The sequence below is a fragment of the Puma concolor genome, chromosome D2 (assembly GCF_028749965.1).
Source record: "Puma concolor isolate L17-30 chromosome D2, mPumCon1.1.hap2, whole genome shotgun sequence".
NCBI classification, from domain to species: Eukaryota; Metazoa; Chordata; class Mammalia; order Carnivora; family Felidae; genus Puma; species Puma concolor.
The window spans coordinates 78,483,712-78,769,452 of record NC_141677.1 but is presented as its reverse complement, the minus strand read 5'-3'; the positions used below and the strand labels follow the sequence as shown (position 1 = coordinate 78,769,452).

The following is a 285,741-nucleotide window of genomic DNA, read 5'->3' as shown; positions in this document are numbered from 1 at the left end:
TCCTCTCCTCTTTCAAGTCGTGCCACAGATGGCCAATGCCAACGGTAACCAAGGCCAGAATTCTTGGTCCACGTGGACCTGAGGAGGCCTCTTCCCTGTCACGTCACTCGTGTGCATGCCCCTGAGTCCAAGCGGTGGTCCAAAGGGCAGCCATTTGTGGGCACAGATGAAACTCGGAAGGGCAGAGTGGGGTGTCCACTCGTGTGCAAACAAAGTTCCTAGTGATGTGGACAGAGTCCGGATGGCAAGAGAAAGTGGGCAGGCTACAGGTCCGAGAGAGGGGGCCATTCTTCCCAAGTCATGGATTCCGGCACAGAGAACCCCAGGGACTTCAGGAATTCTACGCTGGAAAATGGATCTCCCAGTGGTTATGAGAGCCTATCTGTCAAAGCAGGAGGAGAGAACGTATTTTAGTGAATGTTATTTTGAACAAAAATATCCTTTAGATATTTAGACCTATGGCTCGTGTGTCTCCTTTAGGGCTCCTGCCCGGGGCCTTTAAATGTTAGGGACAGAACTCCATGGCTGTGAAGTGAATCCTAAGTCCCCAAGCGCACATGACAACTAATGCAGTAATGATTCTGGACGGGATGCTGAACTAGAGGAAAAAATGCTGGGAGAGACATAATTGGGACAATGGACAAAACTGGAATTTGAACTTTCGATTAAAGTATTATTCTCAATGTGAAATTCCAGAATTTGAGAACTGTGCTGTGGTTACCCGAAAGAATGTCCTCGTTTTTAAGCATCACACACAGAAGTATAAAGGGCAAAGGAGCATGATGTCTGCGGTCTTTATGAGACGATCCAGGAAAAAAAAAAAAAAAAAAAAAAAGATGGTGCTAAAACACATGTGGCAAAACGTTAAAAAATGATGAATCTGGTTAAGGGGTATATGGAGGCCCCCTGTATTATTCCTGCAACTTTCAACTGTGAGCTTGAAATTATTTCAAAATAAGGAGTTTAAAACCAAAGCGGCACAGTGCCTTGGGCAGAGTAAGCAGTCTAGAACCTTCTAGAGGGCGTGATTTATAAAGCAGCCCCTGCCCCATTCCTCTGCTCTGTGGGGCTTCCCAGCACACTCTATGCTATAAACAGGGGGTGACATCGCAGCTGGCCCTTAAGGAGGCTCTGGTTTCAATAGTCAGCAGCCGGTGCAGGGGGGTGTGGAGAAAAGAGGGTTAACAACCTCGGCCAACAAGCACAGGGCAAGGAAGCCGTGGCTGAACCACACTGAGGGCTTTGCTTTATCATCTCAGTTAATCCCGGGGGGGCAGCCCCCAGCCTAAGTAGTACCATTCTCCCCACTGCCCAGAGGGGAGACCTCAGCCCAGAGAAGTGAGCTACTCTGCCCAGGCCCTGCAGGGGGTCACAGCAGAGGCGGGGTCGGAAGCCGGGCATCCAGTTTGAGAGCCAGATCTCAGCCCTTCCACTCCGCTGCCTCTGATAACATTAGCCTGATGAGCGCTAGGTGTGAAAACTCATGGTTCTCGAGCTTTTCCATCTATCGACTCTGCTAATGCCCACAGGATCCCTGTGCCAGGCTGTATAAATTACCTGTATATTGTGCTTATTATTTATTTTATTGTCCCCCAAGCCCCCCTCACCTAGAATGCGATCTCGGTTAAAGCAGGGATGTTTCTCTATTTCATTCACTGATCTAGCCCCCCAAAGCCCCAACAGGGCCTGCCTCCTAGTAGTTGCTCAATTAATATGGGTTAAACTGAGTTGAATGAACAGAGTGGGGGGATCAGGCAGGGGAACTGGTCGGGGAGGAGGTTTTATGAGGCCAAAGAGAAGAACCTTCTAGAGGGCCTGGTTTATAAAGCAGCCCCCGCCCCGTTCCCCTGCTCTGTGGGGCTTCCCAGGACCAACACGCTCCGCTCTATGCCTGTGGGAGGCCCCGGCTCCCCCGGCTTCGGGTTGCCCCCGCCTTCCCCGGAGAGACCCGAACTAGTACGTCCTTCAGAGTAAGGCCATGAGGGCAGGAACGTTTTCCTGTCGCGAGTTTTGGAAGGAGCCACTCAACCGAGTCAGACCGGCAGGGGTGGGGTTTTGCACCATCACAGCACTTTTCCCTTGCAAAGCAGTTTCTCCCGGACGGAGGAGGTATTTCTCCCGCCGGAGGAGGTGAGTACCTGCGCTCCCTGACACACAGCGTGGCTCTGGAAGGAGCACAAAGGTAGCGCTGTTCCCAGGGAGGGGGTCGGCCGGGCGGATGTGGGTTTCCACTCTCCCCTCCGGAACCCGGGTGCTCCCTTCCTGCTATCGCTGCCGCCCGTGTTGTTGCTGACCTGCGGCCAGACCCCCCGGGCCAAGTGTTGATTCCGAGGCTCCCCTGGGTCACTCTGTCAGTCTTGCACTTGGCACCGCGCTCCCTGGCCGCCCCGACGGTTGGAAGCGACGCTTTAAGAGCTGCTTCCACGCTTGGCTCTCCCCGCGGAAATTCTGGGCTGTTTCATACCACCGAGCGGCTGGCTGCCCGCCGGGCCTCCCAGTGCAGCACCTTCCTGCCCAGGGAGCCCTCCTTCCCAGGCGCCAGGCCCTTGCCTTTGCTTTCTCAGCGTCCTCGGTGGGAGTGGGCATCCACACACCCCTCATCCGGGCTCCTCAGTCGAGTCTGAAGATGGGAACCATCTGGAGAGTCAAGGACACACGGTGCATCCACTAAACTGGCCGCCCCCCAGGTCGTGAAAAGCTAGGGCCGGGATAACCAAACAAACCTTCTAGAGCTTTGGACGGGATCCTGTTTATAAAAACTGGGGGCTTTTTATACACTAAGATCTTCCAGAAACCGGCCTCTACTCCTGTGCCTGTATCTCCCATCACTCTTCCTGAGCGATGCCCCCTCCCCCCCACACGTCCTGTATGCACAGTGCCCAGTAGGTGGTGGGCACCCAACAGATGGTGAGTGCACGCCTCCCGGCCAGCCGGACGGACACCTCCTACCCCCCCCTCCCCCGCCGAATCCCAGTGCCCCTCCAGGATCCACACCCAGCCCTGCTCCAATGGGAAGATTGCTCCAGGTTCTTTCTTGAAGTGCTTCCCCTGCTCTAAAAGCTGGAAGCAGGTGGTCAGCCGTTCTTTCAGTTCCATTAGCACCTCCACCCTTCCAAGGAAACTCTTCAATCACTGCAAGCCGGTTTCTGTTGCTTGCGACCAACGCATCTCATCGACTTCTCTTGGGTTGCAAGGGGAAAGGGGCGAGGGTATGGTGAGAGGGAACCTCGCGTGGACTGAGTGTTCCTTCAGGCCAGGCAACGTGCCAAGCCTCGGATTTCACACATTCGAAAGTGCACATTCCCCCAACGCTCGCACTTTTTAACGGGAGAAAACCAGCGTGGTTTTATCCCAGCCGGCTGTCACAGAGCCAGCTGTAGATGTCGCTACCTGTGCGTGAACATCAGTTCTTGCAAGTCAGCGCCTTTGATAAAAATCCCGGAGATAAGGAGGAGAATTAAGAGAAGCTACCTATGCCAGAATGAGGATTTTAAAAATGCTGTGTCTCCGACAGGCACAGAGTACAGTGTTGTGTGGAGAAACATAGATGGTGACAAGTGTCGATTAAAAAGATAATTGAGAGGGGCGCCTGGGTGGCTCAGTGGGTTGAGCTACTGACTTTGGCTCAGGTCACGATCTCACGGTTCATGGGTTTGAGCCCTGCGTCGGGCTCTGTGCTGACAGCTCGGAGCCAGAAGCCTGCTTCAGATTCTGTGTCTCTCTCTCTGCCACTCCTCCGCTCATGCTCTCTCTCTCAAAAATAAATAAACATGAAAAAAAAATTGTTTATGGGAATGCAAGCTGGTGCAGCCACTCTGGAAAACAGTATCGAGGTGCCTCAAAAAACTAAAAATAGAACCACCCTACGACCCAGCAATGGCACTACTAGGCATTTATCCACGGGATTCAGGTGTGCTGTTTCAAAGGGACACATGCACCCCCATGTCTATAGCAGCACTATCGACAATAGCCACAGTATGGAAAGAGCCCAAATGTCCATCGATGGAGGAATGGATAAAGACGATGTGGTATATATCTACATGTATATATATACATACATACAATGGAGTATTACTCGGCAATCAAAAAGAATGAAATCTTGCCATTTGCAACTGGATGGAACTGGAGGGTATTATGCTAAGTGAAATTAGTCAATCAGAGAAAGACAAAAATCATATGACTTCACTCATATGAGGACTTAAAGAGACAAAACAGATGAACATAAGGGAAGGGAAACAAAAATAATGTAAGAAAAGGGAGGGGAACAAAACATAAGAGACTCATAAATATGGAGAACAAACAGAGGGTTACTGGAGGGAGTGTGGGAGGGGGGATGGGCTAAATGGGTCAGGGACATTAAGGAATCTACCCCTGAAATCATTGTTGCACTATATGCTAACTAATTTGGATGTAAATTTTAAAAAATCAAAAAAATTAAAAAAAAATTTTTAATAAAATAAAAAGATAATTGAGGGGGGCACCTGGCCAGCTCAAGTGGTAGAGTGTGTGACTCTTGATCTCGGGGTCGTGAGTTTGAGCCCCACGTTGGGTGTAGAGATTACTTAAATAAGTAAAACTTTAAAAAAAAAGATAATTGAGAATAGGGCTCTGAACAAGAAGATTTAATGTTCTAGCCTGTTTAAAACTCGCTTATAGGGGCGCCTGGGTGGCGCAGTCGGTTAAGCGTCCAACTTCAGCCAGGTCACGATCTCGCGGTCCGTGAGTTCGAGCCCTGCATCAGGCTCTGGGCTGATGGCTCAGAGCCTGGAGCCTGTTTCCGATTCTGTGTCTCCCTCTCTCTCTGCCCCTCCCCCGTTTATGCTCTGTCTCTCTCTGTCCCAGAAATAAATAAAAACGTTGAAAAAAAGAATTTAAAAAAATAAATAAATAAATAAATAAAAAATAAAACTCGCTTATATATCTTATTTCATCAAGAATGCAATAGAATGGTGTATGATTAAAAAAGTAAATAAATCTAAAAGAGTTCTCTTGATACGTATAAAATAAGTATTATAAGTCAGGGATTGATTGGCAACATTTTTCTCTAAAGGGCCGGATAGTAAGTGTTTTAGGCTTTGTGAGCCAGACGGTCTCTGTCACAACCACTCAGCTCTGCCGTTGTGGCACCATAGACAACATATAAGGGGAGAGGCATGACTGTGTTCTTCTATGTGTATAAATACCCTAGAATATTCATCTATGGACACTGAAATTTAAATTTCATACAATTTGTGCGTCATGAAGTATTATTTTATTGTGTGTTTTTAAAAAAACATTTACAAATATAAAAGCCATTCTTAGCTTGTGGGCCATACAAAAATAGACGGCAGGTTGATAGGCCTGTCCTAAGTGATAAGAAAGCACGGCGGGGGCACCTGGGTGGCTCAGTCGGTTACGCGTCTGACTTCGGCTCAGGTCACTATCTCGCGGTTTGTGAGTTCGAGCCCCGCGTCGGGCTCTGTGCCGGCATCTCGGAGCCTGGAGCCTGTTTCGGATCCTGTGTCTCCTTCTCTCTCTGCCCCTCCCCTGCTCGTGCTCTCTCTCTCTCTCTCTCTCTCTCTCTCTTAAAAATAATAAATAAATAATACTAAATAATAAATAAATGACCTAATTGACAGCTTCTTTTTTCTGAGTTCACTGATGGTTCAATAACGAGGTACTGTGGCTTCCCTCAAAAACGTTTTTCAGCAATTGTACGGAGGAGGTAACATTCCCAGATGGTGCCCACAAAACATGTAGAGGTTTTGTTGCCCCAAGATCGAGCACTTAGTAGGTGTCAGAGTCGAGAGTCAACCCCAGGTCTGGTTAACTAACTAAAGAAACCTGTAAGAAACAAAATACAGGTCTGGATTTGGGGTGCCTGCAGCGTGACCAGCCAGGTGGGTCACTGTTCTAACCGCAAGCCGATAAAGTGGGTGCGTGACTGGCGCATATTTTTGAGGCTAAAACTTTCATGAGGTCCTACTTACCTCTTACCATTCTGAAGTGCATTTTTATTCAGAGAAAAGTGCAGATAGAAAGAAGGGGATTAATATGTCCCACTGGCCTCAGCTGCCTCCCTGGGCTGCTCACGAACGTGCGGTTTTCTGTAACCCAGGCGGGGAATTGGCTGTCTCACGCAGGTCCCCAGGAGGGCCAGAGGAGCAGAGGCGTGGAACGAGGGAGCCCTGCAGCCGGCAGAGGGGGGGCTGGCACGGCGCGGTGGCCGCAGAGCCACAGAAGGAATTAACAAGTGTTCTGCTTCGTTTTTCCAGGCGCCGGGCTGCGGACAGGCCTCCAGGACGAGCCTTAGATGAGTTCTGCAAATGGGCTTCCAAAATCAATAGGCTGCAAAAAATCTATTTGGCCTGCAAAGCTTTCCTTGGTCTGTTTCACATTCATCAAGGCTTTCTTCTCCCTGGCATTCGGCCTTCCCTCCGCCCTGTGCTGCTTGGTGGGCGCACGGCAGGCCTGGGGATGGGGGGCGGGGAGGCTGGCAGGTCCGTCCACGGCTGCAAACACCGGCCTGTGTCATGACACCAGAAGAGTGGCAAAAAAGGCTGAGCAGATGCATCTCCGTAGGGATATTTCTAGGCCGGCTTGTGCCCATGGCTGCCCTTCCTGAGACCCTGCCCTAGAATGTTCTCTGTCTTCCAATTACCATGTGCGTCTTGCTTCCTAAGATCAATAGTTACTATTTACTGAGCAAATGCTGTGTGCCAGGCATGCTTCTCTGAACTTCAGAACCATCTCTCTCTCCTCTTTATTCCGAGCACCCCTTAAAGTCTTATCCCTCTTTTACAAAGGAGGAAACTGAGCGTCAGAGAGGTGCAGAATGTGCCTAGGGGAAAAAGTGGCTGGGTGCCTGGGCTGGGATACAAATTTGACTCTGTCTTTCTGGAAGCCTGCTCTAATTTCACTTTCCAGAAGCAGAGAATTGGAAGAGCCAATCAGAACCACTGGCTGAAGTCTGAAACATGGCACCTGTCACGTCCCCGGGATCACTTCTCACGTCCGGGTTCCCCCTGAAGCCCTTCCCCGTGGCTGGACGAGAAGCTGGCGACTGTCTGTACCTCCACGTGGCACATGGGAGCAGGGGCTGGTGAATTTCTCTCACCTCCTCGACTAGAGTTCAAGTACATGGAAGGAGGAGAGCAGGCCAGAGTTTTCCGCACCTGCCCCACTGCCCTCATGTTCAAAGGCTTCCTAGTTGTTTGTGGAATCCTGAACGAGCCCAGCGTCCAGTCACCCCGTCCCTCTGTCAAAGACGCATTGAGATCACCAGGTGAAAGCATTCCTCGGATCACCACGATGTGGGGCTGCTGTGACATCACCCCATCTTTAATCCTTGGAAGCTGCTGGATCTCCCTGCCAAATCTGTGGTGCACGTAGCCAGCGGTGAGTGTGTCTGGTGGATGCTTGGGAAGGAAGGTGGCTTTCATGATAAAAACGGATCGTGCTCTTGAACTTACAGGTTGTCTCAACGGCGCACTGGCTCTTAGGGTTGTGTCTTATCATGAAACAGCAGCGGGCCGTTGAGAGCAAGCTGTACATTTCTAATCTGGCCGACAACAGGAGATCTCCATGCTGAGGACGAAGGCCACGTTGCAGTGTTTGCGGACGTGTGACTTACACCCTGTTACACGGAACTAACCTCCAAGGTTCGGTACCCTGGTTGTGTAGCAGAAACAAAGCCGACAGTCTAGAGACACCGAAAATCATCTCTCCCCTCCTTAGCGTGAGGACACGGTAGATGCAGAGGCTTGCCTCTAAAAGGCAACACCCGCGTTTTGCCTTGCCAAGGTGATCTGAAAGCTAGTGAAGAAATTCCAAACAAGCTGGGTGTTGGCCAGATGGGTATCTGGCCTACTGACAGAACGAACGCCATGCTGGGTTTTCTGCTTGAGATGACGCTGGAATATCCTTAAAAGAGTTTCAGAACTTCGCGGACACTCTGAAATGTCGCGTTTTTAGATGATAACCCAGTGAGTTGTTTTTCACTCCGTGTTCACATTGGGAGACTACCAAGCAAAGATGTCAAAACCAGTGGCTTCAGCTGCGGGCAGACCCAAGGACCCTCTGATCTGTCATACACCATCTGCGATGCGTTGAGACTAGCCCGGGAGCACCTCCCTGGGCGCGATGCTCTTCTGAGCATCATGGGGACGCCTCTCCCACCCTGAAGGGACTGATAGAACTTGGAGAGAGGGTGGAAGAAAAGTGAGCAGAAGCAGGCAGGGCGCGCCGAGTCAAAAGGAGGGACCTGGAGGAACCAGGGGTTCGGAGGAAAGAGGGACCGCAGGGAGTCTGCATGGAAGAGGGGGCTTTCTCTGGGCCCTCACGTGTGAGCAGAGGATTGGGGTCCTCAGGCGAGAGTGGAGTGGGAGACGGGGGGCATTAAGGGGCAGAGGGACTCGGCCGGGGCAGAGGATTTGCCTTACGGGTAGAGCCGGACGGGGATGGGCATGTCGGTTGGCCCAGGTTGTGGGGACTTGCGTTTGGTACCCACGCGGCTGGGCGCAGAGCTCCAGGCCCGCACTGCCCCCACTCGCTCCTCTCTGTGGCTTCTCCATCTTGGCATTGCTGCCCTCCTCTGTCGAGGCCCCCAGCCGGGAGATGCTGGGCTCTTCTCTTTCAGCCCTCCTCCCGGGCCCTCCCTGCTCCAGGCCATCAGAAGTCCTGTCATCTGTGTTTTCAAAATATATTCCAGACCCAGCCACTTTTTATCCTCTCTCCAGCTCCCATGCTGGGCCACGGCTCCATTGTTTCTTGGCTGGGTGAATACAATGGCTTCTTCACCAGCCTCTGTTTCCATCTCCCTCGGGCAGTCAAAATGATATTCTCTTGTTTTTAGTTTAAAAAAAAAAAATGTTTATTTATTTTGAAAGAGAGACAGAGTGTGAGTGGGGGGCAGAGAGAGAGAGGGAGGGAGAGAATCCCAAGCAGGCCCCATGCTGTCAGCACAGAGCCTGTTGGCCAGGCTTGATCTCACGAACTGTGAACCGTGACCTGAGCCGAAATCAAGAGTTGGACGCTTAACCGACTGAGCCACCCAGGCAGCCTCCAAATGATCTTTTCAGCTGTAAATTTGATTGGGAAATTCTCTGTTGTTGTTGTTGTTTTTTTTTTTTACTGTCACACCCCGGGTAGCCCCCATCACACTTGGGATGAAACCCCAGCTCTGTACCAGGCCGGTAGAGTCCTATGGGCCTGGCCCAGTCGGCTACCCTTCCATATCTCCATCCCCCATCCAGCTTCCTCTAGCCACACTGCAGCACAGCCCTCTCAGGCCTACCTCAGGGCCTTTGCATTTGCCATGGCGTCTGTCCAGTTCTTTGTACTGCTCACGTTTTCTCCTCCAGATCTCTGCTCACACATGCTGCCTTCTGAGAGCCTTTCCTGACCCACCATCCAGACAGTCCCTCCTCTGTCTGTATCCCTTACCCTGCTCTATTTTCTTACCGTAATGCTCACGATGTGAAGTTACATTATTATTCACTTGTGCTCGTGTTCACTCTCTGTCTCACTCCATGGAGCGTGGTTCTAGGGGAGATTTACCTATTCTTATTCATCGCGGGAGACCCAAATCCTAGAGGCGGGCTGACCTCCGGGAGTTCAGGCACCCCTCGGTCATCCAGTGACCTTCTCAGAATGATGGTTTTAAACGCATAAAATAAAATACACAAGATCACAAAGGACGCCGAAGGTATTGAGATACAATTTACATGGCTATGAAAATATTAAGCGTGTGTGGTATAATAATGCATATGCTTCTGTATTAATGAAAGTCTATATGGGGATATGACTATATGGGGAAATGTAGTACTAACTACATTTCAAGGTAAGGAGGAGGGTAAATGCCGTTTTACAATGTTACAATGTCTGCAGCAGTTATAAGACAGGTTGGTGCCACGGGTCACAGGTAACTGCTAATGCTGCTGTGGTGTGGGGCCTGTGTTTCTAATTGCTGGAAATGCTGAAGATTAATTTGAGGTTAGTGAAATTAAAGATAGCATTTTTTTTTCTCCTGTCCGCGAGGAGTTTCCAGTCCCATTGGATGAAACAGCTTTACACAAGCTGATCATTTCAATGCGCTGTGGCAAATCTGGCCAGGACGGAGGCGCTGAGCCCACAGCGGGGCTGTGAATCCCTTGACCTGAACGCTGGAGAATAAGTGACACCTGTCCAGACGAAGGAGGGGCTGGAAGTGCGTTCTAGACCAGTGGAACAGCATGAGTGGAGCTCAGAGTCTTTAGGGGTGAGGGACAGCAAAATGCATTGTGGGAAGTTGGGGGGGGCAGATTCCTTCCACAAATATTTATTGAGGGCCTACTAAATGCCAGGGAATTCTGCGCTGAACGGGACAAATTCTCTGTTTCCAGCGAGCTTGCATTTCACTAAAGAGAGTCCGACAACAAACAAGTGAGTGGATGCTGTGGTGTCCAACGGTGATAAAAATAGAGCAGAAGGTGAGGCTGAGGTGTGAGGCATTCTGGAGGCCACACGCAGGCTAAGAAGATGGCCCAACAGTCACTGCGTCGCAGGCGATGACAATATACAGGTGGGAACTTGGGCCTGCCAGGGTCACTGAGCCACCGAGACTCTGCAGCCCTGAGATCTCTTCCATCCCCACACTTTCACACAGACTAGGAAATGGGGGAAGGGAGGTCATTGTCCTGAGACTTCCTCTCTCTGGCCGGCAGAGCTCTTGGGGACCCCATTGTTCCCACACAAAGGGGCAGTGATAAGCTGGTTGTTTGCAGCTTCTGGTGCCAGTGAGAGAGGCTGCCTCCCTGCCCTATGACCCGCCGCGCGGGGTACCAGATGATGCGAGGCCTCGAGCTGAGCTCCCCGTTGGTGGCGGAGGAGGGGCCGGGTCTTGTACCTGGGTCACGGGTCACAAAAGCGGCATTGACGGGCTGTGGGCAGGCTGGGGAGGCGGCGAGCCAAGCCGGACTGCAGCGGGCTGGCACAGGCCGCTCCCGGGTCCGTGAGTGGCCCATCCCCTTCTCTGTACTCAGTCCCACCCTCCTTTGCCTCCCCTTCCTTCCCTGCTGCCCCCGCCTTCCCTCTCTTCCCTCTCCCTTTCTCTCCCTCCATCTTCTCCCCCTCCCCCCCCCCCCACTCTCCTTATTCATTATTCATAGACAGCAGGCCGTGTCTACTCTCCACTGCCAAGAGGAGCCCTGCTCCCCCGGGCTAGCCCCTCTCTGGCCTGTGCTCCCACCCCGGCACCCTGCACCCCTCATCTACAGGTTAGTCCTTGCCTGGTCCGCTTCCCGCACGCCTCCCCTCTCTTCATCCAGACTTACCTGTCCTGGGTCCCAGCGCCCTCCGAACCCTGCAGGGTGTGCGGCTTCCTTTGAGCCCAAACCCTTGTTTAGTGAACTGAGTTCCCTGGTTGATCTGAGCTCATCTGGGCTGATGGATCCACTGGAGTCAGTGACTTAATGTCTTATCCCTCTCATGTCACAACTGGCATTATCGGGGCTCTTCCTGGCTCTGATCTTGTGGTCGTGAGTCTAGAAGATGTTCCCAACTTTCTGTCTCCCCCACTTCCTCACTAGCCTAAGCACCCTTGCTCTCCTAGGGACCCAGCAGGTGTTCTGGCCCCGCGAGCCAGGTTGGCCAGGGATGGACATTATACTCTGGCCCAGACCTCCTGTTCTGTGCCCCCTTCTCTTCTGGGCACCTGGTGTATACCTCTGTCTTTGCTGCCACTGCCTTTCTGCTTTCCTGGGTTGACCAGTGGCCTGACAAACTAGTCACGCCAATCCTATGGCTTCTGGCTTCACAGAGCTTCTATAACTTAAATGGCACAGCGCACGGGACAACGCTGGTCTCAGAAAAGTGGCATTTCTGCCAGATGGGCAGGTGGATCGGGTGACTGCCTTGTTCAGATGAGTCTTCGTGTACGGCCTCATGATCACCCTGCATTGCCCACAGAGGGGCCCTGTCTTCTTCCATCGGCCTAGAGGGGTGGCTCCCGAACGTTTGCCTGGTGAAGGTGTGCACGAGGGTAGTGAGTGATGGAGCCTCACGTTGGCACCTGCGTGCCCACTGCTTGTCCCTGGGGTCAGAAGGAACGTTCCATATGGGCAGAGATTTTCATCCATCTTGTTCTGTTTCCACAACAAACACCTACATGGGCGTTTGGCCTAGAACTGGCATCCTCAAAATAGTTTTCGAATCAGTGAATGTATCAGAGCCCCATAGCCCGGCATAGCCATTCTCCCCAGGAGGCTGGGGGCTGGACCGAATGGATTCTTGGGGTTCCCCGTGGATCTCCTTTGTGTGGGTTTTCTCCTACAATCAGCAGGCTGCTTCCAGCTCCTTGCCTGACAGCAAACCTACTTTCGTGACGGCGCGGGGTGTTTGGGCGGCTTTCGTGGCCCTGTTGGGTTTGTTCTTTACGATATCCTATGAAGCAGGTAGAACTAACCATTCTCAGCCATTCTAGAGAGGGGACACTGAGGCTTGAGGACATTAAACGTCTTTCCCAGAGTGACAGAAACAGTGAGTGACTTCAGAAGCCCAGCCGTGGCCTTCTGCCTTCCTTCCTGCATTGGGGGCATCTGTGAACATTGAGGCCGTGACTGGCTCCGGAGGGTCTTGAGAGGGTCTTACAAACCAAAGCCGGGAAGATCTTTCCACCCGAAGGGGACAAATATCCTCTAAGATTTAATGTTTATTTATTTTTGAGACAGAGACAGAGCATGAGTGGGGGAGGGGCAGAGAGAGGGAGACACAGAATCCGAAACAGGCTCCAGGCTCCGAGCTGTCAGCGGGGCTCGAACTCACAAACCGCGAGATCGTGACCTGAGCCTAAGTCGGACGCTTAACCAGCCGAGCCACTCAGGCGCCCCCCCTCTTAGATTTAAATGCGTGACCTCTGGGGCCTTAGACTTTTTCACTTCTTTATTGAAGTAAAATACACACAAGAATAATTGTTTTAAAATTTACATTTTGGTAGCATTCACTGTATTCACAGTGTTATGCTTTATCACACCTATGTAGTGTTCCAGAATATTTTCATCATCCCAGAAGAAAAGCCCTTTCCTGTTAGCCTCCCCTGCCGCCGCCCCCAAGGCCCTGCAACCACTAATCTGCTCTGTCTCTATGGATTTGCCTGTTCTGGGCATGCTCAGTGAACCCAAATGAAACTGGACAGAGAGACCAATGGGGGGGATGGCCCTGGGAATGAGAGGCAGCCGACCATGCTCTGCAAACCCTGCCTCAAGTTCACTGGCAACCTGCCGGAGGACTCTCCTGGCTGGGCTGTGCAGGTTAGATGTAGGTCCCCAGCCCCTCCTGCCTTTCACACCCCAGGCTCCAGTCTGTTCATCCCCGGTGCTGGTCGGCTCCAGACTTAGCGTCCAGCTCTGGGTTCCCTGCTTGTGTTTTCCCTCCACCTGCCACGTGGAACTTTCTGAAGCTCATTAGAACCTTGCCCAGGTTCTGATCACCGAACTTCCAGCACAAACCGTCCGTGGGGCCACAGGTTCACGAACGAGGGCTCGTGGGGGCGGTTACAAGAGTGAACTGCATACATTTGCGGGCTTTTCAACTTTCAGTAAGTATAGCTGTGAACCCCATGATAACAATTGCCATTATAATTGAGTGCATTGGAAAAAGCAGTACAAAAATGGGGCTGGCCTGGCTTGTCTGCTGGATAGCTTCCTGTTTCCCTGTGAGTTTCAGGTGGGAACCGTGGGCCTGTCTTACGCGGAGCCCTGTCGGGAGCCACAGCGTTCCCAGCCTCCTTGCCCACCCCGCACACGGAGAGGAGTCGGGCTCGGCACCACCCGTGTGTAGTCCGTATTTAACAGGATTCAAACCAAAGACGGCACTTCCTCCTCACCCCCCTCCCCACATCCTGTTTCCAAGTGGCTTTGAGGATAGAGCCAGCTTCGCAAATGATACCACGCCGGGAGCTGGTTGCTACCTCGGATGGTTTGGCTGAAATGCCACGATCTCCGTGAACACGTGTTTCTTGAGCTCTAATGTGCCTACGAACCACCTGCGACCTTGTCACATGTGGAGGTGGCGCGGCAATCTGGACGGAGCCTGAGATTCTGCATTTCTAAGAGCTCCCAGGTGACACTGGGGTTGCTGGTCCCTGGAGCGCCCCAGGGGTAGCAGGGGACATCTGCCTGTCCGGGCCGCGTGCGTGCAATGCTCGGCCGTCTCAGGGGCTTTTTAGGAAATCCCTGACAGGGCTTCTCCGCCGCTGCTGTGCTATGAAAGCAGTTTCTTAATGACATCAGGAGAGAGCATCCGGGAAGCTGTGACCAGCCGGGTTGATGGGAGGAGCCACGTTAATGGCCGGTGACCTAGAGCAGAGCTGTGGTCTGTTTGATCCGCTGGTTTGGGCCCGACGTTGCCTTTCTTGCCCACGGGCACTGCCCAGGCTGCAGGGGTGCTCAGCCCCAGGGCATGGGGATCGGGTTGGGGAGGGGGCTCCAGGGGAAGGGTGGGAATCTGAGCCTCTCACCCTGCCGGAGTTTCAGCTCTCAGTCATACGTCAACTGTTGGTGGGATTTGCGGCGTCGTGTTACTGTCACATGGGCCACGCCATGCTGCAAAGGGCAGGGAGGGGGACTACCTCCCCTTCCTGGGGTCCCCTGGGCCAGATCCTGAACCACCCGATCCCCCAGCTGGTGCTCTAGTGTCTACTGGAGGGGTGGTCACATTGCCGACGCTACGGAGTACCCGAAAGCATCTGGAATGTTCTAAAAACAGAAGAGAATGCACGCTAATCCTGAGAGAATGCAGGGAATGGGCACCCCACTTCCCGCGGGCCCAGCAGTGCCCATGCTCTGCTCTCTATCACTCTGCCCCTGGGGACCATCAGCAGCCACCCGGCCTGGGGACTTAGTATTTTCCTCACAATTTATGGGGCCACGGTTTCCTCTAGGAAATGGTATGGAGAGCCAGAAATCACATATTTTGTTCTTTCCCTTTCTTTCAAGGGGAATAGGAATGTTCTTGGAAAAGGAAACAAGTGTGCGTCTCCACCCGGGTGCCATGAATTTCAGACACACCTTGCAGGGAGAGATGTGACCGAGCCTCAGCTGGAAATTTTAAAGGGGGGGAGTGAGGCAAGTGGCCAGTGCTGGAAAGAACTGTTTGAGGCATCTTTAAATACTCCTGTTCCTCAAATTCAGGGCAGAGAGGTCAAGGCCAGGGGGCTGCCCAGAGAGTCGGGGATATGGAGATTCGGGGCCCAGCAGAGCGGATGTGCTGGGGCACAATGTGGGTCCCACAGATACCTCCTGGTTGGTAGGAAATAGAAAAGGAGGCACCAGAGAGAAGAACCCGCAGAATACTTCTAGAAGGGCATCTTGTGCTATTTTTCTCTATCGAGATTTCATAGATGTTATGTCTCCGTTCTTAAGAGGCCAAGTGGTCCCTTCTGAAGAGCAGCTAGCACCCCACAATCTCAGACACGCAGCCGATGGGGAGCCAAAGGAAGGGTTTCTTTTCAGAGCAAGAGAGGGGGCTGGGGAAAGGCTGAGGAGCGTGAGGAATCACATCTGAGAAAGAACTAGCTGTCCCCAGGAGTCTGCCTTGGAGTGAGTGCTCCACAGGGATGTTCCCTCAGTTAATCCTCAAAGGATTGCACAAGGGTGCCCCTTTTACAGATGGGAAGACTGAGGCTCCTTTAAAGGAGGCAGTCGTTTAAACTTGGCCTCTTAAAACCGGAGACATAACGTCTATGAAACCTCAGGAGAGAAAAATAGCACAAGATGCCCTTCTAGAAGTATTCTGTGGGTTCTTCAGGCAAATAAGTTCTGAGCTTGATAGAGGGTGGTGATTCAGGCCCCCGCTGTCTTCCAGCAGAATCAAAACAAGCTTGACAGTTTTGTATTTGCCAATGTTTCCATAAGGTAAGGCCTTGGTCTTGCAAAGGTTTTATTGATTCAGGGCTTTCCAAGATGCCGGTCTCGATTTGTCTCTGGGCAGAACCTGAGCCGGGACATAAGTATGTAATCAGTGGTGGATGTTCATTGAGTGTTTACCATGTGCCAGATGTTTTAGAATGCACCCTACAGGTATCGCCTCCTGAATCCTCACTACAAGCCTGTGACGCAGGTACTGTCATTATTCTTATTTTATAGATGATGACAGTGAGGCCCAGAGAGGTTCAGTAACGTTCACTTGGCCACACGGCCAGGGAGTGTTGGAACCAAGATACGAGGCCAGACATGTTTGTTTTTAAAAACTTTTCATTTTGGAAAATGGCAAACATCTACAAAAGTAAAGAGAATTGCATAATGGACCTCCACGTTTCCATCACCTGCTTTCTCAAGGACTGTCAACATTCTGCCATCTTGTTTTTTCTTTCTTCCCCACGTTCGTTGTTGTTTCCCGGAGCATTTTAATCCTGGACACCATATTGTTTCACCTATACTTTAGTAAGTTTATGTAACAGATAAGGACTTTTCCTTTTTTATATAATTTTAACATGATAATTGCTCTCCCACATTATTCCTTCATATCATCTAACGCCTGGTGCGTGTTCAGTTTCCCCTGATCACCCCCAAAATGTCCTTTTGCAGTTGGTGCATTTGAATCAAGGTACAACCACCCGACACTGCACTTGGGTGATGCTTTTAGCCTCTTCTCTTTATAATAGTTTCCCACTTTTCCCCATGGGCAAAATGTTCTAGATTTTGCTGTTTATGCCTCGGTAGTGTCATTTAACGTGTTCCTCTGTCCCCCATATTTCCTTCAACGTGGGAGTTAGAATGAGAGGTGGGATTCTGTTCAGGGTTCATTCTCCAGAAAGAATCCTTCATGGGTCCCACGCTTCCTCTGTCTTATGCGAGCTGTCTGGCGATTCCATTTTTAACGATTGTTCTGTGGGTCCTGTGGGACCAGGTGTCAGCCTGGTCACTTCATGAGACAGCGCCCCATTGGTCTTTTGTCTGTCTTCACAGCCATCGTGAGCACTGTCAAGGTTCCTTCGGTCGGCAAATGGAGATTTCTCTCATCCTGCCATCCTGACCTGTACCCTTTAGCTGAGCTGCTTCTCTGAAGTTCTCCCACATCAACCACTTGCTAAGCTAGGCAGTTGGACTTGAAGGTTTGTGCTCTGAATCTGTGCTTCTCAGAGCTTCATGGGTGCACAGATCACCTGCGAGTCTTGTTAAGTTGTAGATTCTGACTCAGTACATCTGGGAGGGGGCCTGAAATTCTGTATTTGTAATAAGCTCACAGGTGATATGGATGCTGGGTCCTGCTGTTCTGTGAACCACAGTTGGAGTAGCAAAGCCAATCACCTGGTTTTGCCTCTCAATTACATTTTTCTGACTTGTTCTTTGCCCTACAGAATTATTGGCTTATTCGAATGCTAAACTGTGGCTTCACATTTACCTGCATACAGTCAAGGCTAGTGGTTTTTATTTTTTTTTAACGTTTATTTATTTTTTTGGGACAGAGAGAGACAGAGCATGAACGGGGGAGGGGCAGAGAGAGAGGGAGACACAGAATCGGAAACAGGCTCCAGGCTCTGAGCCATCAGCCCAGAGCCCGATGCGGGGCTCGAACTCACGGACCGCGAGATCGTGACCTGGCTGAAGTCGGACGCTTAACCGACTGCGCCACCCAGGCGCCCCAAGGCTAGTGGTTTTTAAATGTATCCCTCCCATCAAAGCTGCCTCTCTGCTTTAACCTAAGCTCCAGACTGGGTTATTCAGACAATAAAGTGTTGTTATAGCTTAGAATTTGTTGAGACATTGACCCATCAGATAGTATCATATGAAGTCATGTGTGTGTGTGAGAGACATTTTGTTAAAAGCCAAGATTTTTTTCTTGTTTAAATGCTTATTTATTTTTGAGAAAGAGAGCAGGGGAGGGGCAGAGAGAGAGGGAGGGAGAGAAACCCAAGCAGGCTCCACTGTCAGCACAGAGCAGGATGCGGGGCAGGATGCGATGTCTCACCAACCGTGAGATTATGACCTGAGCCGAAATCAAGAGTCAGATGCTTAACTGACAGGGCCACCCAGACGCCCCCAGGACCCCTTCTTTTAACAGGCGCTTGGTGAACTACCTCCCCAAGGTGCTTTTGCTTAGTCAGGGAGGGATGGAGGTTGGGGTGGGGGGCGGCAAGCGGACCCTCTCTCTGTGAATTTAAGTCTTGAGTAGGGCAACCTTGGGACAGAAGATGGTTGAAGTGGATTTATTTCAATAGCAGTGCCGAGAAGAAACTGTCCTCTGTGGCCTCCCTCCCAGGTTCCTGGAGCTTCCCTGATCCTGTCTTTTCTAAGTCTGGATACTCAGTCCTTCTTTGAGTAGGGGGGGTATCCCATCATTCCACATGAATTCCTTCCCGCTGCGGTTAGCCTGAGTTGCGGTCTGTGGCTCAGAACCAAGACCCACAGCTGGTAGAGCTTCCATCGGAGTCTCAGAACTTGGGGACTCACCTGCTGGTGCTGTGGCCGCACAGAGTGGGCAAGCTGGCAGGAAGGGCGTTAGTCCCTGGACTCCGTGATGTGACAGCACGGGTCACTCTCTGATAGTGGGATACACCCGGAGAACAGGAGTGAAGATGGAGATTTGGGGCACCGGGAGGACCCTTGAAATGAGGCTTCTTTCTCCTGGTTTTTCCAATGAATTCGGTTCTAGGGAAATACACGTTTTCCCCACTGGTCAGAAGGGCACGTGGCCTTACCGGTTTAATCTCATGTTTATGAGACAGAGGAAAAGCAGCAAGAAACTACGAGCATCAAAGGCTCGACCTTCTCCTAGGATCCCCACCCCTCTGACCTCCCGTAGCAACGTCGTCACCACCTGCAGCTGAAGCCGCATCTAAGGGACATTTCAATTATTAGGGTCTCGGTGAGGTCCCTGAGTCATCACAAAAGTTTTGTTTAGTCCATTCTGCTTAAGAAGATTGGGAGGGATTTCTGCCCAAAGAAAGTAGAAGGATATTCATCCTCCTAACTCCCAACGAAGGAAACAGATTCGTAAATGACAGCAACAATTAAAAAAAAAACAAAAACAAAAACCAAAAAGCAAAGAAAGCAAAAAAAGAAAAAAAAAACCCCAAAAAGCAAAGAAAGCAAAAACAAACAAAAAACCCCAAAACCTACAGAAACAAAAACAAAAACAAAACAAACAAACCCAAAGTAGCCAAGCAAGGAATGGTCTTTGTCTAGAAAAGTCGTGACCTTGGAAAGAAACAAAATCCTGATGTCGTGCAGCTTCGGAGCCCAAACCTCTCTCTCCAAGAAAAGAAAGATGGTTGGTGAAACTTAGCATTTTTACAAATTCTCTTCAATTAAGAAGAAACAGGATCTCTAGCAGCGAAGGCAAGAGGCGGTAGCCCTGTGAAAAGATCCCTTGAATTTGCAAGGCCCTAAATGTCCCCTTGAAACCTCAGCCGAGGTTTGCCGGTGCGCAGGAAGCCAAAAGCCGCAGAAGTGTGACACAGACTTGGCTGGATGGGATGGCCCTTGACTTACGACATCTATTGACATCCCCGGAGAGACCAGAGCCCGGGCCTCTGAGAGAAGGCTGCTGGCCCGGCTCCCTACCCGCTGACCTGCTCCTTCCCCATCTGGTTTCCCTAACTCTCGTGTGGAGAGTTTGTAACATCGCCACCACGGTGCGGTCTATGAGACAATGAGCCTTCAATAGGGTGAAAAGGGGGTCAGGGAAAATCCCCCCACTATTTCAGAGTAAATTAGGCACATAAAGAGCTGTACTCGTTCAACTTGAATAAGACAAGACATGGTGTGACAGTCTTGCAAATACATGATAGCAACAGCAACGCAGGAAAGAATGGGAACATAGCTGGCAAAAAACAACAACAAAAGAAAAGGAACCTGCCCTGGATGAAAACATATTCCGGGAATGACCTATGAACATGTTGAATAAGAGGCACTTAGTAAGACTATGAATCCAGTAAAACAAGGCCTCACAAGTGAGATGATATAAAATAATAGAATGAGATTTAAAAAAATTTCAGAGCAGGCTGCCTGGGTGGCTCAGTCGATGAAGCGTCCGACTTCGGCTCAGGTCACGATCTCGCGGCTTGTGAGTTCGAGCCCCGCGTCAAGCTGACAGCTCGGAGCCTGGAGCCGGCTGCGGCTTCGGTGTCTCCCTCTCTCTCTCTCTCTCTCTCTGTCTGCCCCTCCCCTGCTCACACTCTGTCTCTCTCTTTCAGGAAATGAATAAACGTAAACACATTTAAAAAAAAATAAAGATTTCGGAGGAAAGGACACACAGGGCCAAGTTTTAAAAAACAGCATTGATGACCTCATCAATACACTGGAAGTCAGGAATAAGAAAGACACCACTGAAAGAGCAAATTATTGACAAGGAAGGCTTGCTGGAATTGTTCGTGGTAAACGCACAGGAAGAAGACAAGACCAAGCAGGTTAGAGCTCTTGGGAGCCACAGAGGACAAAGATGGTCCAACACGGTCATGAACTCTCAGAATTAGGGACCCAGCAAATGAGAGAGGGGTTATAATACGCCCAGAGAGCTGAATCCTCAGAAAGAAAGTACAAACCTTTAGATCAAAAGGGCATCAGGAAAAAAAAAATGGTTTAGCTGTGTCCTGGTGACAATATTGAACTTGGAGGACACACAAAGACTTCTCAGACCTTCATGCAGGAGAAACCTACAAGGGGAAAATGCCAGGTTTCCCAGACTCAGTAAGAGAAGACAACGGAGTAATGTCTGGAGTGTTCTGAAGGAGAGAAAGCAAAATCCAAAAAGATAGTAGATCGATGCAAGCTGTCACTCCAGCGAAAGAGAAGTGGGCGGACACCTGAGCAGGGAAAACGCAGGACCTCTGGCACCTGCACGCGCTTCTGGAAGGAGCTCCACCAACCAAAGACATGAGTCCAAATGAAGGCCTTGGAGGGTCGTTAACACTCAACAAAAACTCGGAGGTGGAAGGAAACGAGTCCACATTCTCTCTCAAGAATAAGAAATCCATATGAAAACATAAAAATTTGGAAAAAAGCGTCGTGACTCCAATCGCTTCATGAATTTTAATCACCGTTTTTTTTAAACACTGGAGGAATCTACAAGAATTAATATCTCCTTTGGAAATTCAGCCAACTGCAAACATTTATTTGAAGTTCAGAAGGTTTTTTTTTTTTTTACCTACCATAAAATAAAATAAAATTAATTAGCGGCGCCCGGGTGGTCCAGTCGGTTGAGTGTCTGACTCTTGATTTTGGCTCAGGTCATGGTCCCAGGGTGATGGGACTGAGCCCTGCATCGGGCTTCGTGCTGACCATGGAGCCTGCTTGGGATTCTTCTCTCTCCCTACGCCTCTCCCCACTTGTGCGCTCTCTCCAAATAAATAAAAGAAACATTAAAAAAAGATACCTTTCTAAAAAAATAATAAAATTAATTTAAAGTCGTTTTATTTTAATATGGTATTATGATATGATACTATTCAGCTCAAATATTTCCTTAGAGCCTTCTGTGTACCGCACACTGTTCTGGGCACTGAGGAAACTGAAGAGAGAAAAAAAGAACAAAATGTTATATATATACATTATATTAATATTATAATATCATATATAGCATTATCTATAATACAGAATATATAACATTATTAATATATTAATAATATATATCATATATATATGATATACGTGATGTACAGCATTATTATATATAACATAGCATACATAGCATTATTAATATGTTAGTACTATATGTCATATATATGTGATATAATAGCATTATTATATATATAAACACTATGGAATTATTTCTACTCATGCTTCTGTCTCTCCTTACCGAAATCTAGAATGACATTCATCAAATATTAATGCTGTGGTTTCTGGCTGGTGGGATTTGAGGTATGCCTTTGAAACTTTCATGTTGGTTAAACTCTTTATAAAGCACAAGTATGACACTTCTCAATTAAAAACAGGTACGTTTTTTAAAAACTCAAATGCTATAGTTAATTGGAAATGGGGGGATTATTCCCTTTCATTTGTTAATTTTGCAGCTCCCTCATCGTTAATGATGTTGAATGTTTTTCCATATCTTTGTTAACTTGGGAATATATCAACCTTTGTTGAAACGTCTGTTATATAATGTTCCATTTTTACGCATTGGTATATAAATAAGTTGTTTCGGCCTTTGCGATCTCCAACATGTTTCTTCTTTACTGTAGATATTATTCCTAGTCTTGTTTATGTACATGTTTTAATTATTAAAATAATATATTTTTCTTTATAAAAATAAATGAGCATTGCAGAAAAATCAAATAATATAAATAAATAGAGGGGGGACAAATCACACAATTCCATCTATTCAGAAACAACTTCCATTAGCACCTTGGAGTATATATTTCCAGATGCTTTTCTGTATAAATACCAGTTGGGATTTTTTTATTTTTTGAACAAAAACGTCACAATACCATACTGTTTTGCAATATGCTTTTCTTCACTTAATTTGCTGTGAACATCTTTCCATATCATTAAACTGTACTGTTTTATTATGTGGCTCCTTATTTTTAGTTAATTCCCTCTTGGCTCTTTAGATGTTTTCCTGTCTTTCACTATTATAATCCATAATGCAGTAAATGCCCTTCGTAAATACATTTCTGTGTAAACCATGTTTCTTTCCATGTACAGTTTCTGGGACAAAAACTAAATTTATTTATGTATTTATTTAATTGAAAAAATGTTTGGGGCGCCTGGGTGGCTCAGTCGGTTGAGCATCCGACTTCGGCTCAGGTCATGATCTCGTGGTTCGTGAGTTCAAGCCCCACATCGGGCTCTGTGCTGACAGCTCAGAGCCTGGAACCTGCTTCAGATTCTGTGTCTCCCTCTCTCCCTTCCCCTCTCCAACTCTGTCTCTCTGTCTCTTTCTCTCTCTCAAAAATAAATACACATTAAAATTTTTTTTAATTAAAAAATGTTTATTTATTTTGAGAGAGAGAGAGAGAGAGAGAGAGAGAGTGTGTGTGTGTGTGTGTGTGAGCAGGGGAGGGGCAGAAGGAGAGAGAGAATCTTAAGCAGACTCTATGCTCAGCACAGAGTCTGACTCGGGGCTCATGTAAGATCATGACCTGAGCCAAAACCAAGAATCAGACACTTACCTGACTGAGCCCCCCTGGGTGCTCCTAAACACATTTTAAAGAATATTTGACGCATATCAAAAACTGCCACCCAGGAAGATTGACCCGATTTCAGTGCCACAAGAAGTATATGAGTGTTTTTGTCCCTACAACTTGCTAAAAAGGCATCCTGTTGGTTTCTTAAACCTTCCCATAGGCGAAAAATGGTTTCTGAAAGTTGCTTTAATGTGAAATATTTCGATTACCGGGATGGCTGATCTTTTAAATTCTTATCGTTCATTTCTATTTCTTCTTTAAGAACTGCATCTTCATGAATTTTGCCATATAAAAAAACAAGGGCATGTAGTTCTTCTTGTTTTGGAATAGTTCTTTATGTCACAAGGATAGTAACCCTTTATTATATATTTTATAAATCTGTTTCCTGGTTTGACATTTAATTTTTATGATGATCTTTGTGCAGAAGTTTTGTTTCTGTCGCCAGGTTTGTCGAAATCCTCCTTAAAAACATTAGGGGAGTGTGTAGAGTGTAATATACAGAAGTTTCTATTTAATCTCAGTGTAGGGGACATGCTCAAGCACGTGACCTCGCAAATGGACTCTCTGGCATTGCACGTTCTTCTGAGGTTTACTGATCCCCCTGGTTCCACTGCAGTTTGCCTTCACCTCTCCTCAGGATGCTGGTGACCCGACATGATCCATTTCTCTCTTCTGGGGCACCTGCTACTCACCAGGTCGTGTGGATGGAAAGATCAGGGAGATGAGTTCCGTCTCTGTGCTGGTGGAGGTGGCACCAGGCACCAACAGCAGTCCTGAATAGGCAGACTTTTCCCAAGTGGGTGCCTGCCGACATTTCTGCAGATGGAAGGTGTAGGTTTGGGCCCCCGGGGGATATGGCTCTAGGTCTGGACTCCCTCTGTGCGAGATGATGCTCCTCCAGCCACGGAGAATATGGAGGAGTCTGCTGACAGCCCCACCAGTAACAGGTTTGAGGGACCCGGGTCATGAAGAACAACGAAGCCAGGACCAGAAACCAGGGGTGGTCACGGCACAGCAGCTGCCAGAAAGGGGCTCTGAAGACTTTAACACCTGCAGGCTTTAACCTCTCTCTACTTACCCCTCACCCCACCCCACGTTTCAGGCAATCTCTGCCTGCTCCCGGCCCCCAAAACACGTTACCCACCTGCTCTGCAGCCTGCTTTGCTTTGTGTTCGGGCAGCTAATGCACAGGTGTTATCTCCCTCCTGGACTGCACCCCTCCAATGCCTTGTGTTTGCATCCCCTTGGGAACCCAACACAGCTCTTGGCTTTTGCATGCGCCTTCCTGCAGAATGAATGCTTTTATGGGGTCGTGTGGTCATATGCGCATTTCACTGTGAAAATAGGAAACTGCTTCTCCGCCTTCTCTTGATGATGACGATGATGATGATGACGGCAGCGATGGTGATGTGGCATTTGCCTCCCCAAAGTTGGCTGCGTTGATCATGTAGTTCATCTGATTTGGGAATTAGAGTCAAGCAGGATCGCTGAAGAAAGACGGTTTTCCCAGCCATTCTCCTTTGTCTCAAAGATGAGTTTTGTCGTAAACAAGGTTTCTTTGTTACCAAGTATGAAAAACACACCCAAATTTCCATTTATCTGCAGGCTTTCCTGAGGAGAGAACTCCGGGCAGGAGCTGACAATGGTTCCTAACCGGTTTCCACAGGACTGGCCAAGACCATGGACCAAAACAGATGGCAATAGTTCCGTGACGGTGGGAAGCAGGATGGCTTGTGCCCTGCGTGGCTGGAGGCCTGAGGGACACTGCACTCCAGGGAAGCGGCTTACCATGTCGCAGGGGGGGAGGTTACCCCCGAACCACAGAAGCCAAGCCAACCCTCATGGGAAGAAGCGCCCTGCGTTTAGAGAGGTGACATCCCCACTCCTGGGGTGGGACCATCAGAGAGACAACCGTTGAAGACAGCGATGCTTCTGCTCCTGCCCTGTGGCCTCGGTTTCCAGCTTTTGAAGGAGAACTAAGGAAAATGAACCCGAGCTATTTATTTTCTGGCACACAAGCTCCCCTCACCCTTCTCACCGGCATTGACCTAGAAGTGTGGGGTGTCGAAATACACTCACAACTCAACTCAAACAACGCCGTGCAGGCCTGGGTAGGGCCACCCTCCACCCTCCACGGGGGCCCCCCCCCTTCCCGGTTGCCCTACACGGGGTCCCGTCAGCAGCAGCGGCCCGAAGAAAAGCCCACGTGTGAACGTTCTGGCCGGTGGGGGAGAAGAAAGCCAGAGCAAGGGTGGGTTTGCTGAGAGCCCGGTGCTGTAAACCCGAGATCCCCTCCGCCACCAGGAAGGAACAGAGGGGTGTTTGTTATTCTTTAAGATGTGTCTTTCTAAGCATCTGGCAAGTCACTGGGTATAAAGTAAAGCATGTTCTCCGGCGAAGGGAGTGTTTGAGTGATAAAGCTGCCTATTCACCGTCTGGGCCCAGTGTGTTTGACTTGAATGACAGTCAGAAGGATGAGTGTGTACTTGACATTTCTTCTCGAGTAGAGTGTCTAATGCGTTGCCAATCCGTCTCCAGGATGGGAAGCTGGTAGAAACCTCCATGTGTTCACCGGCCACAATGCAGCTTCTGAGTCACCCAGCGTGGAACCACTTCTGGCGAAAAACTCAAGGATCCGAACTTTACCTCTTTGTTCCCCAACGGCTCCGAGGTGTAGATTCCCAGCTTCCCATTTGAGTAAGGCCACTTTTGTGGCTGAGTTACCACGGGAAGGTCGCGTGGCCTCTCTGTGCCTTAGTTCTAACGTTGGCACAGAGCAGCGTGTCAGACTTGGCGTTTGCGAAAACGTTCTGTGGATGAGAGTTTGCCAGACGATGGTCCGTGGGTCAAATCTAGCTTTGTATAGCTGGTGAGGTCAGCAAGGTTTTTACGTTTTTGAAACATTGGAAAAGCCAAAAGAAGAATAATGTCTTGTGACATGCTAAAATCATGTAAAATTCACATCATGCTAAGTGAAATAAGCCAGACACAAAAGGATGAGATAGCGTATGATTCTGCTTCTATGAAGTACCCAGGCTAGATGAGTTCATAGAGACAGAAAATAGAATGGTGGGTGCCAGCAGCTGGGGGAGGGGAGTGAGGACTTGTTGTTTGATTTGTATGGAGTTTCAGTTTGGGAAGGTGAAAAAGTCCCAGCGATGGATGGTGGTGGTTGCAAAACAACGTGAATGTGCTTAATGCCGCTGGACTGGACACTCAAAATGGTCAAAATCGTCCATTTCTGGTACGTGTGCTTTATCACAATAAAACCATTATGTGAAATTCAAATTTCAGTGTCTGTGCATCACGTTTTATGGGCACACAAAGTGGCCAGCCACTTACACATCATCTAGGGCTCCCTTTGCTACAGTGGCACCCTTCAAGAGTCGTGACAGAGACCGGATGGCCCACAAAGCCAAAATTATGTCCGTCTGACCTAAGAAAAGGTGTGCTGAGCCCTTGAGTCATAACGCATGCCTGGGTGTGCTGGGACGCCTGGGTGGCTCAGTCGGTGAAGCGTCCGACTCTTGATCTCAGCCCAGGTCATGAGCTCACGGTTGGTGAGTCTGAGCCCCGCATCAGGCTCTGCAAGGACAGCATGGGGCCTGCTTGAGATTCTCTCTCTGTCCCTCTCTATCTCCCCTTCCCCTGCTCATGCACTGATGTGCTCTCTCTCGCTCTCTCTCGCTCTCTCTCTCAAAAAAGAATACTGTTCTTTGCAAGGGGGGCACAACTGGATGTCAGATCCCTGATTCAGAAACTGTACCCCCACACGGAGGCAGGGGGGTGAGACAGAAAGAGATGGTGAGTGGGGGATTCTGCCCCAAACCATCTGGGTGACTTTGGGCAGGTCCTTTCCCTCTCGGGGCCACAGTCTACTGAGAGGTGTGGGGGTGCGTGTGCACCCCAGATGCACAGTGTGTGTATTTAAATCCAGTCAGAGCCATTCCCGAGCTGTGGGATGTTGGACTAGTTATTGTACCACTCCGTGCCTCAGTTTCCCCATCTGTAAATGGGGATAATAATAACCTGCCTCGTAGGATGAAAGAGTAGACGCATGTAGTCTGGGATGAGGAGAAAGTTCTGGAGACAGGTGATGCTGATGGTCCCGCAACAATATGAATGAACTTAATGCCACTGAGCTGCACGCTTAACATGTCCCATACAATAAATTTTCCGTGACAGACATTTTACCACAATAATAAAAAAAGAGGGGATTGCAGTGTTTAGCATTGTGCCTGGCATACAGCAAGCACTCGATAAATGCGAACCCTCTATGCAACGAAAGGGTTGAAACCAGAGGCCGGCACCGTCTCCTGGAACAGTCGTTTCTAACAAGAGTCGCGGAACAGAGGTGGGGAGGGCCGTCGAGTTAAACAAGGCTTCTCTTCCAGGTAAAACTTTACCTCTGGTTTTTAAAACCATCAGAAAGACACGTTCGCGGTGAGAGCCAAGGTGAAGCCCAGCCTCGCCGCGTCGTTACCCAGAGCGCCCTCGCGCATGGAAACAGACAATGAGAAAGGGAGGGCTGAGACCAGCGTTTCCCAGTTCGAGCAGGCTTGCTAGAAATCACAGTCTGTGCTTGCGAAACGGCAGCTCGGGTTTCTGTCTCAGAGGTTTGCCACAGTGTGTGACCGTCCGTTTAAACGGTCAGGTCGTAACTTCACGCTGTAGATCGGCGTTCCTCGGAAGGAGACGTTTCCAGCTGAGGGGCTCTGCCCAGCCTTTTCTTGGCGGCCTCACTTGGAAATGGTGTGTGCCTCTCCCTCTCCTCGGATCCTTAAAGACGGAATTGAGAGCTGAGAAACTTTAGCCCTTTTAAAAGAAACTCAGGGGCGCCTGGGTGGCGCAGTCGGTTAAGCGTCCGACTTCAGCCAGGTCACGATCTCGCGGTCCGTGAGTTCGAGCCCCGCGTCGGGCTCTGGGCTGATGGCTCAGAGCCTGGAGCCTGTTTCCGATTCTGTGTCTCCCTCTCTCTCTGCCCCTCCCCCGTTCATGCTCTGTCTCTCTCTGTCCCAAAAATAAATAAACGTGGAAAAAAAAAATTTTTTTTAAAAGAAACTCAGTCCATATGTGGACCCCTGACAGGATCCAGGGCACGCTGGAGATACAAAAAAATAGGGTCGTCACACTTGGGGCTGTGGGAGGGGGAGTGGAGGGGAACTGGATAATTTTTTTTAAAAACTAAAAGTGTGGGTAAGAGATCTGAAAGGAATTCTGTAAACACATCCTTATAAAATTTTTTTAAATACTTATTTATTTTGGAGAGAAGGGAAATGCGCAAGTAGGGGAGGGGCAAAGAGAGAGCGAGCGAGCGAGCAAGAGAATTCCGAGCAGGCTCCCCTCCGTCAGTGCAGAGCCCGACGCGGGGCTCAAACCCGTGAACCATGAGATCATGATCTGAGCCGAGATTAAGAGTTGCCTGCCTGACCCACTGAGCCTCCCAGGTGCCCCTGTGAACACGTTTTCACCAGCAGCATACTAAAAGGTCTCGTTTGGGGGGGAAAGTTGGTTGTAAAGGATTCTCTTCTAGAGGATGTTTCGATCCTTTGCACCGGGGGGTGTGTTGACTGCCCACGGTTGCCGCGAAAGGCGGCGGAACTGAGAGATTGGGTAGACAGTGGGAGGACTAGACGGATCAAGGACAGCCAGGTGGGGTCCGGTGCCACGAACGCAGCAGCGCCGGGTTGGTAAATGTTTACCAACTGGTTCTCCAAGGGGGGGACGCCCTGATTTATAGCATTTGCCAATTTCCATGGTATACAAACTCCCACCACGGCCACGTTCGAGCTATCCACGTGGACTCTCCTGACACGGCCCCAACAGGAGGTGCCCTCAGTGGGCTCCTGTGAGCGAGGAGCCAGCGCTGTCCCACGTAAAAGATAAACAGTGATTCTTCAGGATTTTAAGGGAGGGATAGACATGGGCCCCAAGGAAAACCCACCGGCTGTGAACTAGGCTCAGTGGTTCAAGGGGAGGGCTATCACCCCTCACTTTTTACTGGAGGTAGGATGCGTCAGCAGGGAGGCTTGAGGCCCTTTCCGAGAATGTTCCTGTCTTAACAGGGGACAGTCGGATCGCTGTCAGTTTGTGTTGGATTGTCAGCCGTGAGACCGATACTGAGAACTGTTACCTGCAGCAAACTTCAGCGGAGAGGCCGTGATACTTCCTTTGTGCCAGGCCCCAGCCTCTCCTGCAGATTCCAGAAAGAGACATACTATGATGTATCGGTATATTGTTGTATAAGACGTACTCTTATGCACTAGTATGTTAGCATAATTGTGCTATGATACGGAGGGGTATGGCAGCAAGGTGAAGGGGCAGTGACTTCTGACCTGATGTCTGCATCCTGCACCGACGATCTTGACGAATCGGTGAGCCCGAAAACAAGCACACCGAAAGAAGATGCGACAGGTAAGTTGGAGGGGCGCCTGGGTGGCTCAGTCGGTTGAGCATCAGACTTCGGCTCAGGTCACGATCTCACAGCTTGTGAGTTCGAGCCCCGCGTCGGGCTCTGTGTGGACAGCTCAGAGCCTGGAGCCTGCTTCGGGTTCTGTGTCTCCCTCTCTCTCTGCCCCTCCCTCGCTCTCTCTCTCTCTCCCTTTCAAAAATAAATTTAAAAAACATTAAAAATTTTTTTTTGAAAAAAGGAAGTTGGAATCACAACTGACATCAACATGCTGGAACTATTAGAAGCCACTGGAGCTGTTAGAAGCCACGCAGTGACATCCCATACTTCAGTGGAAGAGAGTCCCGGAGACCACCTTGAACTTACTGCTGTGTGGCCTTAGGCAAGCTTCTTAACTTCTCTGAGTTTACTGTCGTCCTTTGCACAATGGGACCTTGCCGATCAGCAGTGACAAAGGCCACCTCCTCCCTGGGGCGCTCAACAGTGCTCAGGTTGTTGAGGGCAAGGATCCTAGCACCTGTAGCATGACCCTGAACCCATGTTCTGCTAATTGGCATTGTGACTTCAGGTCACTCTTAACCTCCCCAGGAATCACTAACTTTATGTGCTAAATAAATAGGTTGGACTTGATCATCTCTAAGGATCTCTTGCATTAAACCGTAAGAGCTGGGGTGACCACATGCCCTCACTTACCTGGGACTATCCTGGCTGACACCTGCTGTTCGGGTGTGGTTATTAAAGTACCTTATTTGCTACCAAATGTGTCCCTTTTTGGGTGACAGTGTATATGGTCACCTTCAACAGCTAACATGTTTCAAGCATTTACTACTTGCCCGATAATATGCTTTATAAACTTGATTTCACTTAATGATTTTACGTTCATTTAATCATTTAAGCTTAGAGAATGGAAGGTCATGCAGATAATGACAGACGTAATTGAGACATAGACCCAGAGCCTTCTCTCTGAAGCCGACGTCTCTATCCTTTTTAGCCACCATGCTTCACTGCCTCAATGTCATTCAGTCACTCAACAAATATTTATAGAGTGCCTGTTATTCTATTCTAGTCCTGTGGTTCGGAAGAGGTTTCCAGAAACAAGTTCCAAAGGCTGTGCATGCGAAGCTGGTTATTGCTAATAAGGAAAAGCATCATTAATCAGGCCCGTGCCCACAGCACATGCTGGAGGCTTTCGCGTACGTGTGGGGCACACACACAGCACAGCTGGGCTTCAAGGAATCTTGGAGTAAACAAGCTTTGCCTCTTCAACTTGATGCTTGGGGGAGGCCGGAATAATGTGAAACATTAGCTTAAGTAAAGCACCAATTATGTAGGTGTGTTTGGTGCAGGGCATGTGTCTGCTTGATAATTGTTCTTTATCGTCCACAGATGTGGGTCAGATTCCCAGAGATGCCCAACCCTGATGTCAAACACAATCAGGGAGACCTAACGGGGGCTTAAAGAGAGAGCATAGCCTTTTCAGGTAAGACTGGTTTTATGTGATGTTTAGAGAAGGCTTCTCTGTGACTCCCGACTGCTGTCTTTTTCTCTTAACTACTGCAGACTCATTTGTCCCGCACTGAATCCCTACAAGTGCGTGCTGAGGCTGACTCTTGACTTCTTCCTTCAAATCCCTAACTGAGAATCCCTGTCCGTTTGTCTGTTTCAAGGCTGGGTAAACGCCAGGCTTCTAGATCTGACTTCTCCTTATATTAATGGCGTCTGTTTCCTCTGATCGCACCATGAAACTGCGAGGAAAGCAGGGCTGCGTTGTTGGCCTCGTGCACGGATGGGCCGCCAGGGCCAGGACGTTACATGCTTGTTAGAAAATGTCTCTGGGGCTTGAGTGCCGTCGAGCCCAACCTAGGGCTCTTCCCACAGCACCCGGGGCACCTGGGGACCGAGCACAGCTTTCAGAGACTCGGGAATGCAAAGAGGCAGGTCCATGCAGAGTAAAATGGCTGGGTGCTGAGATGCGTGTTGGGGTGTCTGCTAAGGGCAAGTCACTTGCTCAGGGCCAGCAATGTGTCCCCGGACCAGCAGCGTTGGCATCATCCGAAAGCCAGTAAGACAGGCAGCATCTCAAGCCCCGGCCAGAATTAGGGTATCCTGCATATTTTTTTATAGGGTCCATAGGCACTTGATGTGCACGCTCAAGTTTGAGACCCTCTTTAGAAATGGCTGCCCACCTGCGGACGGGTAGGCTCCAAGCCACGATGATGAAGTCCCTCAGGTACTCTCGATGTCCATCATTTTATTTCCTCTTTCACTCTTGTGATCTGGAATTGTCTTGTTTACTTATTTGCTCACTTATGGTCTGTCCCCTCCAGAGCATAAATTTTATGGGGCCAGCAAATACATTGTCTTATTCAATGCTGAATCCCTGGTGGCTCGCCCAGAGCTCTGCACAAGGCAGATGTGCAAAAAATATTGGTAGGTTGGCTGGTTGGTTGGGTGAGAAGGAATGAATGAATGAACGAACGAATAGGGCGAGAGGAGGAAGGAAGGAAGGAGGGAGCTGGATTGGCAGACAAGTGGCCATCTTTTTCTTGAATCTCCTAAAGGCAGCTCTTGTTGCTTGTGAACTATTTGTCACGATTTGTCACAAAGCTGCCATTAGTAGAGACGTGTGACATTTACAGATTGATTGTAAAGGGTACAGAGTCGTCAGGGGGGATTCTTCAATCACCGAGCGCTGGGGTTGTCCCATTCATTTTAGCAGGGAAGCTCCTTCGCAGATGAAATCTGCTGCAGAAACCCTGCTTAGATGACACACATGACCAGGGCTTATGGGGTCCAGATCAGGGACACTGGCATGCCCTGCATGGGGGCCAGGTCTTCCTCTTGGGCCATTCTGGGTGGGTGGCCTGGGCATGTCCTCACTTCCGTCCCTCAGCGTGTTCAGAATGCAGCACAGAGCTCCCCGTTTGCCCCCTCTCACAGCGGGGCTCAGTGATTGGCAGAGTCGTGGCAAAGCTGACCGTGCTCCTCAGCACAGAGCCGTCGGGACAGCAGCCAGCATCTCCCTGGAGCCAGCCATCCTCCCTGGCTGGCACAGGGTGGGCGTTTATCCTGCTAGACGGGGAACAGCAGAAAGGTCCCCGGACAACAGTGTAGTTGGGGACCAGTCCCTCCCCCCTCTTGCCTCCATGCTGCTCAGTGAAAGAGCATGGCCACCCAGTCCTTTCCACCCACTTTTGCAGATAAGAAAACAAGCCAGAGAAGGGCAGTGGTCTGCCCTTGACCCCCCAGTGGCCGGGATGAGAACTGCCACCCCCTGGGATAGGTCCAGTTCTTCCACCTCCCCAGCCTGGGCCTGTCTTTTGGCAGGAAAGAAAGGAAGGAAGGAAGGAAGGAAGGAAGGAAGGAAGGAAGGAAGGAAGGAAGGAAGGAAGGAAGGAAGGAAGGAAGGAAGGAAGGAAGGAAAGAGAGAGAGAAAGAAAAGGCAAAGCAGTAATGGATGTCGTGCACTGAAGGTTTGCATCTCCTCTGCCCCCAACTTCATTTGCTGAAACTGAATCCCCAACGTGATGATATCTGGAGGTGGGGCTTTGGGGAGAGGATTAGGTCGCTCGGGTGGAGCCCTCATGAGTGGGATTAGCGACCTGACTAAGGAAGCCTGAGAGCTCCCTCCTCCTGCCACCACGTGAGGACACAGTGAGAAGATGGTCATTTACGGACCAGAGGGTGGGCTCTCCCTGGACCCCGAATCTGCCAGCACCTCGACCTTGGACTTTCCAGCCTCCAGAACTGTGAGCGGTTACTATTTGTTGTCTAAGTCCCCATCTAGGTATTGGGTTACAGCAGCCTGAATGGACTAAGACAGGGGGTCACTAGAATGAGAGGCTGTAGGGGTGAGTGGCAGAGGGGCGGCTTGTTTTCCTCCACCGTCCAGTGTCCATTGAAGGGTGAGAGATCTAGACAAATCTTTGTGTGATGTTTGGCGGGTTGGGTCATTTTATCACGTTGTAGGACTGCGTCGATCGAAACGCAGCAGCAGACAGCATTACGTCTCAAATCATTTGCTCGTAATGGATTACTTTTTCAGGCAGGACTTTGGCCTATGGCTGCAGAACTGAATATGTGGCGACTTTTTATGGATGCACAGGACTAAGGGCGTGATTCGTGTCTGCAGCGAGAAGCTGCCATGTGGCCCTCTTCCGACTCGGAATTCCTTACCGAGCACCTGTGTTCCCACCTGAGCTCCGGGACGAAGGGGGCATCTCACTCCCAGTTGCTTCTGGCTGTAGCGTCCCAGCTGCTCAATAAATGGTGGTCGAATGACTGAATCAACAAATCTGCTGTCAGTAGGAGTTGTCTGGAGTTTCTGGGGTATGCAACTGTGCGGTTTTGTCCGTGCATTTTTTAATTTATTTTTTATTTAAAAAAAATTTTCTTTAAACGTGTATTTATTTTTGAGAGACAGAGAGAGACAGAGTGCAAGCGGGGGAGGGGCAGAGAGAGAGAGGGAGACACAGAATCCGAAGCAGGCTCCAGGCTCTGAGCTGTCAGCGCAGCGCCCGACGCGGGGCTCGAACCTGCGAACCGCGAGATCACGACCCGAGCCGAAGCCGGACGCTTAACTGACTGAGCCCCCCGGGTGCTCCATTGTCCGTGCCTTTTATCAAATGCTCCAATTACCTCCCAGATATGCCTTGACACGGAGACCGGCCATCTTTTTTTGTTTGTTTCATTTTGTTTGCCTTTAGATTGGCTCGGGGAACACCTGGAACAGGAAAGGAGAAGGAAATATCGAGACGGCCGACCGGCTACACCATTAGTCGCTGCGGAGCGAGGAGATAGATGCATGAACGTAGCTCTCCCCGTACCTCTGGGCCGCAGTCTGAAGCTTTGTCTTTACGTGCTCTGGGATTGCCTCGCAGACGAGAAATCTAGTGCTGTTTTCCCTTTACGGTTTAGGAGTCATTTGAAGCTGTTTTGGACACCCACACCCATTCCCCCACCCCCCCTGCTTTTCGCAGGAATTGATTGGATTGGCCTTCTGGGTATGCAGACCGTCCTCAGGGGCCCAGCTCAGAGATCCCCCCTGAGCTAACGTAGCATCTGTAGTCTGTGTGTGTGAAATCAGGCAGGGATGGGGGACGTGGGGTTTAAAAAAAAAGCAAGCGTGTGTCTTAAATTTACTACCCATGAAGTCAGCCCTCGGCTTAAGCGCCACTTTATTTAGACCACAGTCACCGTCACGTGAGGACGGTCGGCGGAAAATGTGTTTGGAGCTTGGGATCGAGAGGTGTGGAGAAGGAGTGGGCTTTGTGGTCCCCAGGAGACCCAAGTAGGCATTTCCAATCAGTGAGGGCTCCCTGTTTGCGTCAGGATCGCCCAACCCCAAAGGAGAAGAGAAAAAGTGACAAGGCCGACACACTGTGGCTTCAGAGCCAAGCTATGCTCCCCCTGCCATCTCTCACCCGTGGAGGGAAAGGTGTAAAGTATCCTTGTTTTCGTGCCTCCAGTTGCTGGTCTTTGGACCTGCAGCTGCTGGTCTCTCTGCCATTTCACAGTTGGCCCAGGACAGCAGTGTGACTGGTCCTTCTGCCCAGGCTGCTGTGAGTCCTTAGCCACAGATGGTGTCTTTAGTTCCATAGCAACATGGCCAACATGGAGTGTCATTCTCCATCCCCCAACAGTGGCCTCCTGGGGTGCAAATTCTCTGCCATCTTTTCGTCCTCCAATCAAGGGGCAAAGTCCCTTTCCACCCCCCCACCTTGGAATTGGGCTGGCCTGAGTCGCTTGGACAGAAGGGATGGGATGGAACTTCCGGGGCTGGGCCTTCACAGGCCAGCAGCTCCCGCCCGGAGCCCAGCGCTACGCCCTGTGGAGTAACCGTAGGGAGGGAAACTGAGGCTCTTTGTTGACAGCCCACCTGAGCTCCCGGATGACAGCGGATACACATGGCTGGCTGTGTGAGCAGACAAGAGGGGGCATTCCCACCCAGCGAAGCTTCCGGACGAGCGCACCCCAGGTGACACCACCGTAGACTGGAAGGACCCCAGCGGCGCCCAGCCAACCCACACGGCCGTGAGGACCACAGCTGGCTGTTGTTTCAGCCACTACGTGCCGGGAACTTCTGTCACACACAACAACAGATCACTGAGAGACCCGAAGATGGGCTTGCTAGGAGGATTTCTGAAGGCTGGGAAAGCGTTGCCCATTTCTTACAAAGTGGAGCGGGTGGCCAGGATATCGACTTCCAATGAAAACCACACCGGGTTGGTGAATTCTTCAAACTGAGAGCCAGGGGGGGCCCTTGCAGACCTCATCGTCCATCTTTCATTTCACAGGCAGTGACATTCCTGGTCACAGAGTCACTTGGCAACCTCTGCCCTCACTTCAGCATCACGAAGTCTGTCTTTTACTTGGTGATCTTCTCAAGCTATTTTTGTAATTGGATTGTATGGTGTTTTCCCATCTTCCTCGCCCCTACCTCCAACCGGCCAGCAACATCTGGATGCTCCTTCTCAGGGGAAACTTGGTGCCTGCCAGTGGCCACAAGATGCCCAAGGTCGTCTTGTTCATCTTTGACATAAGGGAGAGTCGGGGGAGGGCTGGGGTCCCCAGGACCTCCGTGCTGTCTCCTCACTGTCTCACGTCTTGTGGTCAACTTTCAGCAGCAGCCCAGATGGCCCTGCCAATTGAGGGACGCCATAGGGTCCTCAGCGCTAAAGGGACATTAACCCGCTTTTGTACGGAGTAAGCCTGCATGGGAGGCACGGGGGCAGGACACCTCAGAAGGGGAACAGCAGGCTAGGAACCTTCCTAGACTGCCAAACCAAAATGCAACTTGGCCCATCGTCCTAGGTTGGGTTCCTGGTGACATAGCCACAGAGGTGCACAGGAAGCTTATGTCGTCGGGGCGTCCTTGGGCCCCACGCGTATGGAGAAGTAAAGGGAACAGGACCCAGGAGAGCAAGTTGTGATGTGGTCGCAGCAAAGCCTTCAGCCAATGGTGCAGGTGACCCTGGAGTGAGGGTGGGTCCTCAGAGGTGTTTCCCACTGGGCGAGGGACCAGACCTTTCCGGGGCCCCACCCCAACAACGAGGGCAGGCAACTGTCGTGGGACTGAGGGGCTCCCAGCCTGTGGGCCTTTCGGTCCCCAAAGGAGTTGCTCCCCTTGCCAAAGACCAGCCGTTGGCTGCGGGTGCCTGGAGGTAGCATGGCTTTGGGAGGAGGAGGGCTCTCTGTCTTCAGCGCCACGAGGGGCCCGGCTGAGGGTCATGGCTGTCAGCACTCACACCTCCCGAGGGAGAACCTGGGTGCCCCCGCAGTGCCTGCCGTGGCCATTTGCTGCCTCGAGGTGCTCCTGACTGTGTGCGAGGAGCCGGTGGCAGCTGGGCTGGTGGCCCCCTTCCGTGGCCGTGTGTGGAGGGGAGCGGGTCAGGGTCCCGGTTAGCACAGAGGCAAGAATCTCTTTGTTAAAATGACCGTCGGGGATCTCTAGAGAAGGGTTTCTCAGCCTTCCACTGCCGGGCTTTCCTCTGGCTGGAGCTGATCTCCATCCAGTCCTGCAGCGGTCACGTGGCATTTTGGACCCACACCGTCTAAAAACCCAAAAAATGTGAGTGAGGTTCTTCTCAGGGCCGTGAGCTGCCGTGATGGGGCTCAGGAGACTGACGGAGGGAACGGCACTTCCTGTTTCCCACCTTCGGGCCCATCACCTAGAAGGGCGGAGGATGGGGCCCGTGTCATTTAAACCCTCTCCGCACCCCTCCCCACCCTCCCCTTTTTCTTCTCTCTCCTTTCTTTCCCCCAACCCCCTTTCCTAAGACAAAATCCTGAACTCTAAGTTAGTATGAGGGTAGGATACAACCCCACAGAATGGGAGGAAGACCCTCCGTCCAGGTGTCAAACATAGACCTTTCTGGGCTCTTTCTACCACCTACCAGGCGAGACCTTGGCCAAACCCCCCAGGACTTCTCTGGGTTTCTGTTTCCTGAAACCTGCAGTCTCTATCCCCTGGACTGTAAGCCCCTTGAAGGCAGCCACTGCCATCAGCCAAGAGCAGCCAAGAGCAGGGCTCTTACGGGTCCTCAGTAACCTGATGGACCCATGAATGAATCATGAATGGACAAACGGTTGCCTTAAAGGGCTCCCAGGGGTCGCTGTGGGAATGTACCTTGTGAACTGCAAGAATAAAAGCACTGTCTTCATGACGGCTCAGGTCAAGGTGATGACGTCTCCAGGTACCTTCTTCCATCCTGAGATTGAGAAGGAGTAAAACCCAAGACTGAATCTCCCCGCTCCTCCTCCTCTGTCTGTGTGCGGGTCCCACGAGGGGACAGAGGCCCGGGAGGCAGGCGAGAGCCGGCGAAGGCGCCTCAGAGACACGACAAAGAGGAGGTCCCGGCTCAAAAGCCCCAGGTGGCCTCTCACCTGCTTTAGGCTGGGCTGAGGCTGTCAGCAGCGGGTGCTGGTGGCCACCTCGTGAACCATTTGAAGAGTCACCTGGCTGGTGCCGTGGGCCTGCCTGGATGGCGCCCGAGATGTGCTGGAAGGATCTTCTGCTTGGACTCTCCCTCCGCCACGACCGAACAGGGAACATTTCCGCTGAGCGGAACTTTCACACACAGGCCCATAGGAGGGGGATCCATAAACTAGGTTTATTAACCAGCTGAAAGGCGAGTAGCTCGGACCCAGGCCTTTGTCGCAAGATTCCAACATCACCGCGTTTGTTTATTTTTTTTTTAACTTTCTGAGCGAATGTCTACTTCTTCGTGTTTAGAGATTGGCAGTCCTGGAAAATGAAGTTTATTTATCTACCAGATACACATCACATAAACAGCTGCAAACGGCTTCCCTCCACCCCCTGTGGCTGCAGCTCTCAGCTCTGACCTGCGGGGCTGCTTGCCGTACAGCCGAAAGGTGGTTGCGTTTTCTTGCACACTCTGCCCTCGGCCAGGCCTTGGGGCGGTGCCTGGGGGAGCTGGAGAGCCTACGTTCTGGGACCCAGGTGGGGCTGAGGCCAAGTCTCAGCTGCAAGTGGGGGCAGCTTCCAGAATCTTCTCTGGTTGCCTCAAATCATTCCCAGGTCTTCGTGTACTTACTTGTTCATTCAACAAACTGATATCGATCTTTCCCAGGCCCTGTGCCGACCCCCGGGGACATGAAGACCGTCAGCGTGGCCCCTGGGAGACCCTTACCCTGAAGGTGAGAGCCTCGAGGGGCAGGGTCTTGGTGGTGGGGGGGAAGGTGACTTCCCTCGTGAGCATCTTTCAACCCTGAGCGAGCCCACCCGCCTCCTGTATTTCTCCAGCGGCGACAGCTGTCCCTCGTCCTCCCGGCCCTGTTCCCATCTGGGCCGGGGGAAGTGAGCTTAAGGACGTTTCCGGAAATGAGGAGAGGTCAGGATGCTGGAGTGTTTGGAAGTCATCCCGGGGAACGCCCGCTGAGGCCCTCGCTTGCCACTAAACTCTGCTTGTGGGACTGCTCCGTGTTTGCACGTGTTCCGATTTATTAAATGCGGAGGTGCTCAACAGTGGAGTGACATTCCTGGGCTGCTAATGAGATCCGTCAAATCCTTCCCCCCTTGCGTTCGAAGGCAGCCCCGCACCATAAATGCTCAAGGGTGGTGATCAGCCAATACCCAGAGTCTCCTATGTAGCACAGATCCCCAAAGAATTATGGCTCCTGGAAGGCTAACTTGGCAAGAGTGTTTGGACGCTATTGTTTTTCTTTCTAGGAAGAGCAGTTCACGTTTACAAGATGGATTATCATCGGGCCGGGAGAGGCAGAGGATGTAATTTCTTGCCTGAAAATTGCTCGTCTTTTGAACCTTTCAGCCACTGAGTCAGCACCTTGCTTTATCTTCGTCTCTGCCTGCCAGGCTAGAGGGTTGTTTTTTTTTTTTTTTTTCTATCCGCATTTCCTAATGGGAAGGCTCTGTTTCCAGCCAAGCTGAGCAGTGGGCTTTCCAGGGCGGTACAGCCTCTTCATTCTCTGTCTTTAATCAGCTCGACCTGCCAGTGGGCACAGCACACGACTGGTGGCCTTCCAGAACAGGTGGCGTGGAAAGAGTGGCCCTAATGTGGATTTGGACAGCCCCGGGGGACGGGAGGGGGCATCACAGGCAAGGGGGCAGCCTGCATAAAGGGCCGTAGGGAAAGCTGGACACATGGTAGAAAAGTGACAGTCCGGGAGGCAGGACGGAAGGGGCACGATTCCTCACGCTCTTGCCGCATGTGTACCAGCCAGGCCAGTCCACGTCCGCTGGGACCCAGAGTGGGGGAGAATAGAGTTCCCGAAGCCAGCTGCCCCTGCTGGTTAAACCCTGGCCAGAGGTCGGGCCCCACACTAGGTGTCTTTCGGGCCTTACCTTGTGTTTTGGGTGGAATCATGTCGTGCTGAGGTCCTGACCCCGATACCTACGAAGGTGACTTTATTTGGAAGTAGGATCTTTGCAGATGGGATCAAGTTAAGATGAGGTGGTTAGGGTCGACACTCATTCAGTGCGACTGGCGTCCTCAGAAGAAGAGGGAAGTTTGGACCCAGACACGCACGAGTTACGGCTCGTGACAGAGGCAGAGAGTGGGCGGAGAGCTTCGGCCACATGCCCAGGACTCCAGTGACTAGCAGCCACCGTCAGGAGCCGGGAGAAAAGAGAAAGGATTCTCCTCCAAGGCTTCAGAGGGGGCATGGCCCTGCTGATGCCTTGACTTGGGACTTGTAGACACCAGAGCCGCGAGACAATAGATCGCTCCTGTTTTAAGTCACCTGGTTTGCGGTACTCGGATAGAGCGCCCTAGGAAACCGATACACCTGGTTTTACCTGACAATGTCATTACCTTCTCTGTGGTTAGCAAATAATGGCCCCCCGCCCTGAGATGTCCAATCTCTAATTCCCAGAATCTGGTGAAAGGGCTTGGAGATGACATTAAAGTTACCGAGGTTTAAACAGGGCCACGACCTGGGTGGCCCCAACCCCATCACAGAAGCCCCGGAAAGCAGAGAGCGCTCTCCAGCTGGAGCAGAGGGTGAAGTCACCGAGACCCGGGGTGTGATGGGGGCTTCAGGTGTGGCTGCTGGCTCTGAAAATGGAGCACCGGGACTGAGGGAGGCTCCCGGCTGCCGGCCAGGCCAGGAAACAGCACGCGAGCTCTGCGGCCACAAGGAACCGCCTTCTGCCAATGACCCGAATGTGCCCGGAGCAGATTCTGCCCTGCAGAGTCTCCAGAAAGGAACGTGTCTCTGCCAGTGCCTGGATTTGGACTGAGTCCCGCCTCAACCTCTGATTTACAGAACTGTGACCTAAGAAATGTGTGTTTCAAGCCACAAGGCTTGGGGTCATTTGTTCTAACAGCGCGGGAAACTCACACACCATCTATAACACGGATGTGGCAACTATAGCCCAGGGAGGTTAGCGACTTTGCCCAAGTTCAGACTGAGGCTCAGCGGAGAAGCGGACATGGGGACCCGGGTGTGACTGAAATCAACGCCCATGACTTACGTTGTTGGAAGCCGGAGAAATCTGTGGCAAAGGTGGAGGACAGGTAGAGTGAGTCCAGGCACAGAAAGAGTGTCACCTGATGTGACATGACAGGGGCTGGTGGAGGGGGGCGGTGGGGAGGCAGGGGGCCTTGTGATCCCCATGCTAGTAGGGGGGTGGTACCCACAGCAGGTGGCTGACACTGAAGGTGTCGGGAGAAATTGCTGGGAGCCCAGCAGGTTTGAGCAGAAAGCCGGCCCTGCCAGGTGGAACCAGGTAGAGTGTGCTGGAAAGCAGCTAGAAAAAAGGACTGAGTGTGCGAGGGCACATTTGTAGCAGGAGGTTTATCTGCCTCCATCTTGGACTGAAGTTCTGTTTTCCCCATAAACTAACTCCCCATAGGAGAACTGAGATCAGGCAAGTAACCAATTTCATATACACGCCTGATGACCAAACAATAGCACCCTCATACCACAGTCAGTACCCTGGTTACTCTTTCAGAAGGAAACATGGCGGGTGCCTGGCTGGCCCAGGCAGGAAAGCCCTCTTGATCTCAGGGTTGTGAGTTTGAGCCCTACGTTGGGTGTAGAGAGTACTTAAAAGCAAAAAAAAAAAAAAAAAAAAAATTTAAGAGGCTCCTTTTTTTAAAGTTTATTTATTTTTGAAAGAGAGAGAGAGACAGAGACAGAGAGAGAGAGAGAATGAAGGGGGGAGAGGCAGAGAGGGAGAGAGAATCCCAAGCAGGCTCTATGCTATTCGTGCAGAGCCTGATACGGGGCTTGAACTCACAAATTGCAAGATCATGACCTCAGCTGAAACCAAGAGTCAGACGCTTAACCAACTGAGCCACCCAGGTGCCCCTTAAAAATAAAATCTTTTTAAAAAAAATCTCTTTAATTAAACAAATAAATGGAAACATGGCTCTCTATAAGGTTATTATCATTAACACCAGATATTCAAATAGCTCTGTCAATATTTAACTTAATCACTTCAAAATAGGCCCAAGTCTGCCATAGAATGGCCCCAGAAACCAAGCCGAGGGCAAGCATCGCAGAGTTTCTGATCAGGCCTGACTGACCCCCCGATATTTAATGGGGGCTTTTCCAGGGTAAGCCCAGGATACAAGGAGAAGGTAGGTAATTCCCAGTGGTCTCTGGGAAGAATGCCCACCTCTCTTGGACTTGTCCCATCCAGTCAACCTGTGGGAGTGGCTTCTACATGGCGTAGGCTTGCATATAAAACAAAGAACACAAAGTTCAATCTGGATTTCAGAAAAACAATACTTTTTACTATAAATACGTCCCATGGAATATGTGTTCATACAATATTGGGGGATACTTATACTTGGGGCCCCTGGGTGGCTCAGTCAGTTAAGTGCCTGACTCTGGGTTTCAGCTCAGGTCACGATCCCAGGGGCATGGGATCGAGCCCTGCATCAGGCTTGGCACTGAGCGTGGAGACTGCTTGGGGATTCTCTCTCTCTCTCCCTCTCTCTCTGCCCCTTCCCTGCTTGTGCTGTCTCCCTCTCAAAAACAAATAAACATTAAAAACATATCTGTTGCTTCTCTGAAATTCTAATTCAACTGGGTGCCTGCATTTTATTAGCTGGATTTGCTACCCCAACCCAGCAATGTTCTCAAGTGGTGTCTTGTCTTATATGGAGGAGTCGAGGCTAACAACGGTCTTGATTCCTGTTTTGAAGCACACAGAGGATTTTTTTTTTTTTTTTTTTTTTTTTTACAAAGAAAATGAATGTATCCCTTCCTCGTCCCCAGAGGACAAGACAAAACAATGTACCGGTACCAGTTGGATAAATGCAGAATCTGCTCGTGGTCATGATGAGCTAACACTGGAATGAATTTGTATGATACTGAGAAGGCCTTTGGAAGAGAGTGAGCAAATGCTCTGCCCTAGACAGCTCCAGCTTCTGCCAGAACCAAGACTGAGAGGTGAGTCTGGAATATGGTTACGGCCGATATTCACAACCTATGAGGAAGGTCACAGAGGCTCAGAAACGCTGAGTAACTTGCCCATGGTCACACAGCAAAGGTAAGTACCAGGAAATAAGGCCAGGGTTAGGACAGGGCTACAAAGAGGGAGGTCTGAGTGCCTCTAGTCTAGAAATAGTAACATCAGCTAATGTGCACTGAACCAAGCACTTGACCCTGAGCCTCCCATTCAATCCATAAAAACTCTGGTAAGCGTGTTAAGCAGGTGTTAGTATTCCTCCAATCTACGGAGGAGAGGGCGGACATGAGGCCTCCGCAGGCAGAGCTGGGCTACAGATCCTGTGTTCTTAGCCGCTACAGGATAGCAGAGGATGTAGCCTGCAGACGCTCTGGCCAGCTAAAAACAGGAGCTAATGTCTAATAATTGAGACAATGACATAATCTGAATGGGATGGCCAACTTCTCTGGAAGGATCAGAAAAATGCACCCCCCCTCCCCCCCCCCCCCCGCCTTGGCCTATATTCCCAGTCATCAGCTAAAGCCGCTGGGCCACCCTGAGCCTCACCCTGCCCCACATCACCTGCTCACAGAATACTGGCAGCATAAGTGAAAAGCATGCACTCCCACGCCGGGCTCCCTCCCTCATCACCCAACGACCGTGGGCGGGCTCTCAGTGTGTCCACTGCGCAATTAGTAAAATTGGGGTCATCGTGGTATCTACCTCACAGGGTCCTTGTAATCAATACGTGATAATTCACTTAAAGGCCATAATCACAGCTGTCGGAACATAATAAGTACCTAATAAATGTCAGCTACCACGCACCCTCTCCGTGCTGACAGATCAGTTGCCATGGCTCTTGCAAATGGAGAGCCACCAAGGCTCTGAGTGACCTGATGGAGGAGCAGTGCAGGGTCCCCACCCGGGGCTGACGAGGAAGAGGGATCAGAGCCAGAAGCTGCCCTAGAATTCTAGATGTCCATAGGGCAGCCAAGACGGCTGCAACCGTACTAGGAAATAAACACACCAAAAAGGATGGGGGCGCATTGCTTTCAAAAGACAGCCCAGATCTAGGCATGGGCCGGCCTTGGTGGGAGGGGAGCTGGCAATCCTCAGGCTGGAGGGTGGCGGCCAGGTGGGCACTGGGGCCAGAAGCTCCAACAGGGCACCGGAAGTCGAAGACGGTAAAGGTGGCTCTCTGGCTTGTTGAGGATCCAGGTGCAGAGATGCCGCGCCATGCTGTGGACAGAGAGGAAGCCGGGGAGGGGACAGCTCCAGGCCAGGCCCGGGGTGGGGGAAGGTGGAGACCGCTCCCACCCCAGGGTCCCTGCAGGATCCTGTCTCTCATGCGCTTCAGCAAGCGCCACGATATCTGCTGCAGACACGCCTTGACGTCGCTCGCTCATCACCTGCCCAGTCCGAACACTGAGTTCCGGGTGAGGCCGGGTGCAGACGGATCGCGCGCCCCTCCTCCCGGCCGCGTCGTCCCCATCGCTCCTCCAGCCCCCGGGGCGCAGCCCCCCCCCCCCCCGTCCCGCCCCCCTTCCCGGGCGCCTTGTGACCCTGCATCCACCCTGTGCGCGCACCGGACGCCCGCGGCCACACGGGGGCGCTAGCGCCCGCTGCGCGCGTACCTGCGCAGAATCCGGAGAACAAAAGGAGCCCCGGGGACCTTGGCCTCCTTCACCTGGAACCACCTGCTCCACGGGCTGCGGGGCCGAGCGCCACCGCCGGCATCTGGCCCCCGCGAAGGAGTTAATTTTTGCTCGACGCTGCTCTCAGAAATCTGTTAAAGAAATCGCTCCTCCCTTGATGGCCTTTCTCCCCAGCTTGGGGACAAAATATAAGAGCTTTGGGACTCTAAAAGGGTTACTGGGTTTGTGGTTTTACGATGCGTCCTGCTCTGTATTCTCCGTCTCCTTCCCGGAGTTTACCAGGATCCTGGCAGCATCATTTTTCTCCCCTTTGGTATATTAAAGTGAACTTCTTTTCACGTTTGGACCAAATAGACACACTCTCGGGAAATGGCAACAAACTAAAGGCAGAAATAAAGGGAAAAGAAAGAGGAAAGTACCCTGGAAATCGGGTCATTGCAAGGAAGGGAAACTTCCACTGCACGGCTGGTCAGCCTTGCCCTAAAATGGCTTTTATTCTCCAACTTTGAAATATACCTCATCGATGAGGTGCAAAACCCCGTGTTAGTGTGCCCGGACGCCTTAATTGGGAACCCCCAAAAGAGGCTAAGTTACAATCACCATCAATCAAGTATCTATTGAGGGCTTGTAGGCACAAAGGCAGCTTAATAAACTGCCAGAGGCTAGCCAGGCAGCATGCCCAGCCCTGGAACCGCGAGAGGGGACAGGCAGGCTGAGCTTTCTGGGTGTTATAATTTAGTGGTCCCCAATTAACCCCTCTCCCCCCAAACTGATGTCCAAGGTCACTTTCCACCGAGCTTTGTCCAAGGTCAATTTCAACGGGGCTTTGTCCAAGGGCATTGCCATCTTGGTGCAGCCAGCCTCTCTCCCTCTGGTGGGTTCACGGCTCTGCGTGCACAGCTGTGGGTTCCTGAGGATTTGAGGGAACAGGAGGCCTGCCAGAGAGGAGCTGAGGGTTGACAGAAACTCCCACTGAGACCAGGGACGGTTCCAAGCGGGCCCCAGAATCGGGAGGTCGTGCTACAGATATGCCACTGAAATTCAGTCAACAGTAATATTGCTGTTGTCCGACGAAGATGTTTCCTGGGAAACTCCAGCACTCTTCTCAGGCTGAGGAGGGAGTTCCCGCCCTTAAACCCCCCTGGTGGCATGAGACCACTGAGAGTACATGGGAGTTGGCGGGGGGGGGGGGGGGGGGGGGGGGAGGCAGAAGCAGTTCCTGGGGACTCCCCTGGTTAAGGAGATCTTGGAGGAGGAAAAGGAGGCAGGGGTACTCTCCGGTGACAATTTCCTATAATACCTGCAACACCACCCAGTTTGATGGCCCCAGCCACATGTGGCTATTAAGCATGTGAAATGTGGTTGGCGCTCCTGAAGGGAGCACTCCTGAAGTGTACGTTCTACTCAGTTTTACTTAATTTAACATGAAATAATCATACTGGCTAGTGGCTGCCGTATTGGACGGGGCGGTGCAGGTCTAGGCAGTGATGGTGGGCGGCGGTGGGGAGGGAGTGAAAGTGGGCATCATTGTTAATCTCTTCCGAATCGCCCCACACCGGCTAAATGCACCTGCATGTTTCCTCTCCAGTCTGCTGGGAGCCATTGTTACGGTGGAGGTGGCGGTTGAGTGCAGGCTGAGGGTGGCGGGAAGGCAGCCTTGCAGCCATGCAGTGACATGTCATAAATTGCCCTTAAGCAGCAACGGGCCGGGGATTAGAGGACTTTTCCGGTAGATACCGTTACCAGTAGACAGGGGTCAACAGCAGGGTTCCTGGACTATGGTTTCAAAATACTTTAGAGAGGATGTTGACTTCCTGCAAACGGGCTCCTCTTCAGTGATGGGTAAATGACCACTTTTCAGTTTCTCTGGAGGCAGTGAATGTTCAACGATTGGAGAGGCTGGAGGTCTTAGACACATTTATATTTTAAGCTCAAAGCTGGAAGACCTCACTGATGCCAAAAGAGGGTGAGGCCAAGGGGAGGGGGCCGCGTTCAATGACTTTCTCAGAATCGTACAGTTTGGGGCAATGTTGGGACAGACACCCAATCTCGGGCGCCCTGCCCTGGTCTGGTGCTGTTTCTACTGCACAGCATTCCCAGTCAAATACCCTGTGACTTCGGGCATTGTGGACTTTACATCTGGCTAGTTTGGCCAGCCAGCAAACTGACCAATCATTTTTTCTTTATAGATGGGCAGGTGCCTGGTAGGAACTTGCAACATTGGGGGCAGGGGTGGCGGTGGTGATGTGTCCCTGGGGGCAGTGTTGAGGCCAGGGTAAAATTTCCCCAATTATTACCCACCCCCCCACACACACACACACTATCTTTATAGCAGTTTTTGCTTTTCTTGAACTAGAATGCAGTCAGGGTCCCCGAATTGCTTCTTCATTCTCTTTTGAGTAACGGACCTGGTTACCCAGTTGTAAATAGCAGATGTGTGGCAGATTATTAAGCCTTAATTTCTCCAACACATTTCTTCAGAATTTTCCATTTCTATTTATTTTCCATTTCTTTTTTTTTTTCAACGTTTATTTATTTTTGGGACAGAGAGAGACAGAGCATGAACGGGGAAGGGGCAGAGAGAGAGGGAGACACAGAATCGGAAACAGGCTCCAGGCTCTGAGCCATCAGCTCAGAGCCCGACGCGGGGCTCGAACTCACGGACCGCGAGATCGTGACCTGGCTGAAGTCGGACACTTAACCGACTGCGCCACCCAGGCGCCCCTATTTTCCATTTGTATTTGTTTTCATAATATCGCCGATTGGACTCATTTTATGGACCACAAATGTTGGCCCTTACCTCTTCCCCTATTTTGAAGACTGCAAATTCAGCTGATGAGCTGTAGGTGTGTGAAAGAGGTCTAACAATCTTACGTACCTGAGCATGAAGGTTCTTGGAAACATTAACAGCAATACTGACCCTAACCAAATTCCTGGAGCACTTGAAGAAGTAGGATGAAGCCATGGCAAATGGGTAACTGTTCTCTTGAAATATTAACATTTTGGAGGCAATGAATTCTACTCAAAATATTCCAACTCTGCACTGAGTTGAACTACCTGGAAGGAGCCATCATGGGCACGGGTAGGTGAAAACAGTTGACTTGCTCTGGTAGCTACTGGAGTGAACCCAGCCCGATCGGGAGAGACTGGACTTCTGGTTGACCAGTGGGGTGACCTTGAGCCCATCACTCCCTCTCTTTGCCCTGCTCTTCTCCTCTGTCAACATGATGGTTTAACACACACTTTCTCACCTTTGGTTCTAGTCTCCTTAGGAAAACCTACACATGTTACTTAAGCCACTTAGAAATCCAGTAAACCACAAGAGCAGAACATAGTGGCAATTTTAATTCAGGTGCTCCTCATGTCTATAAAAAAGCTCTTTCTTTGGGGCTGCGTTGTTCACCAGTGTTAAAACGCCTTCTATGTGACCTGACCCCCGCCTTTCTTGAAACCTCCAGGGACTGCTCCTGGGAAGCACTGGGTACCAGTAAGCATTGCATTACTGTAATGGAATTATTATTCCATTTGGATAATAATTTGTATGACTCAGGCTGCCCGCCCAGGCCACATTCTATCCCAGGTGGGTTTGGGTAGGCACCAACAGGTCCTTCAGCTAGGGCAGAGGGTAGGGATGGGGAATTCAGAAGTTATGGCTCCAGACTCTGTTGAAACCAGGTCCCTAATAATATCCAGGTGGTGCCAGTGGGTTCTGGGCTCTTCACCGAAACACTTTAATCTTTCCCATAGACCCAGGAGGTAGGAATATTCAGAACGGCTAATAATAATCATAGACACATTGCATTTCCAGAACCATGAGGAGTATCTGAATTAAAAAAAAGGTTTTTTCACACTTTCATTCACTTAATCTTCTTAGTGACCCTACTAAATAACTACAAGACAGGTACCACCATTGTCTTCATTTTACCTGAAAACAATGGAAGGCTCAGAGAACTTAAGTAACTTGCCCAAGGTCACACAGCGATGGAGTGAAGAGAGCCAGCCGCACCTTGCCTGCGGGAACCAAAGCCCCCTCACCCTTAAAGCGAGACAGGAATTCCGGAAGGACTTTGTCCCCAGGGAAGTCTTGGCTTTGAGATTCTGTCCTAAGTTTAGCATCATCGCTGACGTTCAGCCCTGGGATTTATGCTTTCGCTTGGGTGAAATGCGGTTAAGTTCCCTGAAGGTGGGACCGAGCTGTCAGGGGATCAGACCCCTCCCCTCATCCCAGGAGTTAACTACACTAACCGCAGTCCTTGGACTCTTCTGTATTTCTCCTCTCGAATGCTTCTTTTATGCCACGGACATTACTGAGATGGAGCCTAAAGAATGAAATTCATAGTTATGCAGGGAGGACAGAACGGCATCAGACGGGCTCATTAGCGCTGAAACGTCAGCAGCCTGCATTCATCTAACTTTTCTACAGGGTGAAGGAACAGCCACCTAGTAGAAAACAAATTATTAAAAAAAAAATTCTGCATCTTTAGAGGAGAATGGCCCGTGGCAGCCAGGGTTCTCACCCCTTTCCTGGTCCGTTCCCGCAAGCAATGGTTAGCAGTGCACTTTGTTTCTTGAAAGTCATGGGGCATCGGAGTTCTGGTGTCCTCATTTTTCTTCCTTCCATTGATGTATCATTACTAGAGTGAAAAAAAAAAAAAAAAAGAAGGGCGTCTCGAGGGCTTTTGAAAAAAAAAAAGGGTGGCTACTCAAGACATTTTGTAAAGGGGGGAAAATTGTGAAGAAAAGGAACCCCAGTGGGGGGCAGAGGGTTGTGAATGTGGCCTTGTCTGGCAGCTCTTTCAGCAGAAACCTGGTGCTGGCGTTAGTATTTCAGTTCAAACTGTCACCTTCAGTTCTTGCTGGCTTTTCTGCCCTCGGCCCTGAACCTCAACAGATTGGGGCTTATTTACCTATTCACACTCGGCCGGGAAAGCTCATTAATAGGCTTATTAGCAACACCATTCACGGGAGACCAGTGACAAAAGGGGTTCCAGCCACTTGAAGGGGGAAGAGAAAAAAAAAAAAAAAGTACAGAGATTATTTTTCTCATTCAGAAGCCTCACTGGTGTGAAAGCTTTCCTAGACCCTCTGAGGTCACTTGAAGCCTAAATATGATGACAGAATTCTGTGTGTGTGTGTGTGTGTGTGTGTGTTTTAATTCCAAACATGCGTTTGCTTTTCTCAAAACTGAAGAGTTTGCTGTTGTGGGCTGTGGCCTCGCTCCCTTAAAAATGAACACTCTTAAGGGAATAAGGGTCTTGTGATGGATTGGTGTCTTTTCATCCCTAGGAAGAATAAATTCTGCAAACTGCATCTGGACACGAAAGAAGGTGTTCTGATTTGTCATTTTCAGCGGAAGCCTGCCTTTTTATTCAGTGTACATAAAGCTATTGATGAATGGGGTTAGGGATGATGGCTTCCTGCACCAGTAATTTATGTGAGAATGTGTTAACAGCATTTTCAATGGCTAATGGATATGTTGCAGGATGGGAAGGGACTCTGTCCTGAGACACTTGAGTTTCCCATTGATGGGGAGTATAAAGACATAAGTGCCGGTCGCCGCGCTGGTGGACCTTCTGCCGCCTTTTTGTGCCCACAGGTCTGAGAACTTGAAAAGGTATGTTCAGAACAACCCAGCTGTGAGTGGATGGCTGAGGCTCACCTGGCTGAGCTGTCAGTTAATTAAAAGGCTTTAGGACTGATCTGGGTTAAAAAGACTTGACCGAAAACGTACCCAAGCCAACGGACCGATCATTTTGCTTGAGAATCAGACCATTACCTTCGCTGTCAAATTTCCAAAATATAATTTCACAGCCATTTGCTGAAGCATTGCAGTGGAGTTGCTCGTCCTGGGTTTTAAGTAATTTACATAAAAAGTTGTCTATTGTGTATTGTGAAGCAAAATGATTTTCTCATGATGTGGCTGGCACCTTCAAAAAATTTTTTCGTGTTATTGAAGTGTGCTATGTCAGTGACCCATGAAGAACTAACTGCGTTTCTAAATGCTGGAAAAGTCGATTTTCCAGGTCAGTTTTGTACTCACTGCTCCATCTATCTTCAGGCCTCAAAAGCATTCTAAAGCACTTCTGGGTTTAATGACCTTTTCCAAGGAAAAATAATTAAGGTTTTTATCTATATTGTCTTGTACTTAAGCAGGAAAGCTTAGGAGCTGGATGAGTGAGGAGGAGAGAAAGTATATTAAAAAAATAAATTACCCCGTAGACACAGCCTAGTGAGAAAAGTAATGGAAAATATGAACTTTAACCAGTTACAGCCTGGCATTCAGTTGGCCAATCTGATTTTGCAGTATAAGAATCTAAGATTCAGAAAGAAGAATTGCTTTGCTCTAGGTCATACCTATTTACAGCAGAGTTGTGCCTTTAGAATCTTTCCAATTTCTTTTTGTTACTCCAAATATATATTATTAAACAACCCTTTTTTGTTGTTGCGGTTTTTAATTTTTTAATGTGCATTTATTTTTGAGAGACAGCACGAGCAGGAGAACAGGCGAGAAAGAGAGAGCCACAGAATCCAAGGCAGGATCCAGGCTCAGGGTGGTCAGCATAGAGCCGGATGCGGGGCTCGAACTCACGCGCGAGGAGATCATGACCTGAGCTAAAGTCGGACGCTTAACCGACTGAGCCACCCAGGCGCCCCTGTAACAGTTTTTCACTTTTTCTATGAGAGGCCAGATCCAAAGTCAGATCTGCCAATAACCAGCTGTGTGGCCCTGGACAAATTACTTAACCTCTCTCATCCTGTCTCCTTATCGGCAACTGGGATTATTACTCTGCAAGGTGGTTGCACCGATGACAAATAACCGGTTCAGTGTGCCCCGCCCGTGGTGGGGGCTTCATAAGCATCGGTTTCTTCTCTCCCTGCTGTAGTTTGGCAGGACAGAAAAGTGCAATGTCCCGCAGATATTTCCAAGCTGCTCTCTCTCTCCTCCAAAAGTTTCAGCTGCATTAAATTTCTCCCCCCTGTTAGCAACGTGCGGTCCCTCTAGGGGCAGGGCAGGCAGGCCGTCATTTGTTTTCTGACTTGAACCAAAACGCAACGCGATCACCCGGCGAACCGTCGGTCTGCGTCCCCTGGGAAGGAAGGGGGCGGTGGCGCGGGTCGAGGCTGTCGCCGCACCTCCGGGTCCCGGCGGTGGCCGGGGTCTCGGGCGGCTCGCGGGCGTCGGGAGCCGCGCGGAGTCCGGGCGGCCGGGCGCGCGGCGCTGATTGGCAGAGCGGGCGCCGCCGTCCAGGAAACGGCTCGGGTTTCAGCGGGGGCGTGACCCGTCGGGAGGGGGCGGCGGCGGCGCGGGCGGCGGCGGCGGCGGAGAGCGCCGCGGAGAGCCGAGCGAGCGGGCGGGCGGCGGGTGCGGAGCGGGCGAGCGAGCGAGCGAGCGCGGCCGCCACAAAGCTCAGGGCGCCGCGGGGTCTGCGCGCGGCGTAGTCGGCCCGGCGCCGCGACTCCTTCCCGGGCTGCCGGGGCCCGGGCGCCCCGAGGCCGCCGCTTTCCTGGGCGCTCCGAGCGTTCGCGAGTCGCGAGCAAAGTTTGGTGGAGACGCCGAGCCGGAGTCCTTTCTTCCTCTCGCTCCCCAAACCCGAGGGCAGCCGGCGGGCGTCATGCCCGCGCTCCTCCGCAGCCTGGGGTGCGCCTGAAGCCTCGGAGTCTTGGCGCCGGCGCGGACCCGAGGACCGCTCTTGTTTGGAGCTTCCCCCCGAGCTCGTCGCTTGCTCCATCCCAACCCACGCCGGGCGCGGGGACAGACCGGCCGCCGGGCAGCGTTGCCATTCAAGGTAATCGCCGTGTCGGGTGCCTCGGGGAGCCTCGCCCGCCGGCAAAGCTGGGGCCGCGGGAGCCCGGGACGCCGGGCGCACTGTCCCCCGAGCGGAGGGCGCGGGGGCACTGGCACGGTGGAGCCTGCTCCCTGTCTTTGGCTGCATAGGTGATGGGGGAGCGGGATGCGTGCTGACGGCGGCCGTTCGGGAAGGTCTGCGTTTACTCCTTACCCCCCATCCAGATGCTAACATCTGCCTCTGGCACTGACACCCCCCTCCCTGTCAAACTGCGGCCGGCGCCGTCCCACCGGCCGGCGCGATCCTCCGACCCCAGAGCGGGCAGGCGAGTGGCGGGGCTGCCTCGCTGGTGGCTCGGCGCCGCAGGTCCCGGCTTCGGAGGGGCATCTTCGGGGTGGCTCATCCCGGGGTCCGGGGAGCGCCCGCCCGCCCTGGTCCCATCCAGGCCGGGCGAGGGTGGGGGGATCCGTCCTTTCCCGGGACGGAGCCGTTGAATGGGGCCCGCGACCTTTCCGTCGGGCTGGCTGTGCTCGGGGGAAGGGGGGTGGCACCTTTGGGGAGGAGGCCGCTCCGGTTCCCCGATTCAGGCACGGGCGCCCCTAGCCCGCTGCCGCCCTCGGTGCTGGAGGAAGCGCAGCGCGCCTGGGGCTAGGGGGCGAACTGGACCGACTTTTTTCTCGCTCGCCGCCTGTTCAGCCGGCAGCAGCTAGGGCATGTCGAAAGCGCAAGCGAGTTCTAACTTGCGCGCTCGTTCTTTCAGCGCCGGGGCCGCGCCGGGGAGTCAGCCGAGGGCCCTGCGAGACGCTGGCTCCCACTCTCGCGGCCACAGGGCCAGCCTCGGGGGGTCCCGGCCCGGGGCGCCGAGTCTCCGCCGCTCCCCTCCGAGCCCGCTCCCTCCAAACCCTCCTTCGGGCCTGCCTTCCTCTGGCCCAATTCAATAAAACCTACCCTTAAAAGCAAACCTGCTTTCACACTCGGGGCACCCATTATGTGTTTGGTGTGAAACGCTATCGACATTTAAAACCCCATTGTCCCCTGGGTCCCAAATCCCTGTAAATCTTCCACTGGCCACGACTCATTTTCATCTGAAAAGCCTGTTTAGTTTGAATAGAAAAGCAATCAGGCGCCCCTCTCCCTCTCCCTCTCCCTGGAATGTCAATTAAAATGCAGATTTTTCTGAGCTCTTTAGCGCCCCAAGAAGGGGGAGAAACTCTGGATAAATGAAAGAAGTGGCCACAATGAGCCGGGCTGCTGGTGGTTTGGAGTTCCCCAAAGCTGCTGCAAGTTCTCACTGGCTTGCAGGCGTTCACCAAGGGGTGGATTGCGGTCCTGAGTCAGCCTGTATTTTTTTGAGATTTCAGAATGTTGAGCAGCCCCCGCCCAGATCTGACCCCTTGATAGCTCCCTCCCTTACTCAGCTGGGAAGACGAGGGGGAGCAGCAGGGAGGCTTTGAGCTGGGAGATAGGTCTGCCCCCTGGGGGGACCTGGGCATCCCAACCTTACGTGGCCTTGTTGACTTTCCTGATGTAAGATCTCCCGGGAACAAAGCGCCCCAATGCTCGGCCATGGGTGAGCCGGCAGAGGACAGATAACCTAGGAGCTCAATTAAGGCGGGCACTGTGTTGGTTTGCCTCTTGGAGCGTGGGGGCGGGGGTTGGGAATATTCTGGTAAGTTGAGGAGTCCAGGACAAACCTGGCGTAGGGACCACTTGCCAGCCAGGCTCTCTTGCTTGTCACTTTGCGTGTGTTTGGGGGCAGGTTTGTGCTGAGGTGAAAATGGACCAGGGGAGCGGGTGGCCACGAAGAGCCGTCCATCACAGGGAGGGTGACAACGCCTCCCCTGCCCGGGCTGAGAAGAGAGTTCCCTTTCAAGGGGAAAAATAAACACGCCGGGGCTTTCACTGAGGCTCAGACTCCAGGAAGGATTATGGTATTGAAGGCAGGAAGCCGGGATTGTGGCCGCCAGCGGCATGCTGGGCCTGTGTTCCCAACACCGAGCCTCGGGACCTAATTATCCTGCCTAGGAGGTCCCTTCACACTTTTGTCCCCTTTGGTGAGGAGTTGTGCAGACCTGCTGCCTTAGGCCTCCGCCTTCCAGAGATGTGAGCAGGGGGCAGCCTGGGGCCTGGACCCGGTAATGGCTAAAATTCAAGTTTCTGGTGCAAGCTGACCGGTATGAATGAATGGTCTGAGATTTAGCTGAGGTCCCTGACCAGCTTTCTCTGCCTGGAGCAGAGGAAGCCCCCTGGGCTGGGACAGGTGGGCGAGGAGGCCAGGGAAGCAGCCTGGGGGGAAACCTGCTAGGATTTAAGGTTGTTTGTGGAGTTGTGTCAGAGGCAGAAAATTCCCATGCATTCTGGAAATGCTTAGTAAATCAATGGGCATGCTTGTGTACTTTTCCTCCCACATGTGTGTAGAAATAGATACGGAGTTATCTTTTGAGGCTCTTAACTTCAAGAGGAAAGAAAAGTCAGGGGGAAAAAAAAAACATCCTTCAAGCGATCTGAAAATAGAGGGTGTGCTTGCATGCACGCGCTTTTCTTGCTTTTGCTGTGAATCACACCGTTGCACATGTGCTTTCTCTGCAGCAGAGAATTTCTTTTTTCCTTCTCAGGAAATGGTGCAGCAGTCTCTTTTCCCATTTTAATCCTTAGTCAAGGCTAAAAGGAACAGTTTTTCTGATGTAGCTTTGGAGAGGCTCACGCCGTGTTGAAATCTGATGGTATAATTTGAAACCTCAAGTTGGCATGCAAAAAGCCCAGGGCTTAGAGATTTTTGTGTGAAAGGTCTCCCCCCGCCAATCCTTAATATGTGGTTGGTTCATTTATAGAGTTTATGGAATCTGTGATTGTTTCAGATTTTCTCAAGTTTGTGCATTTCGGTTCTACACGTAGTGATTGAGGATAATGAACGCGTTTAAAGTCATTCGGAATATTTAAGTTTGGGAAGTTCTCTTTGCCTTTGGGTCAAATGGGTGAATAGACCAGGCAGTTGAGCCCCCCCTCCCTCCCCCCCCCCCCCCCCCCCCGTAACTTCTACTGTGAAGTTTCAGCCAATAGATTAGCCTATTGAAAGTCATTGTCCCAATCGCATACCATGACAGTAATTTCCACGGCACCATCGTCGTTCATAACACACCTGCCTTATTCCTCCGAGTTTGCGTCTGCTCTGTTCCTTCACCCGCTCTGTATGGGTTGAAGACATTTACGAGGCTGGGGGCTGCCAGTAGTCACAGCGGAAGGGGATTCTTCAGGCTTTGAATCTCGTTTTCTTGGATCAGCTGCTTTGAACGTGTTGCAGGTCCGTTCATTCTTCGTAAGTGGCTGCCTGGCGAAAGATTGAAACACATTTCTGTACTGGGAAATGAATCCTGACAACTGTAAACTGGTGGGGATTTTTGGTAGCCTTCCTGGGGTCCCTTTTATTTTGCTGGTCTCCTTTCTTCCTAAGAACAGTGAGGGTGGAGCCAGCCTCTCAGCTGCAGCCCCAGAAATAAGTCTGCAAACAGACGCCTCCACGATCCAGCTGTCTGAAGCCCAGTTGGCCTAAGAGAAGTTAACAAGGCCGGTGATGCCAACCCGAGCATTGTGAACTTGCTTTTGTAGTTGCCCTTCAAACAAAGGTCACGTTGCTTCTGCTTTTTGAGGGCGGCAGGGGTGACGGTGGAGAGCAGAAGAGAGCGCACCCCGCCCTGATCTGTGTCCCGTCGCTACGCCTCTACTTCTGTTTCTCAAAAGTGTGCTTTTTAAAGATCAGCCCACCCTGCTTCGTGGACCGGGCTGGTGGAAACACCTGGGGCTCTGAGGTGCGGACGCAAGGCATTTGCAGATCATGAAAAGGAACTGTTGGCACATATATTTGGGAAGCTGAGAAGCTGTTTTAGCCCGCTTGGGGTTTCAGCGAATTGGCATCGGGGAGGATTTCACTGACTTCGCCGAATCTCTCTCCTCTAGAGGCTGCAGCGGCTGCGGCAGCACCTTGGCTCCTGAGCATCGCAGGCGGTCCATGCGCGCAGAGGAGGTGTGCAGATGGGAGTGACGTCCACATGCAGATATGCAAGAGCTCGGGGGACTGGCACCACCTCACCCATGGTCAGCTGGGGTCGCTTCCTCTGCCTGGTCGTGGTCACCATGGCAACCCTGGCCCTGGCCCGGCCCTCCTTCAATTTAGTGGAGGACACCACGTTAGAGCCGGAAGGTAAGTTCCTTCGTTTCACTCTCAGGGTACCCAAGTTTGTTTGGGGCGTTCGTCCGGGGGAGGTGGCACTGAGGTCAAGGCCTCTTTTAGAATCCGCTGCCCTTGCGTTGTCAGTGAGGCTCTGAGAGCCAGGAGTGGGCTCCCTGCTGCCCCCAAGCCCGAGGTTGCCAGAGAAGGTTCCTTGCTGTAACACCGCAGGCCGGATGGTAGTTTGGTGGTTTCTGGGTGTGTGCGCTTCCCTGCTCTGGGTGAGGGAGCCAGCCTGCACTTCACCTTTCTCCGGTGCCCGGCGGTGCTGCGGGAAGGGGGTGCGTGGAGGTGAAGGCCATCTATAGCTTCCTGCAGGAGCTTTCTTACCGGAGGGAGAGTCTTGCTTCTGATGTAAAGAATTGCTGTTTTCTGACAAAAGGAGCCACGAAGGGAAATTGCCAACATCTGAAATGCTGACATTTTTTTTTCATTGTCTGAGGAGAAAAAGAAGCTTCTGAAGTTCAGCCCAGAGATGCTAGACGTATTAGTGTTTTTTTGTTTTTTCTTTTTTTTGGCCCTTGTCATTCATAATACCTGAGCAGTACGTCGCAGAAACTGCAGATTGTGCTTTAGGTAAATTTGGAAGTGAAGGTACCTGGCTGTCTCCCACATCTCTGAGAATTTACAGATCGAACAGGCCATGCACTCTGTTTCAGCCTTGGAAATTTAATTTTAAAGGCACGAAGCCAGTTGGTGAACACTTCAGTGGGGCTGAATTACTCAGCAGGACAGGGTTGGAACCTCCTTCCCGGGTCCTTCTGAGACGACAGTAGCCAAGCCTCCACTTGGTGCGGCGTTGAAATCTGTCATCAGCAGGGAATATTGGGAGCTGAGTTAGTTTTCCAGTGGTAATCCGAGAATAAAACGGCAGATCCCAGCACTCATCGCCACTTAATGAACCTGTTTGCTGAGAGCCCACCTGGTGCTTGCTAAGCTTTGGGGGGCGGTCGTGGTCCCGAGTGGTCTGGGGTCAGCTCAGCTGTTCTGGGAGGGCACCCCTGGAGAGGGGCGGAGAGCCGGTCGGGACGACACGGGAAGGAGGGCTGTGTTCCTGCCAGAGGTGAGAGCACCGAGGGAGGGGGCTCCCACTGAGGCCCACGCATGGGTCATAAGAGGATAAGTAAGGGCAACTGTTTTTCTAAAACGGGCCTTACTGGGAGGCAGTCGGGCATTGGCAACAGTGAGGCCGGTCGGTGCCCCGTCTCACGCAGAGGCATGGGGGCTTTGTGCAAACAGGTGCAGTGACGTCACAGGGGTTTCCACGTCTCCGGGAGGGGGGAGTCTGGTGAGAGTTTGTGTCTGCGACACTCACGGGCTCCAGCCCGGGTGATGATGGCACTGCCTCCTTGTGCTACGTGCTGTGACAGAAGCACATGTGCGATTTGCAGAGGTGATGCCTTTTTAAAGGGCTTAATGCGAGAGAAAAGGTTCCTGGTTTCTGAAAGTCATGCCTGTTCTCTGATTGTGCTGATAATTACAATAGATGTGCTTCCTAATTGCTGATTTTTCCCTGGAGTGCGTGGCTCAGCACTTGCCCACGCAGCTGAGCCGGGGGTTCCCTACCGGGAACGGCCCAGGTTAGGAAAAAACTGGCATTTTTCATTTCGACTTTCAGGGCAGCCTTATTGGGAGTTTATCGCAACATATAAAGTGTAAACAGTCCTGGAGGACCTCTTTTTTTATCATATTTAATTATCAAAGAAAGTTTAAAATATGCGGGAAGAGGTGGGGGCTGAGAGGGGAAGACACAGAGGGCAGCGATGAGGTTCCCCCCAATGGTTGTGTAACAATTTGTATCCAACAATGAGAGCAGGTCTTTCTAACCTGGGATCTGTGGATGCACTTGGGGGCTGGGGAGGTGTTTGCGAATTCCCCCCCAAGTTGTAGGCAATACTTTGCAAATGTCATTGTCTGCATTTTTGGGGGTTCACAGCTTCCATGAGGTTTGCGTCCAGGATCGTGACAGGTTTAAATGGGAAGTGCAGAGCTGCAAACAAGTGGCTTTGGAAAAGCATTCAACCCCCTCAGCCTCAGTTTCCCTTCCTGTCATCTGACGGTTTGATAAGATGACCTTTAAGGTCTTCTTCGTTAATGCTAAATGAATGGTGATGTCCTCAGGAGCCTTCTGGCAACTCGCCTCAAAAGGTCGCCGGGAGATTTTAGGGTCCCTGGGAGCAGAGAGCAGTAGAGCACACGGCCTGGCATCTCATAAGCACCCAGGATCTGTTCTCATCCTCGTTCCCGATGAGATGGGCGCATGTGTCTGCTCTGTTCTGTGCCCATTGCCACAGTGTCAGGAAACGTGGAGGCTTTTGGAGAGAGTGGGGAAGAAAATTGCTCTCCGACGGAGAAGGCCCTTTGTGGCTCCAGGCAGTTGTGTTTGCTTTCTGTAGGGTCTGTGCTGTCCTGGTAAGTACCGTATTGGCCGTCGATTTGCGTTCTTCCACTCCCAGAGTTTTGTTTTAGCGTCAGAGGTTATTAGCAAGGTAGTCTGATTGTAGGTGAAGAAGGGGTTAGCAACTGGAAGCAGACTGACCGACTGGGGACAGCTCCAGTTTAGGGCATGGTCCTGCCGACCTGGGGGGAGAGAGGGAGGATTGGTGGGTGAGTGGGTGTCTGTTGGTTCCAGTGTGTCTTCTGTGGTTCGTCTGACTATAGCTTTGATTAGCATAGGTTCAACCTTAACCTTCTGTTGCACAAGGCCTCATCTTGGAAGAGTTCTTGGTTTGTTAATTTGGAGGCTCAGAGTAGACGCTGTGTATGGGGCTGGACCAGAGGAGAATGTGTCTGGGGCAAAATGTGACTAAGTTCCAGGGAGGGGCCTGTGCCCTAAGACTAGAGAATCCTTTCCAATCTTCTTGGCTCTGTACAATATTATCATATATCATTGTATCGTATCATCTATCATATATCATTTGTCTTCTGGACACTATGAAATGGTAACAGTAGGGTTGGATCTACCCAACTGATTTACGAAGAAAATAATCTCCAGGAGATTTTAGTTAATATCCCAGTTTAAAAAAGAATATTTTCCGTTGGTCATTCATTGTTGTAGGGGAATGGCTGAAGACTATAAGCTCAGTTATTGACTCAAAGGGGGTTAGTCCTCAAAGCCAAGTACTGTTCTGTTGATTAATATTCTAATTATTTAAAGTATAATCAAGCTTGATTATCCTGGGGAGGAGGTGACTCTTTCAAGTTTTTTCTGACGTTTTGTCACCTACTCTGGTTAATTAAGTCATTGTTGACATTAATGATATCTTTGTTTACACCAGCCCAGTAGGAGCTAAAATAAAAGGGCTTTTCCAACCCCAAACCCCTAATTACTTTCCCACCCTGTACAAAGTGTGATTCTGAAAAGCGACAACCTGAGAAGAAAGTAGTTTGCATTTTTTTTTTCCAAACCAATTTTTTTGGCAACCTTCTGAGAGGTCGTGCTGTCCTGGACCAATGTGTGAGTTGGTCCCAAACTCAAAAGCAGAGTCAGTGAATGAAGAATGCACAAGGAAGTCAGATTTTTCCAGCATGGTTTTAAGTCCTTTGTTACGAGTATTGTAAATGCTGTAATGTCAGCCATACGCATTTAATTGCAAGTTAAGAGAAAAAAGAATATATCCGCATACCAAGAGTGAATGATTTCAAATAATCTTCTGTTTTGTATTATCTGCATCCTTGCTCCTCAGTACGAGTGTTAATATTTAAGAGTTGACTGGAACTTGAGAGTTAGCTTAGGAACAAGGACTTATTCCCGGTCAGTTAAACGAAATGCAGGCTTATGCAGTTAAATACACAATGAAGTACACATTCTTTATTAGCATATAAAGTATTTCACAATTCATAGACAAAGAACTGGGCTAAACATTACCTCCGAGAGCAAAAATCGGGCAAGCCAAAAGAATTGGTGTTTGTATAACTCTCCATGCTCACTCCCTCTGATCCGAATTCAGTGTGTGTGTGTTTTGCCTGTTTATTTTAACCAGTCAAAACACTGAGGACTTTCTCAGGGACAAGCCCCTCACTAGGAACCATAAGTGGTTCTTTTCAAGTCCTTCTGACCCATTTGAGGGTGAGAATTCAGATAACCAGAGCAATCCAATATGAGAGGTTTCCAGTATCAGACTTAATGAATAATTCCGTGGTTATGAAATACCTAGGGTAGTGTTTAAACAGGAAGAGCCTTGTTCAATGTTCACATTCTCCAGAAAATGTATCTAGTGGTGCAGTCTGTTGTTCCCGTGTTTGCTTTTTCCAGGGTAATTGTTAAAAGGCTACCTCCCACCCTTTTTCATCAGGGTCTGGCTTAATTTCCCATTTCCATGGAAGCCGTCTGATTTTACTCTTTCGAGGGGAAGGGGGGACATTGGTTTTGGGGCGCCAGGTAGGCAACGCGGCTGGTGTGCCCCTCTCTACTCGCTGTCCCGATTGGATTCTTAGCACGGTGACTTGTCTGTGGGCAGGCAATTCAGAGATTATTTTCTGAAAGTTTTCCAGGCTGTCCCACCAATGATTCCAAACCAGTGGGTTGACTGCCACCGTGCAGAAATGCCTGTGATCGTTATCATTCGGGCGCCTCGAGGAACGACTCTAGCCTTAGGTTTTGAGTTCTTTTCATCCGTTTGCTGTATCCGCTTGGGGAGACTGAGCGATGGCTCTGCGTTTCCAGCTCTCCCTTCGTGGTTGCGCCTGATGTCGGTCACTGTGCCACACCTGTGCCCCACGTGCTTCTGACTTGCCTTCTTAGCGTGGTTTCTTTTAACTGATGGTGACTGTGTTCAAGGCTGTATGGGCTGAAGAGGGAGCCTGATGTAGGGGGCTGAACCTTCAGCCTTAGCTGAAGGGGGGGCGGGTTTACTGAGCAGTGATGTTTCAGCATCATTGTATCCAAGACGAACAAACCCCTAAGAACTCAGCTTTGACTTGTTAGAGGCTCTTGGGCTTGAGATTTTATTATTTAAAAAAATTTTTTTCCTCTTTTTTTAGTTCATTTTGAGGGAGAGAGAGCGAGCGAGCGCACGAGCAGGGGAGGGGCGGAGAGAGGTAGAGACAGAATCCCACCCAGGCCTCATGCCATCACTGTGGAGCCTGATGCGGGGCTCAAATTCATGAACCGTGAGATCATGACCTGAGCTGAGATTAAGAGTTGGATACTCAACTGACTGAGCCACCCAGGAACCCCAAGATTTTGTTTTTTTAATTTTTATTTATTTCATTATTTAAAAAAAATTAAAAAAATTTTTTTTTAATGTTTATTTACTTTTGAGACAGAGAAAGACAGTCTGAACGGGGGAGGGTCAGAGAGAGGGAGGCACAGGATCCAAAGCAGGCTCCAGGCTCTGAGCTGTCAGCACAGAGCCCAATGTGGGGCTCGAACCCACAAACCCTGGGATCATGACCTGAGCCCAAGTCAGACGCTCAACCGACTGAGCCACTCAGGCGCCCCACATTATTTTTTCTAAAGTAAGCTCTGCGTCCAGCATGAGGCTTGAACTCATGACCCTGAGATCAAAAGTCACCTGCTCTACAGACTGAGCCAGCTAAGGGCCTTGGACTTGAGATTTTAAAGCCATGCATAACTCGTGTTCCATTTTGGGGAAAATGTTTATCTTCACACAAAGCCTTAAGGCTTTCTGGCAGCCCTTGAGTCTCCACAAACTGGCCACTTCCTCCTGCTTACCCAGGTAGACCTACAGTGACCCAGCTGATTGAGCTCTGGCCTTCTCGAATTAGGGAATGTGTAAAGAGGAGGTAGGGAAAGGAGCCTGAGGCCAGGCTCTTTAAATAAGTCTGGTTGAACAAGCTGCTGGCCATGTTACTATAATGATTCTGTGTGTGTTGGAGAGGTCGCCTTCTGCAATTAACAAAGATTACACTTGCAATCCCCCCCCCCCCCCCCCCCCCCCCGATCTATGACTATCCCTTTTTAAAAGGGCATGATAGAGGTGTGGCTGGTGGCTCAGTTGGTTAAGCCTCTGATTCTCGATTTCGGCTCAGGTCAAGATCTCACAGTGGGTGGGATCAAGCCCCACATCGGTCTCTGTGTTGACAGCCTGGAACCTGCTTGGGATTCTCTCTCTCTCCTTCTCTCTCTCTGCCCCTCTCCTGCTTGTGTTCCCCTCCTCAAAGTAAATAATAAACATTTTCTTAAAAATGCCTTTTTAAAAGGGCATGATAGAAAATCCAAAATGGCAGCTGCAAATGCAGTGCTTATGGGCTTCATTTATAGAATTTCAAATTTTTACTGCTTCTGTATTCATACAGAAGGATATTTCGTGATTAGGACAGACTGTGGTTGACCTTGAAGAGTGTACGTCCTGTAAAGGCTTTAGGTTTAAGTCATGCTTTAGGTTTTCAGTAATTTTGGTTTTGGGAAAGTTGCACCATGATGGAGTTGTAAGACTCTGGGTGTGAACTGTTGTCATTTATTCCACTTTGGAATACGTAAGTAATTACGCCCCGTTCTGGACTTTTGCCACTTCATGTGAATATTGAGAATTTCAGATTCTTCTTGTACTGAGTCAGGGAGCTAAGCTGTGGAATATTCTTTCCTTTAACCCCTTGTCCAACTAGAGAATGGTAAATTCCATGTCCTGGATGGATGGAATGCACGTATATGGAATTTCAGGTTATGGTGAACATGTTTTATGAGGAGGTCAAAACCCAGCTTATAAGGAAAGTTCTGATATGTTCAGGAATGAGGACATGGGACATATTTATTTGTGTGATTTATATATCACCTTTCCTGGAAGAGAAAGAACTCCATTCTGGGCTCTGACACTGATCAACTCTACATAAATTGTCATGGTCCTTTCCTAACTGTAGAACTCCTTCTTTGTCATTCTGTGTGGTCTCTTTTTACACATGACTGTTTACTGTTAAGGTTGTCCATACCTGACCAGTTGTAATGTTTTAAAAATATATCGACATCATAAAGGCCAGTTTTGTGTGTTGGGTGGGGAGCAGGGTGGGAGGGACTATAAAATGAAAATAAAGATCTTTGTGGTGACAAATTTAGGGTTTAAACTTTTTTGAAAGCCCTCAAACTTCAGATTCTTAGTTGACAGTGAGATTGCTCTATAGGAAGGCATGTGGCTGCCTTTAAGGGTCTCCCTCCTTGTCCACCACGCTTCCTGGGTTTCCACCAAATGTGTTGCATTCTTAGCTGATAAAAGGGGGGGGGGGGATGCCCAATTGAATCTGTATCCTAAACATTATAAATGTTTCAAACTTAAAACACATCTTGAAAAGACCAAATATCCCCTATAAAATTAACTTAAATTCTTCATCTGAATCCATAAAGATGAATAAAATACTGTTTTTAATGTTCATTTATTTTTGAGAGAGAAAGCATGAGCGGGCAAGGGGCAGAGAGAGAATGGGAGACAGGCTTTGAAGCAGGCTCTGGGCTGAGAGCAGAGAGCCTGATGTGGGGCTCAAACCCACAAACTGGGAGATCATGACCTGAGCCAGAGTTCGACGCTTAGCCCACTGGGCCACCCAGGCGCCCTGAATAAAATAAGTTTGAGTGGCATGCGATGTGCTGTCTGGGGACAAAAGCGCAGAAGGAACTTGGCCTTGGGCTTAGGCAAGACTGACTTGAATCACTCCCCTATCTACTGCTGCTGTGACTTCATATAAGGTAGATAATCACTTTGAGCCTGCCTTTCTTTATCTGAAACTGGCCAATGATATCTATGTGAGGGGGCGGGGATGTGAATATGAGGCAAATGGGTGTAGAACTCTCTCTCTCCAGCCCCATCCTCACTTTCTTGTCAATGTAAAAACCTGATACAGGATTTAAAACCAAGATTTCAGGGGCACCTGGGTGGCGACTCAGTTGGTTAAGTATCCGACTCTTGATCTCAGCCCCGCTCTTGGTCTCAGGGGTGTGAGTTCAAGCCCTGCATTGGGCTCTGTGTGGGCGTGAAGGCTCCTTTTTAAAAAGGAAAAAGAAAAAGCCAGTATTTCAGGCATATTTACTAGATCTTCTGATGGGAAGCGTTTGCATTAATCAAAATAGAAAGCGTGCTGTAGGCCGTTTATCCATCCCTCCGTATCGTCTTGGGCCTTTTTGTAAGTTTGGACTTCAGCAATGTGATCATCTTGCTGCTTGCAGTCCAAATGGTTCAGGGTTGACCTATTTTCCCCGTAGAAAAAAAAAAACGTGTTTGCCGCTTTGTAATAATTGTAGGACACGCTCTTCATGGAGAGCAATATATTTTGGCAAGGAATGAGTTTTCTGTTTGAGGCTTCCAAAGGATTGCCGTTAGGCCCTGTGAACAAGGATGGAGACAGGGTTGGGGGGTGGGGGGTGGGGGTGGGGTGTAGCGTGCTCTGCTTTTGTCCAGGCCACTGAGGGGAGCGCCGGAGCAAGTTACTGTCGTTCCTGCCAAGTTTAACTGCAGCGACTCCCCTGGGCAGCCTGCTGGGTGTTCCTACCTGGGCAGGTAGCTGGGCTTCCGGACTTTATGGAAGGGAAGGAAATTGTCAGGGGACCTACACTACTGAGGGGGAGGAGCTGAGCAATCATTTGCATGTTATACCCCTGTGGGGTCGTTTGATTGGACAAGCAGGGGTGTGAGGGGGAGTGGTCAGTGTGGATGCATGCATGGGGTCATTTTTTTTTTAGCCCATTCCTTGAGAGGGTGAGGAGGGCAATGATAACGGTAGCTCTCATGACCATTTATTGAGTGCCTGCTGTGTGTCAGCCGCAGTGCTAGGTTCCTTGACATCTATCCTCTCTAATCTTTTCTCCCCCTGTTTTATTGAGATACGATAGACTCACAGCACGGCGTAAGTATAAGGTATACGGCAGGATGATTGGCCTTACGTAAATCATTTCGTGATTATCGTAAGTAGTTTAAGATCTCCTACAGATGAAAAAAGAAAAAGAAAAAAGAATATTTTTCCTTGTGATGAGAACTCTCAGGATCTATTCCCTGGAAAACTTTCACATATGCCACACGGCCATGGTGATGATAGTCATTGTGTTGTGCATTACATCCCTAGAACTGTTCTTTTTTTTTTTTTAAGTTTATTTATTTATTTATTTTGAGACACAGAGAGCGTGAGCAGGGGAGGGGCAGAGAGAGGGGAAGAGAGGGAGTCCCAAGCAGGTGTTTAGCGTGGAGCCCGATGCGGGGCTTGATTTCACCACCACGAGATTGTGACCTGAGCTGAATTCAAGAGTCGGATGCTTAACTGACTGAGCCCCCCCGGGTGCCCCGGCCTAGTCCTTGTTTATGTCACAACAAAAAAAAGTTTGTACTTTTTGACCACCTTCCTGCAGTTCCTCTGCCCCCATCTCTAATCTTAATCATCCAGCTGACCCCCGGGTAATTCATGTTCCCATTTTATGGACGAGACTCTTGACTGATACCCTTGGAGATGAAATGTTTCCTCCAAGACTCCACAGCGGGCGTGGGCCCCGGCCTTGGGGTGAATTTCTTGGCATAAGGAAGGTTTATCGATTGATTCCTTTCCTTTCCCCGAGCAGGAGGGTCCTCTGTGGCATATGGTAGGACGGCCTTGTCATTCTTTCCGAAATATGTCATTTGACTGTTAAACATGTAAGGACGCTGCTGGGTGATTCTGTCTCTTCCCCACATACCCACACCTATTTTCCTAAAGCTGTTTGAAGAAAAGTCCTGGGCAATTAAACCACTGCAATAATTACCACTTTGTGATTCTCCGAGAACGGCCTCTGGTGATATGCAGCTTACTAGTAAGAAGCCAACCCTTTTCCTGCCCAGGAGACTGGAGGGAGATGCCTTGAGGCTCAGTTAGTGACCCCCGGCTCAGTCACCCAGCAGGAGCTCAGGCAGGTAGGCCTGACTGGTCTGGTATTTGCCCATTTGCTCAGAAGCCAACTCAGCGGAGTGGGAGCAGACCATCCCGTTTTTCCTTGTCCCAGATGCTTCTGGCCGTTTGCCCTGGCACTGCTAAATATTTGCCTTTTTGCTTGTCACTTTAATAGTACGTCAGACTTCTCTCCGGCGTGTCCGATTCTCAGTTGGGTCAAGGCCCACCTGCACAGACGGGGGCTCCTACCACCTATGGTCATGGAAACGACAAATGGCAGGGCCTCCCTGGCCCTTGACGACGCCGGGGCAAAAGTGGGGAACAAAGAGAACATCCAAGAATGGAAAGGCAGAAGCAGCAATCCCCACGCCTCCTCTTGGCCAGGAGGGGCGTCCCAAGGGGAGGAAGAGGCTGAGCAGTAGAGCCATTTTTAAAGCAAACAAAAGTTCATTTTGGGTGGTTAAAAAAAGGTGGCTTCTGAGGGGAGCTTGCTAGACCTGGAGGTGACTTGGGCCTGGTTTAGTCCTCTGGACCTTGCACTGAACTTGCACGGTGAATGCGGAGCGTCCGGGGTCGCAGGTATTCAGAAGGGGGGCTCAGCGATGGAGAGAAGGTGTTGAATGCTTGGCGGGGGGAGACCTGCAGCTTCCTCTCTTAGCCTTGCAGCCCTGGTGGGGGTCAACTGCCAGAGCTTGGCAGACACAGGTCATCAACCCTTTGCAGACTGTGGCGTAATTTTTTCAATGTTTATTTTTGAGAGAGAGAGACAGACAGACAGAGAACGAGGGAGACACAGAATCTGAAGCAGGCTCCAGGCTCTGAGCTGTCAGCACAGAGCCTGACGCGGGGCTCGAACCCACAGACTGCGAGATCATGACCTGAGTGGAAGTCAGGTGCTTAACCGGCTGAGCCACCCAGGTGCCCCCCAGATACATTTTTTGAAACCCTACCATGTGTTGAGCTCTGTGGGGATAGAATGGCAAGCCAAAAACAGTCTCAAGTCCTATGAATGGGGGGCGGGGGGAGGGCCATAGATCTTTGTCAAATAACTGCCAAAACGAGGCCCTGGTTCCAATCCTGGGTGCAGGTGCTCTGAAGAAGAAGCATGGTGGGTCTCAAAGGGTTGCAGGAACCCTGAGGAAGCCGGGGTGCCGCTTGAAGGAGACTAGAGTTGTTAGGCCAGGTCAGGCGGGGGTCCTGTGGGCCACGGTGAGGATTTTTCTGGGTACTCGAACTATGTGACTTCCCGAGGCTGAACTTCTCAGGGAGGTGAGCACCCACCTTGATTCTTCAGCAGACCCCCCTGCATCGGCCCCAGTCAGTCCCAGCCACATGTGCCTGCCAGCTCTTTCCCTGCCCAGTTTGGGAACCATCCAGGGCCTGGCTCCTCCGCTGTCCCCCGTCAGGTTCCACTTGTTGCCGAGAGGTGCCCGTCTTTGCAGGTAGGGCCTGTGAACAGGTGGTCAAGGGTAGCTCTCAGCCACGTCCTTGACAAGTCTCTTTTCTGCCGCTGCAGTTTCTTACCAGGCTAACATGGAGGCCGGAGGTGGTGGAAGGCAGGGGAGCCTGGGTAGTGAACTCCGATAGTGAGGCCTCAGCCGAGGACCCGGGCATTTAAATAAGGCTCCCTCCTTTCCCCGGAGCAGGGTGGGGCACAGTCTTGCTTAAAAGGGGCAGGTGTGCCAAGATGCTTGGGGGCCCAGCATAGCCCCTCCCGAGGTGAACTTGCTCTGATGGGTTTTGAAAGGGGCTGGGCTCTGCGTGGAGAAGTGGAAACTCTTCAAAGTTTGCTTTCCAGAAGGTTTGACCTCTTTGCAGATACACGGCTTAGGGCCTAGGAGAAAGGCTAACCCTGGTGGCACCCTTCTAGATTTGGAATTTCCTGAGTGAACGAACGTGCTTCCAGTCCTGGGGCACAGGATTCCCCACGGGGGAGTTTTCCTTCTTTTCTGTAAGTCACTGGAGAAAAGCGGGCAAGGGGCAAAGCTGGGGACGTGCCCCACCCGCCGCAGAGGCTCCCTGCCCCTGCTGACTTTAGGGGAAACCTCTCCAAGAGGTCATTCCGACCCAGCTGCTTGCTAAAGACCCCTCGGGCTATGAATCTGTGCCTTCAGCCTCAACAAGATTTCTGCACCAGGCTGGCCTGAACTTGCTGAGGCCTGAGTTGCCTGATCAAGCCATTCAAAGGAGGAGGGCCATCTGTTTCCCAGTTTCCAGCTGCTAGCCCTTCATTTGTAAATGGCCGGGATGCTGCTGGGGGGGGTGGGGGGGAAAAAACCGGTCTGGGGACACAGCTGCAGGCTCTGAACAAGTGTTGGAACTGGGGTCCTGCTGAGAGGAGAAAGGTCCAGCCCTTTAAGTAAACTTGCTCAAAGGTACTGCACAAGGCCCGGAGTTGAAGATCAGGAGGCCAAGAGGCGTGCCCTTGCCTTCCTGGAGTAACTCTTACCCCGCCCCCTTATCCTTTTCTTTGGTCCCTGGGGCGCTTTAAAAATATTCACTTATTCTGAAAGTACGTATTGAGGGAAGGGCTGGGGGAAAATGTCACCTAGGATTTCGACACGATCTGACCTTTGGGGGACTTGCAGGCCACATGTACCCACTTAGTATGCACTGTGGACTGTTTAATGTCCGTGTCAGGGGGGTGAGCGGGTCCCGGAAGCAGGTTCTAGGAGCCAGGAGTAACCCCAAGTGTGGAATGGTGACCGTCCCTGAAAACTTGCTTCTGGAATGTCATCACAGTGCTGGCTTAGGGCATGCTGTCTGGAAAGCAGGCCCATCAGCCCCGTGCTGTTACAGGCTCCTGATGCTTGGGTGCGATGCAGGGCACAGGTGGGCGCCTTGCCGGAGGGGTTTGGTGTTCAGGGCTCCTCCCGGCATGCTCTGGGGTTGTGATAAGGTATCTGGTCCGGGGAACTCTGCAGGGGTTTCTGTGGTCCGCATGTAAATATCTGGTATCCCCGATTTGTTGGATAGGTGAACCGTAGATGCTGTTTTAATAAGCCAAGGCCTCTTCCCTCACTAAAGTCATCAAACAGGTGTCATTGGCATTGATAACAACTCTCTCCCAAGATCCTTGGATGTTTAGTTCCATTTGCCAGAAATCTACACTTAGGTAACTTACATAGATACAACCTGACAGATTTATGCATTTGAAAGAAAACCTTGTTTTAAAGTCAGAGTGAGGCAAATCAGCCTTACCATGAGGTGGGGGGAAAGAATCTGCTGATCACTTAGGGGTCAAGCTATAACCCACACACAGGCGCCCAGGCCCGCCCTGGCCGGAACTGGGGTGAGGGGTGCTTTTTCTCAGATGAGTCCCCACCACCCACCTTAGGGGTTACAAAGACCTTCCCAGGCAGCTTCTTGGTTTGTCCTTGTGATGACCTTGACCAGCAGCAGGCTAGCCCGGAGGTGTTTCCCTGTTCTGTAAACTGGGGCTCAGACTCAGGTGATGGGAAGGGGCTGTCCAAGTTGATGTGGGTTCATCCCTGCAAAACCAGGTCTCCGACTCTCTCGTCCTTGGACACTGGTGCTGAACTTCTCACAGTGTGGTCTTTGGACCAGCAGCATTAGCATTATATGGGAGCTGGTGGGAAGCTCAGAAGCTCAGACCCTACTCCACAACTACTGACCCAGAAACGTTGGAGCTGTGTTTTAATAGGCTGTCCAGGTGGTCTTTATGCAGAAGAAAGTCTGAGAAGCACTGCTGATCCCCCCCACCGAAGAAGGTCATTCGGAGAGGGCTGGTCGGGTCGGGTCGGTGGGGGAGGCGGCTGTATTTTGCTCTGTAGGTTCGAGGTGAATAAACAAAGGCTGTAGTGTCTTGGAGATGAGAACAGCGTGGGCTGTGTTGACGGGAAGCAGGGATTTTTGCAGAGGAGATGATATTTGAGCTGGGCTCTGAAGGCTGAATAGGAGCTTGCCGGGCAGAGTAGTGGGGCAAGGTAACGGGCAGAGGAAACAGTGCCCACGAGAACAGACAAGTCTAGGGCATGAGGGAGAAGAAGATGGAGGGGGGATGTGGGGCCTCACGCAACCGTGGCCTTAATGTGGGGAATATTCTTTGGGTTTTACCCTGTCAGTGTGTGGAGTGGTCTCTGTCTTTTATTTATTTATTTAATTTCATTTCATTCGTTCATTCATTCATTCATTCATTCATTCAATTAAAGGTCAGTTTTGTTTCCCAGGTTGCTCTGGGGGTCTGCGGTGGATACATGGGGTGGACTGGGCGGGGGGGGGGGGGGCAAGGCAGAGGTCTTTTGGAGAGAAGGTGGGGACCTGCAGGGGTGAGGTCTTGCCCTTGTTCTCTTTTCAGAGCTGTTTCAGAGAGAACTAACAGGAGTGCAGATGTGGGGCCTGGTGGGATGGGAGGCAGGAGGGAGAAGCGGGGGGCTTCAGGGCCGAGTTGGAGCTGAGTTGATGTCAGCCAGGGGCTGCTGGAGGGGAAGAGGGGGAAGAGCACTTGCTTGTTTTGGGCGGCACCTCCGAAGACAAGGTCAGGTGATGTGCTCCCTCAGGCAGGTGGAAGGAGGAACCTTCCAGCAGGGACTTGAGCGGCGTTGACGTTGACGTTGACGTGGAGGGGGCAGGGAAAGCTGCAGAGGTGGGCCAAGCAGAGTATAGGGAAGGGACCACAAGAGCCAGGGGCGGGCTTCTGAGCATATTCGCAGATACGGGGGAGTGCGGAAGGAGGAGGTCCCAGAGAGGCAAGACCTCCGCCACACCTCTCTGTTCTTAGGAACACTCACCACGTGCACAAGCAGAAGACAGAACAACACGACGGATGATTAACACTAAGCTATGTGTTAGGGGCTCTAGAAACAGAACAGAAGGTTCCCCTTTGTCTTCTTACATCCCCAGGCTTCCGTGTTGAGAACACCTGGTTAGGTGGCTTTTCTGTCTCTCACGCGTAGTCTGCTGCAGCTGAGGAGTAATGATTTCGGCTAGAAGGTCTTCCCGCTGGTACATTCGAGGTCCTGCCGAGTGGCAGCGGCCCCGAGCTAGGTGCTTTCCATGCGCGTGCTCGTTATCATCAGTCCTGGTTTGCAGGCGAAGACACAGGAAGCGATCACACCATTTGTCAGTGGCAGAGTTGGAACTTAGGTCGGTTCTCAGCCGGTTCTTGCCTTTTCTTTTTTTTATTTTTAACGTGTGTTTGTTTTGAGAGAGAGAGAGAGAGAGAGAGAGAGAGAGAGAGAGAGAGAGAGAACGAGAGCGGGGGAGGGGCAGAGAGCGCGAGAATCCCAAGCAGGCTCTGCGCCTACAGCGAGGAGCCCGATGGCCGGGCTCGAACTCCCCAACTGTGAGATGGTGACCTGAGCTGAAACCAAGAGAGGTGGACGTGTAACCGTCTGAGCCACCCAGGCGCCCCTGTTCTTGCCTTTTTCTGAAGAGCGCCCAGTGAGGGGACAGAGATAGGACCAGAGCCTTAATGCTAGGGTACCAGGAAGAGCTCAGGGACCAGCTGTGGGAATTGAAGCAGCCTCTGATGAGGAAGGTGGCTTTTTACCACGTTCAGAACCGGAGATGACGCGTTCGTTTTACAGGCGACACCTCAGCAGGGTCACTCGTGATCTCAACGATGGTGATATAGGTCCTGTGATACAGGTCCGGCAAATCGCATTCATTCCTTCATTCCATGACCTCCTTGGGAGGCCCTCCCCACCTCCCAGTTCCCTTCCCGATACAGGGAGTACGAAACCTTTCCTCTGGGAGATTCGTGGACACTAGATAATCTGATGGCATGTTTGGGAAATGCTTTTGAACAGAGGGCCCGGTGTGGAAGTTTTTGCTCAAGCAGAGCTGCTGATGTCCAGGGACTTTATGCAGTTGGCACTGATCCCGTACCTGCATCCCGGTGGTCCAGTGGAAATTCTGCTGTCGTGAACATAAGAGTTTGGTGCGGGTGTTGGGACCAGGGAGAAAACCTTCCTTTTTATGCCCCCTCCCCCCCCCCCCTTTTGGAGAACATGATTCACTGACAGCCTGAAACAGCAGAATAGGGAGTGAATATTGCCACTTGGGGTCCAAATCTTGGGTGATCACGGTGACTCCTGCTTCCCCGAGGGCATTCTTAGGCACGTCACGATTTCTACGTTACTATTTTCTCATGGGCAGCTGCATCATTTCTTTCCAGACTTGGAAAGCTGTTCCCCACGCATCTCAAAGATAGACCTAAATTATATGAGGGGTGTGCCTAAATATATAATTTTTAATGGTTGCCATATTGGAAACATATGCCATTATCCCATCTGATCATGAGGAATGTGAGCCAGTCCAGAATTTCTGGAACAGGCAGGCTACTGTGGCAGAGGTAGCTATTAGTGGTTGTTACAGCCCCCGTGGAACTGACGGGGAGGTTTTAAGTGCTGACGTGTGTCTGTAAGACACCCCAACAATTGGCCGGGAAGAGAACTGCGGCCTCTCGGCCTGTTTACGTATCTGTGGCTCATTGCTCTGACTTCTCTGTGTCCCCCGTTTTTAGGTTGGCCGTATTTCTCGAGGCAGAGAACTTTCATCTTTATATTGCACAGAGTGTTTGTCTCTCCCTCCTGCCTCTTAAAGTACAAGTAGTACCTATGCCTTATAAGGCCTCCGTTTCATGACAGGATTTTTGTCTTGTGCAAGTCCCTTCTTGCAAAGGGGAAGCTCTCAGGATGTCTGAGATGGAACAGCCCGCTCTCTGCCGCCCCTGCCTTCACTGTCTGTGCGTCTGCGGGACCCCCCCCCCCCCGCCCCCCTCCGTGGGTAGGGCCCACGGGGCGGGGGCGGTCATTTCTGACTTCCTTGTGGGGACCCCGGTACCTTTGTGTCTTTCTGTTGGTGAGATTTGGTGCCGGGCAGAATGATCTGGGCCTTCGGCCCCTCCGGGTTACTGAAAAGCTGTGCTGTAATGCCCGACGTCTTGACTGCCCAGCCTCCCCCAAGTCCAGCTTGTAAAAATGCTTCAGGACAGCGGTGTGTATGAGGGGGGTTGGTATTCCAATTCCCATGGACAGAAAATTGGGTATCGGCCAGTTAAAACTTCGTACTGGGACCGTGGCGTGGCCGCTTCAGGCCATCTTAAAGAGCGGGAGGGTGAGTCGAGGCTAACCGGAACAGACAGGCTCAGCCGCCACTTACCGCCGTGTGTGTCGCGCACTGTGACATTGCAGTGACATTTGCAGCTTTATTTTGTGCGCTGCTGTCTCAGGACCTTGGCAGGCCCACAGCAGTGATATCTGTTCCTCTGGTACAGGGTGGCGGAGGGAGGGCAGCACCAGGAAGCCTGAGGCTGGTTGACTGCTCTGCTCCCAGTGCTGGCGTGACGGTTCCCGTGGGAGCGCCGAGCTGCGACAAGAGGCACACGTTTGTGTCCCCGCAGCCCGCGCCCTGCCACCCGCCCGGCCTCTCCTCCAGCTCCAGGCCCCGGGTGGGGGGACGATCTGTTTCCCGAGTTCTCTCTCTCTTTCTCCCTTTCTGATCCTTTCTGGAGGAATGCGTTTGGGGCTCGGATGCCCCTGACTTTCTGACTGGGAGCATCTTCGGGGGCCGCGTCGCAGGGGCCCCGCCACACTGCATCCTCGAAGCCGGGGTTCCTGCCTCTTAGCTGCGAGCATCTTGACATTTGGAAAGGCGCCGTCCCGAGGAAACCCCAGAAAAGGCTTTACCTTGTGAAGTGCGACGTCACCGTCCCGCCGGCCTTCGCCGCTTTGTTGGCCCCGGACCGTGTCAACCTGCCGTCCACCCTCCAGCAGGCGATCGGACGGGGTGAGCCGCGGGCTTCCCATCTGTTCCCTGTTTGCATTTGGGCGCCATTTCAAAAACCACACGGGAAAGTTTATAGGCAAACATTATAAAAAGTGACAGTCTGCAGTGCTGCTATGGCTGGTCTGGCAACATAAAGCGTTACCTGAAATAGCTTACTGTTCCAAACTCCCTCCCTGCTTCAGCTGTCCCGGGACGGCCCTGCTGGTGACACGGGGGAGGGACCCAGGGACGTGTGCGTTGAACACACGTTTGTTCAACGTATGTTGAACATATGTTCAACATGCATGGTATGTTTGATGCATAAGTCACGGCCCTTCTGGACTTTGACAGGCTGTCCCCTACCCGGGCTCTGGGCGCATACAGGCCAGGGTTTGCTTCCCTGTGCTTGTTTACCCGGAGGTGAACACCTGCGGCTTGCAGCCAGTGACGTTGGCATGACGTCACTCTGAGAGGTCATGATCCCCGCCCTCACCTGCTGAGGGCTGTCCCCCCGCCTCAGTGTCCTCCTCTTCCCAGATGAGGCCCCTCTGCTGCCCACGGCGGGGACCGCACAGGCTGCATGCCGGGGACGGGCTACAGGAGTGCCTGTTCTCTCGTTCTTTTAATATCCACGTAGTCACTTGGATATTAAGAAAAAAAGCTGTGTGATCACTCTCTGCTGGTACTTCTCGGCCTTCGAAACCTCCGGGGAGCAAGTCGAAGTTGATGCACCCACCGTGTGCATGTGACGCGTAGAAACCAGCACGGTGAGCCCTCCAGGGGACCGGGGTCACCTCGCCCGCTTCTCCCCTTGGCCGTTTTAGGTCTCCGTGACAATGTCGGACGCTGGCGTGTGTGTGTGTGTGTGTGTGTGTGTGTGTTTTCCCACTTTGAATTACTGTTATGAAAGATGGACGGAATTTTGTGTCTGTGTGTGGACGTCTCTGAAAGAATATCTGGTGTGGAGCAGAGTGGCTTCTGGAACCTTCCCCCGTTGTGTTTTGGCAGGATCAGACGAGGGACAAGGTTGGACTGGGCGCTCCCTGTGGATTTCTCCCCCGCTCTACGTAAGAAAGGTTAAAAGTAAGCTGTAGCACCAGAAAAAAAAAAAAAACAAAACAAATCCAGGAAACATTAATATGACTATAAAAGGTATTGTTTAAATCTCCCGGGGAATACTTTGCCCTGTGTCAACGGTCCTGCTTTACAGAGTGGGCCGCGCAGCCTGCTGGAGCAGGGGTGGGGGTGGGGAGGGGGTGGAGGCACCGGGCCCTGTCAGTGGAAGCAGATCCTCGTCAGGGAGCATCGCCGGTGCGTCATCGCTGGTGTCAGAGGACTTAGCAGATCTTCTTGGCTCCCCACTGAACGGTGTGAGGGAGATACCTGTGCAGGTGAGTGCGCGGCACTCACGGAGCATGTTTGCAGGGCGTGGGCAAGACAGTCACCTGTCACCTGTAGCATTCAGACACAGAAGAGAAACCCAAGCCAGGAGTGGCCTCCTGGGGACGGGCGGGGACAGGGTGGCCTCCGCTGAGCCAGCTGTTTGGGTTCCAGGCAAAGCGCCCATGTCCTTGGCACCTTGTGCCCAGGTATGTTTGATGCAGGAACCCACAGGCTGGGCGGGGGTGTGCCTGGGAGGTGTGGCAGTGGACCGTGTGGCATCCCTTCCCCCCGCCCCCAACGGTCTTCCTTCTCTAGGCACTGTTTTTCCCCAAACGCTTCCTCAGTCCTCTCCTTGTTTTCAAAAAAATTTTAACGTAGGCTTGTTTACTTGGAGGGTGCAAGCAGGGGAGGGGCAGAGAGAGGGCTCTGTGCTGACAGGCTGACAGCAGCGAGCTGGACGTGGGGCTCGAACCCATGAACCGCGAACCCGCGACCTGAGCTGAAGTCGGATGCTCAACTCACTGAGCCACCCAGGTGCCCCTATTTGTTTTTGAGAAAGAGGGAGAGAGCGCATGAGCGAGGGAGGGGCAGAGACAGAGAGACAGAGAGAGAGAGAGAGAGAGAGAGAGAGAGAGAGAATATCCCAGTCAGGCTCCATGCTGTCAGTGTAGAGCTCGACACGGGGCTCGAACTCTCCAACTGTGTGATCATGACTGGAGCCGAAATCAAGAGTCAGGTGCTTAAGTCCCTGGGCCACCGAGGCACCCCCTCTCCTTCTTTTCGTTGACCCATTCGCCCTTCTCCCCGAGCCACACCTACAGTCTGAGTGTGAACACCGCATTGCTGGGCTTTGCTGAAGTTGCCACAAACCCCCAGTGACCTGGTGAGCCTTTTGTGAACCCATCCGTCAGGTGCGGGTTCGTTCAGGCTTGAAGTCAGGTGGCCTAATTGTAATGGATGAACACCATTAGTGATGTCTTCTGGAGAGTTCTTTTACTGTCCTTGAAGCTTATCCTCTAACTGGAAAACGGGGTGACAGTTTTGACCTGGTTTTACCAAAGAGAAGGACCACGTTGAGCCGAAGTCCTCTTACGGGCCGGGTGAGATGGGAGCCTGTCCGTAACATTGACCTGCATCTGTGGAGATACTGATCCAGACGCTCTCTGAGCATCCTCTGAAGATAGTGGTACCAGAGGCGTGGTGAGCGTCGTCAGCCTCGAAGGACAGCGGAAGTGACGGTCACGGGCCTGACAGGTTATAGATTGGACGCCGAGGTTCCTGCTGGTTGGCTCATCGGATCCTCACAACCAATGCCGTGTCATTTCGGCATTCCTGCTCCTCAGTGGGGGAGGGACCGGGGTGGAGAGGTGAAGCAGGAACGGAGTGGAGTGGGGCTCAGGGGACCATCCTTTTCTTGCGCACGACGGCACATTTATTGTCAGCTCCCGTGTGTCCGGCCCCACGCGAGACGCGGTCCCTGCCCTTGAGGCCTCAGTGGGCCACGTTCCTCCTTTACCACCAACCAGCAGGCGGTGGTGTCTTTGTGACGTTGGTCCAGGCACCCCTGGCTTCCGCGAGGCCCAGTGGTTTACCTATTTGAGGTGAAGCCAGATAGTCTCAGCGAAAATGCGTTCCTTTAAGAACAGGGAAATCGTAACTCTACCTTTGTCGGGAGAGAGAGGTTTCTGCGTCCTAATTGCAAGTATCTTGCTTATCTTTTTTTTTTTTTTTTTTAAAGCAGTCTCCTTACATTCTCCTGCCTGCACGAAATAGGGACATGGCTCTCCTGATGGGAGGGGCCAGGGCAGAGGCAGGCTGGCTACGCGTCTCCCCGAGAGGGTGAAGATTCGCCGTTCGGGGTCCAGCCACTCCTGCGTAGACCTCTCTTGATGTCCGGTCCTGGCTCAGAGGAAAGCAGATTCTGTGGTATTCTCGGTACCTTGCTGACGATGCCGTGTGGTCCCGATAAATACTATTTTGTGACCCAGGCTAATCCACGATAAATTCACTCTTAATGTTGTGGGTGCTGTTTCGGTAATTCCTGGTTGGTTATATGGGACCCAAATGCCATCTGATCCTTGCTTTAACCAGCTGTGAAAGGGACTCGGCCGGGTGTCCTGTGGGGCACCATCACTTCCGATGGGACTCCAAGCCGCTGGAAATGGGGCAAGGTCCGCGATCCGGGGTCGCGCTGAATTCCTTTTTTCTCTTCCTTCCCCTCTTTCCCACATTTTTCTTCCTTTTCTCTGTCCTGCTCAGGCTTCAGAGTTCAAGATATTTCTAGGAGTCCCTCAATTCAGGTGCATTCGGGCCTCAGCAAGCTCAGGAGGCGTGTGGCCTGAGGAACCTTCCAGCTGAGGTCCCGGCGACATCTTTCAGACATCACTTTGCCCTTCAACTCCTCAGAGCAGCCTTCTCTGAACATCCCGTACAACGGGGGTTGGCAAACTTTTCGTAAAGGGCGAGGCTTTGCAGAGGACGTAGGGTGTCCGTTCCAGCCGCTCAGCCCGGCCATTGTGACACAACAGCAGCCCCAGACAACACTTAAGGAGCAAACGTGGCTGCGTGCCAGGAACACGGTGTTTACAAAAACGGGCAATGGCTGGGTTTGGCCCGGGGGCCGTGGTTTGCCAGCTCCTGCTCTAGAGAGAGCCCTCCCCCTCTGTCTTGTTTGTACCGCTGTCTTGCTGTATTTGGCTTCCTGACAAGACCGCCTCCCGTACTTTATATATTTTTTGTAGGCTTTTTGTTTATTGTCGGTCATCTCCACCGTAATTAAAGTTCCACCAGTGAGGCAGGGATTTTACTGTTCCCTGTTGCTCCCTGAGCATCTAGAACAAAGCATGGCCCGTAGGAGAGGTCTCGTAGATGTCGAATGAGAAAGACAAAACTTACTCGGGAAGCGTAGCCTGCGAATTGGGGTTTTCTGCCCTCGTTTCAGGGTGTGTGTGTCCATGTCTATTTTGTTGTTGTTGTTGTTGCTGTTGTTGTGGTGGTTCTCTGTGTCCCGTTCAACGTCTGGGCTCTTCTTGGCATGTATGCCTTTGAAGGTGCCCCTTTGGGGAGCCCTGGCCCTCCCATGTTGGCTGGTGGTGGTGGTGGTGAGGATTTCTAGAACCAGATGCACACGGTCCTCACTGTTCCTTCAGCAGTGGGACTAAGGCACGGAGTGACTTTATTCCATTGTCATGTGGGAGATTTGTCCAGACTACACTCAGAAGGACAAAACAGTTGCCTTGTGATGCTGCCCAGATTTGGAGCTATCCCAGCGCTGGGAAGCTTGATGTTTCCTGGGCCTGGGACTCTGGGTACCATTCACAGTTCCCATTGTGATGGATGAAAGCCCATTCATGGGTCCTCGTGGGTCCCGGCCAGCGGCTCCGGGTGCTCCCCTTGTAGGCCTGTGGCTCCCTCTCGCTGTGCTTGTACAGGTTGCCTGAGTCCTCTCTTGCCCTGAGGATTTGGGGACTGCAGTCAACGTTCAGCATGGGCCCCTGCCATGTGTGTGTTGCTTGGGAAAAGAGGGACACCCAAGGAGACCTGAGCCCTCCATCTACATCTTTGCTGTTCCCCTGGGCGACAGGACACGTCCATGAGCTACGTGCTGCTTCCCCAGAAGCTGGCTCAGCGGACAGGTGAACGAGGAGGGGAGATCCGCTCCACCCCCAGGCCCGGGGGACCGATGGCAAGCTCATATCCAGCTGGATGATTTGGGCCTTGAAGGATGAGTTGGGTTAACGGGGAGGCGAGGGAGTGAGGAGTACCTCTCAAGGAGTTAAAGGCCAAGGCCCCGAGGAGGCTGGAGCGCAGGGTGTGCGGTGGGTGCTGGTGGGCAGGGAGGGACCCAGCTGTGAACGTGTCAGAGGGTCAGGTGCTCAGCTGCCTCATTTCCAGATCTGTCTAGGTACGATACGGAGACCTCCTCTTGGTTTTCTGGGGCATTTTGTTCTTTTTGGTGTGAAGAAAAACAGCGTGTTCCAGCTTACCCAGCACAGTATTCAGTCTCCAGGCCAGCAAAGCGATGTGAGCCTGAGAGTTTTGTACAAGGACCCATTAGCGTCCCTTGAGTTTGGGCATTTCATCTTAAGAAGCTCGGCATTGTGACAACAGGCAAAGTCTAGCGCAAATGGGGTGTGTGTGTGTGTGTGTGTGTAAAGGTGTAGACACGGCCATGCAGTCGCATTGAATAAAAAAATTGTAAAACACACGTCCTTACAGATCAAAAATGCCACAAGAATAGAATTCCCCACGTGTGACCCTTGCAAGCAGGCTTTGGATTGGTAACAGACTGCAAAGTTTTCTTACATTATCCTTCCACGCTGGGTTTTGGGTGTGTGTTTACGGCCCTACAGCTTGTGGAGACAAAGTGGGGCCGCTTCTATTGGGCACTTCCTCTGGTCGATGTCTCAGACACTCCGTCTGCTCTGTGCACGGCTTCCTGGGTGCAGGCGGAAGCCGACGCCTGCCGGGGCCCTTTGCAGACCAAGAACCGCCTCTCCCAGGAATAAACGGGCCGCCACTGACCTTTGTTGGACGTTCTCTCCTTTTCCTCCTTCCCATCTGTCTCCATCTTCTCTCTCCCACCTTTCTGCAGAGCCGCCAACCAAATACCAAATCTCCCAACCTGAAGTTTACGTGGCCGCGCCCGGGGAGTCGCTAGAATTGCGCTGTCCGTTGAGAGATGCCACCATGATCAGTTGGACTAAGGATGGGGTACACTTGGGGCCCAACAATAGGACAGTGCTTATTGGGGAGTACTTGCAGATAAAAGGTGCCACGCCTAGAGACTCCGGCCTCTATGCTTGCACGGCGGCTAGGCCGGTAGACAGCGAGGCTGTCTACTTCATGGTCAATGTCACAGGTGAGTCGGCCTGCGCGCCCTCTGCTCTCTCTTCTCTGTAGCCGTTTTCTGGGTGAAATTGTACTGGACAAGGGAACTCCTAGTGGGATCTGCTAATTGGATGCCACGCACAGAGCTCCCTAATTTGTTATTGATCTGTTTTTGAAGTTCTTCCACGGGGACTGGCTCTGCCAGAGGGGCTGGTCGTTAAAAATGACAGGATTCTCATGTGCAAGGTAGCATTTTTCTTTTAAGACAGCATGCTTTTATAGAAGTAGAAAACACATCTCCTCACCCCCCCCCCCCCCACACTGTTTGCATCTTTGGCCGTTAGAATACAGGATTGCAGTTTGATATGGAAGATTTCGGGTTCCTTTTATTAAAACTCGAGTTTCTCTCCTTGATTTTTTTCCCATGCAGCGAGGGGGAACTAGATGGAGGCCCCCTTTCTGGCCAAGTTTAAAGATTTGCTTTCAGAAGTTAGTAAATTCTGCCGGGGACTAATTCCCTTCTTGAAGGGGATCCTGACAACTGAAAGGTGGTGTCGGAAAGAATCTTTGGATAATAACGCAATCAGCAAATTTGCCGGGGCCTTGAATACTGTTGGAAGCTTAAAATCCAGTTTTAATGTATCCAACTTGACAGTATGTTTAAAAAACGTGAAAGCAGAAAGCACTGGGAATCCTAATACAGACCAACTGTCCTCACGGAGAGAAAATTGAAGCCCTTAAAGCCATCTTCACTAAACAAGACCTCAGACTTTTTGCGGGGGCTCCTGGGTTGTGGCATTCCCTGTCCAGAAGGACTAAGTTGTACGTGATTACAGCCTTTTGCTTTGCAAAAACACAACCATGGATATATTCTTTTGAATACAGATGCCATCTCATCCGGAGATGATGAGGACGACACGGAAGGCTCCGAGGATTTTGTCAGTGAGAACAGTAACAAGAGTAAGTAATGGCCGTCTCGGAAGGTCCCCGAGAGAGCAGAGCCTGGTGGGAAGTCCGGACTCTAACCTGCCGTCTTGTCCACTCTTCAGAACACTGTGCCCTGCAGCCCTTGACTTTTCTCCGCTGTGTCTCCTCTCCTGGCTTTCTAATCTGAGAATAAACCAGTGTTCCTGTGTACCCTTCTCTACCGTTTGTCCTTTCTTATTGTGTCACAAGTCACTCTTTCTCGAAAGCAGTTCCTAGTTTTCTGTCCTCGAATTTCGTTTTCTCTCCGGTTTCTCACTGTTCGGAGGCGTGATACGAGTAGAAAACACATACCACCCTGGTCTTGTTTGTAACCTTTGATGGTGCTTGGCTTAACTCCGTGGTTCTCAGCCGGGGTGGGGGGCGGGGGGATTCTCCTGCTTCTGACTCCCCTGGGGGACATTGGGCAACACTTGGTGGTCTCAGTAGGGGGAGGAAGAATGCCAGTGACCTCCAGTGGGCAGAAGCGAGGGGTACTGCTAGTAAACATCCTGCAATGTACAGGACAGCCCTTAACAAAGAAGGATCTGGTCTAAAATGTCAGTAGGGCTGAGGTTGAGAAACTGGGGCCTTTTTTTTTTTTTTTAACATTTATTTATTTTTGAGAGATAGAGAGACAGAGCGTGAGTGGAGGAGGGGCAGAGAGGGGGAGACACAGGATCCGAAGCAGGCTCCAGGCTCCGAGCTGTCGGCACAGAGCCCGAGGCGGGGCTCGAACTCACGGACCACGAGATCACAACCTAAGCCGAAGTCGGACGCTTAACCCACTGAGCCCCCCAGGCGCCTCGAGAAACCGTGACCTTTTCGGACATTGCTGCATGCTGAGAGGAAATAAGGGAAGGAGGCCTTGCTTTGTAGACAGTGACAGAGCAGGGAGCCAGCAAGTACTGTTTGCTTTTCAAAGGCTGTTAACACGGAGCAGTGACACGTGGGAGAACCTGGGTGAAGAAGAACTCGGCCTCTCTTACTCTGACACCTCTAAGTGGGGGTGACCCTGGGCAAGTAATTTCACTTCTCTGCCTCGGCTTCTTCAACTGTAAAATGGGAATAATAACATCCCGTGGGGTTGTTACGAGCATCAGACAAGTTTGTGTTTGTAGGGCGCTCAGAAAAGTGTGGGTCGCGACGTTCAGTACAAAAGATAAAATGTAGCGTTAGTTATATTTCCAGTAACATGGCTTGAATGTTCCCCAAGTGCTTGTACATTAGTTGCTGGCGTTCTTTGCTTAGGTGTTCTGTTCTGCGTGTTTTCAAAAGGACCTTAGTTTAATAAATTCTTACAAGGCTTAAATAATAAGAAAGTTAGTTATGAAAATAGGCAGGGCTTTTGAAGACAAGAAGAGAAAATGGATACTGTTAGGGACCTGGGATAATGTCTCAAATGGGGAGTTGCATTTGTTCCAGTCTCCTAGCAGCTTAGGCAAAAAGGGAAACATTTATAGTTTTCATTGTTTTGGCAAGAGGAGGCTTGGGTTCTGGACCACGAGCATCAGCATCGTCTAAGAACTTACTAGAAATGAAAAGGCCAAAGCCCCACCCCAGACCCCGGACTGGAAACTCCGGGGATGATTCTCATGTGCGCTGAAGAATGAAAAGCACCGACTTAGGGATTCACACCTTGAGATCTGCCTTGAGCCGTGTGCGCTCTTGTTTATAAAACTGTGGGTGAGTGAAACTGTCTTCTGCTGTGATTTGTACCAACCTTCTTGGGAAGTTATTATGGTTATTTTTTTAATAACGCATCACTGGGACATCAGAAGACATCACTCCTTGTTAGTTCTTTGGCTCTGGCCGGGAAGGCAGTGAATGACCCTGCTTTGGAGGTGTGGCTTTGGGCAGGTTCGGTGCCGGTTGCTGGCTCGGGCAGTGCCCCCAACGACCCCATAAGGTGGAGGGAGCTATTATTCCTGTTTTCTTGATTGGAAACTCACGATTTGGTGAGCAAAAGGCAAAGCCGCCATTCGCTTGCAGGCCTGTGGCGTGTTGAATCACGGCACCCCCCCGCCAGTCCCCAGGGTGACGATATGGGGGTGGGGGTGCAGGGAGGATGCCAGCACTGTTGTTGACGGCTCTCAGGTGGGGCCCACGTGTGGGATGTCCAAATCTGGCAGCACCCGGGTTGTGCTGGCCGGCCTGGAACCTGCCTCGTCCTGGTGAACAGAACCACGTCTGAGAGCCTGTTCCCAGGAATACTTGGGAAGCCGTAAAATGTAACAGCAAGGTATGGGTTACGTAACAAGTAGACTGAGTGAACTGAGTGAACTTTCTGGTGATTGCGAGGGATTACCTGCCATGGACCTCCAGGGTTTCGTCCCGAACACGGGTCCCAACCGCCCGGTGCCTGCGCAGACGGGCCAGGGAGTGGAGCGCACTTGACGAATGCCATGCCTTCACCCTGTGGCCAGCGTTCTTTGTAATTAGCTCTCGAATGACACCACGTCTGCCCTGCAGTGGGTGCTCTGCGGTGATTAAGGGCTGGTGTTAGCTGTACCAGGGAGACACTGCTGTCGGGAGCTGCCTCTGTTTGGTGCCTGTGAAACATTAGACACGATTTAAAGTGATAGCAGCTCTTAGCTGGCTACTTGGCCTCTGCCATCTGTTAGTGTGATTAGGCTGGTCTGATTCACAGGTGCAGCCTGGGGCAGTGGAGATTAAGCAGCTGTGGCCTGTGTGGACAGAGGAATGCCACGGCCGGGGTAATTGGCAAGGCGGGGAAGGGGATGTTGCCATTAAAACAATTTTTTGCCACCTCCAGTGTCAAATGCCTGACCTGATTAATAGGAAAAATTATAGAAGCGCCAAATTCCATGCGTTTTCAGGCACCTAGAAAACACCCGTGGGTCCAGATTGATTCCTTCGGTGCCTTCTGATTGTCTGGAGACGTCACTGGGGTGTGTTTGAAAGCTCCTCTTCGGTGAAGTTAACAGATGATGCTCCGGTGACCCTGTGCTGACAGTGACATTTGTGGACTTTTCTAAGTTTTTTTTTTTTTTTTTTTTTTTTTTTTTAATTTTGGTGGTTAGCTGTGAGAAGGCAAGCTTTTATCTGCCTGGTAGAGTTCCGAAAATATGTACAGACTACAGAAAGCATGGCAGTCCAATACAGGGGCAAAAATAAGTCCAAAATTAAGGCAGGATCGTTGGCTATGGGCCATGAAAGTAGGTCTGGTCTGACTTTCAGAGGGCTGTTTTGCCGTATTCGGGTTGACCTTAACGCTTACACCATTGGTACACGACCCAGCTCAAAGGTGGGTTCCCCCATAGGGGGTTTCCTTATCGCTTCACGTGTTCTATTCCCTCGCATCTCAGCATCACGATGCATCTCAGACCCGCCTTTCCTGGTAGACCACTGTTGGAGGCAAGGACTGGCCTCGATGCTGAGCGAATGTTTTTTGGAATTACAGTCCTCCTCTACATCTTTTACTGGCGCTTTACAAACAGAGTAATGCTCAGGTCTGGCCTGTACCTTAAGAGAAGAAGCTGGTGCTTCTCAAAGTATATCCCGTGGAACCCTAGTCCAAGGGCTCTGTGCCAAGAATGAGTTGTATTTTGAAATGAGTTTGAAAAATACCTCTTACTCTCTGACTCTTTCTTAGAGACTTACCCGGTGCACCAGCAGAATACGTTCTCTCCAACGTTCTGTAGTAAAACATCTGTTTAATTTTGGCTTTTCCCAGGGTTTTCCAAACGCATTGACCGTAAGACCCTTTTTAAAATACAGCACTGTACTAACATCCTGTTGCACATGCTTTGAAAATCCCTGCAATGGGCTGATTTGATTGACCTGACTTTGCTTTTGCCTTTTAAGTCAAGCCCTTCCATCACAGATGTCAAGGGCATTCTCGGGTCATATTTTAGCAGCTGACTAACTGATGACCTCACACCTTACCCGCGCCTGACTGTTTCCCTGAGCGGAACAATTCTGTGATGTCATCACAAGCCTAGCTGCCAGGAAATAATGCTTCTTACATATGCCCTTTAGTGAAACAGACTTTCTCCGGACAGAAAGTTGCAATTTCAAATGCTAATTTTTGAAATGCATCCAGGTTGAAGGTTTTGAAGGCTTCAGAGTTTATACTTCAGCATCGGAAAGCATAACTTAATTAGCCCTTGCCTCCCCTCGGTACGAGGTACCTTTACGGGTTATCTGGCAGCAGATGAGTAGACCTGCGTGTCCCTTTTTTTCCCAGGTGATTTTTATTACCTCAAGCTTGTGTTTCAGCGATTCATGTTTCTGAAGAGTTTCTTGGGAAACCATGATTGACAAAGTTCAGGTTGACTGCTGAACTAGAAGGAATTGATAGCGAGGCAGCTTTATCAAGATCTGTGCTTCAGGAGTGGTTCTTTCTCTTGAGTGAGGAGGAGAGAGACAAGGCAATTTTCCATTTTGGTTTTCATTCCTGTTGAGACCTGCAGGTGCCCATACTCCTGTGTCAGGGAGAAAGGCAGTTGGCAATTTTCTTTGGAACTGACTAGGGAAAATGAAGGGACTTGGCCTGGGATTCCACGCTCCTTTCGTTGCTTAACCTGCTGATAATAACAGTTTATAGTCACCTTTGGTCTAATTGGGCCTTTTACTTGGTAGGGGTTATAGCTATGTTGGTAAATGTGTTGGTTTCTTAGTTGGGTTACGCAGTTTCCAGGAATTGAAAGTTATAGTAACAATAATAATAATAATAATAATAATAATAATAAAAACCCAAAGCACACAGGCTTCCTGAACTTTTTTTTTTTTTTTTGGACATTTCTTTGTAATGGAAACCTCATCCTAAATTGGTTTGGGTGTTTTTTTTTCGCAAAAGCCAGGGATGGTGTTCTATCTGGAAGGTTGGATTGAATTATCTCTTTCTTGGCCTCCCGTGTGGGCAACCAGCATAACCAACAACTGGAGAGTTTTCTTTTGAAGGCAGATCCTAGGAGCTCCCACGGGGCAGCTGGTCGCCCAGTGGACTCAGGCATTTCAAAGGTGGGTCATTTGTCTGTTTGCTTTAATGGGTTTCTTATCAGTGCTTCAACCGATCGGCAAGGTGTTGTTTTTAATGAGATTCTCAAATAAAACCCGCCGCCCCCATAATCACACATTCACTCACATCTCCATATTTTGTTGGATTTGTTTTCTCTTAGCTTATGCAAAACTGAAAACACGAACCTCAGTCTACTGTATGGTTGAGCTCAGAGACCTCTTCCCACCCCCACCCAGTCAGGGTCAAAGCATTCAAATGTCCTGATTAGTGATATTTTTAAAGGCCCTAATTATAGACTTAAGACAGAGGCCTTAGTGGGGCTTTAGGGAGTTTGTGAGACTTAATCTAGGAGCTGAAACAGGCTCTGTTTTTTTATTTTTGCATCAATAAAAATACAGTTGGCAGTCATTAGCGTCCGCAGCTCACATAAATCTTGAACTTTTGACTTAATTACCATGGGAGAGTTCAAAGGGCAGCCTGGAGTGGTTGAAAGAGCACAGCCCAGGGAGCTGGAGTCCTGGGTCTAGCCTCAGCCTGGCCTTGGCCATGCAGCCTTGATCAGATCACTTAACCTTTCTGGATGACATTGATCACGTCAGCCGTTGGACCAGATGGTCACCGAGGCCTTTTGGTATAGTGGTAATAGGATTCCGTGTTTTTCCTTTAAACTGTTGGGCTGTGTTCTCTTTTTGATTTCAGAAAGAGAGGAGACTATAGACCTTAGCCATCTGTATTGAGATACATAGTGGGGCATGGAAGTGCTTCTGTGGGGGCAGCCCATGTTTTTTCATTACGTTATCATAGAAACCCTCTAATCCTACCATTTGTTGACACAATCAATATCTGCCTGGAATACCTGGACAGAATGTTAGAATAGGGAGGGCCCTTATCAGAACACTCAGTTCACCTCCCTCATTTTATAGCTCAAGCTTTTAACACTTGTTCATCTGGTACATTCTTCCATCCATGCATCCATCCATCCATCCATCCATCCATGTAATAAACACTTGAGTGCCTACTCCATAGGCTAAAGATGACTTACACTGTCCCCTTCAGATGCTCTACTCTTACTGGTCAGCAGACATCGAATGGAATAAATTTCAGTATGGGGACACCTTGGTGATGGAAACATATGTAAATGACAAGCCCAGTGAAGGAATTTGATCAGTCTGTGCTGTGGGATGGAGGTGGTATGTTGAAGGAACTTTGAGGGAAGTTTTTGTGGGGTTATACATCTCTTTTTAACCAGCACATCTTAAGAGACTACTGCTGAATTAAAAGTGTAATTCTATTTACTTAGACCCATCACTGGTATATAATAACTGTCTCAGTATAGAAAATGATAATGAGTAGGTACCCCGTTACGATGGATTTTTCTTATTTTTTAAATTTGGCTGGGTTTTACTGTTCTTACCGTTTAATGACTCAGCATCATTCTTTAGCTACATGTTACATCAGAAGGTCTGAGAATGTCCTAGCAGACGGGACGAACCTGTCACGAAGGTCACCTTGTTTACTTCCAATTTAGTATATTTCATTTTTTTTATGCCATCCAAGATTTCCACAGTTCCTTTTCTATTAATTGACTTGAAACTCACTCCTCCTGCCTCCCTAAGATTATGCTAGGGAAGATACATTAAGTGGATACTCAGACCCTTCTTTGAAACAACATGATGGAGACTTGGCTTATAGTTTTCCTCTTTTATAAAGTTGTTGAGGAAACATTTGTACGGAGCACCTACTATGTGTTCTCTTTTGTAGATCGTTAATTTGTTAAGTGAGTTCCTCCTCTGCGTGTTCACCAGCCATGGTATGAAAAGAGGCCTCCTTAGGTAGAAAAGCTTGCTTCGGAGCCTGGTCCTGGTCTCTCACCAGCTGCATTGTCGTTCTTGGGGTGGGGGGCGGGGATGGTGGCTGGCATTTCCATGTGTCCAGACTGCAAAAATGGCAGGAGATAACAAATAGAGTTTGCAGAAGACATGAGGCCACCGATGAAGGAAGCGCAACGGGGCTAGTCCTACAGTACCATTATTTTTCTAGACCTTCCAGGTTCTCCCGTCTTCACGTAAAACTAGTTTCTTTCAGGAGAAGCCATGATAAAATACTAAAATAATCCCTCCCCTCTAGCGTCATGCTCGTTAAAACAATTCATGAGCTCAAAATCTTAAAGAAAAGCCTAGTCACAGAAAGGTGTTGTCCTGTATGATGTTAGCACTCACTCAGAGTGGGACTGGGCAGAGCACTGGGGTGGCCCATCGCAGCCACACAGAGGACCTTGAAAACTTGGCTCGATGGCCTTTCTGTGGAGTCACTATTTACAGGTATTCAGGAAAAGGGAAAGTTGCAAATGTGGGTTTCCAGTGATAGCCACATAGGCAATCTGTTTCTGCTTTGTTGATAAGATTTTACGGTGCCCCGCCCACCTGGGATCCCAGTGACTTCAGGTGACCAGTATGGTGCCCATAACCCTGCCTCATGGCTGTGTGTCTATTTCGCACGAGCAGGTTTTATAGGTGCAGTTTTGACGATTGAAATTTTACCCCAGGGAAGTAAGTGGCTTCCTGCCAGAAATTCCAGCAAAATTCTTCCACCCTTGTCCTTAAATCATCCCTTAGGTGCCAAGACGAAGGTGCTGGTTGCCAGTGTGCTGTTGCCACAGGCCATGACCGTACAGACTCATGTGGTTTGGGGTGATCCCTGCGTGGGTTACGGTCTCCCTGACAGCTTAGCCCAGTGAGAGAGGAACAGGGCAACATTCCTAGTTCCTTAAACTAAATCCTCCCCCCCCCTTTTTTTTTTTTTTTTTAACATTTTAGGGAACGTAAAAATCATGCCTAATGGAATGTAAGCACGTATCTGGTGATTTCTTTTCTGTAAAAAAGAAAAGACATTCCAGAGGATCAGCTCAGCCGTAATCGATGCTATCTGAAAGAGTCACTACGTTAATATTTAGCTAATTCGTATGAATAGGCTATTGTGTTTACTTACACAAATGACATGAGTACGGACACCTGACAGCATGAGGTATGCTTTTCATTTAGGTCAGATTTATAAAAGTCTTTGTGTAGCAACAAAGCTCATTATTTATTTTGTGCTCTTAATGGTTTCTTTTCAGTGGCTGTGGCTGTGGCTGGATTTTTCTAAGTAGAAGCTTTTAGAGTGAAAGATTATTGAAATTGTTCCAGTGTATGCCAGGCCCTGGGAGTCTTGTGATGAATGGTAATCAGACACTCCCTGGTGAACCCTCAGAAGACTGGGTGTGTTTAGGGGCATTTGACACCCAAAGCCACATGGCTACCAAATTGTCTACTCATTGCAAATACAGCTGATTTCAGAGGAAAGAGTGGAGCCCCGTTCTTTCACCCTTGGCTCTCCCTCCCCGCCCACCCCCCACCCCCCCCCGCCCCAACCCTCAGGCCTTTCTTTCCCTGGCATGCAGGACTGACCACCTCAGCTTTGCCTTGCTTGCACCATCTTCTTGGCACATCGTGTAGACTCCCGTCTGTATCCCACCACCTTGACGCTTAGATAAACAAGGACAAAGAAGGTACAGCATGCCCTTGTTAAGAAATCTCCGCTCCACCTTTCATAGCCAGGTTTCAAGAGCAAGGGTGAGGCAAACAGGGGTAGGTAGTTTACCCAAATTCCTAATTGTGCCATGAAAATCCGGCTAAGTGAAGGGGTTTGTTGTCACCCCTTAGGAGCGAGCTGTGTCATCCACAGAATAGAGGGAGGGGGCTTGTAAATCTGTGTCAGAGACCAACCCCCTGCCTGGGCCCTTCTGCCTCTGGTTTGTGGAGTGGGTGTGCTCCTTCTCAGCCTAACCCTCAGCAGCAGTAAACACAGTTAGGAATCAGTCTTGTAGAATGTCAGTGTTCTAGGATGTTCTAGAATGTCCAAGGCCCCGCGGATGGATGCTTCGGGAGAATTTTGGCTACCAGTTTGCGAAGACAGAAACTTACGTGTGAAACGTGAAATAGCTGTACAAGGTTTCAGTGGAACTTTTGGGCAGTGACGTAGAAGGCAGTGTGCCTTCGGGCCAGCCTGGCTATCCTGGACTCTGGTCTTCAACATCAGAGTGGTTGAAAAGGATGGATTCCAACCCCTTGGAGAAGCTGGTTCTTTTCTTTTTTTTTTTTTTTTTTTTATTTAAAAATTTTTTTTTTCAACATTTATTTATTTTTGGGACAGAGAGAGACAGAGCATGAACGGGGGAGGGGCAGAGAGAGAGGGAGACACAGAATCGGAAACAGGCTCCAGGCTCCGAGCCATCAGCCCAGAGCCCGACGCGGGGCTCGAACTCACGGACCGCGAGATCGTGACCTGGCTGAAGTCGGACGCTTAACCGACTGCGCCACCCAGGCGCCCCGAAGCTGGTTCTTAACTAGCCATGGAAGTAGGGGCAAAGATTCTGGAATCAGACTGCCTCGGCTCAAATCGGCCTGTATCTCTCTCTAGCTTTGTAGCTTTTCTGTGCCTCAGTTTCTTCATCTCTAAACAGGGATCGTGATAATGCCTCTCTCGTTGGATTGGTGTCAGGATTAATAGGTTAAACACGGAAGAGCTTTTAGAGCTCTGTTTGGTAAACACAAAGCACTCAGTCAGTGCTCGGTAGCCGTTGTTGTTGGCCGGCATGAAGAATTATGGCGGTATCCTGGATTGATGCTGTGGTTCTGATTCAGATCAAATGCCCCTCATTTGGCAACTTAAAAAGTTGTGTCTTCTTTTGAGTTTAAAGGGTCGCTTGTTTGTATCCATGACTTTGAGGGCCATTCAGAGGGCTTAATTTTACATAGCATATAATCCGTAGCCTCCTAGTAAGTTTTTTTCTGCTCAGACATGGTAGTAGAATTATGGCATTCACAACCACCAAAAACTCTTTCCTCCATTTAAAAAATTAAAACAACAGGGGCGCCTGGGTGGCTCAGTCGGTTAGGCGTCCGCCTTCAACTCAGGTCACGATCTCACCGCTCGTGAGTTCGAGCACCGCATCGGGCTCTGTGCGGACAGCTCGGGGCCTGGAGCCTCTTTCGAATCTGTGTCTCCTTCTCTCTCTGCCCCTCCCCTGTGCGCGCACTCTCTCTCTCTCTCTCTCTCTCAAATATAAAAATAAATAAAAATTTTTAATAAAAAAATAAAAACAAAAATTAAAACATAGTGCGAGGGCTTTTTGATTTGTCACATAAAGCGCTGCGAAGTTAATGCTGCGTCCCTGAAAAATTTACCCTATTAGGATGGTAAGTTATCTCCTTGCTGAGCCTTTAAAGCTTCGGTGGGTAAGTTGACGTGGCTTCGAGCACAACTTGCTTGTGTGTGTATGCGATCGTTTGCTAGGTACGGTGATCTAAAAGGATCCATTCTGGAGGACTCAGCTGCTGCGGCTGTATGCGTTGTCGCTGTCCATATAAAGTAGCATTTAAAAGCATGATTCAACATGAATTTATATCCCGGCACTAAGAACAAGGGAGAGAAGGTACCTCAAACACTTTTCCCCCCCCCATTAAGAAAGAGAAACTAACAAGAAGTTCATCTGCAGGGACCTTCTGCTAGGCCATCTGCTAGACTTCGGAACAGTTTTCTCCTCATGGACATATTACCCAGAGATTTTGAAAATGTCAGATCGTCCACCTACAAAGTAAAATTCTCTTCCGTGTCACGGAAATGAAGCTCTCCCTTTCCATACGTTATAACGTTGTTTTCCACAACAGGAGCGCCATACTGGACGAACACAGAAAAGATGGAAAAGCGACTGCATGCGGTCCCTGCAGCCAACACAGTCAAGTTTCGCTGTCCAGCTGGGGGGAATCCAACACCAACAATGAGGTGGCTGAAAAACGGAAGGGAATTTAAGCAGGAACATCGCATCGGAGGCTACAAGGTAAAATCAGGTTTCCAAAATGCTCTGTTTCTTACATTTTTGTTAATCCATTTTTAAGTAGTTGAAAGGTAGGAACCTTCAGAAGGGATATTTAAAAAAAAAAATGAAAAATCAGTAATTATCATAATCGGTCATTTCCGCACTTGACATTTGAAAAAAGTTTTCCTGGGCTTACAGGTTACTTTATTTATCTATCTTTTAATGTTTATTTATTTTTGAGAGAGAGAGAGAGCGCAAGCAGGGGAGGAGCAGAAAGAGAGGGAGACACAGAATCTGAAACAGGCTCCAGGCTCTGAGCTGTCCGCACAGAGCCCGACGCGGGGCTCAAACCCACGAACCTCAAGATCATGACCTGAACTGAGGTCGGACACTTAACCTTAAGACTGAGCCGTCCAGGCGTCCCTGGGCTCACGTGTGCTTTCAAAGCATAATTCCCATTTCTATTGTTCTTTTTTTTTTAATGTTTATTTATTTTTGAGACAGAGAGAGACAGAGCATGAACAGGGGAGGGTCAGAGAGAGAGGGGGACACAGAATCGGAAGCAGGCTCCAGGCTCAGAGCTGTCAGCACAGAGCCCGACGCGGGGCTAGAACTCAAGGACCGCGAGATCATGACCTGAGCCGAAGTCGGAAGCTCAACCGACTGAGCCACCCAGGCGCCCCATTTTTTTTTTTTTTTTAATGTTTATCTTGAGAGAGAGCATGAGTGGGGAAGAGGGGCAGAGAGGGAGAGTGACCATCCCAAGCAGGCTCCGAGCTGTCAGCACAAAGCCCAACGCAGGGCTCGATCTCATGAACCGTGAGATCATGACCTGAGCCAAAATCAAGAGTCGGACACTCAACCGATTGAGCCACCCAGTCACCTTTACATTGTTCTTTATGTGAGAAGAGTTTTTTTTTTTTTTTAATTTTTTTTCAACGTTTTTTATTTATTTTTGGGACAGAGAGAGACAGAGCACGAACGGGGGAGGGGCAGAGAGAGAGGGAGACACAGAATCGGAAACAGGCTCCAGGCTCCGAGCCATCAGCCCAGAGCCCGACGCGGGGCTCGAACTCACGGACCGCAAGATCGTGACCTGGCTGAAGTTGGACGCTCAACCGACTGCGCCACCCAGGCGCCCCTGTGAGAAGAGTTTAATAACAGAAGGGTGGGAAGTTGAGAGTCTGTTTCCTATATGCTTTATTGTCTGGAACACTAGAACTGGAGCAGCATTGGAGAAGCAAACTTGTACTTGCCCTGTTTGGGCAGGATTGTAGGATAGGGGGTGGACTTGGCTTAGACGCTGGAGTATGAAATAGTGCTTATTAAGAGAGAATGCTTCCGTGGTGACAGAGGCAATCTGTCCATCCTCTGTCTTCACGGCCCTGGAGAGCCCATCACAGAATGTGGTGATGAGTAATCTCATCACTCAGGCAGGGGTGAGGGGTGGAGGGGGAGGTGGAAATCGACCACCCTCTCCCTGAAAAGGCCTGTAGATGCCTATTTGGGCTTTTGTTCGTCCATTCAGCAGACGCCGATGAGCACAGTCTTTGGCAGGCACCGTCCTAGGCGCTGGACAGAGCACGGCCCTAGCTCACGGGGGTTCCTCGTCTGGTAGGGAAGGTGGATGAGAAAGCCACAGCCTGGATGGGCTGAAGTCAGAAGAGCATGTTGTCGTGTGGATGTGCAGGGGGAGATGATGTGGGCTCTTTGGGAGGCTAGGGATAATGGAGGTCAGGAAAAGATTCTGGGCTGAGTTTGAAGGAAGGGTGTCTCAGGAAGAGAGACATGGGATGTCTAAGTTATTTAGTCTGGAAGGGGAGGCCTGGAGGAATTTAATTTAGTATATGAGGAAGACTTGGGGAACCTTACTGTGACATTCTTTGGTGTGTGTTGGAAAGCATTAGTTACCTATTACCGTGTAACAAATTATCCCAAGACCAGTGACTTTAAACAACACTTCTATTTAAAAAAATTTTTTTAATGTTATATTTATTTTTGAGGGGAGGCGGGGAGAGACACAGAATCCGAAGCAGGCTCCAGGCTCCGAGCCACCAGTACAGAGCCCAACGCAGGGCTTGGACTCATGAACCACGAGTCATGACCTGAGCCAAAGTCGGACGCTTAACCGACTGAGCCACCCAGGCACCTCTACACAGCATGTATTATTTCACAGTTTCTGTGGGTCAGGAATACAGGTGTGGCTTAGCCGGGCCTTTCACCTCAGGGCCTCTCACAGGATTGCAACTAAGGCTTGAGTCTGGAAGTCTGGTTTGTAGGGTCAGCTGGGGAAGGACCTGCTTCCAGACTCATTCCCGTGGTTCTTGGATTCACTTCTTTGCAGGTTGTTGGGTCAAAAGCCTCAGTTCCTTGCTGGCTGCGGGCTGGAGGCTGCCCTCAGTTCCTCACTCGCCCCATGGGCCTCTTAGTACGGCAGCTCTTCCTCAGGGAGAGCAGAAAGGAAGAGGTAGCGTGTGAAGAAGATAGAAGTCACAGCCTTTTGTAACCTAATCATGGAAGTGACATCCTACCACTTTGGCTGTTTTCTGTTATTAAGTAAATCATTAGGAGAGGAGATTAAATCCCCAAGGGCATGAATATCAGGAGACCTGGGGAATCACTGGGAGCCATCTTGGAAACCTGCAAGGGGGATAAATCAGAGGATGCTCTAGCCTGCATCCCAGCTTGTTACGAACCAGGTAGAAGAGGACTTCCTGGTGGCAGGAGTGAGATACCGGGAAAAGTCAGGACTTTCTGCTGTATACCTGTGTCTAACACACCAGTGTCACTTGAGGGGGTACTTGAGTCCTGACCCGTCACTGCTGTGGTTAAGTGGACCTCCTCTCCCCACAAAGTGCTCTGGGGGCCTCTTCTGAAATTCTCACCTTTAAAGGATTGTCTTCTTCAAAAATTTGTGACTTTTAACATTTAGACATAGCTGGAAGCCTGGGCGGCTCAGTTGGTTGAGTGTCCAACTGTGGCTCGGGTCATGATCTCATGAGTCATGAGTGTGAGCTCCGCATCGGGTTCTCTGCTCTCGGTGCAGAGCCTGCTTTGGATCCTACGGCGCCCCGTCTGTCTCTGCTCCTCCCCTGCTCACGCACTCTCTCTCTCTCTCTCTCTCTCTCAAATATAAACAAACATTTTAAAAAAAAAGTAACTAGATGCTCAATCCCAGAGGATAATAGGGAAAAGCCTATGAATAGATTCCTAGCATGTGTGGGGCAGTTTGTGTGTGAAACAGATGTGAGATACACCTGCTGGGAGGTGGGTGCCTCTGAAGTTCTGGAAGCAGACGCACCTCGCTGAGCTTCCGTGATTCCTGCTTGTTGGTGGGACTAGTAGGCAGGAGGGTGGTTTTTCTCTTCACCCTTAGGTCAGTCCTCACACCAGGCACAACGAGATTGGAAGGTCGGCTTGCTTTCTTTGTAAAGGACGAATTGACAAAGATTTCATTGGGTGGTGCTGCTTGGAAAGAAAGAGTTAAAACCGCCACAGTCGTGGCCCCTGGGGATCATTCTAACCACAAATGCTCTCCAGAAACATAATTGATGCAGTTCCAGTGATACATTTCAATACGACTAAAGTATAAGGCTGGTGGTCAAAATCCTGGTGGTTAACTAATCTCCTCACTTACGACAGCCGTGGAAAGAAGTTAAAAGAATTAATGAGCCTCCAGAAACTCCTGGTCTCAAAATAAATAGGCCCAACATCATTATTCTGGGTAAGGAGGTTTTTGCGAATCTGAATTAGTGATTATAAATGTGCCAGAAGGCTAAGGGTGCCTGATGAGGAAATGCTGCTTGATTTTTAACAGGTGTAGTTCAGTTTTAATTATTGAGGACAACATTCTACTAACTGGAGAGCACCTGCACCCTAAAAACAACGTGGGGAACCTTTAGCAGAATACCTTTAACCTGTTCCCGTGGAGGCACAGATGACCAAAAGTTTTTTTGTTGTTTCATGTTTGAGCCGTTTCTGGAGCGAAATAATGGGAATTTGAGCGCATGGGAACAAAAATCTAAAGTATATTTTGCTCTAGGGACGCCTGGCTGGCTCAGTCGGCAGAGCGTGCAACTCTCGGTCTTGGTATTGTGGGTTCGAGCCCCACATTGAGTGTAGAGATGACTTAAGAAATAAAATCTTAAAAAACTTAAATTTTGCTATTAAAAAAAAAAGGCAAGGAGGGGAGAGAACTGTACCTTTGGAACATGGTGTGCTGGCCGGAGGTGATGCGGGCACATTTCTGGCCCCGCTGGACTTTCTCTGGAGAAGAGTCCATGGCAATGCCTGAGCGCCCTGGGCTGTGGGGGGTTGGTGGGGGGGGGGGGGGTTGGTGGGGGGATCACCCCATCAAACGCAAAGATGGTCAATCTGGATTTAGTAAGGAGTTTTCACAACAGTTGTGGCACTGGACGTTGATTTGGGGGATACTGGTTCTCTCAGAAATTCCATGGACTCAACCCAGGTTCCCCAGGTCACGAAGTCCTTGGTGGTCACAGAGGCCGGCATGCCCCAACCTCCCATCGGTCCAAGCTCTCCGGCTGGTGCTGGCGTCTTCAGGGCTCCAACAGGGTAGAGGCAGGAGCATGGGGTTCCCGCCAGGTTTGCAAACACTGTCTACAGACACTTTTAAAGAATTCTGCTTCTCCAGCGTTCGCCCCGAGGGAACCCGTGCATACAATGCACTCCCCCTAAAGCAGAGACCTTACTGACACACGGACAGCCCCATGTCCGAACGCCCTTCTCCTCTGACTCCTATCCCTTTGCCACTTTAGTTAACGAAGAAGCAAAGCGTCAAGTTTTCCAAGATGTATTTTTCCAGAAAGCAAGACCTGAAAGTTTCCGCAAACAAATGTGTGTTATTTCTATGATTTTTTTTTTTCTTCTTCATAAATCTCCTTCTATAAACCATGGTGACTCTGTCTAGCTCAACTGCCTGTCGAGTTCTTTCTACCTGTTTATGGATCCGGCACCTTGGCCCTCACCCATGGCGTTCCAGCTTGTTCTGAAGTGGTCTGCCTATGTGGCCAGTGAAGGCAGAAGGGAACACAAAAAGCCAAAACAAAATCAAAGAGAATTATGAAATGGGACAGGAAGCTCATTTTAATTAAAATGACCAGTAGAGCTCTTTGGTATGGCTCAGTCTTGTTTACCAAAGAACTCATGCTGAGCCTTCCTTAGGTGATTAAGAGTCATATTGTTTTTCTCAGTATGTGGGCAAAGGCTGGTTGGATGTTATTATTTATGGTGGTAGAGGTCGATTTGAAGCATAACTGTATCTCCCTAATTGTGCTTATGCCCGGGCTTTTTCATCAGTCTTGACGGTGGGCAAGTTGTTTAAGCTCTTGGTGTTTAAGGCCACCTGTCCTTAAAATGACAAGTTTGGACAGATGATCTTGAACGTCTAACCCCCTCCCAACTGTGATTTAGTAGCATAACCATCAACCATTTTTTATCATCCACAATAGCACAGAATTTTTTTTTTAAGAAAGAGGTTACCTTTAAGGCTAGATATTTCATAGGGCTCTGAACAATAATTACAATTTAATGCAGAAAAGCCACAGCACCGGGGTAATTAATAGACCACCTCAGTTCCCAAGTCGTGCCCAGGTAATGACTGAAACATAGAGGGGAAGAGTATTCTTAAAAATTGCATTTCATGCCACCTAGTAACTCTAAGAACCAAGAGAGGTCACAGGACAAAGCCGTCCCTCAACCTGGCCGTGAAACTGGCACACGAGCATTGGCTTCAGGCATCTGGAGGCTGGAACTCCCATGGAGCCCCTGAGCAGAGTGAAGCATGACACAGTTTGGACTGTCCATTTCCTAGTCTATTTCAGATCCAAGAAAAGACAGGGGAACACCTCTTTTCTTATAATCACAATGAAAACCTGATGGTTTTGATGGGTAGGTTAATTAGATTTACGTTTTCTGGGTTACTTAGAAGTCACATTAGAGACCTTTGCTTAAATGGTATGCTTAATCCCAAAATCTGTTTATTTGGAAAAATCACTCCCCTTGCCCTTATTAATATATTTATACTTTGTTGAGCTCTTTCTCAGCCAAGACACTTCAGCTTTAATCCCAGAGCAGGCAGTCTGTGATGAGGAAGCAGGTGTATGTTGCCATCGGCCAACATGCGCTGACCGCTCCCATGTGTCCTGACCGTGCAAGGTGCCCCCCACTGTCTGCCATGGCGCTGGGTCCCCTGCGCAGCCCAAACCGGGGAGCGCTGTTGTTTTACCCCTTTTCCAGATGAGGCTGGCCATGTGACTCCTCAGTGGCAGGGCTGACATTTGGACCCAAGTGGTTTTCTTCCACAGTTGATGCTCTGGCTTAACTTTTCTTCAGATGTGGTTCCATGTTTTTGTAAGAAACACTGGTGGTAAATTAGAAATCTGGAAACAGTGCTGGCATCCCAGGAACATGTGAGGATCCGTTGGCCCAAAGGTGTTCTGTTGAGAGCAAAGCCGGGCATCTGATGCTGCTGTTCCCACTTCCCTGACCTGTATGGGATTTTTACAAATTGTGCTGAAATACACGGAACGTAAAACTTGTTATGTATTTTTCATCACCCTAAACAGAAACTCTGTATCCGTTAAGAGGCAGTTCTCCATTTCTCTAATCTTTCTGTCTGAATTTGCCTGTTGCAGGTAATGCAGGTAAGTGGAATCATAGGCTATTTGTCCTTCTATCTGTTGTGTGTATCTGTCCTTCTGTGTGTGGTAGCAACAATCAGACCTCGATTCCTTTTTCACGGCTGGATAATACTCCATTATATGGATGAGACCCCAGTTTGTTTATCCGTTCATCTGTTGACAGGCACTGGGGACGTTTCCACCTCTTGACTCTTGCGGTTGGTGTAGCTGTGTGAACGTGGCTGTGCACGTACCTGTTCGAGTCCTTGCTTTCAGTTCCTTTGGTATCTACGTAGCAATGCTATGCTGGGTCATCTGGTGATTCTTCATTGAGCTTTTTTGAGGAAGGTCGTGAGATTGTTAAAGAGGTTATTTCAAAAGGCAGCAAGTGCCCTGCTGGCAGTCTTGGCCCGCCCTCCCACTCCCACTCGCTTTTCTTGCCTTGTATAATTCTCTTCCCACTTCTCTGGGAGATCCATGCTTTGTGTAGTGAGCTGGGGGGAAGAGTTTCTGCAGTTGTGTCCTAGAGGATCAGAGCTCGCCTCGCCCTGCTCTCTGGACACCTCCTGAGAAGCAGACTTGGGCAACTTAAGCATTAATCGGGCTTTTGCCTCCACATCTGCCTGGTGATAAGCACCAGGGAGTGCCACAGCCCTTGACACATGTACTCAGTTTGTGCACACCTCCAGAGACGTGGTTTCGAGATCCCAGGAGCCTGTTGAAGATGGGGGTCTGGCCTGGGACAGCAAGACTTCATGCATCATAATGCCACCTGGTTGATGTTGAGCTGTAGGTCATGGGCTGCCTTTATGAAGGCCAGCGGTCCAAGGGATTGCTGCCTTTCTCCATAAATTGCACCCTGATACCGGTGGAAGGAAGTGTCGGGAGTATTTGCCGTCACACGGACACAGTATTCTTTGACTTGGCACGGAGCAAAACTTTCTATCTAGCTTCTGGATGTTTATTCTGCTTGTTATTGAACACCTAGGTATTTGGAAATGTCCAGATTTTTTTTTTTTTTTTTGGTTTCACTGTGGAAACCAAACATCCAGGTGACAGCCTGGGTCTTTGACCTGGCTTCACCTTTCACTTAGGTGTTTTGGTATCATACAAACTAAATCTACATTCCCAGTTGTCTCCTGAAGGTAGCTGGGTGTTTAACATGCACCTCGGGAGATTTAGGTAGCAGAGGAATTCTGAAAAAACCCGTCTGGCCCGCCTCTTCGTCGTCTTTGTGACGACGGTGTGGAATGTTCGGGGAATCCACTTTTTGTGTTAGGAGGGAAAGAGTTGAGGCCATGACCTTCAGTCTGCTTTGTTTCAGTATTGCAATGTTGTTTTTTAAAAGCCTTCAGCGAACATCGTCTTGAAGCCTCACGCTCTCTAATTCTGTTCATTGGCAGATGAAAACTAATGGTGAATTTTCTACAGGGGTTTGGCCACGGACAGGGGTCAGAAGGAAGGATGGGACAGGTGTCACTGGGTGCAGGACGTCTCTGCGCCCCCAGCTCTCGCGCTCAGGCTGCCAGCAAATTCCAGATGCGGTGGTCCTGCAGCAGGGGACGCCAGCAGAGAGGTTTTATTTGACTTTTTGGTCAAATGTGTGCGATTCCTGTTTGAATTTGAAAGGGTGAAAATAGGAAACAAGCAAACAACATGCACAATCACACCACGAAATTATATAAAATGTACTGCTGATAATTTAGTACATTTCCTTTCCGACTTTAGCTTTCCTTCTGACTATACAGTCAGGCTTATAGGTTCAGGGCTATAGGCATCTGTGGGTTGTGTGTGTGTGTGTGTGTGTGTGTGTGTGTGTGTGTGTTTATACAGTGGCATCCTGAATGCACATTTTTATCCAACCTCCTTTTTTTTCATTTATCAATAACTATTTAAAAAAATTGTTTTTAATGCTTATGTGTTTTTGAGAGAGAGAGAGGAGAGAGAGAGGGACAGAGCACATGTGGGGGAGGGGCAGAGAGAAATGGAGACACAGAATCCGAAGCAGGCTTCAGGCTCTGAGCGGTCAGCATAGAGCCTGACTCGGGGCTTGAACTTCACAAGCCACGTGAGAACATGACCTGAGCCCAAGTCGGACGCTTAACCAACTGAGCCACCCAGGCGCCCCTCATTTATCGGTAACTATAAAGAACACCTTACCAGGTCTGAACTTAAGAATACCTCCTCCTTTTTAATGACTGTGTGCTATTTTGTTGGAATGAATTAAGTCCTGTAGGATGAGCTGTGTGTTGTTAATGGCTCTCTTCCTGATGGATTCGGTTTTGCTGTCACAAGCAGTGCTCGAAGCAGTCATCTTGTTCATGTGCCTTGAAGTAATCCTCCTGGTTCTCTGTGTAGCCTAGATTTCTAGAAGTGGAATTAACTGGGTTAAAAAAAAATGTGTTGCTAATTTTAACAGACCCTGCGAAATTATTCTACAGAAAGGTTTTTTCCTACCCTATGTTCCTATTCTCAATTGAAGTCTCTTTTTCCTTACACTCTTAAGTACTCAATGGCATGGATCTTCCTAATTTTTGTTAATCAGCCGGTGAATAACCGCGTCTCATTATTGTTTTAATTTGCATTTCCCTGATTGTTAATGAGGTTAAGCATCTTTTCATATGTTTATTGGGTATTTACATTCTCTCTTCGGGGGCGAGTGCAAAGATGGGACTCTGACCTAACTGGCGGAGGAGTTGTAGCACTTAAAAAGATGAGGAATTAAAAAAGAAAAACACACAACAACAACAAAAAACCACACTGAAAAGGACGTCTTACATTTTTGTTGGAAGGGTAGTGTCTGTAGGTTTACACTGAATCGTGGTTTGGAAACGGAGTGTTCAGAAAAGAGACACAAGAAGTCTTTGTGCCTTTGTTTCCTCATCTTGATAGAGTTGCTGCTGTCTGTACTCTCTCGGCTTGTCATTAAGCGACCACTAATTAATGGTAGGATATCCCCTGCAAAAGCGTCAAGCCTTCCCACCGTTGCCACAGCTCATAACATTTGGGATTGGTCGTTATGTCCAGGAATCAAATACTAGGGCAATGGTGTAAGAAAACAAATATTAACAGCACTGCATGGGGCGATATTGATTGAGTACCAAGGTCTCCAAAGGGGCAGAAGCCCCTTGTTTGGTAACTGTGTTTCCCATTGTGAAAGCATTCGATAAGTGGTAACTTATTAATAATTGTAGTGCATCTTCAGGAAGTAAATATTCAGGGAGCACGCGCTCTTGAAGGAGGCTCTCCCGTGGAATGCCGTGGCCCCAACGAGACACTGGAGCTGCCCTAGGGTTACCAACGGCAGCGGTATGCTGAGCTGCGTATGCCAAGATTTAATGTCTTGGGCAGAAGCAGATGATGCCCTCCCCGTGCAGTTCACGTTCAGCCCCATTTGGACTGCGCCCTGTGCCAAATCTGGATCCAGGCGCGAGAAAGACATTGACAGTTTGGATGGGGTCCAGAGACAGGCACTAGTCGTGATTAAGGGCTTATGGGCATGACATTTGAGCGGGGGCTCAAAGAACTGAATATTTACAGCAGGGCTAAATGCTGGATTACGTGGCTTGGTGACGTTAGGGCCTCTGGCTTCATCCCTAAGTTACCCTCTGTGTGATTAGCTCTTTCAGAGTCCAGGAAAGTCCCGCTTCTGATAACCCCTGCATGCTTGGGGGGAGGGCGGGTCTCTGCATGGGCCCACCTGCCTCAAGTTGGATCAAGGAGTTTGTTAGCACCCAGCTCCAGGGTAGCACCCGGAGGGGGCGGGGAGATTTGGGTAGAGAAGTCTCACTGCCCTGGGACATTTAGCAACCGCCTCCGCTCCTTCACAACATTCCTTGTATAGGCTGTGCACCTAAGGTGCTTACCCCTCCTTAGCAGGACCCTGGCCTCTTGTTTGGCTCTCCTACAAGTGCGTGGCCCAGCCAGGAGCAGGAAGCGGGGCTTCTCCCAAGCAGAGTACAGATTTCTCTCCGTTGTGGGGTCTGATGCCCGCAGCGTCCTCTTACCGCCAGACTTTTCACCTGTGACAGCGAGAATGACGGTCCCCCCGCCAGCTCCACGACATTAAGACCGGGACAGTCTCGATGGTGATACAGGGGGGAGCTGGTGGGCTGCCGCGGCTGGAGCAAAGGGACCGTCTGCCCAGAGCTCACTCTTCAGCCCTTGTGCTTGGTGAGGAGAGGAGTCCAGCCCTCACCCCCGTGATCCTGCATAAGACCGTCCGTGATGAGCAGTGGTCTCGTGTGTGACCTCTGCATCGGTGGCTGCTCTTGCGGTGCTGGCCTGCCTGCACAGAGCTGAACATCTGACATGACACGCCTCGAGTCGTAACAGGCTCTGATAACCCCTTACCTCTGTTGGCGCCGCTTTTCAAAGCGGACAGCTGCTCTGCCCTCCCGTTTTTGTAATGGAGCATTCATGAGATGATCTTTATTCTCTAGTTCCTTGACTCACTCATGTGCTTGCAGAGGCTCGGCTGGTATTAGCAGTTTTTATGTGATTAAGGCAGAAAACACTTGCAGCGCTCAGGGAATCATGCAGAAGGTCAGTTGGAATTCCTGAAATCATAGTTAAGACCACGAGGGCCCTGGCTTTTTTTTTTTTTTTTTTTTTTTTTTCTTTCCCCCGTCTCCGTTTCTCTAGAGTGCCTCGTCCAAAATGCCTTTAAAACATGATTTGGATTTGGGGGAAAACCTTAAAGCCTTAAACCTGCAAGGTGAAATCTGCATTTTGGCTCTTTGTAAGGAAAAGTCACGCTTGCTTGAAAGTTTGAGTCTATTAAAATATTTTAAAAGCCAGGTGCGAATGTTGGAGTCTAGTCTGTTCGCATGTTGACAGAACGGTGGGTGGGAATCACAATAACTTATTTTCACACGTGCCGCTTATCTCTCTGAAAAGTCTCAAGGAGTTTGTAAGCAGACGGATATACAACTTAGGTTTCCTAAGGATTCATTGCTCCCATATTTGGCATTCTGAGTATATTTCTTGGGAACATGTAGCATCTATTTAGGCATTGCCAGAGCTGGGAGGGGCAGGCCTGTGTTCCCAGGTGAAACTTCTTGAGACTTCCAGACAGCATCTGGGGGTGATGGGGGAAGAAATGGCAGGTTTTCAGACTGGAAGGCTCCAGGAGCAGTACAGTACCTAGCTTGTGGGCTCCTTGGGAGAATTCACATTAGCTGAGGCCGAACAGAATGTGCACAGTAATCCTGGCATACAGCAGGTGCTCATTGGTGCTGGCTCTAAATGGTTCCTTGGCGCTGTGGGGCCTGAGGCTTCCTAGTGGATGAGCGACCTTTCGGCTCCCCTGCTCTGGGGCACTGATACTGGATACTGTTGCAGGCCAATGGTCTGGCCATTTGGCAGCTCCTGGAGGAACCCATCCTTCATTGACAGCCTCGCTCCATACACTTGCATATCTGAACATGTCAGTATCCCCCTTGCTCGACATTCACCATGACGATAATGATTGTTTTCGTTTGGCTCCATTCTGTGTGCTTAGTACGCGGGAAATTGACAATTCAGGTGATTCTTCTCTACCTTCCTTGTCTCCTCCAACTTCTTTTTATTTTTTTTTTTTTAATTTTTTTTTTCAACGTTTATTTATTTTTGGGACAGAGAGAGACAGAGCATGAACGGGGGAGGGGCAGAGAGAGAGGGAGACACAGAATCGGAAACAGGCTCCAGGCTCCGAGCCGTCAGCCCGGAGCCCGACGCGGGGCTCGAACTCACGGACCGCGAGATCGTGACCTGGCTGAAGTCGGACGCTTAACCGACTGCGCCACCCAGGCGCCCCTCCAACTTCTTTTTAAATCAAGATGGCAGAGTACCTGGTAATTTATGCTAAGATTGCTAAATAACCACCTTTCCTTTGATCTTCTCAGGTGCGGAACCAGCACTGGAGTCTTATTATGGAGAGCGTGGTCCCATCTGACAAAGGCAATTATACCTGTGTGGTGGAGAACGAGTACGGCTCTATCAATCACACGTACCACCTTGATGTTGTCGGTGAGTTTGCTTCTCCCCGAGGGACAGCTCTACGCCCGCCTGCTACAGCGTGACTCATTTAACCCCGCGAAAGTGAGTCTGGTTTCTCCCCATGGTTTAAGGAGAGAAACCGTTGGTTCGTTTTCCTTCTTTCTGAATGTAAGCTGTTGTTTGAGAAGGATTCTTCCATCATTTGACGATGTTCCTGTTGCCCGATTAGCCATGTTTTACGTATTTTGTGTGATCCTCTTGGTTCCCTGGCACCGTTTTGGGTGAAATGGACGTGGTGTGAAATGTGTTGACACTCTGAAAGCCGGCATTACTCTTAAGAACGTTCGTGTGTTCAGGGAAAGGGTACAGATACGCGCTAGGAGAGCTTGGTTTTCAAAAGGGAGGCAGCATTATCCAACGAAGGGCAATTGGGCAATGCTGGCTAAAGAGTAAAGGAAAAGGTATTGTGATGACTGAACTTCTAGCTGGCTGGAGGAAGGATAGTGTCCAGGGGCCCTTTACTTCCATCAGAAGAAGGTCATTCAGTGCTCTACTGTGGGTTCAGCTCCCGTGGAAAGGGAACTGTGTATACGGGCTTGTAAATTCCTTTTTATCTAAGTGCTCAGATAGGTAGGCTACTTTAATTAGATGTCTTAAGATCGATAGGCTGTTGTCCAGGAATTCAGATGTCTTCCTATCTTGCCCTTTATGATGGGTTTTGTTGTAACTGATAAAGGAAGGGTGTTTCTCTGTCTTGTTGGAGGACTGGAGATACCTAGGATGTGTCTCCTTGTTGCAGGGATGGTGGGCTAAGATCCCTTCTTTGGCACGACCCATCATCTTTTGCTCTGCCTTGTCCTCCACCCTGACTCACGGCATCACCACCTGACCTGGCTGGGGGTCAGCTAACCAGTTCACCCTTCTCCACTTGCAGATTGCCAGCTCCCAAGGCCTCAGGTCCAAGCTCACCTTGATTGATTTTTGCCTTAACGTGACCCTTTGTTTCTCCACAGACTCCTACCCCGCCACCGTGTCTATGAACGAAGGCTTTCCTCCACCATTTTCTAGGCGTGTGTCCCTAGTATTATTTCATATGTGGGCATTTCTTCTCCTTCAGTAAACTATAAACTCTTTGAAGAGAGGCCCCACAGATACCTGAATTGCCCAAAGAACCATTAAGAAACCTTCCAAAAGCTTGACTAACCACATTTCATAGATTTTGGCTAATGGAAGTTTTAGGTTAACTGAAAATGAAACAGAAGCCATTTAGATTTTCTATCAAGTTAAATTAAATCCAGAAGGAACTCCCCCTAGGAAAGCATGAGATCGTCTTTATTTCCATGTGTACGTAAGGATTCAGTGAAAAAAGTTCTTGTCCTTCAGAAGCCTTACTGTGAAATTTGGTTGCTTTCACATAATGTTGCTCCTGTGGGCATTCATAAAAGACTGAGTTCCAGAACCCTCTTTTCTCACGCAGAGACTCGTGGAAGCTTTCTTAGTGGGAGTTACTACGTACAGATATTTTACAAATCAAACACAAAGAAGTAACGCTCAAATATGGGACGAAAATGGTGAACATTTATTTTGGCATCGATGTGCCGTAAATCTGTTGGTTAAGCACACAACGTGGAATTCACATCGGGCCTCACATCTCCTGAATTTGACACGAAAGTGTTTCTATTTAAGGAAAGAAGGTTCGGGGGCTAAAAGTTCTCAATGCCTAATTTTGAAACAAGCAGTTTATTGTGCGAATAAAATAATTGTGCTGTAGCAATCCGCGGGGCTCATGGCTGTGTAGGCCTACAGATTGTTCATTGGGATCGGTCGGGGACCATTCCAGGAATCCCCCCCCCCCCCCCCCCCCCCGTCAGCTTGGCCACCCCAGCCACGGGCTCTGGCTCCTAGCAGGTTTTAGGTTGAGTTGTTATGTAAAACATTCAAAAGCCCCCTCTCCCCCCACCTCTCCTTTGAGCTTTCTGGCAGCTCATCTCTGTGAAGCCCTGAAATCTCTCTTACAGTTTTAGGGCTGGATTTGAACTGGGCTGCTGAATAATGGAATTGTGCTGTCTAATGTTAATCCCCTGGCAGTCAGTCTTGTTGAAAAGAGCGTATGATTCAGTGGTGTGATGTAGAGAGGAGCATAGAGCGTATGGAGTAATGAATGCAGAGAAAGGCCCGATTATGTCACAAATTTGGGAGATTGCCCAGCCAAACGTGGGCCAATAATGACACAATGCTGGTTGGGAATATCCATTAAAGCTCAACCCCTAATAATTTTCCAAGCCTTGAACCTTCTTTATAAATAGAAGCCAAAAGTCAGTGGAGTATAAGACATTTTCAGGAAAGACGGAGGTGTGAAATACTCTCATCTTTGCTCAAAACCCCAGTAATTGCTTTGAGAAGCACTCATAAAATAAGAAGTGAGTCAGCTCGAGAGTCTCATGTAGACTTACAGGGTTGGCAGGCGGTCGTTCTGAACGTCTCCGCGAGTGGCGACAAAAGGGAATTCGGGCCCGAACAACGAGTTTCTGGTGGCCCCGCGGCCCAAGTGCAGGATTCCACCCCGTGATCACCGCTTCTCGGTCACGTCCGCGTCTCCCGGAAAAACCGGAGCCTCTTTCCCAGCGAAAGTCAAGTCCTGTTCTCGTTCACATCCTCCGAGGGTTTACTTTTGTTGCTATGCTACATAGGGTTGCGGTTCAGATATTACTAAGCATCAAAATGGGTGAGATCTTTTTATTGAAATCCTTCCTTGGAACGGCATTCCCCATAAGGACTTCCACGTAAAAGCCGTGTAATTTAAGTGACATTCTTGTGGCTCGGGCACGAAGTGGCCAGCCATTGTCGTGTGTGAGGGAAGGGCTCTTGTTTATGGGCGCTCTTTTGGGAGCCTTGCTTGATCCTCACTAAAATTGACACCATTATTTTTCAGCCATTTACTTGCAGGGGAAAATTAGCGTGAAGCACCGCTTCTGAGTAATTGTGCCGATAGTAAAACAGGCCCTCCTCAGAGAGCCGGCGGGTCTTGGCCATCGCGCCTCGGAGGACGCCGCAGTCCTGGATTCTGGCGGGGCCTCTGTCCCCAGGAAGCTGTGGCCTCGGACTCATCCTGAACCTTTGGTTTCAGCGGGGTTGGGTCCTTCTGGAGACTGTGCAGGGGGGGCGGCAGGGTGGGGGGGATCTGTTTCACGCCTCTCCCCGGCTTCTGGTGGCCTTCTGGTGGCCGTCAGCAGCTCTCCGCTTGTGACTTGTCATTCCGGCGTCTGCCTCTGCCTTCCGGTGGCCTTCCTCTCTGTGGCTCACAGGTGTCACCTGTCACTGGATTTCAGGCCTTGCCCTCGGAACAGGGTAGTGTCATCTCAAGATCCCTCAGTTAATTACAAGGACCTTGTTTCCAAGTAGGGTCAGAGTCACAGGCTCCAGGGGTTAGGACACGGACTCCTCTTTTTGGAGGGGTGGGGGTGGGGCATAGTTCAACCCACGACAGTGGTTATGAGGCATCAGTTGGGTTAACAGATGAAAACACCGAATTGGCATCCTGGGGCCAACAACAAATGCTGGTTTTCTCCCCTCAAACCGGGACTCTTTGGAGGGTTAGAGGGCATTTTGGGGGCATCTGGTGGCTCAGTCAGTTGAGCGTCTGACTTCAGCTCAGGCCGTGATCTCGCAGCTCATGAGTTCGAGCCCCGCATCCGGCTCTCTGCTGTCAGGGCAGAGCCTGCTTGGGAGTCTCTGTTCCCCCTCTCTCTGCACTTCCCTCTCTGTCTTTCAAAGTTAACTTTAAAAAAAGGGCATTTTTAATAGGTTTAATTAGACCCCATCAGACCTTCTGGTAAATAAACCGAATGCCGTGCTGGGACCAACAGGTGGGGCCCCTGCTGGGTTACACCTTTGGTTAACATGGTCGTCAGGGCTGTCCCAGGACTGATCAGGATGCAGAGGAAGATCGTGGTGTTTGAGAGCCCCGGGTTCTTCAAGCTGGCCTCTGCCTTCACCTGTCAGCCCTCTTACAGTTGAGGAACATCAAATTGGGGAGTGGGGGGGGGGCGGTGAGGCATTTATTTGCCGAGAACTGAACCCTAGATCTGGGGTCTCCATCCGGTGTCCTCAAAGCCTAGGTTAATGCTCCAAGCACCACACATGGAGGTCTCTGTTTTTGGTGTCCTGTGGTGTGGACCAGCAGGGACCACTGCAGGACTCTGAAAAGGTACTGCTGTTATCCCCACCCCACATTCAGCTCTGTTGCAAAATAACAGAGAGAGAGAGAGAGAGAGAGAGAGAGAGAGAGAGAGAGATGAAGGTATTAAATGGGTGAGTTGCTTGTCTTTCCTCAGACACCCTTTGGCTTTGAGTTACGAACTTTTTCTCCCTTTGGGTGTCCCAGTTCTGCAATCCCAGAGACCGTAAGTTTTGAGCTTTTCACCTGGCATTGGGCATTTGGGGGGCAGAGGTTGGAAACAGTGAGTGCCTCTGGATTTGCTGATTACCCTCTATCTGACTTTCCAGAGATTTCTCCTCCCCTAGGACAAGAGCACTATAACCGCTAGATAGTGTCTCAGTAGACAGTTGGGAGCCAGTCAGCGGCCAAGCATCCCTCTGGCTGGGTGGAGGGTCACTGAGGCCACCTCACCAGCCCTGACTTGCTCAGCGGGAGACCAGAAGGCTGCTGTCGACTAGTCCGTGACATAAATCTGCTGTAACTGGGCTCTGGGCGTGATGGGACGGGGCCTGAAAGCTGAAGGAATCTGTCCCAGTGCTAACCTCCCCCCTCCGGTGTGTACTCGGGAGGAATGAAGAGTCTGTTATTCCAGGCACTGACTGATAAGCCTGGCTCTGAGGCTGACACCTGGCACTCTGAGCCTTTGGCGGCCCATCCCCAGTGGGAGAAGGAGAAATTGCGTAAATTGTTTACTGCTTGGGGCAGCCTCTGTCCTGGGAAGACAAAGCCTCCAGTGTGATCCCTGAGCAGAAGAAGGGCGACCGAGGCAGGTTCGAGTCCCTCAGGGGACCCTTACACTTGTCCGGGATGAACTGTGGAATCTTTCTCGGGTTGGGAACAAAGTAGCGTTTACGTAAATGAAATGGTGGCCTCGTTGATTAACTGGTTGGTGTTATTACCGAAACTGTCAAAATTAGGATCGTTCCTGCTCACTCGTTCCTGACAGAAGACCACACTCTGTCCGTGTTTTCTGCCACACCGTGGCTCCTAGACGAAAGCTTTTGTTTCTCTGTTTGATGAGGGGCGACCCTAGGTGGCATTAACCACACAAAACAGCGCACCCAGAGATTTTAGCGCCTTGAACGCCGGGCTGTCACTTTCTGAGTTGCCACGTGTGTGCATTTCCCTGGCGTCCACCAGCCTCAGTCCCACAGAGCCCCTGGGGGTTCTGAACTTGAAGCATCTTGACCTAGACGCTTCCTGGCCAGGCCTCATTTGATTTTCCGTATTCATCTTGCCGCCAACCGATTCTTTCCTTTTCTTGCTCTGTCTGGGTTTAAGACGCGGTGTCTACCCTGACTTTGGTCCTGCGTGCCAGCTCTAGAGTTGTGAAATCTCGCCGGAGGGGGATAGAAAGCCCCCTGTTGACAGGGGGCTGGGGTGCCATGCTAGGTAATACGTCACAGCGAGCTCTGTGCTTATAAGTAGGCTTGTTTCGTTAATGTAGAATCATGGAGCCCAGCAGGGTTGAGTAGGAAGCACAGTCCTTTTGCCGCATTTCCTTCTCTTCTTCCTGCCCGTTGGCCACTCAGCCCTCATGACGCTCCAGCCCTTGCTGGACGCACCTCGGCGGGGAATGACACGGTGGAGACGTTCACATTCGTTTCCAGCTTCGGTAGCTCTGTGGCGTCAGAAGTCCAGGAGCCTCTGAGCCTCAGTTCCATTGTCTGTAAAGTGGGGGTGGAAACCTAGCCCCCCCTGGAGGGGGATGAGGTAGTAGGGGGCAGTGCTTTATTTATTTATTTTTTTTATGTTTATTTACTTTGTGGGGGGGTGGGGAGAGCACAGCGCGAGTGGGGAGGGGCAGAGAGAAAGGAGAGAGAATCCCAGGCAGGGTCCCCACCGTCAGCGCAGAGTTGAGTGGGGCTCGACTCCAGAAACTGTGAGATCATGACCTGAGCTGAGCTCAAGAGTCAGAAGCTTCACCGACCGAACCACCCAGGCGCCCTGGGGCAGTGCTTTTAAAGAATAGGACCATAGGATTTGACTCTTAGTCACAATCATGAGGTGGTCCACACCTCCTCTTGGATCTCTGGGCCGAGACAGGTGTATTCAGTGCAGCCCTGGTTGAAGGAGTGGTCCCTCCTCCCCTCTCCTTTCCTCCAGGGCGGAGATTTCAAAACTGCTTTTGAGCTACTGTTCAATGAGCTTTTGGTTACTACGGAGCAGATGTTTATACCCGCTTCACAACCGGGATTTCAGGGGGCAAAAGCTGGTCGGCGGGCAGCTGCCTCACTCCCAACATACGGGCCAGCAAATAAGTGCGTTCCTCTCGCACCACTACCGGAAACAAGTTGCTCGTCCTAGGCACCGTGGGCGGTGATGTCAGTGTTTTCGCCATGCTCTTCGCAAGCCGTCAGTTGCCCTCTGCCCCATAGTTGAGGAAGGAAGCCTTGTGGATTGCTTTCGGTTCTGGCAGGGGTCCCGGCTGAGGTGGCTGGGGGAGAAGGTTAATATTTGATCTCCTGCCTCACCTTTGGCGTTGGGTCTACGGTGTGGGCAAAGAGGATGTGAAAGCGTTACAGACAAGTTACCGTCTTACAGAGTTTTGTGAGAAGAGGGATCTCTCGACGGTACCCAGAGGGAAGTGTAGGGCAGGGCAGGGCGTGGGGAGAAAGCTGCTGCTGTCCCAGCGTCAGCGAGGAGTCCCGGCCCGAAGACGTAAGTCCACGGATGCCAGTCACGGTGCCCAGTATGAGCTCGAACTGTGCCGCCAGTGTGTGCCGAATTAGAATAATGGAAAAAACGGCTTGTCGAGTTACTTAACATTTGGAGTTTGTGGTTCTTGACACGGCAGGTTCTTTTCTTTTTTAATTTTAATTTTGAAAATTTATTTTGAGAGAGAAAGAGAGGGAGGGGCAGAGAGAGAGAATCCCAAGCAGGCTCCGTGCTGTCGGCGCAGATCCGGACGCAGGGCTCGATCTCCCGAACCGCCAGATCGTGACCTGAGCCGAAATCGAGAGTTGGACACTTGACCGACGGAGCCACCCAGGCGCCCCAACGCAGCAAGTTCTGAAGCAGGACCTCTTCAGGGTTTCTCTCCAAACTCCGTACGGCCTCCATTTCCAGTCACCTTTTTAAACCAGGAGACCCCCGTTGGGAAGTATTACAGTCAACTCTCATTAAAATGTAAATCTGGCAATATCAGATTTCTTCCTGTTTTAAATGCTGCCTCCACCGAGTGCCTCTCTGGACTCCCCTTCCTTGAGAAGAGCCCACTGCTGTGTGTGCTGAGTTTGTGTTTGGTGTGTTTTCACAGTCAGGGGCGGGCAGGGCAGAAATGACCCCGTGTTGTAAGAAGAAGGGCTCCCAACCTAGAGGGCAGGCTCCACGGGGACAGGCGGCTTCCAGAGCTCCTGTCGCATCTTTCCACCATTAGTGACATCAAACGCAGGTGGGAGGTGGGGAAGAGATGGCTGGGTGGGGGGGTATTGGTGTTGTGAGGGGGAAGATTTCCTGCTTCTCCTTCTGAGAAGAGAGAGGTTGAGGAGGCGAGAACCTCATGGGTTTGAGCAGAGCCCTCTAGATTGGTTAATCCTGTCTGGGAAAGCAGCCTGTGGCTGGCCTTCGGGGTGACAGTCAGTTGACGGTCACAGCACAGAAGATCCCAGAGTGCCACAGTGAGGTGGTAGGTATCGATGGAGATTCCTGGATCTCGATAGAAACACTTTTTCTTTCTTTCTCGCCGAGCCTCCTCCTTCTAGGGTTCTCTCACACAAACTTCTATCCCAAAGAAGTATGCAAATCGATGGGCCACATTGTGCCCCGGACATAGTTCCCCTCAAAAAGAAAAAGTGGTGTTTCGCCAGACAGGCATCGGATGTTATCCTGGAAGGACCATTGGGCAGTTGTGCTTTCTCTGAAAAAGGAAGTCCTTCCTCATTTTATCGGGTTCAGTCTACGCTCTGGACCGGGGCAGAAAAGTCAAGGATTTAGTCCTTTGCATTTTACCTTCTGGCCAACAGAATGTATGACACTGTCCCCGAACGTTTGGTAGGGAGGGTTGCAGGCTGCCTTGGGGCATCTCATCTGGCTCAGAAAGTGAGAAGTGGAGCCTTCCGTGAGCTCGGTGACCCTTTGGAAGCTTCTCTTTTGGTGATGCTTCCGGCAAGGAGTATCCAGAATCCCTTCTATTTTCAGTGTCTGAGTTTGCCTCTAAGAAGACCAGTGAGGTTTTATCATTTCGTGTACTTTGTACCAAAGGGAGGCATTTCTTGTTTGCTCAGATGGGCTGAAAGCTTTTACTTGTGTTTGAACCACCCCAGGAGCAAAATAAAACATCTAAGAGGTAAGTGTGGTAGAGTTTTCTTGACTTCCTCTAGAATTAAATTAAGGCCTTTTGAATGAGGAGAGTTGATGAAGCCTGCGAACGTTACTTTTGTAGACATCTTCTCGTGTCTGTACATATCGATTATTTCATTATTATTAGTGACCCGTATGCTCTTCTGTCTTGGATAGAGTGTAATTTACTTAATCATTTTCCCCCTGGGTGGAGACTTAGGCTGTTTTCCCCGTTACAGAAGAGGCCACCGTGACAAGCTTTGCACACATCCATTTGTTGGCCACCCGGGTGACCATTTTTCTGGGACAGATTTCCAGAGGTAGACTAACCGGGCCCTCTTTGGTGTCGACAGAAATACCTTCGACATAAAAGGCTTCACTGTGAGCGCGGCTGTATTTGGGGGACTCCCCAGTGATTTGATTTTTAGCTTCTTGGCAAACTGTTTGAGAGAAGATACTCTGATTTTGGGAGTTCAGCAAAAGGTATGTTTAATTCCGGGACTTTGAAAAAACATCGCCATCATACTCTTCCCAGGGAGGAAACCCAGCTATGCAGACTCCGGCTGATAATCTTGGCATTCCTGAAAGATGTCGCAGCCCCCTGCCCCCCGTGGCTCGTGGCGTGGTGCTGAGGCTCTGTGATGTGGCTCCCAGCGTGACCGCGCTCAGCTGTGTTTACCCCAGCGCCACTGGAGCGAGCCTGGGGAGACTGACGTCTGAGTTTTGCATCAGCGTGAAAACCAAGCACAAGATGGGGAGGGGCCTTGTGCGGAGTCCTTTGTGTCAGGGCAGAGAAAAGCTGTCAGTAAACGGGACGAGATAAATACACTTAACTAACTGAGAAGGTAGGTTTTCCGTGACCCTAGAAATCGATCTTGTTCACTCTGTGATCGCGTCACCTTTGCCGCTTCTCTCTTTTTTAAAAAAAATTGTGGCAAGGTGTGCATAACAATGAAATGGACCATTTTAGCCACTTTTGAAGGTACAGTCGAGTGGCATTAAATACAGTCACGTGGTTATACAACCATCGCCACCGTCTAATCCCCAGAATTTTTCATCATCCCAGAGCCACGTCTCCTTTTAACTAAAGAAAAGGCATTTTTGAATTTTGTTTAGTTTATTTATTTTGAGGGAGAGAGAGCAGGGGAGGGGCAGAGAGAGAGGGAGAGAGAATCCCAAGCAGGCGGTGCAGAGCCTGGTGTGGGACTCAAACTCACGAACCGCGAGGTAAGGACCTGAGTCGAAATCGAGAGTCGGACGCTTAACCGACTGAGCTGCCCAGGAAGGCCGCTTTTGAATCTAACTTTGACATAACTTTATGGTCACCTGAGCGTCTACCGTTCCGGTTTCACTCTGGAAGGCACAGAGCTCAGGGTAACATTTGGGGTGTAAATGACACACAGCCCTCCTCCTGTAATTCGCCCAAGAAGACCTAAATTGACACCCAGCTGGTAGAAGCCACTCAGCCCCCAGCCACATAATACCGTCTGTGACATTAATTAGGGAAGGCGCTTTGCCTCCACCTGCTTTGGTCTTCCCAGGCCGCCCAGCCTCGGCCAGAACTTCACTCCGCCGTCCACCTCATCGAGCAAGCACAAAGGAATTAGTGGTGTTTTGCTTCTAGCATTTCACGTGGTGCGGCCCCCAGAAGTCACCGAGGGACTTCGGCTCTGGAGGGGAGACACTCGGGCTTTCCCTGGACGAGCTTGGTCTGCAGACTTTGGTGTCTCTGTAGGAGAAATGCGTATGTTTTGGAGGAAGCTAGATCCCCACCCAGCCCAGTTCTGCGAGACTTCCAGAATCAGGCAAGAGGCAAATGAGGCTAAGCTAAGCTGAGGACAGAGAAAGAGCAACAAACTGGTGACCTCCTACAAACGTGCATTTTTTTTTTTTTTTCTTTTTTAAAAAGTTATTCTGGGTGCTCCGTCTCCCAGGCCACTCCTGTGTTCTGGAAGGTGACGGAAGAGCTACAGGTACTTGGACTGTTTCTAAAAGTGTGTTCCTTCCTTCCTGTTGCCTTGCCTTGCCTTGCCTTGCCTTGCCTTGCCTCCAAACCTGGCCTTTTCCTCCTGATCAGTTTTAGTTCTGACCTCCCTTTGTGCTGATTTCGAGAGGCTGGAGAAAAGTTCGGGGACACAAAACTCGGAACCCTACTAGATCTGTCCCGTCTGGGATGAGTGCATCAGGTAGAGTCTTGACAAGGCAATGCGCTCCTTCTGCTAATTGTAATTGGCACGAGGTCTTTAGCAGGCTAATGGGCGCCTCAGACTTCAGAGGGCTTTGATCACCTCATGCCAACTGGTTTAGTGTGTTTTTATGCAACAAAAGCGACCACTGCCTACTCGTCAGAGAATAAGCGAGGCTGAGCTTTAGGAAAAGCATTCTCTGGTGTTTTCACTTGTCCTCCAAGTTGTAGAACGTTCTTTCCCCATCCAGACCCCTTGGAGTGGCTCAGAAACTGCTATTTTAGACGAAGGGTAGCTACGTTTTGATTTCAATTTTAAGACGGAGCAGGCAAGGTTCTCCACACCCTGCGAGTGAGTGGGTGCCCCAGAGCAGGAGACGTGCTATTTCCAGATCAATACGGGGCACTCCATGTGATTTGAGCCTCTTGGCATTCTGCTGCTGAGAGAGCAGCTTCGAAACGGTTCTTTGTGGCAAGCGCGGCTGCACTTTTGGGGAGAAATGCTCAGGAGACCAATGTGTGCTGGGAAACCAGCAGCTCTGGGCTTGATTAATTTATAGGTGTAATTTAAGAACCTGGTCTCCTTCTGATCCCCGGGATGCGTATTTACTGAGCCTGTAGACATGCTCGCTGGACGTTTTTTATGGCCTTTGCTATGTCAGAGCAAAAGTTGTAGATCTCTTACGAGCCAACATATTATTATGTCCAGAGGAGGGACTGGCATGTTATAAAGTTTCAGTGGTCAATTAACAAAGATTTATTCTTTGTCACTCAGGTATTTTTCTCTCTTTCACCGTAATTACCTCGTGGAGCGAAGCAGGCTGTTTTTCTGCCCGCTCTTTCTGGTTGTGGCTCCGAGCTTTGGAGCAGGACTTGAGAAGGTCAGTCTCGAAGTGGAGACTCCTAGCCGCTGGGCCTTCTGCTTTGGGAAAGTGGACTCACTCGGAGCTCTTGACACGGGGGGATGAGCGAAAACACGGAGGAGAGAATGTGTTTTTTAAAGCGCATCAGCCTGTGTTTACTATGCACTGATTTGATGGGACCTCGTTCCAATAGTGCAGCCAGCTGCCTTCTCGGCACCCTGTGGGGTGCTTTCCATCCTGTCTCAAGTCGGAATTCACGCAGGGGCCTTAGAGTTGCTCTTTTGAAGGTTCTCGACCCCGTTCCAGGTCCGGGCACTGTCTTTGTGCAACCTGCTCAACTCAGAATGGATATTTTTTTAAAAACCTCCATAAGGGCACAGGGGTGAGCTGCTCATCAGCTTCTCTGTTTACCATATATTTATTTCACTGCCCCTGCAAAGAGAGGGAAAAAAAAAGAATCTGTTTTCTATAAGATCAGAGAGTTAAACATGCTGTAAGAGAACCTTGCCCCAAACTGTAAATCCTTCCTGGTGGAGAAGCTGTGATTTTTGTTATCATGTAGAAGAACAAGAGATGGGCCAGGGGCGCCTGGGTGGCTCAGGGGGTTGAGCGTCTGACTTCGGCTCAGGTTGTGATCTAACGGTTCGTGGGTTCGAGCCCCGTGTCGGGCTCTGTGCTGACAGCTCGGAGCCTGGAGCCCGCTTCGGATTCTGTGTCTCTCCCTCTCTCTTTTCCCCTCCCCTGCTCGTGCACCGTCTGTCTTTCTCAAAAATAAGTAAACATTAAAAAATATAATAAAACAGATGGGCCAGCTCTGAGTTTTATTCCCTAATCCAGAGATAATTCATTGACTTATTTATTATTATTTTTTTTTTACATTGGCTTGTTGTGCAAAGCTCTGGGAACCTGAGGAGTTTGCTCTGCCCAGGGCCTGCTGAGGTTGGGGGAGAGCACACTGGCTGTGGAGGGTCCTCATGCCACCATCACTGTCCTGTTCCTGTGGTATTTCCCAGGTGCCCACCGGGGCCTGGCCACGGAGGTCTCGCCTCTGCGGGAGCCACTGCCCGTGTCCCGCTCTCACCCCAGGGTGAGAACTCCTGTTCTAATTTCTGTCCTCCCCCCTACTGCTGACCACCGCTCGGACGGGTCTGACAGACACCAGGGAAGAGTGATGGCTGCAGGATCTGAGATGAGCCGTACTGTGCTTTGCAGATGCTGGCATCCCGGGACCTTTTCCAAGATGTTTGGGGCCTGCTCTCTGACTTGTTTAAGGGCAGAGAATGAGGTTGCAAAGGAAATCAAAGCCTGATGTGGAGAAACGAAACATGAGGCCTACTGACTTTTTAAAAACATTTTAAATAACATTCTCTAAGGTTTCATTTTATACCGAAGGCAGCTGTAATAAGTTTTGGAAGACGGTGTAAGGTTTCGATTACAGAGCGATCCCGCTTGCCGGTTTTTGTACCCAAAGTGAGAAAGGGCGGAGGGAGCCGGCGCGGGGGGGTGGGGGGTGGGGGGGTGGTTAAGGGGTTATTTTGTATAAGGTGAGAAAATTCGAGAGGATAAATTCGAGACTGCAAGCCGGCAACTTTGGCGTGTTGTAATTTGCAAATGCAATAACATTAAGGCATCGCAGAGGCTTTTTTTTTTTTTTTTTTGGTGAAAATAGTCAAGATAGCAATGGAATAACTTAATAACTGGAACGCAGCGGCACGTCGACCGCAAGTAAAACAAGGCTGCAGGTCTGTAGCGGGCCCTGCCAGTGTTGCCCCAGTGACTACATTCCCTGCTGAAGGCTGGCGCAGGCCAGAGATGCCGGGCGGTCTGAAAGCAACCATTGTTCACAGGACATCATTATTTGGTATTACGTGCACAATGTTTGCTTGTGAAACGATTTATTAGAAACAAGTATGTTTAAGACGGAGAACTCGGTTTGAAATTCAGCTGATCTGGCTCATGACATTTAAGATTTTACAGTACCTTTGTTTCCGAGAATAAATATTTCGGTCCACTGTAAATATTTATCTTGAAAACACACAAGCACATGTACACAAAACTGGAACGCCGAGCCAGAGCATGAATTGATACCTAAAAGTCACTTCTCTCTGGGAACGAGGAAACCTCCTCAACATTCGGTATGTAGAAAAGGAGCGTATTTCGTGAGCTTGGCTGGCAGCATCCGGCCCGGAGGACAGATCCCCTCCCGCTGCGTCTCTTGGGAGGAGGCCTGGCGAGGACAGTGCACGTGTGGACTTCACTCTGTTCTTCTCACGTGGATGGGGCTAGCCGGGATTTAAACCAGACCTGTCCCTGCCAGCTGCAAGCCGGGTCCCCGTGGCATCCAGCTGGCCGCCAGACCTGACCGGGAGGCTTGCTGTGGCCCATTCCTGGGATGACATATCAGCCGAAGAGGGAGGGTTTCTGGTGATTGAAGGGATCCCAGCTTTGAGATTTTCTGCCCACAAAACTAGGACTTCTGGGTTCTTTGCGTAGCCTACAGGGTAATGTCAGGCAAATGAATGACTTCTTTGGAGGCTCTGCAATCCTTATCTTTTTAATGTGAAAACGTAGGTGTCTGTGAAGTGATGGGAGACTCTGGAATGAAATGTGCTAAGAGTAACCCACTAGCATTTTTTCTTTCTCTATTCTTTTTCTTTTTCTTACGTTTTTAAAGACCAACAGGCTTGTGCAGTAAAATCAATTTGCACATGGTCTGGCTCGTGTCCAACAAATTCCACTAAATGATATTTTCATCTGAAAGGCCCAAATATAGAAGCACTTAGATATCTATCCTTCTAACTTGCTATTTCCAGCCCAGTGCACAGGGATACCCAGGTGCAGGGTGGAGGCATCCTTGGGGTGGCGGGTCGGCTGGGATCTCCTTATTTCCCTTGGACATTTTTTAAGCTGGGGTTCAACATTTTTTAAGCTGGTGGTATCTGCGGTGTGGACAGAGATAAGGAGGCTGACTCACACGTGCATGTACACGTGGTGAGGTGTACGGGGTAATACGTTTGTGGGTCGACAGATGGGGGATTGGGTACGTGTGGCTCTTGCCCAAACTGCCACGTAGGAGGATTCCAGCCACTTTGTGATCCTAGGGCCTTTGTGGACAGGATCACACAGCAGGCTGCTCTGTTACTACCAGATTCTTGGGGACTCTTGTGTACAACGTCTCACGAACCTTGACACGGTTGCCTCTGTGGGACTTCCGCACAGACCACCTCTAAGCCGGAGAGGAACTTTGCCAGGTGTAAGACGAGGGATGTCTTTTGTTGAGAACTCTTTTCCTAGAGAGAGAGGCAAGGCACGTGAGGGTGGCAAGCATACCCTCGATGGGGCTTTCTCGAACGTGGCCTAAGCACATCACCAGGATTGGGGAACTGATGTCTGTCTGTTTCTTTGGGTGCCGCGTCTGAATAAAGGATGTCTATTTATGGGGTGTCTCGGCGGCTCAGTCGGTTACGCGTCCGACTTCGGCTCACGTCGTGATCTCGCGTTCCGTCCGTGAGTTTCGAGCCCCGCATTGGGCTCTGTGCTGACAGCTCGGAGCCTGGAGCTCGCTTCGGATTCTGTCTCTCTCTCTCTCTCTCTCTCTCTCTCTCTCTCTCTCTCTCTGCCCCTCCCCCACGTATGGGTGAATAAAGAGTAAAATGGAGTAAATCCATTGAAAAGAGATGAATCTGGTTGTTCATTCAGGAGTTCATGACTTGGAGCTTGAGCGTTCAGTTTTTCTTTTCAAAACAAGAAATTGGGGCGCCTGGGTGGCGCAGTTGGTTAAGCGTCCGACTTCAGCCAGGTCACGATCTCGCAGTCCGTGAGTTCGAGCCCCGCGTCAGGCTCTGGGCTGATGGCTCGGAGCCCGGAGCCTGTTTCCGATTCTGTGTCTCCCTCTCTCTCTGCCCCTCCCCCGTTCATGCTCTGTCTCTCTCTGTCCCAAAAATAAACGTTGAAAAAAAAAAAAAATTAAAAAAAAAAAAACAAGAAATGAAGTCTTCTCAGAGCATCTTAGAGACGTTTCAGGAGCTACCGTGTCTGGGAGCCATTTGGGTGTTCAGGGCGCCTCTGTCTTGTCCCTTGCCTGCGACATGAAGCTTATGGTCAGCGTGAGTCTCCGATATGATCCCAAGTGGGACCCGCGAAGGGGCCCCCGTTCCCCTGCCGTTGTCTTTCGATTGTCAGAACCTTCTCCCTTGTTGGGTAGGTGGCCACGGACAACCAATAACTTGAGATACAAGCAGTTCTTCTCTCTGTTTTCTAAATAAGTATTCTTTTTACAAGGGTCGTGCTCCAGCAGGCTCCTTTGAAGTCGTTTTTGTTATGCATTGGGCCGCGGTGTTATTTCAAAGGAGTCAGCCAGCAGACTTGAGGCCTTTTTGGCTTGCGTTCACGAGCAGCCTTCTGGACAACACAACTCATTTATCCGTCTTCCCCCACCTCCCCCTGCCCCGTCCCCGCTCCCCCTTCCCTCCCTCTCTCCCTCAGAGCGATCACCACACCGGCCCATCCTCCAGGCTGGACTGCCTGCCAATGCCTCCACCGTGGTCGGAGGCGACGTGGAGTTTGTCTGCAAAGTTTACAGCGATGCCCAGCCCCACATTCAGTGGATCAAACACGTGGAAAAGAACGGCAGCAAATACGGACCCGACGGGCTACCCTACCTCAAGGTTCTGAAGGTGAGGACTTTCTGAATCTGAAGGGACCCCACTCCTGGGGTCTCCGTCGTGGACTCGGGGACCGGTTCTTTGATTTCTTGTTGGTGTCAGAAAATGATGCTCTTATTGGACCGGCCAGGAGAGAGTGTGTTTCGGGAATGAGCAGATTATTAGACTTGCTAGTAAAATTGCAGAAGGGACCCCACGGGGTGCTGGCAGGGCTATTCTAGTTGGAGTCAGAATAATTCATCTATTTATCAGCCCTGAGATCTCAGACGAGACGTTTAGGCTCGGCCGCACATCCATAAAAGCGGGGATTGTGCTGCTAGGTCCCTGACAGGGTGGTTGTGCAGGGTCTACGCCATGGTGTGCACGGAACGAGCTTTATAACCTCTAGGCATTGTACCAGTGTGCATCGTTAACGCCGATGTCGTTCTCTCTTAACACGATGGGTTAAGGTTAGGGCCCGGTGGTAGTAGCCATCTTTTAGAAACCATTTACATTTTGCTTTAAAAAGAAAACTCCTTCCCCTTTGAAATCCATCCAAATGTGGTTTAGACACTAACCTTCAGAAAGTGGTTTTGCATTAGTGAGGTGCTGAACAAGGAAACTTTCTCCTTGTGTTTCGTAATTTGGTTCCTTGCAAGTCCCCATGTTAATGGCATCAGCCTCTTTATTTTTTAGATCTGTCTTACTCTGCAGGATGGTGATAGCCAGCGGCAGCTAAGTCTGTACACCCTCTTCTCAGCCACTGCCTCCCGTGTCTCCCGCATTTGGGTGCCCATAAGAGAACGTCCTTAAAAAGAACAGTCTTCCAGTAGAACCATAGGTAGCTCCACTAAGACCTCCCAACCAGTGAGAATACCAGTGCTCAAAAGAACTAGAAAACGACCAACCCGGAACTACCAGTCCATTCTGCTGGGTATCCATCACGCCCTTCCATCCCTCTCCACGGGGTCACTTCCATTTGTCCACCCGTTGGCTTACTTTGACCTTTCTGAACCCACAACCCGTCGAGGCAGCTGTTTAGACCTAACGGAGGCTGTTTTCTTGTGGTGCATTGGTGGTGGGACCCTAGACGGTACAAAGTTCCTCCTGGTTGGCCGTTATATTGTTCTCCTGTGTCTGTTCCAGCACTCGGGGATAAATAGTTCCAATGCAGAAGTGCTTGCTCTGTTCAATGTGACGGAGGCGGATGCTGGGGAGTATATATGTAAGGTCTCCAATTATATAGGGCAGGCCAACCAGTCTGCCTGGCTCACTGTCCTGCCCAAACAGCAAGGTAACAACGTTCTGTGTTTTTTTGTTTTTTTGTTTTTTTTTGTTTTTTTGTTTTGTTTTTTAAAGAAGGCTGGATATAGAAGCTGAAAAGACTTGGTGCTTTGAGAGACTGCAGGCAGCTTATAGGATACTCTGTGGCCTTGGTATATTCATAATAATCTTTCTCTGGTGATGCAGCTGGTATGATGCCAGTAGCCATGGAAAAATGCCCACAATGTTCAAAATGTTGCTCTAATTTCTTCCAAAGATTGCCTTCCACTCCCCACCCCCCCACCCAGTTTTTAAGTCGTTTCTTCTGGTTAACCTTGTCCGGGGTGCACATTCCCCATCGCTGTACATCTTCTGCATTTTAAATACACACCGGCATGCCTGGTTGAATTTGTGACGTTTGCATATCAGCCGAATTCCTACCTTCTCCTGCCGCAGATTTGTAGAGAAATATCGGCACTGTGTGATTTTTCCAGCAGAATATTACTTCTTGGTGGCGTGACTGGTGCTCGTGAGATACTGCCCTTGATCTCGCCGTCCCCTCGTCGAGCATAGTCCATTTTAATCGGTGCACTGCTGGACCCTGTCAAAGGCAACAACAGGTTGCCTTCCTTAGTTTGTCACGACCCACACTTGAATGTTGATATTAATGAAAAAAAAAAAACCCACCCCGTTTCTCTGCTACCAAGATCCTACTTCTGTTGCTTTCCATGCGACGTAAGTCAAATGGTTACGCAGGAGTGAAAATTGGAGTCTGGTAGCTGACATGCAGTTCCACCCTGGTTGGTTCCCACCGGGCTGGAAGGGTAGGCCAGGTGTCCACCTGGGCTCGTGTCCAGTGTTTTGTTTTATAACACGGTCACTGAGACAGAACCATCCCTTTGTCAAGGTGGGAGTCTGCAGCCAACAGGACCAGAACCCAGCTTGGACTTTTGGGCGCCATACTTCTGGAAAACCATCCCTAAATCCAAAGCAAAACAAAGGCTAAGAGAATGGATCTCTGTGGGTTGATTTTTCCATGCGTTTGATTGCATGCATGTCTAGGTGGTGAAGCCGGTGTGGTGACGGGGCCTGTGGAGGTGAGCTGCTCAGTGTCGTTCCGTGTCTCTCGGTTGTGGGCTCTGTGGACGGGCTGCAGTCGGAATCTTCTGGTGGCCAGCACCTGCCGGAGCCCCCGGTGTGATGCCTCATGGTTCCACGGCCCCCTCCACAATCATTCCTGGGTCGTCTAGCCTTTTCTCTTGCTTCCCTTGTTTTCTAGGCCGCCGGTGTTAATACCACGGACAAAGAGATTGAGGTTCTCTATATTCGGAATGTAACTTTTGAGGATGCTGGGGAGTATACGTGCTTGGCGGGTAATTCTATTGGGATATCCTTTCACTCAGCATGGTTGACAGTCCTGCCAGGTACATCCTGCTCTTTCTCTCCACGGTTGTTGCCCTTTTCTTGGTTGATTGCTACAAAATTAACACCGCTTCTGTTCGCAGAAAATGGCCCCTTTTATCCCGGCATAGAGATTTTTTTAAAAATGTCTAAAATGATCCCCCAGGGATAAGACAGTTGCCTTTGGAAATTTCACTCACAATGAGATCCCACCCTCACGTGAATGATCAGGTAAAATTTCATCCTTAAAAAACCCAAAGGGATCTTAACATTTATCGTGAGTCACGGAGTCAACGTACAAATTCTCACCCGTCCCTGTTTCCCTTAAGGAAGACGTTGAAATTACTTTGTAACATACAAAGTAGTTTTTTCTCATCTCAGATTCCATTTCGCTGAAATCCCATGTGTACTTTTGTTACTTTGCTCCACTCTCTCTTTTTTAATGGTATGTAAATAGATGGATGTCTGCCGAGGTGCCGGGGGAGCCCCACCTCTGCACAGAGGTTGTACAGAAGCAGTGTGTTACCTACCTCGGGAATCGGTGGCTTGCCGTGTGTTACAATAAAGTGGACCCTCGGCTTGCTTTTCCTGCAAAGCATGCTCTTGCCATCTCGGGCTTGATGTTATTTCTGCCCTGCGGAGAAATCAACATCGGTGAAGCCCCGTTGCCTACATATTGCTGCTGCCTGGATCTTTAACCGACATCTCTGTCCTGGTCGAACTTTTCCTGATAATCCCTACCTACTGCCTCTGTGCCTTTGTCATTGCCTTTGTGAAACTGCATAGACTGACTGGTTTGCCAGCTCGTGATGTCCCACGGCAGTTATTAATCGCTTATGTTTAGAGTGCCGTGCCTACCTGCATGCTTATTGTATATCCCGTCAAAATAAGTCGATCGTTTCATTTTGTGCTGTGTTGCTGGAGGTTTTGACTGTCATGCAAGTATTTTTCTGGTTACAATGCATAAGCTTTAAATAATACCATTTGTATCCATTCTGCCTTTTGTCATGAGTCTGCTCTGTGAATATTTGCTTTGAAACAATGAGATGCCTCTTACATTGAGCTTGCTTTTTTACCTGTAGTACTGCATTCCGCAGGTGCGTAGTTGGCCCCCCTTAACCAATTTGCCCGACGGTACTCGCACATTAACTGTAAGAACACAGTTTGAGAAAAGTACTGTTCGGAAACACCCTGCCTGTAGCTTGATGAGCCTTGAGGGCGAAGGAGGGAGCGGATATCATTTATTGGAAGTTGGTAGACGAACGTGCTACCCACGTGGAACACCATTTCTGTGTTCAAGAGAAACACTGTAGTGACATCAGTATAACCAGAGACACAAATTTCAAATGGTAATCGATGAGGGAATATTACCAGCTTTTCATGGTATGGGCATAGCGATCCTATACTAAAAGCAATTTGGTCTTTAAATGAAATGCATTTATTTGTTGAGTGGAATACCAGGCTGGACTGTATTAAGAAATTTGAAACTTTTCCGGGCCAGCCCTACTAGATGAATATTTATTTCATTTCATATGAAAGTGTGTTCGTCTGGGGTAAATTACCCTGTCACATCTTCCTTTGGAAGAGCTTTATCCAAAGAAGAGTGATCCCTTCAGATGCAAAAGTGGGCACTGTTTGTATTTAAGAATTCTAAATTTGATTGGCCTCCGAGACCACCGTGGAAGACAGTCCGTTTTTTCGTAGGTGTGGTTAACTGTCGCATTGTGCCCGAATGCCTAACAGAATGTAGCCTTGTAGCCTGCTCTTTGTGCCTTGGTGGGAGCTAGTCCACCGTGATCTCTGCATTGCAGAGGCCCCTTGAGGCTGGAGAGAGTGGCCGTGGGGGCCCTGATGGTAAAACAAGGAGCCCTTGGTTGCTCGCCTTCACGGGGAGAGAGAGGTGCACGGCAGGCCCGTAGCCCGGGCCTTTCTGCAGCCTCGAGTCATTAGGGAAACCTGTCCTTGGGAATGGTCGTCACCTTGTGTGTCGTTTAACTGTGCCAGGGCGCATCAAGCCCGTGTCCTAACTCTGTGGCCTGCTTATCTGTTCCTCCCCTGTGGTCTGCACTCCAGCTCCTGTAAGAGAAAAGGAGATTACGGCTTCCCCAGACTACCTGGAGATAGCCATTTACTGCATAGGGGTCTTCCTAATTGCCTGTATGGTGGTGACGGTCATCCTGTGCCGAATGAAGACCACGACCAAGAAGCCGGACTTCAGCAGCCAGCCCGCTGTGCACAAGCTGACCAAGCGCATCCCCTTGCGGAGACAGGTAACAGAAAGTAGATAAAGAGTTTGAAGAAATTTACTCCAACCCCGTGTCCCAGCCAGCCCTTGGGTCTTTTTCTCTGCTTCGATGCCATCTGCTCCTGTGAGCTTTCACTGTGTGAGTGGCCCCAACATGCCTCTTAGTGGCCGTCCAGTTAGTATTTGGGGCTTGGAGCGTCAAGTCCTGGTGCCCCGGGGCGGGGCGGGGTGGGGGTGGGGGGGTCAGTCGAGTCAAGTTCCAAGGGCAGGAGAGCATGATGGTGGGAGACTCTCGGAGCTAATCAGCAGAACTGGAAATAACGCAGGGAGGCAATGCCCTTGTGTCTTTGAGGCTCAGGTGTAGCGGTCTTTTTGAACCACAGGCCACTTGTGTCCCCTGCGATCTAATGCTTTTTTTTGAGACCGGCTTATGCCACGAGTTAGAAAGACAGGGGCATTAGTTCTCTTTGACTTATTTTTTTTTTTTAAATCAAGGTCAGAAACTTACGCCCTAAAGATGAATGTGAACTACCGCTTGATTTAAACCAGACTGCGATGTCTGTCTTGACTGGGTTTTGGCTCGACCTCTCTGATTCTTAAAATAGAAATGTATGCATATATTATGTTATTGTTAATCGTTCACAAGTGTGGCTGTGGATTTGGTGGTAGAATGATTGTTGTATTGAACGAGCAACAGATTGTCTTCAGCCTCGTGTCTGGTCTTTGGCGGTCACCTTTTGCTCTTGTGTGCGTCCTGATTGGTTTAATTTTGCTTTGGGGAGACGGGGCAAGAGAGCCCCTGCACCTCTGCTTTAAACCAAGGCTCTAAAGGCGAGTGGGACAGGATACGCTTTGACCCTTTCCTCTGTGTTCATGAAGACAGAAGGGGAAGGCAGATGTGAACGGAAAGTGTCTACAAGCAAAGCATTTGGGGCGGTGTTGTTTCTTTTGAAACAGCAAGTAAAATGGCCAACTCACTGGCTCTGTTTCAGTGCACGCTTTAGTAGAATTTACAGGGCATTTGTTAAAATTGCAGATTCCTTCGTCTCAGCCCCAGAGATTCGAGCTCGGTAGGTCTTGAATGGGGCCAGGGATCTGTATTGCGTGTAAGCAGGTCCTTCGGTGATTTTGAACTGCACTCCGAGAAACTCTGGGTTAATCCCAGCTCTGCCCCGCCCGGGACTTCAGGTGGCGATGACATTTTCTGGATCAGGCATTAGGACGGATTAGGAACCAGTTGGCCAGCCGCGGTTTTGGCATGGCACCGGCTGTTCTCGACCCAGCTCCGGGCTCCGGGCTGAATGGGTCCTTGTTGACTCGTTGGAAGCCACGTATCAAGCAGTTCTTTATTCTTCCTAGAGGCCGAGGATAGCATTTGGAGGGTGTGTCAAGTGCAGGTGATTGCCCAAATTGTGTTAAGAGCAAGGGAAATCAAGGTGCCCATTGGGTCCCTCCTGCCACCAAGAATGCTATTGTTACTGAAACCACACCACTGTCATTCTTGGGGCTAGGGAAATAATGATGGGGCTGCTTGTCCGACTTTGGGAGAGGCCAGTTGGAAGGTGACTCTCACATGGCCAGGTGGCGCCTTCAGTGACATTCAGGTGCTGTGACCACCCGTTCCCCTCCCTCCTCCTTTCCAGTTAACCTCCGGGCCATTCTTACAGCCACCGTCTTGAGAACCTGACCTCAGGGAGTTGAAGAAGGGAGTGGTGTTCCCATCTCTATGATTTGTTGTTTTTTCCTACCAGGGGAAAATGCTACCTTCTGGAGGAAACCTGCAATTTGGTGTAGCTAGACGATTCTCCCATAATGATTTCATCATCTTTTTCTCTGCAGCTGTTACAGTGCTCTTTTCACTTACATATAAAAGAGGCAGCTGCCCTTAAAATCTCCTTGACTCAACCCTAGTCATCGTATTTTCATTTCTCTTCGGCTGACTGGCCTTTCGTCTTTGTCTGTCTCCACCTCGGTTGATCATGCTTCCTTCATGTCCCTGTGTGATCGAAGGGAACACTAGGTCGTCTCCTTTTTTCTCCCCCCGCCCTCGCCTGCTTCCTTTCTTTATCATAATTTCCTGAGGGCTTGGTCCGACCCAGGTTCTGTGCAAGATACGGCCTGTCACCTTCACCAGTGGTTCCAAGGTGATTTGGGGGCCATCATATGTAGTGATCTTGGGTTTTCGTAGCAGAGGAAAGCGCACAAATCTCTGAGAGATTGATTTATTTGGGGGGATGCTGACACACCTTAGCTCCTCATAGATGTCGAAATGGGTTGTGCAATTCTTTACGAAGAATGCGCCGTCAGGAAGCACGGCCCCTTTGGTAGAGGAGGAGGTGCCTGTCAGGTATCTGGGTACAAGAGGGTTATTGGAGTGTAGCTGGAGTGAAAGGCCCCATAAAGGCCGGCAGAGATGTTGATGACAGAGAAAATGCCACGGAGATGCCAAGCATACTTTCCCCTGGCGACAGGTGAGCCTGTAACCAGATGTCTTAAGGATGGGCTGTTCCTAGTTACTTGCGAGGCCACTTTTCATGCTGTATTAGCCCAGCCTCCTCTATGACGCAGGTAACACCGAGAGTCTTCATGATGGAGACCAAGTATTTGCTTCTTGGCCCTGACCCTCCCCCCTCCACCAGCGCGCACGTGCACACGCACACACACACACACACACACACACACACACACACACACACCGCATCTCACTCAACCCCATCAATCACTGTCCTCCTTTTAGAACGAGAGGGGTCATGTTTTTCCTTTTCCTTTTTTTCTCTTTCTTTTTCTTCTTCTTCTTCTAATCCTACTGTGAGTGTTTCCTTCTTGACATTTACTGATTTGGACCGGACTTAACGGTTACAGGATGTCTCCGTTTGTTATTTTTTTTGAGTCAAAAATACTTTGCTCCAGTAGCTAAGAAGAAGTTCCTTGTGTTCATTTCCCAGTAATTGTGAGTTTTTTGAGGCTCTTTATGCATTTTGATGCTTGAGGAAAGAGAGAACTTTTTAGTCGGAGGAGGCAGGTGGCAGCCGGCGTCTCCCCGTGTCCCTTGACCAGGGGCTCGTGCTGTTTTCAGTGCCGGGGCTCGGACACCAGGCCGGCCACTTGCTCACCTGCTCCTGTTCCCTTTGGCATCAGCGTGATCAAGGGGGCCAGCCCAGAGGGGGTGTCCTCATGAGCTTGTCAGCTCTCGAGCAGGTGCCCAGGCTGCCAGGGGACAGCCACAGTCATTGTGAAGCAGCCTTTATACACCCACGAGTTCAAGAGAGGGCTTCCCTTTCTGTGAGCTGCACACATCAGCGGGGCGTTCGTGGGGAGGGGTGCAGAGGAAACGGAGGGTGTTTGTTCAGGAGGCATGTGGTATTGCTGGGTTTGGTGAATCAGTTTTTCGGTGAGTACGTAAGTTTCCTTCTCTGGAGCCAGAAGTTTCCATAGGGCAGGATGGACATTTCACTTTTGCCGTAAACAGATAAAACCGTCTCCTGGGTAGGGGCACACATGTGCATGCAGGGCACACTCCCGCCACTATTCACCTCTGAGAAGGGCCCCCAGGGTCTTTTTCTGAGGCTTTGCTTTCACCCTCTTGGTTGCTGATATGGGTAGATCAAGGTCATCTTGTTTTTAATGTTTTATTTATTTTTGAGAGGGAAACAGAGTACAAGCAGGGGAGAGGCAGAGAGAGAGGGAGACATAGAATCTAAAGTAGTCTCCAGGGGGGCCTGGGTGGCTCAGTCGGTTGAGCATCCGACTTCGGCTCAGGTCATGATCTTGCAGTTCGTGGGTTGGAGCCCCGCCCTGGGCTCTGTGTTGACAGCTTGGAGCCTGGAGCCTGCTTCGGATCTCGTGTCTCCCTCTCTGTCCTGTCCCTCCCCTGCTCACATTCTGTCTCTCTCCATCTCAAAAATAAATAAACATTAAAAAAAACAGTAGTCTCCAGGCTCTGAGCTGTCAGCACAGAGCCTGATGCAGGGCTCGAACTTAGGAGCCATGAGATCATGACCTGAGCTGAAGTCAGACGATTAACCAACTGCACCACCCACGTGCCCCAAGGTCATCTTTTTTTTTTTTTTTTTTTTTAACAATATCTTTGAGATAAGTGGCATGTTCCCAGGGACCTCACGAACGGGACAGAAGCTGTGGGGGGACCGGCTGGGTGCATGTGATTCAGGAGCCAGTTCTTGGGGGCTGTGCCTTCGTGGGTATTAAACACGCTGAACTCTGTGAAGGAGGGTTCCACTTCTAGAAGCTCATTCATTGTCTAGCAGCTAAATGTCATGATATTGGAAGATTCTCCACCTTTTGGTTAGTCAGATGGTCTAATGAAATCTCCCTGGTTCCAGAAAACGCTTGGGTTATTAGGGTAGTCATGGATGGCTAGCTGGAACCTTCCCTTCCATGTGGGTGCCTCGCCCTCCCTGGTTCCCACTGGGCTGTTAGCTCCTCTCAGCCTCTGAAAGATAGGACAGTTTGAGATCTGATTTGGATTTTGGCTGATGGGATCTTCTAAGAAGCACCAGCCCATCCAGGACCTGTGAGTCATTGCTTTGATGGGTTTACTCATGGAATCCCGGGCTGCCGCCCGGGGGAGGCAGAGACCTGGTGAGGGAGAAAACTGATAAACCGCCTTGCCTGATGACTTAAATATTGTTATGGAGGGAAACAGAATCCAACCCCAGAAACCCCTCAAACCTTTATCCCAGCCGCCTGGTTTGAGGTGGTGAAAACATTTTGTTTGGCCATTGGGGAGGGGTGGACAGGGCTTAGAGCACAAGTATGTTAACTCGGGGCCTTAATGTTCTGGTTTAGGGGATCCCCAGCTTCAGAGTCAGGAATTAGTGACACCCGTGTGTCACCCCTCTCCTCCTTGCTTCTATCTGCCCTGTTTTCTGTGAGTCCCCCTACCCTCCCTTTGTTCAGTCTACTCCGGTGTACAGAAATGACTCTTTCTTGGCGGCCCTTTAAAAGGAAAAGAAGAAAGCCACTTCCTTGCTTAGTTTCCCATATATACCAGGGAAATACGCGAAACGCACCTTTTTTAGAAGTTTGATTTATGGCACGTGTTATAGAGAGTCCGGAAAGGGGGGAACTGAATGGAGACAGAAAACAACATACATGCTAGAATCGTGCCTGCCAGGATTGAGGAGTGAGAAGGCGGTTTATTTGAGAGTGTTAGTGTGTATTGTTCGCCAGTAACTTAATTATCGCCATTGGTGGACTACTTTTAAATTAGATAGAATATCCAATGGGGTAGATAATGATTTTGTGCAAAAAAAAAAAAAAAAAAAAAAAAAGCGATAGTCTCCTAGTCCTGAATTAGTCCAGGGATTCACAGGTGGACAGTGGGGATTACTTGAGGGTTCCGAAGGAAAGACACTCTAGCGAAACGCAGTATTTCGTGGAGGAATCAGTCGCCTGCAGAAGATTGTACCCAGCCCCGGAAACACATTCGCTCTCAGCAGAAGCAGAGTGAAGAGAAAGCCAGCCCGAGTTTACAGTCCCAGAGGGGATTTTAAAAGCTCAGTAAAAAACGCATGGAGGTCAAATTAAGATACACCTTCACAGACAGAGTGATCAGATTCTGTAGTTTCTTATATACCTCTGGCATTTTCTTACCTTTCTTCCCCCTTGTGCTTTTTACAAGAGTATTTTCCAGATTTGCACATTGAATGGGAACCTCTACCCTTAATCGGCACAAAACCTCCATAAGTAACCCTTTCTGTAAACACAGTTTTAAAGTTTGAACAGTAGTGATAGCAACAAAGTTCGTAGAGGGCTTCGGTTTTAAAAGCTTTGACACGAAAACCTTGTGGAGATCGTTCGGAGGAAGCTGCATATGTACGTGAACTTTTGCCATGGGTCTGTGGGCAAAGATTCCTCACGGGTCATAGGTTAGCCGCAGAGCAGTTAACTTCTGACTGGTAAGTTTTTCTTTTCTTCAGCAGCCCCTAAGCCATATTTGTCATTAGGATGTTCTTACGCTTTCCCCCTGCCCCGGGACCGACCCCTGACTCCTGGATCCTTTATTTCTTGGGTTTGCTCTTTGACTTGCTGGAGCCCCGGCCCATCCCGGCTGTGAGCAGAGGGTCTCATCTTCCAAACTAGGAAGGCACGTCCTGTCCTGCAGTCAGCCTTCCCTGCCGGTGGGGTTCCCGTCTTCCCAGAGCACACAGTGTGACAGCATCTCCCACACAAAACGCCCGCAAGCTGCAGGTCTTCCAGGTTCCCTGGAGGGGCTGCCGGTCCTGAGCTCCCTTGGGTCTGGGCAGCCAAGGATTCTGAAAAGGCTCTAGGAGAAACAGTCGCGACGTTGGTAGCAAATATCAACCGAACTCTTTGCCAGTGCCAGGCTCAGCACTAAATGCTTTATGGGTGTGACCTCATTTTCCCCTCATGGTAAGTCTGTGGGGTGGGAACTTTCCTGGTTTCCTTTCAACGGGTAGGAAACTCTAGTCTAGGAAGGTTACACGACTTCCAAGGCGCTCACAGTTGGCCAACGTTGGAACCGGCACGTAGTCCCCGGGTGCCGTTGGTCAGAAAGCCACCACCTGAGTGGAGCCCCGTGTCGTAAGCAGTTAGCAGAGGAAGGGTACCAACCAGGGCTGGCTGCTAGGCCAAGCCCGGTCACTGGGGTGCCCACATGGAAGGATGCAAAGATGCCACAAAACCCAGCCCGGTAGTGCTGGGAAAGGTTGCAAAAGCAATGCTCTCGTTGTTTTGGTTTTTGTTTTGTTTTGTTTTTTAAGTGTATTTATTTTGAGAGAAGGAAAAACAGAGAGAGAACACGAGCAGGGGAGGGGCGGAGAGAATCTCAGCACAGAGCCTGACACGGACTCGATCCTATGACCATGAGATCATGACCTGAGCCGAGATCAGGAGTCAGTTGCTCAACTGACCGAGCCACCCAGGCGGCCCATGTGATCTGGTCATTTCTAACTCCTTTAGAAGTCACTGTGTGTCAAGCACGTGTGCTCTGCTGTTTTCCCCCCTCCTGGGACAGTTCTACCTTCCTCAATTCAGATCCCTACCATTCTAAAAAATATTTTTATTGTTAAAGAAAGTGCTTCTTCTGGGGGCGCCTGGGTGGCTCAGTCGGTTGAGCGTCCCGACTTCGGCTCAGGTCACGATCTCACCGTTCGTGGGTCCGAGCCCCGCATCGGGCTCTGTGCTCTGACAGCTCAGAGCCTGGAACCTGCTTCAGATCCTGTGTCTCCCTCTCTCTCTGCCCCTTCCCCGCTCATGCTCTGTCTCTCTCTGTCTCTCAAAAATGAATAAACGTTAAAAAAAAAAAAAAGTGCTTTTTCTAAAACATAAAAAGAAATACATATGCCTGGTGATAAAACTCAAACAACTTGGAAAGTTCTGAGGTAAGATGAGTTCTGCCCCTTCCCTCAACTGTGAGTCCTCTCTCTCTCTCTCTCTCTCTCTCCCCCCGAAGGTTAGCCACTATTCAATCTCTTCTATAGCATTCCTGAAAGTTAAAAAAAAAAAAAAGGTTGTGTTCTCAGGCCCCACATGGGGAGGCCGCTCTCCTATGCCATACCCTATATTCCTTGCTGCTGCTAAGAGCAGAGTTTTGAGGACATGCCTCTTTACCCAGAACTGTGCCCCCTCTTACTTCTCCGTGGGGTTTCCCCTCCTCAGCGTCATCGATGGCAGCACACCAGATACAGCGATAGTGGAATTGTGGAATTCCTGCGGGTCTGATGATGACAGACTACACGGCTGGCCTCGCAGAGAGAGTCCTGGCTGCAGGATTTGCCAGACCGCGGCCGCTGGGGGCCTGTACCGTCTCGTCCCGAGACTGACTTTTCCAAGTCTGGTTGGTTCTTGTTGCCTGTGACCCTCAGGGGCAAGTTCCCATTGCCGTGAATGGTGACCTTTGCCTCTTTGTGTGGGAGAACTTTCCGGCAGACCATTTTGTCTTTGACAACCCCAGCCTCCTTCTGTATCCATAGCACATGGCCTTGGTGCAGGGTGCTAGGGTTTGGGGAAGCATCTTTGGCCAAAGCCAGTCCTGAATCTTTCTGATTCCTTCTCCGCGGATGGAGCTCAGGATGTTTGTGTGGTCGCTGAAAACTGTGTACATCTTGATGTTTTTTGAGAGACCCTGGTTTCTGAGAGCGCTGTACTGAGGCCGTGTAGCGCAGTGAGTTGGGGCCCATGTGGAGTCTGGAGGGGGTGTTCCCGGTTGTCTGGCCAGGGTGCCGTCCCTGCCTAGTCCCTGGCATTAGTGGGGAGCAGGACTGGATTCCACGGGAGTTCACACAGTTACCTTTTGTCCTTTCCTCCTCCTGCCATTTGAGTGCTTAGACACTTGGGTGTGAGGCCTCAGCCTCTTGGAGCCGAGTCTATCCGTGAGGTCTTTCTCAGCTCCAAAAGTTACGATTCTTCAGCTCCTTTTTAAAAAGTTATTTTTAAATTGCTTCCAGCGAATGACTTTGCTCATACTCTGCATGTAAAGCTTAAGAGTAAATGCCCCTGTCAAAAGACCGCTCAGAAGGGCTCAGAAGTGTTCTCTTGTACGTTTTAAAAGATGATAGAAATTCTGGGTTAAAAATCCCATACGTCTTGATTTTATTTTTTATTTATTTTATTTATTTTTGAGAGAGAGAGAGGGTGAGCATGAGCAGGGGAGGGGCAGAGAGAGAGGGTGAAAGAATCCCAAGGAAGCTCTGAGCTGTTAGCACAAAGCCCGATGTGGGGATCGATCCCCAGAACCGTGAGATCATGACCTGAAATCTAGAGTCGGATGCTTAACTGACTGAGCCAAACAGGCACTCCATACGTCTTTATTTTAATACCGAAACCAACTTCCTATTCCTAAAATGACTCCACCTCAAACCCCCACCCCAGTCCATTCTTGGGCTCTTCTTGGATTTCTCAGGGCACTTTGGGCTTACAAAGGAGAGAATGAAGATTTTTGTCTCAGGAAAGTATGGGTCTTCCTGTTCCCGGCGGGAATGGTTCAAACTCTACCTTGCGAAAGGTCATCGCAACTAAGTATGTTTATCTGCCCTCGGTCTTTGCCACCTTAACTTCAAAGGTATGTTTGGGGGCGCCGGGGTGGTTCAGTTGGTTATGTGTCTGGCCTCAGCTCTGGTCATGGTCTCGTAGTTTGTGAGTTTGAGCCCCACATCAGGCTCTCTGCTGTCAGCACAAAGCCTGCTTCGGATCTTCTGTCCCCCTCTCTCTGCCCCTCCCCTGCTCATTCTCTCTCTCAAAAAATAAATAAATACAACTTAAAAAAAAAAAAGAAAAGGTGTGTTTGTAAGCGTAGCTGGAGAGTCCTGTTGACCTGGGCAGTCTTGCAGGGGACCGAACCAGAGAGGAACTGCGGGCTGCTTTGATGGACCACGTTAAGCCTCATGTTCCAACTTTCTTGAGCCAAAGTCGTGTTCATGGTTTAGAGTGAGGTGGTGGTCAAGCAGCCCACAGTTGTACCGGGATGGTGTAGTCATCCTCGGGATTGGCCTTCAAGTGGGCTCCACATGTGTTTTCCTTATAGAAACTAGCCCAGGAAAGACACCGTATTTAAGAAGTAACTGTTTTGTCAGACGCAGACTGAAATGGTTGGGGGGTGAATGAGAAAACTCGGTGTAGCCCTTGCAGTCTTCAGATGGAAGAGGAGATTTCCCACATGATTATGAATACAAGGATGCATTTTTTTTTTTCTCCTTGACTCTTCGCCCCATGCTTTCAATCCATCAGTCTCTACAAAGAGGCAGTTGATTTCCGTCGAATGGCCTGGGCGTCACCGGTTCCCAGAAGGACTAGGAGGGAAGCAGAGAATGGCCCTCAGTGCCTGGGTCTCCGGTTACCTTGAATTAAGACCCTTGGAGCTATGGGATGCCCTTCACATTCAAATCCTAGAGCTAGTTCCTTGAGACGCTTGGCTTTTCGTTCCAAAAGACAGACGCCATATCGGAGAGCTGATCGTCTAACAAAAAGTTTTTACGGAATTTCACAGGCACAGAATTGATTCATGATATGAGCTGGTGTATGGGGAGATTGGTCACGTGGGGCTCCGGGACAGGTAACAAGGCAGTAATGAAGCTCATGGGGTTGTTGTTGTGTCCTCAGGTGGCTGTCGTGAGGAATTCGGACAGAAAGATGACTTCTATTTTGACCGGGTGCTGTCTAAAGATGTTTGCAAACCCGGTCTTGGGAGCATGGGAGGTGGGTGAGATGTGGTGCTGCCGAGATAGGAAGACAGAGGAGCTGGAATCCGATTCTTGACTTTGGCCGGCCCTCCCACCTTTCTTCCTAAGAATCGGCCATCTGGCTGGGCCCTGGCTGGCTGCCAGCCTTCTCAGGTGGAGCCAGGATTACATCTGTGTCTTTGCATTTTGTATCCAGGTTTCTGCCGAGTCCAGCTCCTCCATGAACTCCAACACCCCGCTGGTGAGGATAACCACACGCCTCTCCTCAACGGCAGACACCCCCATGCTGGCAGGGGTCTCCGAGTATGAACTTCCAGAAGACCCAAAGTGGGAGTTTCCAAGAGATAAGTGAGTATTTCCATTGGACACATCCCCAGATGGAGACTTAGGTCTAAATGGGGATGTTGGATTGACATTTTCTTTTTATGGTCCTTAACTGCAAAGGTCATGTCTGACGATGTCAACAGGAGTGAGTGAGGTTGTATTTCTAACCACCTCCTGAAAAAGAAAAGAATTGATTCTCTCACTTTTAATCATTCTTTAAAAACAGCTACTAGGCATGGCTGGTCTCCAAACAAGATGGTACCTTGTTAGCATTTTTTTTTTTTTTTTGCTGTTTAGATCATTCATACCCAGTCACATGGACTAAATATCCCACTTATAAAAACACATGTGACCTTCCAGCCGCTGGTGATTAGAACATGACTGTTCTGTAGTCCATTTCTTCGGAGCAATTAGATGTAAAATGCAAATTGCCCTAGGAGTCTTCACTCAGTGTTGGCTGTTTTTAATGGTTATTCATGTAATATGGGGCTGAAATGGTTCAAATATGGTATCTGACATCAAATTTCCCGTGGTCCATAGTATTTTCCTTAGTGGATGGTGTGGAGGTGTTCTGATCAGATGTTTGTTCTAATCAGCATGCCCACCCGGGCTCTGTGGAAGGCATTACCGGGAGCTGTTTATCTCTTGATCTGGCTTGATGTCCACGTATTTGGGCTCTCTTGGACCGGATCTGAATCCTGGTTCAGCTAGCCAGTGGCTAGGCAACCTTGATTTTCTGAACTTCCATTTTTATAAACTAAAGATCATAGTATTGACCTCCCAGGACTGAGCACAATTCTTGGCTTCTGAGTTTCCCTGCCTTGTGTTTCCCTTCCTGTACGGGTAGGCTGAGAGCTCTGAACCACAAACATCAAGAAGATGGTGGGGCCTGGCAGAGAGTCTGTGAGGCAGATCTTGTGCTCCCAGCCCTCTATTTCTGGTCCTGCCCAGAAGACGAAGTATGACAGTCCTTGAAGACCGTCAGCTCACTTGTTGTAGTCGTTCGAATCTGAACATTGGGAATAGTAGAAGGTGGACATCCCAGACTATATGTCTACATTCCCTCACCTGCCGTAACCTCTTGCCTGGCTTGGATACAGCTTTCACTCCCTGTCTGTCTTGGCATTTGCAGTTATCTCCCTAAAGTTAAGTCAGAGAAGCGTTTAATTACAATCAAAGAAACTCCTACACAAACTTGGAGGTACCAAGATAAGCTTTTCTAGAGACTGGGTATGACGAGCTCTCTTTGGGAAGAGAGGTAGCTTACGTGGCACCCATGATTTCGATTCACCCAACTCCACACCAGTTTTGTTTCCCAGCAGCCAATTTCGAGATACTAATGTGTGCCATAAGCTAGGACCAAAAATAATTATACAGGTGTCACTCTGTCAAGAGAGCTAATGGAGGTAATTTCCAGTGTGTTTGTGTCCTGTAGCGAAAGGACCATTCTTCATTCGGGACTTGTTTCTTGAACAATAACCGGGGAGGCATCAGAGAAAACACAAGGTGTGGTTCCCTTCCCCGGAGAAGGTGGAATGAGAACGGGGTTGTTTCTCACCAAGCCACTTCGCTCCCTCGTTTGAGTGTACCAGTCGGAGGGCGTGCACATTCCTGCACGAATAGGACTGAACTAGGGGGCTGCGATCGTATCGTAAGAAATCCCAGCTCTCAGGTTCAGTGCACGGTTTTTGTCGCCTGTGACGCTGCAGCCAACAGTGGAAGTCTGTGTGTGCCTGACCGTTAGCTCCCACCTTGGGGGAGGACCCTCGGTGCGGAAAATCTGAGCGCTAGGCATTTCAAAACGGAGTTTAGCACAAACGTAGGTGGAGCAGACTTCCAGTGAATGAAGGCTATTTAGAAGCAGTTTATTAGATTGGAGGCAGAAGTTATACAAAGAAAGGATTGTTACGCTTGTCGTAGCGGGGCAATAGGACATAAATTAGCCATTTTTCCAATGCAAATGTTTATTTTTTGCCAAGATATTAAATTTAATTTTAGTTCAGGATAGAAACAGAATGACCTCAGCATAGCATACGCCTCCCTCAGTCTTTGCTTAGCTTTTGCAAACCATTGTGTGCTTATCATAAACAGTGTTTATTTACTAAAGGCAGCTTAATACTTCACTGTGTTGTGCTTAAGTGAAAAAACCACATTCATAAGTATCCAAAAGATTTCTCTGTTCTCTTGGCTTCGAGAATGCCCAGAGACAAATCTATAGCTATTAGTATGGTGTGCACCGAGCTTCTGAGCTTAGAAATCCAGTTCCTTGTGTTCACTTTGGGTTTTCTTCATTATTAATTTTGGGTAGTTAAGGATTTTCTAAACTGTGAGGTCAAAAGAGAGTCCCCTCAATTTCTAGAATTTTCTTTTTCCTTTAGGGAAAAATTAGAGATTCCTTGAAATGCGTTTAAGATTCATATCATGTAACTTGGCCAGGAATGTGACCGTAAAATCCATTGGTATTTGAATAATAGTGATTTTAAAGACCTCACTTCACAGAGACAAAAAAAAAAAATAAGAACAGCTTTAACATTTTTTCTTTGAGACATTCTAAATTACAAATATTCAATTGGCTCAAGATCAAAAGCTCCGCATTGTTAGCACTTAGGAAAGCTGACCACCTCACTAGCGAGGATACCTTCCACAAAGAAAATAAATCGTGAACACAAATGTGAAATTTAATAGCTGTTCCACCCGTAATTGACATTCTCTAAAACGTCACTAAGAAAATACTCAAGCGCGTGTGTACCCCAGGTCTCATTAGTTCCATATGATAAATGCTCCATGCTTTTGCAAGCCGCTGAAAGATTTTTATATTTAGTTCTGGAATTTCCCTCGCTACACCCCTTCACCAGATGCCGTGTGCTAATCCCCTATTTACACATTTAGGCTGACGCTGGGCAAACCTCTGGGGGAAGGTTGCTTTGGGCAAGTGGTCATGGCTGAAGCAGTGGGGATTGACAAAGAGAAGCCCAAGGAAGCAGTCACCGTGGCAGTGAAGATGTTGAAAGGTGAGTGGGGTGAGGGGGATGGGTGGGGGTGGGAAAGGGGTGGAAAGTCTTATCAAGAATGTTCCTTTTGTGGCATGTGAACTCTATCATGGCAGGGGTCAGAGAGCACATAGTTGACCTAGGGGTTGAGAAGTTTTCCATATAAATCAGCATCCCGGACAGACGATTTATCTTGAGCTGTGTGCACTTACAAGAAAGAAAAGCCAGTTTTGTTAGAAAGTGGTAGCCTCCCAGATTGTTCTTCATCAGCTCCTAGGTGATGACCGTGATTTCCTATTCCCTCTATTTTTGTAGATGCTTAGAAAGTAGCAACTCACGTATGATTGATTAATTTAGAGGAGCATCGGCCTCTTGGATTTGGGTCCCAAACCTTCCCTTACAAATAAAGGAAGGTTGACCCTTTTGGAGGGAGTGAGGGGGTGCAGGGAGAGGAGGTCACACCTTCTGTTTTGTAAGAGAAACAAAACAGAATTGACACCGGTCTGGGAGAATCCCTTAGAAAGCTAAACGACACCAGCAGGATCGGTGGCTGGGCAGAACCTTCTGGGCCATGTGAGCAGTTACCCCGGGACGTGAACGTCACATGTCGTTGTGCACTGACCTTCTAGCCCTGCTTCGTGCCTATGTCCAAGGAGCTTACGGCGTTTCAAACATTAACTTCTTCCTCCACAGTATTCTTTTATGAGACGAGTTATAGGGAACGGTTACATTATAAATCCTGTCGTAGGGATCTTAGAAAGGATGGTTTTTCCCACGTGTCTGGGCAGAGACACCTGTTCTTGAATATGGGTGCCTGACCCATTTGTGGATGCTTCCTGAATTAGGCTCTTTCTTTCTTTCATGGGCTGTCGTGGGATGATCCTGTCCCTCCCTGTGTGGGGAGGTAGCAGGTGGAAGGAGTAAGAAAGATGATTTTTTTTTTTTAAGTTGTTGATCTGCATGGCTCCCAAGAAAACTGGGGCGTTTTGAGGTCCTCACGTTGGAGTTTGATGCCCGGGAGGACTGTGCTCCCCCACCCCACGTGTCTCAGCTCCACCAAGAGAGGTGGCCCTCTGGCTTTCGTCTTGTGTGGCCGGGGCCTGCCTCGTGGGCCCTGGCCCTCTTGCGTGGCAGGTGTGGTGGGCCGCATGCCCCACAACAGCCAACCTTGGCACCCCCTGGCCACGTGCCAGGGCACGTGTGGGGAGGGCCCAGGCTTCCCGCCTCCTTTGGCAGAACTTCTGTTTGGCGTCTGGAGTTCAGAAGTGGAGGTCTGGGGGGATTATTTCTTTGGATGTACCCAGGTTGGTCCTCCCTTTCAGGATGGAGGAAGACGTTAGCCCCAGAGCCCTGTCAGGCGTCCTTTTTTTACAGCCAGTGGGTGGCTCACAGCAACATCCCGGCCCTGTCTGTGCTCTGTGTGTCTGTCTTACCCTCCAGTCAGTTAATTGCATTGCTCCTCCTTTTGTGAAGCTGAAAAGCTTTTTGCAGTGAGGCTGCTACGTATTTCCTTATCTCATTGTTTTAGTAAATGCAGATTGTTCCATATTGAATTAGCTCAGAGAGGTTCACGTGGAAGAGGCTTGCCACTTTCTAGAAGCTGTGAGCCTGTGACTGTAGGACCTAAGACGCTTTTCTTGAAATTATAGAGCAGAAGTTTAGAAAACTTTAATTCTTTTATGTTGAGAATCACAGCCCCCTTTGAGAAACCCATTATAGAAGGCATGGGCCTTTGCCCACTCAGAATGCGCACACATACACACACACACACACACACACACACACACACACACACACACACACACAGTTATGAGGTGCCCCCTGAACCTGTCTGTGAATTTTCTAAGGGCTACAAGGGCTTGGATTAGCAGCACTTGGTCTAGAGAAAGTCTGTAGTGATTTGACATACCTCATCCGGGTCCCTCTCCCCACCCCTGATGCGCTCACAGTTGTTTTCAGACATCTTGAAGTTTGATAAGGTTTTTTCTGAGGCCCCTTAGATCTGCCAGAGGATGGAATTATTTCATGATGAATTTAAACACCTCCCCCCCCCCGCCCCCGCAATTTGTGAGGTTTGCTGGAAAAGAATTGGCCTTTAGCAGAAGAAGGTCTATATTTCTAGTCCTGACTTTTGACCTCATTGACCCCAAATTAGCTATTTGACACGGATCCGGGCAGTTCCCCGTCCGGGCCTTTGCCCCCTTCCCAGTAAAATGAAGGAGATGATTTGGAAAGTCTTTTCTGGTTCTAAAATTCAATTTCATGCTGTTTCAACTACGTTTTTGGCAATGACTTACAGCAGCAGCTGACGGGTTAAGAGAAAAGTAACTGGTTTTTAATTTACCGAATGTTTGTAGATGATGCCACAGAGAAGGATCTTTCTGATCTTGTGTCAGAGATGGAGATGATGAAGATGATTGGAAAACACAAAAATATCATAAATCTCCTTGGAGCCTGCACTCAGGATGGTGAGTAGGAGGAAAAAATGCTTTCATCCAAATAATTTACGCTTCAATGTTAGCATCATTTTAGAAACGGTTGGACTTTTGGATCTTGCTCCTCGGGCACCTCAAGTGCATGTTGAAAGTTCTCTTTAAAAATCCCCTTAGGAAGATGTTCCTGGCCATGAACACAAAGGGGACTTTGTGACCGTACTGGGGGACTGGGGAATGGTAGGCGTTGGGTGGCTTTGGATGGGAGGGCCTTATAGAGTCCTGCTGTTCTGAGGCCATCACCTGGAGGGTGTTCGGAAAGGACAGGCTCCTTGTGGTTTTGTCTGATGGTGCTAAGAGGGATTTCTCAAAAGAAGACCCTATGTTTGGGTTGACAAATGCCTTAAAATGGGGATTGAGGAAGCCATGTCTTGCTATGGGCAGCGGATGGCTGAGCTCCCAAGACTAGCTTAGAAGAGGAGAGAGTAGAAGGAAGGGACACGTTATCTGCCTCGGGGGAGACAGAGCCCTGGCTTCTCCCATTGGGGAGCTGACTAGCACTTTGGGACTCCGATTGAGGATAATTAATAGACTTGAAAATCCTATCTTTGCCTCAGCAGCTTCTCTTTTAGGTCGATACCGGGAGTCGGGAGACTTTCTGTGGAGGGTGATGGTAGATATTTTTGGTTTGGTGGCCTTTAGCGTGGGTCTCGGTGGCCACGACTCGTGTTTGCCCGGTAGCGAGAAAGCAGCCACAGATGATGCAGATGTGAATGGGCCTGGCTGCGTGCCAATACGATTTAATTGCAAAAACAGGCAGTGGGCAGGATTTGGCCTGCAGGCTGTCATTTGCCAACCTCCGATCTGTGCCTCGGAGAAAGGATCTCACGTGTGCGTAAGGAGGCGTACCCAGAAGCGTTTGTTTATTACCAACCTGGAAGCAACGTAAATGCCTATAAGTATAGAGAAATAAATAAAGTGTGGCCTATTTATATGGTAGAATGTATATATAGGTATTGAAAGGAATGATCTAGATTTTTTTTTTTTATCAGCCCGACTGGGTTCTTCCTCAAGGATAATACGTAGGGGGAAAATGTTGCAAAGCCGTATCTTCACGACGCATTTATGTGCTGGAAACCAGTGCATTGTTTATCGGTACATATATGTGGGTAAAATGACTTAAAATGAACGGGCAGAGAGAGATCTCTGATAGCCATTGCTCTCCAGGAGGGCACAGGAGTGCCAGGAGGGGGGCACTCGCCGTACCTCTGTTTATTTCTGGAAGACTTTGGGGGCTCTCTTGACCAAGTGTCGATTGGCATTTTGGGGAAGAGGAGAGGTGCCGCTGTCCTGTTTTTGCGTGTGCTTTTCCATGTGTTCAAATTCAACAAAAAAAGCGCCGGCTTGTGAGAGCTCACACTGTGCTGAGGTTCCCGGGGGGGGCAGATCTGGGAAGGGTAGTCGCCTTCCTGAGCTGCTTTCTCTACTCCGTCCGCAGGGCCGCTCTATGTCATAGTTGAGTACGCCTCGAAGGGCAACCTCCGGGAATACCTCCGAGCCCGCAGGCCCCCCGGGATGGAGTACTCCTATGACATTAACCGCGTCCCCGAGGAGCAGATGACCTTCAAGGACTTGGTGTCCTGCACCTACCAGCTGGCGAGAGGCATGGAATACCTGGCTTCCCAGAAAGTGAGTCCTTCACATTCTCCTCAGTTGGGTAGATTCCAGTTTAAAAAAAAAAAAAAAAAAAAGAAAGAAAGAAAAAGCCTGTGAAGAAAACAGGCTCTTTGGACGTGCTCGTTTGCTGAGTCAGGCCCTTGCATGTCTTGTACAACCTGGAAAATACTTACTGCATTATTCACACAGGGGCTTAGTGAACTCTTTTCAAAGCCAGAGCAGCCTCAGAAACGTCAAGGGACTGCATAGATGAGCAGAAAAGGTGTCTCCTCTCCTGAGATTCAGCTCTCGGTAGAGAGCTGCGGGCGTCGAGGGGGCGTGGGTGATTGTTTTTGGCTGTATTCGTTCTGTGCCGAGTTGGTGGACGGAGACTTTGGGTGTTGGGTTTATGGTTGCAAGTTTGAAAGGGCATTAAATATTCTAAGAACAGAGATCAGGCGAAGGGATATTTTAGTAACACTGAGTCCTGGATGTCATCTGGGTTTATTTTGTCTCCTCTCACGGGGTGACCCTCTGGTTAGAAGTTGGCCAGGTCCCCTGAGGTGAACCGTCTGCATTCCAAGCATGCCCCTGGCAGTGGAACTTTAAACATCTGAGTTATTCTGAAAGCAGTTAGACAGGTGCCCTGATGTCCTCTGGGGCGTTTTGGATAACCCAAGACACCCTTCCTGAGCTCACCCTTTGCAGGGAGGGTTGTAGGACTTTGTCCTTGGGCAGAGGTGGGGTCACTGCCTACCTGTGCTGGAGCTTGAAGCCCATCTTCGGGTCCCCAAAGAAGCGAGGTTCTCTCGGCATGGGCCCACTGTCACCGTGGGGCCCTGGGCTGGGTCACGGCCGTGCCAAGTCCTGTGAGTGAGCGAGGCAGCCCGCGCCTGGCCCCATGGCGTTAGGGGTCTGGGGGAGGGGTGGCCACATCTCCGCCCCCGCTCCTGTGGCCACATTGGAACCCGGCCAGAGCTACCACGTGTTCTGTTGTTGTTGTTGTCGTTGTTGTTTCAAGAGAGTCCAGACTTGAAGACTTTTTCAGATCTTTTTCTTCCCCCCTAAAAAAGTGCTCACCGTGTAGGTTTTAGGAGACAGTTTGGTGCCTGCCTCTGTGTGCAGGTGCACGAACCCAGGGGAGTTTGTCACCTGAAAAGCCTTTGACGTGAGGAAACGGTCAGTTCCGGAATGTGGGACATTTCACAAGACATCACTTCACAATGTCAGCATCACGAAAGACAAAAAGTACTGGGGAGATGGTTCCAGATTAAAGGCAACTTAAGAGACAGGACAGCTCCATGTAGTCGCGTGACCTTGGACTGGGTCTTGTTCAGGATGGGAGGGGGGAGGGGCAGCTTTATCAAGAACATTTATGAACTGAAATTTGAATGTGGGCCGTATTAGGTAGTATGGCCAGATGGATCCGTGTTAAATCTGGAGGTGGTGATAGTGGCCTCGTGTTAAAGGTAGATCTTTGCTCAGGTATTAAGGTGTGAAGTATCAGTGGGGTCTGTAACTCACTTTTCGTTTTTTGTTTTTTAACGTTTGTTTATTTTTGAGAGAGAGACGGCGCAAGCAGGGGAGGGGCAGAGAGAGAGGGAGACCCAGAATCCGAAGCAGGCTCCAGGCTCCGAGCTGCTGGCCCAGAGCCCGACACGGGGCTCGAGCCCACAAACCGCGAGATCGTGACCTGAGCCAAAGTCAGCCGCTTAACCAACTGAGCCACCCAGGTGCCCATGCAACTCACTTTTGAATGGTTCAGGCATAAATAGTGTGTTCGCGCAGGGGGGATTGCGTGTGGAGAGGAAGACCAGCGCGACAGGTGAACCTGGCAAACGTCGGTATCCGTTGTTCTAGTTCACCTTTGCTGTAGCTTCCAGATAGTCCTAACTAAAACCCTGGGGAGTATGACCTGCCCGCAGGCTGCTAGTTGTGACCCTCAGGTCTTGGTCACTCTGGACCCTCCCTGTGTGGGAGAGGGGGAAGCATTCCCATAGCAGGTGGTGGAGTGGCTCCAGGCCTGGACCTCTTGGAGCAGGAACCTCGGGCGGCAGCAGGAGAGATTAACAAGAAATGTGGGACTAAAAGTAAGTATGTAAAAGGCTGAGAAGCGTGCTGTGCAGGAAACAGGCAGTGTGAGGTCAGTGGGGGGCCCGGGGCCGGGTGTGGGCGCTCACGCGGAGGGAGAGCTGTGCGGCTTCTGGGGAGGGACGTCGAGAGCAGGGTGTGAGATGCGGTTGGAGACGGGCGGGCCCTGCTGATTCAGGGCCTCCCAGACCCGGGCCGGGTGCTCCCGGCACATGGCGAGCCACGGAGGGGCCTGACGGGGTCGGGTTTGTGCTGCGAAGCTCGCTCCTTCTCGCGCTGCTCGTGACCGCTGGGTTAGAAGCTCGGGGTCCTGCGGAAGGTGATGGTGGTTTTGTGTTAGGGTTTCTTGGCTCCCGGAGGCACTGGAGGAGACCACTGATGTGGGATCTGTTTTGCTGTCGGGGTACTGAGTAGATTTCCGGTCGGAGAGACTGGATGGCGGTGCCGCTGATGGGGACGAGGAGGACTAGGGAGTGGGAATAGATTCTGGTGGGCCATCCAGGATGTACCTTGAACATGCGCGGGCGCCCTTCAAGGGCCGCTGTCAAGCAGGAAGCTGCAGGCCAGAGCTTAGCTCTGAGGGCTGGGCTGGGACCTCGGCAGCCAGCAAAGGAAGTGTAGTTTCAAGGCACGGGTGGGCATCTAGGCGGGGAGAGGCGGAGCAGAGGGGCAGTAGAAAAAACTCTCAAATCTGGAGCTTGGCTCAAAGCACCCGATGGCAGTAGAGGCTGAGGGGACTCAGAGGTCGGGAGGAAAGGCAGGGTGTGGTGTACAGAGGTCACAGGAGGGGTTTCAGAAAGGTGGGGTGTTCTTCTGCTCGGAACAGGAGAGGAGGATGCGCCTTGCACCAGGCTCATGGAGCCCGCGGGGATCCGCCCCTGCTCCCAGCTGAGAACTCGGACATCCTTCCTCCTCTGTTCAGTGTAGTAGAGAAGGAACCAAGGGTCAGGTGAACTTTGTGAAAGGGGGCAAGCGAATACATTTTAGGATGAAGACCGAAAATGCCCTTGTCAATGGGGTTGTGATAATAGCGATTCTCGCCGTGATTAATTACTACCTGTTTTTGAGAACTTAACATCTGCCAGGCACAGGACAAGCCTTTTACATACAGTATCATCCATAACCTCAGAACAGCTCTGGGATAGGTGTGATTTTAGGATAAGCGAGGACTGTTAGGAGGTACCAGGAAGCCTTTGGGCAGGCAGGTATGTCTAAGTCATTTTCTGTATTTCCAACATGGGGACGCCTAGGTCCACAGAGAAAAGTGGCTGGTCCCAGACCTGGCCCTGTGGTTCATTCCTCACCCACCCCGCTCCCCAGACTCCCCTGCTCTCTCAGGGAATCCCTGCTTCACTCTGGATGGAGGGGAGGACCACTCGAACAGGGTGGGCTAGAAGGGACAGAGCTGTGTCCTGATAGGGCCTTGCGGGGTTCCCTTAGCTGAGGATCCTCTGCAGTTAAAGCCCTAGAACCGATATGAAGCTGGTGGTCAATGAAGATCTTAAGAATGGTCCTCTTGAGGGGCGCCTGGGTGGCTCAGTCAGTTAATCGTCCGACTTCGGCTCAGGTCATGATCTCGTGGTGCGTGAGTTCGAGCCCCGTGTCGGGCTCTGTGCTGACAGCTCAGAGCCTGGAGCCTGCTTCAGATTCTGTGTCTCCCTCTCTCTCTGCCCCTCCCCTGCTCATGCTCTGTCTCCCTCTGTCTCAAAAATAAATAAACGTTAAAAAAAAAAAAGAATGGTCCCCTTGAGCAGAGACTGCTTCCAGAAATGGAGGGCTTTTTCCTGACAGTGGAGGAGAAGAAGCAGGGAAAGGGCCAGATCCTGGCCTGCCCATACGCATGCCTCATGGCCGCTAGCAGTGAGCTTACTGGAGGCCAGCTTAAGGAACTGTTGCGTGAGCTCTCTGGCTCATTACTGATGGAATGCAATTATGAATTCGCCTCAGTAAACATTTACTGGGTCAGGCCCTGTGCTCAGTGCTGGGGATACAGAGATGAACTTGTAGGGCCTGTCCTTGAGCCGCTTTCCGATGTGTGTGCGTGTGTGTGTGTGTGTGTGTGTGTGTGTGTGTGTGTGTGTGTTGGTGGGGAACTAGGCAGTTGGCAGGTAAAGAAGCACCGTGATGTACACGGAATACTACAACTAGGTAATATGGGGTATTTGAGCCTTGTACAAATTATGAAAGTTGTGCTGTTTCTAGTTCAGAGGCCACTAACTTTTCTTCTTACCAAATCCCCAAAGCAGTTAAACGTACTCCCATGTGTTAAGCCTGAGTGGGTGTTTGTTTGCTTTTGGTTTTTTAATTTTTAAAAAATTTTTTTCTTTTTTAACATTTATTTATTTTTGAGAGACAGAGAGAGACAGAGCATGAGCAGGGGAGGGGCAAAGAGAGGGGGAGACACAGAATCCGGAGCAGGCTACAGGCTCTGAGCTGTCAGCACAGAGCCCGATGTGGGGCTCGAACCCACGAACCACAAGATCGTGACGTGAGCCAAAGTCAGACGCTGAACCAACTGAGCCACCCAGACGCCCCGGTTTTGTTTTTTTTAAAGCAAGCACCAGCTTTCCCATCTGTAAAATGGGTGTAATCATACCCATCTCCTAGGTTGCCATGGGCATTTAATTAGGTCAGCCGTGCAGAGGCACCCATTACACAGTCTGGGTCATAAGGATGTTAGTCTTTCTTCCCTTAGTGACCCGTTGATCTCTGCTTACTTAGGAAATGGAATACCAAATGGTCTGAGGGCCCTAGTTATGTAAATGATCAGCACTGCACTGGAAAACAACTCCCGATGTCTGCAGATGATGGGAATTTGGCTTGATGTTAATTATTTTCTTTTCCTGGCGTGTTGGTTCCAAGTCTCTTACTGTTCAGCCCAGAGGGTGGGCGTTACAGCCCAGAGGGTGGCCGGGAGTGTTTGGTAGCATCGTGGGATGTGGGAGATAGGTGCTAGGTTCTGGCTCTCGCCCAGATGATGATGGAGGCCACTGTCGTGGCGTCTCTGAGTTGAGCCCTAATGTGTGGTGGGAGCCCAGCGTGTGGGAATCCAGATTCTTCTGGCCGCACGGCTTGCCAAATGCACAGAGCTCGTGTCGGCGGGGAGCACGCTGCCGGGAGAGTTTGGCCAAGGGCTTGGAAGTTCAATCTGAAGAGGCCTCCAAACTAGGAACATGGCTCCCACCCCGGCCTGGTCCCCAGACGGCTTCTGCGAGCTCTCACGTTTCCTGCTTCCATTCTGGCCAGGCAGAGGCATACTAACTTGTGGGGTTTTTCTGCTTTCCCTTTTCTGGTGTTTGCGCATCTAGGGGGCCACAGAAGCATCTAAAAACCAGGAATTGTTGGGCGGTGGGCAGGAAAAGAGAATTCCCGATTTATTCTTCAGAGAGAGCTTGGCTGGCTTCTCTATACTGGCCATTTCGCGGAGCGCCTGTCTGCAAAGAGCCCCATTTCGCCTTTGTCAAGTGGCCTGATAGGACTCTCCTTCTTCTGGTCATTAACTTTGCCAGGAGCCCGTGTAAAAGCGTTTGAAAGGGATATTTGTTCACCTCTTTATACCTTACCTTTTCCAAAAAATAGGGGGTGATGATTTGGGATTCTAATTACCATGTATCATGATGAAATCTTACTATGCTGAAGTGTAATTGAAATGTTTAGAACAGGTTGCAAAAGTATATCATTTGTAGAAAGGAAAAATGGGAATTAATTATCTCTAGACCCAAGAGCGAAGAGCGAGTTTGTTTCAGAACTAGAAATTAGCCGCCCCGTGTAGCGAGCATTTCAACATTCCGCCCTGCCGCCAGGCAGGTGACAGGCATAAGGTTGGACCCTTTGTGTGGGCTGGTGTCTTCTGGGACATGGACAGACAGGCGTTAGTCATGATCTATGCCGGGAAAGGACGTGGTTAGTACTTTGAGAAATGCAACTTGTGGGAAGCTTAGCAGGTGTGTAAGGCTGAGTTTGGAAGCTTGGAGACCCGTTAGGGGCAGTGTGGCATCTATGGGGATGGAGGGAGCAGTGGTGACGTCCTGGGCTAAGTGGTTAGTAGTGGGGATAGAGCAGGATGGACAAAGGGCAGGGGCATTTGGGGGTCGATGTCAATAGAACTTGGGAGGAGGGTGCAAAGAATTCTGGGGTGTATCGCTGAGAGAGAGCCGAGACCTTGAATTGGAGGTACCAGAGAGATGTTAGTGCGGAAATGTTGCATAGCCTGTGGAAGATAACAAGGAGGGTCCCAGGAGAGAGAGGTCAGGAAAGAGGTAGGAATTTGCAAATCTTTTGTATGTATCTAACAATAGAAGCCCTGGGGTATGTGGAAATACACAAAATTAATGGGACATTTCCCCAGTTTTCAGGGACCTGGGGAAGAGAGGAAGCTAGGTTAAGAGAGTGAGCCAAGGGAGGGATGGGGTCGCACTCAAGGGGGGTGGGGGTGCGTTTCTGAAAGGAGCATGAAATCAACAGTGTCCAGAGCTGCAGAGGGAAGAATTGAGGGGTTAGAAGAACTCACTTTGGTCTGACAAAAGGTTCCTCCATCGGCTTTCAGAGGTGTGGGGATGGAAACAATGTTTGCGGACTGACCAGGAGGTAAAGATGATGTGGTTTTGGAGGTTAACTAGCTCTTCTGAGTTTGTCTGTAAAGGGAGGGAGAACAAGTGTTGAGATAAAAGATTTTAGAATAATCTAGTTACAGATCTCGTATGAAGGACACCAGTGTTGGTCCTTGGTGTATCTTTACTCTTCAAAATGACTGGGGCCTTGGTTTTTTAGTTTTGTTTTTAAATTTTTTTTAATGTTTGTTTATTTGTGAGAGATAGAGCTCGAGCAGGGGAGAGACAGGGAGACACAGAATCTGAAACAGGCTGTCCGCACAGAGCCTGACGCAGGGCTCGAACCCACGAACCACGAGATCGTGACCTGAGCCCAAGTCAGACGCTTAACCGACTGAGCCACCCAGGTGCCCCTAGTTATTTTAATTAGAAAAGAAATAACCAATTTTTGATTTATGATGTATTTCCTCTCTGCATCCTAAGAAGTATGTTTTCTCTTTATTCTTGAAACATTTGAAATGAGTTCTTTCTTGGTTTCAGTGCATTCATCGAGATTTAGCCGCCAGAAATGTTTTGGTAACAGAAAACAATGTGATGAAAATAGCAGACTTTGGACTGGCCAGAGATATCAACAATATAGACTATTACAAAAAGACCACAAACGTAAGTCAGTGGCAATGATGTGGTGGAAGGAAGGGGGGGGGCGTGGGGGTGGCACGGAATGTTCTAGATGAAAGATGATAGATGCTCATTCCTCTGCCCTTTATCCCTGTTCTTTTGCTTTACTCTTTTTTTTTTTAATGTTTATTTATTTTTGAGAGAGAGCGAGCGAGTGAGCAAGCAGGGGTATGGCAGAGAGAGAGAGGGAGACACAGATTCTGAAGCAGGCTCCAGACTCTGAGCTGTCAGCCCAGAGCCCGATGTGGGGCTCGAACTCACAGACCTCAGGATCATGACCTGAGCTGAACTCAGACACTTAACCAACCGAGCCACTCAGGCACCCCATCTTTTGCTTTACTCTTGACCAATTTCTCAAGAAGTAAATTTAAGCTATATTTAAGATACCTTTAGTAAAGGTGAATAACCAGCAGCTTCTTGGGTCAAGAACTTCCCTAGCAAAGACTAGAGCTTGGGAGTTTCTAGGTTAATTTTTGCCTAGAAGGTGGTCAGGATGTGTCTGTGTGCTAGGGAGAGAGATGGTCATGAGAATCCAGAGAAATGGCATTTTATTCATGCGCCCAAATCTGCACCTTGCACGTTCTATCCAGGCCCTGCTGGAGCGGATTCCTTCTGCTCTCCTGACTGACCAGTGAAAATCATTAGCATCCGCTCTTCAGTGAGGCACAGCCTGCTGAGCTTGCTAAAGTAAATTGGGTTTAAGAGAGTGGCTCTTACATTTTTTTTCCCACGCTTGCAGGGGCGACTTCCAGTCAAGTGGATGGCTCCAGAAGCCCTTTTCGATCGAGTGTACACCCACCAGAGTGACGTGTAAGTAACTCCTTTTCTCTGGCTTCTCGCCATTGGGTTGCGTTGCAAAAAACACCGTGTTCACCTCTCTTGAGTCTTTGGTGCCTGCCGTATCTCACACGTTTCTGGAAGGTGCAGGAGCCGGCCTTAGAAAGGACGGATTTTATGGTAGGCTGGTGACCAATGCCGTGTTACTAATCTGCCCAGCTTCAAAGCGCACACGGGAGGCGCACCGCAAAGCCACCTCTGGCCAGAGCGGAAGTGCCCCCCGCCCCCCAACTTATTCACGGATGTGCGGCCTCAAAGCCGCTATCGAATTTGCCAAACTGGTGGCATGTTCTTTGCTCCCTGAAAGAAGGAATTTTGAAACTTTTCCTACTCGATGGTCATCTACCATACTTCCCCCCCCCCCCCACATCCTAGCTTTGCCCCGACAGAGAAACGCTGAGTGGGGCACGGTCTGCTCTGGTGATTTCCACGGGGCCTGATGGCTCTGTGTACCCTTTGAAAAAAAATCAGACCTTGTCTTGGCACCCTTGAGAACGTTAGAGAAACAGAGTGAACATTCTATACTATGTCCGTGATGGTAACACCTAAAAGTACTGTCAGGGTCAGGCTCCCAACTGATGTTGTCGACTTTTAGGTTTGGAAATGAGGTCGCACGATGTTCCCGTGGTGGGACGCTGGGTGGAAGGTTACAGAGCATCTCTCGGTACTGTTTTCCCCAAGGTCCCGTGAGTCTAGAATTTGTCCAAAATAAAAAGCTGGAATCAGTGGAGTTCTTTTTATTCGTGGGAGCAGGAAGACCCCCGGGGTGGGTGTTGATTCCCTGCCAGCACAGTCCCAGAAAGAAGGTGCCGGGGCCCGTGTTTGCAGGAGCCAGCTGCCTGCGTGGGGGTGCCACTCTTGCTCTGCACAGAACCGGGGAGAGTTTTCATTTCTCACCCCAAACCTGAAACTCCTCCGGATAGAGTCAGTAGGGGTGTGTTTCCAGAGCCACAGTGACAAAGGTAAATGCAGGAATCTCAGCTCGATTATGCCAGGAATTGTCAACATCCTGAAGGGGGCCCAGAAAGTCCAGCCGTGGGTCTCCGCAAGGTCAGGTGCACATGGTACCTTGCGAGTTGTTTTCAGATTCTCTTGTGGGAAACTCGTCTCGGGCCTAGGATTCCTCCAACCTTTTTTTTTTTTTTTTTCAAGTTTTTTTTTTTTAATGTTTCTTTAGTTTTTGAGAGCGAGAGAGAGAGAGAGAGAGAGAGAGAGAGAGAGAGCGCGCACAAGCAGGGGAGGGGCAGAGAGAGAGGGAGACACAGAATCTGAAGCAGCCTCCAGGCTCTGAGCTGTCAGCACAGAGCCCCATGTGGGGCTCGAACTCAGGAACAGTGAGATCGTGACCTGAGCTGAAGTCAGAGGCTTAACCGACTGAGCCACCCAGGTGCCCCCCTCCCCTTTATTTTCTTTAAATGTTTATGTATTTTGAGAGCGAGCAAGAGAGAGGGGGAGGAGCAGAAAGAGAGAGAGAGAGCGAAAATCCCAAGCAGTCTCCAAGCCGGCAGCCTGGAGCCTGATGGGGGGCTAGATCTCATGAACTGCGAGATCATGACCTGAGCTGAAATCAAGAACCAGGCGCTTCACCACCTGAGCCACCCAGACACCCCAGGATTCCTGCATCCTAACCCCAGCCTGATGCTAACTTCCTTTCATGACCTTAGTAAATCAGGAACCGTTTGTGCCCTCAGATGCCCCACTGGCTGCGCTGGGCAGCTGTTACCTCCAGCATTGGTTTGCTGGCCTTATTCTGTCAACTGCTCCTGCTGGGGGGTCAGGCACATGGGCTGACGGAAGAGCCGGACGGCAGCATGAAGAGCTTTGCCGCTTCCGAGTCGAGATCCTCACATGCGAACACCGCATTTAACATGAACAACTTCACTTGAGAGGGATGGAATTAAAACCCAACCACCCCAAAGCTCCACCAAAAAGAAAAAAAAAAAAAGTGATGGTTTACCATCACTCGCGTGTTGTCTGTTGATGGAAAATTCCTTGAGAACATCCCTCACATCATCATCACTTGGGGATGCTCCTTCGGGGCAGGAAGGAACATGTAGGATGAACTTCAGGAGGGCTCGGGTCATTTGTCTTTGAACATGAGAAGTGAGTGGGTGTTTATTTTCTTAACCGGGCACGTTGAGGGTTTTTGCGATTCAGGTGGGTTAGTAATAACTGTGTTTTCTCTCTCCTTTGCAGTTGGTCCTTCGGGGTGTTAATGTGGGAGATCTTCACTTTGGGAGGTTCACCCTACCCAGGGATTCCGGTGGAGGAACTTTTTAAGCTGCTGAAGGAAGGACACAGGATGGACAAGCCGGCAAACTGCACCAATGAACTGTAAGAGCCATTGTCTCTCTTGACGCTGTGTCGACCCGCCCCCCTCCATGCCAGGAACCCTTCTCCTGACTTACTTCAGGTTTTCTAAGGCCCCTGGTTTTCTGTACATACTCTAAGAAGAGTTACTGCTGGAACTTTCTGGGCTCAACCCCAGAACTGCAGTAGATAACCACACTGACAGCCATGACTGTCCCAAAGAAAGCACATTGACGTGTATGGAGTGAGCTTTAAATCACAGAGGGCATCAGGCTTGCGGGCCGAGGGCTCCTACCTTTGTAGAGTGATCTTCCTGGACCACTGTGCTATGTCCTGTCGTTGTCTCTCAGAGAGACAGGGAGAGATACGCCTGGCCTTTTCTCATATACAAGCTGGAAAGCCGTGGGGCTGCCCACATGGAGTGGGGGATTAAAGGCCAGGATAGCTTTTCTTCACTGCGTGCGCCGGCCTCCAGCACAGCCAGGGGGAATGGGTGTTTCCACAGCTTTGTGACCGCTGGAGATTGCCCTTACGATTGACATGGGCCCCCATTTCCTTGGAGCAGACTCGTGTCTGGTGACCTGTGTCCCACCCACGGTTTAGCACAGAGAATTAAAAATTTGTCCAGGTGCCACCCTTGGAGCCCCAGGTCTGACTGGAAAACCATGAGCTGGTTTCTAGAAAAACCTAGCCCACACTTCAAGTGGAATTATGTTGTGTTTGTGACATGTGTCCTGTGCAGTAGAATCAGTGCTTTGAAAAGGAGTCTCTCTCTTCCCAACCCCCCAGGGTTAACTGAGAAGAGTGATTGTCCCAGAGACTGTGGTCTATTGTGTATCGTTTCATGGGGATTTTATATCCGTAATCCCATGAGTACTTTTCACTGCACAGTGGACATCTGATGAATGGCCACATTTTATAGTATATTATATAAAGGTATTTATTGTGCTGCCTGTCATTCCTATTGCTTTTTCTACTATAGAGGGTCTGTCGAAACCCATAATCAAGATAAGGCCTGGGACCCTGGGCCTGTCCAAGAGTTAATCAGGAAGTTAACGTGCAGCCCAGTGATGGCAGATCAATTCATAAAAACCTTACCTTAAAGTTGTGGTTTTCAGACTTCATTTAAAACAAACAAACAAACAAAATCTGAGGAAGCTTTGTCCTCGACAGTCATTAAAACCCGAAGCGTGAGAGAGAAGATTCTCCGTGTAGTTGCTCTGGTCCAGGCAGGGGGTGGGGGCGGGAGGGGGTTGCCGGGGACAGACTGGAGACCTGGTCCCATAATAAGGCTTTTCCTGCCACGTCCCAAAGTGCCCTTGAAGGTGTGATACGCCCATGGGGTGTCACCGTCACAGGAGCACAGAACCCGGCAGTGAAGATGTCTGTCTTCATGGCATAGATACTGTTCTGAGACATTTTGGGTAAAGTGATGTTTTTGTAGCTCAGAGCGCTTGGTTTCAGAGGAACCAAGAGGTGAATTTGGTGGGGGCGGGGGGGGGGGGGAGTGCAGAGAACTGCCTTCTCATCTGGAAAGTTCTGATCCATTGTCATCACTTCGGACGTGTCTCCATAGCGCCTCTTAAAGCTGGCTTCTAGCCGGGCGCCTAGTACGTACAGAATGCATTCACCAGGAAATCCGTTTCCCCAGGTATATGATGATGAGGGATTGTTGGCACGCCGTGCCCTCACAGAGGCCGACGTTCAAACAGTTGGTGGAAGACTTGGACCGAATTCTCACTCTCACCACCAATGAGGTAAGAACCCCCCCTTCCAGGAGCCCGCGGCCCTTTCTTGGGAGGCCGGTGCGGCGCTTTCAACGCAACCTCGCCCGCAGGAGGCTGCGCTGTGGTCGATCGTTTTCCCACGGGGCTCAGACAGAGTCAAAATCTCTGCGCCTCCTGAGTCCTGAGTTTTCTCAGAGCGGACTCACGCAACCGGACCCTCCGCGAGGCTGCGCCTCTCTGGCTCTGGGGTGGTGGGTAGGAGAGGGGGGAGGGGAGAGAAATGTCCGGCGACGGCCTTTGGGCTTGCATGGGAGGGTGCGTGGGCCAGTTGGACTCCACACCCTAGTCGTTAGTGGAGGAGCCGCCGATGGGCTCCCTTGGAAGCAGTGGACTGCCATCTGAGTTCCCGCACAACACACGTCCCTGTCCCTGTCCGCCGTGACCCTGTCCGCCAACGGCCTGTGGCCTCTATCCCCGGGTGTGTGAATGCACACACAGTTTTCCTATAACGGGCGACTTGTGATTTTTTTTTTTTTTAATTTTTTTAACGTTTATTTATTATTGAGAGACAGAGAGACACAGAGCATGGGCAGGGGAGGGGCCGAGAGATGGAGAGACACAGAACCCAAAGCAGGCTCCAGGCTCTGAGCCGTCAGCACAGAGCCGGACGCAGGGCTCGAACTCACGGACCGTGAGATCATGACCTGAGCCGAAGGCGGATGCTTAACCGACTGAGCCACCCAGGCGCCCCTTCGGTTTGCAATTTTTTTTAAGTGAAAACTTGTATTTTTTGTCAAAATATTTTTTCTATAAAATATTTCTAGTCTGTACCAGTAAAAGAAACACCCCTCACTGTCCGAATCCAGTCCGGGCAGTGCCTGCTTCAGCATGCAGACAGAGAGTGATCTGTATGGTTGTGGAAAATGTATGATCTGAGCAGGAGAGAGCATAAAACCCAGCAAGGCCAGAAAACCCCCCACGAAAAAACTGTTCATGAACGAATTGGAGACATTCAGTGAGGGTACAGAGAGCAGTCTTCCCTCCGAACGAGAAAAAAAACCTCCCCCAAACCCACAGTTGTCTTACCAACAGCAACGAAAGCTTAAAATTGCTTAAATAAAAATAATACATTTAACGTATTTTTAAATAATACATTTAATAGTATGGGAATGATTTTTTCAAAAAAGAAATAATCCGAAGCCTTAAGCCAGCAACATTATCTTGTGCGTCTAACTGTAGCTGATAAAAGGAGAGATTGCATTTAAATGAATACAGCTGACCTTCAGAAGTTGAAAGGAAAGGAATAGTTCAAGGGGGGGAAAAAAAAGCAACTTTCTTCTCCTGCCAAAATTGTTGTTTCTAGTGTAAGTTCCTTTAACCCTAGACTTGGACTCCACTGATATTCCTATTTTTTTCCCTATCAGATCTGAACATTTATGGCTGCATGTAGCAACTGGGACAGCACTAATGTTCCATTTTAATGGTCCTGCGTCCATGCTCCGTGCTACTTTATTTATATATTTATATTTAAAGCGGGCCCATTCATGCTGAAATTTACATCTAGCATCCTAAAATAAAGCAGAATGCCATATTGTCTAACGGATATAAAAATCGAAGTTTCTTTCCTTCTGAAAATCATTACCATATGCTGGAGAAAAATGGTTCCATTTAGGACAAAATTTCATTTTTATCATTGTAAGCAAAAAGTTCTCTTTTGATGTGGTGGGTGTGTTTGTTTCCAGTTGTGCGGTTAATGCTGATGCTGTTGGAACTTACACATCCCCCACTCTCGGATGAGGGTTCTTTTCTTGCCAACCCTGGTGATGAATTATAGCGGTTTATTTTTTTTTTTAATTTAAAAAAATTTTTTTTGTCTTTTAAAATGTATGGTCGCCAACATTCTGTGGGCTCTTTTCTGATAACACGGGGGCTGGTTGTGCTGTGGTCTGCACTTTTTGTCTCCCCTCAGCAAAACCGCCTGTCCTGGAATGTCACTGGCTTGGGGGGTGTGAGCAGAACGGCCCCAGTGTGTGAGCCCAGCGGGGGCAGCGAGGCCCGGCTGTTTCCCCGTTTAGAAATCTTCCCATAGTTCGTAGAATGGGGGTCTGCAAACCTCGTCAGTAAAGGGCCAGATAGTAAATATTGTCATCATTGTGAGCCAGACGGTCTCTGTTGGCAATATTCAGTCCTACCATCAGGGTGAGAAAGCACTTACGGACGATGCGTAAATGAGTGTCTGTCTTCCGGATAAAACTTGATGGACCCTAACATTGAAATTTTATGTCATTTTATATCATTTTAATGCTATGAGATACTATTCGTCTTTTGATTTCCACCGCCGCCCCCCCCCCCCCCCCCCAACCATTGAAAAATGTTAAAAAGCCATTTTTCGCTCATGGGCCATACAAGACCAGGCAGTGGACTCAGAGCCTACCATAAGTCGGAGGAAATGTTATCCTGGGTCGCCCGGGGAGCTCAGAAGAGCCCTTTTTGAATTTCAAACTTTTCTTTAACAGTCCATTATGGATTGAACATGCACGAGTCTATCCGAGCCTTTTCTGAACCTGTTTACATTTTCAACTCAGAGGGCTTCTGAGAGTGATGATTACATCTGTGAAATTACCCGCTGAAGGGAGACATATTCCCCTTAAATGATCCTAGAAACTGCAGTAGTGAAATGTAATTCGTAAAATAAATATTCATGGTCTCAGCTATTTAAAGGGGTCCCAGGAGTCCACAGCACATTATGTTTTTGTCATTTTGCCGGGGCTCGAATTTGACCCGGGTGCTCTCTCTCGAGGAGGCACATAGCCAGCCGCTCGCCTGGGGTCTGTGCGAGTGGAATTGACCGGTCGGCACCTCCTTCTTATCAGCTGGGTTTGGATGTTCCCTGCTTGCCCATAGTTCAGTCACGATGGGTTGTGAGAGAAAAGTCGAGGGCAGCCTGGAGTAAACCTAGTTGGGGTCTCGAGGAGGTCTTGGTGGGACCCGGGTGGGGGCTGGATCTCTGGAATCTTCAAGGGGCGCCCCTGTCCTGTCCCCGCTATCGCGTCTCGAGAGACTGCGTGTGAAATAAAAGTCTTCTCTTCCCTTCTTTCAGGAATACTTGGACCTCAGTCAACCTCTCGAACCGTATTCACCTTGTTATCCTGACCCAAGATGAAATAAAACGTCTCTCTTCCCTTCTTTCAGGAATACTTGGACCTCAGTCAGCCTCTCGAACAGTATTCACCTAGTTACCCTGACACAAGGAGTTCTTGTTCTTCAGGAGACGATTCTGTTTTCTCTCCGGACCCCATGCCTTACGAACCATGCCTTCCTCAGTATCCACATGTAAACGGCAGTGTTAAAACATGAACGGGCTTGTCCTTCTGTCCCCAGACAGGACGGCACCGAGAACCTAGCCACGCTGAGCAGGGAGGCCACGCCCCCGGGAGCTTGCTGTCTCCACTTGTATATATGGATCAGAGGAGTAAATAATTAGAAAAGTAATCGGCACACGTGTAAAGAGTGTATACAGTTGGAAACTTGTAACCTTCACCAGGAGAAGAAGAATGTTTCTGGGGCAATCGACTTGTCCGTGGGCCACCACGCGCCCATGACCCACTGTGGGTACTGGCTGTGGACCAGTTGGACTCAAGGCAAACGTATGTTCTGCCTGCCTTGTGAATTTTGTAATAATTGGAGAAAATATATGTCAGCACACACTTACAGAGCACAATTGCAGTATATAGGTGCTGGGTGTATGTAAATATATTCAAATTATGTATAAATATATATTATATATTTACAAGGAATTATTTTTTGTATTGATTTTAAATGGATGTCCCAACGCACCTAGAAAAATTGGTCTCTTTTTTTAATAGCTATTTGCTAAATAAATGCTGTTCTTACACAGAATTTCTTAATTTTCACCGAGCAGAGGTGGAAGGATACTTTTGCTTTCAGGGAAAATGGTATAGCATTAATTTATTAATGAATTGGTAATATACAAAACAATTAATCATTTATAGTTTTGTGTTTTTGTTTCTTCGTAATTTAAGTGGCATTTCTATGCAGGCAGCGCATCGGACTAGTTAATCTCTTGCTTGGACTTAACTAGTTGTCAGATTCTCTGACAAGAGAAATATTTACCGAATATGACTAATTTGGGGAAAGTGAAGTTTTGATTTATTTGTTCAAACTCTGCTGTCAGATGATTGTTCTTAAACCACCAAAATGCCGATAGTAAGCGAACCCCATCAATAGGAAAGTATTTTGTTTTGCTGTGCAGCCCTGTCACTGGGCCCGTGGATCATGTAACTGGACTTCCCAAGACAAATGGTACCAGCGCTCTCTTAAAAAGATGCCTTAATCCATCCCTCAAGGATGGACCTTAGTCGAGCTGATAGCAGAATGTACTTCTCTCCGGCAGCTGGACTTCTGCCTGAGTCGCACGTTAATCAGATTAGCCTGTATTCTCTTCGGTGAATTTTGATAATGGCTTCCAGATTCATTGGCGTTAGAGCAGCCTTTTAGAGTCTTAACATCTCATCGTAGAAATTGAACATTGAGTTGTTCTGCTGATAGTTTGGGGGATACTTCCATCTTTTTAAGGGATTGCTTCCGTGTCGTTCTGGCAGGACCTCGCGGAAAGATCCAGCCTGATACCCGTGTCAGACACGATGTCGCCGTGTTGTTGGTTCTGTCTTCAAGTATCGTGTTTTGCTTTGGAAACACCTACTCACTTTGCTATAACCATGCAACATGAATGCAGATTACACTGATTCTATTTGTTACGGAATTGGAGAAAGTATTTAATAAAGCCTGTTAATTTTTATACTGACAATAAAAATGTTTCTACAGATATTAATGTTAACAAGACAAAATAAATGTCACGCAGCTTATTTTTTTAATACTCTTGTCTCACCAAATGGTTTCCTGTGCTTGGAGGGGTGTCGACTCAGTGCTGTTCGGTGGGATTGCACGAAAGCCAGAGCCGGGAAGGCTCGTTGTTGGCTACAAAGCGGTGATGAATTATCAGAGGGGTTGGCTGAGACCAGCAGAACCTGGGACCCTGAGACCGGTGGATCCCGTGGAAAATCAGGGGAAGTTGGTTTATGTTCTGGCTCTGTTGCTTCGTAGGGCCCCAAAGATGTCCTTGTAGCTTTGTGGGCCCTAGTTTCTCCCAGAAGAGCAAACGGGGGATGGCATGGGTGAGAGCTTTGCAAACAGGGACGTGGTGTTGTAAGGATGACAGGTGCTGAAAGACGTATTCAGAAGATAGGGACCCTGGGGAGGGACCTTGAAACCTCTTAGGCTGGCTTCCCCATGATGTACGGAGAGGAGAATTTGCTTCAGCATTTCAAAAAGATAGCCTGAACAAATCTTAAAATGATTTGACCTATTTCCATGCCACCAAGAATCTGAAGAGGGAAATGGTGTTCTTCCTGCTAATAACGTGCAAATTCTAGGACTCAAGCTCTCATTACTAAACCTGCCTGCCAGCCTCCGTGGCAGGAAAGGGAGACAAAACTAGTCTGACTTCTCCCAAACTTCAGCCATGCTCTCGGAGCCTTATGGTGGAAAAGTGCCGTGTTTGGGGCCTTCATTGTGTTTGAGGCCATTAGTGGACCGAGGGTCTTACCGGCTATCTGGAGGGTGGCCTACTGGCCTGGTTCCGCGTTTGCCAATCTCCCGTGCTCCCCACCATCGATCAGCAGCAGAGCAGAGTTGTAATCCCACCCAAGAGAATGGGACTTCAGAAACTAATTGGAAGCAGCTTTTAATTACGTGTGTACAGGAGGATTATTCTGCAGCCCACTGGGCATTGTCACGGGGGTGGGGGGGAACCCCTTTGGCCCGGGCTGAGGGCTAACTTACTGGTGCGGCATGAGTGTTTGAAGCTGGGTGCTGCATCCGTAAGAGTCCTTCTCTGTGAAGATCGATGGTGTGCATTTTATGCCTTTGGGACTAAAGGGGCAGTTTATGGCTTTTTAGTTGACAGTGGAGATTCGAATCCCATACTGGCTGTTGGCCATTTTGATTTTTGAATTATTTTGAGAGATTTGTCATCGAGGGGAAGATGGCGGAATGGTCCATGAGAAGGATGAGAAATACTTCTTTTTTTGAGCCCTGCCCCAAATAAACAGATGGAAGCAGGGTATGATAGCAATCCTGGAGCTTCTGGTCCTCCCCCCCCCCCCCACCGCCGCCCCCCACCAGACCCAAGGAAAGCAATGGAAATTAGTTGAACCACAGTGTGATTGCCATCATGATGTGAGATCAGTTCATTTACAAAGAAACAAAAGTCTCGGACACCTCCGTGAGAGGTGGGTCGTCCCTGGGCCCGCCATCTCCAACTGGGAATGGTGTAGTCAAGAGGCTGCCTCGGAAAGTAGCTGGTGGTGGGGTCAGGCAGGGTGGGGAGGATAGAGTGGTGTGGAGAGATGGGGCCTTCCGGAGGGTTCTGTGGATTCCCTTGGGACTGGGTACCCTTCTGCCCTGTTAAGCCTCTCAATCCTTTACCTCAGGGAGCTTCCCTCCACACAGGAACCTAAAACACGCAGTTACAAACCTCTGGCAAACTTGCACAGCCATGCATTGAGGACCCAGCCACCATTCTGGAAACAGGAAGTTGGTCCACTAGCTTGAACCGTACAGTTAAGCCTCCGGAAGGGTGGCATACAGAGGTCCCCACAATTACAGATTAGGAACTGGAGGTTCCTGAGCGTGGCATGGCTGGGAATGGTCTAAATAAGGCTGCAGCCTTGCACAGTACTGGAGAGAGACGGTGGTAGACTGAGACAGAATGAATTCATTTATTTCTAAAAGCTGGGTGATGTTGGGCAAGTCTTGGATTCTATGTGGACTTTGATTTCCTCGACCGTAGGACTAGTTAACCACCAGCCTCGCGGTCCCGCAGTGAGGGCTACCTAGAGGAACTTAGCTCAGCTCCGGCACGCCAACCTCAATAAATAGTGTCCTTCTAAGAATTTGTTTTTGTACCTCTGTGATTTTTTTCCCTAGTGTATTCACAGGGTTGTGCAACCATCGCCCCCTAATTCCAGAACGTTTTCATCACTTCAAAAGGAAGCCCTGCCCCAATGAGCAGTCGCTTGCCATTTCCCCTTTCCCCTGAGCCCTGCAACCCTCGATCTGCTTCCTGTCTATGGATTTGCCTATCCTAACCATTTCACAGAAACGGGATCGTAGTTTGTGTTTGCCTTCCTTCACTTAGCGTGGTATTTTCAAGATTCACCCATTTTGTAGCATCTATCGGTAATTCCTTTTTATTACCAAATCCTATTCCGCTGTGTGGATATATACACATTTCGTTTATCCATCCGTTGGTTGATGGACATTTGGTTTCCGCTGTTTGCCTATCAGGAAAAGTGCCGCTATGAACATTAGCGTACAAGTGTTTGTGTGGACATAAGTTTGCATTTCTCTTGGGTGTATACCTAGCAGTGGGATCCCTGGGTCACACGGTAACTCTGCGTTTAACCTTTCGAGGAACTGCCAGAGTGTTTCCACAGTGGTTGCACTATTTTACATGCTCACCAGCAATGTATGAGGGTTCTCGTTTCTGCATATCCTTGCCAACATTTGCTATTGTCCGTATTTTTTATTATAGCCATCCTAGTGGGTGTCAAGTGTCTTCCTAAGAATGTGATAGCCGAGGAGATCCCCCTCAGATCATGAGTGAAAGATACAGAATACCTTACTGGGTTCTCTAGAACAAAATAATTGGCCTGGCTTTCGCACTTCTAAAATGGCCGAGATCGGTGAGAGGGCTTCAGTGGAGGCTCATGGAGCAGAGGGTGCTGAGAAATCGATCCTTCTCTTTTTCCTCTTGGCCGAGAAAGGAAGGAAGCTCGGCCACGGGCTGCAGAAGGAGAGACCTGCTTCCTGGCCGGAATCCTTGAGTACGTCTCGCGTCCCCAGTTTTACGCCAAACGAAGTCTGGGGGACTTGAGCGATCCATTGGGACTGATTCATGCACCATTACTTATGTATGCGCATTGGAGCCCTCCTTCTCCAGCCAGCGTTTTGATGTTATTTATTTTTTGATGTTTTTAAAGATGAAAGCAAAGTTTATCTTCTCTCACATTTCATCCCCAGGAAGCCTTGAAATGACTTGGCCGGGCACGGACTGCAGGAGCCCTTCCACGTCTTAAGTGACGTCCTGGAATGGGGCCCTTCTTGTGTCTTTTTTGCCTCAGGGTTCAGGGGGTTTTGATGGGCTGCTCCAAATTGCCTCTCAGTCCTGGCTCAGAGGTCACACGAGGTGCTGTGGAAAGAAGACAGTGGATAGGAAGGACAACGATCCGCGTTGACCACCTTGCCACTATCTCCCATTAGCTCAGGACCTTTGAAATAAAAGGCAGTGGGTTTCTTCTAATTTGCAAATCTGAATCCTAGAGTATGTAGCAGTTGAGTGGCAGAATTGGGTTTAAAATACGTATGCAGGTGAGTGATCTTTCCTCCTGTGGCTCAGAACACTGCCTCCTTCCGGGCTGTGTCTTTTTAGTTTCTTTCTCTCTTTTTAATTCCTTAGTTGGGGTCATTTAACCGAATCCTGCCTGTATCCCTTTCAAGTCAAAGTCTGTAGCACGATGTATTTGGAAAGGGACAGAGAACCTCGATGGATTTATAAATTAAGAATAGAGGAGGAAACGTATTCTTCTTCCGGAAAGGGATGATAAGTGATCTCTCTCAAATGATTGTTGAATTAAATAAGACTTTACCTGGGAAGCACTGAACACAGTGCCTGCTGTGTGGCCTTCAAATAGTAGCAGCAGTTTATGCTTATATTTATCATCTTTCTACAGATACAGATGTAAACATACACACAGATGTAGATACAAGGTCAGAAAAGTATAAATATGTATATGTATTTACAATTACTACTGAAGAAACTGATTCATGAAATTGCTAGACAGTTGTGAATTTCATGACGTCTCCCCCCACTTCCCTGAACAAACATCATTTAACTTTTACGTTTGTAAAAATGACCAAAAATTCTAAAAATGAAATTATGCTTACAACACTCAACCTGTTATGGTCCGCTTTTTAGTTCGATTTTTTTTTTAAGTTAGTATTTATTTTTCAGACAGAGAGGGCGGGGGAGGGGCAGAGAGAGAGGGAGACACAGAATCCCAAGCAGGCTCCAGGCTCTGAGTCGTCAGCCCAGAGCCTGACACGGGGCTCGAACTCACTGTGAGATCATGACCTGAGCCGCAGTTGGACGCTTAACCGACTGAGCCACCTAGGCGCCCCTATGCTCCCCTTTTTAAACAAGAATTTGCTCTCTAAACCTTGCCAGGCAATGCCCTGTATGAGCTTTAAGGGACGAGTCAACGTGTTAGGAACTGTAGGGACCAAGCTGGTGAATGGTTTAAGTACCACGGTCTGAAAGACCAGAAGCAAAAGTTTGGGAGGGTTTTTGCAAGGGAAGCTCCTTTCTAGCCTTGTATGTGATGTTGTTACAAGCAAATCAAAATGGGTCCTGTGACAAAAGGAAATATCCTGTGGACAAAACAGGGAAGGCCTGATGCGTGTTCTACCGGGGTTGGGATTGTATCATTTAGGGGCTGTCCCCCTAAATCTATGGGAATGATGAAATTAACGTTGTTACCCAACAGGTTTGGAGAGCTTGAAATACGCGCTGTTCCATGGGGGAACTTCATTAAGAGTTCTGGTTGACTCCAACATATCTCCTTCCTACAGTGCGTACTGGGAGAATGGAAATGAGAGACGACGGCTGGATAGTTTGCTCTGCAGACCGAGAGCCGCCCTTTAGTTATGCTGTGACTTGATCGGCCGCCTCTTCTGGAAAAAGGCTAAGTGTATCTTTGCATACACTAACCCAGCGGGAGAGGAAGAAAGAACCTAGTTTCCTTCCTGGCATCATCCTTACTCCCCGTGAGACTAGCCCTTCGGTTGCTTTGTATTGGATTTAGATCTGACCAAAATGCAGATGCTCCTGGTTTATTGCTGGCCATCACCCAGTAGCTGCCAGAGCTGTGAAGGAAGAAGGCAAAGGCAAAACACTAAATCACCAAAGGGCAGCGGTGTCGCTGGGGCTGCAGGTGTGGTTAGTGGGAGAGCTTTCCTGCTCTCGAGTGGATCCGGTGGGGGGGGGGGGGACAAACTGTGGCCCACAGACCAAATCGGGCCTACCAGCTGCTTTTTGTACCACTTGTGAGCTGTAAGGGAGAGTTTTATGTTTTTAAATGGTTGAGAGAAAATAAAAAAGACGTATCTCGTGACGTGTGAAAATTATATACAACTCAAATTTCAGGCCATAAAGTTTTATTGGAACACAGACACGCACGTTCATTTATGCATCGTGGACAGCCGCCGTAGCTCTGTAACAGCAGTTGGATCGTTTCGACAAAAACCCCACGGCCCAACAAGGCTTGTGGGCAGGGACAGTAGCAGGTAACAAGGTCCTGAAATTGGGTGATGCATTTGAGAATAGGGTCCACTTGAAAGAGGCCCGGGGGTGGGGATGAAACTCATGAAAAACACCCTTTGGCGAAGCAGGGTGTTTTAAGATCCTTTGGAGACAGTGAGTGGCCAACGTGATGTGTCTAAACGAGCCTTCCTGGCGCCCTTTCTTCCCAGGAGCTCCATGTAGCAACATGCCCAGTGTTGCCACAGAGATCCGCAGACCGAAGGCTAAATAGCGTGCCTCTTCCAGAAGGAGGGAAGGTGAGAGGTTGACATTCGGGTTTGAATGAGGCTTGTCTGGCGGGAAGTAAATCTGATCTCTTCCAGCTAAGGAGCACCTTTGTGCCTCGGCAGGACCGGTTTGAGGGGGCAGGATGGCCCTCTTTACAATCCTGTGAGAAGGCCTTATTAGCCATCACTCTGGGGTTCTTGTGTGCATTCAGATTTTCATGGGAGAGCTGGTGGGCACACGTCCTCATCCAAACTCCTCTCTGAACACAAAGGCAATCCCAGGACAGACCATGTTGGGTCTGCCTGGGCTCACCTGCACACATAATTATGACTTTTGCTTCCCAAGAACCGGAAGGTCAGATGGCTGAAGGCTTGACGTGACAGGGTCACTTGCCCCGAACATCAGCACACAACTCCCCCACGTGAAAAATCTGGGCGAAAAAATCTACCTATGCAATAAATGCGTACAGGTAACGGAGACTGGTAGTAACAATGCGGACATCTGGTTTCAGCTTTCCCCTTGTCTTCCGAATGAAGGTGAAAGCGACTCAAACACTAAGCCCTTATTTTTCTGACCCCAAAGCAGGTGAGCTTAGTCAAGTGCAGGCGTACCTCGCTGCTTTGGGCAAGCTGAGCCTCTGGCAGATCCCCAGGATGAAAGCCTAGACCCTTTTCAAAGACTGGGGCGAGTGTGAGGGAGAATGCAAGGGTGTAAGTGTGGTGCCTTGAAAGGTACACCTTGTTGGCCTGGCCTGATTTACATGGCACCCGTAGACCCAAGGAAAACCCGAGAAGGGGCCCCCGGGCAGCGGCCGGGCGGGTATGTGTGGTTGTGCGCACATGCACCGTGGTAGACCGGGCTTTCAGGACAATAAAAACATTCAGAATTCCCCCTGGTTATTTAAGATCTCCAACATGACTCAAGGGCATCTTCAAGACTTTGGGGCAGCTCCACACCTACAGGAGAGAACACGAGCTATTAAGAAAGAAGGGGCTGGCCAGAGTGGCTCCAGAATTTCTTCATTGGATGAGTTGAGGGTCTAGAGTTGGCACGGGAGGGGGTTTGGGGACTTGGGGAAGTGATTTGGAGCCACTTGTGCGTAGCAAGTGCGCTGCTTTTATGCAAATCCAGTGGTTCTGTTGTTTTTGCTGCCTCTGAGGGGTTGGAGATCGGGAGGGTCACAAGCTCCCCAAGCCACCCCACCCTGCCCCCCACTACCGAGAGTTCTCACTAGCCCGAGCGGTTTCCTTTGTAAGCCCTTCTCCCCAGCAGTCCACCAGAACCGCGTTCTGACCTCTCCTGACCACCCCACCTCCCCCACCCTCGCAGGCAGGAAGGGACGCAGAGTATGACGGGCCACCCAGAGCCATGGCTGCTGGGTCCAGCTCCACGCGATGAACGCGGAGCAGTGTGTGTCCTGGAAGGTGAAACGCTATCAGAGTTTGTGCAAAGGGAGGCTCCGGCAGAGTGTTTAACTTAGCTCCCATGAGGCAGGTGCTTTGACATTTGGTGGAGCCAAGGGTCAAGGTGCATTCTGGAAACTCATAGCCACACCCTGCTTCTGGGGGAGGAAAGGCTGGTTGGGTAGAGTTGGCATTTAGGTAAGAAGAAAAGGGGACCGTGCCTTCCAGAACGGCTTGGGGCGCCTGGGTGGCTCAGTTGGCTAAGTGTCCACCTCTTGATCTCAGTTTCGGCCTTGATCTCGGAGTCGTGAGTTCAAGCCCCACGCTGGGCTCTGTGCTGGGCACCAAGCCAGCAAGCAATGGCCCTTTAAGCCAGTTTGTCAAGTTGCTTTGTCAGGGGATGACCTCGGAACAATTTCTAGGCTCATCCTACCGCCTTCCACCAAACTGGCCAGCTGCAAGTTATGTACGATGGGCCCAGTCCCCCACTAGGGATTGGAGGGTATATTAGTTCCTATCCATTGTTAAGATAGTCCTGTAGGGTGTTATATATTCCTATGGCTGCTGTAAAAAATTGTCACAAACTTGGTGGCTTAACACAACAGAAGTTTATTCTGTGGCCGTTCTGAGGGCCAGGGTCCCAAATCAAGGTCTCAGCAAGGGAAGAATCTGCCTTTGCCCCTTTCTGCTTCTGTTGGCTCCTGGAATTCCTTGGCTTGTGGCTGTGTCGCCGTCTCTGTCATCACGCGGCCCTCTTCACTCCTCTTCACGTGTATCTCTTTTCTGTGTGTCTCCGATAACGTCACTTGTCATCAGATGTAGGGACACCACGTGATTCAGGACGATCTCATCTTGAGACCCTTGATTTCACGATACCTGCACAGGCCCTATCTCCCCAAAAGTTCACACTCGTGGGCTTCAGGGGTTGGAACGTGGACGTATTTTTTGGGGGGGGGGGGCGGCAGGCACCATGCAACATGTTTCACAAGCGGGGCCTTGGTGGCTTCTTCACATAATTTTACAATCAGGTTGGCAGGGAACAAGGCTGGCACTCATTAAATCATTTGCTGGGAGCTTCCATTTTATCTAAGAGCTTTCCGGTATGCTGGGCACTGGCTATGAGAGAGCAGTAAAACCCATTCCCTCCCTGGCCCCGCTGAGAAGGGAACGAAGCTGGGAGGGAGGAGGGTTCACAATGCTCCTCTGAGGCAGGTGCGGGGGTCAGTCAGCTCGTTCACAGTCACACCGTTGCCCCAGGGAGAGCGGGGGTCCATATCCGGCAGGCTGGACGCCAGAACTGGGAGTCTTCTCGACGCCTGCACCTCTGGCAACCCCCCCCCAGTCAGTCCCTCCCTGATGGGTGAGATTTGGGTCAGGGGGCCGACCCACACCTGACCTTCTTGAAGGATAGAGCACGCTGAGGAAGGTGAGTGACCCGGGTCAAAGGAACACTTGAGGGTCATTCTCTGGTGGACAATGGCAATAGGAACAACCCCCCCCCTTCCTTCCCCCCCCCCCACCCCCCGCCCCCGGGCCAAGGGAGGGAAGCAGAGAGCAAATATGTCCGTGTGAAAGTCAGGATTTAAAAAAAAAAAACATCTTTTTAACATTTATTTTTTTTTTTGAGAGACAGAGAGAGAACAGGAGGAGGGGAAGGGCAGAGAGAGAAGGAGACACAGAATCCAAAGCAGGTTCCATGCTCCGAGTCGTCGGCACAGAGCCCGACGCGGGGCTCGAACTCACGAACCGTGAGCTCGTGAGCTGAGCCGAAGTCAGACGCTTAACCGACGGAGCCACCCAGGCACCCCTGAAAGTCAGTTTATAAGGAAAAAAAATGGTTCCCTGAGCTGACGGGGGCAGCCCTCAGCCCTGGTCTCTGTGGAATGGGAACAGGATCCCTTGAGGGCTCCCTGGAGATGGAAGAGATTTGGGGTGGGGGGCGGTTGGGCCTGAAAACTGAGGGGTAAGGGCGACGCGATGAAGCACCCTGGCTGGTGACCGGCCACCGTGAGGTTGCTCTCTCTCCCTATTCTCCCGAGTTGATGTCTGTCTTACCTCCGGCGGCCACAACAAAATACCACAGACTGGGCGGCTTAAAACGCCGAGATTCATTTCACACAAGTTGTGGGGTCTGGAACTCCAAAATCGGGGCTTACAGCTGATTCGGTTTCTGGTAAGAGCTCTCTTCCTGACTTGTAGCTGGGCGCCTTCTCACTCCGTCCTCCTATGGCCTTTCCTCAGCGCCTGGGCAGAGAGGGGCGGGGTGGGGAAACAGAGAGAGACAGTGGGGGAGAGAGGGGCGAAGGAGTTGGGGGGAGAGAGAGGGGTAGGGGAGGTGGATGCACTCTCTTCCTCTTCATATGAGGCCACCACAGCCATGGGATGAGGTCCTTACCCTCATGACTCTATTTACCTTTAATTACCCCCCCCCAAAGGCCCCATCCTCCAAATACAGTCATGTTGGGGAACAGGGCATCAACATGGGAGTCTGGGAGGGACGCAATTCTGTCCAGCTCTTTTCTCCCCCTTTCTCTCCTTGTCTTCCTGGCCTCCCATGCAGCCCCTGGAAACCATCCAGCAGAGACACAAGGGCTGGATTTGTGCACAGACCACAGCCAGGGCTGTAGGCTCAACTTTGTCTCTCCAAGCCGGTGGAGTGGCCTCTGAGCGGCCATGGGCTTCAAGGCCAAAGCTGGCATCTCTGGCCCACCGTCACTGTCCAGAGCACAGGGAGATCCCTGACCTTCAGGTGGAGTGGGGAGAGGTCATAAGTCATAGTGTGCCCAGGCAGCCCGGCCCAGCGGAGTTGAGAAGCCACACGTCAAGCCCAGCTCGGCCCTCCCCAGCCATATGGCCCTGGGGAAGCCACCTGGTCCCGTAGAGTCTCAGGTTGTCATCTATAGCATCGGGGCAGCCTTCTAAGCCGTGGCCCCGCCTCCCTGACACAACTGTTGTCAGATAACTTTGGGAAAACTCTGGCAAGAGGCAAAACACGGTATGGGTCTAAAGGGTAACTGTCAGCATGTGTATAAATAAGAACCCCCTGGGCCTGGGCCTGGGCCACAGAGAAGATGCCTCTGCCCAGACCCAGGTTCACGGTTGAGCTTCAGGCACAAGGGAGCTGAGTCTTGGGGTCCCGTCAGCGCACACGCCTTGGGAAGTGGCTCTCAGTGTAGACACGGCATTGGCGGTTTCTCCGTGTTCTGGCTGTTCGAGGCGGATGGTTCTGGAGAAGCCCAGTTATCTCAGGGCACAGGGGATTTTCATGTTCTCTGGAGACAAAGGCGTGCTTGCTGTGTCTTCTCTGATGCCAGGGTGCCCCGGGGATGAAGGTGGCCCCCTGCAGATGTCAAACAGACCATATTCCGTCTTTTTCCGTGTCTGGGTTTCTGAGAGAAAATACCATCAAAGAGGAGGCAGAAAAACCCACTTTGTTTCCGGGTGGCGAATCTGGTTTGTTTTTAAACTGACGTATGTAGGAGGGTGTGCTATTTGGCTGAAGAAAGTCTTTTATTTATTTATTTTTTTAATTTTTTTTTCAACGTTTTTATTTATTTTTGGGACAGAGAGAGACAGAGCATGAACGGGGGAGGGGCAGAGAGAGAGGGAGACACAGAATCGGAAACAGGCTCCAGGCTCCGAGCCATCAGCCCAGAGCCCGACGCGGGGCTCGAACTCACGGACCGTGAGATCGTGACCTGGCTGAAGTCGGACGCTTAACCGACTGCGCCACCCAGGCACCCCTGAAGAAAGTCTTTTAAAACTAGAGACTGTGGTCCAGGACTGGGTTGAGTGCCCGCCACTGTCTTTACATGCCAGGGAAGGTATAGAAGACACAGGTGATGGCCCGTCTTTTAACAGAGATGCTCACCCTTGGACTCTTATTGCCTAGCAAAAATACTCTTTCCTTACAGAGACCAGCCTCAGTTTACCATGGCCTTCTACTTGCTGTGTGACCTTGGGGAAGACGCTTAACACTTCTGAGCCTCCATTTCCTCATCTTCGAAACATAGACCAGAACTGGACGAGGGCACTAGCTTACAGGCTTCCTGTAAGGATGGGGAGCAGAGAGTCTCAGTGCCTCCAAAACCCCTGAGGGGTCCACGAGGTGGGAAAACAGGTCACGGTGTCCCTGACACCTCAGTGTGACTTCGGTGTGTCAGTTTTTCCCTTCCTCGTAAGAAATCTCCAGAAGCCAGAGGACCTCATCTACCTGAATTCACCATTAGCTCAAGGTTGCCTCTGCGTTCCAGGAAATCCCTCTTACTCATTGAATGGTGTCTATGAGCCAAGGGCCCAGAATCCCAGGCTCCAGAAGGACGAACCTTGAGAATTCACGTTGTCTGATCCCCTCTTTTCAGAGAAGGGGGAATCGAGGCCCAGTAAAGCGGGGCAGGTGGCTGGCCCGATGACAGAGGCGTTGGCCAGAGATCTAAGACGGGGACCCACGTCTCCTGACTTCTGCTCTCAAGATAGTGAATAACAAGCGTGTCCTCTCTTTTCTTTCCTTCTCTCGATGTTGAATTTCTGCCTTGTAATGATCAAGCACAGCACAGCACATATCTCAAACGGTGCCAGTGAGCCGTGCTGTGTCTGGCCTATGCTGTGTTTAAAATGTTTTGGAATTGTTTCTCAACATTAAAATTCAGAAGATTTCGCATAAACATGCACATTTCAAGCTTCTCTCAGAAATTCAGAGATGGGCGACTTTGGCGTTGCACGGCCACCGCCGCCAGAACAGATTTGCATTTGCTCCCTTCAGACCAGGTACACGAGGTCCACTTGGCCAGCCTCGCTCCTGGATGCACCTGCCTGGGCCCCGTGGGGACCCGAGGCTGTGACATCTAGATAGATGTTGCTTAACCAGGATCATTAATTCTCCCCGCTCTTCAGAAATCACATCAGGGGGGCGGGGGGGGGGGGTGGCACCTGGGTGGCTCAGTTGGTTGAGCGTCCGACTCCGGCTCAGATCATGATCTCACGGTTTGTGAGTTCCAACCCCACCTCGGGTTTGCTGCTGTCAGCACCAAAGCCCGCTTCGGATCCCCTGTCCCCCTCTCTCTCTGCCCCTCCCCTGCTTGCGCTCTCTCAAAAAATAAATTAGAAAACATGAAAGAAAGAAAGAGAGAAGGAAGAAAGAAAGAAATCACGTCCAGACAAGAGATGGTTCCTGTTTTTCTGCCGCTCCATTCTCTCGACCTGTTAACCTGGCTTCAGGTAAAATGAAGCCAGTAAGACGTCCCATTCCATCCTGTACATATTTCTCTCGTGTCCATTTGAAAACTGGAGACTTTCCAGAGGAAATTCTTGCTTTCTTTCCCAGTTGACCTAGTTGCAAAGGAAAGTCTTGTTTTCTTAAAGAGCCGAGATCTTGCCGGTGTGGTGTGTGGACAGGCCGGTCAGCGTTTCCATTAGGAACACTTTCCTGGGCTTTAAAACCCAGCCATAAAGATGTGTTTTGGACCAAATTGGTTCTCTCCCGCTGGAACCTGGGAATCTTTATTTCAAGGACTCTTTCAAAAGATCTTTCACTCTTCAAGTACAAATAGGGGCAGTTTGCGGCTCGCTAGACCGCATTCGGGGCTTGGGTTTTGCCGTGTGACACTTTTGCAACTTTTAAGTTGAAAGCCATCACGTCCTCTATTTATTTCCATGGTTAAACGTGGTATTTTCTCTCTCTCTCTCTTTTTTTTTTTTTTTCCTAGTGGAGGAGGGTTACATAAAAAGGGACTTTGTCTCTCATTCCCAGTTGGGGTGAACACCGACACTAGGCCTTGGCGGAGTCCTAGGGTGGATGTCTCCTAAGTGTGTTCATTTATGTTAACCGACAGAAGTAAGTGGATGTAAGTGGACATGATTCAATTAGGAATTAAGAGGAGGGTTGGATTCCCAGCGGGGCTGTGCTCGTACCTCTTGATGCTTGCCCAGCCTTTGCAGGTAATCGGGGGGGTGATCTTGAGTGTTTTAATGATCGGTAAACAGAGCTCCAGCCTTAGTGTGATTGTTCTCAGGAAAAATGTGAAACTCCTCTCTGTGTCACCTGTTCACTTTCTTTTTTCGAGAACCACTTGGCATTTTAAGTACGGAGAGTGCCAACAAGTAACCCAGCCAATATGCATCCATCGCTCCATTCGTGCTGACCTACTCAAGCCTGCTCCCCTTCGTGGCTCCCTAACTTGGTCAAGACCGTCCACCCAGTGTCCCAAGCTGGAGACTTTCTAGATGCTGCCTTGATTCCTCCCTCCTCTCCTTTCCAACATCCGCTGAGACACCCCTTCCTGTCCCTGTCGCGATGAAAAGGCCCTGATTTTGTCTCCCTCCTTCCCACTTCCACCTTATTCATGGCCTCACCGTCTCTTGCCTGGGCTCAGCCTCCCGATGGCCCGGTTATCCCAGTCTCCTACACCCATCTCTCGCCAGCCAGCCCGCCCTCTGCCCGGCTACCGGTTGTAGTCCTAAAAGAGGTACGTTTCATCCCGTTCCATCCTCTTCCTTAAAAAGTTTCGTTGGGTCCTGCAGTTACAATTCCAGTTACAATGTCATGCACGACTCCCTCCTTAGGGAACCTTATGCTCCTATCACCCTGAACCCATGATTCCGTGGACAACCAGGCCCTTTCCTAAAATCAACATTCTGTTCTCTGTATCTAGAATGGCTTCCCCCAGACACCTTTCCCTGGCCGACTCATTCAAGGCCCAAGTCAAATGTCACATCCCTCGGGAAACTCTCTGGTCCCTTCCAGGTCGAGTCAGTACTTTATTCGAAGCTCAGCCACAGTATTCGTCATAACGTGTTGTGGTTTATCTTTCTTTGGGTCTTATCGTCCCCTGGATTGTGAACACTTTGAAGGTACTGTTCCGGATGTTTATTGATCTCTGAATTTCTGTCGCTTAATACAGTCTCTGACCTAAAGGAGGTGCCCCAACAACGTCTTGTGAATCGAATAATCATCGTTAATATTTATAAAGTGCTTAGTACCAGGTACCATTTCAAGGCTTTACACATTTTAATTTTCACAACCACCTTTGAGAGAGCCACACTTCGAGAATTCTGAGGCGCGGAAAGGTTATGTGAGTTACCCAAGGTCACCCAGCCTGGACTGAATTTAGGCTAGCTGAGCACAGAGGCTGTCTGCTGGCTGACTCCTGACATTATCCTGTTTTCTAGTAAATGAGTCCCAGGTCAAGCGCCCCTGATCAACCACTGGATAGATTTGAGGTGAAGACAAGTTGACCTGCCCGGAGTCCTAGCTCGTGAGGATACAAGCCCAGGACTAGAACTCTGGCTGTGCTTCTTCCCACATCATTGAAGAGGCATGTGGGATTTTAATCAGTGGGGAAAGCTATTGCAGCAACAGAAAGCACTCCTCACCTTTGGAAGGTCCTCCCCTCCCCGGCCCTTCGCTGCCGAGATGAAAATAAATTTCGTGCCCTCTGAGGTTACGTGGGGTGAAGCCTCCCTATTACTCCCATGTTTACGTGGCATATCGCAGCTTCAACGTTGGCTCCGCTTAGGAGACAGTAGAGCCGGCAAGGACCACGTCCTGCCCAGAGAGACAGGTTCACCTTTGGCCCAAGACCAAGGGCACGCTGGGAGAAAGGCAGTTGCTGTCATTTCTGAGGTCAAGCTGCCGGTTTCCTGGCTGGCTCCTGCCGGCTTGATCTGGCCTCCCCTGCTGCCTTGCCCCCCCAAGGCCCCGCTCCATGTGTGTGTGAGGGTAGGTGGGGGGTGGGGGCACGGCTGGTCCCAGGCCAGCGTCGTGGCTCCGGTCGGGAAGTCCAGGCATACCTAAGTCGTCTCTCATGGCTCCCCGATGCCATATTAGGCTGCCCCCTCTGAAGGGCGGAATCTCTGACTCATCCTCCCCCTCCCCCACACCCCCTCACTCTTGCCAGTTTTGGCCAAGATTAGAATTCACTCAAATCTGCGGGTTCTAAGGTTTATGTGCTATTTCAGTTTGGCAAGTGACTCTTTCTCGTTTCAAGTCAGAGAGAGAAGCTCTTTCCCGAAAGGGGGCTTGGAAAGGCTTTTCTTGGTGCTCCACGGTTTGGTGCAACCAAAAATGTGATGATTTCAGCGCCCGTGAATCGGAAAGAAGCCGACCGTATTTACATCCGGGGGTTAAGGGATGAGGCGCAGGGAGGGTTTCTCATCAGAACGACAGCAATGACAACAATCTACCCTCCCTGCGTGGCCTGAAGGTCTCTCTGGTCCTGTGATAGGCACTGCGTGCATTTTATTAACCCACACCCCGCTCCCACCGGGTAGGCGAACTGCCCCATTGTAGAGACGAGAAAGAAGTCAAGCCTGGGGCTTGAGGCCACACAGCCGAGAGGCGCCATCAGGCCTGGAGCTCTGGTCTCCCCTGTGGTTTTGCCACACCGGCGGTCCTGGTTCTCAGAAGAGGCAGGGGTCTTGCTCTGCTGCTTTGGGATACTTGGAGGTGTGTGGCCTCTGTCCCTTTGCCTTGGGATCTGGAGGGTGAAGCAGGCAGGGCCGTTTGGATGTGGGCATCAGAACAGGACGTTGAGAATGAGGAGACAGGACCAGAGAGAAGACTCCGGAGTTAGGACACAGGACCGGACCCCGGGCCTGCCCCAAGAGTCTCCGTGCAAGGTGCTGGGAGATCTGTCTCTGCGCTGTCACTGGGACAAGGGCGCCGCCTTTCCTGCTTTGCGTCTCTCTGCTCGTGGTTCCGATTCTGGGGAACACGTGTGCGGGGGGCTCTGCTGGGCTCAGGCGCCCGTCTCTTGGCGGGGGCGGGGCAGAGTGTCTTGAGTGAGGTCCCATCAGACTGCATCCACATTTCCAAAAGGAGGTCAGGACACTGCTCCTGGGGGAAAGGGGAGTGGGCGGGTGTTGGGCTGGGTGCCAGAAAGGCAGAAGGGCACACGGCCTTGGGTGCTGGGGAGCCCCGAAGGCCTCCAGCCCCTGACTGTGGGGTGGGCCTTTCTCCTCTTCTTCTGGGAGGCCCACGTGCATTAAAAAAAAACAAAATGGTTTTTAATGCTTATTTATTTTTGAGAGAGAGAGAGAGAGAGAGAGAGAGAGAGAGAGGACTAGTGGGGGAGGGGCAGAGACAGAGGGAGACCCAGAATCTGAAAGCAGGTTCCAGGCTCTGAGCTGTCAGCCCAGAGCCCGCCATGGGGCTGGAACTCACAAGCCTGAGATCATGACCCGAGCTGAAGCCGGACGCTTGACCGGCACTGGGTGCCTTATAATGTGCATTTTGAAGTAGGCAGACCTGCAGGCCTGGGTCTGTTGTCACCCTGGAAGGTGGCACGGAGAGACAGGTCGGTGGTGGGTGACAAGGCTGAGAGAGGACAGCCTCCCAGAGCTCAGGCCCCTCCTTCAGCGCACGGTCCCCGCCCTGCTGCATCACGGCCTGTGGCGGGGGCGGAAGGGTGTCCGAGGGCCCCTCTGCTCACCATCCAAACGCTCTGGGATGAAGCGGTGAGCAGGCCACCCAAGGGTCTCAGGTGCCTGAGCCGAGCTGGGTCTTGGAGGTGGCCGAAGCCACATTTTTACTTCAAGAGAGAAATTGAGGGGCGCCTGGGTGGCTCAGTGGGTTGAGCCTCCAACTTCGGCTCAGGTCATGATCTCACGGTCCGTGAGTTCAAGCCCCGCGTCGGGCTCTGTGCTGCCGGCTGGGAGCCTGGAGCCTGCTTCGGATTCTGTGTCTCCCTCTCTCTGCCCCTCCCCCACTCCTGCTCTGTCTCTCTCTGTCTCAAAAATAAATAAACGTTAAAATTTTTTTTTTTTTAAAAAAAGAGAGAAATTGAGGCCAGACAGGGAAAGACAGCATCCCGGGCGGTTCCATCAACTGACCCACGGTCTCCTCCTGCCCTCCCGTTCAGCCCGCCAGCCTCCATCTGTTAAGCAGTAACTACATGCTAGCTCTGTGGGCAAGCCGGGCCTCAGGAGGCTGCTCCCTGTCCCCGGGAGTTTATAGCGAACAGGGAGGGGACAAGGAAACAAAATGGCACAATGAAAGGCTGTAGGTGAAGCATTTCACGTCCGGACTCAGGTGGGCACTTCTCCGGCCTCTGATGGACCCAGGAGCTTGCACCTTTGAAGAGAAAGACTCAAGCTGGAATATGCAAAAGAGACGGGAACCGCAGAGGACGGCCGGGGGGAGGTGGGGGTGTGTGAGTGTGTGTGTGTGTGTGCGCGCACGTGTGCAAGTGTGGCTGAGGCCTCGAGTCCTTTCTTTCTCTTCCTCCCCGTCAGGTGTTGCCGGCCGCTGGGGTTATCCGGGGAGTGCCCGCTTCCAGGCTGGGCACTGGATATTCGCGGTGCTTTCTGGGGTTGTATGTTCTCATGTTTTTGGCTTGGCCAAAGTTTTTGAAGAATGAGGAGTTTAGAAATTCGCTGGCAAAGCCCTTCCCGCCTGGGCCTTGGCTGCTGTCTGCCCAGCAGATCAGTTGTCTTCCTTTACGCCTGTTCAAACCTTCATCCTGCCCCTGCAAAGTCCCAGCTCAAAGGTCTGACCGCCCCGCTCCCTTCCTGCATCCCTGTCCCAGGATCCCTCTCTCTGCTGATCCAGAGAGAAGTACCCAGGGCCCAGTCAGGGGGTTAGCTCTTCAGGAGGGCCCCTGTGTATACCGTAAGCATAAATAGTGAATGCACCCTCTCTCCATTGGACCCCTTGGTTTGCCCACCCACTTTCCCTTACTAGACTCCCCCCCAAAGAGCACTGGGCCAGAAACGCTTTGTCTACTTGTTGAACAAACATCCTGCTTCCATGTAGCGCCACAAAATTATCCAAAGTGGAAAGGGTGCTTCCTAGAAGTAGGATTGGCCAACACGTAATGACCGTGGCATCATGGTAGGTTCGAACTTGAGGTTCAAGCCCCAACTCTCCCATTTAAAGGCTGTGTGACGTTGTGCCGGCTACTGAACTTCCCCGAGCCTTAGTTTATCGATCTGTACAATGGATAGAATTCTGATGCTTATCTCCCTGGGAGGATGTGAGGGTAAAATAAATGAGTATAAATATAAATATATAAATATAAGTATAAATATATAAATTTAAAAGCGTGAGGCAAACCTCAGAGCACTGAGCAAATATAGCCATTGTGATCACATGGCCCCTTGACACGGTCCAGTTGAGAAAAGATAGAATAATTCAAATCTTAGTGCCTGGGCCTAATCGTCATGATAAAAAGGAAGGGAGAAAAGAAAGGAAAAGAAAAGGAAGATATTTAGTACCCTGTGGTCCCTGGCTGTTTTCTCTTAGGATGAAGTCACAATACAACAAGAAAGACTTGGCAGACTGGAACTGATTAGATAATTCCCGGAGTGGGGTCTGCAATCCTTTTCCAGGAGGGTGAGCATACGTTATCACGGGGCTCAAACAAAGATGTTGACCTTTCTAAGTGCGTATTCCCCCGCCCACAGAAAAACGTGGCCTGGAGGGGTCGCCCGTCTGATGTCATCTATGGGGGGTGGCTGCCGCAAAGGACACTAGTGGGGACTGGGTCGATGGGCATCCGGGACAGTGGAGGCAGAAGCGGTGGGGAGGCAGCCCCACAAAGGACAGGCTGGGGAAATGCCAGAATTTTCTCTCCTTGACAGAAACTCATTCTTTCCAGGAGCAGGATGGGGCATTCAAAACCTTGTCCTCCAGTCTGATTCTGATCCAAAGAACATGGGAACGCTTTCCAGGAAGGGGAGACCAAAGGCTCAATGCTATGGACCCCTGAACTATCCCCTGGGAGAAAAGAAATATTGACTCAGAGGCTGCTGGGCCCCCAAGGAGGAGGAGGGGCTGCTGCGGACAGCCCCCTCCCCCCCAAATGGAATGAAGATGAAATAGGGGGGCAGTTAGATTTGGGTTCATTTTTTTCCAGCTTTGAGATTTGGGGTTAAAACCAGCACAGGGACTTTGGCTCTCTGGACCTCCACTGGGTCCTCAGTTCCTCCCACACAGGCCCCCGCACAAATAATCAGTAATAGGGTGATCAATAAACAATCAGAGTCCAGTGGTCAAGTGTGCTGGGTGGGGGGAGACGCCTGGGTGGCTCAGTCGGTTAAAAACGTCTGACTTCGGCTCAGGTCATGATCTCGTGGTGTGTGAGCTCGAGCCCCATGTGGGGCTCTGTGTTGACTGCTCGGAGCCTGGAGCCGGCTTTGGATTCTGTGTCTCCCTCTCTCTCTGCCCCTCCCCTGCTCACGCTCTGTCTCCGTCTCAGAAATAAATAAAACATCAAAAAAAAAATTTTTAAAAAGCGTGCTGGACTGCTTGGATGCAAATTCAAATTTCCTGCCGTATGACCTCGGCAAGTTATTTAACTTCTCTGTGCCTCGTGAAGCGGGGCTAGAAATACACTCTACCTCCTAGATGGTGGTGTTCAAATCACATGAGACGTGCAAACTGCTCAGCACAATGCCGGCACGTGGTAAGAACCCCCAAGTTAACGTGGAGGCCATTAGGACTCTGTACCTGGGAGGATAGCACTTCCCCACCTATGAAGTTCAGTAGGGCCATGTGACTCGCTCTGGCCAATAAAATATGTGGAGATGTGATGCGTGGAACTTGGCCGGTAAGACGTCTTCGGAGCTAGATTCCCTCCCCCTTTCCATCACAGCTGTGGACGCACCTGCTGAGGTGGATCCCTGTGTTCTCCAGTGGTTGCCACGAGCAGAGGCCCCTGCTTCCCTGGACCAGGCACCTGACGGGCGTGAGAATTAAGCTTTTGGGAGTAAAGCCTCTAGAATGCTTGGTGTGCTTCTTTTACTGCATCCAGAGCCTGACCACTCCCGGTTAACACAATCACTCATAACCAGTTGACTCTTGACCGACACAGGTTTGAACTGTGCGGGCCCACGTACATGTGGATTTTTTACAGCACGGTACCATCAGTGTGTTTTCTCTTCCCTGTGATTTTCCAAGAACGTTTTCCTCTGTCTAGCTTACTTTATTGTAAGAATATAGCATCGAATACATATGATATGCAAAATGTGTGTCAACGGTTAAGCTATTTGCATTTACGTTTTGGGGGAATCCAAAATTGATATGCACGTTTTTGACTCTTCGGTGGGGGGGGGGGGTGGTCAGTGCCCCTAATCCCCACGTTGTTCGTGGATCGAATGTATTTTAGCTTTAGGATGCGGTGCCCGAGGAGACTTCTTCTTATTCCATACTCACGTACCTTCTCTTCTGGGAAGAGGCAGGTGATGGGATGGACAGAGCCCAAGCTCTCGCTCCACAGATCTGGGTTTGAATCCTGCCTGGTGGTCGTCTAGCCCTGCGTTTTCAGGCAGACTATTTAATTTCTCAGAGCCTCAGGGTCCACACGTGACAATTCCTCCTTGGGGGTTGGGGTTGTGGGGGCTCCAGGTGCTGTGGGAGAAGTGGGCGGCACAGGCTGGCAAGTCGTGCCCGTCGTGTGACCAGGGTTGCTGATAGACCTTTCGGTGTGGACCGCAGCACATCACCTCCTCCAGAGCTAGGCAGATGTGTGATAGTTGCTCACAGTCCTTCTCCGACCATTGGAACTGGGCTGGCATCTCCCATCTTCTCCCCAGGAACCGCTCCCCACCCTCTCCACCTCTTCCTGCCCCAAGGGCTGACCTGTATGGACACACAAGCAGACCGTTGGTTTCCATTGGATTTGGGACCAGTGGAAGGGAAGAAAGAATTGGGGATATCTATGCCTCCCATTTACATCCCTAGCTACCACCCTGTGACGTCGCCTCAGGCCGCCATTGCCCCTTGATCCCAGGCTTCTGCTCCTCTCAAGGTCGCCTCACCACATGAGGCTCCCCGGGGGTACAGTAACCGCACACGGGGGTAGTAAGGGCCATGCTGTTGCCGTGCTCCGGCACCATCCTTGGGGCTCCCACAGCCCTTCTGGAATGATCCTATCTTAAGTGTGCCATCTCATTCCTGCTGAGATCCCAGTGATGCCTCAGCACACTCTCTTCTCTGTCTCATTTCCTGGGATTTTTCTTGCCGGTCTTGCTTCCCGCGGCCAGAGCCTTCTGCACGCATAGCAGAGTGGCCCGGCCACCTCTCCCTATGCCTCATCCGTCCAGTTATGTTACCGACATGCTCCTAAAGCAGAAACTCTCAAATCTTTGTTGGGTACCTGCCCGGATTGCGCGGGAGGACTCTCCTCTGGGTGCACATCTGGAACGGGTGTAAAAGTACAGAGGTCTGGATTCTGCCTCAGACCCATTATATCCAGATCTCCGGGTGGGACCTGGGATTCGGGTAAGCAGACAAGGGTTGAGAAGCAACCGAGGAAAAAGGTTGGCAACTGCGTGTTCACGAGGCCGCGATGCACCGAGTTCCTGTTAATTATGTTATGATTGTGCAAGAAGCTTGAATTTGGATGTGATCACGTTCATGGCTATCTGCTCATTCAGCACGGACATGTGTGCACGGATGTGCCTGGGTGTGCGCGTGAGCTGGCCGGCCCGTCCGCTCAATGTCCCATGAGGCGGCCCTACCCACTGCTCCTCCCCAGCCTTCGTCGTGCTATTCCCTCCCCGACAAGAGCAGAAGAGAAATACCCTCCCTTCTGCTCATGGAAACCGTCCTGTCCCGCAAGTCCCCCCAGCTTCAGCCTACCATTGCTCGTAGCACACAGAGGGGGAGAGGGCCCCTTTGGTCATGTACTGTTTCACGCACAGCCTGAGCGGTACGGGAACAGCCCCGCTGTGCGTACATTGTGAGAACGAGGACTAAGTTTTGAACTTTCTTCCTCCTCCTTCTCTTCCTGCCTATTGACTGTCTCATCTATGCCAGGGACCGCGCAGGGCCCTCCTTCACGCGTCAGGTCATTAATCTTTGCAGCCTCCCCATGAAATAAACATTATTATCACCATTTACAGATAAAGCGGCCAAGGCTCTAGGTGGGTGGGTGGCTGGGGCGGTGGGGGGGGGTTGTTGGTGGTGAATAACTCATCCAAATGGCAGAATTGGGTTTTTAGCCCAGGTCTGTCTGACTCCAGATCCTTTGCTGTATATGAGTGGTTGTCAAACTCCGATCTCAGGCTCCTTCACACTCTTAAAAATGATTGAGGATTCAGGGGCGCCTGGGTGGCGCAGTCAGTTGGGCGGCCGACTTCAGCCAGGTCACGATCTCGCGGTCCGTGAGTTCGAGCCCCGCGTCGGGCTCTGGGCTGATGGCTCGGAGCCTGGAGCCTGTTTCCGATTCTGTGTCTCCCTCTTTCTCTGCCCCTCCCCCGTTCATGCTCTGTCTCTCTCTGTCCCAAGAATAAATAAAAAAAAAGTTGAAAAAAAAAATTAAAAAAAAAAAAAATGATTGAGGATTCTAAAAAAGCTCTTGTTGGCATGGGTTATAGCTGTCAATATTTATCATATTAGAAATTAAAGCTGAGAAAGACATAAACGTATGTATTTCACATAAAGTAGCAATAATAAACCCATCACATATATAACACCCGTGACTCTGAAAATGAAAATTAATGATGTTTTCCAGAACAAAAAGACAGTGAAAAGTGGCATTATTTAGCATTTTACAACTCTTTATTATCGGTTTTCATAGAAGACAGTTGGATTCTTCTAGCTGCTTCTGCATTTGACCTGTCCCAATACCACAGATCACCTAGCCTCTGGAAAACACCATCCACTTCTGAGACAGTGAGAGTGAAAAAGGCAAATCACTCCTTAGCGTTGTCAGGGACATTGTTTTGAACCCACGAACCCCTGGAAAGGTCTCGGGGACCCCCGCAGGGGTGCCTGGGCAATACTTTGAGAACCGCTGTTCTAAGTCGGTCAGCTCTGTCTTCTCTTGGCTTTCTCACAGTCTCTGGGTACTACTCGTCTTCAGCACGGTCTGGACGGCTTGGGCTCGCATCTGTTGTTGGGTAACATGAGGGTTGGAACGTGGGCAGCCACTGAGCTTGGTTCTGCCACCGAGTCATGGAGAGAGGCTGCTATGGTCCGGTGAGTAGCCTACGTTCTCCATGCTGTACAGGGGACATGGGAGGTGCCGTGTATTCTTGCCCAGTCTTCGCAAGAATTTGCGAGCTCAGCTTTCTAATGATCCCATGACCCGAGCGAATCACCGACGTTTATTTTCAAGGGAAAATACAGAAAAACGCACAAGTTTCTCTCGTAAATTGGGCATCAGAAAGTATCCCCGTTGGCGTGGGGAGGTAGGAGGATGAGTAAGTGGAACACAGGGGATTTTTAGGGCAGTAAAACTGTTCTGTATGATTCTGCGTAACGGTGGACACAAGTCATCACACGTTTGCCAAAACCCATAGAATCTCCGGCCCCAAGAGTGAGCCCTAATGCGAACTAGGACTTTAGTTAATAATAATGTATCAATGTCAGTGCATCGATTAGAACAAATGAGCCACATGAATGCAAGATGTTAATAATAGGGGGAAATATAGAGGGAGGGTCAGTGGTTCTGTGGAACTCTGTACTTTCCGACCATTTTTCCGTAAAGCTAAGACACTAAACAAGACAAAAACAGTACAGAACAGCCCTGCCAGTCTGGATGTTAGCCAGAGGCCCTGTGGTTTTGGGGGCTGGGGTGGTCCAACGGAAACCCCTGAATTGCTGTCCCGGCTGTGCCACCAGACTGGGAAACTGTACCCACTCCCACATCATGACTGCAGACGTGATGTTCTCTTGGGATTTTTCTCCCATTCTCTGTAGCTCCCAAGAGTCTACAGTAGCATCAGCTAGGCTTTGTAGGGTGTAATTCTGGTGGTAAGACTAGTCATTAGAGGATTGTGTAAAAGACTCCTAGCGTTGTTTAATTACTTGGGAACTATCAGCGCATCATCACGGGGATGATGGGCCCTCTAAAACACAATGAAGCAGGAACACTCTATCTATGGCTGGGGAGCCTCCTGGAGTCGGGGAGAGCGTCTGGGTGGGAGCCCCAGCTCTTCTCTCCGGGCCACTTGGGGTGGGAATCAACAGGGAGGCGTTTGGTGATTGCGGGATGGGTTGGAGGACGTGCCTAGCTGAGGTGTGTGAACTGCTAGTTCATTGCCAAGTCGGGCGGACAGGCCTGGGCTTGCTGTGACGCGCCAGCCCGCCCCGCCCCAAGTCTTGTTTTAAACAAGCCCTGTTGGAGAATGGAATCTGTTCTTGCTCTCCTTGGTCCCTGGGCATCTGCGGATCCAGGGCCAGGACTAGGGTGAGGCCAGAGAGGCACCCTAGTCCTGGCCTTGCCCCTACCATATGCCTGACCTCGATGGCCATGTTACTCTCCAGAGCTGTCCCCTGACTTCACCGCACCTGAGTTACATGCATTAGGAATCGTTCTCAATGTGATCGCCTCAATTTCTCCCGCCCCCGCCCCCAGGGCCCGTTTTCTTCCCCAGCTCCTTCCAGGCTGGCAGTCTCAAGAAATGCGCTTGACTCTGGAAAGTTCCTTCCACAGTCCAATGAGCACACAGGCTCTAAGAAAAAAAAAAAAAAAGTGCTTCGGAGACAATAAGTGGTTGTTCTGAGATTGAAAGCGGAGACCCTAGTGACAAGGCACGGGGGAGGCCTTCTCAAAGGCTTTCCTGAGACTTTCTGCTTTCGGGTGGGGGCATAGAGGGGGTACCGTTTGGGAGCACAGGTGCCGCGGCGACCCTCTCAAAGAACCTGTCTGTTTGTTTGTTTGGGGGTTTGCCTTTCGGTTGTCTCTTTGCTCGCACTTAATTAGTGATATTATAACTTTCAATTTAATCATTGACCTAAATGAGTTGTATTTCTGTCTCAGCAGGAGGCTGGCCGGGCTGAAAGAAGCAGCCGTGGCCCCCGAGTGAGCAGGGAAACTGTTACTGAGAACATTTGGGCTGGCAAATGACACTGCTTCTGCTCCGAGATAAAATGGAGACATTTTCAAGCTATGTTTTGAAGTCATAAAAAAAAATAAAAAAAACAGAAGTGTCCTGCTGGAGATAAGATAGATGCTGGTGTGGAGCATCTGGGAACAGTGAAAGAGGAAGGTTAGACCAGCATTACTGAGATTATTACTGAAACCAAGATTATAAGTAATTAAGGTTTTGAAAGTTTGGTCCAGGTGCACAATAGACTACTCAGTATCTTGGATTCCTGAGCTGGGGTCAGGTTAACTATTAAAAGAGGACCAAACATATTTCCAACAAAACCCGCAGTTTACTTAAAGCCCACGCTATTCCTGCTGCTGCTTTAGAACGCCTTGCTTTGAGCCTTCTTCTCTTCTGGGCTCTCGGGAGATCTAATGTTGACTCCCTTGCGGGCCTAGATTAACGATGTCTTGCTTCGGTGTGGTGTTAAATCGGCCTGCGCACGTTCCACCCGGGATGGATGTCCCTCACCGCAACATTCGCTGCGATCAAACGGACGCACGGCCCCGGGATAAATGGGGACCCGCTATCACTGCATTTCTTCTCCACCCTGAACTCCCTCTGCAAAGACTAAGTGCTGGGCCTGCACGCAGATGCTTGCTGGCTGGCTTCCTCAGAAAGAACATATTGCAGAAGCACGCAAGCCGTATCTGCCATGTACCTAGAATCTTCTTTATCGGGCCTCCTTTTGCAGGAGCTTTGATCTGGAGGATGCGGTCACATTTTGCTTGGAGGTACGAATTGTCTAGAAAAACCCAAATAAGAAGAACACGCCCTTAAATAACTCCTCAAATTGAATTTAAAAAGTAAGTTAACTACTTTGAATGATCCCCTAATCCTCCCTTCTCTATCTCCTGTTCTCATCTTGTCTTTGAATGAGAAGGCTCCAGAGCTGTAAAAGGGGTCTTAGCATCATCCGTGCTGGGCACTCTGTATCTCAGATGAGATACTTCACAAAGGAAAACTTTGCATTTGGTTTAAATTGGCATGGGGGGCGCGTGGGGGGCGCAGTCGGTTAAGCGTCTGACTTCAGCCAGGTCACGATCTCGCGGTCCGTGAGTTCGAGCCCCGCGTCGGGCTCTGGGCTGATGGCTCAGAGCCTGGAGCCTGTTTCCGATTCTGTGTCTCCCTCTCTCTCTGCCCCTCCCCCGTTCATGCTCTGTCTCTCTCTGTCCCAAAAATAAATAAACGTTGAAAATAAAATAAAATAAAATAAAATAAATAAATTGGCATGGAATGCCTTTTCCCGGGATCAGAGGGTTTAAATATGTTTTTAATTTTCTAAATGTCTGTTGACAAGTGGATAAAGAAAATGTGGTACACACACACACACACACACACACACACACACACAGGAATATTATTCAGCCTTATAAAAGGAAATCTTAAGGCGCCTGGGTGGCTCAGTCAGTTAAGCGTCTGACTTCAGCTCAGGTCATGATCTCACAGTTCGTGGGTTCAAGCCCCGCATCGGGCTCTGTGCTGACAGCTCAGAGCCTGGAGCCTGCTTCAGATTCTGTGACTCCTTCTCTCTCTGCCCCTCCCCTACTCACACTCTGTCTCTCTCTCTCTTTGTCTCTCTCTCTCCCTCTCAAAAATAAAAATAAAAACATTAAAAAAAACCACTACCTGTTAAAAAAATAAAAGGAAATCTTGCCATTTGTGACAACATGGATGAATCTGGAGGACATTATGCTAAGTGACATCAGCCAAATACAGAACAATTGTTACATGACTTCACTCATAAGTGGAATCCAAGATAGTCAAACTCACAGAAAACACAGAGCTAAATGGCGGTTGCCATGGGCTGTGCAGTGGGGATAATGGGGAGACGTCGTTCAAAGCGCACAAACTTTTAGTTGCGCGAGACGCGTAAGTTGCGGGGATCTAATGCAGATCACAGTGACCATAGTCAATAATATGTTTTTAAAAATTTGCATTTTCGAAGAGGGGAGATCCTAAGTGTTCTCACCACACACGTGCCCACACACAAAGGTAACCGTGTAAGGTGATGAATATTTTAATTAGCTTGATTGTGGTGACCATTTCACAATGTGTATATATATATATATATATCAAACATCAAGTTGTACATCTTAAATATATATATAAATAAATGTATATAATTTTTATTTGTCAATTATATCTCAAGCTAAATTTTTTTTTTTTTTTTTTTTACACAGAAGTTTTTAACAATCATTTAATCAAACGTGTGCAGGGGCACCTGGGTGGCTCAGTTGGGAAGCATCCGACTTCGGCTCAGGTCATGATCTCATGCTGTGTGAGTTCAAGCCCCATGTCAGGCTCTGTGCTGACAGCTCAGAGCCTGGAGCCGGCTTCAGATTCTATCTCCTTCTCTCTCTGCCCCTCCCCTGCTCATGCTCTGTCTCTCTCTCAAAAATAAACATTTTTAAAAAATTTTTTAAAAAGAGTTAAATGTTTAACTGACTTCTGGGGCACCTAGGTGGCTCAGTGGGTTGGCCGTCTGATTTCAGCTCAGGTCACGATCTCACAGCTCATGAGTTCGAGCCCTGCGTCGGCTCTGTGCTGACAGCTCAGAGCCTGGAGCCTGCTTCGGATTCTGTGTCTCCCTCTCTCTCTGCTCCTCTCCCACTCATGCTCTGTCTCTTTCTCTCAAAAATAAATATTTAAAAAAATGTGTGCCATGGTCGGCAGGAATCCTTGTGTGGCAAGGGCCATACATTTCCTCGAAAAATGGACCCTATTAAAAGGGGGGGGCAACCCCAAGAACCGAAGGGGAGATCCCTGGGGCCAAGCAGCTGCAGGGTCTCAGGAACAGGCTAACTTTATCCCCTGCCCACCAAAATGCTCCCTCCCTTTCTTCGTCTCAGGAAAAATGCACTAAGAGTAACATACAGTGACGCGATGATCAAATGGAGATCTCAATTAACCAGAAATACGGTTTTCATTCAACTTTAGGGGCGACTGGAAGAAAGTCTCTGAGGCTTACTTCATAGCCCCACTCTTCTTGTTTTTAATTTTTTTTAATGTTTGTTTATTTCAGGGAGACAGACAGAGGGCAAGCAGGGGAGGGGCAGAGAGAGAGGGAGACACAGAATCCGAAGCAGGCTCTGCTTTTTTATTGTGGTAAGACACACAGAACACAAATTTTACCATTTTAACCATTTTTAAGTGTGAAATTCAGGAGCATGAAGTACATTCACAATGTTGCGTAACCATCACCACCATTCGCGACTCTAAACAGAAACTCTGCCCATTAAGCAGTAACTCTCCCTGTCCCCGCTAACCTCTAGTCTCTTTCTGTCTCTATGAATCTGCCTATTCTGGGCACTTCATAGGAGCAGAATCATAGGATATTGGAACTTTTGTGTCTGACTTATTTCCCTTAGCATAAGTTTTCAAGGTTCATCCATGTTGTAACATATATCAGAATTTTATTCATTTTTATGGAGGAATTATATATACATTATATATATGATATAAAATATAAAACAATATAATAATATACAATATATTATTTTGTATTATAAACAATACATATATTATATATGATATAAAATATAAAACAATATAATAATAATGTAAAATATATTATTTTGCATTATAAATAATACATATAATATTATATAAATGATATAAAATATAAAACAATATAATAATATAAAATATATTATTTTGCATTATAAATAATACATATAATATATATGATATAAAATATACAACAATATAATAATATAAAATATATGATCTTGTATTATAAATAATACATATATTATATGATATAAAATATAAAACAATATAATAATATAAAATATATTATTTTGTATTATAAATAATACATATTATATGATATAAAATATAAAACAATATAATAATATAAAATATATGATCTTGTATTATAAATAATACATGTAATATTATATATGATATAAAATATAAAACAATATAATAATAATATAAAATATATGATCTTATATTATAAATAATACATACAATATTATATGATATAAAATATAAAACAATATAATATAAAATATATTATCTTGTATTATAAATAATATATATAATATTATGTATATGATATAAAATATAATTAGTATAATAATATAAAATATATTATCTTGTATTATAAATATAATATTACAAAAAAATATATATATATATATTCCATTCATCTCCCGATCATCCCATTCATCTTCCATCCATTCCAACCACTTGGGTGATTTTGCATTTTGGCTATTGTGAATAATGCAGCTATGCACTTTAGTGTCCACGACATGTCTTTGGCAGTGCTGAATATTCACTTTCATAAAAATGAGGCTGTAGTATCTCCTATTACAACAAAGAATTAAATTTCCCATCAAAATGGAGGCTGTATGGAATCACGGAGCGAAGATGCGTCCCAGAGTCCTATGGACTCATCTTTGATGTTGGGCTTTCACGTCCCTCCTCTCTGATGCCGGGCAAATGATTTAAGCTCTCTGCATGTTAGCCTCCTCATCCAACAAATGACTGACAATAAAGGTTGAAATGGACATTTCTGGGCCGCTTTGAGAATTCGGTGCTTCCCCAGTTCACTTTGTAATCAGGAAAGCTTTTCACTTTTGAAAAACAGATTCCTGGGCCTCAGCCCAGAGCTACTGACTGAGAAAATCTGGGAGCGAGTCTGGAAGCCACCTCTTTACCAATATCTTCGGGTGATGCCGATGAAGCTACATTGAAAACATCACCGAGATCAAGCGTAGGAAGCCAACCCCTCGCTCAGGACTTGATACACAGGAAGAGCTTAAGAAATGCCAACCTTCCTTCCTGCCCCCTCCACCTCTTTGCACGGGACCCGTGAAGAAAGAACAGAGGACGACCGATTGCATTTGATGCAACAATGACCATTTCATGTGACAACAACAAAAAAATCAAGTGGTAAGTTGTTTTCTACACTGAAGAACTCACCAGTCACCTCCGGCTGTAAGTGATGTTGGCTGTTCGGGTTATAAAACTGTCTGCTTTATTGATTTCTCTCCTTCGTTATGCATTTGGGCACAACTGCATTGTGCGTGATTCAGATCTGCTAATGCGTGTGCCGGGGCAGAGAGGGGCTGGAGGAAGACACCACATCGTGCTATGTGACAGAGGGAACTCCCTAGAGATAGTCATGCAAACCTGAGACTTCAATGAACAGAAAGAACCAGTGACTTTGTAGCAAACGCACCAGACTGATGTTCTTTTTTTTTCTTCTTCTTTCTTCCAATTATAAAAGGAGTGGACAGAGGGAATGTACTAGATGTAATTTGTTCCAGGTTCAAAAAAGCGTATTTGTGCCTTATGAAATCTTATGAGAAAAGTGGAATTCAAATTGGCTTGGAGATGAGAGCTGTCAAATAGATTGAAAGCTGGATTATAAACCAAGACTAATGAGAGCCTACGATGTGCGCAAAGTTAGGGATGGAGTCCAAGAGGATCGCTACGAGGTCTTACCGGGGAGGTAAACAGCCTATTAATTAAGGTAGCAGATGGTGGTAAATTGGGAGATGTTTCAGATTCCAAGGACAAAAAAAAAAAAAAAAAAAAAAAGAAAAGAAATGAAAGCATGGGATCTGTATTGGGTAGTTAGAAACCCCAGCACGAAATCAATGACAGGAAAATAGTAAGAGCCGCAGGTAGTCTTGGAAGAGAGCGGTGTTTGGAGTACCATGGGAGTTAAAAAGAGACGAGAGATGTTAGTGGAACGGCTTAGAAGCTGCTGGAGAGAGTGATCCATGATGCAGTAGCATAGTTTCAGGGACCCAGCAGGTTGGCTTGGGTATGTGTGGTAACGAGTTTCTGGGTAAGGTTGGTCTTAAGATCTCCCCAGTGAGCATTTGCAGACAAGGAAGTTGCCTGAGTAGAAGGAGCGAAGTTGCATGTAAACTGCAGGAGTTGTGAAGTTGCATCGTGAAGTAAATTAGTGTAGGGGGAGAAAGCAGGCGGGTGAGATAACCAGTGTGATTTGACCAGGATAAGAAGGCGAAGGGATCAAGGAGAATAAGGGTTTTGGACCGCGCAGATTGGGGACCATCACTGACTCTTCTATTTACCTTCAGGTAATTGCTTAGCCTTTCGGAGTCTTTTCTCCACTAATAAAACGAGGACAAGATTTCTTACCTTCCATAAGTATTGTCATTCGGGTGAGATTTGTGTACAGATCAGCAGGAACATGGTAAGCTTTGAACCCAGGCAGGCTTGTCCTTCCATAACGAATGCGATCTGTACCTACTTTTAGAAGGAGGTGGTGAGAGGTGGTAGGGGAAACTTTGGGAAGCAAATAAATGCTCCCATTTCTCATCTTCTAGAAGTTGGTTGTACTCTGTTCTTATTACAATGGAGTCCCATCTGACTCAGGGGTTAGATTCAAAAGCCATCCCGTGAGGCGAGGATCACGTATGGTCAAAACTATCCTTGAAAATCCCTGAAGGTGCCCATAAAATATACTAACTACTGTGCTGTCTCTCAAAGAGTTCTCTCCAGCCAGTTCTTCTTCCAGTGTCGGGACGGATTAAATTTCTTCTTTTGCAGCCGAGCACCAGGCGACGTCGTTGGCTTGCGCTTTGGGCCACGCTCTACGAAAAATGCTTAACTTTTGACATGAAGACGGCACCTGGCCTGGAGGGCCGCTCACACCAGAGGGGCGCCCTGGAAGGCAGGGCAGGGGCTGGGGCTCCCACATCATGCTGACTCCACACCCCTGCCGGGCAGGTAGAGCTTTGCACATTTTGCTCTCCCTCTGGGCCACTCTTAGAGATTGTCTTGGTCCGTTCAGGCTGATGCGCAAAATACCATAGACTGGGTGGCTTAAACTGCATTTGTTTGTCCCTGAGCTGGAATGTAGCAGTCCAAGAACAAGGGGATGGCAGATTCTGTATCTAGCGTGGGCCTGCTTCCTGCGGCGTCTTCTGGCTGTGCCCTCACATGGTGGAGAGAGCAGCTCTAGGAATTTCCTCTTTATAAGGACACTAATCTCTTCGTGGGCCCCCGTCCTCATGACCTCATCTAAACCTAATCGCCTCCCAAAGGCCCCACATCCTAAAATCATCCCATTGTGGATGAGGGCTTCGACATATGAACTTGGGGGCTGGTACCAATATGCGGTCCGTTACAGGCTGCCTGTGCACCTGTCCTGGGCTGAAACGACCACACCAGATCAGACTGGTTGGCTGGTGGTCGGCTTTGGTTGCGGAGAAAGAAAACGTACACAACGAGGCTCCACGTTGGTCCGCTTGCCAGGTCCCCCCCCCGCTCGGCTGCTTATGATGGGTTCTCTGCAGCTGCATCGGAGGGTGTGAGCCCCAGCCAGGGGCTGCCGGCTGCAGCCCAGCACGAGTGTGGGGGAGCAGTGGCAGCCTGACAGATTGGGCACCCTGGGTAAACATGGCCGGCCGGCCTTGGCAAGGCCTCCAGGAGCGGCTACGCTGCCCTTGTGGGAGGGTGTGTTTCTCCCTCCAGCCTGGAGATGGTCGGGGTGTGGGTCTGTTTCTCTGCTGCTAGTCCTGGGGAAGTAAGTTTTAGTAAAACTTGTTCAGTTAGGAGCACCTGGCTGGCTCAGTTGGTAGAGGAAGCGACTCTTGGTCTAGGGGTAGTGAGTTCAAGCCCCATGCTTGGCGTAGTGTACAGCCTAGTTAAAACAAAAACAAAAACAAACAAAAAACCCACCAAAAACCCAAACAAACAAACACAAGTACAATTTTGGTCAATTAATGCATTTAAGAGAAAACCTATGATACCATGTATAGCCACAGTTCCATAGTAGTCTACTGGTCTTTTTCTTTTTCCTTAAAAACGTATCTTAGGGACTTTTTGTTCCCTCCCCTCCCCTCCTTCCCTTCTCTTTCTTTTCTTTTCTTCTCTTTCCTTTTCCTTCCTTCTTTCCTTCCTTCCTTCCTTCCTTCCTTCCTTCCTTCCTTCCTTCCTTCCCTCCTTCCAGAGAGAGAGAGAGAGCACACAAGTGGAGGAGAGGGGCAGAGGGAGAATCTTAAGCAGGCTCCATGCTTGGTGCAGAGCCCAACACGGGTTCTATCCCACAACCCTGGGATCTTGACCCGAGCCAAAATCAAGAGTCAGACACGCAACTGACTGAGCCACCCGGGCGCCCCAGGGATTATTTCCATTGATACACAGAAGACTTCCTCATCCTTGTGTTAGTTGATGTAAAATTTACGTAACATAAAATTTACTGCTTTAACCACCTAACAATGTACAATTCAGTGGCGACTGGCACATTCACAGGGCTCTGCAACCATCACCACCATCTAATTCCAGAACGTTTTCACCACCTCAGAGTGAAACTCCATAACCATTAAGGGGTCACTACCCAGCCCTGCCCTTCCCAGTGCCCAACGACCCTTGATCTTCCTTCCTTCTCCATGGATCTGTTTCGGCCATTTCATATACATGACATCATACACCAGCTGGTCCTTTGTGTCTGGCTTCTTCAGTTGCATAATGTTTTCAAGCTTCACCTGCGTTGTAACAGGTATCAGAACTCCATTCCCATTTAATACCGAATCCTATGCCATTGTATGGACAGAGCACATTTGGTTTCTCCATTCACCTACTGATCGGCATTGGGTTGTTTTCACTTTTTTGGCTAGTATGAATAATGCCGTTATGGACACTCAGGTACAAAAGTTCATTTGAACACCCATTTTCAACTCTCTTGGGTATGTACCTAGGAGTGGAATTGCTGAGTTGTATAATAATTCTATGTTTTACTTTTTGAGAAACCATCACACTGTTTTCCAAAGCAGTTGTATGATTTCACATTTCCACTAGCAATGTATGAGGGTTCCAAATGTTCCACGTCCTTGCTAAACACTTTTTTCCATTTTTAAATTATTATTGTTATTATAGCCATCCTAGTAGGGATGTGACGTGGATTCTTGTGGCTTTGATTTGCATTTTCCTAATGATTAATGATGCTGAGAGTATCTTTTTGTGTGCTTATTGGCCATCCGTGTTTCTTGGAAGAAACGTCTTCAGATTCTTGCCCATGTTTTTCATCGGGTTGTTGTTTTTGTTGTTGTTGAGTTGTGTTCTTCTATATATTCTGCATACTGCTCTCTTATCAGATAGAGGACTTGCAAAAATTTTCTCCCATTCTGTGGGCTGTCTTTTCACTTTCTTGATAATGCCCTTTGATACAGAAAAACTTTTAACTTTGGTGAAGTCCAATTGATCTAGTTTTGTTATCATTGTCATTTGGGCTTTCAGTGCCACAACTAAGAATCCATCACCAAATCCAAGCTCATGAAAATTGGCTCCTATGTTTTCTTTTAAGAGATCATGTTAGCTCTTACATTTAGGCCTTTGATCCATTTTGAGATAATTTTTTGTATACAGTGTGAGGTAAGGATCCCACTTTCATTCTCTTGCATCCTTTAAAATATCTACACAGCAATCTGCTCCGTAGTTCAATTAACTAGGCTTCTCCTCAGATATTTGGGTTACTTCCAATCTTTTACCACTAAAAACAATAATACAATAAACATTCTTGTATATAATCACTTCCTACATACGTGGGCATATTTATAGGCTAAATTCCTAAAAGTGGAATTGTAGGATCAAAGGTTTGTTGCCTTATTGCTTGTCCCTAGAGGCTGAGTGGATGCCTTCCAGCACTGGGCGAGGATATGTTTCCCTACATCCTTGCTAATCTTTGTAGATCTTTGCCAACCAGATGGGTAGTTTTAATTTGGAATGTTCTTATTATGAGCAAGGTTGTACACTGTTTAATATATTTTGTAATTTCTTTGCTATGAACTTTTCATACCCTTTGCCTTTTTTTTCCTGTTGGATTATTGGTCTTTGTTTTGTAAGAGATACTTACAAAGCAAAGGAGGCTAATGTCTGTAATATGCTCATCACTTGCTTTTTAGCTTTATTAATGATGTTGCGTTTCTCCTCCAGAGAAAGTGCTTCCCTCTTCCTTTTTAAGATTTTTGAGCTAAGTGACTATTTATAATAGTGTCCCTTATTCTGATATTGTAATATTATTTTATGGTCTTTTCCTGGTATTTTTATGATTTCAATATATTGTTTACTCTTTGGTATAGCTGGAATTTATTTGCTTATATGGTGTGAGGTAGGGATTCATCTTCCCCCTCTAGAAAATTGAGATTGTTGCTTTTGAAGTCAGATACCCTCAGTTTCCTACCGCAAACAAAGCAGTAAAAGTTCAGTCATGACCTGAGGGAGGCCCCAATTCACTTCATTGTTCAGTCCAGGCTGAGGAGGGCATCTCTGTGCCCTGGAACCAGAGGGCGGCTCGTTCTTGGCTTTCCCTGCTTGAGGAAGCACAGAGCAGCAGTTAAGAACAGGCTCTCGAGGCAGGCAGTATAAAATCACTGCTCAAACTTTTAATCTCTCTGTGGTGTTTTTTCCTTATCTGCAAAATAAGGATAGTAACAGTTCCTCTCTCATAGTTGAATGGTGCTGAGAGTAAACAGAGCTCTGCATGAGATAGCTCAGAACTGTGCTCGCACGGCAAGCACAGCGAAGTTGCTGCTGTCACTATGGCCACTGTGGGCATCGTCACCATTATCTGGACACTTTATAATGGCGCCAACCTCGGGGCTGCCCTTCCTGGCAGAGAGGGCGCTGGTCGTGGGCTCCTCCACCTGGACTGGTGCCATTATTTCTCCAGTCTTCTCCCAGGGGAGCAAGTGGTGATTCTTGAGTGTCTGGCCTAGGCCACCCTAGGGGGGGTTCTGAGCTCTTTTGTGCCCTAATTAATTTCTCAGTCCTTTTTTAAATGTTTATTTATTTATTTTCAGGGAGAGAGAGAGAGAGAGAGAGAGAGAGAAAGAGCAGGGGACGGGCAGAGAGAGAGGGAGACAGAGAATCCCAAGCAGCCTCCGTACTGTCAGCACAGAGCCCGACGCGGGGCTTGAACCCACAAACCACGAGATCATGACCTGAGCCGAAACCAAGAGTCGGACGCTTAACCAACTGAGCCACTCAGGTGCCCCAATTTCTCAGTCTTTAAAATCAGATAAAATGAAATAAAAACATAAATCAGGTGTATCCCTGAAGGGAGAGGAGATCTCACAAAGGGTTAGCGCCAAAGCTTGTTGACTTCTAGACAGTAAACTGAGAAAGTGAGATAAGTGAATAAATAACCCCGAATGAATGATTTTCCTGGTAGGCCAGGACCCAGGGCCCTGATGCCCCAAGTAGGGCTCGGAGCTCGCAGGCACGGCCCTTGGCCCCACTGTCCTCAGATTGTGGTGGCAAGGAGACAGGGTCCCAGGCCTTCAGTCACCCACCTCCCCCAATTTTAAAGGGAGATAATAAAGCCACCTCTTTATCTGGGGAGATGGCACCATGCTCAAGGAAGGTCCCCGCTGTCAGGCCACTTGGCCTCACCCTTGGCACTCCTCTGAGAAGTGTCGGGGCAGTGACCTTCAAGCTCTTAAAGACCAGGGCTGTGTGTTTCCTGTGCATCAGGCCAGTTGTTGGATGAATGAACCCTGGTGGGTTCTGGTAACCACTGCTTTGCGTTATTTTGTGACCTTTGGTGAGGCAGTTACTGCTTTCTCTTCCCAGCCTTGGGGGAAGGGAGACACAATTCAGAGAACAAAAGAAGCAAATTCTTGCCTTTCGAGTTTAAGAGAAGAAATAGGTGAGCAGATGGGGCCCAGGGTTCTCAGGACTGGGAAGAGCCCCCAGGGAAGAAAAGAGAGTTTGGCCTCAGGTGGGTCCTTCAGAAGGGGACTCCAGCCTCCCAAGGCCCCGGGGAAGGTGTGGCAAACCCTGGAAACCTCTGCTTTCTAAGCGAGGGCAGGTGGGGGCATCTGAGTTCTCTGTCCCGCCTCACGCGGTGGATCTGGTTCTGGAGTAGAGATTGCTGCCCGCAGGAGGCTGGCCTGAGGCTGCTTTGCAGGTTTCCGATCTAGGGGTGGGTTTAATTTGTACGACGATTGAGGCTTAAGCCATTTGGGACCCTCTTTAGAACACAGAATGCAAAAGGATGAGTTCAAAATTAGGTATAGACGGGGTTTCTTTTGGAGGTGATGATGAAATGTTCTGGAATTCAATAGTGGTGATGGTTGCACAACTTTGCAAATATAACCCCAACCCACTGAATCCTATCCTTTCAACGGGTGGATTTTATGGTATGCAAATTAGATCACAATTAAAAAAAAAAACATGCTAAAAAAATGAGGCACAGGGTTCTAGGAGGAGCCGAACAAGGGAGGGCCCGCACAGTTTTGTTTCCCTTTGCGTCTCTGCAGCCCAGTATGGCTGGCCAAGAGTGGTGCGGATGGGGGCCAGCCAAAGGCCGTCTTACTGGGAGCTGTGGTCTGCAGAGATGGCCCCCTTGCACATCAGATCCCCCCCTCCTCCCTGGCCTGCCTCCTATACCCAGGCCTGGGTGAGCTTCCAGGAACTTTGATGTGATCCTGGAGGAAGAGTGGGAATTAATGGTGACAAGGCTTCAACTTTGTGGGATGGCACCAGGAAAATAAAGAAGTCGTATTTCCTGTACTCCTGACTATAAAAACTGAAGTTAGAGCTGTGTGTGTGTGTGTGCGCGCGCGCGTGTAAACTCTGGCTTAGAGGAGCTCGACCAGGAGGACTGCTTCAGGCAGCATAGGTGTGGTCGAACTGGGAGGGCTTATAACCCACAGCTCCTGTTGTGGGGCGGGGTGCGGGGGTTAGCCAGAGGGGACCCTGCTTCTCGCCCCCACAGTTTTGGACAGAGAAGCGACTGCAGTCTGGGCAAGCAGACGAGGCCCTTTGGAGGCCAGGGATATGCCACTGTCATATTCATAATCGGATCCTTGTTTATCTTGAATCAGACCCGGGGCTCTCTGCATAACCTCTGTTCCTCCCATTTTGAAGATTCGGGCCCAAAACACATTTCAGGGAATAAGGGGAAAGCTCATGTTTGAAAATGAACCAGCGAAATAAATCATTGTGCTTCTGACATGATGCCCATTGAATACTTTTCAATTCTTAGCTTTGGAAGCAGCATTTTAAAAAAGCACACACACACACACACACACACACACACACACAACCTATCACATAATTCTTTCTCAAAGGCTCATTCAGCAGGTCTGCCTCTCTCGGTTCCCAGCCGCCCCCCCCCCCCTTCCTTTTCCTTCTCTCTCTTTTTTTCTTTTAAATCAGCCCTTCTGGTGAGAGGGCAAGGGTACATACAGTCTTCCTTTGTGTTTGTAAAACAGAGCCGTATCAGTTGAGCAGTAATGATAACATTTGTAGTTATGCAAGCAGAGATAACAGTAATCAGATCTCCTGCTCTTGGCAAAAACCAATGGCCACAACCTCACCAGGGGCTGGGGTGTTACGCTGAAAGGGGAGGGGAATGCGTAGGGGTTTTATCTATTTATTTATTTTAATCAACGCCCCCAGCACACTTTTCTTTTTCCTGCCAGAGGCTGTCCAGTTAAGGCCCTCCAGAAGTTGTCCAGTTAAAGAGACCCTACCCTAAAAGGAGATCTGAAGGTCCCCTCCTTGCTCAGCGTCTCCTGGCTATTTTTTTTCCTCTGCATCCAATGATTTAGGGCTTCCTTTGCTCTCCAGCAGGTAATCTGACCTCTCTATATTGGAAGGAGCGAAGGCTAACGTACTCACTCAAGCAGAGGCCGGTGGAGTGATTGCATCAGTTTGCAATGCCATTTGGAATTTTTAAAAGAAAGGTGTTGTTCTGGAGCTGCCCTTATTCCTTCCAAATCTGATTTCCCTCAGGGGGTTTCTGTTGCATTGTTACCCAAACAACATGCAAATATATTGATTGCTGGGACTTTAGTCAGCGGGGACTGCAGGCTGCAATTGCCAAGGAATGCCAGGGCCAAAAACAGAACCCCGGGCATGTGCGGGTTTCCTGCAGTGGAGACCGAGATCCTCAACATGTGAGCTGTGTTTAGGGATCCTGAAGTGACCTCCTTAGTAGGGATTGGGAGTCTCAGTTTCTCCGCTAGTTGGTGTCTCTGATTTCATTTTGGGGTGGTAAGGCAGCTCTCCTGGGGAGAAGAAAACAGTGTTGAGCTCCCCAGGTGCGGTCCCAAACGTCTTTGCGTAGCCCCAAGGCCCCACCGTCGGGTAGGGGTTGTCAAGAGACATATCCTAATTTCTTACCTGACTTGGGCGGAGACGTGGATCCACGACCGTAATTTGCAATAAAATGGAGACCAAACTATTTTCCTCTTCTGCGCTGAGGCGTTCCTAATTCTGTTTAAAACGGAAGGCACGTTGCCCCCCTCTTCTTCTGGCTACCTAGGAGCCGCCCCACTTTCTTCCCCCTTTCTACTCACCTCTACCCCCAAAGGGAACCGGAAATAGGAAGGTCGACGGGGGTGGGGGGTGGGGGGGGAGGGGTTGTGAAAAGCAGCATCATAAACCATGACTCGCGTGTGGGGTGGGGGCGGGGGGGGGGATCGTAGCAAGAAATCAGTGTTGGTTTAGTTTCCAAAGACACACTTTCTTGCCCGTCTCCAGACCTAAGTGTCCGAATTAAAAATTAGACTCGAAATGCTGGGCAGATGTTGGCATTTTCGAGCCAGATGCCATTGGCCTGCGGGTTGCTAGGCAACCCGTGCGGCCCAATCAGCGTGGGTTTCGGAATGGCATCTGCTCCAAGAGACGAAACGAAGCCCCCCGTCCCTGCCGTCTGGTGCCCTGGGCCCAGGCGGGACGCGCTCCCCATGTGCTGGCTCCAGGGAGGGGTGCGGCCCCCTTGGCTTTCTTTGCCTGGACACGCATTTTAATTTCACTGTGTCAACTCTCATTATCTGTCTCCGCAGAATCCCCCTTTTTGGTTTTCAGAAATAATTAAGTAAAAAGCCCTTTTTCACTCACTGCATTTTTGGCATTGATAAAGACATTTGAGGCATTTCAGACGAGGCGGGGGCCGGAATCCGAGCGGCCTTTGAAGACGTTCGTTAAAGACAGTTCTGACAAACAGTGGCAAGCAGACCAATTAACCCTAGCATCGAAGTCCTGGCGGCTTGAAACTCCCTTCAAAAGAAATTAGCCCTGATGTTAATAAAGTGGGTGTTAGACCATTTCAAAATATCCAGTTCAGCAGCCTGAGTCGATTGGAATGGAATGGCTATGGTGCCTTGCCAAAAGAGGAGTCTTGTGCTGGTGTGAATTTTTGTTACAGTGGCTGTCTGAAAGTTAGAAAAAAAAAAAAAAAAAAAATATATATATATATATATATATATATGTCCCAACCGTGGTTGGAGCGAAACTTCCAAGCGGACTAGTCCAGGTTTGTTAAATAAGTAAGTTGCTCGCCGTGAAAAAGAAAAAGACCCAGAGAAGGACGTGTCCGGGAGTGGGTCCTCTAACGTGGGGGTTGGTGGCTGGACTCAGGATTGCCACCCAGGCTCCAGCTTCCCAGCGATAAGCCTCGCTAACACTCCTCTGCTTGCCCAGGAAGGACTGGGAGCTCAGCTGTTGCTTCCTTATTGATTTTGCAGATGACGCAGGAGACAGACCCACAGCTTCAGGCTGGGAAGGTAGCGCTGATGAATTGCCAAGACCCAGCGTGTATGCATTTGTGGGGTGATGCTTCCTCGTAAGAGGAGAAGGAAATGATCTGCCTGGGGAACTGTTTGCATCTGCCGGGACCGTACAAGTCGATTTTGTAGCGCTTGGGTTACATTTCCACGCGCGGTGCTGGTGTCTTACCCTTAGTCTGCGTCGCAGAAGAGAGAAATAAACCTAATCAATGTATTCTCTGAGAAAAGATATTTTCAGACTTGCCCTGCCCGTGTGTCTGTGTGACAACGCAGGGTAGGGAGCAAAGAAAACAGCAGCCCCGGCGTGGGACGAGGCGGGGACCCCTAGCAAAGCCTTTCCTCCTCGAGGTGTGGGTGGACGAGGCTGGGGCCTGGCTTGACGGGTCTGAAACGGAATCAGAATTCAGCTCTCGAGAGTGGCGTTGAGAATCTATGCTCGCCCTTGTGCCGCCCTCCCTACCGTCCCCGGCAGTTTCCAGAGGGGAAACGGAGGCAGGGAGAAGTGACTTGCTCAGAGTCACGTGACTGTCGAGGGCCCCACTCTCCTGCCTCAACTAATCCTGCTTCCTCCTGCTGCACCGGGACCCCACGCGTCGACCTGCTCAGACTCAGGATTTCGTTTGAGGTTGGCCGTGGGAGGGTCGGGCTCCTGCCTTGGTGACGGACGCTTTTTGTTCTGCCCTGTATGCCGTTCTGTCCTCACACGGGCTGTAGGGGAGGGCTGGGATCCCTCCTGGGGATCCGGGATCCCCGGGGATCCCTCCAGGGCCCTGGATCCCGCCGGGGTGGGGTAAGGCTGTGGCCGAGGCCAGAGCAGACGGTAGAGGCATCTGCCTCCACGCTGTCTCCAGCTTCCTTCTATCTCCACTTTCTCAGGCTGAGCCTTATCTCTCCCAGATAATGGACTCCTCTCCGGCCACCACATTCTCTGGCACCCAATAAGGCTGAAGCACTGACTTGGGGTGTGGCGGGGTGGGGGGGAGGAAAAACCCTCAGTGCTGAGCACTGACTCTCTTTGTCGCTTTAAGAGGCTCCTGTGTTTTTTCTCCGTGTTAATCTAGGAAAAACAAAGTTCCTCGTCGGTTAATTCACTTGGGAGAGCCGGGACAGTTGTCTCATTTCAGTCTCCTACTCTTGGCTTACCCCACGGGTGCTGCCTCACTCAATTCTCCGCCTAGAGGCGCCACAACTCAAAGTTCAAAGGTGAATTCCTCTATTTTGCTCAATTCTCAATTGGATGTCTAGTTTGAACCTCAGAATGGCAGAAACCGAATCTGCCAACACAGGGCAACTTTCCTCTTTCCCTGGGGTTGGGTCTGAAAATCTGGAGGCTGATGGGACACCAAGGTTATGAGGCTGCAGGGGCCAGGCTCTTACTCGCCACCTGTTCGTGCTGATGTCTGCTGCACTGTCCATTGTCCTCATTCCCTCCACGTGTGATGCTTCTCTGTGGCCCTTCAGGGCACCTGGAAACTTCTGCTGCTCTCACACCACGATAGGGAAAGGGGAACTTTCTGGGGGGCTGACACTCTGTCTGCCTAGACATAGTGCAGCCATTTTTTGCTAGAGCTTAGCCACATTCTTCAGGGCTCCACCCAGGATGGGGGCATAGGCCCCTCCCCTCCAGGGTTCCAGAAATCATTCTTAAATTTTCTCATTTGCCTGCTACACTCAAATCTTGGGGTGTGGAGGGAGGGTAACATGGGACTCCTTCTTAGGAACCCGCTACTATCTGAATTACTTTGCTTCTGACTCTCCCTTTCTCCCAACTTGGGAATTCTTTTTCGTAATTGAAGTGTGATTGACATACAATCGTGTATTAGTTTCTGGTGTACGACATAGTGCTTCAACTTTTGTATGGATTGTGAAATGATTGTCTCAGTAGGTCTAGTTACCAGCCATCACCATACAAAGTTTTAATGCCACGTTTTTGACTGTATTCCCCATGCTGTGTGTGACACCTCCATGACTTAGTTATTTTTTAACTGGAAGTTTGTACCCCTTGGTCCCCTTCACCCATTTTGCTCCACCCACTTGGGAATCTTTTATCCAGGATGAAGGGCGGGGCTCACCTTCTTTCCATGCAAACCCCCTGTGTCTCCTCAGACCTGAGCTTTCGAGGTTCCTTTTCCTTCTGCCTTCTGAGTGAAAAAATTACACACACACGCACACACACACACGCGCGCGCTTGACTAAGATATAATTTACAGATCATAGAATTCAACCATTTTAAGTATAGAGTTTGCTGAACATTCGTAAATTTGTATAGTGCAGACATCACTACAACCAGGTTTAGAACATTTCCGTCACCCCCAAAAAGTTTCCTTGCCCATTCACAGTTAATCTCTGCTCACCCATGGCCCCAGGCAACCACTGATCTCCTTTTTGTTTCTATAGTTTTGCCTTTTCTGGAAATCTCATATAAGTGGAATCATATAATATATAGCCTTCAGAATCTGGCTTCTTTATATCTCTATCTCTATCTCTCTATCTCTATCTCTATCTCTGTCTCTGTCTCTAACTCTATATCTATATATAACTTAAACTTCCTTGATGACTATGATTCACATGGTCTGCTGATGAGGGTTGGGAAACATGGATTCCCATTCAAGAAATCTGGCCGTGCGTGGAGGCTACGGGTATGGTGGCAGCTGGCCATGACACGGGGCTAGGGAAGGGCTTGTTCGATCTAAGGTATAAGAGGCTTGAGAAGCTTAAATGCTGATGGAAGCGTTATTAGCGAAGGAGAGGTTGAAGATGCAGGCAGGTGTTGGGCAGTGGGCTGAACTGAGAGCATGGGGTCTTTAAGATGGGGAGGAGCCTGGGGCCTTGAACTTGGGGGAAGGGGCGCCCCTTGGGCGGGAGGAGGGAAGGTGGGAAGGACAGGCAGGCAGGGTAGGGGGTTTGGTGGGCACTGAGGACATTCTCCTCTTGCTTTTCATCCTCCTTCTTGTTTCTCCGTCACCCACTGCGAGTGAGGAGCGTGGAGTGTAGACAGGAAATTTGAGCAGAACGTAAGTCTGAAACCGTGCTTGCACAGGATGGGAGGGTGACGTGATCAAGGAGACACTGTTGGATGCCAGGCAGAGTGAGAGGCCCAGACAGTGCTGGCGAGCATGACTTCATGATGGCACCACTCTGGATATGCCATTTGCTCCAACACTCTTAGTAGCCTGGGTGCACGTGGGAAGAAGATAGCGTTGGGTGGATTTGGCATTTAAGTTTCACCTGGTGACAGAGATGGAAGAAGGGGCAAGGAATTTAGGGTGTTGGTAGGAGAAGGTTTGAATAACGTGTTAAACCCAAGTTGAGTGTAGAGGGCGGTGGAGCGATGGAGAAAGGTGTGTGTGTGTGGGGGGGTGGTCAGTGGATAATGGGAACTGCTAGGGCACTTCAGTAGGGTGCTGGGAGTCATTGAAAGAGAAAGCTGAAGGGAAGAGAAGCCCTCATCCCATCTGAGAGAGGAAGGTCTGAATTTGGGATCAGAGGGAGCACTTTCTGTGGTGAAGGCACCCGGTGGCGGAATGCGAGTGAGGAAAAATGATGAAGACGAGAGGTCAAGGATTTGGGAAGGCTGGTGTAGGAGGGCCTGTCCACAGACACCGCGGAGCTTCCTCCTGGTGACAGGGGGCTGCCGGAGAGAGGGAAAGTGGTGGAACGACCAGGTGGGCTGTTTGATGGGAAGAGGCAGCAGAGGTGGTAACCTCTTTACCCGAGACCCCTCAGGTAAGGTGGTCTGAGCACCTCGAGAGGGTCAAGGAGGTCTCAAGAAAGCTGCATGGGGCGTGGGAGATGACCAGACTTCATTGACGATGAGGCTTTTGGGGGAGTGGTTTCAGTGGAGACTAGGTTTCTGAGAGGGCCAGCAGGTCAAAGCTGGGGATGCTGACACCCCCTCACCTGTTCAGGAACAGCGAAGAACAAAAACCAACTCAAGATGTAAACTGCCCTCACAATCTCTGTAAAAAGAGCGGCTCATCCATGTTTTAAATAGCTGAGGGGGATTGCCTCGTTCCCCAGCTACCGTAAGGAAAGGAACTAAAATCGTCCGTGATGCTTTTCTGGTCCAACCTGCATCCCGCTATTTATGCTTCCTCTTTGTCGTCCTGAATCCCTGCTGGGTGTGCTGCTGCCCAAAGGGCCGGAGACGGGAATGAATGATGTGCCTTCATCCAGCAAAATGGGCTTTCTGCTGTCCCTAGTGTTGTATAGGTTATTGGCGGTGGTCAGTTCTGAGGAATAATATAAAAGTGTCAGTGGAGATTGTTCTTTATGAAAAGAGTAAAAAACCCAAACGAACAAACACTGCAAACATCTCTTTGTTTTATGGAGGATAAATGCGCCATTTCATCTACCTAGTGATTTTTGATTTCTGAAGGTTGGGTGCTGTTTAATGCTTCTGTTTGTCCCTCTCAGGTCCTAGACGCTTAATCTTTTCAGGACATCTCATCACCTTCCAGCATCTGAAATCACCATGTTTGCCTGCAACGTGTGGACTAGGGAGAAATGACTGTTTCAGTTGTGCAGGCTAGTCCACCACCTTTCATCCAAGAAATCCGTGTCCCAAAGTGACTTTCGGACAGTTGGTAAGAGCCTGTTCTTCCTCAGGTGGCCCCAATTTCAGCTCGCTTCTCTTAAGGGAGCGCTGCACCATGCTGAGTGAGATCACAAGGCTTAGAGGTGGATGACTATTTTGACTCCGTGTGATTTTTACCTTATGCTCTGACTTTGAATTTCCATTGTAAACCTATTGCATTTTGGATTTTGCAATTTGCAAATCCATTGTATTTTTTTTCTGGGGTCAAAAGATTCTGTTGAGTTCCTTAGTCTTGTCTTAGAGACATTCCTAAATGGGGCTATTGTAATGCGTGGCGAATGAAAGAATATAGGACCCTTCATTGAATCCCTACCCTGGGTCCATGGTAGATAATTACAGGATCCTCTGTCTGTTGCCCCCCTCCCTTAACATCCTAGGGGACATCTTGCCCCCCAAACTCTTATGGCTTGTCGCAGGGACTAACGTGTTCTAGCGTGACCTGCACCGTTGGCCTCTGTCAGGTGATATTGGGTGGCTGCTGACCCGAGCTGGGCCAACCGGTCCCTTACTTTTGGATTTGGGAATGGAGGAGGGTGGCCAACTTGTCCCAGTTTGCCCAGGACTTTCCCAGTTGGGGCACAAAAATTTCCATGTCCTGGGAAACCCTGCTGTCCCCAGCAAAGGGAGGCAGTTGGCCACCCTAAGCGGGACAGAACATTAAAGCCAGTGTTTCTCTGTCACCGAAGCTGTGAGTGAGTCTCTAGTGAGAGAGGTTGTGCTGACGTGGTAGCCCTGGCAGAGAAGGGAAACTGAGAAAGAGACACTAGCCTTATCTTTGTACTTCCCCGTGCTCTGCGTATGGACCCTCCTCACAATCCACCAACCAGGGCATTGCATTTTCTGCTCATTTATGTTAAATAGAGCTTTGCCATCTCAACCAAAAGAAGCCTGACCAAACTGTGCCAGGTCTTTCCTTCCCATTTAACCTGAGAACAACCCAGGAGCTATATAGTAATGTGAAATTTTACAAACAAAGAGGCAAAGGCTCAAAGATTTTAAAGGACTGAGGGTCAAGGTCGCCAAAGTAGAAAGATACAGAACTGGGAGTGACATCCACCCAGGCCCAGAGACATCAAGTTTGGGGTCTTATTGTCACACTGCAGCTGTCTCTGATGCCCATATTGGAATCCATTAACATTGGCAAAGTTCTGGTCAGTCTGACATCTTATTCTGAACATCAGCATGTCTGGAAAGGGTCAAGGGACTAGCTTATGCTCACTTCTTGAAGTCCAACTTGCCCCCTTTGATGGGGGGATATCTTTAATGGCAGCCAATGATTCTCTCACATTTGCCACACACCTGCATTCTCCGTGTATTAGCCAATTTAACCTTTACAGCAATCCTATAGGTTATGGACCATTTTATCCTCACCTTATAGGTAAGGAAACCAAGCTACAAAGAAGTTAAGTAGTTCACTAATCAGTGGTAGGGTTGGAGTAGGGGTCCAGGCGATGTTGCTCGGCGTCCCCACACTCCATTGCTTCCGGGCATTCAATGATTATCCCAGTCCTGAAACCAGGCTGGGGATCAGGTGCGTCTCACTTCCTCTGGCACCAGCTGCTGTGGACTTTGGGAGGTTATTCACCCCTTTGACCTCCAGTTTTATTTTCCATTTGTGAAGACTCAACGAGAGAGTTATGCAGGCTGCCAACTTAAGTTCTGGCACATGGTGAGTGTTCAATAGCGAGGGGCATACCAGTCTAGACCCCTCTCTTGATGTATTGTTTACATTTCAGTTACAGAGAATAGAATCAATTTATGTTGTTTAAGCAAGAAGTGGTTTTTGTTTGTTTGTTTGTTTGCTATGTTTCTCCTAAGGTATTCAATGCCTTACGGCATTGTTGAGAATGCTGAAGAAGCAGACTAGGTTGTCCATTCAAGAAAGAGTCCCACATCTGGAGTGCAGAACTGACTGCCAAAGAAATATGGGCTCTTCGATGGAAAGGAAGCCAGTGGTTCCTGCCATCCAGAAGCCATTCTATGCAGGAGGCCACCACTGCTCCCGCCGGCTCCAGAAGCAGCCCATATCTGCTGTAATCCACACCAGCAAAGCAGATGCCCTGACACCCGTGGAGCTTGAGACCCCAACACTGCTACAAGGGAGCTAAATGGCTCCACGGATAAGCTTAGCCGTTGAGAGAGACGACAAAAGGACTACTTCTACCTTCTTCCACCTTCCCAAGCATACACACTTGCATCTGATGGGCTGAGGCTAAGTGACATCAGTAACCCTAGTTGCACAGGAGTCTGGGAAATGTAGTTTTTAGCTTTCTAGCCTCTACAACTCAAGTGGGCATCCAAGAAGGAGAGTAGAATTGTGTCGGGTGCCAATGGTTGTTGGGAACCAACCTACCACATTAGGGCTGCCCCGTTGGCAGAGCTAGCTGCAGGATGGTGAGTGGAGCTTCTGGGTAGAACAGTTAATGCTCAGGTGAGGAGTAGGGTGTGGACGTGGCTGAAAGCCAAACTCTCCCATCCTCTGCCTTTACAGAGCCGTGAGCACACCTGCTGTGCAACCCCTCCCTGCCCCAGGAAGCAGCCTTCTTTGCATGTCCTGTGCTAGGTGGAGTGGGCAGAGCGGCACGGTTCAAGGCACTGTGGGCAAAGGTTCTGGTTACCCTTTGCCACTGACAACGTGCGATGAAGCACGCTTCTTCTTCAGTAAACAAGGGTCTGGCCGAGGCCTCTCGTCGCACTTAACAACCTCTAAATTTATAAGAAACAGACTCACTTGTGGTCACTTCATTCCAGAGCTACATTGGAGAAATAACATATTTCTTTTCAATATCAACGTTGTCAAAACCACAGTAGCTGGGTTTGCATGGTTTCTGGTAAAACGGTGGCTGTTAAAACTATGTCAGTGCAAACGTGGACATAAATAGATAATAAATCCTGATAGGTCTATAGGACTGCTATATTTAGATTCAAACCTGTTCACCCTCACGAGATAAAGCTCCGTTTGATGGCTCAGCTTCCCAAACCGGGCAAAGGTTCAGAAATGGAAGGTTTGTGGATTTCATTGCGAAGTAAACAGAAAGTAGAGGCAGTAATCTAGAGTGTCAGTGTTGATGCTGAATTTTACTGTTGGAGCCCGGGTCTGCCCCCGCCCCTTCCCCAGTCTTTGGCCCTGTAGAGGTCAGGTGTAACTTCCTGAATTCTGTTAGCCTGACATTTCAAGGGCTTAGAGCCATTTAAAAAAGGTGAATATGCATGCAATGACGAACGTGTCGGGGCCAATATTTAGCTTCTGTTTAAGAACTCCTAGGGGCTGAAGTGATTTTCCTAAGCATAGGCAAGCCTGGTTGAAGAAACCCAAACGTACAAATGTTTGATCAGGGGCTTTAAATGAGAGTATTTACATGGAAAAATATCTAGCATCATAGCAGATGCCTTCCTTCTGCATTTTACATGAATAAGCCTCTCTTGGCTCTCCAGAAATCCACCCTTTATAGGGCGTGAAGCCCCCCAGAGCAGGCAAAGCTCTCCTCTGGGAATGTGTATTTTCTTGGTTGCTTGTGGTATTTGCTGTTTGTTTTAGGTTCTCAGTTAAGAAGCCCTTGAGAACAAGAGGGGAACTTCAAGTTCATGTAGCTCAACTCCCCAGTTGGAAAGAGCCAGTGGGAGAATGAAGTCAAAGCAGGAAAGCCTTGTGGGAGATCCTGACTGTCATCTGATCATCAGCCGTGCGTGGTCCCCCTCTTGCCTTCGGCCACCTGTGCCTTCAGCTCACCTCTTGGACCTTGAGTTTCTGCAAGTCAGTCAATTCCTTCCCACTCCCGTTTCACCCCCCCCCCCCCCAGTTTTTTCTTTCTTTGAAGCAACCTGTGTTATGTTTTCCCAGTGGGTCAGCGTCCTGGACGTTTTACCCAAGTGGCTTGGAGGTAGTCCTGCTTATCTTAGCTTCTGAATCTAACCCATCCTTAATTATTATCATCACTTGACCAAATTCCCTTCTCTCTTCTCTCTACCTTCATCCACACCCACTCCCAGAAATGGACAGGTCTTGGCTGGGCCAGGGGTGAGGACCCCTAGGCCAGTGTGAGCAGTTTCTCATCCAGGGCAGCAAGGATGCCCAGAGAAGCCAGTGGCGGAGGGGTCACAGCAGGAAGCTGTAGGTCCTCCAACCAAAGGAGTCACTGGCAGGTGTTGGAGACAGGAGATTGGACTTTGAGACAGCAGAGAACAACCTCAAGGGCAGGGCCAGGGAGCTTGGCTTGAGCAGGGTCACTCCTTCATGCCATCAGAGCCAGTGGGGGACTCTCAGCACGGTGTGCGGTCCAGGATGAACATTTGGCACCTGCTGCGATTTTAGCACTGTGTATGTGTGCGTATGTGTGTGCGCATGCCTGCAAAAATGCAAGCATTGTGTGTGCAGGGACCTACGAGTGACATGAGGCTCAAGACCCAGTCCTTAGCGATGGTTTCCAATCCATTTGGAAATACGCGAGACCCATCTTACACAGCAGGCCGTGTATTAAGCGCCACATTATGGTGGGCAGAGAGCTAAACTGGTAATGAGGGTGCCGCCCAGTTCTAACCCTCTACCTGTTCCTTAACTTGGCTGTGTGGGCCTCCATTCGCTCTCCTGTAATGTGGAGGGATGGGAGTGAACAGTGACAAACAAAACGAATCTGAAAAGAAAGGTGACACAGATGGGGGAGGGTGCACAGAACACGTGAATTTCCACAGAGCAAACATGGGAATTTGTGGTATCGATACCACCCAAGTCAAGCAATGGATCAATACCAGTGTCCGGAGGCCGCTTTCAATCCCCCTCCAGATCACTGTGCGCTCTTCTCTCCAGAGGCCGCCACGGTGGTCTCAATGGTCTGGAAGTCCCTTTCAGCTATAACATTGAGTAACCCTACACATAATAGGTATAGACAGAAGACCACCACGGCGCCGGCCAAAGCTGTTAAAAACTGGAACTCTGTTGTATAAGTTCCTTGACATAGTTTTACAACAATAAGTACGTAGGGCCCAGATTGTTTCTTTGGCCATCAGAATCCTACTTTTTTTTTTTTTTTTTTTTTTGAACAACTGAGCATGATCAACCAAGTTCCTATATCTGCGCTCTCCCCTGTGTCCTTGGCTCTGTGGTTCTGAGGTTGTACTCTGGGTCAGAAAATTCCTGCCTTCATCCCAAAGTTCAGTACCAAGTACAGAGCTATTTTTTTCTGGTGGTGCAAAATTGAGCTGGGTGGGTACATCATGGTGCTAAGCTATTCCTCAGGGCTGCCAAATTGTGACTTGGCGTGTGCACTTATGCCCGTAAAAGGTTGCCTTAAGCACAGAGGAAGGGCAAGCATCGTGATTACACACACACACACACACACACACACACACACACACACAGAAAGCATGGCCACCAGTATGATACCCACACGATGCACCCATTCAAACGATGTTTGCAAAAGGAAATGGATTTGAAAATTCTTTGAATGGAAAAAATGGGGCTGGATACTGTTCAGAGACAAATTTGTACACGAGGTTTTACTGAAAAGCTGGTTTCCAGCAAGGCTTAGGATCGTTTCGCTGTGGCTTTCACTGTATTAGAGCTTCCTAACCTCTTCCAGTTAGTGACGCAGTTGGAACTTCTGATCACTCACGAGGGAGCGAGTGACCTTCTTTGTCTCTTTCAATCTACCCAGCAGCTTGGCCTTGTTGGATCGCGTCTCCCCTTATTCTCCCTGCCTTGGTGCTAGAGCACATCTGCCCACACGTACACACACGTACACGTGCGCGCACACAGACCCCAGCCGCCTTCACTATCTCTCCGTTCCAGCCCTGGCTACTTCTGCCCAGCAACCAAGCCTGGCCTGCCCCGCGGCCTGCTGGTTGGAAAAATGTTGAAGAAGACGGTCCTAGGGGTTTCCTTCTGACCCCGAAGCACGGAGACACGGTGCCTGTAATGCGCTGAAGCTCACACTCCATGTCTTCCCTGCAAGGACAGAAGTAATTGTCACCATATGGGGCCTTTCATGCGGGGGGGGGGGGTATCACATGTGGAGCTGGAGAAGGTGGTAGTTATATTGCGTGGTTCGAGGACTAGGGAGTTTCCCAGCTCCTAAACCTCTTCCCTCTTCTCTATCCCACCTGCCCGTCACAGCAACCAATGTGCACCTGCTCAGCTCCGCTCCTATGCACTGTGAATGATTTTTGGTCATCGGGAGTTTCCTACTAAAAGGTGTGCATTCCAGCCTTTACGGCCAATACCTCGAAGGGATCAGACTAGTGAGGATCTGTGGAGGGGGGCGGCCAGGGGCTAGGGACGGCTTTGCTTCATAAGAGCTGATGGAAGGCTGAACGCCAGTATTGCGACAGGCAGAGGGGGACATCCTTCTTCCAGGTAAGCACCGGGTACAGATTGGTATGGTCTCCCAGCTGGTAGTGGGACTGAGGCTTTCTGGAGCCACGATCAGGTGCTAATCCCAGTCAGTTGAAGGCCTGCCATAGGTGACTTCCTGCCTGTTTGTTACTTGGTGCTTCTATTTCTCCATGGCGAGAAAGAAGGCACCCTTCTGGATTTATGTGGGTATAGAGGACGACCTTTGGGGACACACTCAAGCTTGTTCAGTGTCCTCGATCTGCATGAAGGAGAGTGCCTCCCCAATGCAACCTCCTGATGGGCTTGACGCAAGCCCTTACAAAAACACGAACGTGTTTGAGAGAAGTAAAGCAAAGTCATTTTTGAATGTGAGTCCATGCAAGACTGCAAATGAAAATACAGAGCGAAACTCGATCAAACCTGGCCCCTCTCTCGCAGGCTTCCTCGGGGGTGGAGGAGATGTCTGCAGACTGGAAAATGTAATTTCAAGGGGGCCTGGAGAGAGACAGCAATAAAGACCCGTGTGTTTTATTGCACGTTCTGAGGGGGAAAGGCTTAGGAAGTGCCTTAATGGAGGAAATGAGAGATGGTTCTAGAGGACAGAGCTTGATAAAAGGAAGGCGGCCCAAGCTCTCAACAGGAGAGGTCATGCCTCTTTAATTTGTTGGAATTCATGAAGGGTTTGCTGTAGCTGCAGCAAAGCAAAAGTCGTGGGCTGTTCGAGTTTCTATCTATCAGTGTTGATGAAGCAGAGATGGAAAGACGCTGTAGCTAGTTATCAAGTAAACAGCGGCGAGCTGGTAAATGTTTACCGGCTGGCTCCAGGGACGGGGTGGCCCGGAGCCCTGATCTGTAGTTTTGCCGATTTCCGTGGTGTAAATACTCCCACCGTGGCTGACCTCAGGCTGCCCACATGACGTCACTGAACACAGACCTGGGAAGAGATACACAGAATGCGCTCTGGTGAGCTGGTGCGGGCCAGCTCCAGCCCGGCCCTGCCTGAACAACCCGGTCAGCGGTCAGCTTTTTTTTCCTTTGGCGTTGATGTGGGGTCAGGGAGCCAGGAGCCGCCGGTCCGCTTGTCCTTCCTCAGACAGGAGCTGACGGCCTGCTTCAGGATGGCAGGCCCGGCTGTTTTAGGTAGCACGAGACTTGGGCTGGGGAGGAGAGCCAGATATAGGTCCCCCAACCCAACGCCCCCCCCCCCCATGTCTCCTGAAGCTGTGATTTAAATTTGTAATGTTTTAAAATTATTCCTGAAGAATCCGAAATGCTTCGGAGAAATTCCGGTAAGCCCAGAGGATTCTGAGCACAGCATGGGACGCGCACAGCAAGGGCATATTGGGCCTTCAGGGAAAGCTCCCCTTTACTTGAAACGGACTCTTTTCAGTGACGTGTGAGCTGACCGTGGGTAACAGGACCAACAGGGGTCTGGGGTCATCCCCCTCCTAGTCGTGGTCGGTGAAGGTTGTTTAGAAAGGACGGACTCTGGCTTCCCTTGGAGCTCCTATCTGCCCTCCATATGTCTTGCATTTTAAAAAAGCGCAGACCCGAATTAGAATGTTCTGTCCTGTTACCCCGAAAGTACAATCATACTTGTCAGACCAAACGGGCTCTGTTTAGACCACTTGCGAGGCACCTTTCCTTTGAGTGTAGGGTTTCACTTCTCCGGGCTTTGGAGTACTGGGCAGTTCCCCTCACAGAAGCCATGAGAAAGGGGAGGTCACATGCGAGTCCCTTGACCTTTGCAGGGAGAAGCCCTACGTTTTGGGCGTCAGAGAGAAATTCTGATTGGACAAAGGCTTCTGTAGCTAATGAAACATAAACAATAAAAAACCTAAGCCACCCTCCCCCGGCCAAAAAAAAAAAAAAAAAAAAAACAAAACCAAAAAACCCTATAAAAAGGAAAATCTGCTGTTTAATGGCTTATTCCTGTTTGGTATTTTTCTCTAATTTATCCCATGCTTACGGGACACTTGTGTCTTTTCAACCTAAAGACTAGAGAGCTAGGAGGTCCATTATGCAATTTATTCTACATGTATTTATTGCTAAGTGCTGGAAAAATAAATAAGACCCAGCGACTCTGTCCTTAAGCTATTCGCTATTTAGAAAGGCATGCAGAACCTTGGAGAAGTTGGCACTTAGGTCAGGAGGCAGAGGGGAGCCATGGGCAGGGTTTGGTCAGGGGCATGACACAGGCAGAGCTACCTTCTTAGAAACGGGTGTGGGAAGGTGGGTTGGGACCACAGACCAGGAGCAGTGCCCACCCAAGTTTCAGGATGGAGGTCATAACAGTCCATGCTGGTGGAGATAGTGGGAAGGGAGAGAAGAAGTGAATAGGGTGTGAGTAGTTTCATAGAGAGAAACACCAGTGTTAGAGGAAGTATTCAGAAGGGCAGGATGACGAGCCCAATTGAATGGTCTAGCTTGAGAGGAGACAGGGAGAAATGGGTATATTTTCCACGAGTGTCTGGTGTTTCTGCACATCCGTGAGCATGGGCACTGGCAGCTTTTGTTCCAGACTGTCTTTTCAAGGACACTTGTCTAGCCAACAGCCTTGGAGGATAGAGAGTGTTGTCCTCTGGAGCAGAAGGTAAGTCTGTTTGCTCTCCAGGAAACTCAAGATAATGTCTACGTCAAAGGTCAGGCAGCTTTGCCGGCAGCCCATCATCAAAATGAAGCTCACACTGCATGCTGTGCCCGGAACAATAACATCTTTGGTCTCTGAGCCGGGAGTCTCGTGTCTCCTTCCAACATTCATGAACCAGTGGCAGGCTAATGAGTCAGCTTGCAAGTAGGGGGACATCTCAGACCCTTCACAATTCTTGACACATGGCAATAGACATTTAGGTCTAGGTGGGCTTTAGATAGCATTTATTTTAATTAAAAAAATTTTTTTAATGCTTATTTATTTTTGAGACAGAGACAGTATAAGTGGGGGAAGGGAAGAGAGAGAGGGAGACGCAGGATCCGGAACAGGCTCCAGGCTCTGAGGGGTCAGCACAGAGCCCGACGCGGGGCTCGAACGCACAAACCGTGAGATCACGACCTGAGCCCAGGTCAGATGCTCAACTGACTGAACCTCCCAGGCGCCCCATTAATTTTTATGTTAGAGATGAGGAAATTGAAGGCCAAGGTGATTTGCTCCAGGACACAGAGCAAGCTGGTAACCAAGAAAAGACTTTGTCCCGGGTGCTCCCAACTCCTCTAGAACTTTCTCCACTATTGCAGGCTGTGCTTTGGCTTAACTGTAGGAGGAGTTTCAGTACATGATGATGATGGCAGCGGGATTAATGGAGTGCTATGCCATGCCAGCCAGGCGCACTTTCAGGAGTTCCACGAGCACTTGAATCTCATTTAAACCTCTTCTATCGTTATCTTGCGTTCGCAGACGAGGAAACTGAGGCACATAGAGGTGAAGTGCTGGGTCTGAACCCAGGCAGCCTCGTTCCGGGATCTGTGGTCTTAATCGCCATCCTGTACTGTTGCAGGCTCATTAAAGTCAGAGAGCCGTGTTGTTGGAAGTGAGCGTGGAAACCTTTCGAAGTTTCTATTTGTATTGGGCGGGTCATAACAGAGAGGAAGACCTACGATGTGTTTTGATCACAGAGTCATGATGGGCTGATTTGTGTTTCTACATATACGTTTCATTTCTGATTTACTGCGGAACTGAAAAAAAAATGCACCTCAGTAAGATGACAAAAAACATTACCTGTTGAGAGACAGAAGGGGGATGGAGAGGTTCAGGAACTCAGGCAGCGGTGACAATTCCCTCAAGCGAAATGGAGTAGACATTCACTTTTGACTTTTCTTTTGAGTAATACTCAACATGTCCTGGGCTTGTACTACCTTTGGGTGACCGTGCTGAGCGTTTCACATGTACTGTCTCATATGAACCCCCACCACTCTGTGGTGAGGTGTTTCCAGCACGTCTGTTGTACAGGTGACGAGACTGAAGGCAGAGAGGGAACACGTCAGACGGCAGGTATACGTTATCAGCCAGGATTTAATTCCAGGCAGCCCCTCTTCAGACTCTTGTGTTCTCGACACCGCCCTGGCTGTGCGATCAGGGAAGGCCCCGTGGCAGAGGTGGCATCCTAAGGCTAAGCAGACTTCTGGTACCAAAGCGGGGAAGGCATCCCGGGTAGAGGGAATGATGACAACAATGGCATAGGCAGCGTCTGATGGACGCGGGGGTAGTGGGAGGTAGAGTTGGAAAGACGGGGCTGGATCCGACTGGGGAGAGTCTTGAATGAGAAGCTAAAGGGGGTCTTGAGATGGTTTTCGAGGTGGGGGGAGCGCATGATGAATGCTGCTGTTCAAGGCATCAGGAAGCGGCGAGAAGATGAGGACCTCAGCTAGGCTCCAGGGTGGTCACGGAGTCCTGCCTCCTGCTTTGTCCTGTCCCCCGCCCTGCTTACTGGCGGTCATGTGCTTATTATCTAGTTATCCTTCCCACTTGCGGTCTTCAACATGCCTTACAATACTTCAGCCTAGACTATTAGATACGAACGTGTGGGCCAGACAGACGCAACCTGCCCCGGAGGGGGCCATCGACCGCTCCACTTGGGAAGGTGCTCCCACAGGTGATCAGCTGGTATTTGAAACGTGATTCGAAGGGGCACTCTGCACAGGTAGCTACCGCAGGGCCTTAGCTGTCTTTACCAACAGTAAAAACCAGTGGTTTTTGTCATCGGCATAACACATCAGGGAAATCACCTTCCATTCTCCCCCCTCCCGCCCATCCCAGGGTGTGGGGATTGGCCTGCAGTGTTAAACCAACACCTCCCCACTGTGTGAGCTGGCGGAAGGATATACAGGGGGTCCAACGGTCTATGCCCTTTAGAACGATGCCCCGGGACTGATGTGAACCAGCCCAGCCCAGCCGGTTCTTCAGAGGATCCTTGCTGCCAGTGTCAGAGGCTTGAACATTTGTCACATTGACCTTGAGTGCCATCAGCCCTTCATGCAAGTGGGATCGAAGCACCTTAAAAGCGTGATGGCTGAGACTTCCTCATGTCCACGGAACAGGAGATCATTTTTGTGCCAGTTTGCTAATAAATGTATGTGAAGCAGAATGTGGCCTGGAATTAGTTTCCATCGTCAGCTGGAAGGGAATCTGTGGGGAGGGGATCATAGCCCTGTCTACGTCTAATCCTTGGAGGCTCCTGATTTTTGCCCCAAAGATCCTACGAATTGGGAAGGACCAGGCAGACTTGTGTCTATCTGCCACCCTCACATATGAGGCAGACATGCCTAATATCTTCATCTTACAGATGAGGAAACTGAGGCACAGAGGAGCGGGCCAGCTTGCCCAGGGCCACGCAGCCAGGAAGTGCTAGCTCTAAGATTCAAAATGTCACCTTCACTTGTCCTGCTAAAGCAAAATGTATCTGTCATTCCTTCCTCGTCATGAAAAATTAATTTGTAGCAAGGCAAGAGTGGAGATTATATATGTGGAGTTTGCTATTTAAAATACTTGACTGTCAAAGGTCTCTATTTTTAGAATTCATCGCCGGGGGCAGATGAAAATGTGCACAGGCCAGGCCCAGCCCTATAGCTTTCACTCACCCCTTCCAGCTCTAGGGGGGGATTTAAATATAGTTTTTAAACATTGGTGCCTTTCCCTCTGGCTTATTCTGATCTGATTTTAAGGGCAAAGAAAAACACTGAGCTCGGCTCGGGCAAAATTGGAACTCACCTGCCTGGTATTTTTTTCTTCTTATAATCTAATGTTAGTCTTGGTTCGGAGAAGGTAGATTAATGAGGCCGGTGCGGTAGGGGTTTCCAAAGAACGGATCTTCCTTTTTCCTCCATAAGGCTCAGTTAGACCAGTTCAGATCCATCCATGGAAATTCCTCCTTTGCTGATGAGTCGCTCATGGGGGGCCATATAGCCCCATCCTAGCCAATAATGGGGTGTTTAGTGAGCAATCTGGGAAAAGATTTGCTTCCTGATAAAAGGTAGGGAGGATTATGAGGAGAAAATGCTTTGCTCCCACTCTATTCCTTCTTGCTTGGATGGGATACTGTCATGTGAGGACATGATGTCTGGTGCTGCAGCAATCATCTTGTGACCATGAGTGGAGGCCCACCAACACGTGCGGATGGCAGGGCAGAAGGGCAGAAAGAACTGGGGTCTTGGGGGCATTGTTGAGCCACCTAACTAACCCCGGGGGAGGCTAACTTCCAGCCTAACTGGTATGGGAACCTAATAGTTTAAGCCACTTTCAGTCGGACATTCTGTTAGTGTGGCTGAAAACTTTCCTAACTGAGGGATTGTTAATTTGGAAAGAACAAAACAAGGGAAGAGTGACTAATTCTCTGAAGGAAGAGTCAACAACCCTGATGTTCATGAAAGGTATCCCGAGATCTTGACTAACCCTATCTTCAAAAATCTGTGATAGGATTTTTTTTTTCAACATTTATTTATTTTTGAGACAGAGAGAGACAGAGCATGAGCGGGGGAGGGGCAGAGAGAGAGGGAGACACAGAATCGGAAACAGGCTCCAGGCTCTGAGCCATCAGCCCAGAGCCTGACGCGGGGCTCGAACTCACGGACCGCGAGATCGTGACCTGGCTGAAGTCGGACGCTTAACCGACTGCGCCACTCAGGCGCCCCTGTGATAGGATTTTTGACCCTATCTGTGATAGGACCCAGAACATGTAACAAAGTATTACTAAAAAACTGAAAAGCCTCCCTGGCCTACCTAATGAGGAATGTTCTGGTTGTAAGTACTTGAAAAATTAGTGAAAGGAATCTACTGGCCCCTTAACTGAAAGGCAGGAAGGTGAGCTTCAGATATGGCTTGATCCAGGGGTCAAGGCTGCGATGAAGTCCTAGTCCCTCCCCATCGCTCAGTTTTGCTCTTCTTAGAGTTGACTTCATGTTCAGGCTCCAAGTGTCAGCAAAAACACCGCCAACAACTTCGGTGCATATTCTCCATCGTTTAAGTCCAGCAGGGAAACGGTGAGTTCCCTCCAGGGAACCAGCAAGATTCATCGTTTCGGGGGCGGGTGTTACCTTTGCCATGTGTCCCCGGGGGGATGCAATGCTTCGATTTAGGCCCTAGTCGCCTGCCTCGCATTGGAACCTGGGTAGAAGTAACGTCACGTAAAAGTCCAAAGAGGGAGAATGGACAAGGCTGCTTTTCCAGAAGAAACTGGGGACTGACAAGGAAGGTGAATGAATGTTGAGTGGCTGAGACTGGAGACTCTACTCTGCCTCTGCAAACCCTTTAAAAGGTCTGCTTCCTGCTCAAGCACCTTCTATTTCTTCACCATTGTCATTTTTAAACACACACACACACACACACACACACACACACACACACACACACGTGCACATTACCAATCAGCTTCCTTCCCGGTGTCATTTTTCTTGAAGTTTTTATATGTGATACGTAGAGAGCACTCAAGCCATGGGCAGAATGAAGGCAGAAGGTCTGCTAAGACCCCTGCCAGCCTGACCGTGCACGTCGTTAAAATCCACGCCTTGGACAATCACAAATTAGCGCGGGGCACGTGGCTTCTGGTTTTGCTCTCAAGTGATTGGAGGCGTAAGTTCACGAGGTGACAAAGAGCCACGGCGGTGGACGAAGGGCCTCGGGAGGACAGACAGATGGGGGAGTGACCCTATTTGTGACTCCATTTATCACAGTTTGGCTGCGAACCATGGGCGCTCTTTCCTTGACAGCTGCCACAAGGCCTAGGGTGGGTCTGGGGGAGGCCGCCAAGACCCTCCACGCAGTTGCTGAAGGCAGTGGCATCACCCGGCCGGAGTGCAGTGTCTTCTGCAATGGGGGGCTCGCGCCAGGGGGGAGATATGCTGTGCCATTAGGGCTAACACCCGCCCCTTTTCCCTTTAATAGCCTCAGGAGTATTACTTTGTGTTAGGTTGAAAGAAAAACCGCGCACAGCTAGCACGCTAAGCTTTGGTTTCCTGGAGGTTGCTGCTAAAGAGGAGGCTGTCGCAAGCAGCTGTCTGGCCCCGCCTCGTGCAGGCCCCCTGAGCCACCAGCGTAGCACCCAGCGCCAGGCGCACGGGGAGGCTGTGACGACCGACGGCAAAAGGCAGGAGTTTTCTCTTCCTGAGCTCAGGGTGCCCTCCTCAGCTCGTGGGGTGGTCGGCAGAATTCGGCTCCTTGTGGTCGAGGGGCTGAGGTCTCCGCTTTCTCGCTGGCTGCCAGCTGGGGGGTGGGGGTGTTCCTAAAGGCCACCCGCAGAGCCTTGCCACGTGGTCCCCTCGGGGGGCCCTCCTTCAACGTGGCCGCTCATTCCTTCAAGGAAGAATCTCTCTCCAGGTGGAGTCAAGGCGGAGTCACACGGGGTAACGGGATCACAGGAGCGAGTGTCCCGTCACCCTTGGTGGGTAATGTGATCTCTACAAGGGAGCGATCGCATGGTAGGTGATCTCATGTGCACTGGAGGGGAGGGGTTCCAGTGGGGGACTACACGGTGAGGGGTGCAGGAATCTGGGGGCCGTTTTGGAATGCTGCCTCCTGTAGCATTGCATTTCTCCACGTGGTGGTCAATTTTTCGTGGCCGACTTGATGGGGCCGTGGGGTGCCCACATGTTTGGTTAAGCATTAATTCTGGGAGGGGCGCCTGAGTGGCTCAGTTGGTTGAGCGTTGACTCTTGATTTCTGCTCAGGGCGTGATCTTGGGGTCGTGGGATCGAGCCCCACATCGGGTTCCATGCTCAGCATGGAGCCTGCTTGGGACTCTCTCTCTCCCTCTCTCTCTTTGCCCCTCCCCCTGCTCGCGTGCTCTCTCTCTCAAAATAAGAAAATAAGCATTATTTCTGGGATTGTCTGTGAGGTGCTTCTGGCTGATCTATGTGTACATCTGTGTCTCTAGGTATGAGCATCCTACTGGCGCTCCTGTAATTATGGAGGCTGAGGAATCCAGACTCGGGAAAGCAGGTCTGAGTCCGAAGGGCAAGACAGACGTCCCAGCTCCAAATCGGTCACGTTCATGTCGCGGGAGAAAATTCTTTCTTACTCAGCCTTTCATTCTATTCAGGCCTTAATGGCTGGATGAGGACCAGCCACACTGGGGAGGGCAAGCGGCTTTACTCGGGCTACCGACTCCAGTGTTAACCTCATCCCGAAGCCCCCTCACAGACACACCCGGAATAATGTTTAACCTGATACGATGGCACCCCATGGACAATATAAAATCCACCATCACAGAGAAAAATATCTCTCTGTACTCTCTCTCCCTCTCTCTCGGTTCCGTTTTTCTGGAGGATGCTGACTCTTTTTCCTTTTCATGCCCTCTATCTTGCTTACAGTCATGGGGCCGAGCTGCAGGGCAGCGTCCGACGAGTGCCAGAGACGCAGGGCGCGTATGTTGCGCGCCTGGAGGGGCTGGGGGCTGGAGATGGCTTTCCACTGAGGTTATGGTGGGAAGGGGGCATCTGAGCTGGGCAGTGGGGCTTCCAATATTCCGATGTAGGAGGGCCTCAAGGGGCAGTCGCATGCAAAGGGGTCCCGGGGGACTTGTCAGGACGTATGGGCAGAGTCCCCGTGGGGGGTCCTGCTTTGATTTTATGTAGCAGATACACAGGAACAGAACTGTCTTGCAGAGGTGGTCTTCCATTTTGTGTGAGCTTGAGAAGGATGTCGGTTGTCTACCTCCCAGCGTGAGGGCCACAGGAGGAGATGCTTCCAGGCATTGCTGTCGCCGAGGCCGGTGGGCAGAGCCCCTCTCGGCACTGCCCGTTGGCCCTGGAGGAGGAGGCAGCCTGATGGGCACAGAGGGCAGGAGAGAGGCCATCTCTTGGAGACACAGTTCATGAGTTCTCCTGACTCGCCACCTTCCCGAATCAGGATCTGTACGTGATGACCCGAGACCAAGTCCATCCGGAGAATTTAAAAGGCCTGACTCGCAAATCTATGCCCGGTTCCAATGTGTAGACACTTGGGGAGGGTAGATGGTTTTGACCAGAATGGCGGCATTGGCTCCAGGCCGAGGTCAAGGAGGAGAGGAACAGGTGGAGAGGGTGAGAGAGAGGAGGAGACACAGAATCCGAAGCAGGTTCCAGGCTCTGGGCTGTCGGCAGAGAGCCCCACGCGGGGCTCGAACTCACGAACCGTGAGATCCTGACCCGAGCCGAAGTCAGACACTTAACCGACCGAGCCACCTAGGCGCCCCTTCCTTTCCTCTTTATTATTGAGGCGTAACTGTCATGTGAGTTTCTGGTGTACAACGTGATTCGGTATTTGTACATGTTGGGAACTGATCGCCACGACTAGTTACCATCCATCACCATCCTTGGTTACTCTCTCAGCCACTTTCACGTACACAGCACAGTATTTTTAACCACGGTCGCCGTGCGCCATGCTGTAGGTTACATCCCCGTGACTTCCTTATTCCGCAAGGGGAAGGTTGTACCTTCAGATGCCCTTCATCCATTCTGCCCACTCCTCCGCTCTTCCCTCTGACAACCATCCATCTCTTCTCTGTATCTACGAGCTTGGCTTTTGTTGTTATCGTTGATGGTATTTTTGAGCTCAGTTCTTGGTGGTATTTAAAATCTAAGCAAGAGACCCTTCCTGCCCCACGGGCTCTGAAGGGAGCTGAGCTTGGGACCAGGTGTTCTTCTAGGACTGGACGTCTTCTCTGGGAGGGCCCTGCTGGCCTCTCTCTCTCTCTCTCTCTCTCTCTCTGGTCCTTGTCAGCTCCACTCCAGGTACTGGAAGAAGAAAAGGCATTAGAGCCAGATGATCTGAGTTTAAACTCCATCTCAGCGATTCACTAATAATGTCTGAGTGACCTTGGCTAGTTGGTCACATGCGTTGAGCCCGTCTTTCTGTCCGTGGGGGCTGTTTGAAGACTGAGTGAGACCGTGAGCCCCAAAGTGACAATTATACTGTCGGCTGCACCGACGGCCAGCCCCTCCCGCTCTTCTGCAAGGCTGAGAACGGCGCATTTTGGATCTTTTCAAAAGGAGCATCAGTGCCGCGTGGTTGGCCAATGCCCTTTGGGCAGCTACTAGACATCGTTTCATCTTAGGATCAGAACACTCTCCAGCACCTTCCAGCTTGTTGCTTGGTAGTGGGAAACGGAGTCATCCCTTTCTGACAGTGACTTCTGGTTGGCAGAACATACACGGCTTGAGAGCAGAATGTCTGCGGTGGCGGTGGGTGATGTCCACCCACACACGTGTGTGACACAAGTGTTACGCTTCAGAGTGTGGGCTGTGGGCTGCCTCTCAGGCTCGGTTCAGGAGGATCGGGGCCGAGCTGGGGTGTGGGCAGAGGTTTACCCTGACTCTCTGAGGGTAATACCCATTGTAGTTTACCCTCTATCTCAAACTGTAAAGTGCTTTGTTTTGTTTTGTTTTTCGGATTGCTTTCCTCTCCTGGTCCTTAAATATGGAGTTAGGTTTTGCTTGTCTGCTGCCTCGGGCCCACGTCGGGGGAGGGGATGGGGATTCTGTTTCAGTAAAAGCAGCCGGTGAGGGCTTTCTGTCCCTTTGCCTTCTACCACTGCGTTTCTACCGGACTGTGTTCTCTTTTGTCCAATAGACTTGAAACTGTTGACCGTAGCGTTTCGCCTCTCTCTAATCCCCATCCAAACACTAGTTCAGAGCTCATTCCGTGTGAATCCCTGGATAAGGTCTCAATAATGGCCCACGGGAGGTTGGGACAGGCAGGTCCCAGAGATTTCTGTGCCTCGGTGGAGAGGCTGGAGGCTGAACGCTGTAGACCTTGGGTACATGCACCTCGCGGAGCCCCTTGACGCAGGACTGAGAAAACGTGGCCTCAGGCTGGCTTAGCGAGTCTGTGGCCTGTGCCCTTGCCCAGGGTCCCATGCTTAGAAAATGCTAGCCCTTGGTCTCATTCTCTAGCTTCATCATCTTGAAATTCTTGAAAATGTCCGATTAAGGAGCCCCGTATTTTCATTTTGCATGGGGATGTGCACATTTTATAGCCTGTCCTACAGAGATTTGTATTTGGTGGCTTCTAGCGTGTAGGCAAATAGAATGGGGAAAAAATGGGAGAAATGCGTGAAGTAGAGTGAGTTTCTTTCTTTTTTTTTAATTTTATTTTTATTTTTTAAAATTTACATCCAAATTAGCATATCGTGCAACAATGATTTCAGGAGTAGATTCCTGAATGCCCCTGACCCATGTAGCCCATCCCCCCTCCCACAACCCCTCCAGCAACCCCCAGTTTGTTCTCCATATTTAGGAGTCTTTTCTGTTTTGACCCCTCCCTGTTTTTATATTCTTTTTGTTTCCCTTCCCTTATGTTCATGTGTTTTGTCTCTTAAAATCCTCATATGAGTGAAGTCATATGATTTTTGTCTTTCTCTGACTAATTTTGCTTTGCATAATACCCTCTAGTCCCATCCACGTAGTTGCAAATGGCAAGATTTCATTCTTTTTGATTGCCGAGTAATACCCCATTGTATATATATACCACATCTTCTTTATCCATTCATCCATCGATGGACATTTGGGCTCTTTCCATCCTTTGGCTATTGTCGATAGTGCTGCTATAAACATGGGGGTGCATGTGTCCCTTTGAAACAGCACACCCGTATCCCATGGATCAATGCCTAGTAGTGCCATTGCTGGGTCCTAGGGTAGTTCTATTTTTAGCTTTTTGAGGAACCTCCATACTGTTTTCCAGAGTGGCTGCACCAGCTGGCATCCCCATAGAGTGAGTTTCTTTATAAGCTGGAAGCTGAGCGCATGTCTCATGGCAGAGGCCCCTGGAATGTTCCGCTGGGCTTGGGGGACTAGCCACTGAAGTCTCCTGCCCAGGGAAGCTGATTCTGGATGAAGCCAAGGGCTTCACACACAAACACTGGGCTGGCAATAGAAAGATGGGTAGGACCAAGGAGCCTATGCCCCGTGGGGTGTGTAGAACCCCTCAAAAGAAGAGTAAAGTACAATGTGGTGAGTGCAGGGGTTGCGGGAGAGTGGAGGCGCTAGCTCTAACCCTCTCTGGGCCAGGGGGGTGCAAGAGTGAAGTTAGGGAAGACTTTTTGAAGGCACTGGTACCAGAACCAAGTTTTTTTTTTTTTTTTCCCCAGTGTTTATTTACTTTTGAGTGAGACAGAGCATGAGCAGGGGAGGGGCAGAGAGAGAGGGAGACAGAGACCCCGAAGCAGGCTCCGGGCTCCGAGCCGTCAGCACAGAGCCCGACGTGGGGCGCGAACCCACGGGTCGCGAGATCATGACCTGAGCCGAAGTCGGACGCTCAACCGACTGAGCCACGCAGGTTCTCCGTTGCCGGAACCAAGTCTTACAGGGGTGAGTCAGCCTCCAAAGGGTGGGAGTGTGTGTGTGTGCATGTGCACTGGGATAGGGAGAATACTCTAAGCAAACGTAACCACAGGAACAAAAAAGCACAGAGGTGAGAGAACACGGTGTGTGAGGGGCTCCTTAGGCACCTTGTCGCTACCCTTCTAGAAGGTATGAGGTAGCAACAGGTGCAGCTGGAGGGACTGATTACGGGGACCCTCCTTTATCTCGATGAGCGGGTCCTTACCCTGTAGGTGGTGGGGAATTATCCAGTCTCACAGCAAAGGAAACAGATTCTCAGAGAGGTGAAATATCAAGTTTGCATGGTTAATTAATTAGTAGCAGAACGGGCACGCAAATCAGTTCTGGCGGGCTCCCAGCTAGGGTTGCCAGAATGGGCAAAGAAAAAAAAATACAGGATGGCCAGTCAAATTTGAATGTCAGACAAACAACAGATAAGTTTTGAAGCATAAGTATGCCCCATGTGCTATTTGGGATATCCTTATCCTTAAAATTCCTTGACGTTTATATGAAATTCAAATTTAAGCGGGCATCCTGGCATCCTGTATTTTTATGTGCTAAACCTGGCAACCCCCCTCCCAACCCCCTATTCCTCCTATTCCATGGTGGTCCACCACTTAATAATGCTCCTCTACCCAAGGAAGGTTCCATGAAAAAGGTGGGAGATAGTATAAAACGTGGGATGAGGGGAAAGGAATGTCCAGAATTTAGAGTTGTCATTTCAATAGATATTCAAAAATAAAAGTCCCGGGGCACGTGGGTGGCTTAGTCCGTTAAGGGTCTGACTTCGGCTCAGGTCGTGATCTCACGGTTTGTGAGTTCGAGCCCCGTGTCGGGCTCTGTGCTGACAGCTCAGAGCCTGGAGCCTGCTTCGGATTCTGTGTCTTCCTCGCTCTCTGCCCCTCCCCCGCTCGCGCTCCGTCTCTCTCTCTCTCTCTCTCTCTCTCTCTCTCTCTGTCAAAAATAAGTAAACATTAAAAAAAATTTAAAAATAAATAAATAAAAGTCCCTTCTGGTTCTCTACGTCATCGAGCTGGGATTTAAAGTAACCAGTGCTATGCTTCACCGCCCCATTATCCTGAATGCTAAATGGGGGATTCTCTGATTTCACGCCCAGATGGGGAGACAGAGAAGCAGGTTCCTTGACAGCCAGGATTATTTTGTCGTTTTTAATCTATTATATTTCAGGAGCTTAAAAGTCTTTAAAGAGAACTTCAGAGGCAAGTAGGGATGTCACTTACGGTTTTAAGCATTTTCTATTGTGTAACAGAAAAAGAGGAATTCCAAATATGGAAGACCATATTTTCCAGTGGACCAGCCACTTTAAATCCGCTTCAAAGAAAGTGCCAACAAGAACGAGAATGAGGAAAAGGTCTGGGTTTTTTTTTTTTTTTTTGATGTCTCCCTTATTATATTTTTGCCTTCTTAAGATCTTAACATGCCTATGTCAGATGCAAGTAGCTTTTTACTATCATCTTGAAACAGAATCACGAGACATTTACTCTAGAAAAATGTAGACTATTTTTCTTCTTCTCTAAGTAGAAATAGCACATTATGGTTAGCATATGTGTCTCCCCCTTTCATGTGCTCTTTTTGATTACGTGTCCTGTCTCTCTGGGTCTTTGTAGTTGAAAAGGTGAGGCTCTCCTTATAAACACTGGAGCCCTGCAGACACGTCTTGGGCGGCGTCACCCCGAGAAGCGTGTCTGCCTGCTCTGCCTGGGTGTCTAATGGTCAGGGCTGCGCAAGTTGGGCCGCTGTCTAGGGCGCTCCTATCTCCAGGCTGTGTCCCATCCATCTGCCTTGCTGCAATGCCCTGATGTTTCCCCCCTTGTTCGGAGTTGTCTTTTTCTAGGGCGGGAAAGCCATGACTCTTGGATTCCTGTCCCTTGTTAAGTCAACTCGAGTGACACTCTTCGCTGCCCTCGGGACTCCTTTCTTTTCCCGGAAACCAGGGGTGCTGATATCTACCACGCACGTATGGCTTGTGCTGGTTTTCTAGGGCCACTAGCTGCCAATTCAGGGGCTTCCAACAACCGAAGTTTATTCTCTCGCAGATCATGAGGCTGGAAGTTCGAAATCAAGGCGTCGGCAGACCCAGGCTTCCCGAAGGGTCTGGGGAAGAAGACTCTTGCCTTGCCTCTTCCAGCTTCTGGAGGCGCTGCATTGAGGCATCATCGCTTCGATCTCTCTCCCCTCGTCACATGGCCTTCTCTCTGTGTCTCTGGGTGCACTTGTCTTATGAGGACACCCTCTTTGGGTTGGAACCCACCCAAATCCTGGATGATCTCATCTCGATCCTGACCTTATTTACGTCGGCAAAGACCCCATTTCCAAATCAGGTCCCATTCTGAGGTGACCGTGAATTGCTGGAGGAAACTATCCATCCCACTGCACAGCTTTATAGCGCAGGGCTGGGCTTTCAGAGAATGGAAGTTCCCTCTTCTAACCTCTGCCAGGCGGGCACATGTTGATTTCTCCAGGATTTTATGTAACTTTCTCAATCCCTTCTAAAGAATAGGCTATTTACATAAGGCCTCAGAGAACGTCTTAGAGTCACTGGCCGGGTGGTGCCTGCCAGCTGGTCTGTGCCAGATGCTGGGAGCCAGGGGCTAGGTGACAGCAGTCCCAGCCCTCCAGGAGCCCACGGTCCAGAGGAGGGGAGTGACACATAAATGAGTAATTACAATACCCCTATTTACCAGGCTGCTGCTGGCTCCCCGGGCCCCACCCCCGCTGCCTCCGCTCTGGGGCTGCAGGTTACTCACAGGTTAATTGCAATCACTGCGTTCATCTAAATCCTTGTCTGCTTTTGGCCTTTATCGTTGCTGGAAGCATCTCAGCTGGCTTACTGTGATTTCATTTTTTTTTCCCCTGGTGATGAATTTCTACACCTCTTTTCAAAAGACAAAACAAATTGTTTGTTTAACCTCCCTAGGAATAAGTGGGCCAGGGGTGGCGTGGGAAGGGAAACATACTTATTATTCTCGTGGGCAGATCTTCTTGGGTATTTCCAAAGAGATTCCTGACTGACTCACCTTATTTCATTTTTTTTTTTCCTTTTGGTAGACTTATATGTATATACACATTTCCCCCACCTCCCCCCCCACCCCCCGCCCAGTCTCTCATTATGCAATGTGGCCAACAGGTAGTTTCGTATCGCTTATTTCTGTATTCTTTAGAGTTCAGCTCATGGGGCACCGTGAGCACTCGAGATGTCACTTGTTGAGTGACAAATAACCGTTAGCGTTGGTTGAATGGGGTCGGGAGAAATTTAGGTCTGTTGGGCAAGGCTTGGAATTTGGGCAAATTCCCGACGTCAGGGCTCTCAAAACCAGTGAGTACATTGGAATCACATGGGTAGAAGGCACTTGCTAGACATGGAAACGCTCTTTCCTCCCCAACGGATATTCTGCTGCCTTATGACCAAGAGGCGGGCCCAGGGATGGTATGTTCTAGAAGCTCCCAGCTTCTTGACATGTCACGAGGCTTGAAATTTAGATGCCTGGGGAGCACCCCAGACCCGTCAAATCAGAATCTCTGATGTGAGAGGCAGGTGTCACCTATTGGGTTCTAAAGCTCCCCAGGTGATACCAATGCGCAGCCGAGGCTGAGAACAACCACTGCCCGTGCGCTCAGACCTGAGCAGGCAGTTTAAAAGCAGATGGTGGGCGACATCCTCAGACTAGAACGCAGCCGCAGGGCTGCAGTGAGAGATTACAGCTCTAACACATTTCCTGGTGTCCCGACGACCACCACCGCTTGGCCGAGATCACACCCTGGGTGGGGGGGACTCTGGTCCTGAAGCGAAGTCGCCTTCCCCAGGTGAGTCGCTCTTCTCCTTTTCTCACTCGCCGCTTCCTTCCCTTCGCGTCTTCCTTCCTCATCAACTCAGGGATGACCTCTCTTCCTGCCTTCGCTGGCTCCCTGCTGTTGTCGGGCATCTGGATCAAGGGGAAATGCAGGCTGGATTTGCAGAGGAAGAGAGGCCTGCTTTTACAGCACGCCTGGCTTTTGGGCTTCTCTCTCTGGACATCACGCTGCGTGTGGGTACGATGACAGGAGCCAAATTCCTCTTACGTCTGCTCCCCCTCCCCAGGGGAGGCTGGCAGAGGCTGAGCTCTGTCCCCAGGGCCCAGTGGGGACAGCTCAGAGATCCAGTCAGACTGGGTGCCCGGGAACATCTGAGGTGGTGGCAGGTTCAGGGTGCTGATGGCAATTGGGGATAAGTGGTGGGGGGAAGGTGGGGTGCTCTGGGCTGCGGAGGCTACAAACCCGGGACTTCAGGAGCCCAGGAGCCCAGCATTCAGTGGTGCTTTGCAGGTTTTAAGGCAGGTATAGAGCAATGCAATCTGGAAAAGAGACTGGGTCAAGAGTCTGGTAGGACTTGCTTGCCATAGAAAGGAGTTCTCTCTCTCCTTCCCCCCTCCCCCTCCCCCCTTTTGTCTCTCTCCTCCCAAGAGCAGGTAATTTGCCATCCAGGTCCTTGGCCCAGGAGCCACTTAATTTAATGGATCTGATCCTGTAGTAATCATAGTGCCTTCTGGTATCCACCCCACTCAGCCTATGGGACAAAAGCAGTAAATGTCAAAAGCCACCCTCCCAGTGGGACAAAAGGCCTTCTTTGTTAAGTGCCAGGCTTATCTGCGAGCACTTTACAATCTTAAGGCAACACTCCCACTCCTGTTTTTCTTGGGCCGGGTGAGCCTGAGCCCTGAAACCCCGGGGGGAGTTATCTGTTCAGAAGGTGGGCTCTCCTTGAGGCGGGGAGGGACACCTGAGGGGCAAGCCAAGGAAGTGAGCTGTTCCCCTAGAGGGACAGGTAAGGACATTGGGGTGTCTCTGGGCTCCCAGGCCACGGTGCATTCGAGGACGTTTTGCTCGGTTTTGTATCCTGTCGGGATCTCCGTGTCCGTCGAGGTCGCCGTGGCCAGCATATGGCAGTCTGGGCCGGCTTGGGCAGAGGGTCTGGCTTTGCTGTAGGAGAGTGCACTCATCCCGAGCGAGCAGGGAGAACTTTCCAGAAATCAGGCCCATATTCCCTTCCAGGAGGAGGGCTGGTGTTTGAGGGCAATGGCTTTAAAGAGCACCTCTTCTTTGCTGTGAGAGGAGATCGGGCTCGCTGCTTTTCTAAACCGTCGCGCCCGTGAGCCAGTGAAGGACTGGAAGGATTACAAACAACTGAACACGTCGACTTAGTCCCCCTGCAGACACCCATGGGGGCTGCCGGGGGCCCAGTGTTGGGTCTGCTGCCGGTGATGCCCAGGGAGATGGGAACAACAAGGTCTCTTGCCTCTAGGATGGCAGTTCTCAAACCTTTTGGTCCGAGGGCACCTTTATACTCTTAAGAATTTTTGTTTGAGGGGTGTATCTATCAGTACTTACCACATTAGAAATAAAAATGGAGAAGTGTTTGACAATTTTTAAATTTTTTTTTAAAGTTTATTTTGAGAGAGACTGAGACTGTGTGTGTGGTGCGGGGAGACAGAGAGAGAGAGAGAATCCCAGGCAGGCTCCACACTGTCAGCACAGAGCCCGAGGTGGGGCTCGAACTCACAAAACCGTGAGATCATGAACTGAGCTGAAACCTAAAGTCGGATGCTTAACCGACTGAGCCACCCAGGCGCCCCTGACAATGATTTTGTTTTTAGTATTCTTAACATTCATTCCTTTCTGAGAGACCGAGCGCAAGTGGGGATGGGGCAGAGAGAGGGAGACACAGAATCCGCAGCAGGCTCCAGGCTCCCAGCTGTCAGCACAGAGCTTGACGTGGGGCTCGAACCCATGAACCGGGAAATCATGACCTGAGCCGAAGTTGGATGCTCAACCGACTGAGCCACCCAGGCACCCCTGATCGTTATTTTTTAAATTCATTTTACAAAGCCCTGTATGGGAATCTACCCTCCAAGCCAAGAGCACACTGTATACGCTGTATGTTAGCCAACTTAACAATAAATTATATTTAAGAAAAAAACCCCTGTATGTGTTAACACAAATAACGTCTTAAGGAGAAAATTACATTGGCTTTATTCTAAACAGGCTTATTAATTTCCTCTTCATTATGTCACATCCTGCAAACACTCTTAGGCAGGTGTGCTCACCTCCTTTATGTCCTGTTTCTGGGAGGTCCCTGTTGTTCATTGTCTACTGCTTAGTGTCATGGTAACTGTTGTCCCAGATATTTTGTCTGGATTTTTTTGTTGTTGTTTTGGATGAGACCAGAAATCCAGTGCCTGGTTACTCCATCTTGACTGGAATATCTGTAGAGGTTTAAAAAAAAAAAAAAAAAAAGTCCACGTTTCGATCCTAGACGTGGGGATTCTGATTCACCAATAGGTTTGAGGTGAGCGGTGAGCGTTCTAGTTTCTGAGTCTAGAAAACAAAAATTTGTAACAATGTCGGGGTGCCCGGTCAGCCCAGTCAGCAGAGCATGTGACTCTCGAGGTTGTGAGTTCAAGCCCCACACTGGGGGGTAGAGATGACTTAAAAATAAAACCTTTGGAGAAAAACTGTGTAGCGACCAACCAGCATTTGTGGTTCTTCCGTACTGCCTCCCCCCAACTCAGAACTCTGCCACAGCACGAGAGTAAATAGTTCTTATTTAGGATGCATTTCCCCTGCAGCATGCACCGTGTGAGCTAGTTACGCATTGTGTGTAATTTCATTTTGCTACGAACCATTGGTCCAGGTGTTCTTCTCTGCATATCACAGAAGAGCAAACAGACACTGAGAATAAGGGCGGGGGGAGCCCCTAGTCTCTAGTTACCTCTGGCCAGTTTTCTAATCCCGCTGAAGTGTGGGTTGCGATTGTCACCCATCTGCGAAGTGCACACTCTGATATTTGACCAAGCAGGCAGCTGCTTTCAGAATCATTTTTATTCATTACGATGATTTACGGGGCTTCACTAACTCTGCCCTGATGCAACTGCTTTGCCATGGAGAGATCTCTTTTCCTTTCTTGGTTATTCTTATTGTTCTTGCAGTCCTTTTAAAGCAAAATTAAAAGAACAAACATGAAGCACAAACAAAACAGTTGCGACATGTGTAAGAAACACAGAATGACCATGAACCCACCTGCCAGCTTTGAGAGTTGCATGTCTTTCAACAGACACTTCAAGCGAGACTAAGGTGCTTTGACTCCGTGCACGGGCCTCGAGCTGCGCAACCTCGATCTCTGCTTGTTCTCCTCTCTCTCCCGACCGGTCTCTCCAAGATGTTTTATTTTAATAAGGTTCAGAGATCAGGGCCCCTTGTGAATCGGGCACACTACCTCCCACATCCCAGGGAACTGATGCTCTCAAAGGAATCATTTAGCTGTTTGCGAAAGAAGGAACAGTCCTGGCGATCGTGTAGCAAAACGCACAGTTAATAAAAATGGAAATGCCCCTGAGGGAAGAATGGAGCATGTGTTATGGTCTCGGGGAAGCAATATCTCATTTTCTTTGCCAGAACTCAAAAACTGCTTAGGAATTGCATCAGGGGCTTCTCTTCTCTGGTGTTCCGGCCAAAACCCAGACTGCCCTTGACCACCTCGCTCACGGGGGGTGAAACGTGGCATCGGTTTTCTTAATGTCTGTCTCCAGAGAGACCTGCGGGCATCGTGGTGTAACAACAGCCGTGTTACTTTCCGGGTGACACTTACTCTCACGCCCTCATGGAGTGAGCTGTGTTGAGTCCTGTCTTGAAGATCTGTGGTTCCCGTGTGGGGCAGCTCTGACATCCCGGAGGCCGCGTGGGAGGGGGTCTTGGAGTAAAAATGATCTTCGAATTCCTACCGATACCAAAGTTCAAGCGTACGTATACTGTTAGTTATCGGCCATACGTAGATGCCTTTAGAATTAGAAGCACAGGGGCGCCTGGGTGGCGCAGTCGGTTAAGCGCCTGACTTCAGCCAGGTCACGATCTCGCGGTCCGTGAGTTCGAGCCCCGCGTCGGGCTCTGGGCTGATGGCTCAGAGCCTGGAGTCTGTTTCCGATTCTGTGTCTTCCTCTCTCTCTGCCCCTCCCCCGTTCATGCTCTGTCTCTCTCTGTCCCAAAAATAAATAAACATTGAAAAAAAAAAGAATTAGAAGCACAAATCAATTCAGTTTCTGAATGAATGGCAACTTTTTGTCACACTCCCCGCGCCCCCCCTCCACCCCCAGCACAAGAGATAAATAACATTAGAAAGGGGATTTGTAAAGTTTTCTGCCCCTGAAAATGGGGCTGTTACACAAAGCTGAGGATGATTGGACTAGATCACCTCTCACCTTTCTTGTCCCAAATCCCATGATTTTGTGACCTGGGGCCATGGCCACTGTTCCTAGGATTCTATCTCCTACATGGGAATGAGTCTTGATTTTAGTTTTTGAGCAGACCATTTCCACAGATTGCAGGCTGAGGCGCTCTCCCCAAGTTCTCTGCGGGCCTTTGCACTCCACCACGTCTGAGCCTTTGTGTGCTTCTTAACCCTCTTGAGGGTTTCTATGTTCTTCGACTCCATAGTTTCCTAATCTCCTAATTTCCTGACTGCAGCATTTTATCCTTCCTTGCCTAGTCCCCCAACTGGCCTCCGAACTAAAATTATTACATCACTTCTTCTCCCATCACATATTAAAAGTCCTCATGGTGCAAATGATCTCAATTAGCTAGGGGTTAGGAAGGATGTAATCTGATTTAATAAATTCATACAAAGTCATGCAGACATGACTGAGAGGCCCCTATGAGACTAACCACCCCCCACCCCCCATTCAGTCGCATTGTCTTTTTAAAAGAGGTTGCTCATTAAAAGAGGGTGATCCTTTAGTTGGTAACTGTCAATAGTAAGACCATGAACAGAGTGTGAAAGAGTACAGACCCCCAGGAAGAGGAGATAATTTGGGGGGTGGGGAGGGGTGGATGAGCTCCACAGACAGGTGGACAGGTCTTGGCCGGGGGGCGGGGGGTGGGGTGGGGTGGGGGGTGGGGATCTATTCTCAAAGTCAGCATCCCTCTTTCCCCAACCCCTTCCTTCTCCAAACCCCCTCAAGGGTGCACAGGTGCCAATATTTTCACAGTGGCTCACCTATCAGGGAGGGCAGAGAAGGAGAGAAACTGGTAGGTGTCGAGAGTAGTAGCAAAAACTTATTATATAATATAATTTGCGTGAGTCCAGGACTTCCTTATGGTGGGCGGGAGCAAAGCAGTCATGCATAATGATGAACAATTAACATTAAAGCCTGCTTGGAAGTGTGACTTGTGTAGCACTTCTATTCTATATATTTTTAGAAGATTTGTAGAGTCCGGAGCTCTTTCCTACTCTGTGTGCGGAACGGGGAACTGGGTGAACTTGGGTAACGAAGCCTGATTACTAGATCATGTTTATCCAAGAAGAAGGGGGTTGGGGTGGGGGAGAGATTGGGTTCGGGGGGGAAGGCGTGCTGTGCAGCAAGGAGCTGAGTCGGAGAGGCTGAGGGCCCCTGGGCATCGTGCATTCTCATCCACAAGCAAACAAGCAAGCAAACAAGGCTGCAGCTTCCATCAGAGGCTTGGGGCCAGGATTCTAGTTCCCAGGCGGTGGATGGGGTATGACAGACCAGAATCTCCATGGTTTTAGAATAAAGACTTGGAAAACTGAAGCAGCTTGGGCTGAGGAGCAAAGCAAAGTCTCCATGATCGGAAGGGAGGTGCCGTGGAAGGGGCAGGGGCAGGGATGGGGCTGTTCGAAGCCTAAGCCTCCCCGACTCACGAACTCCATATCCCAGGTCAGCCTGATGGTAAGCTTGATCCAATGCCTAGACCCTTGTGCACGTGGGGCTAGGGACTGTTGGAATTTCTTGTCACAACTCCGGTTTGGTTTGAAAAGATTCCAGTCTCTATAGAGCTTTGCCTAAGGAGCCAGGAGCGGGAGACCTTTTGAATGCAACGTGGTATATAACACAATTATAGAATCGGTATGAGCAAGTTCTGGGGGAATTGTGTGAGACCAGGAAAGGGTACGTCTCACCCTGCCTGGAGGCTGTTGGGAGAGGTTTTCATGAGGAAAATCTCTGCCAAGCATCGAAGAATAAGGGAAAGCAGGTGGAAGAAAAGGCCTTTACGACAAAGGTTTGGGGAGAGAGATCGCTCTGGTCATGCCAGGGAGTGATGGAGAGCAGGGTGTGGTGGGAACTGGGAGGGTAAGTCTGGGGGTTCCACTGGGGGTGGGCAGAAATTCCTGGGCGGCAGTTATAGCTGTTCGTATTGATTTAGGAATTGGTATCCTTTCCTACTCTGAGTGACGGTAAGGAGCCTGGATCTGAGGAACGAAAACTTCATTTGTGCAGAAAATTCTTGCTGAGCTCCATCGTTTCTTCAAGGAGCTCTTGTCCTTTTAATTGGAGAACAACCGTCAGAAACCAGTATCTGAGGGCTAAGTGCGCTGATTGCCACTGGAGTGTCCACGTGTGGACGGAGCTGGGAAATACATGTGTGATCCTAACCCACGCGTATTCACGCATCCATCCTCTTGTGTGCACATTGTATGTAATGCCGTGGGTTCTGTGATCTGTTTATTACAATGCCTCTGAGATCAAATCTATGGCTGATTCCCACCCCCCCTCAATGAATAACCCAACTCTCCAGACACCAAGTGGGTGTCCTACAATTCAATTAAATTCTGACACCAACAATCTGGAGTTTGTGCAGACCCTACAGGTTAAGGGTTCAGCCCCATAAAACTGCCCCCACTTCAGATGCCAGACCCAGGTCCGGGTCTTCGGTATTTTGATGGACCGGCTATAAATTAGGAGTTCCCGTGACCACCTCCTCAGGTCCCATAATTTTTTAGAATGGTTCACAGGACTCAGGAAAGCGCTATTTCCAGTGTATTATTATAAAGGCTACAGTTTAGGAAGAGCCAAATGGAAGCGATGAACAGGACAAGTATGGGAGGTGGGGAGTGGGCTTGGAGCTTCCATACCCTCCTGGGCATACCACCCTCCTGGCACCTGCATGTGCTCAGCAACACAGCCACTCTCCAAACCCCACCTTTTAGGGTTTTCTAAAGGTCTCGTGGTGGTGGCATGGCTGATTAAATCATTGACTGTTGGTGGTAAACTCAACCTCCAGCCTCTCTCCCCTCCCCATAGGTTGGGGGTGGGGCTGAAAATACCTACCCACTAATCACATGGCTGGTTCCTCTGGCAACCAGCCCCATCCAGAAACTATCTAGGGCCCCACCAAGAGTCCTCCAGCTAATATAAGCTCAGGTGGTTAAAAGGGGCTTGTTATGAACAACAAAAGATGTTCCCCTCACCCGTAACACTCAGGGAATTTCAAGCGTTTCAGACCATCTCATTCTAGGAACCAGGGAATATATATTCCCAAATATGTGTTATTATGTCACAATCTCACAGTTCTTACTAATACCTCTGACTGCAGCCCAACACCCTGGGGTTTATTCTCACCTTCCCTCTCTCCTTTGTAACTTTTTTCTCCAGCAACGAGAAACTGCCTCTCCTCTGTTACGTGCTTTTTTGCTCTGTTCTAGTATGCCACATGAAGTTGTTCGAAATTGCTAACCCCCACCCCTCTGAGAAACACACTTACTAACTAGATTATAGCATTTCTGCACAGTTCTTTTTGTCTTTAGCCTTACAAGATCCAGTCAAGATACTTGTTTTCCAAAGTGACTTAGATTTGTTCTGTCCCTCTCCATCCCATCAGTGTGGTTATGTGGTTTTATTTGTAATATGTTAGGCTTGTTTGTTACTGTTTGTATTCACTTTGGGTTCCTAGCACATCTTGGCTGGTCTTAATTATTATTTTTTCAGGATGCAAAGGGCATTTGAGATATTACTGTGGCTCTCACATTGTTATGCCCCCCAGCCCCGCCAAAATCCAAACGTATCACTCTGTCCTTGTCCCTGGTACCCCATGCCCCTCCCCCCATGTTTCCCACATCTTTCCCACCCACCCTTGGTTACTAGGCTCCTTGGTTTCTGGTTTAACCCCCTCCCCCTCATTCCCCCCCCCACAAATGAGCAGGTACCTGAATGTGTATTTTATTTTATGGGTTGAAATGTGTCCCCAGCTCCTCCCTAATATGTTGATGTCCCAGTGTTCCGCACCCCCCCCCACTTCAGAATGTAACCTTATTTGGAAACAGGGTCACTGTATATATAATTACTTAAGATGAGGTCATTAAGAGTAATCCGTCATCCAATAGAACTGGTGTCCTTACATAAAGGGGAAAATATGGGGATATAGACACACAGGGAGAAGACCACGTGGCTATAACTGGGGCACAGGGGCGCAAGAGCACCCAGCTTTGGGGGTCCCAAGCGGACCAGGTTTGGCTACTCACCACTGACATAATCCTAAGGCAGAGAGACCAGTGGAAATGGTGGGGGAACAAGAAAGGAATTTATCTCAGGCCGATGTGGGGAAGGCAGCAAACCCAATGTCTCAAAGACCGTCTCCAAAGTGCTGAAAATATTTCTAGGTTGATATAAGGAAAATGTGAGACAAGGGTCGGTAGACACGCAGGTGGGCAGTAAAGGTGAAATTGACCATTGTCTTGGGGTCAGTCACGCTGGGACTTGCAGCCCTTCTTGCTTGAGGGGGTAGTTTCCTATCCCGTCATGGGATGCTTTGTCCACAGGGTCTTCTGCCTGAGTTAAGGGATAAGCTGGAAAGAAGGACTTAACCAGTTAGAACATGCAGACTGCAGTCAGAATTGAGGTGGTTGAAGTCTCTTCCTTGGAGATGAAGGCAAAGATCAGGGTGATGCTTCTATGAGCCAACGAAAACCAAAGATGGCCACCAACCTACAGATGCGAGGGGAGGGGCAAGAAATAGGTTCTCGCTCCCAGTCCTGAGAAGGAACAAACCTTGCCCACACCTTGATCTTGGACTTGCGGCTTCCAGAACTATGAGACCATTGATTTCTTTTGTTTAAAAGCTACCCAGTTTGAGATATCTTGTTAGAGCAGCTCTAGAAAACTCATGCCCCACCCCTCCACCCCCGCTCCGCCTTTAAATACAGTGGGTGCCTTAATACTCTTGTACTTTGCCTACATCCTGGGAATCAGCCCATATAGAAGCTGCCTGCACGCTTCTTAAAAAATAGCTGCATAAGCCTCCGGTGTGAGGATGTACCAAGTTTTTTCAACTACTCTCCTGTGTAGAAGAAGCATTTAGGTTGCTTCCAAGATCTTGCAATTACAAATGATGCTGTGACACATGCCCCTGTACGTCTGCATTTTTAGAGACTTTTAAAAAAGCTTATTTATTTATTTTGAGACAGAGCAGGGGAGGGGCAGAGAGAGCGGAGGAGAGAGTAAATCTCAAGCAGGCTCTTCCCTGACAGCGTGGAGCCCCATGCGGGGCTCAGACTCACAAACTGTGAGATCATGCCCTGAGCTGAAATCAAGAGTCTGATGCTTAGCTGACGGAGCCACCCAGGCGTCCCTGTGCATATGCATTTTTGTAGTGTTGGAAGTGTATCTTCAAGGTGGATCACTAGCAGGGGGTCCGCGGGGTGGGAAGGGCATAGGCACTTTTGTTAGGTATTGACGAGTTTCCCTCCAGGAGAGTCCTGCCAATTCGCATTCCCACCGGAAGGGTGGGAGAGGGCTGGTTTTCCCACAGCCTCACATACAGGCCACGTCATCATATTTTGAAATCTTTGCCGGGCTGCCAGGTGAGAAATGGTATCTCAAGGAATGTTTTCATTTGGATTTCTCTAATTATGAGTGAGCTTGGACATTTTTTTTTTCATTTGAGGGTCATTGTTAGATCCTTTTTTGTGAATTGTCTGTTCATGTCTTTTTCCTTGTTTTTTTTCTGTTGGGTTTCATTCCTTTCCCCCACAGATGTTAAGAGGTCTTTGTAAGAGTATTAGTCCTTTGTCTGTGCTGTATATTGTGAATATTTCTCTCAGTTTGTCAGCTGACTTTGCATAACACATACCACCATAGACAACCGTAACTTGTATTTATCCAAATCTGTCAAGTTTTTTTTTTTTTTTAATTGCATCTAGGTGTGGACCATCGGTAGAAAGCCTTTTCCTGTGCCAAGACTAACCTTGTTTAATGTCAGTTTAGATGTTCAGGGAGAGCATCGACAGAATGGATTAGGCCATTGATTAGAAGCGGATTGCACACAGGTTCATGGGGTCCATACAATAGTCTGGCCAGCCAGGTGGAGCACACCCTCAAATATTTATAATGAATTTTTGTAACAGTTTCCTATTTACACACCGAGTGAACAATTGCATATGATCCACAGATGTTCATTTATCAAGAGTCTCCAAGGCAGGACACCAAGCCCCAAGGGACCACAGTTGCCAGAACTGGAAGACACATTAGGCTTTTGGTAGGACTTGTTCTTAGGGCGTAGATGAATCAAGTCTCCTCTGTACAGGCAAGAAACTGAGGCAAAGTGTGTGTGTGTGTGTGGGGGGGGGAGGATTAGTTGTCTTAAAACAGGGAGGATTTAAAGATTTTTTTTAAGCTTTCAGTCTGTAAGTCTGGGGTTATAACTCTGAGAATATATGTGGAGCTTTTCTTTCTTAAAAAAATTTTTTTTGATCTCAGCCTTTGAAAGCCAGTGTTCCTTAAAGCCGTCCTCAATCTCCTAATCATTTTCTGCTTCCTCCCTCGTCCAATTAGGGAAGCCAGACAGAGGCAAGGTTTCAGTGTTGGAATGCATTGTTCAATTAGGTAATTTGTGTAATTCATTCAGCAAATATTCATCTGGACTTATCTTCCAGGCAGAGTGAGTGAGTGAGTGAGCGTGTGTGTGTGTGTGTGTGTGTGTGTGTGTGTGTGTGTGTGTGTGTGTGAACTGATGCCTGTACCTTACCAAGTCCAGTGAGAACCTCTGGGACTGGAAGCTGGGCATCAATATTAAGTAATCCCCACCAACACTTCCCAGGTGATTCTCATATGCAGCTGGTGGTGAGAATAGCCGTCCTGCATCATGTTTCGCAAAGTCTAATGTATCTGCAAAATGCCCAGGAATGTTGTCAACATGCAGCTCATGACTCAGTAGATCCGGGTCGGAGGAGAGGGGAGATCTGAGATTCTGCATCTCTAATAGGCTCCCAAATGAGGCAGATGCTGCCGATCCGTGACCACACTGAGGAGCAGGCCCAGACCACACCAGAAAGCAAGTTTGTGGATGTGTTTGTTGAATAGTTTCAGCTGTTTGACTGACTGAAGGGTGGTCACGAGGCTGGAGGACCCTTCTCTGGAGGCATGCCTTTTTTTCTGTGTGTGTGTGTGTGTGTGTGTGTGTGTGTGTGTGTGTTAATCCCCAAAGCTGAGAAAGCCTTTGCCCATGAGGCTTGGGGCTATGGCTCCAGGGTGTGAAATCCAACCCCATCGCAAGGTATAACTCAGCTGTGTAATTCATACTGGTGCAGCCAGAAAGCTCTTTTCAGGAATGATCTCTCTCCTGTTTCCCTTTGTTGTTGCTCTCTGTGGAGTCTGCCCCGTTACGAGCCGTGTAATTGCCGGTTGGAATGAAGCTCTCCAGGCCACAACACGGAGCACTTGGGTAGGCCCTCTACAAGATTCTCCACTTCCTCCCAGCCAGTAACCAAAACAATGGAGGTTCCTCCAACATGAAATAAACACAGGACGCCCCCATCTGATTCTCTGGATGAGCCCAATGGCATCTTCTTCAAACAGCCCGGAGCTGCTCTGCTAGTTTGGATCCAAGATGTGATTAGTGGTTAATGGGCCTTGAAAGACATCTTTATTTATTACTGTTGCAGAGCGCTGTTGCCTTGATATTGATCTTTTCCAATTTTCTATTTTGTCCTTTGAAATGCTAAGAACACAGCAGGGCAACCCATGGCCTGCAGCACTCACTTTGTTTAAAGCTCATTTCCTTTTGCAATGAATGTAGTGACATTTCATTGTAATTGTTATTTGGTTCACTTTTTGTTTAGACCAGAGGCTTGAAGTGAGTGAGGCCTTGCCCTTTTAAAGGCAGGTGGCGCCTAGAGGGGAACCCAGTTGGAAAATCAGTTCACTTTAAAAAAAAAGTTTTTATTCACTTATTTTTTTTTTGAGAGAGAGTACGAGAACGAGTGGCAGAGAGAGAGAGAGAGAGAGAGAAAGAATCCCAAGCAGGCTCCGCGTTGGTAGCGCGGAGCCCGATGCGGGGCTTGAACTCCTGAAACGCAAAATGATGACCTGAGCGGAAATCAAGATTCGGACATGCAACCAACTGAGCCACCCATGCGCCCCTAAGTTCAAGCTTCCGAGGCATCAGCGCGAGGCTTAAATCAGTGTGCTTATCAAGAAATTGTTATTCTTCAGAGAACAGTGGGTGGAGGTAAGGGGGAGCTCAGTGTCCGAGGTGGGAATTTTAGAAAGTTGATGATTTTGTTGGTCAGAATGTATAGTATCCAAAGGATTTTATAGGAAGGGTGATATTCAGGTTCAGAAAAAAGGAGTTAAATAATATTATGGTTTATTCAATGAATAGTGTTTCTAGCTTTGATCCCTTTGGTCAGTGTGCGGCATTCAGCACCTTTGGTCAAGGTGCTGAGTCCTACAGGGGACGTGTGAATGGATGCCACATGGCTGTGCTCTAGGGACTGAGTCTAGGGGAGGAAGACAATAGGTGAGAGAGGGAGCCGCACTGCAGACGCAGGTGAGGTTCTAAAGTTAGTCTGCAGACAAAAACTGCATAAAGCCAAAGCATGACAGAGCTAGGTGTCATTTCAACAAAATCCTCAAACTCCCGAGGAGATTCCACTCTTTCGTTCACGCTCCAGCTGGGGAAGTTGGCGTGTGTTTGGTTCTTTCCAACCAGGAGACTGGAGGGAAGCCTTTTTGGAACAGTGGAGACGGAAAGTCGGGCTTTGGAGGCAGGTGTGACTTTGACGGGCAGCGCGTAGGGGACTTGACGCCCAGGGGGAAAAGGCACAGAGGATGTGGAGTCTGGACCCTGGGAAACAGATATGGGCAAGTGTGGGTGCACACGGCGGGTGATGCTCTGTGACTTCCGGGAGGCCTTTCTCCCATCAAGAGCAGTCTCTGTTCTGTAGGCGGTGTTAGAGTGAGATCGTAGGAGACCAAGGTCACTGGTGGAAAGGAGGGGTAAGCTGGAGCAGTAGAGCCCCTCAGGCCTGCAGGGGAAGCAGACGGAGACTCAGGGAGGAGGTAGGGATGACCAGAAGGGGCAGCCTGATGCGGGTGGGGTGTGGTAGGTTTGGAAGGACCTGAAGATAATAGTGAAACAGGGGGCAGGGGGCTGTACCGGAATCTCCGGGGAGTAGAGGTGCCCATGCGTGTTTAAAAAAAAAAAAAAAAAAGCACACTCCGTATTATATTTTATGTTCGGAAAATTAAAAAAAAAATAGATTTTTTAAATGACACCAACAATAGGGAACAAAACGTGAGAATCCTTTTGGGGTCAGACGGGGAGGGGAGTAGTGAGTCTTAGTGGCTGGGCAGGGGACTCTGCAGAGGCACAGGGCAAGTCTGAGAGTAGGGGAGAGGCCAGAGAGAATTGATTTTTCCCAGTGAATCCGGTGGGGCTAAGCAGGAATCCTAAAACGTGCGTGATGCCTGCATGGCGGAGTTGAGCCTGGGGGTCTGCTTGATGTGGGGGTTCCTGGCCCAGTTTTGTGCCTGGACCCCCTTTGGCAGCCTCAGAATAATGTTCTCAAATGCATGAAACAAAGTGCATATGATCACAAGGGAAACGGATTGTACCGAAGTAAAATCACCAAAATAACTTAAAAAAATATATATGTACTTTCAATTAAGGCATTGAATAATAACTAGAGACAGGCCTACCCATTGATGTAATTGATGTAATTTTGTGATGCTGATGCGTGCAAATAAAATTTTGAGACGTGAACAGCTTTAATGCGATGTGAAATATTTTTGATAGCTACTCTTTTTTAAATGTTTGAGAAAGTGAGAAATGAGTGGGGGAGGGACAGAGAGCGAGAGGAGAGAGAGACTCCCAAGCAGCCTTGCGTTGTCCGTGCAGAGCTCAACGCGGGGCTCGAACTCACGAACCGTGGGATCATGACCTGAGCTGCAATCGAGAGTCGGATGCTCAACCGACTGAACCACCCAGGTGCCCCATCTAATGTTAACTAGTATTACGATGGCGTGTGGCCTACTTCCATGATTACAGGAAAGGCCAAATCTCGGTTAGACGTCAGGGAAGTTAGAGATGTATTATTTTGTCGCATCTTAGTTCACAGACCCTGTGAATTCTGTGAAGTCAGGTGAAGAGCTCCGGGACTCCCACAGCTAGCCCATGCCTTTTCTCTGGACTTGGAGTGTGGGGGTGGGGACGGAGAGGTAGTGAACCATCACTGCTCACGGCATTAATCAGATGAACCAAGAAAAGTAACCGTACCCTCTTGGTGGGTTCTAGATGGCGGGAAGATGAATTCAGCAGAGGTTTGTGTGGCGACGCGGGAGGGCCCTGAGGAAGACGGTGCTGGGCTTTAAATAGAGTTAGTCTGGGCCACCCAGGGCCACTGTGCAAGCCTGAATGGCTGTAGAACGAGGGGGAGCCCTAGGTGTGTCCAAATATGTGCAGAGCCTTCTAGAAGGCCATACACCCCCCACCACAAGGATCCGTCTCACGTTTGGTAGAGAAAAATTATTTTAGTGGAGTTTCAGAGAAAAGCATTGCATCTCTGGGTATTTGAGATGTAAGTGAAATATTTCTTTGATAACAATGTTCTCATTTGGTAAACCTCCCCCGAAGTTCTACTTGGGGTGCCGAAACATTGCCCACAGCGTGGATGTTGTTAAAGTTTCCCTCACTTAATGGCTCAACACCTCCTGAAGGATGAAGAAAATGTCAAGACAAGAAGGCACTAATTTTAAAAGTGTGTAGACTACAGAAACGTCATCTGCTGTTACAAGTGACAGTGGCCACCGCCGAGCCCGTTCCTGTGCTTGTTTGAGCTGGCTGGCCCCACAAGGCCCTTATTCCACAACAGGATGAGGGTGGTCACTGTGGAGGTAACTCGGGCCCCAGTGGAAGAAAAGCTTGGGGTGACTTGAACAGTTTTCTCAGGAGCTAATTCCAAGCGGGCCGCTCGGTCCAACCACGGAAATCAGACTCCTTTTGCATTTTCTTTTTCTTTTTTTTTTTTTTTTTTTTTTTTTTTTTGACAGCATGAAGCTCACCACAAAGCCATGGCGTTTAACCATGTGGATTTGCTGGAATTCAAAAGCCGTCTGAAAGTATTGCAAATATGACTGAAAATTTCAGAACGTGGCACGAGGAAACGGTGTCCTAGTGCTTACAAATCAATGGCTTTCCCCCTCTTTTGGAGTGGGTTGGAGGCGGCCAGAGAGAGCTGTTCTACCCTAGCAAATGGCCTCCAAAGTCAGACTCTCCCCGGGGCGGTTTTCTGGTCTTTCAAAACCGAGCCCCAAACTCTACCAAAGCGTAACTCTCTTGTGCGGAGATCGCAAGCTCTTTGCGAAACGTGAACTTTCTGTTGCGGTCTCCCTTGCCTTCTAGAGTCTAAGGAGCGAAACGACTGGTGTTCCTAGGAAGGGCCAGCTGGGACTCAAAGCGTGGAGCTGCTCCCTTCTTTCGGTCGTTGTTGGCAGGGTTTTGTGTTGAAACCTACAAGGTTCCAGGCTGTGACCGTTTGGTGGTAGTTTCCCGGGGCTGCTGCAACAAATCACCGCAATTTGCCATTTTTGTGGCTTTAAACAACAGAAATTCATTCTCTGGCAGTTTTAGGGCCCAGGCATCCACAATCAAGGTGTCGGGAGGGTTGGCATCTTCAGAAGGCTCTGGAAGACGGTTGCATGTGTCTCTCCCAGATTCTGGTGGCCCCCGTGTTCTTGCCTTACGGCAGCATGACTCCAGTCTGTTTCGATCATCACGTGGCTGCCTCCCTGTGTCTGTGTCAGATCTCCCTCTTTTTTCTCTGATAGGGACACCAGTCATTGTAGTTCATTGCATTTGGACACCCTAAACCTGGGTATGAGTTCATCTGAAGATCCTTAACTTGATTACAGCTGCAAAGACTATTTCCAAATAAGGTCACATTCATAGGTACCAGAAGTTGAGACTTGGCTGTATCTTTTTGGGGGGATACCATTTGATCCAGTCCCACACAGAGATGAGGCAGTTAGGTGTTGGGGAAGAAGCATGGATTTGGAATTAGAGCAACTGGTTCCAAGCCCAGTTCTGGCACCTTGAGGCTCTGCTAATTATTTAAACTTCTGAGCTGTAGTTTTTCATCTGTGACATGAAGATAATGATGACAAACGTGTAGGGTTTCTATGGTTAAGGGAGCTGAGGTAAGGCAAATACCTAGTACAGTGCCTGAGACCTATCGGCGGGGGGGGGGGGGGGGTGCAAAATGTTTTTAAGACCAGAGTGTGGGGCAGCCCAGGTTTGGTTCCTTACCCGGTCCTCATGTGGAGCCATGGTATTCAGATGTGATACGGCTACCATTCGGACATTTCCAGTGGGTTATAGACCCCACAATTTGGCATCATCTGGACTGAAAGTTAGAACCCCTTCCAGCCCTGTTTCTGCTCCCCCTTCTGGTGTTTAGGAGTGGAGTCACCATCTTGTCTTGCCCTGTACCGAGCCACAGAGCCTAACCCTTGTGTCCATCTAGACCCATGTGTGGAGAGGATTGTGGGAAAAATGAACATGCCCACCAAACACTAGCAGGGCAGACAGGTCGGCATCAGTATGCTAAAACTCAAATCCTCAGTTATGGCTCACTTTTGACAATATACTGATAGCTAAAACATAAAGAACACAGTCAACAGTTGGACCAATTTGGTTCTAGCTGAGTGAATGGAAGGAATGAGGGATCTTGATAGAATCATCAATACGATTTTGCCGCTATGACCAGCTGTGTGACCCTGGACAAGTAACTTATCCTCTCTGTGCCTCATTCCCCGTCTTGTGATAGAAGGATATTCTAGGACCATCCCCAGCTGACACGTGGCTCACATGCTTAATGAAGCTAAAGCATTTGGGGCACACAGCAAGGGCTCACCATGGTGGTGGTGGTTATTAATACGGCTGTTGGGGTTATTATTCACCACGGTGTCGGGACCAAAGTCTTACATCTTTGGAGAGAGTTTTTGCTCACTTTGGTCTTAAAAAGCTGAAAGGAAATCTAGGTTTTGTGTTTTCTCAGACCCCTTTCCCATGAGTCACTTATTTTATAGGCCGAGCATCTTCAGAACTGATAACGAAGTTGTCTAGATTAGTTTTCAGGTAGAACTGATAGGCTGGGGGTGAATGTGATAAGGTATGGAATCTGGGTCAGAGGAGACTAGGAAAGTAGAAATTCTAGTCGGGGGAGATATTGTCATTGTTCTAGGATGGTAAAACAACAGCCTTTAACTTTCGAACTTGGCTTTAGTTGGAGTTCTAAAACTCTTGAAAACTTTATTGTTCCCTCGAGATAAAAGAACACAGAAAACAACAAAACAGTTACTCCTCTGTCCACATCAAAAGTAAATGTTATCAAATTAGCTTCAGATCCCATTAAAAAGGACTAAAGAAGGACAGATCACAGATGTAGCTGACGTTTGGACCTTTCTCCATCTACCCTCACAGTTGACACGTTACATAAATGTCCGCTGTTTCTTAGTAGGAACATAGTCACTCTTATTCCTGCCTCCAGACTACAGTTACATCTTGGACTCTGTGTAGGTCATCCTTGTGTCCATTTTTGCGTGTTCTTAACCATGTGTGCATGTATCTGTAACAATATTTATGTGCTTTAAAATTGTATCGGAATGGTGTTGATCTCTGTGAATCGTGTTCGTTTTGGTTGCTCAATGGCATTCTGTTACATGATTAAAGCATAGGTTATTTCCCCACCTGCTTCCTGAGGGATAGTTCGGTTGTCTTCACTCACGTGGGGTGTTCGAGGCAGACAGCCTCGAACATGGCACATGGCCGTGCCCTGCGTGAGACTGTCTGTATGGCTGGAATTCTGGCATGCAGAGCGTGTAAGGAAGCACATCTTCACCTTTAATAGGTATTCACGAATTGTTCTCAAATAGTTTGCCCATAGTTTGCACCTTCAGACTGGGAGTGTGGTAGCATTCAAAAGTAACCTTACACATTTCTGTGAAATGGATGGAATGAGTTGAGGAAACCTACATTTAGCAAAATTTGAACAGAAACATTACAAGTCTTGCATTCTCGACTTTGAGATAGCATCCTAACTTCCTGTCCAGTGTAATGTATGTCGGCCCCTATTTTTACACCAGACCTTCAACATTGCTGGACCTGTAATCCAAATCCATTGCTATGAGTTTTGAATGTGTTTTTCATTTATTGCTAAGATGCTAAATACCCCACACGCTTTAGTAAATTCTTCCAGTGTTTGACTTCAAAGAGAGAAGTGCTTCATATTAACAAAACAAATCTGGACTATACAAAGAGTTTAACCCTTTCAGAGCAAAGCCAGAAGAAGAGGGAGGGTATGGGGAACACAACCAGGTAGAAAGCATTTCAATGATGGCCAGATATTGTTCTCACTTCTAAGGAATCTATAATCTAATTGTGGGTGATAGATTATTGAACATAAAATGATTAAGCAGAGGCATCGTAACAGTATATTAGCAAGTACGTGGAGGACATGTATTCTATATTTTATGATGAAGGAAATAAGGAGTACAAGAGGCAGGGCAGAGCAGAGTCATCTTGGAAGGATCTGGTAGGAAATTAACAGCCAGAGAAGGAAATTCACATAGCATGATGGAAAATGCCATTTATTATCCTCACCACGGTTGATTAATAAGTCCTGGTGACATTGAGCCATTCTAAATCATTCATCTCAATGAAGAAAGGAATAGAACATCGTTGGTGCTGACTGCATTTCAGAGGGACTCTTGCTGCCTTTTACTAAGTGGAATCAATGGGGTGGCCATAGCCAGAGTTTTTAACTCCCCTTTCAACCCCGGAGACAGACTTCCTGCTTGTGAATTACTGCCAGAGCATCTGAGTCCATCCCAGAACCAAGTTGTAAACCTGAAAGAGTATCTTGCCATTTTCGTTTTCAATGGTTTTAGACAACTTGTGTGGAGCTCAAATGTCACTTAGACTTGAGAACACAATCCACGTTTGCCAGAGGAACATGGCCAGTGGGGCCAAGAAATGAAATGATGCCAAGCTGGCTGCCGCCCCAGGAAGTTTGGTCTTTGGTGGTGCCTGTGCTTGGGGACTTTTTGGGAGTGGGAATGTGGCACTGAGATGCTTATAGGCTTTCTTCCAGATTGAGAACAAATGTTCTCTTCAGCAAGTTAACATTTCAAGGTGATCGGCGATAAGTTTCATATCACGTTTTGCTTTCCAGAATTTTCCTTATGCAATATCATTCCACTTCTCTGATTGAATCTTCCCATTGCTTTCCCACCACACTTCTGGCAGGGTTTCTGAATGTCAGTACTTATTGACATTTTGGGCTAGAAAATTTTTTGTCGTGGGGGCTGTCCTGTACGTCGTAGGATGTTTAGCAGCATTCTTGCTCCCTACCTACTATGGATGCCAGTGGTGGCAACCTCTCCTCCTCTGCCCAATAGTTGTGACAACCAAAATTGTTTCCAGATATTGCCACATGTCCCGTGGGGGACAAAATTGCCTCCTGTTGAGAACCACTGATTTAGATGAGCCTCTGAACTCCTTTCCGTGACCAAACAAAGCCCTTAGCTTCCTCTTTGACCTCTCCTCTAGCTGTCTTCTCTGGTTCATTATGTCCCCCTGTTCTTTGAGCCAAGATCATTCCCTCCTTAGGGTTTCTGCTTGAGGCAAACAGCTCAGCTTGAATGGCTCTTTGCTGGGATCTTTGCGTGGCTGCCTGGCTCCTTATTGAGACTCGAGTCTGAGGCCTTCCCTGCCTTTCCTAGCTGAAACCACCCACTTTACAATCCTATTTATTATATCCCTCTATTTTCTTCATTATACTTATCCTTATCAGAACACACTAGTATATTCCTGTTTTCTTGTTTCTTACCTCTCTCCTACTAGACCATGAGCTTCCACGAATAGAAACCACGTCTGTCCTGCTGGTCACCATATCCTACGAGTGCCAGCTAGGCGTTAGGCTCCAGATTTTAGTTGAATGAAATGATGAAAAACGGTTGGCTGAAGAGGTAGACCAGATGACTGCTTCCGGACCCAGTTGGGACCTCACTTGAAAATGGTTCCTGAAACTAGGTTGAATGGGGTAGACTTGGCTGAATGATTTTTGGGAAGTGACTGTGAGCTTTACAGCCCCCTAGATTCCAGCAGACCTCTTCCCGGCTCCCCACCCGCATCGCATTGGTTTTTGTTGGCAGCTCCCTTAACAGACTGTTGTCCTGCTGAAGGTCAGAGGTCACTCCCGGGGCCTGACTCCTAAAGTCAACTGGTGAAAGACTGGCCACGTGGGCGGGTTCCAGTTCCTTCCCCAGCTCCCCCTCGCTCACTGGTTCTTTTCCACGGATCATCTCCCCACTGAGCTTGAAGCTTCTAGCGCGAAGACTGGTGAGGTCATCGGAGTCCCGCTTGGAGCTCCCAGTTGCTCTGGGCACAGCCAGCGTGCGGAGGCCGTGGGGCGGGCTTCCTGGTGGCAGGCCCAGAACGTTCGCCCGTTGGTTTCAGGTCGATGTGCAGAAGTGGGGCAGGCAGAGCGCTGTGTTAATAAAAGCAGCGAAAATGAAACTTCAGTGCGGGCGGTGAAAGGGCTCGCTTTTATTTTGTTTTCACACATTAGGTTCTGCTTAGAGCAGACAAGTACAAGTGGAAATGTTCTGAAAAGGGCCTTTGTGTAGGAGCTGGACGTTACTCCATCAGAGTTGTCATTTCAGGAATGTCGCCAGATGTATTGACTTACTAGCATTGCTCTGGTGCCATCTGGCCTCACGGAGGCTGTGCTTGGGATGGAAAAAGCTGAACAGAAGAGATGAAATTTGTTCATCATGCCATTACCCTTGCTGCTTATTTAAAGAAGGGAAAAAATGTAACTTCTTGGCAGGGGGGGGAATGCCATTTGAAAATAAAATATAAGGTTTTTAGGAGTAAGAGTTCCAGAACTCCAAAGTCAGCCCTGATGTTTACACAGAGACTTGAAAGCTGGCCCCCCGTGCTGTCATATTGTATATATACGTTTTGTTCAATGTAAAACTTCTTTGCGACCCTACTGTTCTGTAGGTAAAAAAGTTAACCCCTTGCGTGCTGCTCGTTTGGGTGACCTTCCTTTTAATGCTTCTTGGAATGTCGCCAATAGACGGTGGCCCCGTGGCTTTTGTCCTATGACAGGGATTTCTGCCTTATCCTGGCTTACAATAAATAGCTTGGTTGCCACCTGGTATAAACCATTTTCCTGCATAAAGGGGGGCCTCTCCAGGAAAGTCAGATTCAAACTGCTGGTTCTCCGCTTGTCCGTGATCCCTCTTCCCTTCATAGTTGAAGGTTTCATTTCTGAGCATTGCTTCCATCAGTTACTCAAGCTGGGGGTGACTAGACTGATTAAGATCTCAGATGTTTGGATCAACCTGTTTTTCTGAGGTAGGTGGTAAAAACACTGTTGTATATTCACAGCCATCTACATAATCTACCGGTTCAGTGTAGAAGGACAACGTGGGACCCTTTATTCAGAAAGTACTAAGAATTTCAAGATGGCGACGGCAAAGTGTTAAAGCAAGCATGGGGCCCTTCCCAGCACGAGGTCTGGTGTGAATGCATAGACTGCATATTCACGAAGCCTGTATATATTTTCATTACCCACCTGTACCCTTGTGGGAAGAAGTTTCTAGAACCCATCCCTGCGACTTCAGCTATTTTTTTCATTCCCCCCTGCATGCCTATTATCCTTACCATGTTGACTCAGGATGGTGCTATCTGTCCAAGGGGAGGCCGTCTGAAGGCAGGGACGGAACCAGGATTACAAATAAACAGCTGAGAAATTAAAGGCAGCTGTCCCCATGCTGGTGTGATTTGTATATGGGCCGTTAGCTAAGTAGGAACATAATCCACTGGAGGGAATCACATGAACACTCAATGAATTTTGGATTTGCTAGTCTGATTCTTAACAGTTATCCTCTCCAGTATCTAGATGAGAAAACCAAGTCTTAGGGAATGTGTTCTAGGTCCTATAACTACTAAGATTGAAATCCAGGTCCGATTGACTCCAACACTGCTCTGGCATTTGATCTAAATCCTATAATCTGAATATGTGAAAATGGATGGCTAGGAGGAGAGTGTTCTGGGTGTAAGCGCTCAGTGAGAGGAGCAGCTGAACAGTCAGGTACGGGGAATGTTTCTTGCTTCCAATTTTAAGTGTGTGTGTGTGTGTGTGTGTGTGTGTGTGTGTGTGTGTGTGTGTATTGTTTATTAGGGAGCGCACGCTCCTGTGCTCAAGTGTGAGCAGGGGAGGGGCAGAGAGAGAGGGGGACACCCCTCTCCAGGCTCTGAGTGTTCAGCACAGAGCCCGAAGCGGGGTTCGAACCCACGGACTGCGAGATCATGACCTGAGCTGAAGTTGGACGCTTAACCGACTGAGCCACCTAGGTGCCCCTCTTGCTTCCAATTTTATCTCACCTTTCTTGCATGTATACTGACCCTTTGAGGTATGTAGGGAAGATACAGTTTACTGTCTTATTCCTACAGCATGAGTGCATATCCTACGTTATTTGGAAGAATTACAGTGTCAAATATTCTACATGCTCACTCCTATCTGTCCATGTGCCCCTGCTTTTGGTTCAAGATTTATGGTCATCATAGGTACACAGGAAAATTCTATACCAAATGCCATATAAAATTCTGGACCAATGCCATTTTTATTGATGAAAAGGCAATAGGAGGTATAGAAAAAAGCCTGGGCCTGGGAGCCGGGGGCCTGGATTCTGTTCTCAGCTTTGCTGACTCCTGAGGGTGTGACTTTGGACAAGATAATTGGTGTCTGTGCCTCAGTATCCCCTCCCTGTAAAATGGGCTCTATGATCTCTCCTAGCTCTGACATTCCAGCCTTCAAAAGGAATGTATTGATGGGCTACAGAAGAATTCAAACAGAAACACAAGTAGATAAGACACTGGCAAGTCTTGTTATTCTGGATTCTATAGGAGGATAGGGTGAGTGATTTGTGATAGATAAATGAGTGCTTTTTCTTCCTCAATAGTTGATTTAGAAAACTGTCCCTCTGATTTGAAGCGCAGATGTCTCTGAAGCCAACCGAGCAGGCTTCACCAGGGAAGACCGAGACCAAGGGCTATCATCTTGACAGAGGGCCCAAACTTCTTTACTTAACTATGATGCCAAAGGCTAAAACCAGGATAAGTGGGTAGAAGCTATAGAGAGACCAATTCCAACTCTGTAAAGGGTGAGATGCCTCCCAGATAGCAGCCTCTGACCGTGGAAGTCACCTGAGATGTTGCTAGCAGAAGCAGGCCAATTACGGTGGCCTGTGTGTGTGTGTGTGTGTGTGTGTGTGTGTGTGTGCTTTAACATCAGATAAGGAGCTATTTTTAAGGACTTGAGAATTTTGGGGCTTTTTTTTTCTTTTCTTAAGAGCTCCAAGAAAGCCCTAGGGACAAGAAGATCTCCCTCCTCCCCCTCAGCCCTGCTAGGAGCTCTAGCAATCTCCCACTATTACAAACTCCGGTAAGCAAAGAGCCCTTGCTGAGCCCTCCACAGCATAAACACCAACAATCAAGACAGACGTTGGAAAAAGATGACCGGAGAGTCCAGGTGGACGAAAAACCCCATTCCGTCCAGTTCCAGGTTGATCCATTCTCCCCCTACAAGCCGCAGCCCATCTTGTGCTGTCACTGCCGTGGTGCGGATAGTTTGGGAAAGGGCCGAACGAGGTTTTACCTTCGAATCTTTCCCTACCTGCAGCCCTGTCAGCTCCGTGGGTGTTGTCTCCTGGTGCCCTGTACCTGTCTGGGGCTTGTCATTAGGCTGGGAAGCGATCCGTGCTCCTGGCAGGGATGCAGGGCCAGATTTCCTGGACTCCCCAGCTCAGCCTCTCAAAATGACACCGGGCCATCGCATGCTGGATCATAGGAGAAAAACGCAGTGGCCTGGAAACACTGGGCCTTACGTTTCGGGTCCAATAAAATGGAAAATCCTCTCATGTGTTTATACTCTGGGTAATCCCATTTGAGGTGCTTCTGCTGGAGAGCTAATGGCTAGGGAAAAAGTCCTCCTCTGGTGCCAGGGTCAGATGACTCTTGTTGGCTGGCGTGTGAAGTTCGGTCACGTGGAAATGCCCAACGCGACGGGGGATGGTCACCGGGAAGGTTTGTGATCTACGTGAATCCCCGTGGCAGGGGGAGGGGCTTGGGACGTGGGGGCTCCCTGTAACCTAGCCTGCTAACCTGGAAGGATTCAAAACCTTCGCTCTTGTGTTTTTAAGTTGTTTGTGGGTGGTTGGATCTTCCCTGATGGCCTGGTCTAATGAGCATAGTGACTAACAAAAACAAGACAAAAGCCCCCGAAAACCTGTGGCCCACGTGCGACCTCATGGACATCAGGCCCTGCTGGAGTCGTGCAAATGTGGACAGCGTGGGACGCGAAGTGGGTGTACCTGGAAGGTGCTGTCTGGACACAAGCTTGCTACACCCCCACTGTGGACCAAAGTCCGGGATAAAGGGCTTGGGAGCCTGGCTTCTCCACTTACTATTTGCAAGCTCTTTACACATCAGATTCCTTGTTTGCAACATGGCAAGAATAATCGTAGCAGCCTCAAAGGGCGGTGTGAGCATTAACTCTACGTGTGGCATCGTCCGGGCCAGGTCCAGGGTTGGGTACGGGCTAAGAGCTCAAAAACCTTCAGGTTTTTATTGTTAGTGTGAGGCTGTTTGTCACACTCAACCCCTCTTTTTACAATTTGTTTGTTTGTTTGTTTGTTTGTTTGTTTTCAGTGCAAAAAGGTGATTTTATTAAAGCGCAGCGACAGGACCCATGGAAGCAGTATGTAGGCAGAAAATCTGGCGAATTGAGAATTTGGCAGTTGGGTTCTAATGAGTCCAAGTTGTGGGTCAGTTCGGGACCATATTAAGGCCCTGTTGATGCTGCTGGGGGGAGGGGGAGAGGAGGAAATCCAGGGCTGAGTCCAGAGGAGGGTTCTAGGGATGGCCCTTACTTTAATCAGTCTTTAGTTGTAAGACTGGGCTTCCGTGAAGCACCTAAAACTTGAGGACATCACATGACCTTTATCTAAATCTCTTGGGTTTGCAAATGGAGCTTTGATTTCATAAGAAGTCTTTCTGGAACTTCCTGCTCTTCGTCCAGCAGCACCGTGAGAACAGGCTTCCCTGTGTATTTTGGCAGGGGTTGGCCGGAACAGGGAAACGGAGTGATGTGCAGAACTCAAGAATAATATAAAATAGGAGTGAAGGGATACTTCATGAATCTCAAAATTTTTTGCTTGGGGTCATTTCAAATTTTGGGCAAAGAATCATGGGGCTGGTTCCCCTGTACACAGGGAGGTTTCTGCTGCTTCTGTCTGGGGAGTTGTGCGACCCTCTCCCTCATGTGCTAAGCCCACTTTTCTACACAGTGGTTTTTGAAACATTCTCGTTCTCTCTTCCTCCTCTCTCTCATTTTTTCCAAGTAAAATTGCGTGTTTCCCAGTTCTCTTAGGACATCCAACGGGGGTTCCCAAGGAGATCTGCATAGGGCTCAGGTACCATGTTGGTCTTCTGGAGAGACTGACTCTTTGCTTTATTCTTTCCCTTCACTGAGCACACAGTGAGCCGCCATGTTGTGTCACGTGGGCCTTGTCTAAGTTTGGCTGATACAACAGTTATGAAATGTTTTCTGGGGTCTGAAGACACGCTTTCACTGATATACATTCAGATCAAATCTATGACCGAACAGCCACGAAGTGTCAGCTAAATTCAGTTTCTCCTTCTGGTATAAAGCTTTTCGGAGAAAGTTGAAATGAGTCCGATATTGATTTATCATTTTCAATGAACATTCTGGGTTTTCTAAGCATTGAAACATTGGGCGCTTCCCCTGGTGATAAGAGAAGAACGTGCCCTTTGACATTTATTCAACACAGATGTCTTGAGTGCCCACCGTGTGCTACGAGGAGTGTTTACTGTTTCTTCTGTGTAGAATATCTTCCCTTAACTACCCAGAAGCCTTAAGTTATAGATGAATTTCTTCCTGTCCCCGAAGGCGCAGTTTTTAGAACCTTACTCTCTCTGAGAAGGTCTCACACGTTGGTTTCCTCCTCGTGTGTTTCTCTGAGACCATTCGTACCTTAGGTTCTAGCACGTACAGCCTTCCCTGTCTGGTGTTCCCTAGAACTGGGGACTTTTGTAGAGCAGGAAACTTCTCTTTTCCTCCCTCCTCCTCCTTGTCTTCACCTTGGACTTCTGAGGTGCTCAGAAAATAGTTACTGAACGCATGGGGAACGATCTCCAAATAGGAGTTGGATAAAAGGATTGTCATCTCCTGAGAGGAAGGGTCATCTTAATGACTGAGGAGACAAAGACTCAGCCAGGACCAGGTGCTTCAGTTGCCTGTGAGGAGTGGTCTTTTCCCACGGATTTTGTGGCTCTACTGAGGCAGCGAGTCAACCATCGTGCCGCTCGGCGCACACACTGCCTCTCTGCCTCTCTGCCTGCCGTAACTTTTGGCGTTGCTCCGTCTGGCTCTGTGTTGGAAGAATTAGTGGCTGAGTTTGGCTTCATCTTGGATGGTCTGAAACACAGACCACCACAATCCACAAGGCCCACCGGTGAGATCAGTGAAAGCCCTAGCGGTGACACGAGTATGGACCCAGTAGCATTTCCTGCATTTGGTTACCATGGTCTCCTTCCAGTGGGTGATGCATGAGTCAATTCCAGTCCCATTTCTTTCAGAATGATCCTGAACTCACAGTGAGTCTGATCCGAAGCAGTGACCTTTTACATAACAAATGAACGAAACCAATAGGCAAGGGGCTGGGGGAGGGGGGTGGGGGGTGGGGAATTACGCTCTTAAAAATCTGGGAATTTTTCCCCCATTTTTTTAACCTAAACTTTTAATTTGATTTTTGTTCTCTGTTTATATTATATTGAAGAACGAATGAGAAAGAAGGATGATATGGCTTCTTCCAGGGGCTGTGTTGACCACCTCTGAGATCAAAGCCCTCTCCACCCCAACCCACCCCCACAGCTGGTTTTCTAAGCCTGCCAGGAAATTCCTCAGACACCTTACATGAGGACTGCCTGACCCTGGGACTGTCCTCACTGGGGGTGACAGGCTGATTCAAGGCTTACCCGGAAGCCCTCTGTGGTCAGTTGTGACCTTGACAGTGGTTTTTAGAAAGGAGGTCGACCATCCTTCTCCAGGCATGTTGCCTCACGGGCTCCAGAACAGAAGCCACATCCTTCACTGGCGTCTGTGGGAGCTCCAGGGATGACAGAGGGCATTGGGCCAAGTGGGTACTCCTGCAGAACTTTCCTGGGTTGGCCAGATCAGGGCCCATGTGGCACCCCTCGGGTCAGCCCTGCATCCTAAGCACTTTTGGGCCTTGGTGGATGGTGGTCCAGGGTTTCTTCAGACAGACCTCAGCCTGAAGCTTTGCCCAGAGCCAGCGCCATAACTGAACGAACTATGCCTTCATCTGGCAAAAATGAGTGAAATCTCAGTACCGTAGAAGCATATACACCATATCCACTTTTAATAATTGTAAAGATCTTTCTTATATATATGTGTGTGTGTGTGTGTATGTGTGTGTATCGTGTGTATATGGCTTCGGTGTAAGATTTTATTAAAAAAAATAATTCTTTAGCAGAGAAAAATTTTAAAGCCCGGTTTTATCTATCTAATTATTTAATTTTTTTCATGTTTATTTAGTTTTGAGAGAGAGAAAGAGAGAGGGTGAGCAGGGGAGGGGCAGAGAGAGAGAGAGACAGAATCTGAAGCAGGCTCCAGGCTCTGAGCTGTCAGCACAGAGCCGGACGTGGGGCTCAAACCCACAAACTGTGAGATCATGACCTGAGCTGAAGTCAGACACTTAACTGACTGAGCCACCCAGGTGCCTCCCGGTTCTATTTAAAAGGACCTTTTCTTTATCCATCCACCCATCCATCCATCCATCCACCTGTCTGTCTGTCCGTCCCTAGCACTTCCAAGGCACTGGGCTCTATCCTAAGGGTGTCACACATATAGAGGTGTTCAACCTTCCCAACTGTCCTAAGTGTTAGCAGCTGTGCTGGTCTCCATGTTGCTAACGAGGAAACAGAGGTTCGGAGGAGTTAGGGTGCCCCAGCCCAAGCTTTCAGGCTGTGTCTGCACTCCCAACCCCGGACTTCACAGCCCTCCCCTAGGACAAGCCCCTCCTGTCCCCCCCACTTCCCCCGCATGCCTGGAGCCCTGGGACAAATGGCTTCATCCCTCCTGTCTGCATCAGAGGCAGCTCCGCCCTGTGATCTCCCAGGTTCCCGTCAGTCCTGCGGCCCGAGACTCTGAAGTCAGACGATCGGCTGCCTGACGTGCCGTGCCTTTGACGCTGTGGCAGCCAGAAAGATCCAGAGACCCGCGGCAGAGGTGGGTGTCAGGCCTCAAGCTGGACTCGAGGCAGCCCTGACAAAGGCCAAGTGCTTATTAGATGGTCTTGTACGTGGACCGTTAGCAACCTGAACCAGATGTGGCCCAGCTCTCAGAAACGGGTCCTGCGCTCCGTTGCGCGTCAGCTGGGACGGGAGAGACGACCGCAGTTATGTGTCCATAGAATTTTCACTTACATGGAACAACCCCTAGACATACATGATTTAGTAACGGCTTCGTCAGTTGTGCTCATAAGCCGCCTGAATTTTTATTAAGAATTATAGCAGGTTTTATGAACATACTGAAAAAGAGAACCAGTAAGTGTCTCACCCATTTTTCCTATATCAAGGGTCACTTATATTGTTGCAGTCAGCTGTCTTACTGGTGGGGGAGAAGATTATCCTTGTAAGAGGGGAGAAAAGCTTTTAAGTGACTGTATTTTCTAAAGGCTCTAGTGATCAGAAATGTCTTAGGGTGACTTCTGTGCATGAGCCAGGTTTTGCGATGTTGCAGTCCAGAGCCCCGCAGAGCATGGCTTTTACTGTAGACGGGCGCAGTGCCCCTTTCCCTGTGACTCCAGAGAGTTCCCAGCTGTCTTCCAGGGGGATTTAGGGGAAAGGGTTGCGGGGCTCCACAGAAGGGAACTTGGGGAAAGGGAAAGTTGGGGTTCGCTCTTTTAGGCGAACGTCTCCTTACAGGCACTGCGTGGGGCTGGGCTTGTCCCCAGGGGAGTCGCTCACATGGCTTCGGAGATCCTATGCGCCGGCCCGGCCTGGGACCTGGCTTGGAGCCTGGGCTTAGGGTGGGAGCAGATTGGGGGCCGGGAAGGCCCTGTAGGGCTGGCCCAGAGGGCTGGCAGACGGGGAGGGGGCCGGCAGAGGTCTGCATGTGGGGAAGGCCTCACAGTATTTGAGATCACCTCCCAGTTCTTCTGGGGCGTGCTTCATGGCCATCCGAGAGCTGAGTCCTGGGGCAGGGTATTTAATAAGGGGACAAAACCCCAAACCCCAACAATTACAATTGGCTATAAAAAGTACCACAGAAGGGTATGGAGATGGGGAGGGCAGAGACCAACTGGAATATGGTGAGCCAGGAAATTGTTCACAGATGGGGTGTGAGACGTTTGAGCTGGACCTGAGGGGTGAGCAGGGTTTGAAGGACGCGGGTAGTTGGGAAAAGGCGTTCCATCTCCGGTCTCAGCGCCAAAGACTCATTTCTTGCAGAGAAGTGGGGGAAGGGCCACGTGACCCATCAGGCAGCTTTTAGGTGTGGGAAATAGAGTCAGATTAAGGGAACTCCATGATTCCCCTCCTACTTGTGTTCCCCCCCCCCCACTTGGCTCCAAAATAACCTACTGAGTAGCTTCTCTGGATCAAAGCCGGTTGCCCAAATCCTCATCTGATGGGAGTGGGAGCACCTTGCTGCCACTGTGCCTGCCTCCTGGTATGCCCATCTGTGGGTAGTCCCTTCCCACACTGTGCCGTGGTTGGTCTGTGTGACCAGTAGCATATGGCAGAAGTGATCGATAGCGTGTCACTTCCGAGATTAGATTGTAGGAAGACCAAGGGTCCACCTTGGGTATGTTCTCCTGTTCCTGGACCACTTGCCCTGGGGAGCCACCTGCTACGTCATGAGACTGCTCATGATGCAGGCTTGTGGAGAGGTCTATGTGGTAAGGAATACAAGCTTCTAGAAAAAAGTTTATGAGGGACTGAGGTCTGCTAACTATGTAAGTGAGCCTGGAGGCAGAGTTCACCCCCTCCCTTGAGCCTTCGAATGAAATTGCAGCCCTAGTCAAGAGCTTGACTGAAGCCTCATGAGAGTCCTCCACTCAAACCACCCAGCTCAGCTGCTTCTGTTTCCTGACCCGGAGAAATCTGATCTAATAAATGGCTGTTGTTTTAATCTGCTAAATATTGGGCTAACTAGTTATATAGCAATAGGGAACTCTTCTAATGAAATCCAAATATTAAGTGGACTTTCTTTTGAAAAAAAATTTTAATGTTTATTTAGTTTTGAGAGAGACAGAGCGTGAGCAGGGGAGCACAGAGCCTGATGTGGGGCTTGAACTCACGAACCATGAGATCCTGACCTGAGCCAAAGATGGATGCCTAACTGACTGAGCCACCCAGGCACCCTAAGTTTACTTTCTTATGTTACCATTCACTTTCCTGTTTCTGCTCTCTAAAGTCTATACTAGCTAATCAGGAATATGGCTGTGGGGAGTATCAGTCTTCAATTTGGGCAAGAGATGCCTTGGACCGGTGCGTTAGTGGGCCATACTTTGGACCCCTAGTCCTGCCTCCTTCCTTGGGCTAAGAACCTGTAAGGCCCGGAGGATGACAGCCCGTATTGGCTGATTTCCCCACATGGCAACCATCTAGGTACCTGAGATTCTTTGCCCAAAGGTACCCGAACCTGCCTCCAGATCCTCAAGGCAGCAACCCTGGGTGGACCTCCTGAGGGTGAACTATGCTGTTGCAAATAAACACAGGTCTGTGGGTTGCAAAGGGACGACTGTTCTTGAGGACGTGGCTAGATCTTGGATGTGTGGGTCAGAATGTCTATATGTGTGCTCACGGGGATCCCCCATGGCTCCTCTTCAACATTCTGGCAAGAAATTCAGAGAATTCTAAACCTGAACCCGGCCTTCTAAGTCACTGTGAAGGTCTATTTGTCAGGAGGACAGAATGGGTTTTATTCGGCAGCTTGTGGCTACGATCTATAACTTTTAAGTATTTAGATATAGGTAACTATGTCTCCATTTTATTCTTGTTCTGGGTCCTATAAATGTTAAAGTCAATTATGGTCACTTGATTTCAAAAGGGATTTGTAGGAAATACTCGCTTGGAACCAGAGCTGGTCAACCTACAGGTAGGAAAACTTTTCTAGCTCTTAGAATCTGAAACAAAATGGAAATGAATCAAGCTTCCATTTTGATCTTCAGCTCTGTTTATCTAGATAGATAGATGGGTTACCTAGCTACTGTCTATCGACTGGATACCCATCTACCTACCTAAATACCTAAAAATACCTTTCTCTTTTAGGACATTTTTCTCCTCTAAGAATGTTTTCTGCTCTATTCAACCCTTCTTATTTCCCTTGTAGCCACCTCATCTATTTCCTTTGGGGCATTCTTCTCAAGGATTGCTTTTTACCATTGGGCTGGTTGGCCCAAGCTATTAGACACACTGGTGAATTGGTGGGATTATTAGATTTCTGAACTCCGTATCTCTGCCATTCCCAATTAGAAGAAGACTTTGGCTTCCGCCATTTCTCACGCTGAAAAACACTCCCTTCTGGACTTGTTCTTTCATGACGCTCTCTTGGTCCTCGTTCAGGAGTTGATACATTTTAGTGGCAGAAGAAAGCGATGGGATCTCTGTATCTGTTTATATTTTGTTGACTTGTGAAGCTCCTAGTCTATATTATCTGTGTGTAGGAATTCTAGCCACTGGGGGAAAGATCTAGAAAGGGAGCCCTTTTCTGTTCCAGCTGGAACTGGGACCTTAAACATAAACCATATTGCATTTGAAAATGGCCTTGTAGCTTTATCATGCTCCCAGGAATCTTATCGCATTCTTGTGTTCTAATGAAATCCAAAAGAAACTGGCTGGCCATTAGTAGAATCAGTGACCATTACACAATGCTCAGGTTACCCGACCCATATCTTTCCTTCCCCAAAGTATGCGATAGCACCATTTTAGTAAATATGATACAGGAAAGCAATTTTCAAGTTATTTCCTGGTATCTAAGTGCATTTAATAATGTACAAGTTCAAGATTATTGGGGGGATAGTTTTCTTAATCAGTGTATATGTATTTGTGTGTGTGTGCATGCACCCATGGCCGTATTAATTTTCTGAAAACCTGATTTTATTTCGAGGTTGTCCCATAAGCCTTCTGGCCAGGTGAGAATGGGCTTGTCTATGAGAAATGCTGGTTCTCTCAGCATTGTGTAGCATCGAACAGCACAGACGGAGTGTTCCTAGTTATCAGTGTAACTCTAAAAGACACGTTTATTTAATCCTGACTCGTAGGACTTCGGCCATCAAGACCCTCCTTCTCCTTTGCCAGCAAAGTAATTGCTACCACATTTAACTTTATGAATGTGGTGCCATTTCCCTGCAATTGTGGTTAACTAAGGAGAAATCCTGAGACACATAAACCTTGGTTTCTATGAGACATATACGTATGTCATTGAAATATGAGAGCTCCCCTTTACAATGGTATCCTTTTAGAGAGCCAGAGTTGTCCGAGGCTCCTTGGAATGGTTCTTAAAAGACTTTGGCAGTCTTGCAATCTTTTCTTTCTTTTTCTCTCTCTTTCTTTTTCCTTTTCTTTTTTTTTTTTTTTTTTTTTTTTTTAAGAGTAGGGGTACAGGTTGGGGAAGGAGGGAGGCAAGTGGTCGGGGGATGTTCCCCCCCCCTCGTTGGTTAGGAATCTGGCATTATTCAGTGGAAGCCATTTAGGCCCATTTTTAGGCAGGGGCCTTAGAGTCTGACCACATTTGAAACACTCACCCTGTAAATTTTCCAATTTGTTGATGGGCTTCCAAGGGGAACATCTCCAAAGTGCAGTGACTGATGACAGTCTCTGCGTTGAGATCAAAGCTTCGGTGTTCTGTCTGTTGACACCTGAGAACATTATCAGAGGGAATATTGAACTGTCAGCGGCAGATGTAAAGGAATTATTTACCAGAGATCTAGCGAATCCTCGGGGACTAGAAACGCAGTCATCTGTAGAAAACACAACATTTGAAAACTAGCTTCTAACCTTCTAGCAGCTTCGGTCTGGCCCTCGCTGTGGCAACCATCTTGAATTTGTAGTTACAGGGAGGGCATTGACTCGCCTCCACTCGTGGCTCCGTGGCACACATTTCTTGGGTGAATGTCAGGGGAGCAGCCGCGTCCACATTCGACTTGCTACTGCTTTGAGTTTCCCAAAAGAACCATACATAACATTCAGGAAATAAACAGACACCAGGGAGAGCATTTCTGCTCCAACATACACACGTATGACCTCACATCCGTGTGAGCGTGTGTTTGGAAAGTTGGTCGGCACATTCATAACAACTGTGCCCTTCTGCACGTCTCCGCGTTTCTCGGTCATCATGCCCAAGTCCCCACAACGCTCAGGTGAGGTGAGTTTGTCCTCCCTCTAAACGTGTGGGTTAGGAAATGGAAATAACAGCTGGGTAAGATGGCAGATAAAATGGCAGGAGAAGCTCAGGGTGTCTGAGCCAGGTGTGGGGGGCTGTCACCAACTCTTCCACGCTGCACATATTTACTAAGCGCCTTTTGCTTGCCAGCCCCTAGGACGGACAAAACAGAAGCCCTCCCCATTCTAGTGGGGGTGTCATGCTTCAAATACACAATCACACAGACATAATTGTGACTGGTGATAACCGCTCCTACAGCTAAGGACGGGATGCTCAACGGGAGTGAAGCTGGGGAACCTTGTTTAGATTGTCAGGGCTGTGGCGGGGGGGGGGGGCACTTAGGGATGTCCCTGTCCCAGGAAGTAACATTTCAATTGAGACCCGGAACCACGGTTGGTCGGGGAAGAGCTAGGAAAGAACTTTGGAGGCTGAGGGAAGGGCATGTGCAGAGGCCGTGATGGAAGGAAGGTCTTGACCCGTTGAAAGTCTTGGCTGGATCCCAAGGGAAGAGGTGGGAGGTGGGGAAGTCAGAGGGGTCAGGCCAGGGTAGTAGGAAAGTACCCCACCTCCACAAGGAAAAAGATAGGGCCGCCTTTCAGTTCCTGGGAAGGTTGTGATTCAACTTCAGAAAATTAAAACATCCATAAGGCAATTTGATAAAAAAAATATCCCCCACTCTACTGAACTCTGACAGGAATTCTAAACCTATTGCTGATATAAATCACTCTGCAGAGTGTGTGGGTGGGGAACTTCTGTCTGATTGTTTCAGGAATCCCAGATCTATCATTGACTTGCGCAGGAAGAGCCCGCAGAAGAATGAGACTTGTGTTTGAGTTGATCTTCCGAGAAGATTTGCAACATAACTCTTTCAGCTTTGTTTGGATACACTGGCTCATGTCAATACATTCTACAAATGTTCCTTTAGTGATTTTGAAATACACGGATTTCAGGGCAACAAAAAGTGTTCTTCTTGTTTAAATGCTAGAGCCAAATACCATTCTCAAACTTTTCAGACCGAAGCCTTCACCGGGGCCATTATCAGAGAGACTCCAAGTGGGGAACTAGGAATAAAATGCAGCTTCACATGGCTCTCCATCTCTTCCACCCATGTGGCCAGGCCTACTTGGAACTTGGCCAGATCTCCCCCCTTGAGAAGAAATCACTGAGAAGTTGAGTCTCTGCCTTATCGACTCTATGATAGGATAAGAGAAAATTTTACTCTGCCAGATTTCCAAGATGATTTAAAAAGGTACGCAAAATGGGCTGTGAAGAACTTTCCATGTGTCCGTTCGACAAGTAGGTAGCGAAGGTTTGCTGTGTGCCACATCCTGGGCTCAGGTTTTCTAAGGGACTCCCCCCTCCCCAAGAAAACAGTCCAACCTGTCTTTGCAGAACTTACAATTTGATGAGGACCTAAAACCAAAGGTCTTCTCCCCAAAAGTTGTGTCAGGAAGTATTACGTGGCTAGTTCCAACAGAAAAGGCGATCGGAGTTCAGAGGATGCAGTGATTTGGGTGTGTAGGGGGATCTGGAAATGGGGGTGGGAAGGGATGGGGAGAGGCAAGCTTGGAATGTGAGGTGAGCATTCACAGGGAGACACGAATGAAGGAAGGGACCATGGTTGGGTGAGGGGAGTACGGAAGCCACGTGTGGGGGAAACCATGGCCTTATTTCATGACAATGATCTGGTCCTGTTATTGGGAAAGTGGCTTCTTGAGGAAGAGAGATTGCCTGCTGTAGATACGATGAGGGGACTGCTATAAAGGAAAAGCTTGCAGGTCCCCAGTAGAGCTCTGGATGGGGGAGGGAGGGATTGGTACCTCCGGGGCCATGTCTTCGTTGGTTTCATACCCATCTATTGACTTTTCTTTCGCCCCCAATTCTAAACCTCACGCATATGCAATGTTAGAACAGGGAAAACACAGAAAACTATAAAGAATAAGAATAGCCCACAATCCTGCTGTACGGAGATGACCTCTGTTAGCATAGCAGCGTGTATTTATTTATACAGGCGTGTGTGTATTTACACATAGACACGCTCGTATTTTTAGAAAAAAAAATGTGTTCAGAGCACTAACAAAAGTTATGGGTTTTGCTTAATTGTGTATCAGGATTGTGGTGTTGTGGTCTCTGAGAATTCTATCTTAATGGCTGCAGACTATGCTATGGAGAGGACCTGCGGGCATTTCCTCGCCTTCTCATTTTTATGAGGCACTTATGTAACTTTGAAATCTTTGCTGTGTCAATAACCATGTGAGAAACCCTCTGGAAACCTAACGTGTAACATTTGTTTTCATTTCTTGTTATTTCCTTAGGATAAATTTCTAGATGGGTAATACTGGGTCAAGCAGGATAAACGTGTTCTGTGCTTTTGGCACAGTTTCAAATGGTGAGGGGGCCCGCTCGTAACCTGTTTGCTCTTTGATGGGAGCAAACATTGTCTCATTTGGCTTGCTTCTGCCCCAGGGTTATCATTTTTGTGCCTTTCTCCGCAATTTTTCCAAACCAGGGATGGATTCCAGTGCCCAAGAGGGTGAGTGCTTCGCAGTGTTAAAGATCACAGAGGAGAACTGCCTGGGGTGGCGGATAAACAAAATGTGGCAAATCCACACAATGGAATATGAATCAGCCATAAAGAGGAATGAAGTTCTGGTACATGCTACAGGGCTTGTGGACTTCAAAACATTGTGCTAAGTGAAAGAAGCAGGACACAAAGGATCCCATGTTGCATGATTCCATTTATATAAAATACACAGAATAAGCAAGGGAGTGGGTGAATGGGGGGAGTGACTGCCCAATGGGTACGGAGTGTCCTTTAGGGGTGATGAACATGTCTTGGAATTAGGTGGGGGTGATGACGGCATAGCCTTGTGAATTACCTAATGCCACCGGGTTGTATGCTCTAAATTAGTTAAGATGATGCATTTTATGTTATGTGACTTTGCCTCAATGAAAAAAAAAAAGTTACCTGGTGTGTATAATTGCTCAGGAAAACAGAAAACAGAACTTACTAGGGATCTCAAGGGTCCTCTTCATCTGTTTTAGCAAATCTGGTCCAGACCAGCTGAGAAGCAAAGTATATTCCTTTTGGAAATAGAAGAAACTAGATCAAAGCTTTGATTCCAGTAGACAACTTTTCTAGTAATTATCCAGGTAAATTTAGATACAGCCCATTTCTCCTAGCTTTTAATTTCCTTCAGAGAGTCTTTCTAATAGGACAAGATCTAGTTTTCTCAATGTTTTTTAAAGACCGCAGGGAGTGCCAACATTTCAATATGGCGGTGGGGTGCTGTTTAATGTAAAGATGATCCCCAGAGCCCACGTTACAGACTTGCTTGCAGAAGTTCATCTTTGTAAGACCTCTCTCTGGTTCTTTAATTACTCATTTCGTGAGGGAATGAGTTATTAACTCTAAAGTTGGCCAGAGAGAGTCTCTGGGAATTAAAGGCTGAATTTAAATTAATAATTAGCTCACCTGGCCTCAATTTTCAGAAGCAAAGTATATTCACATATCTCTGTAAAAGTTGCCAAATAGCTAGCTCATTGGAGTCTCCTAATTATGGGGAAATGGCATTAATCTCTTCCTCTCACTATCTCCGAGATTTAAGATTATTTTTTTTTTATGACAGCTTTGGCTTTGGTTATGCATTAGAATCAGTGTTTCCGAATGTTTAAAGTTATTGATATAAAATAAAAATAGTATTTTGTCTGAAAAAGTGAAGAAGGATAGAGAATGTTTAGAAAATTCCATTTAGAAAGTTAGCGGTGATGGAAATGAAGTTTCCATTAGTCTTATTAACAAAGCCTAGGGGACTTTTGAAAGGTATTTTAATAGAAAAACCTAGCTCAAGAGACTTACAATTAAACCCCAAAGATGAAGAAAAATTAACTCCTTCATCTTTACAGTTACTAGATTCATGACGGAGAAAAACCTGTGTCAAAGATGAGCCCTCCCAAACAAAGACTGAGTCCCTCCCCACCTTCCTTCTTTTCTTCCATGAACATTTGTTCTGCAGTGTCTACCTGCCTTGCGTAATGCTGAGCCCCATTGATACAAAGGCTATGAGAGTTTTTGACGCCAGGGTTCTTACTGAGAGTTCAAGACATGTAGATAAATAATATCGGTGCAAAGCAGATAGAAATATGCCCTATAATTAGTGCAACCAATTCTATACAGAGGGAAACTACGCTTACTTGCTAGGAGATTTGAGATTTCATAGAGTTGCCCTTGAAAGGCAGATGATCTCTCAAGAGGCAAAGGTGAGAGAGGACATGGCGGGCGGTGGGGGTGGGGAGGGGGGAACAGCCAAGTATGCAAGTAGCGGGGTGAGCGGGCAGGGGGGTCATGGTCTGCTCGAGGCACAAGGGCTGCTTATTTGGCTGAAGCATGGTTCCTGAAAGAGGAGAGTGGAGTGTGAGACCGTATAGACAGGGGCACACGGGCAGGTGAGAACCGAAAGTCAGGTGGAGCTGGATGCCAGAGAATCATGGAGCAGAAATGGAGAATGGACATTGGAAGGGGCCCATCTGGTTGGGTGTTCCGGGCCTTCTCTTGTGAGGTCCTTCGAGGACACTAACTGTTCCCTTGGTCAAGCCACTCTCCTTCCCCTCTAACAAAAGCCCTTACATGGAGGGAGAAATATGCCATGTTCTAAGAGCACTTAGAAATCTTGGACTTAAAAGGCACTTTTTTTTTTTTAATTTAAAAATAAAACAAAGCACTTCTCATTTTATTTGGGGCCGTGATTCTGTGGTGCGTTGAAAGAAGTAAACTATTCTCTGGCAGCAAATTCCCCTCCAGCATCTGAGGACTTACAGCCAAGTGCGGGAGGGATACATTGACTCCTGGGGAATTTCATCTCAAACACCTTATTCTGGGGGGAGGGGGTGGTGAACATACACATTGGACACTAGAGAGGGTCCTGGGATAGAGGGGAGGGGACTTCTTGAATATAGGGAGTAGGAGGAAGCTCCCAGAAGATGTGCTGGAGGCCATAACGAGCCTGGGCAGGGAGAACAGCAAAGCAGGCAGTTATCAAGACCAGGGCACGTTTCTTTCCCAAAAGGCTTTTGTACAACGAAAAGCCTTTAAAGACGCCGGCATTGCAAATAGTTGATGGTTCAGTTTGCTCGAGTGGGATTGCTGCCCGGTCCTTTTCTACACTTGATTCAGAAATTCCTATTTGGGGCACCTGGGTGGCCCACGGGTCGAGTACCCGACTCTTGATTTCAACTCAGCTCAAGATCCCAGGGTTGTGGGATCAAGCCCCACATTGGGCTCTGTGCTGAGTGTGGAGCCTGCTTGGGATTCTCTCTCTCCCTGTCTCTTTCTCTCTCTCTCTCTCTCTCTCTTTTTCCCTCTGCCTCTTTTCCCCGCTTGCGTGTGCTCTCTAAAAAAATAGGCAGTTAAGCATCCAACTTCAGCTCAGGTCATGATCTCGCAGTTTGGGGGTTCCAGCCCCATATCAGGCTTTGTGCTGACAGCTCGGAGTCTGGAGCCTGCTTCAGATTCTGTGTCTCCCTCTCTCTCTGCCCTTCCTCCGCTCGTGCTCTGTCTCTCTCAAAAATAAATAGACACTAAAAAATTTTTTTAATGTGAAAGCGATTCCTATTTGCCACCCATCCATCAAGATTGTATATTTAATATTATGCCCTCCCCAAGTGAAGGTGTCCTTGTATGATTGCTGACCCACTGTCCTTACCCACCCTCTTACGCATCCCGTAGACTTTAACTTGCATGACGGTATGTGGTATCTCTATCTTATTCGCCTAGGAAGCTGCCTGGCACATGGTAGGTGCTAAGTAAATATCAAATAAATTCATTAACTCCTTATCATGCTTTAATTCATTTCTCCCATATTATGTACCTACTGTTCTAGGCCTTCTGCTAATTGTGGACATACAAAAAGGAATAAACGACATATGCCCTTTGCACCCAAGAAGCTAACATTGGGTAGCAGGTAAAAGAGAAGGAGAAACTACCTTTATCAAATACCCCGCATGTACCTGTCACTTGATGTTTTCCATGCGGTGTGTTTTTCTTGCGTCACTTCCGTAAGGAAGGATCTCATCCCACTGGTGAAGAAACCGGGGCTCTGAGAGAGAGTTACTTATTTACTGACAATAAAAAGTGCTGTCAGAGTCCCAGAGGAGGGGGGGTGGTTCATTCTTTGGGGAGAAAGGAGGTAGAACTGGTCAAGGGTGACGAGTGCATTGAGACTTGAAACGAGCAGGATCGTACCCTGCGGAAGGAGAGGGGAGGTGGGATGGGAGGGTCTTTCTGGTGTTGCTTTCGAGTGGCAACACGAGAGGGCAACACCAATTTCGAATAGGAAAGGCAGTAAAATATAGATCGTCAATAAACATGGCCCACAGACTTGTGCACCTGGAAATGAAAAATACGGTGACTGTTCCCGACATAGCTAACATTCTGTTTCCATGGAGTCCCTCGCCAAATCAAGAAATGACCTACTTGCTGTTCAGCTTCTTTTTTAGGACAGTAGTGATGAGGAGGAGACCCATTTGTCTTCCCAGAAGTGGATGATGGTCTTAAAATTAGTAGGCTGAGTCAACATTTTCAAGTGCTGATGCCTACCATCAACAGATTCTATTTCCCTTAAAGAATTCCTTATCTTTCAGAAGAGAAGGATGCACAAAATGTTATTAATTCCTAAGTTTCCAGTTGCTCCCTTCTGCTTTGGACAGTAGAAGGGACAATAGCCTTTGTTTGGTGTTTAGCCATAAAATACGCCTCCAAACAATCTTCTTCCCGCCCCCTCCCCTGCCATCTCTAAATTATATGGGTCATCGCCTCGCCCTCACTCCCAATTTGACAATCCCACTCTGGTGTGAGAAGAAACGAACAGTATCATGTTCCTTTGCCCTAAACAGTTAATTCATCTCACATGGTTGAGTGGCTCATTCCCAGGAAGTGCCTGCCCAGGGTCAGCCCCAACTGTCACCGGGGGGTGAAGGCTCTGGGTGGCAACAGCTACCCCTCCTTCCTGCCTCCTCCCACCCCACCCCACCCCCGCCTCCAGAGAACGCCAGTTATTCCGATAATGAAAAAGAAAAACAATGTTTCATGTGTCCGTCTTTCCTAATTCAAACGCCCGACGCGTTATACTGTTATCAGTTAAAAACGTGGAACCGATATCAGGAATTTGGAGAAGCTTGAAGAAGTTCTATTTGTTGGATGATTCCCCCAAATTTAAGAGAGATGACTCGAAGAAAAGAAATGAATCCGTGTAGAATTAAAATGCGTTTTCACTGCCAGATTGAAAATCCCCCCCCCCCCCCCCCACCGCAAAGCCGTCTTTATGGCCCGGTCTCAGGATTCTAGGTCTGGGTATGAACACAGATCCTTGGATATCTCTGTGCTCCTGGCAGTGGCTCAAATTTTACAATTGTTTTACTGAGGTGTCCGTTGGTATTAGGGCCTCCTGCTTTTGATCACTCTGACTTGCTTTCTCCTTCTGAACCGTGTTTCTGTAACCAATTTACGGGGCTCGGTGTTCAATTTCAGCTGCCCCATGGCAGCTGACGAGGACGGCGCGGCCTGACGTTTGAGTTCCTTCTGGCTCTTGCTCCCTCTTAACCATCTTGCTGGCTTTCGTGTCATTGGTAGGCTCGCTGATGACAGGCAGCCGAAGGCCCGGGTAAAAGGCCCCTGGGGTGGGGGTGGGGGGGGGGGTCTCTCGGCCTCTCGCACACTCATGTCTGTCCGCCTCCCGGAAAACCCTCAGAGTCCCCCCGGCGTGGCTCTCTTGGGGTCTGTCCCAAACAAAGAGGAGGGTGCGGGTCGCCCTTGAAGAACATCCAGCTAAGGGAGCGGCCCGCCTTGGATCAGCTCTACAACGAGCTCTCCCTTTGCCCTCAATTTTCTGGGCAATCAGACAAAGCAAGTCGACTATTTTTCTCTTGGAATCAGCGGAAATTTTGTAACCTGACGAGTGATAAATATATATATCTATATATCTGATCAAGACTTCTTTGCCAGGAGAGAAAGTCCTGAAAATCAATAATGCGTTTATTCCTGGTTAACAATGGGGCTGTGGAGTGCTTTCGGGACTTCTTGACCATTTCCAACTTTAAAATTTATAAAACCCCAAGTGCCAGCATCTGTCTCAAATCCAACACTGACCTTCAAAAAGCCCCTTCCAAGACCCACAAATGTACCCTCTTTTTATGACGTGTACCCCCAGAGAAGGGTTTATGGCTCTGCGGTGGGCTGGTCTCCCCTTCTGATGCGGGGCCTCACCCCGTTCACACTCGTCGCCACCTCTCTGTCCTACACCTCTGTCCACAAGGGCCTCGAGACACAGAGGGGGATCTGCCCCTCCTCCACTTGTCTCTTCCCCTGTTGGGATTTGCAGCTCTGGGCAAGGGGACGGGGGTGTAAGTGCAGTGATGTCTTGTGTCCCCTCCCCGCTGCCCTCCAAGCTGCCGCCTGGGGAGAGAGCAAGGCGGTAATGAAGATGCCACGAACGTTTAGCCCCCTTGACCAACCAAGTCCAAAGGGAGGCGGGCAACCGGAGGACTTTATTTAGAAGTCTGCCCCCAGGACAAGGGCTTCAGGACAGGCTGGCTCTTTTCTTGACTGGTGTTCAGTCCTGCAGAGGGGGCGTTGAGCTGCTCAGACCTTTGTCCCAGAGAGCCTGAACATCCCTCCCCCAGCATTATGTGCAGCGGATGCCCGCGCCTTTCGGACACAGAGGCGTGTGGGGCAGTGGGGCTCGGCCAGTTCAGAGGGGGAAGGGCAGGAGCTGGCGCTGGGAACAACGGGGGACCAGGGGCTTGGTGACTCAGGACCCTGTCCACCTCTCAGCTCTTCTCTGACCTCTGCAAACCGGACCAAACAGTGGAATCGCAGGAACACCAAATCTAAGCAGCTTTTCCGGGGCCTTTGTGTTTCTGCTCGAAGCCTTGTTTCCAGATGGGAGGAGTTGTTGAGCGGGGGAGGGTGTCTTCACGTAGAGTATAGTCCGCATTAGGCCGCATGAAATGGGTAATGGTTTTGTCAGTGAGCGGTGGCCACGATCCTGGGTCTCTGATTTTCTTCTAAAGACTGGCTAGAGCCCGGGCTGATACCCAATCGCCCCAGCAGGCTAGGAAAGACGTTGCTTTGAAGCCGACTTAAGTCTGAGATCAAAAACACTTTTAGTCATCACTCAATGTGGGCAAAATTAAAGGGGTGTTGGATAGCCCCAAATCATCCTTATTAAAGAGCAGACGCTCAGACTTCTCCCGACCAAAGTATTCAGGAGGGTGGGAGGGACCTATTGGGTTATCCGTGTTTCGGTTTTCAGTGAGTTTAGCTTTTCTCTCTTCACATCCATTTTTGATTTGAGAAATGTAGCGAACTGAAGTGTCAGATTAATTCCATTCATGCGCTGTGCTGGTTCATGATGGAAGAACCGCCGAGGTTTGACTTTATTTGGAGAAGTAGACCCGAGACGTTCAAGGTCTCTGCCTGCGCGAAAGTACCCAACCACAGTGGAAATTGGGATGAAACACATAACCCTGCTTCTGATGTGTTTCCATGGCTTTTGGGTTTGGACTGAACAGAAAACCTAGAGCAAATAGTCTTGCTGAGGACATCCACTTCTCAACTTTTTTCCGAGCTAGAGAAATGCCAAAATTTTCCAGCCTCAAAAGAATATTCTAATTCAGATCTGGTCCGAATTTGCTTGAGGACTATGAATGTCTTATCTTTGGGGGTTTTGCCATTGCCGGTGAATATACAAGTTTATTTGCGAGATCTCCACGGGGATCACACTGACTGCAAGTTACCTATAGCAAGATGTTTAATCCCAGTTGACGTAAATTTTCGGCTTCTGGGTAGCACATGTCAGTCAGTGCATGCTCTGAGGCTCGAGAAAGAAATTTCCTTCTGCTAGCCTAAACCAGGTGGGATTCGGAGGAGAAATCACGTCGAAAAATAAACCAGACAGTACTTTCTGCCCCCCTCCCATCATTGATTTAAAGAAAAAAATACTAACCTGCTGTTCTTGATTTGTGTCTGTTCTAATTCTTTGGCGCTCTGATTAAAATTTGATTTATAATTCCAGTTGCATTTTCTGAAGGAAGGGGGCTGTTTTACAGGCAAATTGGAAAACAGATCCAACTGGGTGGTTAGTGGGATATTTGCCGATGATGAGACACAGTCAGTGAAAACAAAACAAAACCAAAACCCCCCAAACCAGGAGAGTGCCGGGCTCTGGGCCTGCCAGGCCCCACCTGACTCGGCAGGTAACGCACTAGAACCTCCCCAGGGTTGGAGCAGGTGACTGTTGACACCCCTCCAAATCGGATTCTGCAACTGGCTGGAGGGCCAGAGGCCGGCTGGCCACCTTAACTGGACGGGAGTATTGTGGCTGCAAGCTGGTGTGAACAGAGAAAGGAGGGTATGGAGGAGGGGTAGATGGGGCGCCCTGGTGACTCAGCAAGGCAGGGGGCAGCACCTGAACTAAAGCCCCACCGCCCTGCCTCCCCTCGCTGTGCTCCCGGCATCGCCTCATTATTATTCACTTAAGTGGGTGTGATCTGAAAGGGAGTATTGTTTCAGAATCAATAAGGGGCTGAGTCCCCCAAGTACAGTGAGTGTCTGAGCTTCAAGTACCTCCTTATCACCAGAGCACAGCAGAGGATAGGTCCAAATAAAACACATTATCAGCCTTTGTTGACTTCCCAGACCCAGCAGCTGTATTAATGGAGCTCTTTATATCCATTCCCTTTATGAACTGGGTTTTCTCACTCTTACTTCTCTGGGAACTTCTAAATAAAGCTCCTGCTGAAGAATGCCAAGGGTGTTTGAGTTGGATAGTTGCACAGAACCCATTTGCTCAATGGAATTCGTACTTGCAAAAGGGAGGGCGGCGGGGGTGGGGATGGGGGGAATGTCAGAAAAGACCACCTCCGTTCTAAGAAGGCAGGGAGGGGTTTAATGATTTACTTGGTGGCATTCCATATCATGTTTAAGTTTACGACGCTAGACGGAGACACTTAGCTTGGATTTCATACCAACGTTTTCTCTGAATCTGCGATGTCTACAATTAGAAACTCGAAAGAAACCCATTTTAACATGGTTCTTGCACTTCAAGTCCTAGCAATTGTCCACTGAATGTAGCCTGTGTGTGTATGTGGTACTACGGGAGTTTTGAAAAGATTTAGATGATCAGTTGCATACTGTTACTTAAAACTCGCAGTAAATTCTTACTTGAGTAAGAATTTCTACCAAGGAGCTGGTTATTGGCACCATTGACCGGAGGAAACTTTCAGGGTAAATGGTAGTTTCAAGGTGCTACCAAACTCAAAATGAGTATGCGTAGGAATTATTTCTTCTATTTTTATAAGCCTATAGACCTGATCTTCCCTCTAAGGGTGTTGTTGTGCTTGGTTTATGAACTATTTATTAATTTTTTTAATGTTTATTCTTGAGAGAGAGAGTGCACAAGCTGGAGAGGGGCAGAGAGAGAGGGAGACACAGAATCCGAAGCAGGTTCCAGGCTCCGAGCTGTCAGCACAGAGCCCGACATGGGGCTCGAACCCACGAACTGTGAGATCGTGACCTGAGCCGCAGTTGGACGCCTCACTGACTGAGCCACCCAGGCACCCCCCTCCCCCTCAGGTTTATGAATTTTTAAAATATTTTCTGACTCAACGTAAAAAAGATCTTCAGAATAAAAAACTCCTGTCCAGCTTCTCTCGAAACATCAAAAGATCTAACCGCACAGGGTCTCCCCGGAGCCTGTGCTCACCCCAAATCCATAGTCCCTACCACGCCCTGTTGTCTTCCTGCCTCTGAGGCCGAGCGTTCGTTTACAATGTAACATAACACTGATGTGTATCTTTAGGGTGGAGAAATATTTCTCTGTGTTCCCGTCTTTATCAAAAAGTGGAACGCACAGAAAATCGCCAGCTGGCTGAACACTTGACGACATCTGCTGGGCTGCGCGTTTCAGGTGCTGGTATCTGGTGGCCAGGCTCGTTTGCGGGGCTTGCTGAAACCCTAGGTTCACTCGCGTTCGTCACCTTTACACTTGGGTCCCCTCTGCTTGAAGTCGCCTTCTGCACCCTTTCCTTTAGCGCTCAGCGTAAATATCACCTCTCCGCCCCCACTCTCCCTGGTTCCCTTGGAGCAGGTGGCCCTGCTCTGTGCCTTGTCACAACACCTGCCAGGCTTTCTCGTAATTACATGCTTAAACATCTGCCTTAGACTTTAAGTTTTATGAGGTAGGGACCATCTTCGGGGCTGTCAGCCGATTGTAGGACACAGTATGTGTGCAGTAGGTACCTTTTTAAAAGGCTGTAATCTGGATTTTGAATAAAATGTAACGTCATTTGGGTGTTTGAAATGAGCTTTTATTTTTTTTTTTAAACGTTTGTTTATTTTTGAGACAGAGGAGAGTGTGTGCGAGCAGAGGGAGGGGCAGAGAGGGAGGGGGACGGAGGATCCAAAGCGGGCTCTGGGCTGACAGCAGAGAGCCCGACGTGGGGCTTGAACTCACAAATGGTGAGATCATGACCTGAGCCGAAGTTGGGCACTCAACCGACTGAGCCACGCAGGGGCCCCGAAACAGGCTTTTAAATTCATTATAGTATCAACGGAGAGCGACTGCTTCTGAGAACGTGGATGGTTCTTTTCACTCTGGAGCAGAGATTTATTGGAATGATTGTCACAGGAAGGATGCCATTCGTGGAAAAAGTGTTCGTTGGGTATCGAGTGCCAGATGCCGTTCCCGTTGTTGCAGATTGCTGGTGTCTCACGAAGCCCTGACTCCAGGGAGGGTTTGGGGGATGTAGACGATAAGAATGTAAAAATAAATAACATAAGCTCCAGTATTGATACATACTATCGAGAAGTTAAAACAGGTGGTTGGACAGGAGAATGATGAAGGGGGGCGGGTGGAGATAAGGGGCTCTCGAAGCTGATGTCGTCAGAATGCCTTTCTCTTGACCTGCTGTTTGAACTGAGATTCAAGGGCCGAGGAAAATGCCACCCTTAGGAAGCGCTGGGGGAAGAGCGCTCCCGTTATAGCAAAGCTCAAGTGCAAAGGCTCTGGGGTGGGAGCAAGCTTTGTGTGTTTGAAAAGCAAAGACAAGCCTGATGAAGCTGGAACTGTGTGAGGGGCAGTAATGAAACCAGCTCGGAAAAGGGGCGGGGGGGCTAGAGTGGGCCGGAACTTACAGACCACAGAGGAGACGGGGTTTTTTATTCCAAGGAGTGCTGAGCAGACTCGAGATTTGGCAGACAGAGTGGTGTCCTGGAGAAACGGTGGACTGGAGAATGAGCCAGACCTTGGTTTGAACCGCTGCTCTCCCTCCTCCTAAGCACAACCTTCCGCAAGTCTCGTTTCTCTGAGTTCAGCTTCCAGCTGTAAGATAGGATGCGTGCCTTCAGCGTGATTCGTTCATTCCTCTGCACATCCATCCTACACACACTTTCCGCATGCCTACTGTGTATCAGGGCCGGGAGACATATCCAGGGTGAGGACAGACGAGGGTTTCCTGACTTCGTGGAGCTTACGGTCTACAAGGAGGTGCGAGTGAATCAACAACAAGCAACGTGCATATGGTCACTTCAGGCAGTGGTCGGTTCTCTGAAGAAAAGACACGGAAAGATAGATGAAGGAGACTGGAAGGGAGTTAACTTGACCCAGCAAGTTGCCCTAATTCTACCTTTGAGGACACTAAGAATCAGAGAAGTTAAGCAACTTACTCAAGGTCACGTGGCACCCAAGAGGCAGAGACAGAGATCAAAGGTTGCCTTTCTGGTTCTACAGTTGTTGGTTTTATTCTCCAACCAACCAGTAGGATAACAGATCACCTATTTTGTTTGGATGACTTCTATCAGAGAATTGAGAATTAATGCCTAAACCATCCTGGGAGCTGCCCCGTGCTGGGCGCTACTGTGCATGCACTCAATTATGTGGCTGCCAAGACCTGGGGCCGAGGACTCAGTGCGAGGTCTGGTTGTGCCCCGTTTCCATGGTTACCCCCAGCTACTGTCACCTTCCTGGTTTCCGGGGCACTTCCATGCCTGCTATCCAATTGATGCTATGCCAACCTTTTGAAAAAACTGTTATTGGTCTTGTTTTATAGATGGAGACACTGAGGTCGTAAAGAGTAGCTAAGTGACGTGCCTGAGCCACACAGATATCGGGTGGTTGGGACAGGACTTGAAAGTGGTCTTCAAGGTCTAAATCCTAAGCTCATTCTGCTTGCCTCCTTCCCAGGGTCCTTCCTACCTCTCTTCGTTCTCCTTCTCCCCATACCTGTGCTCCTAGGAGAATACTTTAAAACGGTAAACGTCCTCAGTAAAGATATTTCCATTGTAGGATTTTGCTAACGGCGGGGAGGATCTCATCTCGGCTGTTGACATCACTGCTTGGCTTGAATCAGCGACTCATCTTTTTTTTTTTTTTTTTTTTTCCAACGTTTATTTATTTTTTGGGGGACAGAGAGAGACAGAGCATGAACGGGGGAGGGGCAGAGAGAGAGGGAGACACAGAATCGGAAACAGGCTCCAGGCTCTGAGCCATCAGCCCAGAGCCTGACGCGGGGCTCGAACTCACGGACCGCGAGATCGTGACCTGGCTGAAGTCGGACGCTTAACCGACTGCGCCACCCAGGCGCCCCAGCGACTCATCTTTAATAACAGTATTTGGACACTTGAAGCACCTTCTAGTAGGTGAGGGAGAGTTTTTTTGTTCAGGGAGCCTTTCTCTACATAGCAAATTGTTCTTTGGTCCAAAAGGGAGCAGGTGGCCCTGGTCTCAATGCACTTGTCTTACTCAGAACTGCTATTTCTCTGGAAAGATTCATTATTACTATATTAAAAAAAAAAAAAAAAACTTGAAACAAATGAAGAGAATTCTGCAATATGTGTGGTGGATTTGGGGGGTGGATGGAGGCAGAGGCCCCCTCAGGAAAATGGTCACGTGTCCCTCTCATCCCTAGGTTTCCAACCCTTTCTGATTTCCTCCTTGCCACTTGCTCCCCTCCTTGTCCCTTAGAAGGCTAACCTGCCCCCTGTCCAGGAAATGTGGGGCCCCACAAGGCTGCCTCAGCTGCTTGTATCTCCTCACTCCCTGCTCTCCTCCTGAAACACCCCATGCTTTCCCACGGCTGCCATTTTTACCTCTGCATAGGTGAGTCAGAACCTTCCTTCTTCTCCGCCTACCGACGTCGCTTTTCCCCCAAATATCTGCTTGGTCTCTTCTCCTGGCTCTCTTGAAGGGAACTCAGGCTCAACTTGTCCAAACAAAATTTCCCTCCCCTGGTCGTTCATCTAGTGTTTCCCACCTCAGTGAGCATCACCACAAGATAGGAAATGGGGAATTCGCTCTTGATCTCCACCCCATATCTAGCTTGGCACTCTCTTGGCTTCTCAATAGCTCCGGTATGTGCTCAGTTCTCTCCATATCTGCCATTACCATCGTAGCCCAATCTTCTCAAGGTACCGTCTTCCCCCTGCTCCCCATTCACCACACCGCAGACCAACCAGTCCTTTCAGAAGGCGGATCTGATCGTGGGACCCTGTGGCCTTAAAATTCTCCAGTTTCTTACTTAGAATAAAAATGGAATTCCTTGACTTGCCCTACAGGATCCTGCTGAGTCTGGCCTCTTCTCTCCTCTGCTGACTTCTCTTTTTTTTTTAAATTTTTTTTTCAACGTTTTTTATTTATTTTTGGGACAGAGAGAGACAGAGCATGAACGGGGGAGGGGCAGAGACAGAGGGAGACACAGCATCGGAAACAGGCTCCAGGCTCCGAGCCATCGGCCCAGAGCCTGACGCGGGGCTCAAACTCACGGACCGCGAGATCGTGACCTGGCTGAAGTCCGACGCTTAACCGACTGCGCCACCCAGGCGCCCCTGCTGACTTCTCTTAAAGTACTACCCACCCTCTCTCCACTCCAGCCACACGGGTCTTCTTTTTGGCCGTCACATCATAGGCTCTTTTTACCCTATTCCCTCTGCCTAGAATCCTATTTCACTCTTTCTTTTCTTGCTGAATCCTATTCACTTGTAGTTATCAATTTCTTATCACTGCTTGGGCCCAACGTTCCTGGCTAGGTTGAATTCCTTTCTTATAGACTCTGTGACACTCTATTGCCATTTTGTAGCCCTTCTCATACTTGCAACCTGACATTTTTGCTGACATGATCATTCATCTCTCCTCCTCCAACAGCCTGTGACTTTTGTGAGCACAGGCATTCTGCTTACTTTTGCCCCCACTATCAATACAATAGTTGACGTTGCAGATTGAGTGAGGTCTCCTTACCAGGAGCAGTCAGTATATACTAATTTCCCCTACCAGTTTTGAGGGTAGGATAGTGTCATACGCAACCCAGATAGCTGGGTCAGAGTGGTTGACCAGAATTGCCATCACAACCACTACCGTCAACAACATCATCATCATCATCATCATCATCATCATCATCATTATCATCAGGGTAACCTTCCCCTTGGTATCACGGTAGGACTGGTTGGTATTTTCCCATTACGGGACACTGTTCATTGGTTCTTGATGAACATCTAGAGTTCTGATGATGTTGCCTCGGATATTCATATTGCTTGTTAGTGGATCTTTTTTAACTAAGAAAAGAATAGAGCATTTACTTCAGGTCTTAGAGAGCTTAGGTCTTCAAATTAGAAAACATGTAAAACCTTCCAAGAGCGAGAACTGGGATCTCCTCCTTTATTCACTCGACAAATATTTATTGAGTGGCTAATGTGTGGGAGACACTGTCTTAGAGGCTGGGACCATGGTGTCCTCACGGGGCTTACAGCGGAAGGAAAGAGGCAGTAAGCAAATAAATAAATGGTAGGAATGTAAGCACTGCAATGAAACCACAGTGATGTAGCAGAGACTGAGGGGGCTACTTTTCGTTGCCCAGCACATTAGCTTTATTCCCCCAACGTAACAAGCAACCTTCAAATCGCAATGGCTTCAGCAAGGGTTTCTTTTTTTTTTTTTTTTTTTTTAATTTTTTTTTTTCAACGTTTATTTATTTTTGGGACAGAGAGAGACAGAGCATGAACGGGGGAGGGGCAGAGAGAGAGGGAGACACAGAATCGGAAACAGGCTCCAGGCTCTGAGCCATCAGCCCAGAGCCTGACGCGGGGCTCGAACTCACGGACCGCGAGATCGTGACCTGGCTGAAGTCGGACGCTTAACCGACTGCGCCACCCAGGAGCCCCAGCAAGGGTTTCTTTTGAGCTTCCTCATTTGTTTAGGGGCCTTTATTCACTCCGGGCTGCTGAGCGTCTGAGCGTACTTGTGTCAGCAGAGCAAGCGGGTAAGGGGAACACGCACCGGCCCTTGGGGCCTCAGCTCACGCTGGCCACTGAGACTCGCAGCCGCATTTCCCTGGCCAGAGCCAACCGTGTGACCCTTATCAATGGGGAGAAGCCGCTCTACTTACAGGAAGAAGCACCGAAAAGGCACTTGGCCTGGTATTTCGTCCTCTTCCTGGGGAGCAGGGAGAACCATAATCTAGTCCACCCCGGAGAGCTCAGGAACCCTCAGAGCAGGTGACGTCGAGCTGACGCCTAAACAAAGAGAAGGGGCCGTCCGTGATGATCCTGAGGAAGGGTCCAGGCGCGGGGTCCAGGAGGAGACCCCCACAGTGGAAGGGTCTCGGAGGGTTGGACAAAACAGGAGAGAGTCGTCCAGTGTGGCTGGAGGGGCGGAAGGAGGGCGGCTTGGAAAGTAAGCGGTCGCCTGTTCACGTGAGGCCACGCGGGTCCCGGGGAGGGTTTGGGCTTTGCGGCGCGAAGCACGGGGGGTGACGTGTACTTTTATCTTCACAAGGAAACTCTGGCCGCGTGTGGTATCTGCTGAAGGGCAGGTGGGCAAGTACGGGAGGTCAGCTTTGCAAACCTGGGAGGAGGACAACCTGAGCCCCGAGAGGCTTTTTCTCGAAGGATTTAAAGGCAACCCTAGGAGAATGCAGGGCAACGCAGCCCAAGCTTTGGCCTCCACCCTGCTGTTGCCTGGCGTGGACCCTCGGTTTCCGGGGCTGCCCCTCCCCGGGGAGCCATGACTTGCCCTGGAGAAGTTCAGGGTGGGCCCCAGATATGTATACCCCTCTGACACGGCCTCCTAATTCAGAGCAGAAGCCTCAATAAGGAATCACTTTAGAAGAAAGGCTGTGCTTTAATTTATTGTTTTTTCCCTAAAGTTTAAACATTCTCTGCACTTGAGTGGCTGTTTGCTTATGCATCTGACTTATTTAGGCAATTTGCTATTGTGTGTGTGGTCCAATCCAGCCTGTTTCAGGAAAGAGTATGTTAGACGCTTGGAAATTGTCCATTGGGCATTGTGTGTGTGTGTGTGTGTGTGTGTGTGTGCGCGCGAGAGAGAGTGTGTGTGTATGTTTGTGTTTGTGAGAGAGAGAGAGAAGGAGGAGAAGAGAGTGTGAGAAGGAGGGAGAGGGAGAAGGGGCAAGAGAATTTTTCACCAGCAACTCAAGCATGATGTTCACAGATGAATAGTATACATTTAATTGAAGAACAGATTTTTTTTTTTAAACTTTGGCTATTGTCAGTCATATTGTAAGCACCCTGACATGGTTTAAATTAGTATTGTGGAAGCAATATACTGCAGAGGAGTGCGTGACTAAATTATTAAAAGCAATCCTTGAGGACCGAGCACGAAGCCATCTCGGCAAAGAGAGAAACTTTATACGGAGCTTTTTTGCCAGCTGTGTCCCTGGTCATCGAGCACAATGTGTAACAGTTTGCCCAGGGACTATTTTGGGAAAAGCAGTCATTTCATTAAGGGTACCGCTTAGGTTTGAAATTTTGTTTGGATCGCTTGCCAAGAAATTGGCGTCCAAAAGTTAAATATGAAAGATGTTAAGAGAATTGGAAACTAAGGCAGGGAATTCAGTTCACCGAATTTTAACTCTTAGTAACCCGTGAGAAAAGAATATCGGCGGCGAATTCGACCATGTTAAGAACACATAATTTGTTCCTCTCCTGTAATTACTCTTACGCTCTTATGGATAAGTAGAAATGTCAGGAGCTTTCAAAGGAAAAGGGCTAAAATGAGGCTCTGGCTTCATCATTTATGGGCGGTGTGAGCTTGGGCAAATCACCTCTCTCCCTTGACTCGCCCGCAAACCCCATGTTTTCCAGCTTGCAGTCAAGCAGAGACGCATTAGGACTTTTACTGATGGCAGTGACGAGCTGAGGGTCACCGGCGAGCACCACGGTTAGGAAGCATTGGCAAATAAGAATTTCAGCAGTTTTGAAGATTCCCGAGGCTCTTTCACTGAAGAGTCAAAGAAAAAAGGCTGAGGCAAATGTTCCAGCTCCGACTCTGGGAGACTGGCTTTGGAGGATGGGTGGGAAGCAGATTGTGGGCAAAGGCAAGGAAAAATAAAACGAGAAATCTGCAGCAGGCCCACGTCTGATGTTTTTCTGGACCTCGTAAGCCGACGAAGTGCTTCAAGTCCCTCATCTTGTCTCATTTCCGCGTGTTAGAGGCCCATCGGCTTGGGATGGTAAAGAGTGGCCTCGGCAGAGAGAAGCATCACATGCCCGGGAGAAGGTACAGGTGAGGGGCCCTGGGGAAGGCAGGAGGTGGCGAGGGCAGGTTCCCCGCGTCTTGAACAGAAGCCCAGCGAGGCTCCCAGCATGACCTCACTACTCAGGATCTGTGTGCTGCGTGGAAGAACAAATGGGTGAATGCAGACGAAAGAGGAGTTGTGGGCCTAGAATCCCGTTCTGCTCATGTTTCAGGTCCCAGCTAAAGTCGCATCTCCTCTGTACAGTCTTTGGCCCAGGGGCAGCGTCTTCTCACCCTGGTTCTTCTATCTTCTACTGTTGTGGAGCATTCTTTGTGCCTTTCTTTACTCACACCTCGAGGTCCCTCCTTCTTCTTTTTTTAAATTTATTTATTTTGAGAGACAGTGGGGGAGGGGCAGAGGGAGAGAGAGAGAGAGAGAGATGGGGTGACAGAGAATTGCAAGCAGGCTCCATGCTGTCCGTGGAGAGCCCGACGTGGGACTCAAACCCAGGAACCGTGAGATCGTGACCTCAGCTGAAACCAAGAGTCGGACGCGGAACCAGCTGAGCCATCGAGGCACCCCGTTGAGGTCCCTCCTTCTTTCAGTTCCTCTTTAAGCTTCTGTTTGTTTGTTGTTTTTTTCTGGAATGCTGGCTGTGTACCGGGGGGTGTCCTTTGCATTGAAGACACAAAGAAGAAATGTCATCCTCTATCATCATTGAGTCCACAGCCTGAAGGGGAGATCGCTGTAAAAAACCCCAAAACCAACATTTCTCCAAGGTAGACCTACAAAGGGTCAACTGACATGAAGAGATGCTCAACATTTTTAGTCATTAAAGAAACACAGATCAAAACCATAATGAGTTACCACCCTGTCAAACCTACCAGGATGATTACAAGTGAAACAAACAGAAAATAACAAGGGTTGGTGAGGATGTGGAAAAATTGGACCCCTTATGCATGGTGGGCGGGAATGGAAAATAGTGCAGCTACTGTGGAAAACGGTTTAGAGGGTCCTCAAAAGGCTAAATTTAGAATTAGCCCATGACCTAGCAATTCCGCTTCTGAGTGTATGCCTTAAAGAATTGAAAAGAGGGTGTCGGACCAAAATTTGTGCATGCATTTTCATAGCACTATTTATGACAGCCAAAAAAAGAAAGAAAAAAGGAAACACCCCAAATGCCTATGAACCGATGAACGGATAAACAAAATGTGGCCTAGAGATGTACAATGGAATGGGGGGTGGCGGGGAGGGGAAAGTGGGTGAGGGGCATTGAGGGCACCTGTTGGGATGAGCACTGGGTGTTGTATGGAAACCGATTTGACAGTACATTTCATAAAAAAAAGAGATGTACAATGGAATATTATTCAGTCATAAAAAGGAACGAAGTACAGATACATACTATAACATGAATGAATCTCAGAAATATTAGGTAAAAGACCTAAGACACTGAAGCCACCTGTTGAATGACGCCATGACAAGCACTATCTAGAGGACGTAAATCCGCAGAGACAGAAAGAGGAGCTGTGACCAGGAGCTGAAGGGAGGAAGGCGTGGGCCCCATGGGTACAGGCTTTCCTCTTGGAATGGCAAAAAGGTCTAGAATTCGTGGGGATGAATCTGCACCGCCATGAATCTACTTAATGCCACGGAATTACACGCTTTAAGTGGTTCATTTCATGTTATGCGAATTTTACCCCCCTAAAAGTAAATGAAAGGCACCAACCGCTATGGCCGGATGGGGGCTGTCAGAGATGCATGGTCCCTGCACTGCGGGAACACGGTGGAGAGACTGCTTCTGTCTGGGGTGTCGGAGGGGCGGGTTTGCAGAAGGTGGCCTCATCCCCACCTGAGTAGCATCTTGAAGACAAAGCAAGTGTGCTACAGGCAGAGGGAGCGAGCGAGGTGACACACGGAAGTCTGGGAACAGGCATCTTCTCGCAGGGCTGGTGAGCAGGACAGGCTGGAAGTAGAGTGATGGGGAAGAAAGCCAGACGTTTATTGAGCACTTATTATGCGCCAGGTGGCATGCTAAGGGCTCTGTGTCAGTTAGGCCATTTAATTCTCCCAATAACACGGATCTTTCCTCCCCCGGTCTTAACTTGTGATGAGACTGGGTGTGAGTGAGTGAAAGTAATCTTCCCAGTACCGTACGGGGGGGAGCCTCCACCTGCGGACGGCACGAAGAGGGCCTTCCGAGTCGGGAGTTTGTAGGACAACATGAAGTTCTATTCCTCCTAGTTGATGGTGCTTCATAAGATGTTCTAAAGGTGTGTTCGGGGATGGCAGGAGAAGCTTCATTCTTGGAACCAAACGTAAGCCCCCTTTGTACCAGCATTCTCCAGTGAAACAAGACCAGTACGATATATAGATATGCGTATACACACATATATGATGTAGGTATTGGAGACAGACATGTGAAGTAAGTATATACTGAGCGTGTGTATATATGTGAATGAAGAGATTCAGTATAAGGAAATGGCTCGCGGATTTATGGAGGCTGAGAATTCCCATTGACCTGACAGGTGCCACCTGAAGGTGCTCTGTCTCCCTAGGCCCGAGAACCAGTAGCATCAAGGGTGGGAGATCAACGTCCCAGCTTAAGCAATCAGGCAGAAAGGGCCAAAGTCTGTCTTCCTCTTCCTCTTTGTTCCATTGAGTCCCTCCATGGATTTGCTGGTGCCCACCCTCGCGGGGAGGGCAGATCGCTTTAGTGAATCCACCAGATCAAACGCTCATTCCCTCCGCCAACCCACCAGAAATCACGTTGAGCCAAATACCAGGGCGCCTTGAGACCCGGTCAAGTGGACACACGAAGTGAACCACCCCGCACCTTCATTAATGGATCCCTTGTGTGTTGGCTTAGGGAGAGAGCTGCAAGATTGTGTTGGTTTTTTACGACAGTTTTAAAAATGGTTACAATCTACGTAAGCCTATCGAGGCCAGGCTTTTGTGGGGCGCTTGGGTTCCACAGAACACAGTTTGAACACCACTGCTCACGTTATCGGAAGTTACTTCGCCCTGCTCTGCTGCATCGTGTGTAGCTCTTGTGTCTTTGAGCAGATTAATATCTTCTTGTGGCACACTTTCATGACGCGTTGCACGTACTATGTGGCCAAAAAACTGTTCAGTCGGTGACAGGTTGGTCTTCAGAGCGTTGCTGTGAATCAGACGTGATGAATGATCACCGGTCCAGTTTGTTACGTGGTTCTGTAATGTCTCTTTACGAGCAATTTCATTTTTAACCTTTGAAACTTCTGGAACATTCTTTATCGTTCTACATTCCTTATTTCATCTTCAAAAAAATAAACATCTCACTTTAGAATCTCATTTTAGATTGGGGCGCCTGGGTGGCTCAGTCGGTTGAGCGTCCGACTTCCACTCAGGTCATGATCTCGCGGTCTGTGAGTTCGAGCCCCGCGTCGGGCTCTGTGCTGACAGCT

General features: G+C 49.3%; 1 protein-coding gene, 1 long non-coding RNA gene and 1 other non-coding gene across 19 annotated transcripts; 2 read left to right on the top strand and 1 right to left on the bottom strand.

The window, feature by feature from the left end:
• Positions 1–56,273: 56,273 nt before the first annotated feature.
• Positions 56,274–160,453, top strand: FGFR2 (fibroblast growth factor receptor 2). Of its 16 annotated transcripts, none has more exons than XM_086681028.1 (17): positions 56,274–56,507; positions 80,044–80,310; positions 81,165–81,239; positions 91,935–92,104; positions 104,610–104,733; positions 120,737–120,927; positions 123,437–123,581; positions 125,632–125,828; positions 136,160–136,311; positions 139,177–139,298; positions 141,635–141,745; positions 143,208–143,398; positions 150,547–150,669; positions 151,424–151,494; positions 153,718–153,855; positions 155,483–155,588; positions 158,751–160,453. In XM_086681028.1, the coding sequence occupies exons 1-17, from the start codon at positions 56,339–56,341 to the stop codon at positions 158,913–158,915; spliced, it is 2,517 nt and encodes an 838-aa protein (XP_086537154.1). In that variant the 5' UTR covers positions 56,274–56,338; the 3' UTR covers positions 158,916–160,453. The 16 variants fall into 16 exon arrangements, with proteins under 16 accessions (XP_086537154.1, XP_086537152.1, XP_086537153.1 ...); XM_086681026.1 differs by having other exon boundaries at positions 125,632–125,835; positions 136,161–136,311; XM_086681027.1 differs by lacking the exon at positions 123,437–123,581 and adding an exon at positions 122,041–122,188.
• TRNAP-UGG (transfer RNA proline (anticodon UGG)) lies at positions 61,888–61,972 on the bottom strand. Its single transcript has one exon. It is a non-coding gene; the product is annotated as a tRNA-Pro (tRNA).
• Positions 160,454–185,355: 24,902 nt separating the features above from the next.
• LOC147576203 (uncharacterized) lies at positions 185,356–208,453 on the top strand. 2 transcript variants are annotated; one of them, XR_015241887.1, is made up of 4 exons: positions 185,356–186,250; positions 190,042–190,343; positions 205,367–205,536; positions 207,366–208,453. It is a non-coding gene; the product is annotated as an uncharacterized LOC147576203 (long non-coding RNA). The 2 variants fall into 2 exon arrangements; XR_015241886.1 differs by having other exon boundaries at positions 190,042–190,346.
• Positions 208,454–285,741: the final 77,288 nt, after the last annotated feature.

Excerpts from the sequence above, each read along its gene's own strand:
- FGFR2 (XM_086681025.1), top strand. The coding sequence starts at position 56,339 with ATGGGAGTGACGTCCACATGCAGATATGCAAGAGCTCGGGGGACTGGC. Across the intron at positions 56,508-80,043 it reads CACCACGTTAGAGCCGGAAG|AGCCGCCAACCAAATACCAA; the intron begins GTAAGTTCCTTC and ends ACCTTTCTGCAG. Across the intron at positions 151,495-153,717 it reads TACACCCACCAGAGTGACGT|TTGGTCCTTCGGGGTGTTAA; the intron begins GTAAGTAACTCC and ends TCTCCTTTGCAG.